The sequence below is a fragment of the Hippoglossus hippoglossus genome, chromosome 4, assembly GCF_009819705.1.
Source record: "Hippoglossus hippoglossus isolate fHipHip1 chromosome 4, fHipHip1.pri, whole genome shotgun sequence".
NCBI lineage: Eukaryota > Metazoa > Chordata > Actinopteri > Pleuronectiformes > Pleuronectidae > Hippoglossus > Hippoglossus hippoglossus.
In genome coordinates this window covers 14815165-15029786 of record NC_047154.1, presented here as the reverse complement: position 1 = coordinate 15029786, position 214622 = coordinate 14815165, and the positions used below count along the sequence as shown (strand labels likewise).

At 42.4% G+C, this 214622-nt stretch overlaps 13 protein-coding genes across 29 annotated transcripts; 8 read left to right on the top strand and 5 right to left on the bottom strand.

Annotated features, from left to right (window-relative positions):
• The first annotated feature begins 1612 nt into the window (after positions 1-1612).
• Positions 1613-9148, top strand: tmem47 (transmembrane protein 47). Its single transcript, XM_034582594.1, has 3 exons — positions 1613-2045; positions 6249-6389; positions 6723-9148. The coding sequence occupies exons 1-3, from the start codon at positions 1820-1822 to the stop codon at positions 6899-6901; spliced, it is 546 nt and encodes a 181-aa protein (XP_034438485.1). The 5' UTR covers positions 1613-1819; the 3' UTR covers positions 6902-9148.
• On the bottom strand, positions 8866-17551 carry tab3 (TGF-beta activated kinase 1 (MAP3K7) binding protein 3). Of its 2 annotated transcripts, none has more exons than XM_034582585.1 (7): positions 17252-17551; positions 16414-16582; positions 13892-15155; positions 13332-13492; positions 12853-12946; positions 10631-10714; positions 8866-10112 (listed from the first exon to the last, which is right to left on the bottom strand). In XM_034582585.1, the coding sequence occupies exons 2-7, from the start codon at positions 16513-16515 to the stop codon at positions 9967-9969; spliced, it is 1851 nt and encodes a 616-aa protein (XP_034438476.1). In that variant the 5' UTR covers positions 16516-16582; positions 17252-17551; the 3' UTR covers positions 8866-9966. The 2 variants fall into 2 exon arrangements, with proteins under 2 accessions (XP_034438476.1, XP_034438477.1); XM_034582586.1 differs by having other exon boundaries at positions 13967-15155; positions 17252-17527.
• Positions 17552-22971: 5420 nt separating this feature from the next.
• nexn (nexilin (F actin binding protein)) lies at positions 22972-35677 on the top strand. 2 transcript variants are annotated; one of them, XM_034582583.1, is made up of 14 exons: positions 22972-23109; positions 25480-25915; positions 26048-26245; positions 27732-27816; positions 27914-28062; positions 30237-30437; positions 30529-30702; positions 30944-31132; positions 32092-32283; positions 33081-33275; positions 33514-33735; positions 33902-34090; positions 34211-34574; positions 34727-35677. In XM_034582583.1, the coding sequence occupies exons 2-14, from the start codon at positions 25529-25531 to the stop codon at positions 34738-34740; spliced, it is 2559 nt and encodes an 852-aa protein (XP_034438474.1). In that variant the 5' UTR covers positions 22972-23109; positions 25480-25528; the 3' UTR covers positions 34741-35677. The 2 variants fall into 2 exon arrangements, with proteins under 2 accessions (XP_034438474.1, XP_034438473.1); XM_034582582.1 differs by lacking the exon at positions 34727-35677 and having other exon boundaries at positions 34211-34609.
• A 948-nt stretch (positions 35678-36625) lies between these two features.
• Positions 36626-43806, top strand: mindy4 (MINDY lysine 48 deubiquitinase 4). 2 transcript variants are annotated; one of them, XM_034582579.1, is made up of 19 exons: positions 36626-36669; positions 36836-36977; positions 37308-37427; positions 37633-37841; positions 37936-38203; positions 38293-38546; positions 38677-38729; positions 38847-38950; positions 39059-39175; positions 39283-39374; positions 39567-39668; positions 40347-40410; positions 40490-40555; positions 40647-40714; positions 40899-40962; positions 41370-41531; positions 41764-41944; positions 42183-42255; positions 42402-43806. In XM_034582579.1, the coding sequence occupies exons 2-19, from the start codon at positions 36918-36920 to the stop codon at positions 42448-42450; spliced, it is 2106 nt and encodes a 701-aa protein (XP_034438470.1). In that variant the 5' UTR covers positions 36626-36669; positions 36836-36917; the 3' UTR covers positions 42451-43806. The 2 variants fall into 2 exon arrangements, with proteins under 2 accessions (XP_034438470.1, XP_034438471.1); XM_034582580.1 differs by lacking the exons at positions 36626-36669; positions 42183-42255; positions 42402-43806 and having other exon boundaries at positions 36747-36977; positions 41768-41922.
• A 4921-nt stretch (positions 43807-48727) lies between these two features.
• Positions 48728-60306, bottom strand: alkal1 (ALK and LTK ligand 1). Of its 4 annotated transcripts, none has more exons than XM_034582577.1 (6): positions 60256-60306; positions 56895-57176; positions 54092-54145; positions 53177-53260; positions 51291-51364; positions 48728-49221 (listed from the first exon to the last, which is right to left on the bottom strand). In XM_034582577.1, exons 2-5 carry the CDS (start codon positions 57163-57165, stop codon positions 51300-51302), a joined length of 474 nt encoding a protein of 157 aa, XP_034438468.1. In that variant the 5' UTR covers positions 57166-57176; positions 60256-60306; the 3' UTR covers positions 48728-49221; positions 51291-51299. The 4 variants fall into 4 exon arrangements, with proteins under 4 accessions (XP_034438468.1, XP_034438465.1, XP_034438466.1 ...); XM_034582574.1 differs by lacking the exon at positions 60256-60306 and adding an exon at positions 58410-58498; XM_034582575.1 differs by lacking the exon at positions 60256-60306 and adding an exon at positions 58410-58498 and having other exon boundaries at positions 53177-53257.
• On the top strand, positions 59937-66653 carry LOC117759976 (dynein regulatory complex protein 11-like). The gene is made up of 19 exons (XM_034582578.1): positions 59937-59947; positions 60887-61214; positions 61360-61479; positions 61646-61828; positions 61930-62001; positions 62563-62768; positions 62867-62951; positions 63041-63133; positions 63286-63361; positions 63560-63666; positions 63823-63909; positions 63990-64048; positions 64173-64255; positions 64981-65088; positions 65175-65374; positions 65737-65823; positions 65910-66087; positions 66178-66416; positions 66519-66653. Exons 1-19 carry the CDS (start codon positions 59937-59939, stop codon positions 66630-66632), a joined length of 2436 nt encoding a protein of 811 aa, XP_034438469.1. The 3' UTR covers positions 66633-66653.
• A 4129-nt stretch (positions 66654-70782) lies between these two features.
• LOC117759972 (dynein regulatory complex protein 11-like) lies at positions 70783-76825 on the top strand. Its single transcript, XM_034582568.1, has 19 exons — positions 70783-70968; positions 71868-72195; positions 72315-72434; positions 72597-72779; positions 72881-72952; positions 73102-73307; positions 73437-73521; positions 73612-73722; positions 73841-73916; positions 74103-74209; positions 74371-74457; positions 74538-74599; positions 74721-74803; positions 75196-75303; positions 75390-75589; positions 75862-75948; positions 76035-76212; positions 76296-76534; positions 76637-76825. Exons 1-19 carry the CDS (start codon positions 70958-70960, stop codon positions 76751-76753), a joined length of 2460 nt encoding a protein of 819 aa, XP_034438459.1. The 5' UTR covers positions 70783-70957; the 3' UTR covers positions 76754-76825.
• A 2670-nt stretch (positions 76826-79495) lies between these two features.
• On the top strand, positions 79496-121649 carry obscna (obscurin, cytoskeletal calmodulin and titin-interacting RhoGEF a). Its single transcript, XM_034583688.1, has 89 exons — positions 79496-79642; positions 80402-80456; positions 80553-80819; positions 81466-81627; positions 81811-81915; positions 82023-82289; positions 82560-82829; positions 83050-83316; positions 83461-83724; positions 83818-84084; positions 84267-84536; positions 84656-84922; positions 85065-85331; positions 85778-86050; positions 86141-86404; positions 86509-86775; positions 87257-87523; positions 87616-87885; positions 87981-88247; positions 88341-88616; positions 89094-89360; positions 90063-90329; positions 90999-91265; positions 91348-91614; positions 91749-92015; positions 92120-92386; positions 92673-92939; positions 93204-93473; positions 93630-93926; positions 94041-94298; positions 94438-94704; positions 94971-95237; positions 95419-95685; positions 95934-96200; positions 96457-96723; positions 96970-97236; positions 97493-97759; positions 98006-98272; positions 98528-98794; positions 99003-99269; positions 99502-99768; positions 100016-100282; positions 100538-100804; positions 101058-101324; positions 101452-101718; positions 101932-102198; positions 102294-102666; positions 102697-104492; positions 104602-104674; positions 104758-104852; positions 104942-105054; positions 105177-105377; positions 105518-105600; positions 105870-106043; positions 106171-106330; positions 106456-106557; positions 106736-106900; positions 107011-107169; positions 107317-107494; positions 108085-108198; positions 108279-108446; positions 108719-108821; positions 108913-109042; positions 109525-109847; positions 111286-111450; positions 111882-112015; positions 112107-112219; positions 112427-112595; positions 112801-112888; positions 113485-113685; positions 113789-113849; positions 113928-114005; positions 114090-114262; positions 114408-114434; positions 114561-114713; positions 115053-115098; positions 115198-115275; positions 115406-116768; positions 116805-117155; positions 117370-117492; positions 117587-117709; positions 117879-118046; positions 118214-118307; positions 118817-119056; positions 119616-119836; positions 119944-119958; positions 120209-120305; positions 120493-120630; positions 120904-121649. The coding sequence occupies exons 1-89, from the start codon at positions 79637-79639 to the stop codon at positions 121082-121084; spliced, it is 20694 nt and encodes a 6897-aa protein (XP_034439579.1). The 5' UTR covers positions 79496-79636; the 3' UTR covers positions 121085-121649.
• A 408-nt stretch (positions 121650-122057) lies between these two features.
• Positions 122058-127318, bottom strand: guk1b (guanylate kinase 1b). Of its 2 annotated transcripts, XM_034582571.1 has the most exons (10): positions 127221-127318; positions 125895-126010; positions 125677-125718; positions 125204-125329; positions 123863-123959; positions 123073-123211; positions 122854-122938; positions 122396-122481; positions 122156-122257; positions 122058-122114 (listed from the first exon to the last, which is right to left on the bottom strand). In XM_034582571.1, exons 2-9 carry the CDS (start codon positions 126004-126006, stop codon positions 122228-122230), a joined length of 717 nt encoding a protein of 238 aa, XP_034438462.1. In that variant the 5' UTR covers positions 126007-126010; positions 127221-127318; the 3' UTR covers positions 122058-122114; positions 122156-122227. The 2 variants fall into 2 exon arrangements, with proteins under 2 accessions (XP_034438462.1, XP_034438464.1); XM_034582573.1 differs by lacking the exon at positions 125204-125329.
• A 1344-nt stretch (positions 127319-128662) lies between these two features.
• Positions 128663-160081, bottom strand: rnf220b (ring finger protein 220b). Of its 2 annotated transcripts, XM_034582569.1 has the most exons (16): positions 159768-160081; positions 157942-158553; positions 137999-138125; positions 136988-137030; positions 136795-136887; positions 136266-136308; positions 135892-135981; positions 133471-133514; positions 133080-133167; positions 132539-132635; positions 132111-132170; positions 131892-131953; positions 131679-131763; positions 130290-130398; positions 129074-129148; positions 128663-128981 (listed from the first exon to the last, which is right to left on the bottom strand). In XM_034582569.1, exons 2-16 carry the CDS (start codon positions 158531-158533, stop codon positions 128910-128912), a joined length of 1680 nt encoding a protein of 559 aa, XP_034438460.1. In that variant the 5' UTR covers positions 158534-158553; positions 159768-160081; the 3' UTR covers positions 128663-128909. The 2 variants fall into 2 exon arrangements, with proteins under 2 accessions (XP_034438460.1, XP_034438461.1); XM_034582570.1 differs by lacking the exon at positions 159768-160081 and having other exon boundaries at positions 131892-131950; positions 157942-158533.
• Positions 160082-178775: 18694 nt separating this feature from the next.
• On the bottom strand, positions 178776-184198 carry dmap1 (DNA methyltransferase 1 associated protein 1). The gene is made up of 10 exons (XM_034582351.1): positions 183765-184198; positions 183312-183403; positions 182701-182896; positions 182414-182572; positions 182161-182328; positions 181698-181883; positions 181368-181439; positions 180662-180734; positions 180088-180437; positions 178776-179478 (listed from the first exon to the last, which is right to left on the bottom strand). The coding sequence occupies exons 1-10, from the start codon at positions 183858-183860 to the stop codon at positions 179419-179421; spliced, it is 1452 nt and encodes a 483-aa protein (XP_034438242.1). The 5' UTR covers positions 183861-184198; the 3' UTR covers positions 178776-179418.
• A 991-nt stretch (positions 184199-185189) lies between these two features.
• Positions 185190-193119, top strand: hnrnpm (heterogeneous nuclear ribonucleoprotein M). 9 transcript variants are annotated; one of them, XM_034582342.1, is made up of 16 exons: positions 185191-185472; positions 186288-186469; positions 188097-188149; positions 188884-188891; positions 189064-189157; positions 189266-189538; positions 190130-190283; positions 190401-190450; positions 190526-190583; positions 190772-190912; positions 190993-191058; positions 191166-191234; positions 191323-191424; positions 191545-192134; positions 192243-192294; positions 192666-193119. In XM_034582342.1, exons 1-16 carry the CDS (start codon positions 185384-185386, stop codon positions 192827-192829), a joined length of 2145 nt encoding a protein of 714 aa, XP_034438233.1. In that variant the 5' UTR covers positions 185191-185383; the 3' UTR covers positions 192830-193119. The 9 variants fall into 9 exon arrangements, with proteins under 9 accessions (XP_034438240.1, XP_034438239.1, XP_034438238.1 ...); XM_034582346.1 differs by having other exon boundaries at positions 185191-185457; positions 192666-193113; XM_034582345.1 differs by having other exon boundaries at positions 185191-185460; positions 192666-193113.
• Positions 193120-193375: 256 nt separating this feature from the next.
• Positions 193376-199928, top strand: timm44 (translocase of inner mitochondrial membrane 44 homolog (yeast)). Its single transcript, XM_034582352.1, has 13 exons — positions 193376-193448; positions 193910-194014; positions 194676-194867; positions 194959-195039; positions 195160-195309; positions 195746-195882; positions 196320-196405; positions 197030-197122; positions 197460-197584; positions 197708-197758; positions 197942-198031; positions 198297-198407; positions 199159-199928. Exons 1-13 carry the CDS (start codon positions 193419-193421, stop codon positions 199276-199278), a joined length of 1371 nt encoding a protein of 456 aa, XP_034438243.1. The 5' UTR covers positions 193376-193418; the 3' UTR covers positions 199279-199928.
• The last annotated feature ends 14694 nt before the right edge of the window (positions 199929-214622 follow it).

Genomic DNA, 214622 nt, shown 5'->3' with positions numbered 1-214622 from the left:
GACATGCTTCCCCAGCCTCACGTGTTGCCTCCTGTCAGACAGGAAGTCTGTGATCCACCTGCAGGTGGAGTCAGGCACACTCAGCTGGGAGAGCTTGTCCTGTAGCAGAGCTGGAATGATGGTGTTGAAGGCAGAGCTGAAGTCCACAAACAGGATCCTGGCGTAGGTTCCTGAGGAGTCCAGGTGCTGGAGGATGAAGTGAAGGGCCATGTTTACTGCATCGTCTACAGACCTGTTGGCTCTGTAGGCAAACTGCAGGGGGTCCAGGAGAGGGTCAGTGATGGCTTTGAGGTGGAACAGCACAAGGCGCTCAAATGCCTTCATCACCACAGAGGTCAGGGCGTCAGGGTTTGTCTGCTTAATGTTCTGTGTAAGTCCATTTAAATGTTCATTCTCAGCAGTAACACACCTTCCACATGTGAATGTAATTCAACTCAGCAACACTGAGGAGGTGGGTGTGTGTTTCTCCTGTTTGCAACCATGTGAGTCTCCACTGATTACAATCTGTAATCATCAGCAATGATGTTGAAAGACTTTGCCGCCAGGAACAGGTGACCTACACACTCTGTCTGTCTTCCTCCCTCCCTCCCTCCCTCACACACACATGCGCACACACACACAGTCAAATCCAAACTGCTGTGAAGGACTGAAAGAGCGACATACACATATATATGTACATATTTATATGCATATATAAAACTGCATATAAAAGAAATAACATAAACGTATAAAATTGAAATCTCGCTGAAACATTTTATGAAATAGACTACGACTGTTCTTTAATTGAGTGTTTCCACCAACCAGCTAATAACATTATACAGGAACTCATGGTGAATTCACAAGGCGTCTACCACAGAGACTGTAAATGTAACTCCTAAGTTAATTTGCTTCAAAAAGACTGTGTGTGTGTGTGTGTGTGTGTGTGTGTGTGTGTGTGTGTGTGTGTGTGTGTGTGTGTGTGTGTGTGTGTGTGTGTGTCTGTTAAGCAATATGTATTAATTCCAAGATACTTCCCTAGGGATAAAGAATTAGCTAAGTTCAATTAGGAAAAAAAATACTAGTGTGAGCTTTCTTCAGCTCAGTGTGTGTGTGTGTGTGTGTGTGTGTGTGTGTGTGTGTGTGTGTGTGTGTGTGTGTGTGTGTGTGTGTGTGTGTGTGACAGTAATTGGGGTGTTGAAGTGTAAACTGAAGAGATAGAGCAGAGAAAGAGAAGGGGGAAGTGTGTCGCAAGTAAAGCTGATTTAAAAGTGAAAACCACTGAAACTAACATTTCATCACATCGCATGCATTTTAAAAAACAACAACAATACGTGGGAAAAACTATTTAAAATCCTGTGCAGCTTTTCACGGATGTGTGGTGTATTTGAATAATTCTCACTGATAAACTGTTTTTCCAGTTTTCAGTTCTGCCTCCACACTGTATAAAAATACTCGTTAATTGAATCACTTATAAATCTAAAATTGCATTATAATTTTAAAAGTAGCATCAGAGACATAGAGAGAGAGAGAGAGATGGTGTGTGTGTGTGTGTGTGTGTGTGTGTGTGTGTGTGTGTGTGTGTGTGTGTGCACTAGGACCCAGCAGCAGCAGTAGCACCGTGTTATTTCAGTGATGTTCAGCTCGGGTCTCTCAGCAGATCTCAGCTCCGGCTCCTCAGGACGCACAGTGCGCGGAGCTCCCCATCCTGCTTCCCTCATCCCGGGCACAGGCAGGGGGGGCTGCCGCAACTCCTACGCGGACCACCGTTTCGAAATCACACATGCTCTTCTCCAAGTTTCCTTTTTTCTTTTTTGGATGAGTGAGCTACTTTAGATCGGACATGGCTTCATCCCTGAGCGGCACAGAGGAGGTGCGGGTGTCGGTGCTGACGCCCCTGAAGTTGGTGGGACTGGTGTGCGTGTTCCTCGCGCTGTGCCTGGACGCCGGGGCCATGCTGAGCCCGGCGTGGGTGACGGCGGACGACCAGTACCATCTGTCCCTGTGGGCGTCCTGCTGGAAGCCCGTCAGCTCCGTGGAGTGGTCCTGCAAAAGCACGCTGGCCACGGGTGAGAGACACGCTCCATGGTGACGGGAGGCTGCTGCTGATCCGCCTCCGTGTTATTGTGAAGTTTTGAAACAGGCCGCAGCATCCTCAAAAAACACCCTTTTTGTTTCAAATGCTGCGGCCGGGATGGGGTAGAGTTTGGGGGGGTGCACGCAGCAGACACCCACATCTTGAAATGAAAGAGACGCACGGAGCAGAGGGATAACAAAGGGAGTCCCTGCAGGCAGAAGCAATCTGTTCTGTGCGTGAGAATTATAAAACATCACCCCAGAGAATGGTAAATGTTAATTACTTTATAATCAGCTATTGCCTGGTTAATTTAAACTGCAGAACCTTTTTCTACACTAAGTAAGATGCTGAACAATGGCGTGCGTAAAACTGTGCGAAATAACCGAGGAAAAAACTTTTGAGTCTAGAAAAGTGTCAATAATAACACAGGTCCAACACTGATTTTCTATGCAGGGAGAGTTAAGTTTTTTTGCCCAGGACGACACTTAATGATGTGGGAATCTCGCCTCGCCAGGAGCGGTCCAGCTGGGGTTTCATTTGGCCTTTTGTTGCGCACAAAATGAGCCTTTGTGTGGGTTTCTCCACCGGCCAAGGAGCGAGGGCAACTCCGAGCAGAGAGCTCCCCAGAGGTCCAGATGCCTGGAGATTAGTAACCAGGGAAACAAGTGAAGCACTCCAGCAATGCTGCTTCTCTCTGCTAGAGGGGGGAACTTCTGTATATGGAATCCCCTCATTTTAATTTGGAAGCATTTCATATTTCCACCCACAGCTGCACAAACAGGGGTGAACAAGGGTTGTTGGACTTTAACTGGTGTCTGTGAACATTAACAAGAAAATCAATTGTGATGTCAGGAAATGCCATCTCTTCAGCCATGGCGACCAGCCTATAAAAGCTAATGAGATTCAAAACAACAGTCATGTACTTTGTTTGGTGTATAATGTACATTTTTCTTGCAACAAATTCCGCTCTGGTACATTTCCGGGCCACAGTTTGTCATATTAATATATCAGGTTGAAATTGATTGTGAAGTAGAAAACAAAAGCTGCCTTGAACATGTCAAATTGACCGGTCTTTAAAGAGGTGCTGAAGAATCCCTATTGACCACCGCTGCCGTTCTAAGGTCGCAAGAAATGGCGAGTGCACGTTGGTGATCAAGAACCTGAATCTCTACATGTAACTTGCTAAAGCGTCATTTTGGCCTAAAAGTTGACCAAACTCTCAGGTCTGAGGCAGCTAAATATCATATCCACATTCTCTGCCTCCGGGCCTCTCCTTGCATGTGTGCGGCGTGAGTGGTGAATTGTGTTTTTGTTAGTCTGACAAAAATGTTTTCCTTCTGTCTGAGGGATGAGTAACTGTGGGTCACGCTGGCCCCGGCCCTCCTCTGTCAGCACAGACAAAGTGCACTTTGGTGCCATATAAAGACATGCAGTCTCCGGGTCAGCTCCCAGCGGCGGCGGCAGCAGCAGCAGCAGCAGCATACCACAGTTAATGCACACAGCAAACTGCCCATTTCCTCAGGCTTGAACTTGGCTCCGCTTATTGATTTGAATCCCGGTAATCAGTTTCTACCCCCCCCGTCTGTCTGCCCCCCAATATTTCCTCAGTGTCATGCTCTTGGCATTAAATAAATCCTGTTAGTTTGAAACATCAGCTGGCCGCTTAGATGTTTTGAGCTTGTACTGCAAGGCCTGCATGTGTGTGTGTGTGTGTGTGTGTGTGTGTGTGTGTGTGTGTGTGTGTGTGTGTGTCCAGGAGAACACAGTGCGTTGCAGTGTGAGTTAGAAAGGAGACATGAAATATGGTCTTGTTACAGGCTCACGAAGTTTTCAAAATATACAGAAACATATGGCAGCTCTCCCTCTCTTTCTCAGTCACACACACTCAGGCATGGGGTCAGAGGTAAATCATAAAAAAGACACATGGCTAGGAATGTGTTACGGTCATGCAAAATCTTTGTGTGTGTGTGTGTGTGGATGCCAGCTCCGTGTGAGATGAGGGGATAAATGTGGAGCCAGCGTGTGAGTGAGTCCAGCTCAATCAGACGCGGTGATGCCAAAGCATATTAATCATGTACTATGTTACAGAGCCTGTACTGTGAATGTCTTCTCTTTGAACAGTGTGTTCTTCACAGAGCTGGTAGGGATTCAATGTCTCGACTCATGGAGACATGAAGCAGGGACCTCTGGTTAAAGATCTTCCTGCTACCTTCACTTCAGCGAGAGAGAGAGAGGGAGACAGAGAGAGACACTCAAGGCTCCTCTGTGACACAAATCTTCCGCCATTGTCTCAGACAAAGAAACCGAAATGGGGCCCTGAAGCATTCTTGTTTTTTTTCGAGAAACACTTCTGCAGCCCCGGACATGCACACAAGGGCCCATAATTAATTCTCAGATTAGATCTTGTGTACTGTATCTACTTTTCCATCTGTCATCATGCAGGGCCCTGATTAATAGTTTGGCACTTCCTGCTCGTCAAAGCCTTTAAGTGCTATAACTCTGGCTGTGTTTCTTGCACGGCGCGCACAGGGCGTGTTCCAAATCGGAGATGAGAGGACTCTCTGCATCCTGCTGTTTCGCGGCTGCACTGATAAGAATTTTTGGTTACAGACTGGCTTGGCTGAAGGCACCAAACTGACCTAGAGATGATACTGTATCTCTCCAGCAATTTGCATTGACAGCTGCGGGTCAAGTCACCGTGGCCTTTTTCTTTCTCTTTTTTTTACTGCGAGGCCGCCAGCGAGGCAGTGGCAGGGAAATTCGAGGGGTCGGTCTTTGAGGGGGCCTGGTGTTATGCAAGCTGGAGGCCGGAGGGGAACGGGTGCTCTGCTTTTTGTGGGCTCTCTCCAACATCCTGTGGTGACAGGGCCCATTTTTAAACTCTAAATCCTGAGCCATATTTGGTCAAAAGCAGTTGATGTTTGTTTATATTTGAGCCGCTTGGCCCCCTAGAAAAAAGCCCTCCAACACGAGTGGGAACTGCACTTTAAGCTGCTTACGTTTTGTCACTTTCTCCTCACTGGTGGATGATTTAATGATTTTCTGCCTCAACAGAGAGGAAATATTCTTGGCAGAGCTTAAACTTCCTTTATTTCCTGGGCTTCATGATAAACAATAGCATTCATACTTATAAAGGAACCATGATGACAATGTTGTCAGTCTATCTACTGTAACACTGAATCTCTTATTTAGAGCCAACTCCCCTTTATACTTTGATGTTATTCATTTTCTTCCACCCAGTGTACTTTAAATGACTTCCTCCTGTGTAATCGAATGCTTCATCATAATATCCCTGCCTGTTTACATGTGCACCTCCTGTTTCCGTGAGCACACAGCAAAGTTACGAAACAGGCTCGCAACAATCCCCAGTTTCTGTCCCGTGATAATTAAGTCTCCATAATTTAGATATTTTGAGTCTGTTAAAGTGTTTTCTTTGCTCTTCTATAATATTTTTAGATTTTTCTTTGACGAACATGTTCTTCCCCTTCTGGTTTTCTGTCTGTTTCCACTCCAACAAGGAAAGGAAACAAGATTAAGACGTGTTTTCTTTTTTCCAGTTGAGTGTTTTTCTAGTAAATCTGAATGGGACGCTGAGATCGCAGCTGAGCTTTGCACTTTCGCCAACAGGGAGGGATGCTCATTATCTGAGTCACCCCACAAGAATCACTTTGTCTTTCTGCTGCATTGGGGATCCATTACTGAGCCCGCTGAAATCTGAGCGTAACCGAGCGTACGTGCATTCGTTTGTTTGCTTCTTGTCAGCCAGAAAACTGCTGTGCTCGCTTTGAGGGTCATTGACCGCGTGGTTCACATTCCTGTGCTGCCACTGACCGCGGCTCCCCGGTGGCTCACATCAGAACGTTATGAGCAATCGTTGAGTTTCTGAGAATATGCACGGGGGAGTTGTCTCATCCCTCGAACCACAAATAGTTTGTGTTTACACTGTGGCTATTAATTTTTCTCTTGTGACAGTTTGAGCATGGCAGCGGCCTGTGACCTACTCTGCAGCCCCCCCCCCCCCCCCCCCTCCTCATTTATCTGTGCACCTTCCTCTCTGCTGTCAACAGCACGGACACAGCTCTCCAGTGTAACCTCGTTTTAGCTACCTATGTCACGCTCTATCTCAGTGTGATTTCATGCTTCCTCACTCCACACCCCCCTCCTTTCTCTCTGTCCCTGTGTGTGTTTTCCTCAGACTGGCAGATTGCCACGCTGGCCCTGCTGTTGGGGGGGGCGGCACTCACCCTGCTCTCCCTCCTCGTGGCGTTGGTGTCCCTGTGCTTCGGCTGCAGGAGTCGCTGCTACAAGCCTGTGGCTGTCATGCTGTTCTCTGCAGGTACGTAAAAAGAGATTCGGTCCCTTCGGAAGCGAAATAACAAAGCAAAAGGGAAGAGCTGAGGGATAATCCAACATTACAAAACAATGACTGTCCAGCTTCCAAAAGAAATGTAGGTTGCATAGTAGGCTGACTGTCAGGGTAAGACTCCAAGGCAAATAAATCCTGCTTTGTTTCAAATGTGAATGTAAGATTTCAGTGGCTTTAGTGCACCTCAGATCCCTCTCCTTCCAGCTTTTGTAAGTTGTTCAGTGGTTGCTTTAAACACGCATCATGTTATATGTTATTTTTGACATAAACACCTTCTCTCGTCCCACTTTTATTCCTTTGCAGTGGTGCTTCAGGTGTGCAGCTTGGTCCTGTTCCCCATCAAGTTCATAGAGACGATCAGTCTGAGGGTGTATCATGAGTTCAACTGGGGCTACGGCCTGGCCTGGGGGTCCACCATCTTCTCCTTTGGAGGCGCCATCCTCTACTGCCTCAACCCGAAGAACTACGAAGACTACTACTAAGAATATGCCAGTGAAGAGGAGAAACCAGGACTCAAGTCATCTCAGTGATAGGAACTTTCTGTCTGTTACAACGTTTCACAACCACAGACTACAAGTAGAATTACCGCCGTTTGTCTATCCAGTCTTATAGATGGAATTAAGTGTTTGTTGTCATAATTAGCATATGAATTCTTGAGGTATGGCCAAAAATGTTTTTTGTGAGGTCACGATGACATTGACCTTTGACCACCAAATTCGAATCAGTTCATCCCTGAGTTCATGTGAACGTTTGATCCACATTTGAAGAAACTCCCTAAAAAAGGATGGACAACCTGAAAACCTAATGCCTTTGGCCACAGCTATCGCCGTTGTAAAGGCTTAAAAATGTTAAACACAAATGCTTATTGTTACTTTGAATGCTGGAATTGAGCCTCTTGACTTGTTGTCCCAAAGACTTTCCACACTTATTGGACTGAAGCCCTGGGCTCTCTCGGGGTGTTTTGGTAGCAAAGCAGGCTGTGAGCAAAGAAATCCAAAACCAGCCAGTTTCATTTTTTAAGACAATGTCACCATTCAGTGAAGAGTGCGTCCCCTTTAAGTGGAACTCCAGTAGGTCTCAGATTTGGGCAGAAAACCTGGAGGGAACAGATGGATTCACTGACCCCATACCAGGACGATTCGTGGACTAAATCACCCAATCAGAGCAGAGGATGCAAAGCAGAAACTCCAGCCGATCAGGGAATTAAAAGGAAACGTCTTATTGAAGTCACATCCTGAGGATGACAAAGTGAGGAAGACTGGGTCCACCTAAGGAAATGCAAAATGCCACATTTCCCCACAGATACACTTCATCTGGAACTCGGCTTTGTCGTCTTCCTCTAGAAAAATACTTTGATGAAAACATGTCATGACGCTCCAGTGGACTGGTTTTGATTTTCTGCTGCCCTCTTTGAGTTTGACAGAGAACTGATAAATAAACAGGAACTACCTAAACACAGGGGAAACATTCCACAGGAACATTCAAACAATAGGATGAGAACATTTACTGGTTAATGAGCAGGTGTGTCTCTTGCATGTAAACTGGGGTAAAACCTATGGCTACTAAATTAGGCCTGCAGCATAACCTGAGTTTTACCTTTGATAAAACTGTTGTATTATATGTAAGTATGTGCAGTAAGCATAATTAAGTAATATTCATTCCAAGCAGACCAGCGGGAAGGAAGATGGCAAATGACCATGTCTGCTGAGCGTGTGCACATGTCTGCATGATCATACCACATGTCATGGAGCACACACCAGCCCATGTGATGCCTCCTTATCTTCCCACTCGTAGGAAACGCTGTGGGAATGCTCTCAGTAGAGGAGGCCCCATTAAAAAGCAACAGTTGTCAAATGGGAGGGAGAAGCAATAGAAGGAAATAACTGTAGTTACTGAAAAGGTCAGTATATGTGGTTTTTGCTTCTAAGTTAAAGGTCCCTGATACTTTACTTTACGTTTAAAAATCAAGTTTTTAAACATGTTAACATGTCCCCCTTGTAGTTTTTATACATAAACATATTTTGATTGAAATAAGCAGTACAGTAAACTTATGCAAGTCCTGAAAAAGAAGGATTCAGGGCCCGCTCCCAGCAAATATCACAGGTCAATGTGCACCAAAGTTGAACTCCGCGAGAAAGCCCTGATGCGATTTGCTTGCAGATTGGAAGTGAACAGGAGTCGAAGGTTCACCACTGATGCATTCCTGTATGGGTGAAAGGATCCTCAGACAACCAGTTTGTGATGTCACAAACCTAGGAATCCTGTCCACCTATGAGAGGAGCACAGCAGCTGGAAAAGGCTCCTCAACTGCAAGTGAGCAGTGAGGGTGGAGAGACACATTCATAGATCCCAGACACAGCGTGAGGAAGGAAGGTGTAGAGTTATATTGATGTCATTTAATGTCCATTGGGGGATTTTTTCATTACCTTTTGAATATGTAATTTTGTTTGTTTTAGGGTAATAAGCTACTGGAGTGGGACTTTAAATGGAAACTTGAAAGTTTCATACCTAAAAGGAGGACAGGGTGAACATGAGGGGTGACTGGACCTACAATGATCTGCTCTGGTAATGACTGTCCTCTCAAACCTTATTTAAAATGGTCAGAAGCTTCAGTTCCCCCTTCCTACATTAGAGAAAGAGTGTGTATGTGCATGCCACAGCCATGTGCTGCTGTATTTGATTCCCACTGGTTTGATTACTAACATAATAAACATGTACTGTGAAAAAAATGTGTATTTGGTTCCTTTGGGGGGGGGGGGGGGGGGGGGGGGGGGGCATCTGTGAATTATGACATCAGCTATACAGACATGCAAGCTGCACGGTCAAGTCACATAGAATCAGCTCCTTTATTAAGTACAGCAAGTTGAGGCATTTGCACAGGAAATCAACATCTTTTGAACACATAATACAGGGTGGCATAATATGCATTAAAGTACCAGGAATATACTTAAATGCACGTGTCTTTAGTGTTCTTTCAGTGAAATGAGCTCTAATACAGAGCTAGATACAGTGTACAGTCTACATTTCGCATTAGTCAGAACTTATATACCATTTGCTTTCATTAATCCACCGTCACAGAGGGAGTTACAGGTTCTGGATTTAAGACAGATTCCTCCATGTTGAGTTCAGGAATGGGCACAGTTGTGTAAACAGGGCAGTCACTCATTCTGCGTGGAATGTTCGCTAGGTAAGCCGTAGCTCCTTGTCTCTTTAAAAACCCCAATTGTTTTGACCTTTCAGGAGCCCCCTGTCCCAACCACTGCCAGAGTCGCAGCATGTCACTCCCTCTTTATACATTTGCCATGATTAGAGTCTCTAACCGTCCGGAAATAAGATTCATCATCCGCCAACAGAAACAAGGGTCAAAGTGCACAGGAGTAGTGGATGGGAGCAGGACAAGAAGTCTAGAAGGCTCCTCCTCAGCAGGTAAGAGGGACGTATATATTGATTGACCGGGGAAGACCTCTAGACAGATTCTGCAGATTCTGGAGGGGCTTATAGTATCCAAGGATTGGCAGGGGATGGGAAATACAGCACAGACCTAAGCTCAGGTGTAGCGGGGCATCTCGCACTGTTCACAGCGGTTGAGTGCAGGGTGGTTGAGGAAGGTGCAGCTTTCACAGTTCCACTGGGCGCCTTCAAAGTCCTCGTCCCTCTGAGGCCTTGGCGCTGGCTTGGAGCCCTGCTCCCCCTCTGACACGAACAGAAGGAACCGAAACATAAAAAAGACTATTTAGTTCTGTGATAAAAGCGTAAAATGCAGCAACAATTTAGGTGTCATCAGCTCAGGGCTGGAATTAACCATGGCTGTCACTCAACAAATGTGCAAGGCACGCATTCAAGCATCAACTATTTAAATATAAATGTTGATAGACAAGGGCATTCACTTAACGGCAAGGTTTCTCACCGTGTTTCCATGCCAACAGATTTGTGGAGGCCAACACAGACCAAGGTCCGTTTAGCTTTTATTCTCCATTTTCTAAAAGAATTTCCCAAATACTCAATGTGCTGGAAGCCAAATACAACAAATATAAGAGTAACAAGGACCTGAATGGTCTTGCAATGAAACTCAAATCTGTATCTTAGCTACAGTATTACCATATGATTCTACCATGTAGAAAATCTATTTTTCTCCCCCCCCTTTACACACCTTTATGAAAATATCTCATGATCCCTATTCACGGCCCAAAAACCGCTTGAACAATTCTCACCTTTCTTTCCAGGTTTAGGCGGCACAACTGGACCAGGTTGGATGTTGTCATAAAAGTTGTTCATTGCTTTCGGGTCAAACTTCCCTGTGGAGGAAAAGCACAAATTTGATACTGACGATTATTTAGAAGTGCCCATCCCAGCCAGAAGTCCAACTGGCTTCCAGCTTCTCTCTTGACTGGCTGTGGTGTTCAGAGAGAGGATGGCAGCCTCAGCATTCATTGCAAAGCACAAAGGATGAAGAAACGCAGGGATGACGGTAACAAAAGTTGTTGAACATAATAAGACATCATCTAGCTACTAAATATATTGACCAATCAAATTCATAATATGTAATAACTTTCCAGAGGTGTACAATTCTGCCTCATTGTGATATAACCAACTACTTGTGCTTTGTTTTCCAAAGAGCCTTAAAGTTCATGGCTCCATATTTCAAACGGACCATCCTGGGTTGTAGTTTATCATGTGTGGCACGTGAAGCAACATGCCCCGACCAACACAGCTCCTTGTGTTTTTCTTATTCAGTCGGTCTTAGCAGCCTCTTGGGAATCCCAGATATTAAATACACACTTAAATTTAAAGCATGATCCAGACTTCTACAGGATTTTGCCAGGAGACCTAGTTCACTTCGACATAAGATATTATTTTAAGTCAACATGAAATAAGGGAGTTCACTTGCTTATAGTTGACTACGCTAAAAGCATTCAAGCTAATTATGCAATTATATTGGCTGTTTCAACAAAGATTACAACACTTTTTCTGAGTTTGAACACTGAAACTGGTCACAGCCTTAAGTATCAAATATTTTGCAAACCACCAAAAATAAAATAAGCAGACAAAGAATGTTTCTGTATAATAAATACTAAAATTAAATGAAAAGAACAGTGATAAATAGTTGCAAACACCCATAGAACAAATATGATCCGAGTATCAATTTTATTGTCTGCCTACAAACTTGCAGGGGTTAGCATTTTAACACTGGAAGAGACACGATGCTTAAAATGATTGGCTGACTTGAAAATCCTATTATTTTCTGCAAGTTCAAATTTATTTATTGACAAAAGCTCAAAGACTGGAGCCCAGGTGATTCACCAGTCACAGATTTAAGCGTCAAAGAGAAACCGCAGCCTGAAAACAAGGCGTTTACATCACATCTTCTTGATCTGCGTTTGCCAAAATGTTATTTGAGAGATAAATCCACAACTTCCTCATCAGTTCAGTTACTGCTGGTTCACCAGACTACAAGTGAAAGTGAAAGCTCAGTCATTCCTAACCACTGCTTCCATTTTATAGCTAAATGTAAGGGCTGCTTTAAAAAATTCTGTTACGCCATGCTTTTAGAACACAACTACAAATGTAAGTTGTTTGCTGCTTCTGTGTCTTGGAGACTTGCTAGCTTTATTTGTTGTTGAACAGTATCGATCAAATCAACGCAGTAATTTGGGTAATTAAAGATGGAAACAGGACAACTAACTATCTGGAACGTAACCATGTTATACCACAAACTCTGCCACTGTTTCATCCCTAATCCTCATTGGCCTGAAACATCTTGTATCGTTTCTGACCCTAATGTCAAACATCTGCAGAAACGCACCATCACAACCATGAAGCCTAACATGAGAGCATCATGCTGTGGGGATGTTTCTCTAAAGCACAACCCTCTCAGCCCTGTTCAGGTAGAGGGTCAAATAAACACAACAAAATACAAATATGTCTTGGAGGAAACGCTGCTGCAGTCTGCAAAAGAACTGCGACTCGGGGGAGATTTACAGTCCAAACGTTCAGTGGCAAAGGACTAACTGAAAGTGGTCTCAGTCTTGAGTCTACTGCCAGTTACACTGTGTCAGCTTACAATATTATCACTGCAGATAAATAAAGCATTTCAACTTATTTCCACACACTGTAGTTAGGGGCATTTCAAGGCTGTACTGTTAGAAACGGTGTAATCTACAAGGATCATATATCAGTCAGTCACTGTGAAGAGACCCAGTGAGGGCCAACCGTAGATCGGCCCCCATCCTGTCAAGGACCAACCGGTCATTTTTGAGAACTGAATCTGTATGCAGTGCGATGGAGTACCATCCATCACTTAGGACCCAACTCTGTCTGTCTCTGGGCTCCACTCTTTCAAGATCAATGCTTTCAAATAAAACAGCGACACACTTCAAAGGTTTGTGCAGGAATGTGCATTTGTGTGTGTGTGTGTGTGTGTGTGTATGTATACCTCTAGACTGCAGTAGATCTGTCTCCTTCAGGGAACAGTCGATATCAATCTGAAGCATTCTGTTCAAACTCCGCAATCGGGTCATTTCTTCAGGCTACAGTCAGAGCAAACACGCAACCCAGTTAGATTGAATAAAAACAGATCACCAAATATTCTCCAGTGTCCCTTTCTAACCTGTCTCCTTATTACAATGACTTATTACTGCATTGTCCCTGCACTTGGACAACTAAACTATGAAATTTTACTTTTGATTCTTTCCTGCTTTTTAAAAAAGTCCAAAGGCTGATGTGCACCCAGAATTTCAGTTGCGATGTAGCTAATAGATCCAAATTAGCATCCATAGAAAAGTATTTTCGTGAGGCAACAACCAGTCTGTGGTGGTGCATCATGTTTTGTGAGCATATGGAAATGTATAAAAAAAGATATGTCGTGACATAAAATTGACAAATGCGTAACGAGTGTTACTAACGAGTCCTTACTCTGGGTATAAGACTGCTGGAATTAACTCGTCGAAAGCGTCTTTGAAGCGCGTCATACTCCATGTTGTTGACATCAGCCTTGAGCTGCTCTAGTTTCTGCCTCTCCATCATCAGCTCCTTCATAAGACGCTCCATCCTGGCCTGCTGGTGAAGCAGGAGAGCTGGAGGAGAACAAACGAATCACAGGATTCTTGTTAAATACCAGCTACTTTCACTTCAGTACCCTGTTCATACACTGCATCAATTAATAGTATTTATACGGACATTGAGGTACAGAACATCTGATGACTGAAAACTCCTACAATCACGACAATATATTGCACCAGACAACAATCACATTTAAACAGGAAAAATGACAAAGCTGTCTTACATCCTTCATAAATCATATGGTTGAGGGAACAGCCTAAAATATAGTAAATCTAACAAATGATTCCTATGATATGACATTAACACTACACACTGCTAGGCACTTAATTTGCCAGTTTCAGACAAAAAGATGTAAATTTAGAATGTGAAGAATACCACACAAATACAGAGTAATAGAAAATTAATTAATTTACCTTGTGTGTAGGCATAGTCATCAGAGCCTGAGCTGGTACGTCGGGGCATTGGCTGAAACTGATTGGTAATGTTCCCTGGTAGAGCGGAGATGGGCAGGATGGGTGCAGGAGCAGCATTGTGTGCCACTTGGTCAACTATGTTGAGAAGCGACTCTGCTTCAGCCACAGGAGGTGAGCTGAGGGGCCTCTGGGCCTGGCCGCCGGGGGACACTTTGATTTTGAAAGTGTAGGCTGATTGGCCTGGTTGAGGAGAGGAGGCAGGCCGAGGCCTGGCGGGGCCCTGGTGCTGCAGATACATCCCAGGGTGAAAGGCTGCCGGGCCTGGAGGTCCAGTCATAGTGATGCCCCTTGAAGGGGAGCTCGGGGAGGGGCTGGTGGCCATGTAAAGTGCTCCTTGGGGGTGAGGGGTGTGCACAGGTGAGTTGCTGCGAGGTCGTGGACCCTCCAGAGTAATCTCTATCTGGTTCTTTAGGGGGCCTTTTGTGTGGTAGGGCCTGTAAACAGCTGGCTGTTGTTGGGGTTGTTGCTGGTGATGGTAGGGCATGCTGGGAATGGTTGGGGAGCTAATAGGGAGGAAGACATACTGCTGGTGCTGGGGTTGCGGCTGGGGCTGCGGTTGAGGCTGTGGCTGGACTTGATGCTGAGGGGAGCTGTAAGGGGAGCCATATGTGGGAGTACTGTAGGGGGACTGCTGATGCTGATAGACAGGTGCCCCTGAAGAGGACCAGGGCGCTGGCTGAGGACTCTGGGAGGGTGAAGGTCGAATATACAGGGTTGTGTTGGTGCTGTTAGCGTAGTGGCCAGGAGGGATCTGCAGAGCCTGTGGGACGTTGGGGATAGTTTGTGAAAGTGTGACTGTTATGGGGTTCATGGTGTAGCGTGGGACAGGGGAGTATGTGGGAGACATGCCCTGCATTGAGGGTGGAGGGGTAGGAGTGCTCGCTGAGCGGCTCTGATCGTTCATGAAGAAAGGATTGTAACCAGGGGAGGGGGCCATGGTGGCGGGAGCTGACAGTGGTTCAGGGTAGCTCTGCCGCTGGGGTTCGATGTGACTGTCACTTGTGCTGTGCACCAAAGAGCGCCCTACTCCTGACACTCCTCCATTGGCCTTAGCCGCCTCCGAGCCTGGGTAGCCCAGACTAATGTGAAGCATGTGGTTTCGGCTGAGTCGCCCCTCCTCTGGACTGTGATGAAACTCTCCGTACAGGTATCTGTTACTTTCCTGAGCCAGCAGGTGGCAGCAGAGATCCAGGTTGTTGTTGTTCTGAAATAGAAACAGAACAGTCTCAACTTAAAAATTCAGTTTGGATCAGAAGCTGCTTTCACACATGCACTGAACTCTTGAGATTCTCCAAACATTCTCCAGAGGGCCGTAAGTGTGAACCAAAATGTTTAACTGCCTAACCTACGGACTCCCGTCTGACTTTTTCTAGCTAGTCCTCTGGAAAAAAGTTCACAGAAAATCCGGACGAGCCAATTTGAGAACACAGCAGGATCTTGATAACGTTTCTGACATGCAACAGACACAAAAGTGAAGCAGAAGTGCGATACACGTGGAAGACACTGAACGAAGATTGTCACCGTTGTCGGCCCTTATCACCGAAAGCTCCCATGTCAGCTTTTGGTGATAAGGGCCGACAACGGTGTTTAGTACTGTTAACAAAAACATGTGATCTCCGCAGTAGAATTAATACGTTCCGCCCTTTACCTGCCTGCTGCACCACCCTTCACCTGAACCGCCCAGAGATTGCCTCTTTGTTGTGAACGCGTCTGAGCAGAGAAAGCATGTGTGCGTGTGTGAAAGGCAAGCTCTGGACAAAGACTGAACCCAATCTTCCAAACATCCCCCGGGGGTCATGTCTGAAAACGGCTAGAGAGTGTTTGAGTTCTCATCTTTGGAACTCTTGTCCCTAACATCCGCTGGTGTTCACTAACATCCGCGAACATCAACTGGCGGTAGGCATTAAGTACAAGACACATACAAGGGATATTCTCCATCTTGTCTCCATGTTCTAAAATGGTAGTGTTTAATATAAAAAGGCATAGAGGTAATGATGTGTGATCTACTAAGTGGGCCACATGGCTTTCATAGTGCTGCCCTACAAGCCAGTAGCCAGTCACATTTACCTTTAGCCTCAGCGTACCCTCAAGATCGGCCTGTATCGTTGTTCACAAGGCCAAAACACTTGATGACGCTAAGGTGCAAAACCGAGGTTACGTCCCTAACATCTGCTGGTGGCCACTAACACCAGCTAACATCTGCTGGTAGTTGGTACCTTAAATTGTGCAGAAGACCTTCAAACGTACAAGGCGGTATTCACCATCTAGTCCTATATTCTAAAATAAAACGACTGTCATACATGAAAGGAGATAACACTAAAGGCTGACTTGTACAAAAATAGCAAGACATCCTGCAATAAAACAACCCTCTGTGTGTGTGAATATCACACTGTCACAATTTTCAACAATCTGCCAACAGCTATTGTGTGCATGTGCATGTGCATGAGTGAGTGTGTGAGTACCTGCAGAAGGCACTGAGACACTACCCCTTCTGGGATCTCCGGGAAACGCTGCTTGAGGTCCTGCAGGATGTGGTAGTCGAGTTGAGAGCCTCCCTGCGCCATCCTGAGCCAACACAGAGAGTCAACGGGCCCAGAGCAGCAGTGGGGGAAACAGCCAATCTCTCATCCCCTGAAGGTGCAGAAGATGACAGAGGAAAATCTAATGTCAGGGGAATGCTGCAATAAACCTATTAGCACTGCTGGCCTGCAAAATGTCCCTCACATACCCCGATGTGTCAGCAGTAACTGCAGCAACATGTCAATTTAACAGCCTTTGTGAGACATGACAACGTGAGTTTGTGTAAGAGCATAATTCATTCAGTACAAGAGTCGAGCACCAACGCACCCACACAGAAATGAGTCAGTGGTTTTCATTCCCATTAGCAGAAGGGTGCCAACAAGGTGCCTGTCAGGCTGTTGTTGTTTGTTTGGTCGTACTGTTGCACCAAGCAACGACGACATACCAGCGCTAGCTAGCAGGCTAGCTACCAGCAGCATCGGTTAGCCACCGTGCAACACACAAACAAACAAACAACCATGCCGGTGTACAGAGAGGCTACCGCGGGAAATAACATCCCCACCACCGGGGGAGTTTGTCCCGCGACACTCGTGGCTACCGCAGCACACAGTCATCTGAACGAGTTTGAACGAGATCTACTCAATTTCGCCAACTGCTCTGGCAGCTAGCCGCGCTAGTGCTAGCTGTAGCCCAGTGGTCAGCTGTCACAAGCCTGGGTGTTGATGGATTAGCTAGCTAGCCATGCTAAAGCGTTAGCGCGGACGTCTGGATGAAACCCACCGCATGTGAAGCGTCTCCCTCATGGCTCGGACCGCAGCTGACTCCGGGGGGCAGCTAAGGTGCTAGCGAGACGGAGCGTCGGAGGTTTGTCGGTTGTTTGTTTGTTTTGGCTGAAAAACTTGTAGTTTCGCATTCCAGCGCCAGGCCCCCGCCGCGGAACTGCTCACGGAGAGAGAGACTGTCTATCGCGATAGTGTCACATCGTTCCCGGACCAGGAAGTCGCGCAAACCTGCCTGACTGACGCCGGAGTGCGTGTCCGGCCGTGCCCCCGATGTTCCCCGCGCAGAACTCCATCCACTTTTCTACTGGTTTGAACTCACATTATCCTCCATAAGTTCCCTTTGAGTCTTCAATCACTCCAGCCCACAGCAGGTCATAAACCTGTACATGTTATTTAATATTGTCATTGTCTTTTAATTCATTTTGTAATTAGAACATCAACATTTACATACATGACACATTATACACAATCAAATGTATCATATCAAGCAACATTTTTTTACTGTTTCTTTATTTTGTGACTTAATATTTAATATTTATTGTTCCTTAGTTTATCTTCATATCTTTTTCATATAAATAAAAATGGAAATTTGTTTTTAGTTGATTTTATGTAGGTGTGTGAGTTTGTATATATGTATAAATATATATAGCCTGATTTCTATTACTTATATTGTATTTATTATTACATTGATTTTTGGTACTTTATAGCACAGGTAAACAACATATTTATAAATATATAGGAATCTGATTAAGTATAAGATAATTATTAATGAATGACTTATGGAGATGGGGTGAGGTAGATATGTAGATTCAATCATTAAATGTTTTTTTTCCTCATCACTGTTTGTAAACAATACTTTTTTCTGTTTTGTTTTCTTTTGTTTGTACGATTTCTCTTTTTTTTATTTACATGTTCGAAATAATTAAAAATGAATGAATGAATGAAAAGTTTCTACTTTAGAAACACAAATTGGATAAATGTGAAGCAAACAATATGATACTACATTCAGTTAAACTGTACAGGTATAAGTATAATTCATCTGCAGTTGGTCACGTTGTATGTTGAAAAAGTTCACTTTAGATTTAATATTTAGATTTAACATTTAGGTTTTAATTAAATATTTAGATTTGACATTAACATTATTGTTAATATTATTTTGCAAAAATAAGTAAATATGACAAAGATCACAAATATTGCTATATATTGGAAAGAAAAGTGACTTTAAAAATACACACCACACATGAATGAAAACATGTTTTACTCACCACACATTCAACACTGTAACATCAGGGGCCAAAGCATAAACAATAATCAGTTAACAAAGGACAAATAGCAACATTTTTTGCATTTTGTGTTTCTTGTTTCTTACTGAAAACATATTACATATTATAATAAATAATGTATTATTTATTGTGTTATAATGTATAAAATAATGTTACTAGGAACTTTAACATACATACTCTACTTAGCCAAAGCATGAAAAGTGCAAATGTATAACAGAGGATGAGCGCTCAGTTTCCCAACCCTGAGGAAAGATCTAACCAGCATAAATGATATCAGATGTCCTATTCCACATGCTTGTGAGTCTGCAGCCTGCACATGTAGACAGCAGCAGAGATCAGTCATCTGATCTAAATACATTTTGCATGACTTGATGATTGGTTCTGGCTCACTGACCAATCGATACACTGACAGTCCCAATGTAAATGTGTGTAAATAATGTAGAATGAAGTACAGGCCCTGTGACCCTATGACAGAATAAAGAACTGTGTTTTACCCCTTTTATCTCACATTGAGTTTGTTTTTATACTTTAAAACAAAGTTTGTTAGGGGCATGTTCTAGTTCTTTTCACTAGGGGGCAGTAAACGATTCTTATGTTCTGCACAAGCTCCCATAAAGCAGCAACAATAACAGGAGGGAAATTGGATGGGTTTTGTAAAGAGAGCTGTGGCTTTATGGTTTTATTGGTTTATAAGGTGAGGAGACAAGACTCATCTTTCACATAGTGAAAACAGTACAAATATAAACCCTTTGCTAGATCAGATATTTCTTTATGAACTGCACGATAATATAGAGGTTTATGATGATGCAATTGATGGTGTTATGTCTGAAGTTATATCTTAATTTAGTTTATCTTAATGCGTTGTGCCTCTTGGCTAAGCCAGGTCAAATTAGGTATAAACTTTGGGCCAATTCAGACCACATCTTACCAATGGAGAGAATTGTTGTTTTCAAAGACAGTCTTGCAAGGCATTGTGGCCAAATTTTAAATCATACGTGTCATTTCCCATCGTTTCATATGATGCTGAACTTAATTACTTTTTTTTGCTAAATGTCATGTCTGCAAAAGCTCTTGATTCACTCGGCCTGTAAAGCAGCTCAGTGTGGCCAGCTCCACCACAGTCCACACCTGTTCTGTGGTGGAGCTGCTTTTTCTCCTCATGACAGCTGAGCACTCACGACTCACAGCTGGGAAATAGTGACATTACTTACTACTCACGTAGTTCCACACAGAAACGGTTCAATTGCAAACCTCCTATAACTATAACTTCTGCTGTATTTCTACTGTAATATGTAAAAAACAAAAAAACGACTGTCATCTGATTTCTGATACACTAAAAATGCTTCTCTTCTGCAAAAAGCACAAACATATATGTTTTTTGTTGCAGGGCTGTCAGCCACTTCAGCAGCACCAGATTTCACCCTGGTTGACCCAAAGTCAGAAGCACTGAGTAGAGTTCATCACCTATGTGGTCTTCAGTCTAGTCTGATAAGCACATTCAAACCCAAAGTAAGAACACAACAGAGCGTCCTGACATCTCTTCCGATCATCTTACAGGTCAGGTTTGTTGTCCTGGAATAGCAGACGACTGTGCAGCTCAGTGGAATTCTTCCATTTTCTTTTCTTTCCCAAAACAGGTATCTTTTTAGGCAGCTATGGACAACGTAAATACATCATCGATATGAAAAAGTGCCACAAGAATACACTGTTAGACATGGATGAAAATGGCTTTTAATGTTTTTATGTACAGGATAGTGTGCACTGTCAGAAATAAGGGAATAAAAAAAAAATGGACTAAACAATCCGGACAAACAATGCTGTGTGCCGGTGGCTTGAACAAGATGGTTTATAGAAACCATTACAGCAGCGTTCTCTGTAGATCCTTGCATAGAGGGCTCTAGGTGGAACCTTTCGCATGCAGGTATTTGGCTGTTAGGAAAATTGGTGAGCTAACTGAGACGAGTCAGAAATGATTTGACCTGCTATTTTGATCATATGTTTGTGACACAATGGATTTGATGATGAAAGGAGGAGATTTTATATCTCTGCTGATTTGTTGACAGATGGTGGGACTGGTGTATAAAAGTGGATGGGGAGTAACTGTTCATAGAAAAAGCAGGATTATGTGGTAACGTAGCCAGAAATCTGCTGATATGAACTGAAAAGGTGTGGATGGGGGATGTGACATGCTGACCCAGTCTTCTGGCTTCAGCAGGGGGTGTTGGGCTGTACCACCACAAAAATATGTATGGGGGAGTCTGGGCTGAGCTGCAGCAGCTGAAGCTAAAGGCCCAGTCTGACTCGGGTTAGCTGTCCCTGCACTGTTGATTAGTTGCCACAGCTGTGGTGCTATTTAAAGCAGTCCCCTTGTAGTCCCCGATGTCCTGAAGGACTCCAAACAGAGGAGGACGAAGCCCCTTTACCCCAATAGTTCACAGAACAGACCCCCATCCACCTCATGCCTTCTAAGAATGGAGTGAATAAATGAAGAAAAGAAAAGAGGGACCCCAAATCTACATTTTTTTTGCAAATGTATTTTTATTCATGTTCAAACGTAATTTTAAAAGAACATTTTTGTGTTTTTGCATGTTTGGATACAACATGCTAAATCTATGTAAATGCATGTGTCAGATACTGTGAAGAAATGAGGTCCAGAGAGAACAACATAAAGACAAGGGGAAGCGCCATGCCGAGCTTAGGAGCTTGAAGTGTGTTTCCTGGCTGTGAAATATATTATAATATTCTCTGTGTGCACTGTTTTTTCTGCAAACAAGGATCCTCCAGTGTCTTTCATTCAAAGGACTTTTTCCATTTCTCTCTCCTCCAATAATACGCTGGCTCTCAGATTTCACTTCTAAGTACAGTATTAGTGAGAGCTCTGGCCTCTTGTTGGGGGTTTCCCCGAAGCCTCAGCAGCTCTAATTGGACACACTGAGGGATTGCTGAAACATTCACTGTTTACCATGACACCTTTAACCTGTGAACTATTCATTTCATGTTATAATTCTAGTGGGAATGTTGTTTTTCAAATACTGTGATTATATAGATTGTGCCAATTATGGCCTCGCAGCAATAGCAGAATAACGTGTGTGTAATACTTGAATGGGGCTGTTTTTTATCTGCATTAGGCCTGTTGGGTCAGTGAGTCAGCAGTTGTGCATGGAGCCATTGGAGCAGACAAATGTGTCTGCAGCATCAGCAGGGTTTCTAATCAATCCACAGGGGACAGACAGACAGACAGACTTAGGTTAAATTAAGACTCACTCAGTGTATCAGGATGATAAATACGTCATACTGGGAACTTATGACTTCAAAATGTCAGACATGTAGGAATGCGTGGTCTCTGACGATATGTAACCATAATCATAACCAAAACCAGTGAGGATTGGCTCTGTGGGTGATGATATGAGTTCCAACCGTCATTGCATAGCAGAATGACAGCAATATGTAGATTATCACGTTATCTCAACAATGGGAAAGCTGATAAGTCAGGAATCCAGGCTCTAACAGACCAACATGCCCATAACGGTAATGTCTGTAGTGCTCCCAAACAGACTTGACCAGGAGTGTCTCTCTTCTACCAGACAATTCCAGAGGCGAGGACCGTAGACACTAAATGCTGCCTCCCTGAAGTTCTGTGTCCTCTCTCAGTGAACAACTAAGAGGCCAGTTACTTGTTTTGTCAAATATCCCTGGTGAAGTGTTAACTGGCAACATTTCTTTTAAATTCCCCCTATGCACTAAACATAAATGTCCATAACATGCTGTAATGATATATTTGGTAACCACTTCTAGAAGTGAAGGCCCTCAGGATGATGCATGGCAGTATGATGATGAACCATAATATCACCTGTAGTTTGTAATAAAGGTCTTAATAGAAGTTATAGCTCATAAATAATCACTTAAAATGTCCATATAACTGCATTTTGTTGCTGTAAAAGATGTTTATCTGTTTGTATATTTCTTTGCTAACAATTAAACAGGAAGTGGGGAATGGTTGACAAAACAAAAGTAGACAAATTGGAAAAAAAAACTCAATATTTTAGACTCAGTTTAAAGGCAAAAAAAAAAAATTTAAAACATATGATAGTGAAAAGTAAAATATAAAACGTTATCACTTAAGTCACAATTTTTCTATAACCTTACATTAATGTACAGTGGCTATGATTATGTTTACATCACTGCAATATACTTGCTGACATCACACTTATTGGTCCCATAGGTCCGAACAGTTTAGTGATTCTGAACATTATCAGTGTAGCTGTGACTGGAAGTGGTCAGGATGGGAGTGTGGGCGTGCCCGCGTCTGTGCGAGGCAACAGCTGAACCTGCGGCAGGCGCGCGGGGTATGCAGTATCCGGTAGAAAGTAACGGTACTTTTATGGAAACCGACACACACACACGCACACACACACACACACGCAGCAGCAGCAGCGGCCAGTCGAGTTGTTGCACCGGTGGTCGCGTCTCGGTTCGTCTGAGTTTCACTTCTTCTGTTTCATATCCACTCAAAGGATTTCTTTTCTTTTTTTTTTTTAAATCATAGACAGGAGGACCACAGCTCGCTACACAGGTAATCTCTGATTTCATTTGATAGATGGTGTGGCCAGAGGAGCAGATCTGTAAAACATAAAAGCAGTCTTGTTCTTCATTGTCAGTGAGTTTAATCAGTGTTCATTCTTAATTTAGAAAGACATCAGGTGAATTATTTAACTATAATAATGTGTTAATCAAGTCATTTTAAAATGTGGTCAGTTACAGTTACACTTATTAGTTACAGTTACACATATTAGTTACTTTTCATGTCCATAACTTGTGATCGGGCCTACAGTAATATATAATATCACCCTGGTTTCATTAATTTGAGCTACAGTATAGAAGCATTAACTTGTAATTGCAGTTGTATCAGAGCCAAACGTTTTTTTTTCTGTCACACAGTCGTGATATCTTGTGCCAGCTGGGAACAGAAATAACATCACCAGTCAAACCTGGACCGTTTCCTGTAACTGTATATTTTCTTTCAGAAACTTAAAATCCTCAACAAGTCACCAAGAACTTAGTATGACTTTAAAACTTATAATCTTAATATAGGCTATGTAAAAACTACGTTAACCTACTTGGGTATGCTGGGTCACATTGTACATTAATACAGAAAATGTATGAATGTGCTATAGACGAAACAACATAACATTGACACAGGCTGCAGTTTGAAAATAGAAGATGAGGATCTGATGTCGTTTTGACTCCTGTCGCTCACCTCCATGTTACTGACACTTCATCGGGGAAATGAAGAGAATCAATAACTGGTCATAACCAATAAGCAGAGTTTTAATTAATTTGATATTTGGCAGAATGGCAAGCACCATGGTTTTTATATGAAAGCAGAATATGTGCTTTTATTGTCAAATGCAGTAATCTACTTTTATAATGTCCTCGTTATTCTGAATTTCAGAACTTTGACACATTTGTTAATCCTGTAATGACAGACACACAAATACACACTTGGACTCCTCTACTTGAGAAAAAAAACAATATACTGAGAAGTGTATTTTATTTTCAGATAAATTCAGTGTGATGACCTCTGATGACTAATAAATAGAAGATAGACTGTGCTTCATAGTTTCCACATTGTATACACGGTTGCAGAATTGTGCCATTGTGCTTATCTATGATCGTCATGTCTGAATAGAAAAGGTATTTGAGGACACTGATAAACGGCAGCAGTTTAAGTGTTGGATGACTAAACTGCCCCAACAGTCCCTCATTCATCCAGTTGTCTCGCTCTCAGCCTGGCCATTTTGTTAAGGTCTGCGGGGCGACATGTGGGTGCCAACTTGAGCTCTGTGTAAATGCCTATCACTCATCAGAAATAGCCATGCTCACATGTCCTGCACCCACAAGTGGGCTATTAATAGAGGTCAGCCAGCTTCTCTCTCACCGAGTGGAAGTGGAGCAGCTCTCCTCGACCCTTAACTTTGTTGTCCCAGTACCTGTTGCACATAAAAGAAAATGTACATCCTAAACAGTGATGATACCGAATCATGAGATGGATGGGAAGATAGAGGATCTAACCTTTCCAACGGCTGTGACCTTGTTACTTGTTGACGTTTAACTGAGCAATAAAAACACAGATTATGAAAATAATTCTACATTTTAATCAATATTTGGTCAAAATGTAATTGTGAATCTTCGTAGGAATCTTAATTATTTAAAATGAGCACAAAAGGACAGACATTGAACATCGACACATATTCAGATTCAGATTCCTTTATTGGTAAATACATGTTACAGCCATGAGAGCACAAACTAACAAACCCTGTATCGGTTACCTTATTGATAAATGTATCAATATCAAGAGTATTGCAAATTTTAATGTTCTGATAGAATATTGATTATTAATATTTTTATGTTTTGCATAGTCAGTCAAATTGCTTAAAGGTTCAATGTGTAGAACCTAGTGACATCTAGTGGTGAAGTTGCATGTTGCAGCTGAATACACCTCACCTCATCCTCCCCTTCCAAACATGTGGCAGCCTTCAGTTGTCATATAAACTCAAGAGGTGTTTAGTTTGTCCAGTCTGGACACTGTAAAAAAACATGGCCGCCTCCGTAGAGAGAACCCGATGTAAATATAAAGTATTTAAATATAAAGGGCCCATTCTAGGGTAAAGAAAACAACAATTCATACAGTTTAGATGAAACACACGAGTGGAAGCATCAGTAGGATTACTTTATATTCAATTTCTGCCAATAGATCCCTTTCACCTAAATCTTACACACTGGACCTTTTATAGCCTTTTACAAGCATCTGATAATCCAGTGGAAATTAGTGATGACTCATGTCACATGATCAGAACTGTTTAATGTTCAAACCAGCTTGACGTTATCAATCAATCAAGTGCACATCATGCAACAATACAGTAATACTTTCTCTATTCCCCAGGTAACATTTTATCAGAGCCTGTTTGTCAACTTGTCATTGTGCTACAAACATGACGGAGGTGGCGCAGGTTGCGGCGGTGGTCGCCCACGACATGGACGATGTCACGAATGAAAATGAACACAGCATGAGCGACGCAGAAAACAAGGAAGATGATGTGACGCACGAGGAGGAGGAGGAGGATGTGGCAGTTGATGAAGGTGATGACATTGAGAAGAAAAGCGAGGAGACGTCACAGGAGGAAGACAAAAAAACCGGCCACACAGATGATGAAGACGGTACTGAGACTGACAAGCCACATGTGAACGGTGTGGAGCACAAAGAAAAAGACACAGATGATAAGACAAATGGTGAAGCAACGGATGATGAGGAGAAAGAGGATGCACAATCTGATACAAATGAAGGCCAGAAAATGTCTGAACTGGCACTTAAAAAAGAGGTGAGATTTAAGCATCTTTACAACACCTTAGATGATGTGATTCCTCCTCATATGAATATTGCCTTGGAGAGAAACTGTTCCCACTGCCACATAAAATAACTCTCTCTCAATTTCTTTTTGAAAAAACGACAGAAACTTCTCCGATCTAGAAAGCCGGTGGCCAGGACCTACATGCCCAAGCTGAACAAAGACAAGGGGGTCGTGACGAGCAAGTACGAGGCCATGCAGAAGGCCAGGGAGGATCGCAGCAGGCAGAGGAACACGGATGAGCAGCAGAAGAGGAAAGACCAATTCGTCAAGGAGAGAGAGTGGAGCCGCAGGAAGCAGCAGGTCAAAGACAGATAACCCGACTAACCTGTGACCATGACCCGTGTGCATGATGAGGCATGACAGGCTGACGAGGCTGCCAGTCTGAGTGAGATATCACTTTACACCACACTGCACTGCAACACACTGCACTGCAACATCAATCCCACTGTGTTTCATACAATTAACCTGTTAATGGTATTTGACTTCATGTGATATTCAACTTTGGTTTGTGCTTGACTTGAAAAGATGATTTGATTTTGTAACCCTATTAATGTGCACAAGGGACACTGCACAACTGAAGCCCACTGACCCATGAGTGGATCTATAGTTTAAACTGCATGTTGAGCTGCCGAACATTTGTTTAGGTCACAGAAGTTTATTGTAAATCATCATCTCGATCCCAAATTTAAATTTATAACAAATATATCAGGCAAAACAACAGAGAGATGCATCTGACATTGTTCAGAAACGAATCGAAAGAAATCAACAATTTAGTGGAAAAGCCGATCAAAGCATATACCCACCCTAATATAATTAAATTACCAATTGAATAACGAATATTATATCATATTACATTATAATTAGTAATGCATTTCTACATCACTTTAATGTTGCAGCTGAAAAAGATGGGGCCCATTTAAGCTAAAATGCAGGGTAGTTTGTGAATTTTGAATCTTAACCTATATTAACGTATCTAATTGTACAACCAGCCAACTATATTCTGTATAATCTAATTTGAATCTACCAAATTACTTGTATCTTAATATTGTTGAATAAAAGTAAATTTTTTCCCAATCAAATGTGGAGAGGTAGAATCATACAGAAACATAAGAATAAGAATAAGAATAAGAATAAGATTGAGTTCTGGAAAACTGTATTAGACATTTTTTACCATTTAATGAATGTATAAATTGATTTGCGAATTACAAAAATAATTGTGTATATATATATATATATATATATATATATATATTTATGATGCAAATAATTGTTAGCTTCAACCCTATAGCATCGAATGATGCAAAATTTACTTTCATTTTATCACTTGACTTGATATTTGATATATGATAGCTTAATTAATGCACTAGAAGAAATAGAGAGTATACATATGTATGATATGATGTGAAAGACATGTTTTAACCTTAAATATGTGAGTATCAAAGATTAAGAATTCCCGGGGTGTAGCGGCTTTTCCTCAGGATCGACTGTGGTACAATAAATGCAGTGTTAAGATGCTATGCAATGGATTATCCGTGATACTTAGACAGAACAACCTTCCTGTGTACAGCCCTGCCATAGCTGGCCAGGCTCGGACACCTACGCTCATCTCCAGTCTGTGCAACAACACCGTGGCCCAATCACAGGCCAACCTGCAGGTCAGATGACCAAGCTATTAGCAGGGATTAGGCCCTTGTTCTTGCTGGAAGCAGCATGGCTCCTGGATGGCAAAGGAGATGATCCGAGCTAAACCGTAACCTCACCACACTCTCTATCTGATCCACCACAGATAAAAGAACTGCTCGCATCCAGCGATGAGGAGGAAGAGGTGAAGCCAGCAAAGGTGGAAAAATCATACGTCCCCAAAATCACAGGTAAGACAGACAGAGGGTTGAACAGATGGATATTCAGTGAGGGGTCTGGGAGGAAAGGGAGGCTGAAGGCTTGTGTCCTGCTCTGTGAAATCCCCAGGCAGTGTGAAGGGGAAATTTGCAGTGATGGAGAAACAAAGACAAGAGGAGGAAAGGAAGAGGGCGGACGGAGAGAGGAAGAAAAGGGAGACCCAGGACAACATGGAAAAAGCCAAAATCAAGAAGGATTTGGCTAAGAAAGCAGCTGAGGTGAGTGAACCTGGGCTGAAGTCCCTGCACAGGGAAGTGGAACGTCTGAGTGGCTCGGTCCTGCCTTTCTGATGAGAACAGGGGTACTCGTGTCTATAATGATTCAGGTAATCCTCAGCTGCCACTCGGATGAGTTATTTTAAGTGGCATTTGAGAACCAAACAGTTGGCAGAGGCTGGATATAGGTCTGAAACCACCAGTAGGACTGTTGACATGACCAGTGTGTGAACTCAAGGTGAATTGGTCGCCTTTATAACATCTCACTGGGTAAGACCTGTGGCAGGACATTACAATGTGTGGAACTATGGAGTTTTAAGGCTTCATATACCTTCAGACAGAGAGTGTAGGTCTGGGGAATGCTTACATAAGCATTCCTGTGCCAGATAGGCAATTAAAGACTATTACCTGTGACTCCCTTGCCCTAGTTCTGCTCTAGTACCGTCAGAACAGTCCTATAACTAGATACTTGCAGATACTTGTTGATATCGGTCCTCTAAATATGCCTGATGTTTTTCAGCAAGACCAATAAATTATTTCCAGGGAAATTGCGGACAATTTAAAAAAACACCACATCTCACAATGGCATAGAAAGTGGATCCCGTCCTTTGTTAAAATCCAGGGCAAAATGTAATGAGTTCTTTCTTAGCTCATGTCCCATCCTTCCACTAAGTTTTGTGGAAATCCGTTTTGTATTTTTAGCGTAATCCTGCTGACAAACAAACCAATGGACAGGGGAGAAAACATAACCTCCTTGGTGAACATATATCGAGAGATAAAACTGAAAAATAAAAACACAAATAAAAACATTACAGACAAGAGCAGGTTTGTTGCTGAACTAACCAGGGTTTGATGGCTTTGTCTTTACTACCCTGCCTTCATAATTAATATGATCAAAGCAATAGTTTATGATCCATTGAGGACTGTGGGATCCTGTCCTTTGGCTTTTTATTGGAATTTAGTGGTTTTAAAAGCTTTTGGAGCCTTACATTCGACAATTAAAGACTTTAACATTATCTAGGCTAATTTAACTGTTTTAAGATGCTTTGTTATTCCACCAGGTTTCAGTATTTTTTTTTCTAAATCACTTAACTACTAACTTTGTATTTACTGTAACAAAGCAGTTTCCCTGATGGGATCAATATGTGTTTTCTGATCCTGATTATTTCCACACCTTGAATATGGCTTTGAAACAGCAGTTAGACGTCCATGTAGGGAAATAAAACTTTATTACTTGGTCTGTGACTCTGATGACATTACTTTGACGTTTCATGTGGAGATAAAGTTGTGAGGCAGTTTAATTTAGTTGTTTATCTTGAGTTTAGAAGCAGTTGAGGGTTTTCTGAGTATTTTCTTTGAAAGAACTGCTCTGTTAAAGTAAAGCTTGACGACAGTATATAAATGGATTAGCTCACCATGGAGAAATCTAAATAATTTGAAAAATACTAAGACATTTGAAAATCCTGGCAATTGCTCCAGTATTGATGCAGACAGGAATCGTGTACGTCAATTGAACACCGTCATTAACAACCGTAGTTTCTTCTAATTGTAAAAAACCTGACTCATAAATGGCATCAAAAAACAAAAGAAAACACACGCCCATCCATCTATATGTACAGTTCTCTTATACATCTTTACATACTTTATACTTGTTATTTACAGTGAGTCAGATCCATTTTTTACTTTGACATAATAACGTTTTCTTCTCTTGTCTCAAGTGAGTGTCTAACAACTAAAAGGGTCATGTTTAAATGTAAGACTGAGTGAAACAGTTTAAAAAGCTGGAACAGAGCTGCCAGGTGTAGACAGCATGTGACTGGCAACTGTTTCCCACACCTCCCAGCGACTGAATTAGCTCCAGTCCTCCTCACTGTGACTGAATTAGACTCTGCTATCTGACTGACACCCATCCTCTGACCTACTGCAAATGGTGCTGGGTGACATTATGCCAATAAAGTTGCTCCCAACTCACCTACATGCTCTTATTCAGTTTATAAAACTGTGAGTGATCTAAACTGGTTTTCCTTCTTGCTACTGAATAGTTAGTGTATTACACCCTCAATAAGAGCTGAACACCTTGAATGTGACTTGACAATGTGGTCTATATTTCATCATTTCATCATTCCTTCACTATAACAAATTCCTCTCTCTGTGCCTTGGATAATCGTACTCTTTAGGAGGGAGATGACACAATCCTGGTGCGGGTGGTTCCAGCGAAGTCTTCACGACATCCGGGCAGGATCAAGGTGAACTTTGAGGACATGGAGAAGGGCCGAGAGGAGGACCTGAAGAAGAAGGCAGAGGAGGAGAAAAAGAGACGCTACGACGAGAACAGACTCTCCTTCAGGGAAGCCAAGCGGCGCTCTGTTGTTGAACAGGTAAGGAACAAAGATAAATGGTTGTTGAAAGTCTTTTTTTGAACATCCAGATGCTGTGGTTTGAATCAGCCTTCCTCTTTTTTGACGTCAGGATGAAGAGGAGAAGCCCTCTGAGAAGCTGCAGGTGACTCCTGGGAAGCTGAAGATGACATTTGAGGAGCTGGAGAAGGACAGACAGGACCATAGGAAGAAGCAGGCAGAGGAGGAGGCCAAACGCCGCCTGGTAGATGAGAAGAAGGCGTTTGAGGAGGCCAGACTGGGAATGGTAAAAAACAACCTTTAGTTGGACAATTGAAATTTGGAAAATTGAAATAATACACTCTTGCATGATTATCCCCTTTCCCTCTATACTGATACAAATATAATTTTCATTGTGAGTGATCAGTAGCAGTATCTTTGGGTTTGTTTTACACCTCATAATTCTCCACATATACTTTTATTGTATAGTAAATTTTTGAATGTCGTTGAGTTGTCTCAGTGCTGTTTGCATGTTGGTGTGTTATCAGGGAGAAGGTGAGGGCGAGGATCAGCCATCTCAGGAAGACAAGGAGGACTTCCGACCTGGAAGACTGAGGCTGAGCTTTGAGGAGCTGGAGAGGCAAAGAGTCGAAGAAGTGCGCAAGAAAGCAGAGGAGGACACCAAGAGACGAATGGAGGAGGAGAGGAGAGCTTTTGCTGAGGCCAGAAAGAGCATGGTCAGTATGCCTCACAGGAATCCCTGCAAAATACACTATGAAAACTGAAGTGAAGGAAGACAAGCTCCCAAAGATTAGAAAGATTAGAGAGTTACATGATGCTTTCTGGCAGGCTGGTTATCCTAGCTTAGAACAACCACTGGAAAGCGGGGGGGGGGGGGGGGGGGGGGGGGGGGGGGGGGGGGGGTTGCACAGCTAGCCTGTCAAACGATCTCCACCTAGCAGTGACTTTAAAGCTTATTAATTATCACATTATTTGTAAAACCCACACAAAAATAGGTGTGAAAATTACATTTTGACATTTTATAAGCTATTATTGCCCAGGTTGTTTCTGGTTTGGGAGCAGTATCTTCCCATCATCTACGTTGGTTGTCTGAAAGCTGCTCAGGGCCAAGAAACAGTCAACAAACAATTGTGGTTGTTAAGCTTTGTTTTTTGTACGGATTTAAGAAATAAGACATAACATGTTAATTAGGATGCTTTCAGTCATGCGCTGAACTCTTTCTTGAATTTTTCTGGAGGGGCTGTATGTGAGAACACAAATGTCCGAGTCAGTTGCTTCGGATATTTTTCTGGAGCTTTTCCTGCCAGTCCCCTGGCTCTCAGAATGTCAGTGTCAGCCCATGTGAGAAAAATCACAGCAAGTGAGTTGGGTGTTGATGGCGTTTCTAACACGCAACAGACAAAAAAACTGAAGGTTCGCTGTTTCTAGCATTTGAGCTAAGTTAAGCAAGTCAACTGTAGTTTCATATTTACCGAACACATGTGAGGTTTAAATCCTTTTTTTAAATCTACCTCTCCTCCACTATTACGAATGAATGTGTTGTTTAAAATGTTGAACAATGCCTCAGCTTTTACTTGAACTAGAAGTACTCTGTGCAGGAGCCACATTTTAGAGAAATTACACAAAACTTCTCATCAACAGTCGTCAAAGCTCACCTTGTTGTGTTCTGACTCAGCTGGTAGATGAGGACGATGATGGGCTGATGGCCTTGTTGAACTTGGAGGGCAGTGAACCTGGGAAGATATGTGCCAGTTTCGAGGATCTGGAGCGACAGAGAAGAGAAGAGGAGCAGAAGAAAGCAGAGGAGGAGGCCAAGAGGAGGCTGGAGGAGGAGAAGAGGCTCTTCGCTGAGGCCCGCAAGAGTATGGTACGTGCACGTGGTACAAGAACTGTAGTGTGCACGTATATATGTGGCTGATCACTAACACGTCAGAGCTGCGTTACTGTTGCTCAAACTTTGTCTTTGTCTGCTGCATAGCTTTCTCTGTGAAACAACAGGGAGACAGATGCATTAGAAACATTTTAATAGCACAATGCTCATAAAAATGTGCATAAACACAATATATACTTCATCATCATGGCGATATTGAGAGCATAGCACAATATTTATTAAAAACACTATCAATAAATATCAGTTACGGACCACAGCAGTTGTGATCTACATCAAACTAAGACCTATTTTATTTTATATTTTCACACTGACTTTATGTGTGCACCTTTAATTGGATTCTAATTAAATGCATCACTTTTGAACATGTATTTATTTTATTTGTTATTATAAGAGCCCTGGCCTGGATCAGGGAATGTCTGCATATGGAGATGAAACAGTAAGATATTTTCAATTTCAAACGTACACTACTCCCACGAAGAAGAAAAAAGAAACATTTAATCTTAATACATGGACATGAAGGTCTCCAGATGATGATGAGGTTTTTTTGGGATGTGTGTTGGATGTGTGCAACGTACAAAAATAACAATGGCAGCTGCTTGGTGTTTTCCTGGTTTTATGACATTATTCAATTGTGGGTAAGTAGTTGTTTTGCTCTGTTTTAAACTGAAACCAGATTTAGACAGTGATACAACATGGCCATAATCCTGGATTCAGTTAGTTAACTCTCCCCCATATAAAGAATATCTGCCTTTGTGTGTACTTTGTGTGTATAGGTGCTAGATGAGGAAGAAGGGATAGTGAAGAGCGATTCTCAGGAGGCGCTGTACCCCAGAAAACTGGAGATGAACTTTGAGGAGCTGCTGAAAGAAAAGGAGGAAGCTGAGAGAAGATGTAAGGCGGAGGAGCGCAAGAAGAAGATGGAGCAGGAGAAGCAGGAATTTGAGCAGCTCCGACAAGAGATGGGCGAGGTCAGTGAGGAACTGTTTAAAATACATGTGGAGCATATCAATCAATATTGATCAATCAATCACAACTATCAACACTTTGTCCACTAATTATGCCAGAAAATAACTGTATTTGTTTATCGTGAGTTTTTTTGTATCACAAACATGCAAAACTCAACAAATTTAACAAAGTAATTTTTTTTCCTAGCACATTTTTTCCGTACTCAACCCCGTGCAAATTAAACTGCCTTGTATTTCACAGGACGTAGTAAATGAAAGCTCAAACGTTGTGAGCAAAGAGTATGAAGAGCTCACGAAGCTCAAGAGGACTGGCTCCATCCAGGCCAAAAACCTCAAGTCCAAGTTTGAGAAGATCAAGCAGCTGAGTGAAGAGGAAATTCAGAAGAAGATCGAGATGGAGAGAGCACGGAGGAAGGCGGTCGATGAGGAAATTAAAGAGAGAGAATCCGAGAGGTTCCAAGACGTAAGAATGTTGCCCCTCAATTTATATTGTCTCTTTAAATTCATGAAATGTTTCTTGACAGATATTAGGTTTTCTTCAGAGAGGCCGGTCTCACTCTTTTCATTAAGACGTGGCACCATTGAAGGATTACCTCATTGTCACATACTGAAGTTGCTGTGTTTTTCAGGAGGATGAGGAAAGAGAAACGACTCCAGCGAGGGCCGACGAGTCACCATTCAAACAGAAGGTGGACATGCGAGCCCGATTTGAACAAATGGCCAAAGCCAGAGAGGACGAGGAGAAGAAGAGGATAGAGGAGCAGAAGCTGCAGAGGATGCAGTTTGAGCAGCAGGAGATTGATGCTGCACTCCAGAAAGTAAATCTTCCCATATTCACGACCATATATGTATTCTGACTGGATGACAGCCAAGCGAGAGTTTGTTCTCAGGTCGCTTTGACTCTAACACTCGTGATTCTTGTTGTCATGTGTTTGCAGAAAAAGGAGGATGATGGGGAGGATGACAGCAGCATCATCAACGGCTCCGCAGCCTATGAAGATGAGGAGGATCACGCCAGGTCTGGGGCGCCGTGGTTCAAAAAGCCCCTCAAGAATCAATCGGTGGTGGATCAGGAGCCGGTGCGGTTCACTGTTAAGATCACCGGGGAGCCAAAGCCTGAGGTCACCTGGTGGTTCGAGGGGGAGATGCTCCAGGACTGTGAGGACTATCAGTATATAGAGAGAGGAGAGACGTCCTGCCTCTACCTGCCCGAGACCTTCCCGGAGGACGAGGGCGAGTACATGTGCAAGGCCGTGAACAGCAGAGGCACAGCAGCGAGCACCTGCATCCTCACAATAGAAAGTAAGACCACCTTGGTGTGATTGCATGCCTGCATGATACCTCCAATGTGGATTCCAGCCTCTCTGCATGAAGTGGATCGCATGCTCCTCTTCCTTGCAAACCTGTGCCGGGTGGCAGATGTGGATAACTGCTCTTCTGTTTCTTTCTTGCAGCGTACGACTACTGACGTCCCTTCCAGGTTCTGGAAACTTTCCCTGTTGTCTCTCGCTCCCTTTGTAAAACTTTGCCCCGCGTGGTACGGTATGGTCAAACAGCAGAGGGAAGAAAATAGCAGTATGCTTGGCATTCCTTAGGGAGGGACACACGCACACACAAACACACACAAAAGCAAGATGTTGTTTACATATTGCTCAATGTTAAAGCTGCACTCCCTGCTAGAGTAGAATGATACATGTGCCAAAAACCGACAGGATTCTTTGCTCCCATGTCAAGGGTTGCACAAAGCTCTCAAACTACCTTCACTCAGAGGCCGTAGTGATATTTGGGATACCAGCAATTTTTCAGTATCATAGTACTGTAATGTAAATATCAGACTTCCCATACATGGCAAATGTTACGTTGAGGCATAGAAATGTCAAATGTACAACGTCCTTGTCTGCTGATTTTGAACGAACAATATACGGGAAAACACCTTACAAGTTTATATTCTACTAATGCTCAACTATATCATCAGTATTGTCGTGTGTAGTTTTATGCACCCCTCCTCTTATTAGTAAATGGTATTGTGATACTTGGCTGGTATTATATCAAAGGCTAACATGTTAGTCATCTCTGTGGGGTTGTATTTCGATGATGTGACATTGTAATTATAGCCACGTATTGGAGGATCAAAGCAATTTGAGCTTGTGTTCATCCTGATTTTCAATGAAACTCTTGAAGTCCAGATAAAGTGTTTTTTGATCGCAGCATATAAACCATTTTAATATGTTAATTTTTAATGCACCAATCCCCCTTTTTTCTTTTGAATGTCATACTCTTGATGAAGTTGTCATAATTCAGTCGTGCTGGACAGTAGGTCACCGTCGTATGGTTTGATAAGAAAAGAAAAACTTAGACTAGCCTGAATATTTGTCATATGAAAATGTTTTAATAAAATGAACAAAAGATAACATCTTTTTTGTCTTTGTATTTTATTGTGATGTAAGAACTGCCACCTACTACCTGATTGTTGTACATGATACGCTGACTGTGTTACTTTAGGGTTTAAAGCGACAGTTCGGGCTGTGGAGCGGGATTATATTATAGTGGCCAACGTTTTGTGTCATAATGCTCTGGGCCATTGCTATTACAAATTGAATTTATTACAGAAATGTAACCCCAGTTTTTGTAACACTTGCAACCCTGTTTCAATAAATGTTTCAAGACTAGTTTACTGTCCAGGTAAAGCAAGCAGCCACCCTGGGACCTTAAGGGCAGTTGATTTTGTTAATTTAAATAACCTCTAAAGTACAAGATCGATGGAGAAATACATTTTACAGACCATGTCTTGCAGAGGGATCTTGTGTCAAAATCTATTTGTTAGAGCTTTGATATTTCACAATGCATTTTCCTGGTTGAGTTGTATTTAATCTAATTGCCACAAAACAGCACAAACTCAATATTATTCCTGCATGTGAGAACTGGGCACTATAGTCTTGATGGGAACTTGGAGGAACTAGACTATTGATGGTAGTGGTGGGTTGGAGATCAGTGGGGGACTAATGCCTTTTCAGTAGTTATAACAGTCTGAATACATGGCAAAACGAGGACCATCACACCAATAACACAAACAAAAATCCATCTAGTAATGCATTATTATTATTATGATTATTATTATTGTTATTATTGTGAATCCACGGTAAACTCGGACTCTGGAAGTCTCGCTCCCTCATAAACTTGCTCCAGGGAGAATTTCCTTTGGAAAATCACAGGCCGCCATGTTTGTTTACCTCATCCACTGATCCGCGACTGGCGTCTCCATGGAAACGCACATTGCAGAACAGCAGATCGTAAACACCCGAACAGTTCCGCTGATCTCTAGACAACATCGACCGGCACATGTGTGTGTTTACTGCCTCGTCTGCTGACCGTAGATCTGTGCGTCTACTGACCGTAGGTCTGTGCATCTGCTGACCGTAGATCTGGGTTTTTCTACTGACCGTAGATCTGTGCATCTGCTGACTGTAGATCTGTGCGTCTACTGACTGTAGATCTGTGCATCTACTGACTGTAGATCTGTGCATCTACTGACCGTAGATCTGTGTTTTTTCTACTGACCGTAGATCTGTGCGTCACCTCTCGGCTCCACAGGGCTCCGTGTTGTTGGATGTGCTGTGTGGGAATCAAACACTGTATGTTCCCACCATGGCTGTTTCTGTGGAGGAGGTCTCTTCGTCTCTTGTGAGGGAATACCTGAGTCGGAAGGTAAGTAAGCTAACTAGCTAGCATTGTTAGCGTTAGCCCCCGGCCAGCTATGCTAAAGAGTTCGTGTGGGTCGAAATCTGTCTCTCGTCTGATGCTATGATAAAGATTCATCTGGGAAACCAGCGTGAAATATGTGACCGTATTTGCAGTATTTAGCTCTAGCTAGGGTGGTGCTAACATAGCTTTATATTCAATCAGCGTCAGATTCTATGATCATGGTTAACACAAAAATAAAACTTCTGCAGGGGTGTCGGGGTCTGACGGCTCACAGATCAGGATGATAACAGACTGTATAAAAGGGATGTAAACACTGCTCCTGATCATGTGCAGGGACTGAAGAGAACGATCAGCTGTATGGACGAGGAGCATCCGCGCACAGAGGCCAGCATCAACAACAGATCCCACCTGAGGCAGGTCCTCAACATAGAGAGTCTCTACAGAGAGAACAAGGTGAGAGATCCACCAGGTCACTTTCCCTCAGTGCGACTCCCAAGCGTTTTTGGTGCATGACGCAAAATGTAAACAGAAAACATGGCGTGCGGTGTCTTTTCTAACAGGAGGCATGGGAATCTCGACTTGCCTCGCAGCTGGATAATGGCTGCTGTGCAAGTGAACGACACAAACCAGTCTGAGGCTGACATCTCTGTCGTTGCAGGTTCACAGCTCCCCCCTGAAAACTTTACTGGAGATTATTGTGAAGCATCACATCGCAGGTCTGCATAATGACGAGGTCCCCAGCAGTGAAAGTGAGCGTCTGCTGTCTGCTTCGGCTGTCGGCTCTGCTGCTCCTCCTGCATTCACACCAGCAGAGATGAGCGAGGATAACACAGCAGCCTTTGTTATTAGCAAACGCATCAAACCGAGGTATTTCACAAGCAGCGTCTTTGATCATTTTGTGCTGTTTTGACTTTTGTTTTGAGTATGGGTTTGAACTGATATGGGATTGTGTTTCTCACAGGTCTGATGTAGAAGATATCTCCTCCTTTCAACCTACATATACCTCATCGATGCCTGAAAGTCTGTCCGGCAACAATCAAACATGCTTCCAAACCTATGACTCAGAGGATCACAAAGCTCATCCACTGCTGGCTCCTGCCCAGGACAACGAGAGCTTCATGAGAAGAGAACCAGAGAAAAAGACGACCATCACTGAGAGCGCCCAAAGGAGCAAAACTAATCGAATTAGACGTGGCATGATGGCTGGACCAATAGCAAGTTCCCCTCAGGTGCTGAGACTGTGTTGCAGTTTTTAAGTTATGACGTTGATCCCAATCTTCATCGTACCCTTACCCCTAACTGTTGTTTATCTTTTTAGGAATCAATTAAAAAAAGGCTAAGTCGAAGGGTAGAAGCTCCCCAGCTGCCGCTCAGAAAACAAGAAGAACACAGGAAGTCGAGCAATGGACTCTTGGTGACAGGCTCACATCTCAAAAGTGTGGAAAGTGGTCCAACAGCGATATGCTCAGCTGACTGCGCAGGAGGGAGCCGGGAGTTGCCGAGTGCACCAGTGAGAAGGCAGAGTGAAAACAGCTTTGAGAAAGTGGGGCAAGACTCGCTCAAGACAAGCAAGTAAATAACTTAAAGATGTTAGACTCTACATGGCGAGTGACTTAATGGTTTTATACAGTTGAGCATGTTTTCCTACTGGAAAGCTTAAGGCTTTAGTTTAGAAGTTTATGTATAATGTCCCTTTTCTCAGAGTAAAGACCAGACCCACTGTGGCGGATTTGGATGTGTCCGAGATGGCTTTAGGTAGGTAATCTATATGTAGCAATGCAGAGAATAGAAAAAACAGGCATAATTCCTCGGTTTTACCCTTTATTGCTTTGGATTTGTCCGAGCTGACGTGAGGTGTTACTGTATTTCTAGATGACATTGATGACGAGCTGCAAGATCTCTCTAAAGTGTCCTTCCAGAGAACCATCAGAGAGCGCAGCTCTGCGGGCCGTCCAATGGACCAACACACTGCCGTGGTTGGTTGGTGATTTACAGCAGGGTGTCTTTAGAAAACGCTGGGGACGGTTTCTGCAGTTGCATTTGATTTTCATTCTTGTTGTTTTTCTGTTTCTGTTCGGTTCCAGGAATTGAAAGCGATTCTTCTCGGTTCCAGCGTAAATTGCTTCAGCGCCGAGTGGAGGAATCAGGGCTTCACATTCTCCGAAACGCACGACCTGAGATATGGAATTGTGCAGAAAAAGGTTGTCTTGGTTTGCTAAAACTCAGTAATACAGCACACAGATTTCCATACGACTTATCGAACTGTGGCAATAGGCTGCTTGTTGACCTCTGCAAATGTATTTTCTAGGGTGGTCCTTGTGGAGTTCTGGCATCCATCCAAGCCTTTGTTCTAAAGAAGCTGCTGTTTGAGAACAGCGAGAGCAAGAACGCAGGCCTCCAGTACGTTATCCCTCTTTCAGTGTTATGCTGTTGACCTCTGTGTGCACCAGTGTAATCACTGGATTGCTTTTTACAGCCGTTAATTCACATCAAGGAGCGCTCAGCCACTGTCAAGTACTGACCCTTGAATTTTGATATGAACTGTAATATTATGCGAGACGACCTGCTTTTCATTCAAATGCCTTTTCTCAGGAGATTAACACCTTCCAGCAATATCAGAAGAAAGTGTCTCATCTTAGCCGTGGCTGAAATCCTGTGGAGGGCTGGCGAGGAGAAACAAGCCACAGTTGCAATGTGAGATCTTACTCTTTTTTAATCCCCTACATCCAAACAGCCACCATCACGCTGAACCTTGTAAATACATGGCTCAGATGTTAAGGGTCAGGGAAGTTCAGTGTGTCACTGTTACATGAGCAACATCCACTTTGTTGAACCGGACTTAATTTGCCTGTAGAAGCCAAGAGTTAATAAAAAAGTTTAACTCCAGTGTCCCAACACCATCATTATTACCTCTGCCAGGGAGGTTATGTTTTTGTTTGTCTGGATGTTAGCAGCATTACATAAAAACTACAGGTGGAGTACAGGCAGAAACTTAGTGGAAGGATGAGGTATGATTCAGGGAAGAACCCATTAAATATGTGGTGCAAATCTGAATCAGGGGGCATATCCAAGAATAAGTTTCACTTTCTTTGACAGTGCGAGATTCCCCAATTCCCCAAGGAATAATTCATGGACCTTGGTGAAAAAAAACAGGGCTATTAAGGGATTGGTATCTATTAGTGTGTGTCATTCGATCCGGCTTGATTGGATTTGAGCGGACTGTCGCGCCTTGGCAGAGGTTTGCGCTCTACTGAGTGCTATTCTTGTGTTTGTCCGAGCTTGGGCCATTCATCTCAGAGTACCTGATAAATCTGCTGTTTCAGTTGAAGCATTGATTTAACCCTTGTTTTTACATTTATTTTTTGTAAACAGAAGTACAGGAAGAAATCATTTCACCCAAACAGGACACTACAAATATGAAGGGGTGCTTGAAAAGGTACAGACACCTGTGAAATGTTTATATTGTCGGAGTTAGCCACGCTGTTCGTATCAACACTGTTGTGTTTCTGTTGTAGGTAACAGTTTTCTCTGCGGAGAGCATCAAGGATCTGCAGTTGCTGTTGGAGCAGCATATGGAGCAGGTGAGAGATCCTTCAGTTTCATTGAACTGGTCATATGATGAAAACCTCTGGCAACTTTTCTGCGGGTAATTGATTTTCTTTTTCTCCGCAGTTTGAGACGGGAGTGTTAGGTTGCATTCTGCTGACCATATCTGCTGTTCTGTCTCGATCTATTGAGAAGTATGTAGATCTCTCTTTACACTACAACAATATTTCCTCCCCAAGGTCATCACTACACTTTTAGTTTTTTTTTTTTCTAACATTGTTGCATGCATCTGGTTTTGTGATGTACAGTTTAAACCCCTATGTTCCAGATTGTGAAACAACTTCCTTAAATGAGCGTTCTTTTTTTTTTTTTTTTAAGAATAAGAGAAGATATGGACGTGCCCACCACCACACTCATCGGAGCTCATGGTTACTGCACTCAGGTTTGACACGTTTGGGTGTTGTGTGACACTGGGACTTCATTACTTTGAAATCATTGGCGGGTTTTAAGTGTGAAAGGTATTAATTTACTTGTAATTCTTCAAGTCTGCTGCTTTCAGCGTTCATGTTACAGTGTTGGAACAGTTGCGTCAAAGACGTGTCATCTTTACAGACGAACAAACAGCTCTTCAATCAGCAACTGCAAATGATAAATTAAATCAAACAGTTAGAAATGTGCTTTGATCGTGTAACAGATGTGCACAGAGGACGCTGAGTTTATTGATGGAACAATAACAGATGAATCTCAGACATACAAAAAGTATTATAATCGATACAATACTGTTACTAATCTATATATAAAAAACAGTGTATTGTGACACTAACATGTCCTTGTGTCTTTGTTTACCAGGAGCTGGTCAACTTGTTGCTCTGTGGCAGAGCAGTTTCGAATGTGTTTGACAATGACATGGAGTTAGACTCTGGCAATGGAAACATGACTCTACTCAAGGGAATGAAAGGCCGCTGTGATGTTGGCCTGCTTTCCCTATTTGAACATTATAACATCTGTAAGGTGAGTGACATCGCTGGCTGACTCTCTGGTCACTGACAGATCTGATTCAAGTTAAGTCACAAGACGTCAATGAGCATTCTTCAGTGTAATTATGGGCTGGTCTCTGCACCACAGATGTGTCCATCATCCCGGCAAAGAATGTTCTTAAGACTGTGACGGGCCTCATATAATAGTTAACATGCTAATATTGGAGTCTGCTCTGCTGGGTTCGTTTTTGTTTTGTTTATTTAAGGTAGGAGCTTACATGAAGACGCCCCGTTACCCCATCTGGGTGGTGTGCAGTGAGAGCCACTTCAGCGTGCTCTTTGGCCTGCAGAGGGAGCTGTTGACCAATCCGGACAGAGAGCTGGAGTTTGACCTGTACTATTATGACGGACTGGCCAATCAACAGGAGGAGATCCGGCTCACTGTCTGTATGTGGTTTTATTTGTAGTCAAGTACTTTAAACTTAAACACAGAAATATACAGATGTTCAGATTCAGGTATAACTTTTGTATGAAGTGATTTTGTCATACAATTCATATTTTCATGGCAATCCTAATTCTTTGGATCTGTCTAATGTTGATTCCTTAGTAGCAGTAAGATAGTTGATTAAGTTGCTGTGTCACTAACTGTTAGTTTGTCTAAACTGAAAATGTTTTGCATTTGTAGCTGTTGGTAAATCGACCATGAGCAGCCAGGACCCTGATCTCATTCCTCCGCTGGAGCACTGTATCCGAACAAGGTGACACATGGACATACATACATGCACAGTGATTTCAGCAGACCCTGAAAATATTAAATTGACCATACACCCGCTGATTGTTTGGTGGAGTCGCACGACCACAAGGCACTAATTAAATTTCTTTCCTATTTGTTTGTTTTTTGCAGGTGGACAGATGCATATGTCAGTTGGAATGACACAGAGCCGATTCTCTAAGTGATCACTAGGTTTTATCTAATTTACCAGGCCCAACAATGATCATATTTTGTCAACCGTATCGCTATTTTTACCCATTTTTATGTACATAATTTTGTTCATATTGTTTATGTTCTCTTCATATTGATCTATATATTTCAATGTCACTATCGTTTTCTCTTCCAAGTGAGGAACAGTCAACTGCCATTTGTTCACGTGCCACAATGATCTAGATGTTACATAATCACATAATGTATGTGCAGCTTTGGGTCCAAATTACTATACGACACATCACGTCAGCCACAAAGTCTCATGCTGTTTCATAAGAACGATATTTGACAGGATGCAATAACTTGTTTTTTGAAAGGTTTAGCAATAATGTGTCACGATAAACAGACTTGGATTGAAAGTCTTAAAAGGTAAATTGATGCAACATACAGTATTGACCATAGTGGCCTTTTGCTCTATACCTGTATCGATTGTTTTTCATATTTCACATTAAGCTATAAGCTTATTATAAATATATCTATAGATATGTCAAGTCACATTTATATTTATCTGTAAAGCAAATCTAAAAACAGCTGACCCAAAGTGCTTTACAATCATAGCAAATAAAAAAGCAATACAAGTGTCGATAATAAGTGTAATGATGTGATCAAAATCAATGCAACAGAGATTAAAGGCTTAGGAGAAATCAAAAGAACAGATTAGAATGCAGTAATATATTATATTTAATCAAAAACTTTAAGATAAATGTACATTATGAAATCATTTTACACCATGTCTTAACAAATTTCACCTGCTGTTTATAATCTAGACTGGTTTTGACTTTTGGCTTATCATCAAGTATTAAATTCTCGAGATTAGGTGATCTGTTATGTTTTCCTTCAGATGTGCTGTAATAAGATTACCTGCTGACTGACTGGTGTACGTGCCCTGCTTCAGAAAGCAGTTACACAAACTCTGAGACATATTTCGACCAATAAACTCTGAGTATGTTCACTCCGTGTCAAGCACGAGCCTGATGAATAAAAAAAGTCCAACATACATGGAGCTCAAAAACTACGATTCACCAAGACACCTGTTAAATAAAGACCAGAGTTTCCATTGTTATCCGGTGGAGGTGGAAATATGAATGCACATTTATATATAAAAAAACACTAACAGCAGTGAAAGTAAAGTAAATTATCATTAATACATATTAGTCAAGTTTCGTTCACTTCAATTTACTTTTAGTTTTTTCCTTAAATTAAAGTTATAGACCTATTACTGTTTTTTAATTTGCAATTAATAATCTGAATGTTATGCCTTGATGAATTTTCGCTTTTGTCTCACATCTCATCTGGAACAGATAATAAAATAACTCAGTACCTCTTGGTTTGTTGTTATGTCTCTTGCATCTCTCCATCACGGTGGCTTTAGAAACACTGCTACGACAGGTGGTTTTGAGATTGTGTTTTTACATTACAAACATGAAGTATTGACTTAATCCTTGTTAATACTGTTAAGCATAGAAATATTGATTAGAATTATTATACATATGCGTAGTTATGCAAATTAAGTACACATATAATCATATTATCTTTTGTTATGACAACTATATTTTGTTATTGGTAAAAAAGATGGTGAAGAAAATAGAGCAAAATCAGATGAGGCTTTTATCTTGAAAATTTGCCAGTTCATTAGATACTAAAAATAAAGCAGTTTAATGCAACAGTCCCACAAGAAGGGTTTAATGTTCACACTGAATAATGAACACATACACCCATGATACAGATTTACAAAATATTACCTTAAATAACTACTGCAACATGCAGTATAATTGATAAATTAATTGATAAGTTATCATTTATATAATACTATTTTTCAAAATGAAGAAAACCAACTGGGAGCTTATTATGAATTAACTCATTGTGACATTTGGGGGTTAATAAAAAAACAACTAAAGAGAATAAGCTGAAAGATGCCTTGCAGTGAATCAGTGCCTTCAGTATCAGCCATGGCAAACGTCAGAGCGCACACAGTGAGGGGCACACAGAGTGGGTGGCAGGCAGACCTGTGCCAATACCTCCAGCACATGGGATCAAAGACACTGCAGCTGGCGCTCAGACAAAGCTGCAGCGACTCAATTCCCGTCAAACTGCCGCGTGCAACGTGGACCAGAGTTCATGTTATATCAGGGAAGTGACGAGCGGCCGACGCGTATCCAAACCAACAGCACACAGTGAGATGACAGGAGCTCCTGTCTTCATTAAACCTGTCAAAGTCACTCACATCTGATTCTCACTGTACTGATGTGATGTCATTAATCTTTCTTGTATTTCTCTGAAACGTATGTTATTGGTGACTCATGTAGGGATTTATGCACTCTACGAAATGCATAGGAAGAACCATGAATTAATCATGAGACACGGAATGAATCAATGAGCCCTCTACAGCAATTTTACAGCCATCAAGTCTACTGCGATCACTATAAATAAGGTGGTTTGCTCGAGAGAGAGAGGCCTTTGGGTCTAGGAAATTGGATTAAAGTGTTTACTTTTGCCACAAAAATTCGGATGGCGGGAGTTTGATATACGTCACAAGGAGCCGTGTTACAGTTTTAGGTTATATGCTAGTTATAATCTGCCTCCAACAGTTGGTGCAGGAGATATTTTAGTAAATCCCGAGGGGAGAACCAAATATAAAATGTGTGTATGATTTCAATGCTAATTAAAGACAAGAAACAGTCCGTTGACTTGGTGAGCTGGTACGATTTGCTCTCGAGGTCTAAAGTCTGCAGACACACTTCCTTTCTTGCTTCTAAATGTCTTCTCAAAACCTTTTTCTTTTTCAAAGCTTTTGCGAATTAGCATTTATTTATACTGTATTTATTAGTTTTATTGTTGTTCTATTCATTGTTACTGCTTTGTCCCTAATGTGGTCACTGTCCTTTTAGGCAACAGCTTTGTTTGGTTTAAGTTTTTCTTCTTTGTAACATTGTTAAGAAAAGTGCTTCATAAATACAGTTCCATTCATCCATCCATCCATCCCACTCATCCTTTGAGGGTCTCAAGGGGAGCTGGAGTCAATCTGGAGAGGAGGGGGGGGGGGGGGGGCACACCCTGGACAGGTTGCCAGCACATTGCAGGGCCGACATAGAGAGACAAACAACCATTGACACTTACATTCAGAGAGAGAAAGTCCACACAGACACAGAGAGAACAAGCAAACTCCACACAGAAAGACCCTGAGCAAAGGGGGATTGGAACTGAGAACCTTCTACCTGTGAGGCTACAGGCACCATGCTGCCCCTAAATAAAGTTCATTATTAGTACTATTACTAAAGCCTGCAACTTTCAGTCCAAATCATAACTCCCTCTTACAGAATCAAACATCTGTATCTCTGTCTCTCACTCCGTCTGTCTCGCAGAACAGTGTCTGTCTTGTAGTTAAAGCATTAAGGTGTTTCTCCTCTCTGCTGCTGAGCTTTAGTGAGGCGCAGCCCGGCTTTGGTCTGTATTTACTATTTATTGCAGCAGCATCTCTCAGAGGTACCAGAGGTGGGATTTAGTGCTTGTGTATAATTGTGTTAGAGCCCTCCCACATGCTGTCCCCAGTGCATCTTCTGTCTCCTCTCCTAATCTGTGCTGTTTGTCTCCAGATAAGTGATATCCACCTCAGATTAGGATCTGGTGTCCCTGCCCTGCCCAGCCGGAGGGAAAGGGATCCCCGGTGCATCCCCATGAGAAGCAGACCATATTTTTAGCCACCTAATCTTTTTACAGCGCGGTCAGAAAATATCAATCCCCTCCGTTAATTGTCATAGTCATCAGGATATTTTCCTCTTCAACTCTGTCGTCAAAACTTACATTTAGAAAATCTTAGTTTGGTTTCTGCAGGTTTGACCGTGTCAGACATTTGATGGAGTTTAAATTTCTAAGATGGGCTGGAGGTTGTGATTTATGGCAGAGAAGAAATTACACAGTTTATGACCCTTGACAGCAAAACCGTCTCATATCAAGTCCAGAACACTACATGGACACCACAGTGATAAGATCCGTACGTCAAGAAAACACATTCTTTCAATCTTATTTCAGCTCTCCATCTTTTGTATTGACGTCTTCTCTGGCTAATTTTTTTTCAAATGATCTAACAACAAACACGACTTGACTGATTAATGAAGGATTCCAATGAAACAAATTGTTCCCTCTGAGTCTGTAGAGACGCGCTGGCGTGAGAACTGAGCTGCTGTAATCTTTGGCTTAGCGTATGTTTTCTTCAGAACTTAGAACCCCTATGTATGTGTGTATTTATTTCACTATGCAAATAAAGACAGCAGACAATCACTGTAACTATTCCCCTGTCACATATTTCAGGACAAGATAATACAACATGACAAGACAGTTGGATCCTGTTTATTTTGTCAGGACTTTGCAGCACTGTCACTGTGAGGGTATATGTAAATTAAACTCTTTGCAGAAACAGACATTGATGAAGTGGTTTCATTAACTGGCAGATCTGACGCCTTTCTGAAAGTCACAGTGAGGACACGATACCCCTGTTCGGTTCAATACTTTTCATATCTTACGTTTACAAAGCCTAAAAGAAGGGGTTTTAGAATCCAAACTCATGTATTTTCTTAGTAAACTAGAATGGCATATCTCCACCAAGGCCCAACAGTCCCCTTATGAAACCACATTTAAATTATTATATGGATCTGCGCCAAATTGCACACACTCCCAAATATGTCAGATTGTCATTTTCATCGAGATCCATGAATTATTCTCTGCATGTGAAATAAAGGGAAATGTTGAAAAACGCTCTATCTTGCAATGTGACATTTTTTTTCTGAAAAGAAAAGTAAAAAAATTAATAAATCAAGGATTTGCCCCACAACAAAAAACTGCACCAAAATTTAAATGGGCTCTTCCTTGACTCATATGACATTCTTCCACCAAGTTTAGCTGTAATCCGATCAGTTGTGTTTGTGTAATGTTGCAAACAAAACAACCTCCTTGATGGAGGCTATAACAGACAGCAATAGACAAATCAGCAGCTTTTAAAAACTAATTTGTCATTAACAGGTAATTACATTTAAAAAGCTGCAATGTAAAAGCCTCCTAATGAAGTTAAAATGTATTGTTTTCCTAAAAGTTGAATTTATTCATCTAGAATTTATTTTACTTTCAGTTTATTACAATGTGAGTTTGTGAAAACTGTTGGGCTACCCCATCTATATCAATGAGGGTAGGCTGAATAACACCTCGAGAAAGTGAAAAAACTAAAACAAAACTGCATCCACACACTGATCTTGACCTGCACTATAATTTGATGGTTTCTTCCCTGACCCATCCTTCCACCAACTTCCGTGGTGATCTGCCCAGTAGTTTTTGTGTAATCCTGCTAACTAACAGACAAACAAATAAAAGCAGAACCTAAACATAACCGACTTAGCAGAGGTAAACAAGCAGGAAACTATCCTCTGGGCAAGCTCAAACTCAAGTCAGGTTGGGTATTATAACATGTGGTCGGAGGCTCGAGATCTGTGATACCAGGCACACTCTGTTTATTTTATTTGGATGATCTGGAAAAAATTTGTTTAAAAGTTCTGCTTCCTCATCTGAACAAGAAACTCCTGCCAACACAGAAATATTGCTTTCAAGCAGTTAATAAAATGAGGATTATCCATATACATCACAACTACACTATTTAGACATTCTCCACAGAAGACCACAAACATTAGAAATGCTTTGCACATGTGCTTACTTAAGGAGCCCACTAAGTGTTTACCGGTCTTATCCAAAGTATATTTGATTCTGCTGAGCTGCAATTGCTCAAGATCCCTTCCAGTCCAAGAGTCCAAGATATTTGATGGATACGTCTGAGTGTGTGATTGCCAGAGACAAATAATAAACCTGCCAGAAATGCTGCAATGAACTCCAGTTTGAGGAGAGGAAATCAGTTCATGGTAACACTTGGGGAGCGCGTCAGTAGGGTGCTAAAAATATAAAAACAGACAACTAGAAACAGATGAAAAAAGTATCCACTCTGTGGTAAGTTTGTGATGAAACCCAGTTTTGTTTGGTGTTTTTCACAAATGTCAGTGACACTGAGTAGAGGACTTTGTGTGTTTTTTCCCCTCATCGCTGTGGAGACTGGGATAAAGGGGGTGTGTGGAAACCGTTTATTTCAATAACTCTCTGGGATTTGCAGCCGCAGCCATCACACCGTCTGTCTGCACGGGGCCAATCCAACTCTAAATCCTCTTGACATTTTATCCTCTTTTCCGGCTGTCTCCAATAATACCAAAATATGCTGTGCTTCAATATTCTTTATTGTTCAATACTGCAGTGCATTATCACCACTGATGTCATTCCATATGTTCTCATTGTCAGCGATTACTCAAGTGCCAAATAAAATGTAATGAAGACAATGATGGAGCATGATCAGTTTGAGAACATAATAACGGCCTCAGAGGAAAAGAAAAGAACTTTTATAAACAAAATAAACAGATTTTGAATGGTTGTGAAATTATTATATACATACCCTTTCAATAAATAGGTGTATTTAATATTAAATTAATGTTTCCTTACAAATACTAATGTATACGGTACATACAGATACATTAAAATAAAAAAAAAGCAAACCCATTCAAAAACAACCAGCGAGGTCCATCAGCATTTTTAGTAATGACGAGGAAAAAAACAAAAATAAAAACACTATACACACACAACAATGTTCATGTGACTGCTGTGGATTTGAAGGCACTTCCTTGGCAAAACGTTGATCCTTCTTCCATTATTTTCCAACCTGAAATGATATAATAAAAACTCAATTTGAGTTAAACAAGTGCAGTTTTTGTGTGATTTAAAGTTATTTTTTGTGAGACAATTTCTTCCCCTCCAGTATTGGTCACATCATTTAACATCTTAACCTTTCATCATTCATAAAGTCATGTTGCCAGCTTCTAAAGACGGCCATTACGTGCCTGCCATTACCAGCATTCCACGACATGTCATGTCTGAGGCTAATGAATCACTTAATATCTCGTCAAAAGCCCTTCAATTGTGATATACATTTGTTAGATTTCTCAGAACGGTGCGGACAGGATCTTATTATCTGATTCACTTGATAAACTGAATACCTGGGGATGTGTCAGCCTCCTCAATTTTCTAATCACCAGAAGTACTATACCACAAAAAGACCTCAAACGAACTAAAATGGCCACTTGTGTCAACGAGCTCTTTTGCAGCAGTCACTTACCAACCAGACCTAATTGCGCTCGCCGGGAGTACGTGCTCTTACCCATTTTGGATTAAGGGCTAGACGGCAGTGAACGCATCAGACCTGCTGTCACTGATGATCACCTTAACAAAGGGAGGACTATGACTGCGTCCAAAATTACTCCACTGACGACAGTCTGAGTTTCTCCTTTGTCTTCAGAATGTCTTTGTTTGGGTTCGGGGTGTTTAAGGGTAGCGTATGGATAAGGACTTTACTTACTACGGCCACAGATGGTGCATTACTTCTTATCAAATGCGTCCTTTTATGTAATGTTTGTAAAAAGCTGTCAGTCATGAGGCAGGAATGATAAAAAAAAAAAGTACTTCTCATGCCAGTTGACAAAATGATGTAATGGCATTGTGGGTGACCTTTTATTGGAGGATATTCCTTATGCACTTCAGGGGAAATGGAAAACTCATTTCCAGTTTAGAAACATCGTGTTATGTATTTACAGTACTTAGGGGAAAATCCGATATTTCCGGAATACATCTTTTTCTTGATAAACAATGACTTTTTCCTAATTAAATAACTTATGAACTTGTTCTCAAAATCACCTAATTTATTTTCCTCAATCTGGCCCTAATACACTGTTGTTTATAAAGAAACTGTTCTAACCATCATAAATCTTTTAATCCCGGACATCTTGTTGATTTTGTTTTAGATTTTGAAGAAAGGGTTTTGAAAACTTCATCATGGGCCTTGATGCAAAATATTTCACTGTTAAATCTAAAATTGATTAATTGTAACATGAATCAATAGATTCACTCTTCATCAATGTAATTGTTAGTTGCAGCATTAATAGTTACCATGGTTGCATAAGCTAATATGGAAGGAGAAGAGTTCAACATCGCTGGACACTATGCAAATGATTTGTCCATGGGCTCTTTGAATAAATAAAGGTTGGAGTGAGGGTACAGATAAAATAGTATTGAGCTGAACATGTTGTATAAACAATAAACAAATACATATACAGTGGAGAGACACATACTAGTAACTTAAATGTTCTTTTCTTCCGAGGTTCTTACAACAGGACAAAGGAGACAATGGATCTCCAATTATTGACCACACCACATGTTCATTCCCCACATTTGCTCAACATTATCACTCCCGAGAAATTAATGGGTCCGTCTCTTGGTTCTGTCACTCTCTCTCTCCTACATGTTATGAAACTGATTTGCTTACAACTTCAGCCAAACAGCACTAACCACAAACAAAGGTTAAATTAAATACTTAAGAGGCTCTTTGTGAAGGTTTAGTTTTTCAGTGTGTCCAACACTTAGAAATACTATATTCTGACAGCGTACACATGCCAGGCAGATGTACTTCAGCAACGTTTCTGATTATATGCGTATCAGTTTCCTTCCATTGCACATCAGACGAACATTAAAATAAATCTGCCAATGAAGAGCAACAAAAGAAATTCCTCCATGTCCCGCTGAGAATAAAATGTATCAAATGCGTACATACAAAATGAAGATCTCAATTACCCTTTTTACTTTGACATGTGAAAGGATGCTGTCAGGGAAAATAAAAGTGAATGTGCATGTGCTGCAGCCAGAAACTCCACCCAAGAAAATAAAAACACTGTTACTTACATGCAACATTTACGATTGCATGCAGAGCGGACTCATTGCTAATCGAGTTAGCAATCTTGCACATCTTTTGTAATCTGGAAGACAAAAAGACAGTGGGGGAGAAAAGGTCATTAACATGTTAATATCATAACACCTTTTAAATCAAAGCACGGATATACTGTATGCCTCTTTTTCAGAACTTGATTCTTAAAAGCTCGTAGAAAAACAAACTTTCAGAGTTTATTATTCATTATGTTCTCTCTTGATAACATGTTTTCTCTAGATATTTCTCTATACAACCGCTTGAATGTAGATCAATGATGTTACTCTGGCTCTCCCTATTTTAACATATATCAAGACAGATAGTTAATAGTTAATGTTTATAACGGCTGTGTAGCCTAAACCTGTTATGGAACACCAACTATTGATGTGACATGAACTTCACACCAGAGTTTATATTATGTATTTTGGACTCTTTTTTTCTATCTATATTTATGATGATGTCTGCTATGATATGTATATTCTGTAGTGCTGATATATTACATGATTTATTCAAAATGCATTGTGGGTATCTAAGATGGGGCATTCTTAAATTCTTTTAAAAAGCTTAAGCGTGCAGATTTTCTCCTTTTCAAGCATTCTGTTATGTTTTGTTGATTCAGCATCCATCAAAAGATTTTATATTTATATTATTTACAACAGATATGCGTGTTGTTCCCATTTTAGTGTTTTAAATTCTGCCAGGCCTGGTACTTTAGCTGTGTAAAAATAATGCAAATGTACTATAGTGTTTTCAGAGTACTTATGTAAAGTATATGCTGGACCCATGAAAACAAAGACTAAGTGTTGACGTCAGCGTTGTTGCAATATGCTAATTCCTGACAGGGCATTTAAAGTTGAAATGTCCCTTTAACACACTCGGCATGTGAAGTAAACCATCCGTCGTGTTTTTCTAATATCATCAGCAGTGACATTAGCTTGAGAGATGAGCCATAAACGTTGCGTTTAACAACCATCTATGTCATCCCAGTTTAACAGTCAAATGGATCCTGTCTGTGAACCAGTTGTGTTTCTCCATCGTGTCTCCCTGTCTGGCTCAAACCAAACTACCTACTGACTATTACAAAAAAATGCTGTAAGTCTGTTCTTACTTGACAGAGGCATCAGAGGGATCCCAACAGAGAGCCCCCTGTCTCCGATTCCCCCTCCACAGTAAAGGCAGGTCTAACTAAACACACCCGTCTGTGACAAACCCACATTGTCTGCAATCATTCTCCAAATTCTGCTGGATGTCATTCTCCTAATTCCCACATGTAAACATCCCACGGAGAAGGACTGATCCTTTAGTGTGCAAACAGAGGTTACAGCTCCGGGTGTTTCTGTGCTAATGGTTCCCAACATGGGGTACGTGACCCTCAAATGGGTTACAGGAAAAATCTGATGGATTGAATACTGAGAAAAGCAAATAAACATATCAACTTTTTAAAATTGTGGCCAAAGGGTCAGAAATGGACAAAAGGCAAACAGCTTTTCTTAAAACGCTGATATGACAAAGCATTTGGGATTAACTGTTCTTTATATCAACTTGTCCTGAATCCATATCCATTTAGAAGAGCCAATTATGATGATATTGTCCCTGATAATACTGTTTATTTTAATATATAATAGATATGCACCAATAAAAGTTAAAGTTTGGGAAAATCATCCTTAGTTCTTATTTATCAAGAGTTTAGCATTCAAAAAGTTTAGCACCGTGTCTAACTAACTAACAACTAACAACAACTTAAACAATAGTGATTTTTATGGCCTTTAAAGCATCATATTTATACAGGAAGTAAAGTGTCTTCTAGGTCAGATATTGAGCACATTATGAGAAGAGCAACATGAGTGTTAAAAGTCATACGTACATGCTGGTCGCGAGCAGTCCCTTGTGTTGTGATAAAGTCTATGAAAGTGTGTTCTGCACTCCGACGAGAACTTGACTGGTCCTGCTTAATAGAAAAGGTCTCATCAGCCAAAGTGAAAAAAAAAGACTTGTGATGGACAAGTGATTGATCATTTCCTCCTCATCCAGTCTGCTGGTATAAACACATAACCATTATAACACCACAAGCCCACAGTGAGTTTATAAGAAATGCCCCCGACAAAAGAACAGAATCAAATCAAATCACAGAGTGGGGGGGGGGTGAACAGTGCAGGGTTAAAGAGTCAGGGTTCAACTGAAGAATTGAGTATTCAGTCATAATCACCACTAAGAGTTTCTGCACAAACGTTTAAGCTTCCAGATTTTCACACCAATAATGAAGTCTACTCATAGGTCCCGAGACAAATAATCTGCTTAACCTTTCACTGCCTTCAGCTTAATTCTGTCGGCTTCCAGTGGTGGACAGTTACTATTTTATACTTCCACCACAGCTACATCTCAGAGCAAAAATAATTATACATTATGCTCCACTACATTTATTTGGCAGCGTTGGTTACTAGTTTTAAGATGAATGTTTTACCCATTAGAAATGAAAAGACTTCTTTCTTTTGAATATAAAAAAATGATATAAAACTGGAGGTTTCCAACATTTTTGTCTGACGTCTGACAAACAGCAGTGTGAATGAGGCATGCTGAATGATGGCTCCCAGGAATGAAAATGATTCTCTCAAATGGGCAACAGCCAAAAGATGCATGAGAAAAGTGTTAACTATGCTCTTAAAGACGTTTGCCAGTTAAAACAGTTTTGCAATGTTTGCAGAAGGACAGCAGCAGAACATGTACAAAGCTGAAACGTTAAACAGATGTTTGTGTTGTGTTGGATGGTCAATGTTCTTACCTGTGAAATGCTGAATGAATTTGCCCTTCATGTTTACATCTCTAGGAACTATTTCTGGAAGAGAGAAACACTGTTAGCTTGTCAGTCGACAACAAGTCATTTCACAACAGATGAGCACGTGCCCATGATTAGGTCAAGTAACATGACCGTTAATATCAAAGTCAACCTGTGCTGCATCTGTCATTATAACCACTTGAATGTCAAATATATGGCTCAGCTCAACAAAAGGCTGCCGGATTATTTTCCATGGTTCATTTTCTTGATCAAAATAATTTCACTGCACTGACTGTAAATAAAATGTCTGAATACAGCACTGTAAATGAACATTATTACCCCAGTTAAAGAGGTTATGTTTTCATTAGGGTTTGTTGGTTTGTTTGCAGGATTACGTAAAAACTGCTAAACCGATTTCCATGAAATGCTGCGGAGGGCTGCTGCATGACCCGAGGCTGAATTCACGTTTTTCTCTCACTTTTTTTAACACACGGGTAAAGATTTAATTGATTTCACCGAAAATAACTCATGGATTTGGATGAAAAGAAAGCTGATGTCTATGAGTGTGTAAAATTTGGTGCAGATCCAATTTAAAATCAGAATCTAGTGGATGTAAATGTGGTTTTCTTAGGGGTCTGTTGGGCCTTGGCATAGGTATGTACTCTAACGAGTGCCATTCTAGTTACATGTGAATTCGGTTTATTGGTGATGCTGCATATTCAGTGTTTGTATAATGCACCTACACCCTGACATCATTCTCTGTGGAGATCTGGTGTCAGGGCTTCAGGCAAACCCCCTCTTCTGTGTCCACACAGGAAGCACATGCGGCTGTCTGATAACTCACTGGCCATGCTAACAGGCTGAAGAGATTATTGTATGGACATTTAATGCTCATCAGAGTAAGTCCATGCAAGTAGTTACTGGGCTAACACTATATTAGCCACCAGCCCCAGGGGCGTGTAATGCTGTAACTGCGATGAGAGATGAGAATGTAGTGAGAGCCAACAAAGGGGAGTCATTTTTAATCCCTTTAAAGTCAAAACAAACCTGTCCATGCTTTTTATGAAAATAAAATTATTATTGATATGTAAGAGCCAAGTTGCCATCAAGCCAAAATCAGATTTAGATACAAAGAAAGAAAGTGGCAGCCAGGATTACACAAAATCACCTACATGAGGACATTGTACTGTATTTCCTGGGTAATAATAAATGCAGATCATCAATATTACAATTTAGAAGCCTGAAACCTACTTATTGTGCTATACATATGACAAGAGAAAGCATAACAGATGAAGCTAGTTACTGTATAAAGTTCAGGGTCCCTCTTGTTACGTGTGCCTTGTCGTAGGCATATTGAGTCGACGCACATCAAAGAAGGAAATAGGGACGACTATAGGGTGAACGTACTGTGGGCTCACAGATGTTTCTCCTTCCTCCTCATTGTGTTCAAAGCATCTATCCTTGCGTGACCATGGATCTTTTGGTTGTGTCACATGCACCAGTTGCTAATATGCTGCTTTTAATATCCTCAAAAGATAAATTCCATCCAGCCAGTGGTCTGAGAAAAGTACTTTTCCAATTGCGTAAGCTGGAGCCGAGACTTTGAGCTCCACGATGCCTGTGCAGCAAGCCTACAACATGATCTGATTGATGGTGATGGTCGAGAAAATTCTAAAAACAGCAGTAAACAACACATTATCCTTCACTTGGCACTTAATAAACTCTTACTGCACATAAACATCCTGGACGACACGTTGGGTTTGCTTTGTCTTTATTAGAGTTTGACTCGGGCAAACCGTCTGTCTTGGATCTCAGATAATTAACGGGAGATGTACTTTAATGGTTTAATTCCTGTCTGGAAGTAATGCTTTATTCAATTCAGTAAGGCAGAGCAACAACTGGCACATTCTCACTTAGTTTAGGAGAAATGATTAGCGGAAGATTGAAAATAAATTGGAGATTCATTTTTTATTGAAAATAATATTGAATGTCAGATTGTTTTAGGCAAGAAGCTCAAATCAACAGCATATTAGACTCTTCTTGACATATAAATGAAATACAGTTTAATGGTCTCCTCATATAGTCTTAGCATTCCCTGTGTGTTCAAAAGCAGTAACAGTGAATGATGTAGGTGACATGGATGTGACACAGCACAAGCTCAGTCTCATATGCCTTGCAGAGATGCCTGCGATTAGAAATGCTCTTTGGGATGTCAAAGTGTGTGTGTGTGTGTGTGTGTGTGTGTGTGTGTGTGTGTGTGTGTGTGTGTGTGTGTGTGTGTGTGTGTGTGTAGGGAGGGGGGGGGGGGCAATTCATATTTCAGATTCCACAATGAATCACACTGAATGAATCATTCACTGGGGTTCGGTGTGACGGTGCTCCTCCCACATGAATTCACAGGACCTATCCACGTCTCCGGCCATCAGTCAATCACAGTCTGAGCGAGGGAGCGATTTGTTCAAACGCATGGTGAAATAACGGATGCACCAAGTATGATAAATGTGATACAACGTCACAACACAGATGAGGCACACCTGCGTCACATGTGTTTAAGAGAAGCAGAAAAAGACTTGACTGCTGCACCCTGTCTTTTGAGTTTACTCTTGCCAAAATCCAATTTATGTACAAGAAAACTTGACTTTCTTTTCCCCCATTTCTCAAATTAACCCCATGTTCCATTCAGCTAAACTAAATAAGGCTCCAATAAGAGATGTACAGCACAGACCAGACCAATGACAGCTGTCTCCCACAGTAAAATGGGGATTATGCTTTCATCATCAGGACCTAAAAATAAATCTTATCAGCTTACCTATGAGTCTACGGTTATCCAGCCTTGGAACATAGAAAGGCTTTTCACGGGAGGAGAACTTCATGTCTTGGGCTGAGGTGAGGGGTCCACTGCTGCAGCGCCGGGAGATGGGTTTGTCCCGCTGCTGGCTGTCTCTGATAACCTGCAAGATTAGATCCAACAGGGTCCTTCTCTCCTTCTGCTTGACCTCCTTGCTGTCCATGCACTGGCCCGAGGTGATGAGCAGAAAGAAGATAGTCAACAGTATGTGCCATTTCCTCTCCACCTGCATGACTTCACTGTCTGAAAACATATGCAGAATAAGTTTTGTTACACAGGAGTTGCATGGTTTCAATACAGTCAAACAATCATCCATGTTTGTTTTATTCTATCAAAAAAAGATGTACACTTTACGTCATGCAATTTGAAAAAAAAAGGTACAAAATACATTTCCTCTAAAGGGGTCTGGTGGAATCCACTTTACACGGGAGTTGCATTTCTTCCACCTGAGAATACAAGGGGAAAACAAATGTAGTTAATCCAACTGCACACTTACTAGTTCAGGCGTTAAAGATGCGTATGTCCTGGAGAGTGGACACGTTTGTCTTCCGCAAATTCTTCCAGGCGTTGTCTGTATAGTTCCCGAGAGGAAGAGAGAGAGAGAGAGAGCACCCAACAGATTGCGCCTCACCACCGTCTTTCTCGAAATAATGCGTCCCTATTTATACGAGGAGCCACCTTCTTGAAGGTAATACAATCGATTTCGAGTGGGTGGCAAAGCAATGTTGACATCTTAGGAGCAATTTCCTCCACGGGCGTTTGCTCAGTTCAGCGTGCGCCCCTCCTTTACGCACCGAAACACCACTTAGTTGAAGTTTTAAAGCGGCTTCTAAACTCCAGGTAAAAACGATCCTTTTCCAGACAAAGTGGTGGGTTATCGTTTAAGAAAGAGCCAGGCTGAAATCCACACTGAAAAAAATTTGAAAATAAAACGACAAAGACCGGGAGGGGGAGGGGGAGGGGGGGGGGGGGGGCGGCGGCCGCGCGCATGGCAGTGGTTTTCCAAAGGGAGCAACTTGTTGGATGTTGGATGCGGAGAAGAGAAGAATCTGTGGGCCTGTAAAGCTTCTAGCTGACCTGACAGCGTGTCGGTGTTTTTGTGCAGCGATGGTCCAAGTCTTGTGACCGCCTAAGCGTGGCAGGGAATGCGCCTCCAGAAGCAGACACCCGGCTGATTTCCACCCCTCAGCATAAACCTGTAGGATCACTGTGGCAGAGCTTTTCAGAATTATCACACCCTGCGTTAAATTCACAAATGCACTTGAAAGGGAGTCCAGGAAGTTAGTGGATTATTGGCCCAGCTTTTTGAATGAGGCCATTCAATAGTGGGACCATTGTGATGTATATGAGTGGTATTATAAGGACTCTAATTGAGTTGTAGTGTGGTTCTTGCAGCAGAACACCACATTTGCACATACACGAATCCCATTACATTACACAGTGTGATAGAGTCTTCACTGACAGGAAGGACGTCACCTGGTGTCTCAGTAGATGTGAAAGTGATGGGGTTCCCCTGGAGATAAATCATGGTTCTTTGCTCATGTCTGATGTGTTATTTAGTGAAGATTCTTGTTCAGTCTTATAATATAATTTATAGTTTTTCTACATATTTAGAATATCATTTTTTTAATAAGTTAATAAGATAAAAAGAAAAAAAGTTGGTGTGGTTCAATGAAGATGTACTGTAGGTCAAATAATAATAAATAAATGATTCTCACTGATTTCTTTTAAAACAGTAGGTTGGGAAAACCTGAAAGTTTATTATTTTCATTATGATTATTATCATATCTTTGTTGTTTAGTGTAGTAATAAAACTGTCACTGTTGCACTGTGAGTTTTAATTCAACTGATTAAACGGTAAATTATACAACTACATGAGCAACTTCCGGGAAACCCGGTTACTATGGAGACGGTCCGAGCGCCGTGTCAACTTGGAGAAGCTGACATCGTGTTGAGCTAACTTGAGCTAACTTGAGCTAAATTCAGTTAACCCTTTGATACAGAACATGGGTCAAAAGTGACCCTGCTCAGTTTTTATTTTCTATATCTTTTCAGTGAATGAATTTCATCATTCAGTATTTCAGGTATTCCCCAATTAACTTGTTTTTGATCATCACAAATCGTTATTTATTTTTTCCTTTGTTACCTTTTGAATAAAAAAATTTTTTGTATCACTACCCTTCTAATGCACAACATGGTTAAAAAATGACTGTTTCTGTATCATATTTTTTTTAAATAAATGTATTCATTAAATATCTTGTTTTTGATTATCACAAATCATTATTTTCCTTTTTCCTTTCTTACTTTGTAAACAAATGTACATTTTTAATTTCTACATCACTTTAACACACATGGGTCAAAAATGACCCATACAGTATGTGTTCACTATGGAACAACTGCCATACATTTCACACAGCTGCTTTTGAACATCTGATGCATGCTAGTCTTGTTTACATACCATTACTAGTGAGAAAGACAAATATGTACAATACTAACTAGCTTCTTTTCTGGCTAGCTAACCATAGCTAGATCAACAAAATAAAACTCGAAATATAACAATATATGCTTAATAGACTGATTGATATGCATTTGAAAATATGCTTTTGATTTTCTTTATCCAGAGTGTTAGTATGGCTGGTCGCAATCATTTCAGACTTTCAGACAGGGTTAACATGTTCATAAAGCTGTACGAATAACAGGATGAGGACAATGAGGAGGCAATTCTTCGTCTTTATTCTGAGTCTGTAATTTCTGATGCTGAGAACCTAGACTTTGTTCTACAGGATCAGGTTTGAGTTGTGGGTGTGTCTTGGAATCCAGCTCTACTAAATGAAGAAGGCTCCTTTGATGATATTTTGATGTCTTTGATGACATAGGGGTAATTTTTGACCCATGTTGTTCATTATTGCTTGGGAATCAAAGGGTTAATATTGAACTGTTTGTAACTCTGTTAATTTATTTGATAAGAGACTCTGGGAACATTTCTCACTCTGGAGGAGAGACATGTCGCAAAGGTAAAACTTCCAAACAGCCGTAGTTACCATAGTTACCGTACGTTTAACGCTAATACAAATGTAACTTTAGCTGGTTAGCTAGCTAGCTGGGTTCATGCAAACAACAACAGTGAAGCTATTGAGCCATAATGTTGAGTGTGAAACAGACATGTATGGGCTAATTTGTTTCATATAATACTCAGTCTTTTCTAAACACTACTGCCGTGACACTTGAATGCACAATTTGGGTTTAACGGAAGTCATCATCCAACAACACGACAGAGAGCAACAAAAGTGAACACAATATTTGAAAGTGTGTTTTTCCATACCTCACCCAGGGAAGCAGCACATAACAATATTGAAATTGAAATATACCACTGCAAAAGGTTTTCTTTTAAATAGTTTTCAATATGAGCACGCTTTTAGTCTTATAATGAAAAAGCAGCCAATTTTGACTTTAATGTTTCTCATTTTGTGTAAAGTGCCTTCAGATAATGTATGTTGTGATTTTGCTCAATACATATATAATTTAATTGAGTTAAGTTATTGGGGAGAAAACCTACAGACGTGATTATGTGCAAACATTTATTACAATGTTTTTGTGAGGCTTAAGCAGCCGGAGGTAGACGAATTGATATCTTTTAAATTTCTCAATTTTTTTCTTCTTTTAATACTGTCTCTCCCATGCAGCTGAGTGAGGAAACAATGTGGAAACACAAAGAGATAATTTAGAGAATAACTTTGGAAGATGTCCACTTAATTTCACCAAAGCAGACTGCTGAAGCTTTATATAAACATTTTGAGCACATTTTTGAACGTAAAAAATTAGATTTTGTCCCCAAACAGCAACAGGAATAAGTACAACTAGCAAAACTTTTTACAGTGTTTATTTAGGCACCCAACTGTCATTTTAAGACTTTTTAAAACAATTTCACAAAAAGTCTGTTTCCATTTCTTTAGGGCATACAATGAATTGTGGGCCGATGTCCAGTTAGAGTTGAGTCGTCTGCTGGAAGAGGAGCTGCCTGATGAGCCCCTTCGTCCAGAAAAGGACAGGGTGGTGTTCTTCCAGCGTGTGGCCATATTTTATGTGCGCTACCTCCAAATCTTCAGAAAGCTGGAAGAGATCTATGACCAGGTCGTCCACCCTCAGAAGAGACGATTAATTCGGGCAATTCTTGATGGTGTGATAGGGAGGCTGTTGGAGCTGAAGAATGAAATGGTGGAGAAAGAGTTTTCAGAGTACCACTACATGGACGACATCCTTTATGACTTAAACCTCATTCCAGTGAGTTTCATTTTTCACAAAAACATTAAACTGAATTGGATTTCTGAGATCTCAACAGTTACACTGACATATACACACCAAACATCAGCTTTTTCATCAATGTCTCTTCATAGCTCAACTGCCACTTTCTTTGTTGTCACTTTAGGCAGACCTTGAAATCCCAATTCCTCGCTATTTCATCACTGAATGCAGCAAAGAATTCCATGAACGAAAGACAATGCTGACAGATATCCTTAAAATGGTGGAAGTTAGCGAAAGACTAGAAGTGAGTTGAAAAGCAGCCACATTTGAGATAATACCTCATTCACCTACTACCTAGTGTAGGTGAATGATAGAAATTTGATAAAAAGATATTTCTCATTCGCTGTTTGTGATATTTAAGTAAATATTTGTTATAGTACATTTGTCTCGTTGTTTTATTGTCCCTGTAGCCTCTAATGGTCGAGGAAATGAGTCCAGAGGAGGCCATTAAGATCATTCAAGTTGCGGAGAGGGCACGCCAAGGACGCCTGAGGGCAAAGTTGAATGAAGAGAGCAGAAATATGAACAGGATGTACAAGACCAAGGACCCTGGAGCAGCTGACATTGAGTCGGCTGCAATCTGCATTCAGAAGGTCCTCACTTACTAATGTAGTACTACATGACTCTCTATTTACCCCGTCTCTGCCCTGTGTCATTTAACATATTAAAGGAGTTTGTTGAATTTGATTTGTAGGTGTGGAGAGGTTACGTACAGAGGAAGAGGACAAAGATTGATCGAGAGGAAGAGATGATTTTTCTGGGAATGGTGAGTAATGTGCCATCCATTTCCCTAAACTGTCCGACAAAAACTTCTAAAGCTAGGGTAGATAATCCTGGAAAAACTAGCAAGAGCAGGCTACACTTTGAAAAAAATGCAGCGATATATATATATAAATATATGCATTATATATGCATTATGTATGCATTTGCAATCGCATATACACCCCCAAAACACATGGAAAGTGCACGGACAACTGCTACAAGCCGACTTTTCTCTGACTTGCTCGCTAACTTCTGAAAATGTTGTTTCTAGTTCAGCGGTGATGCTTCAGTTAGAGCATGGGCAGGGTGTGACAGTACACTCGTAAATTATTTCTTAAGGTCCAAATTAAATGATTCTCTGATGATTATATTTATTGATGTCTATCATAACTTGAAGAGGATTAAGATTTTTCACAAACAACTTACCAACCCTACCTTTAACTAAAATGTGGGCCCCTTTTCAACTCGCTTCTTTCTGTATCCTCTTCCATAGGTATAACTACAGATCTATCTATCAATCAAAGGTTTTCAACACATACAGTATTTTTTGTCACTCCTATCTTAGGCCATGGATCCAAAATATAAGGTGCCAAGCTCTGCAGAAATCGGTGCCAGAGCTACAGAAGTTTTCAATTGGAATAGACAGCAAGAGCATGAAGAAGACTACCAAAAGGCAATAGTAGCCATTACAAAACAACTACTAGATGTAGAGGGTCATGACATGAGCAACACCATGAAAGACCAAATCCGACAGTGGTTCATTGAATGCCGGTGGGTGATTTCTTTTACTCTCATGGTGGATAATATATAATGACATAAAGTAATGTGTTCTCACTTTTTCCACCTTTGTGTGTGTGTTTTTCAACCAGCGATGCTACCGGCTCATTTCCAGACTACCCCGATGAAGAGGATGGAGGCTCAGCTCTCATTTTTGTAGAGAAGAATCCTAAGCAGGTAAAAAACACCATCAGTCTTTTATTGCACAGTTTCTCTGTAGTTTGCAGAAGGAGAAATGCAGTTCCATGTATATTTATTTTTCTCAGTTAAAAGAAGAAATTGCTGCAAAGGAAGAGGACGATTCCAAGAACAAACCAAAAAAGAAAGAAGAAAAGAAGAAGGGCAAAACCGACACAGAAGTACAGTTTTATTAGATAAATGTCTTTTACAGAATATTACATTGAGTAAATTCTCGTGTTATCAAACCTTTTAAATGGGTGGAGATATAGAATAAATGGGATTTAATTTATTTAACTCAACCTTTGTTGGCTGTTCCACTCCTTAACCACAGGAAGAGGAGGAAGGGTTGAAGATGCTACCTTCGGCTTTCCTGTCAGACTTGGAAGTGGGAAACAAAACCTATGAAGGTATGTTTAAGTTAAAGAAGATGAAGATATCCTGTGGTTAATAGCAGTTTGAGAGTATGTTGTTGCAAGAGAGGAATTAGAATGCAACACACTTACAAGTTATTTAATTATTACATTTTCTAGCCATTTGACGTCTTTCAGTGTATAATTACATTCTTATTGGTGGTAAAGTCTGAAGTAAATGTTTGTCATCCTCAGATTTTTGGCAAAACCGCAATGAGTCCAAAAACTTTGTTCAGCACCACGATCCGGAGCTGATCAAGGAAGAAATGAGGAAAGTCATTGAGGCAGAGATTCGACCACAGGTGATGCTGAAAACAGAACTGAAAGCACAGAGCCCAAACTGTAATGTTACAGGCTGATAAATTGTTTGGCAAATTCAGTGCCACAGTCACTAATGTTTAAACGTCATAATAGCGCCACCTGTTGTTGCACTCAGTGGCTTGCTCTGCTTGTATTAGGTGGACGTTCAGATGAGACAGGAGCTGGCTGAATGGAAACTGGCTGTGGATAAAGACAAGGGTGGTAAGGCCAAAGGAAATGCCAAGGTACTGAAGTGAAACCCTGTGTTCACAGTTTACATTGATTTCCTCAAGCTGTTTCCTTACAATATATTTTTACTTGACAGAAAACGAAAGGATCTAAGGGTGGAAAGAATAAGAAGGATAAAGATCTGACCGCTGATAGGTGAGTTTACACAGAGCCTAACATAATGGAGTTTATGATTTTCAGTGGAGAATAGAGTTGTACTAAGTTGATGTCAATGCAAATACTGGAGAAAACAACTGCATTACTTTTCCACTTCTTCTAGGACTCTTGAGTCTCTGTGTCAGGAGCTTGTGGAACAGGGCTTGTTGAAAAAGCCAAATAATGTGGCGCTGCAGGATTATCTAGGTACGATTTGATACATTATTTGTGTAGAGTGATGTGTTATCTTAGATTTCTTTTTATCTGCTCATGATCACAATTGTGTGTGAGCTTTTAACAACTGATGCGTTAACTCTCACAGTTTGGAAATTTCTGTCAGTATCTGGAAATTGTGTAGTGGCGTGCTGCCCTCTTCTGGTTTGTGATTGCTAAAACACCATGATCACAGTGAGCTATTTCAAACTAGAAGGGCACTCAGAGAGAGAATTCCTCCACCAAGGCCCAACAGTCCCCTGATGAAACCACATTTAAATTCACTAGATCTGGATTTTTATTTGTATCTGCAACAAATTGCACACACTCATAAATGTTAATCTCCAAACATCTCAATTTTTTTCATCAAGGTTCAATATAGAAAACACCCTATCTTGCAATGCTAAAGAAAGCAAAAAAAAAATCCTTGTTCCGCTCCCTGATCCAGATCTAACTAAAATTGAATGGGCTCTTTCTTGACTGATATCACGTCCTTTCCCCGAGGTTTGTGGATATCTGTACTGTAGATTTTGCGTAATCCTGCTAACAGACAAACAAACAAACAAACAAAAACAGTCGTAAACATAACCTCGTTGGTGGAGGTAATGACCACAATAATGTGTGTAGTCAGAAATGTGATTTTGAAGATTCTCTTGCCATTTTCCAAGTGATGCACATTCACAACTTCTAGTGCAATAGTTGTTCCCTTGTTTTCTCAGGTGACTACAGCTACATTGGGTCAAAATTGATGGAAAATGGCATTGAGCCCACGCCGTCACTGTCGGATGTACGACAAGTCTTAACTTTATATGGAATTTTACCATTAGGTATGAAAGTCTTTCACTTTACATTTAATATGAATATAATCGAACAGTTGTTTGTGGTTTGGACATAAGTTGTGTGTTGTTTGCAGGCTCTCAGGTGATTCATGAAAAGGCTCCTCTGATAAAGGCCATACTACTAACAGGGCCGACAGGTGTAGGTAAGAAGATGCTGGTCCACGCCATCTGCCAGGAGACAGGGGCCAACCTCTTCGATCTGTCACCTCTGAACACGGCAGGAAAGTACCCAGGCAAGAGTGGCCTCGCCATGATGCTTCACATGGTCTTTAAGGTAAGACGACGCCAAGAACCCAGTTCCATTTCCATTTTAGAAAATTGATAATGATACTCTGACGTTCTTTGAATAAAGCAAATTAAAATGTACTCAGTAAAGTAACTCAACTTTAGCCAACCTATATGCGTAATGCATATATTATGACTAAATAAGCCAAGTCCCCCTAAAATGAAACCATTAACTATGATATGTAATAGACAGGGCAGTATATTTTCATTTAAAAAGTTTAATATAGCACAGTGATCACAGTATAAATTTAAAAATCTATGTACGTGTCTCACAGGTATTTATATTCTCACGTTATACTCACATTCAGACAGAAAGGTAAAATGTTGTTCTTTATAATCATCTTTCCTCAGGTTGCAAGACTGCTGCCACCTTCTGTAATATGGATCGGAGATGCAGAGAAAATGTTCTACAAGAAAGTCCCCAAGAAGGACAAAGAGGTACAACTACTCAGGATAAACACTGGGTGGCGTCATTATGTTGAGTCATCATACTTACCTTATATTTGTTTTATGTGTGTGAACAGTTAGAGCCCAAGCGGTTGAAGAAGGATTTACCCAAGTCCCTTAAGTTGATCAAAGGGGAAGATCGGGTTCTGATAGTCGGAACAACTCGAGACCCTCTAAGTGCTGACATTAAGTCACTGTGTAAAACGTACAGCAAAATCCTCCTCATCCCAAAACCCAACTACGGATCCAGATGCAGTAAGAAAAGACCCAAAACAAAAATCTTCATTATGGTACTCTTTACTCCGTTGCTGTGAAAATGACCTTTCTGACTCTGTTTGCCTTCAGTCCTGTGGAAACAACTGATCACAAAGCAGGGAGGCGAGGTGACCAAGGCATTGGACCTCAGCTCTCTTGCGCACATTTCTGATGGCTACACTCCAGGTCACATGGTGCAGGTGGTCCAGAGCGTTGTCACCAAGCGTCGCGTCCTGCAGCAGGCAAAAAGACCCCTGACCGCTTCAGAGTTTGTTCCCCCTTTGGCCAAGATTGACCCTGTGTTAAAGGGAGAGGAAGAGGCCCTTAAAGTAAAGTGGATATGCCATATTCAATTTCTTACATCACTCTTTTTATTGCTGTGATTAATTGTCAGTTTATTTTAATGTCAACATGCTTGTTTATCCTCCCAGAACTGGTATGCAAAGACCCCTCTGGGAAAGAAGAGGATTAAAGCTGCCTCTGGAAAGGAAGAAGAAGCTACGGACAAAAAGAAAAATGCAAAGAAGAAGAAAGGAAAGAAATAAGTTTGTTATCACGGTCATGTGCTTTTCGTCTCTCTCTCTCTCTCTCTCTCTCTCTCTCTCTCTCTCTCTCTCTCTCTCTCTCTCTCTCTCGCTCACTTAAATGCTTTCAAATATGTTGGATTTTTTTCATGAAGATCTATAAATGATTCCCTGGAAAAATGTGAAAATGTTTAATAACACGCTATCTCGCAATGTTAAAGAAAAGGAAAAAAAATACTGGAGCTGCCCCCTGATCCAAATCTACACCTAAATTTAATAAGTTCTTCCATGATCCATACGCATCCTTCCATCAAGTTTTGTGGAAATCTGTTCACGAGTGAACAGCACCAAATCCACCAGGAGGTGGATCAAATGGCCTGCACTGTGGAAACAGTTTGATGATGATGTTGACCAAATTCTGGAGCCAACGGTGAAGGAAGAGGCCGATGGGAAGCTACAAGCCATGACCACCCTCATTACTAGCATCGCTGCTAAACATATGGAGAGGAGGAAAAGAAAGGCTCCAAGCGAGGGACCCTGGAACACATCCTCAGCTGCTGCACAGAGGCACTTGGAGAGAGACAGTACCGATGGAGGCATGATCAGGTCCTGAAGACCATCGCTGAAGCCATCAGCACAGGACTTGAGTGGGCGAGGCGGTGCCGACCCTCCAAGAAGTCCATTGCCTTTATCAGAGTTGGAGATCAGCCAAACCCCACCAAGAGGCCATCATCTGCAGGTGTCCTGAACTCGGCAAGGGACTGGCAGCTGTTAGTGGACCTCGGGCGGCAGCTGAAGTTCAACATCGCAGCCACCACCCTGCGACCAGACATCGTCCTTGTGTCTGAGTCCACCAAACAAGCTGTGCTACTGGAGCTGACAGTCCCATGGGAAGATCGGTTGGAAGAAGCCTTTAAAAGGAAGCTCACCAAATACGCGGGACTGGTCAGCAACTGTCAGCAGGCTGGATGGAGAGCAAGGTGTCTCCCAGTGGAAGTTGGGTAAAGGGGTTTTGCGGCCCGCTCTCTAGCAAGAGCCTTCAGCAGTTTGGGCATCGAAGGAGAAAGGAAGAGGAGAGCCATCTGCAGTACCACCGAAGCGGCAGAGAGAGGCTCAAGATGGCTGTGGCTCAAAAGAGGAGAGCCATGGAGTCAGAATAGCTAGCCATCTAGACACAAGCCGGGGTCTGATCAGCCCCAGCTGGGTGACCTGGAGGAGGATGTATGATGTTGAAAGACCCGAAACACCCGATGATTCCAGGAACATCACTGAAGATGTGTCCAGAGGCATCAGAAGATGTATGTTCACAGTAACCTTTGTTCAGTTCCTAAGAAAAGGTACTAACGTTTAATTTGTGATCAAAGCTATTCTATTTGAGTCCTTATCACTAATTAAAATGCTTTCAAATATGTAGTATTTTTTTCATGAAGATCTATAAATTATTCTCTGGAAAACTGTGAAAATGTGTAATAACACGCTATCTCGCAATGTTAAGGAAAAAGAAAAAAAATTCTGGAGCTGCCCCATGATCCAAATCTACACCTAAATTGAATGAGTTCTTCCATGATCCATACCGCATCCTTCCATCAAGTTTGGTGGAAATTTGTTCAGTTTTTTCTGTAATCTTACTAACAAACAAACTAACTCACTAACTAACGTACAAGCAACAAACAACGGGTCAGGGGTGAAAACATAACCTCTTTGGCAGAGGTAAAAATCTACTTCAATGTTATAGTCACAGGCGCTTATATACAAACAACTAAACTACATAGGTACAAAGGCTGCCTATCAGCAGCGCATCGTGGTGGTGCGCGCAGAGCACGGGAGTTCAACACACCGTCACAACACAGATGAGGCACACCTGCGTCACATGTGTTTAAGAGAAGCACTTTAAATAGAGCCGGACTGTTTGAGGACAGAAAAGACTTGACTGCTGCACCCTGTCTTTTGAGTTTACTCTTGCCAAAATCCAATTTATGAACAAGAAAACCTGACTTTCTTTTCCCCCATTTCTTAAATTAACCCCATGTTCCATTCAGTTAAACTAAATAAGGCTCCAATAAGAGATGTACAGCACAGACCAGACCAATGACAGCTGTCTCCCACAGTAAAATGGGGATTATGCTTTCATCATCAGGACCTAAAAATAAATCTTATCAGCTTACCTATGAGTCTACGGTTATCCAGCCTTGGAACATAGAAAGGCTTTTCACGGGAGGAGAACTTCATGTCTTGGGCTGAGGTGAGGGGTCCACTGCTGCAGCGCCGGGAGATGGGTTTGTCCCGCTGCTGGCTGTCTCTGATAACCTGCAAGATTAGATCCAACAGGGTCCTTCTCTCTTTGCACTGGCCTGAGGTGATGAGCAGAAAGAAGATAGTCAACAGTATGTGCCATTTCCTCTCCACCTGCATGACTTCACTGTCTGAAAACATATGCAGAATAAGTTTTGTTACACAGGAGTTGCATGGTTTCAATACAGTCAAACAATCATCCATCTTTGTTTTATTCTATCAAAAAAAGATGTACACTTTACGTCATGCCTAAGCACGAGCAGATGCATCATCAATGCTTGCAATATGATTTCCTTCACATTCCCCAAATTAATTTTAAAAATAAGGTACAAAATAAATGTCCTCTAAAGGGGGATATAAATGGTCTGGTGGAATCCACTTTACGCATGAGTTGCATTTCTTCCACCTGAGAATACAAGGGGAAAACAAATGTAGTTAATCCAACTGCACACTTACTAGTTCAGGCGTTAAAGATGCGTATGTCCTGGAGAGTGGACACGTTTGTCTTCCGCAAATTCTTCCAGGCGTTGTCTGTATAGTTCCCGAGAGGAAGAGAGAGAGAGAGAGAGAGAGAGAGAGAGAGAGAGCACCCAACAGATTGCGCCTCACCACCGTCTTTCTCAAAATAATGCGTCCCTATTTATACGAGGAGCCACCTTCTTGAAGGTAATACAATCGATTTTGATTGCGCCCCTCCTTTACGCACCGAAACACCACTTAGTTGAAGTTTTAAAGCGGCTTTTAAACTCCAGGTAAAAATGATCCTTTTCCAGACAAAGTGGTGGGTTATCGCATAAACCTAAAGGATCACTGTGGCAGAGTCACAGAGTCCAGAAAGTTAGTGGATTATTGGCCCAGCTTTCTGAATGAGGCCATTCAATAGTGGGACCATTGTTACATTATTACATTACATTACATTTAGCTGACGCTTTTATCCAAAGCGACTTACAATAAGTGCATTCAACCATGAGGGTACAAACCCAGAACAACAAGAATAGAGAAAGTACAATTTCTTCAAAAGAGCAAAACTACAAAGTGCTATAAGTAAGTGCCATTTTAAGTGCTACTAAATTGTTAGTTTTAAAAATGTTATTCAAGGTATAGTCGGAAGAGGTGTGTTTTTAGTTTGTGACGTATATGAGGTTGGTTGATATGTTCTCATGATATGTTCATCTTGTCATTTACAATGGGAACACAGGCTTGCATGCAGCTTCCATTACATATAATTGAGTTGTAGTGTGGTTCTTGCAGCAGAACACCACATTTGCACGAATCCCATTACATGACACAGTGTGATAGAGAACAGTGTCTTCACTGACAGGAAGGACGTCACCTGGTGTCTCAGTAGATGTGAAAGTGATGGGGTTCCCCTGGAGATAAATCATTGTTCTTTGCTCATGTCTGATGTCTTATTTAGTGAAGATTCTTATTCAGTCTCATAATATAGTTTATTATATTTTCAACATATTTAGAATATACAAATTTTCAGTATTACTCAATTAATCATATATATATATTTTCTTGTATTTATTATTTCTTATTTTTGATCAGCTCTCTTGTGGTGTGTTGTGCACTGGTTTGCACCTGACCTAATATGTTTAATGTCCAATTAAATAAAAGAAAAAGAAAAAAAGTTGGTGTGGTTTACGGAAGATGTCGGTCAAATAATAATAAATAAATGATTCTCGTGTATCACTGATTTCTTTTAAAACAGTAGGTTGGGAAAACCTGAACGTTAATTATGATTATTATCATATCTTTGTTGTTTAGTGTAGTAATACAACTGTAAATGTTGCACTGTGAGTTTTAATTCAACAGATTAAACGGTAAATGATACAACTACGTGAGCAACTTCCGGAAACACGGTTACTATGGAGACGGTCCGAGCGCCGTGTCAACTTAGAGAAGCTGACATCGTGTTGAGCTAAGTTTAGCTACGTTTAGATAAGTTTAGCTAAGTTTAGCTAACTTCAGTTAATGTTGAACTGTTTGTAACTGTGTTAATTTATTTGATACGAGAAACTGGGAACGTTTCTCACTCTGGAGACGGAGACATGTCGCAAAGGTAAAACCTCCAACCGGCCGTAGTTACCATAGTTACCGTTGTTACTGTACATTTAACGCTAGCTTGTCAAATGTAACTTTAGCCAGTTAGCTAGCTAGCTGGGTTCATGCAAACAACAACAGTGAAGCTGTCGAGCCATAATGTTGAGTGTGAAGTGTGAAACGGACATGGATGGGCTTATTTGTTAAATATAATACTCAGTCTTTTCTAAACACTACTGCCGTGACACTTGAATGCACTATTAGGGTTTAACGGAAGTCATCATCCAACAACACGACAGAGAGCAACACAAGTGAATACAATATTTGAAAGTGTGTTTTTCCATACCTCACCCAGGGAAGCAGCACATAACAATATTGACATTGAAATATACCACTGCACCAACTGGTTCTGAATCAGTCCTGACACAGTGGTTGTGAGTGACTGCTGTTCATGGTACTGTGGTCACGTGGTTTGTGAAAACACGGACACGCCAGCTGCACTTTGAGAATTGATGCGTATCTCTTCGTGGCCTTACGGTACAGGTATATTGATGTTGACGTACAGATAGTGGGGGTCTCCATGAACAAGAGTCAAGTGAAATATCTGTGTCACCTCTCAAGGATTTATTTATAATAATATTTAATATGAGCAAGTTATGAGTGCCATAATGAAAAAGACCCCATTGTGTAAAGTGCCTTTAGATAATATATGTTGTGATTTTGCGCGATAAATGTAAAATTTTATTGAATTAAGTTATTGGGGACAAGTTTTTGTGAGGCCTAAGCTGCTGGAGGTAGACGAATGGATTTCTTGCTAATTCTTTCTTTCAAAGTATTTTATCTTTCTCAATTCTTTTGATCTTTTTAATAAGATAAAAGAGATTAAGATTAACAAAATGACTGTTTCCATTTCTTTAGGTCATACAATAAATTGTGGGCCGATGTCCAGTTAGAGTTGAGTCGTCTGCTGGAAGAGGAGCTGCCTGATGAGCCCCTTCGTCCAGAAAAGGACAGGGTGGTGTTCTTCCAGCGTGTGGCCATGTTTTATGTGCGCTACCTCCAAATCTTCAGAAAGCTGGAGGAGATCTATGACCAGGTCGTCCACCCTCAGAAGAGACGATTAATTCGGACAATTCTTGATGGTGTGATAGGGAGGCTGTTGGAGCTGAAGAATGAAATGGTGGAGAAAGAGTTTTCAGAGTACCACTACATGGACGACATCGTTCATGATTTAAAGCTCAGTCCTGTGAGTTTCATTTTTCTGAATTGGACTTCTGAGATCTCAACAGTTACACTGACATATTCACACATCATCATCAATGTCTCTTCATAACTCAACTGCCACTTTCTCTGTTGTCACTTTAGGCAGACCTTGAAATCCCAATTCCTCGGTATTTCATCACTGAATGCAGCAAAGAACTCCAAGAACGAAAGACAATGCTGACAGATATCCTTAAATTGGTGGAAGTTACTGAAAGCCTAGAAGTGAGTGGAAAATCAGCCACATTTGAGATAATACCTCATTCACCTACTACCTAGTGTAAGTGAATGATAGAAATTTGATAAAAAGATATTTCTCATTCCCTGTTTGGGATATTTAAGTAAATATTTGTTATAGTTGGTCTCGTTGTTTTATTGTCCCTGTAGCCTCTAATGGTCAAGGACATGAGTCCGGAGAAGGCCATTAAGATCATTCAAATTGCGGAGAGGGCACGCCAAGGACGCCTGAGGGCAAAGTTGAATGAAGAGAGCAGAAATATGAACAGGATGTACAAGACCAAGGACCCTGGAGCAGCTGACATTGAGTCGGCTGCAATCTGCATTCAGAAGGTCCTCACTTACTAATGTAGTACTACATGACTCTCTATTTACCCCGTCTCTGCCCTGTGTCATTGTACATATTAAAAGAGTTTGTTGAATTTGATTTGTAGGTGTGGAGAGGTTACGTACAGAGGAAGAGGACAAAAATTGCTCGGGAGGAAGAGATGATTTTTCTGGGAATGGTGAGTAATGTGCCATCCATTTCCCTACAACAACTCCTAAAGCTAGGGTAGATAATCCTGGAAAAGCTGGCAAGAGCAGGCTACACTTTGAAAAAAATGCAATCAAAGGTTTTCAACACATACAGTATTTTTTGTCACTCCGATCTTAGGCCATGGATCCAAAATATAAGGTGCCACGCCCTGCAGAAATCGCTGCCAAAGCCACAGAAGCTTGCAATCGGATTAAACAGCAAGAGCATGAAGAAGACTACCAAAAGTCAATAGTAGCCATTTCAAAACAACTACTAGATGTGGAGGGTCATGACATGAGCAACACCATGAAAGACCAAATCCGACAGTGGTTCATTGAATGCCGGTAAGGTGACACAGAGGGTGTTGGTGGGTGATTTCTTACTCTCATGGTGTAATATTTAAATATATAATGACATAGAGTAGATGTGTTCTCACTGTTTTCCCCCTTTGTGTGTGTGTGTTTTTTAACCAGCGATGCTACCGGCTCATTTCCAGACTACCCCGATGCAGAGGATGGAGGCTCAGCTCTCCTTTTTGCAGAGAAGAATCCTCAGCAGGTAAAAAAACTCCATCAATCTTTTATTGCACAGTTTCTCTGTAGTTTGCAGAAGGAGAAATGCAGTTCCATGTATATTTATTTTTCTCAGTTAAAGGAAGAAATTGCTGCAAAGGAAGAGGAGGATTCAAACAACAGGCCAAAAGGAAAGGAAGAAAAGAAGAAAAATGGGAAGAAGGACAAGGGGAAAACCGACATAGAAGTACAGTTTTATTAAATACATGTCTTTTACATAGAATAGAATAAATGGGATTTCATTTATTTATCTCAACCTTTGTTGGCTGTTCCACTCCTTTGCCAATATAACGTTTTAACCACAGGAAGAGGAGGAAGGGTTGAAGATGCTACCTTCGGCTTTTCTGCCAGACTTGGAAGTGGGAAACAAAACCTTTGAAGGTATGTTTAAGTTAAAGAAGGTGAAGATATCCTGTGGTTAATAGCAGTTTGAGAGTATGTTGTTCAGATGGCAACATGCAAGAGAGGATTTTTTTTAATTTTCTGGCCAGTTGACATCTTTCAGTGTATAATTACTTTCTATTCTTATTCGTGGTAAAGTCTGAAGTAAATGTTTGTCATCCTCAGATTTTTGGCAAAACCGCAACGAGTCCAAAAACTTTGTTCAGCGGCACGAGGTGGAGCTGATCAAGGAAGAAAAGAGGAAAGTCATTGAGGCAGAGATTCTACTACAGGTGATGCTGAAAACCGAACTGAAAGCACAAAGCCCAAACTGTAATGCTGCAGGCTGAAAAAACGCACTGTTTGTCAAATTCAGTGCCACAGTCACTAATGTTTAAACGTCATAACAGCGCCACCTGTTGTTGCACTCAGTGGCTTGCTCTGCTTGTATTAGGTGGACGTTCAGATGAGACAGGAGCTGGCTGAATGGAAACTGGCTGTGGATAAAGACAAGGGTGGTAAGACGAAAGGAAATGCCAAGGTACTGAAGTGAAACCCTGTGTTCACAGTTTACATTGATTTCCTCAAGCTGTTTCATTATAATACATGTTTACTTGACAGAAAAAGAAAGGATCTAAGAGTGGAAAGAAGAAGAAAAAGGAGAAAGATCTGACCGCTGATAGGTGAGTTTACACAGAGCCTAACATGAGGTTTATGATTTTCAGTGGAGAATAGAGTTGTACTAAGTTGATGTCAATGCAAATACTGGAGAAAACAACTGCATTACTTATCCACTTCTTCTAGGACTCTTGAGTCTCTGTGTCAGGAGCTTGTGGAACAGGGCTTGTTGAAAAAGCCCAAAAATGTGGCGCTGCAGGATTATTTAGGTAAGATTTGATACATTATTTGTGTAGAGTGATGTGTTATCTTAGATTTATTTTTATCTGCTCATGATCACAATTGTGTGTGAGCTTTTAACAACTGATGTGTTAACTCTCACAGTTCGGGAATTTCTATCTGTCAGTATCTGGAAATTGTGTAGTGGCGTGCTGCCCTCTTCTGGTTTGTGATTGCTAAAACACCATGATCACAGTGAGCTATTTCAAACTAGAAGGGCACTCAGAGAGAGAATTCCTCCACCAAGGCCCAACAGTTCCCTTATGAAACCATATTTAAATTCACTAGATCTGGATTTTTATTTGGATCTGCCACAAATTTGCTGACACCCGTAAATGGCATCCCCTAAACATGTTTTTTTTTTGTTCCCTTCTTTTCTCAGGTGATTACAGCTACCTTGGGACAACACTGAGGCAATATGACATTGAGCCCATGCCGTCACTGTCGGATGTACGACAAGTCTTAACTTTATATGGAATTTTACCATTAGGTATGAAAGACTTTAACTTTACATTTCAAATTAATATAATTGGACAACTCTTTGTGTTTTGGACATAAGTTGTGTGTTGTTTGCAGGCTCTCAGGTGGTTCATGAAAAGGCTCCTCTGATAAAGGCCATACTACTAACAGGGCCGACAGGTGTAGGTAAGAAGATGCTGGTCCACGCCATCTGCCAGGAGACAGGGGCCAACCTCTTCGATCTGTCAACTCTGAACACGGCAGGAAAGTACCCAGGCAAGAGTGGCCTCGCCATGATGCTTCACATGGTCTTTAAGGTAAGACGACGACCTGAAGTCCAAAGAACCCAGTTTCATTTCCATTTTAGAAAGTTGATAATGCTACTCTGAAGTTCTCTGAATAAAGCACATTAAAATATACTAAGTAAAGTAACTAAACTTCAGCCAACCTATCTGTGTAATGCCAAATCTCTTACATTATGACTGAATAAGTCAAGTGCCCCAAATCATTTAAAACATTTAAAAATCTATGTAAGTTTCTCACAGGTATTTATATTTATAGAAAGGTAAAATGTTTTGTATTTCCTCAGGTTGCAAGACTGCTGCAACCTTCTGTAATATGGATCGGAGATGCAGAGAAAATGTTCTACAAGAAAGTCCCCAAGGAAGAAAAAGAGGTACTCCTGCTCAGGATAAACACTGGGTGGCGTCATTATGTTGTGTCATCATACTTCAGTTATATTTGTTTTATGTGTGTGAACAGTTAGAGCCCAAGCGGTTGAAGAAAGATTTGTCCAAGTCCCTTAAGTTGATCAAAGGGGAAGATCGGGTTCTGATAGTCGGAACAACTCGAGACCCTCTAAGTGCTGACATTAAGTCACTGTGTAAAATGTACAGCAAAATCCTCCTCATCCCAAGACCTGACTACGGATCCAGATATAGTAAGATGTTTTGAAAATCTTCATTATGGTACTCTTTACTCCGTTGCTGTGAAAATGACCTTTCTGACTCTGTTTGCCTTCAGTCCTGTGGAAACAACTGATCACAAAGCAGGGAGGCGAGGTGACCAAGGCATTGGACCTCAGCTCTCTTGCGAAGATTTCTGATGGCTACACTCCAGGTCACATGGTGCAGGTGGTCCAGAGCGTTGTCACCAAGCGTCGCGTCCTGCAGCAGGCAAAAAGACCCCTGACCGCTTCAGAGTTTGTTCCCCCTTTGGCCAAGATGGACCCTGTGTTTCAGGAAGAGGAAGAGGCCCTTAAAGTAAAGTGGATATGCCATATGCAATTTCTAACATTACTCGTTTTATTGCTGGGTTTAATTGTCAGTTTACTTTAATGTCAACATGCTTGTTTATCCTCCCAGAACTGGTATGCAAAGACCCCTCTGGGAAAGAAGAGGATTAAAGCTGCAACTGGAAAGGAAGAAGAAGAAGCTCCGGACAAAAACAAAGATGCAAAGAAGAAGAAAGGAAAGAAATAAGTTATAAATTTGTTATCATGTTCATGTGTTTTTTGTCTCTCTCTCTCTCTCTCTCTCTCTCTCTCTCTCTCTCTCTCTCTCTCTCTCTCTCTCTCGACAGTTACACAACTGTAACCTTTGTTCAGTTCCCAAGAAAAGGTACTAACGTTTATTTTGTGACCAAACCCATTCTATTTGAGTCCTTATCACTAATTAAAATGCTTTCAAATATGTTGGATTTTTTTTCATGAAGATCTATAAATTATTCTCTGGAAAACTGTGAAAATTTGTAATAACAAACAAAAACAATTCAGGGGTGAAAACATAACCTTTTTGGCAGAGGTAAAAATCTGCCTGAATGTTATAGTCACAGGCGCTCATATACAACCAACTAAACTACATACTCTTGATGAATATGATCTAAAAGAGAATCAGTGGCCTATAGGACAGACTCGTATTGCTATAGTTATCAGAGCTTGGGCCATGCTGTAATTAGACGTGCCACGATTGGCCGTTTGATTTCAGTCAAGGGCATCTGTTTTAGTGTATGGCTACAGCTGCCTGACTCTGACACTTCGTTAAGAGTACTACATTTGGGATGTTGTTGGCAGAAATAACACACTATCACAATGGCCTCACACACAACACCTGTATTGAGTGTTTTTTCGGCGTCACAGTCTGGGCTTATTAGTAGATGTCAACAGTAGGTGCATGTTTGACTGTATGTGTTGTAAACCTTCCTATATTATTTCATTATGACTGCTGTCAGATGTAGAGAGTCTGGACCAGAGGAAATGTGACACACAGGACAGGGGGGGCGGTTGTTTCCAAACACAGATCCAGAGGCTTAGGTGGACTGTTCAGCTGTTTTGTCGAGTTCTAAATTCACTCAACACATCCTCACATTGCCTTGGTTCCTTTAACATGTCTCTATTTTTAGGTCATGTGCACCATCAATAGGATGCTGCACACGTGAAGGCCCACATTTCAAGATGGCAGGTTGATCTTAGAGTCATCTTCAATCTCCCAGGACATGATTTAAAAAAACGTTTCTTCAAGCGACACAACACCCCTGTATAAAAACACCACACAGTTTAATCAAATAAAATACCAAATGAATATACAACCAAAAAGTGTGTCCAAACTGGCTGTTTTCTTCTATTCCACTCAAATGTCAAGGAAAATCTATATTGTAATGAATGGGCTGCTGGAGAAAAAGCAAAACTGGTTTTCTTCTGTGGGTCACCAAACCCCTCTCGGTGACGACAAGTTGTTTTGTGTGCCCCGGCAGGACTGCACAGAGATAATCCTGTCGGTAGAGTTTCACTGGTCTTAAGGAGTGCTCTGTGGCACATGCAGCTGTCTGTCAAAATGAGGGGAGCACAATGCTGGGCTGTGCTGGCTTTGTTCTGTTTGGATGGCTGGGTGAGGGAACCCCACAAACTCAAACACCCTATAAATTACCAATGTCGTAATTGTAACTGAAGAAGGAAGAGGTAGAGCTGGGTTGATTGGCATAAACCAGCTCTCTAGGTAAAACAGACTTTTGGATTTGCAGTGGAGAGCTGCTGATGTGTTTTTCAGTCTGATATCATTTGAACACTTGTTATAAAGATCTTCATCCACTTTGTTACTTATTCCATTTTATAGGTATTTGTCTCTTTAGTTTTTATGACCTTTCAACATAAGCAGTGCTGGAAACTCCTTGTGGAGATCCACAGACTTTGATCACTTTAATCTGAGGATTGGGACACTAATGAATAGGCTTCTCAGAAGGCTGTGTGATTAAACTGCATCAGTCGTATACTGTGTAGACTTCTCTACTCCTGTCTATGGACAAACACATTCTTGAGATCTTGAGCAACCGAGTATCATCGCCCTGCAGTTGTATAATTGGTAAAATTTGAAGACATTCCCTTAAAGACAGATTTGAGATATTATGCTCAAGAGGCAAAAAACATGTTTTGTGAGGCCACCATGACCTTTGACCTTTGACCACAACATCTAATCAGTTCATCTTTCAGCCCAAATGAACATTTGTACCAAATCTGAGGAAATTCCCTCAAGGGGTTCTTGAGATGTTGCATTCACAAGACTAAAAAACATGTCACAACTTACTTTTTGATCTTTGACCCCCAAATTCTAATCAATTCATCCGTGGGTCCAAGTGAACGTTTACATCAAATTTGAAGGGATTTTCTCGAGGCATTCTTCAGATATCGTGTTCACAAGAATGGGATGTAGGCAAACGGAGGGGCAAGCAGAAAACAAAATGCCTGCGGCCACTGGCTTTCGACCGCACGGAGGCATAAAAAAGGTTGTGTGTAAAACATCAGATTACTGTATAGACATTACACATTTTGCAGTCCACTTACACATTCATCATGCACACAAGAAAACCATCAAACACACAAAGCCCATTGTGTACATTTGATTGTTTTTGGTGCTTTCATTGATGCTGATCATGAGTCGCCTCACGCCATTAAAGCCAAAGCTATCTTTGCCCTCATACTGACAGAAGGCTATTTTGGAGGTTAGTATGTGGGAAGAGATATGTCAGCTGTTCAGCACTACGCTCCATCACAGCAAAAAAACAAAAAAAAGGAGGGAGAGAGAGAGAGAGAGAGAGAAAGAGAGAGAGAGAGAGAGAGAGAGAGAGAGAGAGAGAGCAGAGTGTCTGCTCTGGGGACTGAGATGCAGTTCACAGACATAGGTATGCTCTCCCTTGGATAAACGATTGTTGTTAATCTTATTATCTTAAAGGCTTTGTGAGAAAAAGTCAAGACCGAGACAGATTTGTTGCCATGGATGTTTTATCCAGCTGTTTTTTCAGGTGAAGGTGTCATCACTGGTGCAACAAGAGGACATGCAAGGATACTTTCTCTCTAGAAAACATTTGTTTGGATGAAGGTGGGTATATTACTTCAAGGCATCTGGTTTGTTCTTATATTTTAGTTTTTTATGTTATTGTTTTGCTTTGTTTGCATATTTTAATAGAACCAAACTTTTCACTATTGATTGAATATGGTATGATTGGAAGTTTTTATTTAGTTGAGTCATTGTTTGGAAATGGATTTCATTAAGACGTCATAACGTAATCGCCCTCAAGAAGCAATTAAGATAATTGTTTGCAAATCGAGTGTCACTCTGTGACGCACAATGAAATGTGATTTTTAGCTGATGATTAATTAGAAAGAGGAAGAGGAAAGAAGGACCCTACACATCAGCCTCTGAAACGTGTTTCAGGATCTCAAATACCATATCTATCAGAGCTTGCAGCCTGATAAAGGTGGCATCACAGCTGAGTCTATATTGGTGGTGCTGAGCTCAGTCAAGTGAAGTGACAGAAATTACTCTGCTCATTATGACAGTGAAGGACTGGTATGCCATCACAGGGATCAACCATACGACAGCGTTGCCATGCATATCCATTTTGATAGGCTAGCGTTGGCGCTTTAGATGTGAAAGTTATGTCATTAGTTATGTCATTGTGCATCTGCAGAGTTTACCCAATGAAGCTGAGTGTCCGAAAGTGTGAATGAGGCGTGAGGAAGATGGTAGCTTCATGGCAGAGAGACATTACCTGATGTGTATTTTTAAAATCATATAGTTTGTGATTTGCCTTGTGTGATTTCTGTGGTAAAAAGTAAAGATTTCATTATCACACAGAGAAGCACAGGAGACATGGGAGACAACATACCTGGAGGAATAGTCGCAGCTGCAAGTAAGTTCTCTTCTCATGCTCATGTTTATGTTCTTGCAATGTGAGCCATTCGATCTCTAATGTGTGTGTGTGTGTGTGTGTGTGTGTGTGTTACAGAGAACCGGCTGCAGGTGGTGAAGGGTTTGGAGGATGTGGAGGTGTCTGAGTGTGAGAGCTGCTCCTTTGAGGTGACCCTCAACCTGGCCTACATCGAGGGCGTGTGGAGCAGGGATGGGATGCAACTCAAGTCCAAGCCCAACTGTCGCATCAGCACGCACGGGAGGAAACACTCCCTCATACTGAACAGGGCGGCTCTGGGAGACGCAGGCCTGTTCTCTTTCCAGGCTAATGGCATTCAGACCTCAGGCCAGCTCAGTGTCAGAGGTGAGATAACTCGACTCTTTCCCTCATCTGAGAGAGTCAAGTCCAGGTCAACGCAAAGACGTGCACGTGTCTATGACCCTATTGAAATGATGGGAAAGCCTTCTTGTATGTCTGATCATACAAAGCAGGCAATGGTCTAATACAGCAGGGAAAACACAGATGATGTAATCTGATTACTTTGGTGATCCCCAGACCTTCTAGCTTCCTCAAGCACCACCAGCAGGTAGTCATTTCTTAACACTTTGAATAGTATTGGACATTAGAGTGTCATCACCTTCATAAATGAACAAACCAAAGTCATTATTGTCATGTCTAGAAAATAGGTGAGGACCCAAATGGAGATGCCACATGGGAGTTCTAGAAAACAGTCTTTAAAGTAACAACAAGACATAAGTGAAACTAATAAGGGCAGGGCAAGTAATCAGAAAAGGTGGCAAAGCAGACAGGAAGTAAGAGGCACACAAAAAAAAGTTTCAAAGTAAAACAGGATATAAGGAACCCTAAGTGTCAACAAAGATATATATCCAAATCCAATCCGTGAGTATTTCTGGGGTATCAAAGAGAGATCTGATAAGCAGATGTACAAAGTCCTGTTTGAGTTGCTTTTAACTGAGTTTATAGTCATGATTTGGATTTCTTTTGCCAGCTAGGGACATCCACATAGTGAAGGAGCTGGAAGATGTTGACACAACTGAGCGTCAACCCGTGAACTTCATGTGTGAGGTCAATCAGGTGGATGTGGATGGTCGTTGGCACCGAAATGACAGCAGGATCCGATCTGGGCACAACATCAAGATCAGACACCAGGGCAAGTGACCAACCATTTCAGCTCTATAGTAACTAAATACTGCTAAATACTCCACTGTGCCAAGAAGTTGCGTTTGACTTGTAACTTCTGTTGTTATGGGTAGAGCCTAGGTGTAAATATATACATAAAAAATAAATAAAAACTTGGGTAGAAAAATTTAATTTTGCTTCGATCTGTGTGCAGATAAAACTCACACCCTGTGCTTTGAGTCGGTCAGGCCAGAGCACGCTGGAGAGATCAGATTCACTGCTGAGCGTGTGTCATCCTATGCAACTCTCACAGTTAAAGGTGAGCCACCAAACTGTTAATGTCACCACATAATGAAATTATAGAGGAAATAGTGTCCAACACGTTTTAGTCACTTTGGGTTTACAGCCTTTTCTTTGCTTCCTCAGAGCTCCCGGTCCAAATAGTGCGCCCTCTGAGGGTGAAGATTGCCATGTATCGCCACCGGGGTCTGCTGGAGTGTCAGGTGTCACGACCCAATGCTCAGGTCAGGTGGTACAAGAACAGGAAGGAGCTCCTGTCCAGTAAGAAGTACCAACTGATCAGCCAAGATGTCTACAGGCAACTGACCATCGACGACATCTGCTCCTCGGATGAGGACACTTACACCTGTGATGCAGGAGATGATACAACCTCGTGTCAGCTTCTGGTGGAGGGTGAGATGCTTGTTGTCACAGTAACCATAGCAGTCACAGCTTTAACTTTATGGCCGGGTTTATGTTTTGGGATTCTTGTAGCAGCACTTTCACAATGCTTACTGTGTCATAAGTGATACCTATCAGAAAAAAGAAAAACACTTAAAAATAAGATGTTTTTGTGTGCATGTGTTTCTTATGTGATCTAATATTCTTCTAATGTGGTATTATTATTGTAATGTAAGAAATTGCATCAGTAGTGTGTAATGTGTATCATGGCTGTGCATGCAGAGCAGGCTATCCGCATAGTGCGGGGGATGAGCTCAGTGGAGGTGATGGAGCCGAAGCCAGCACTGTTCCAGGCAGAGACCAGCCTGAAGTCAGGGAGGCCTCCACGATGGACCCTGAACGGTGAGGTACTGGAGCCGTGTGCAGCGGTGAACATCGACAGGGACGGCACCGTCCACAGTCTCTGCCTCACCTCCACGGACAGCTCCATGTCGGGCCCCGTGGTCTTTGTAGCTGGCAAGAGTCGCTCCAATGCTCAGCTCACTGTGACAGGTGAGTATCTCAGACTCTCTGAGCATAAAGCTCGAGGGAAACAGTTTATAGGTTGTCATAGAATATTGAATCTTTTAATAAACAAGTTAAGAAGTATCTACTCAGTGTTTTAGACCTCCAAGGGACCTTATCACTACCATCTCTTCAGTGTGATCCTGATGAGAAACATGGATCGAGTGAATGGGCGTTAAAATTTCTCCTTTCATTTTTCCCCTTGTAGAGCGACCTCTTCAGGTTGTTCACCACTTGGACGATGCAAAGGTGAAGGAGAACAGCTCTGTGACTCTGAGCTGTCAGTTTGCTCCTTCTCCCAGGGTGGTGCGGTGGTTTAAAGGTCGCACTGCTCTGAAGACCTCAAACAAGTACAGCATGAAGAGAGACGGGAAACGAGCAGAGCTGACCATCCATGGCTTGACGGGAATGGATGGAGGGCAGTATCGCTGCATGGCTGGAGGTTCACAGAGCACAGCACATGTTACAGTAGAAGGTATGATGGATGGATGGATGGATGGATGGATGGATGGATGGATGGATGGATGGATGGAGAGAATGGAATATTTTCAGCTTGTTATTCTACTGCAACTGTTTGTTGTTCTTCATATAATTCGTCGTCTTTGTCTTTATGATGTAGTGCGAACGCTCAAGTTGGTCAAACACCTTGAACCAGTGGAAATTGAGGAGGATGGTTTTGCCACTTTCTCATGTGAGCTCAACTACGTGGTCGCCAACGTGGAGTGGCTCGTCAACAATGTCCGGATCTACTCCAGTGCCATCAACAGGATCCAGCACATGGGCACAATGCATAGCCTCACAATGAAGATGCTGCAGCCTCAGCAGAGCAGGGTCATCTTCAAAGCAGGCCTTCTTTCTGAGACTACAATCTTAAAGGTCAAAGGTCAGCTAAGTAAATGATCAGATGTTTTTTATTGTTAATTTCTTAGAAATATAGGAGCCCCATTAATCATATAACATCACTCTCTGGCTCCAGCACGTCCAGCAGTGTTCCTGAGGTCTCTGGAGGATGCAGTAGGAGAAGAGCTGGGGGAGGTCTGTCTGCAGTGTGAGATTTCCAAAGAGACAGTGACCCCTGTTTGGAGCAAGGATGGTATGGTCCTGACGGCTGATGATAAACATGAACTACTCCAGTTCGGGAGGTCCATGGCGCTGATCATCCATTCACTCAGCAAAGATGATGCTGGACACTACACCTGTGACCTGGGGACCAGCCAGACCAAGGCTAAAGTCACAGTACATGGTGAGAACCAGGGAAAGGGTTGTTTGTAATTTTCGGAAGCGCTCTTTACCTTGAAAATCAAGTACTCACATTGATTCGTCTGTTAATCTGTAACCTCAGGTGAAATTTTGTAATACTAAGATGTTGATAGTGTTCATTTTCAATGGTGTCAAGTGTTACTGTGTGATTACATTTATTTACAGACTTGCACATCACCATTGTTCATCGTATGAAGACAACCTCTGTCCTGGAGGGTGAAAGCTGCACTTTTGAGTGTCTCCTTTCTCACAATCTCGATGATGAGCCTTCCTGGACAATCAATGGCCAGGTGGTGGTCACCAACAGCCGTACCCAGGTTATCAACAAAGACCACAAGTATGAGATGACCATAAGAGACGCCATGCTCACTGATGCCGGAGACGTGGTCTTTACAATTAAAGACCTCAGCTGTAGAACCATGCTTTTTGTTAAAGGTGAATACCTGGCTCTTTTAGATCAAATCTTCAACAGTTTTATATGTTTGTGTATGTGAGTATACCTGTCTCTTGTAAGAGAATCCTGCTTGTAAGTGTTTGTATTTACCCTCCTTCAGAGAAACCAGTGCACATCTTCAGGGACCTGCTGAATGTGAAGGCGGTGCCAGGTGAGGACGCAGAGCTGAGCTGTGAAATCACCAAACCAGATGTCACCATCCGTTGGCTGAAAAATGGTCATCTGATCAGACAGAGTCCGAAGTACGAGATGAGTGTGGAGAAGAACTTGGCGCGGCTGGTGATCAGGAACACCACCATCAGAGACTCTGGAGAATACTGCTGTGAGGCTGAGGGCGTTGCCTCCCGTGCTAAGCTGGAGGTTAGAGGTAAGTGAGAGTGTTCAAACTTACAGTAGTGTTTGTTATTTTACAGTTACTATCCAACGTCCCATTTTGCAATGTAGGTTGGTGACCACAGTACTACATGCGAAGGTTGACTTAATTTTCTGAACTTCACTGTGCCTCACAGAACTCCAGCACACGTTTGCGAGGGAGTTGAGGGACACGCGAGCAGAGGAAAAAGCCAAAGTGACCCTGGAGTGTGAGACCAGGCAGCCAGCCAAGCGTGCGACCTGGTTGAAGGGAATGGTGGAGCTGAGGTCTGGAAGGAAGTACGTCATCAGGCAGAAAGGCGTGCTGCTGTCTCTGACCATCTCCTGTCTGGACAAATCGGACACAGATATTTACACGTGTGACGTCGGTACCATGCAGAGCCGGGCACAGCTGACCGTGCAGGGTGAGTACATGGGAACACATGGCAGTGCATCCCTGTGGTTTAGGGGTGATCTTGTACAGTAAGCTTGGAGAGAATGGCAGTTTGTTTATCAATTCACAAAGCAAATACTAAACGATAAAATGAAGGAATACACATATGGAATTCCACAGGCAGTACAAAGCTGAGAATTTAAGAATCAGAAATATGATAGAATTTGCAGAAATCAAATTAATAACATAACAATAAACAAATTAATTAGCTACTTACTTACTGTATATTTAATTCTTGAATTCCAGGGCCTCTGTTATTCTATTAATATGTAATAAGTACAAAACCCAAATTTATTCAATATTGTATGTCAGCAGTTTTATCATTATTTAGTATGGATGTTGATTGAAGCCTCTAGTATCTACTGGGCATGATGTCTATTAGGATTTTGACTCTTCTTTGTCCTCTGTATAACTCAGGCCAGAAGGTTTTGATTCTGGATGAACTGGAGGACGTTGAGTGTCTAGAAGGGGACACAGTCACATTCAGATGTCGAATCTGTCCCAGCGACTACATTGGGGTTAAATGGTACCTGGACGAGACTCTGCTGTACACCAATGAGCTCAATGAGATCCAGATGGTGCCCGGAGGCTACAACACGCTCACATTTAAACAGCTTGCCCGTAAAGACACCGGCACCATTTCCTTCTCGGCAGGGGACAAAAGATCGTACGCTTCGCTGCTTGTAAGAGGTGAGGCCCAGTGTGAGTGGAGTTTTAATATGTGCTTTTATGTCACAGTCCATTTGGTCTTGACTTGGTTTCATCTCTTTGTGCTCCCAGAGAGGCGTCCCACCATCATTAAAGCACTGGAGGACTGTGAGGCTATTGAAGGAGGTGGTTTGGTTTTGTCCTGCGTGACCTCAAAGCCGTGTCACATCCTCTGGTACAAAGATGGCTGCCTGATGTGGAGCTCCTCCAGATATTCTGCCAATCGCTCGGGCTGCGAGGCTCGACTGACGTTTCGAGAGGTCTGCAACAATGATGCCGGGGTGTACGAGTGCAGTGCAGGATCTGTTACTACTAGAGCTGTTGTAACTGTCAAAGGTATGAACAGAATTGTAAAAGGACTGTAGATAAAAGGCTTTCACTATTAAGAGCCAATTCCAATATAATGAGAAATGGCATCACCTGTCTGTTGTCTGTTGTAGCCATTCCTGCAGAGTTCACCAAGACCCTGAAAACTGTGGAGGCCAACGAGGGAGAGACTGTGACCATGACCTGTGAGTACTCTCTGCCGGGGGTTCAGGTCATCTGGAGGAAAGGCTTTGAGAGCATCAGGCAAGGAGACAAGTACGTGATGAAACAGAGAAGGACGATCAACTCTATAACCATCAAAGCCCTGAAAACTGAGGACTCGGGAGAATATACCTGTCAGTGCCGAGATCACCGCACAACAGCGAGTCTCAAAGTGCACGGTAAGAACCATGAAACCCCAAATCACAATCTTACTCAAAAACTGAGTTTTACACTTTTACATCTGAGCTCAAGTTGTATTCATGAGTGATGACTCAATACAAATTGGGTTTAAAGGGATGGTGCTGATTGTTGACATAAGGCAGAGCTCACCCAGAATCCTTTTGATTGATTCACAAACAGAAAATAGAATGGCACTCAGTAGAGCACATCCCTCCACCAAGGCCCAACAGTCCCCTTAAAATCAAGTTGCATCAAATTTCATGTGCCTGATTGTTTTCATCAAGATCCATTCATTATTTATGGGAAAATGGTGACAATGTTGGAAAAGTCCCAAACCAAAACTCTTCCAATGTTAAAAGAAGTGAGAAAAAATTCCTGGACTGCCCCCTTATCCAGATTCACACCAAAATTTCAATCCCTGATTCATTCCAAATCCTTCCACCGAACCATGTGTGTCATGTCATGTCTCTTGCTTTCCAGCTATTCCTATTTCATTCATACAACAACTGAGGAACATCCAGGCAGAGGAGGGCAACAATGTGACATTGCGCTGTGAGCTGTCCAAACCTGTAATTACATTTGAATGGAGGAAAGGAGATGAGCTGTTGAAGAATGGGATCAAGTTCCAGATCAAGAGGAGGGAGACCACACTGGAGCTTCTGATCTGGAAGCCTGTGCATGAGGACAGTGGGGTCTACAGCTGTGTGTGTGCTGATCAGATGACATCTGCCACCGTCAAAATCACCGGTATGACGTAATTTTTAAATAAGCTGACAAATAAAAGTGTATATTTATAAATAATTATTTATCTAAATCTATTGTTATTTATGATTCCCCAGCTCTCCCAGTCACATTCAAGCAGAAGCTGAGGAATGTGCTGATCGAGGAGGGCAACACCGCGACGTTCCGCTGTGAGCTGTCCAAGCCTGGTCACACTGTGGAGTGGAGGAAGAGGGGGGATGATCTCATCAGGAACGGAGAGAAATATCACATACGGCAGAGAGACATGCTGATTGAACTGAGGATCCTCGATGTGACGCCTGACGACAGCGACATCTACACATGCATCTGTGGGAACATAGAGACGACTGCAACTCTGACTGTAAATGGTAGGTGTTTATTAAATCTATTTTCATAAGAAAATAGCTTAATTAAATATACACAGATACGTCGTAGTTAAATTATTCACCTCCTTTCCATTTAGCTCTTCCCATCACCTTCAAGCAAAAGCTGAAGAACCTCCAAGTGGAGGAAGGACACAACATCACATTGTGTTGTGAGATCTCTAAACCTGGAGTCTCGGCGGAGTGGAGGCTCGGAGGAGACGAGTTAGAGAACGGAGAGAAGTACCAGATTAAGCAGAGGGACACAGCTCTGGAGTTGACCATCAGAGACGCTGTGCCAGAGGACAGTGGTGTATACGCCTGTGTATGCAGAGATCAGAGGACGAAGGCCACTGTTAAAGTTATCGGTACGCTCACTGTGTGATCTCCTGCATAGTTGTTCACAGACTCGTCTTCATTTGCTTTGTATGTTTAAACCGTGTCTGTCCTTGGTTCCACAGGTGTTCCTGCCACATTTAAAACCAGCCTGAAGAGCCGGGAGGCTGAAGAGGGGAGCAGTGTGACGTTACGCTGTGAGCTGTCCAAGAAGGGCGTCCTGCTGCAGTGGCAGAGGGACGGTCAGGTGCTTTCTGAGGAGGTTTCTGGAGGGAGGTATCTGATGAAAGTAGAAGGAAAGACGGCTCTGTTGACCATTCTCAGTGTCCAGCCAGAGGACGCAGGGAAGTACAGCTGCATCATGGGGGACGAGAAAACCACAGCTGAAGTCAAAGTGAAATGTAAGTTTGAAGCACGAAAAGACCAATTACAACACATTTCATCCATATTAGTACGTTCACGTACTCAGAGATATCAGTTCCATAAATGTGCCAGATTTTTTTTCATCAAGATCCCATGAATTATTCCCTGGAAAACACTTTGAAAACATTTTGAAAAACACTCTTGCAATCCTCAACTGGATCCACACCATAATCCTTTTTATATGTAATCCTGCTTACAAACAAACAAACCAACCAACAAACAAACAAACAGACAGGAGTGAAAACATAACCTCATTGGCCAAAGTCAATATACAAGAACTTAGTATTAAGTTCAACATCACATCACTGTTGTGTCTTCTGATTGAGTGGGAAAACCCTAACAGTCTGGAAGAGGCCTCTGCATAGGCTCATTCAATTTAAGTTACAATTCACTACTTTCTTACTCACTGAGTAAAGAAAACATAAGAGTGACTAAAAGAATGACTCCCACGACAGCACAACCTGTGGCATTCAAGCGAGAGATCCAGCGTCTGGTGGCGAAGGAAGGGGACAGTGGTGTTTTCTGCTGTGAGCTCTCCAAACCTGGAGCTCCAGTGGAGTGGAGGAAAGGCAGAGTTGTCCTGAAGCCCGGACAGAAGTATGAGATGAAGCAAGAGGGACGTCTCACTAAACTGGTTATCAACAATATAGAGGAGAGTGATGCTGGGAAATACACCTGCCAGACTAAAGACTGCCAGTCAACTGCTGAGCTCACTGTGAAAGGTGAGACACGTTCTGGTCAGAAAATGCTCCCTGAAACTTTAAAATCCTGATTTTTAAGTATTTCCTTTTTTACAAATGTGTCCAACAGAATCCCATGAGCGCAGACGTCAAAGAGGTCAGCTTAATAAAAACAACGTAGTTTCATTTAGACTAGTTCTATAGTCATCCAGCCTGAAGTCTGACTATGGCTTTTGAGTGATCTGCCAAGATTACATGACTCAGTGACTCATATCATATCTTTATCATTTAGACAATAGTTTGTAATTCAATCCATCCTCAGCAGTTCTGTAACTAAATAAAACTATTATATCATGTAGAATGTTCATGAGGTAACTCATCACTGATAATCATTATAATATTATAGTATCATATATTGTAATATTTATATTACAATCCATAATTTATTGTATTATAAACTGTTATCAGTGCCCACTGTTCATCTTAAATGTAGTAGTTTAATTATGAGCATGACTTGTCTTGTAGGCATACCTGACTACTGCAATATAGTGATAGAATATGTATTCTGTTAATTCTAGTTCTACATAATTATTTTTAACATGGTTTTTCTTTGGGGACTCATTTATTGTGACTGGTTCTTCATCCATTCTTTTTTGTCTCTAGATTGTGCCCCTTTGTAAACTGTACCATTAAAAAAATGTACATGTATTTAAAGCTATTGTTCTGGTTCTCGGTTGTTTTCAGGTTTACCACCAAGTTTCAAGATGCCACTCGTCAACCAGGAGGTGACGGAGGGCAGCAGTGTGGTTCTGCACTGTGAGCTCAACAAACCTGCCCCGTCAGTGGAGTGGACGAGAAGAGGTGAGCCGCTGAAGAACGGGGACAAGTATCAGATGAGGAAGAAGGACCTCCAGGTGGAGATGAAGATTGTGGACCTCAGTCTGGACGACTTGGGAGATTATACCTGTTTGTGTGGAGACCAGAGCACAACAGCAAGGATCCTGGTGAATGGTGAGTACAGTGGAGGGTGCATTTAGTTTCTTTTGTGCATTTGCTAGAACTTGACCATACGGTATTTTAAAAAAGTTAAAACAAGCTGAATGTAAATACAACTGACTTTATAATAACAGAGTTCAACACTACAGAACTAAATTCAAAATAGACAATTAAGAGTTTTTAAGTGAATTTCTGGGATGCAACCTATTTTATGTATTTACACTATACACTGAATATGCTGTTGAACTGAATTTTATCAAATATACCAGTGCCGCATGGTAATATAGCAAGTTGTAATCGGTTTAGAACAAATGTACCACAGTGGAGCTCATTATTAAATAATTCTAAGTTAATTTTAATACAAATTTAATAAATTTTTCAATATAGAACAATATGTTCTCTGAAAATAATTGTAAAAAACAATGCACTGGTGGTGTGATATTTTATCTGCTGCACTTGGCAGAGCTTTGAACCAGCTTGGCTTCTGGCATCTATCTTTGCAGCTTTTGCATTTCTGTTGATGCTGTTTGATTGTTTTTGTTTTGTTTGCATTTACTCCAACAGTTTTTCTTACATTAACTATGTAAGTTACTGTAACTTAGACATATCCACCAGCAACACTGAGTAAGAAATTTATTTATCAACATGTTTTAATCATTTAGATGTTTTATTTCCCCTCTCTAGAACAGCCCATCAAATTCCTTCAAGAACTGAAAAATATCCAGGTGCAGGAGGGTAACGGGGTGACACTGAGCTGTGAGCTCTCCAAACCTGACACTCCTGTGCAGTGGAGGAAAGGAGACAGTGTGTTGACCGGCGGAGAGAAATACCAGATGAAGCAGAACGGCTCCACGCTGGAGCTGCTCATCAGGAAAAGCCAGCCTGAGGACAGTGGCCCATACAGCTGTGTTTGTGAAGACATGAAAACCTCTGCCACCATCATCATCACTGGTTAGAGGCATGACACATTATAAACACATGATGATGCTTTGATAATTTGCACATCTTATATTGTGCTTCTCAATTTCCTCAGCGATTCCGGTGAGTTTCAAGCAGAAGTTGAAGAACCAGGAAGCCGTGGAGGAGGGCAGCGTGATGCTGCGCTGTGAGCTTTCTAAACCAGGAGTCCCAGTGGAGTGGTGGAGAGATGCTCAGCTTCTGAAGGAGGGAGACAAATACCAGACGAAGCAAGAGGGCAGGATGGCTGAGATGCTGATTAGAAATGTAACCCTCGCAGACTCAGGGGAGTACGGCTGCTCTGTTGGTACTGTAGTGACTTCAGCTGACATCAGAGTAAGAGGTAGGCTTCACTCCAACCAAGACTCCTCTGTATCTGAAACACAGTAAGATAGACTTGGTATATCATTGGACATAAGATATAAGAATTCTTTCTAATTTTGGATTCTGCTTAATTTGCTGTTCTTTTTTTCCCAGCGCTCCCTGTAACATTTACACAAGAGGTTGAGAATTTGGAAGTGAAGGAAGGGGACAGTGGAGTTTTCTGCTGTGAGCTCTCCAAACCTGGAGCCCCAGTGGACTGGAGGAAAGGCAGAGTTGTCCTCAAACCTGGATACAAATATGAGATGAAGCAGGTGGGACGTCTCACAAAACTGATCATCAACAACGTGGAGGAGAGCGATGCTGGGAAATACACCTGCAAGACTAAAGACAGCCAATCAGCTGCTGAGCTCGCCGTCAAAGGTAAGACCAAGAATCTGAAAATATGATTCGGTAAAGAACTGCTCTGAAGTAACTGAGTATTTTCAGAGAAAATAACCACTGATGATGGGTCTACTCTCTCCCAGCTCCTCCCATCACGTTCAAGATGAAGTTAAGGAACTTGCAGGTGGAGGAGGAGAGCAGTGTGACATTGAGCTGTGAGTTATCTAAACCTGGCCTCGCTGTGGAGTGGAGGAAAGAAGAGGAGCGTCTGAAGAATAATTTCAAGTATCAGATCAAAAATCGAAACAGCGTCATGGAGCTGACCATCAAAAACTCCCAGCTGGAGGACAGTGGACTCTACAGCTGTGTCTATGGCGATGCCAAGACTACAGCCAATGTTACCATTACACGTAAGGGAGTGCTGCATGCAAATATGTTTTTATGTTTTAATCCTTTTTAGAAATGAAGAAATTCACAATATTTAGGTTTTAAAACTATGCATTTAAATTAAAACAGTGCAAAAGCAGGAAACATTATCTTTGAAGGAAAAAGGCAAAAAAAAACACCCCTTAACAAGCAGCTATATATTTATGTTTTTAATTTTATAATTTGTGTCTTCTAGGCATACAAAATGGTGAAATAAATTAAAATAAATAGATGAAATTGAATAAAAACATTTTTACCATGCACCCACAGCGATTCCCCTCACTTTTAAAATGGGTCTGAAGAACCAGGAGGCCTCTGAAGGAGGCAACGTGTCCCTTCACTGTGAGCTGTCCAGGGTCGGGGTGCCTGTGCAGTGGTGGAAGGCCGAGGACCAGCTCTCTCAAGGCGGGAGGTATCGGATGATGCTGAAAGGAAATGTAGCCGAGATGCACATCAAAAACGTCCAGCCGGAGGATGTGGGACAGTACAGCTGTGTCTTTGGAGAGCAGAAGACGACGGCTGAAGTGAATGTGCGAGGTATTTGAAATGCTCCTATTTTGTGTTTCTTACACCAAGCCACTGTTAACACCTGAAATATCATTCTGTGGGCGAAATATAAACCCTAGATTCACTTAACATCAAACCTATTCCACATACTTTTGCTGACTAAATTGCATTAAAGTCCACTGATTTAGTTCAGTAGGTGAGGTCAGTGTTTCTATGCTAATTCAGTCAGTGTGTACTGTTTTGAGTTCAAATCCCACGTCTTCAACATAACATCTCCTGTTTGTCTATTATCAGCGGCCGCATCAGTGTTCTTTGAGAAGGAGCTGGAGAACAAAGTGGTGATGGAGGGGAAACCTGTGCTGATGTCTTGTGAAGTTTCCAACGCTAACGTCCCCGTCACCTGGAAGAGGGACAACATTGTGGTGGAAGAAGGAGGGCGATGCATTATAAAGAAGAACGGCCCCACGCACTCTCTGGAGATCAGGAAACTGCTTCTGGAGGATGCTGGAGAGTACTCCTGCATCACCAGAGGGAAGAGGACCACCACCAAGCTGGTCGTGAGGGGTAGGTGATCATTGGAAATTCATCCCTCATTCTCATACATTTGGCTACTTCATTTACATTGCAAGAAGTGTTGCATGAAAATAACTAACAGGCTGTTCTCATCTAACTCATGGACAACATATCAGATTCCATCTCTAAAAATCCAGCTGTATATAGCTGCTTCTTCCTCCATAGAGCGCGTGCGGATTGTTGCCGGGCTGCAGGACGTGACGGTGACAGCAGGGGAGGATGCAGTGTTTGTGTGTGAGCTGAGCCATGCGGATGTGAGTGAAGGTGTCTGGTGGCTCGGATCTAGCCCTCTGCAGAGCAATGAGATGAACCAGATGACGTGCCGGGGTCGCCAGCACCGACTGGTCCTCACCATGACAACACCTGAGGAAACGGGCACCGTGGCTTTTGTGATTGGGGAAGAGAGGACCTCTGCTTGTCTGCTAGTGGTCACTAAGCCCAAAGGTGAGAAGACACATGGGCACAAATTGATTACTTTGATCTGCAATTTCGCACATATGAAATACAACCTTACAAACTCAGTGTATCTCCTTTATTTCATGTGATTTCACATTGTAGTTTTATTCGAGGAGAAGCCCAAAGACGTTGTGATCATGGAAGGAGAGACAGCCACCTTGTCCTGCACGATCTCTGACTTTACCTCCACTGTTATCTGGAGACGGAACCACATTCCCCTTAGCAACAGTGATAAATATGACTTGCGTAAACAGGGAAAAGTCAACCTACTGCTTATCCGTGACGTGGAGCCTCTGGATACTGGCATATACTCCTGTGATACGGGAGACATGCAGAGCAGTGCCAAACTCAGCGTTACAGGTAAAATCTAAATAATTATGCCATTGGAATGCTTATTGTTATAACTGCTTTATTACATTAAATCAAATAATACTCTGAACTACTACATCTTATTACTTCAAATGTCTGCAACCCTGTTCTTTTTCTCACATTTCCCCAGAGCTCCCTCCATTCTTCCAGGAGGAACTGCAGAGTGTGGAAGCCGTGGAGGGAGGTTCGGCCTCGCTTTTCTGTGAGCTGTCCAAACTGGGAGTGCCGATTCAGTGGAAGAAGAACAGGCTGCCGCTGAGATCCAGCAGGAAGTACGAGATGAAGCAGGACTGCTGCCTACTCCAGCTGCACATCAAGGAGCTCAGGCTTGAGGACAGTGGCAGCTACTCATGTGAGGCAGGAAGTGTAGAGACCACGGCGACGGTGACAGTGAAAGGTGAGAGAAGCTGGATCTGTGCATCGCATGTACTTTTCAGATTTCTGTCGTGTTTTGGAAACTTACATTTTTGTATCAAGTCGGTTCCCACCCTTATATTCCAAAATGCAACTTTATGAATATATTTTAGTCAAGCCCACATACTAGCATCAAGTATGGCAACACTTACATTCCTTAAATAGTCTGAAACTGCTTTGAAAAGGACATTTGACATGCATCTCACAGATGGTAAAGATGCCAAATCTTTCTCTCATCCCTTTTCCCAGAGCTGCCGCCATTCTTCAAGAAAGAGCTGAGAAGAGTGGAGGCTGAGGAGGGACGAGCAGCCTCCTTGTGCTGTGAGCTGTCTAAACCTGGAGTGGCAGTGCAGTGGAAGAAGAGCACACTACCACTTAGAGCCAGCAGGAAGTACGAGATGGAACAAGATGGCTGCCTCCTTTATCTTCAGATCAAGGAGCTCACACCTGAGGACAGTGGCAGATACACATGTCAAGCAGGAAGTGCAGAGACCACTGCAACTGTGACAGTGAAAGGTGCATTTGAAGATTCATACGGCAAACGTCACAGTGTCAGCGATATCTAAATCAATTAAGTTATTCAGTTATTTCTTGTCATTATCTGAATTATGATATGATGTGATATTGGGCAAAACACTTCAGACAAATAAGCCACAAAAAAACAACAACATAATCTATTACTTCTTTTCTGTCTCAGAGCTCCCACCGTTTTTCAAAGAGGAACTGCAAAATGTGAGGGCAGAGGAGGGATGTTCTGCCTCACTGTCCTGTGAGGTGTCTAAACCTGGGCTGTCAGTGCAGTGGAAGAAGAACAAGCTGCCATTGAGAGCCAGCAGGAAGTATGAGATGAAACAAGATGGCTGCTTCCTCCAGCTGCACATCAAGGAGCTCAAACCTGAGGACAGTGGCAGCTACACATGTCAAGCAGGAAGTGTAGAGACCACTGCGACTGTGGCAGTGAAAGGTGAGGGTGCATTTGGAAATCGAAAAAAGTGTTATGGTGTCAGAAAGCTCTAAATCGTGAAAGATAAAACACACTAGTAAATTTCAATTAATTGAATGTGCTATCCATTGAAGCAATATTTCCCAGTGGAGAAAAAATCCCTAATTTATCACAAATATTTTTAAAATCGTATTTAGCCTTAAATTGAGAATGTCTCAAATGCTTGTTCTCATGCTAAAACTCTCTAAATACTTTACTGTATTTCCCAGAGATCCTACCATTTTTCAATCAAGAATTACATAATGTGGAGGCAGAGGAGGGAGGTTCAGCCTCACTGTCCTGTGAGGTGTCTAAACCTGGGCTGTCAGTGCAATGGAAGAAGAACAAGCTGCCATTGAGAGCCAGCAGGAAGTATGAGATGAATCAAGATGGCTGCTTCCTCCAGCTGCACATAAAGGATCTCAAACCTGAGGACAGTGGCAGCTACACATGTGAAGCAGGAGGTGTAGAGACCAGTGCAACTGTGACAGTGAAAGGTGTGTCTGCATTTGGAAATTGGAAAGTTTTATGGTGTCAGAAAGCTCTAAATCGTGAAAGATTAAACACACTAGTAAATTTCAAATCATTGATCATCTGAATTTGCTGAAGCTCAGTATTTCCCAGTGGAACAAAAATCCATAATTTATCGCAAATATTTTCTACATCTTATTTAGCCTTAACTTGAGAATGTCTCAAATGCTAGTTCTCATATAATGTTCTGAAACTCTCTAAATACTTTATTGTATTTCCCAGAAATCCTACCATTTTTCAATACAGAATTGCAGAATGTGGAGGCAGAGGAGGGAGGTACAGCCTCACTGTGCTGTGAGGTGTCCAAACCTGGGCTGTCAGTGCAATGGAAGAAGACCAATCTGCCACTAAGAGCAAACAGAAAGTATGACATGAAACAAGAAGGCTGCCTCCTCCAGCTGCACATAAAGGATCTCAAACCTGAGGACAGTGGCAGCTACACATGTGAAGCAGGAAGTGTAGAGACCAGTGCAACTGTGACAGTGAAAGGTGAGGGTGCATTTGGAAATCGAAAAGTTTTATGGTGTCAGAAAGCTCTAAATCGTGAAAGATTAAACACACAAGTAAATTTCAAATAATTGAATGTGCTATCCATTGAAGCAATATTTCCCAGTGGAGAAAAAATCCCTAATTCATCACAAATATTTTCTAAATCTTATTTAGCCTTAAATTGAGAATGTCTCAAATGCTTGTTCTCATGCTAAAACTCTCTAAATACTTTACTGTATTTCCCAGAGATCCAACCATTTTTCAATCAAGAATTACATAATGTGGAGGCAGAGGAGGGAGGTTCAGCCTCACTGTCCTGTGAGGTGTCTAAACCTGGGCTGTCAGTGCAATGGAAGAAGAACAAGCTGCCATTGAGAGCCAGCAGGAAGTATGAGATGAATCAAGATGGCTGCTTCCTCCAGCTGCACATAAAGGATCTCAAACCTGAGGACAGTGGCAGCTACACATGTGAAGCAGGAGGTGTAGAGACCAGTGCAACTGTGACAGTGAAAGGTGTGTCTGCATTTGGAAATTGGAAAGTTTTATGGTGTCAGAAAGCTCTAAATCGTGAAAGATTAAACACACTAGTAAATTTCAAATCATTGATCATCTGAATTTGCTGAAGCTCAGTATTTCCCAGTGGAACAAAAATCCATAATTTATCGCAAATATTTTCTACATCTTATTTAGCCTTAACTTGAGAATGTCTCAAATGCTAGTTCTCATATAATGTTCTGAAACTCTCTAAATACTTTATTGTATTTCCCAGAAATCCTACCATTTTTCAATACAGAATTGCAGAATGTGGAGGCAGAGGAGGGAGGTACAGCCTCACTGTGCTGTGAGGTGTCCAAACCTGGGCTGTCAGTGCAATGGAAGAAGACCAATCTGCCACTAAGAGCAAACAGAAAGTATGACATGAAACAAGAAGGCTGCCTCCTCCAGCTGCACATAAAGGATCTCAAACCTGAGGACAGTGGCAGCTACACATGTGAAGCAGGAAGTGTAGAGACCAGTGCAACTGTGACAGTGAAAGGTGAGGGTGCATTTGGAAATCGAAAAGTTTTATGGTGTCAGAAAGCTCTAAATCGTGAAAGATTAAACACACAAGTAAATTTCAAATAATTGAATGTGCTATCCATTGAAGCAATATTTCCCAGTGGAGAAAAAATCCCTAATTCATCACAAATATTTTCTAAATCTTATTTAGCCTTAAATTGAGAATGTCTCAAATGCTTGTTCTCATGCTAAAACTCTCTAAATACTTTACTGTATTTCCCAGAGATCCAACCATTTTTCAATCAAGAATTACATAATGTGGAGGCAGAGGAGGGAGGTTCAGCCTCACTGTCCTGTGAGGTGTCTAAACCTGGGCTGTCAGTGCAATGGAAGAAGAACAGACTGCCACTAAGAGCAAACAGAAAGTATGACATGGAACAAGACGACTGCTTCCTCCAGCTGCACATCAAGGAGCTCAAACCTGAGGACAGTGGCAGCTACACATGTGAAGCAGGACGTGTAGAGACCAGTGCAACTGTGACAGTGAAAGGTGAGGGTGCATTTGGAAATTGGAAAGTGTTATGGTGTCAGAAAGCTCTAAATCGTGAAAGATTAAACACACTAGTAAATTTCAAATCATTGATCATCTGAATTTGCTGAAGCTCAGTATTTCCCAGTGGAGCAAAAATCACTTATTTTCGCAAATATTTTATACATCTTATTTAGCCTTAACTTGATAATGTCTCAAATGCTAGTTCTCATATAATGTTCTGAAACTCTCTAAATACTTTATTGTATTTCCCAGAGATCCAACCATTTTTCAATACAGAATTGCAGAATGTTGAGGCAGAGGAGGGAGGTTCAGCCTCACTGTGCTGTGAGGTGTCCAAACCTGGGCTGTCAGTGCAATGGAAGAAGAACAGACTTCCACTGAGAGCAAACAGAAAGTATGACATGGAACAAGATGGCTGCCTCCTCCAGCTGCACATAAAGGATCTCAAACCTGAGGACAGTGGCAGCTACACATGTCAAGCAGGAAGTGTAGAGACCAGTGCAACTGTGACAGTGAAAGGTGAGGGTGCATTAGGATTCTGACTGTATCAGAACATTCATTTTAACAAGGGTTTCCTACATAAACTATGTTATAAACCCTCCAACACTATATAGGAAGCCTGGAGAAAATAAACTAAGGTTTTCAAAAATGTTGGTTCCACTGAGGTTTGAAGCTTCATCCAATTCACAGATGTTCGATGCAGTTTTTTCTGGTTTTTTGTTTCCAGAACTCCCTCCATTTTTCAAGACGGACTTACAGAGTATGGAGGCTGAGGAGGGAGGTGCAGTCTCCCTGTCCTGTGAGGTGTCTAAACCTGGTCTGTCAGTGCAGTGGAAGAAGAACAGACTGCCACTAAGAGCCAGCAGGAAGTACAAGATGAAGCAGGAAGGCTGCCTCATCGAGCTCCACATGGAGGAGGTCAAACCTGAGGACAGTGGCAGCTACACATGTCAAGTAGGAGGTACAGAGACCTCTGCAACCGTGACAGTGAAGGGTGAGTGGATTTGACCAAGAAGAAAATATTTTTGTATTTGCTCTGTGAACTTTTAACATCGTAAAACAAAAAATTTTGTTTTTTTCTTTGCCTCAAGTCTGTATTGCAGCCTGGTTGAAAAACTCCTGATAATGACTGCAAATGCATTTGTTAGATCTCAGGCATTCTATTATCCAATTAAACCTAAGATGCATGATATGTTTTTTTTTTTCATTCCTTACCCATTTTGCAGAGCTTCCTCTATTCTTCAACAAAGAATTACAAAGTGTTGAAGCTGAGGAGGGAGGTGCAGCTTCCCTGTCCTGTGAGGTGTCTAAACCTGAAGTGTCAGTGCAATGGAAGAAGAACAGACTGCCACTGAGAGCCAACAGGAAGTATGAGATGAAACAAGATGGCTGCCTCCTCCACCTGCACATCAAGGAGCTCAAACCTGAGGACAGTGGCAGCTACACGTGTCAAACAGGAAGGGTAGAGACCACTGCGACTGTGACAGTAAAAGGTGTGGGGCTTTTTAGTGTTGTAGTCTAATTAATCTACAAACTCTCTGTGATAGCAGGGTGTACTGCATCAAAGTTTCAAAAACGTAAATAGTATTGTGTGAATTATCTTAAACTCAATCAATTTTCCACTGTAGCACACACCCCTAAAATGTAAGCCAAATCGCATCATGAAAACTAAATGTATGTGGAGTTCTCATTTGGCACTCCATGAATAATGTATTGTTCTTCTCTGTGGTACATACCTAGAGCTGCTGCCATTCTTCCACAAGAAATTAAAAAATGTGGAGGCTGAGGAGGGAGGTGCAGCCTCCTTGACCTGTGAGGTGTCTAAACCTGAGGTGTCAGTGCAATGGAAGAAGAACAATCTGCCACTGAGAGCAAACAGAAAGTATGAGATGAAACAAGACGGCTGCTTCCTCCAGCTGCAAATGAAGGAGCTCAAACCTGAGGACAGTGGCAGCTACACATGTCAAACAGGAAGTGTAGAGACCACTGCAACTGTTACTGTCAAAGGTTTGTGCATTTTGGCAATGTGCAATAAAATGTTACCATATCAACAATACCCTCAGGCCACAGAGAAGTAATCTTATTGTCATTTAAATTCTGTTTTGTGAGTGATTCAAGTTTCTGGGAATCATTTTAGTTCAAACAAAGGAATTGGTACCTGTCCGCCATGTAAAGACATGTAGGGAGATACATCTGGAAATGTCTTAGGCACAATTTCAATGATGTTAATACACTGTCCCCCTCTTTCTGACTGTTTCACAGAGCTTACCCCATTCTTCAAGAAGGACTTACAGAGTGTGGAGGCTGAGGAGGGAGGTGCAGCATCCTTGTCCTGTGAGGTGTCTAAACCTGAGGTGTCAGTGCAATGGAAGAAGAACAATCTGCCACTCAGAGCAAACAGGAAGTATGAGATGAAACAAGATGGCTGCCTCCTCCACCTGCACATCAAGGAGCTCAAACCTGAGGACAGCGGCAGCTACACATGTCAAACAGGAAGTGTAGAGACCACTGCAACTGTGACTGTCAAAGGTGTGTGCATTTTGGCAATGTGCAATTTTTTTTTACAATATAACAATACCCTCAGGCCACAGAAAAGTAATATTTTTGTCATGGAAATTCTGTTTTGTGAGTGATTCAAGTTTCTGGGAATCAATTTTGTTCAAACAAAGGAATTGGTACCCGTCCGCCATGTAAAGACATGTAGGGAGACACATCTGGAAATGTCTTAGGCACAATTTCAATGATGTTAATACACTGTCCTCTTTCTGACAATGTTTCACAGAGCTTAGCCCATTCTTCAAGAAGGACTTACAGAGTATGGAGGCTGAGGAGGGAGGTAAGGTCTCCCTGTCCTGTGAGGTGTCTAAACCTGGTCTGTCAGTGCAATGGAAGAAGAACAATCTGCCACTCAGAGCAAACAGGAAGTATGAGATGAAACAAGATGGCTGCCTCCTCCACCTGCACATCAAGGATGTCAGACCTGAGGACAGTGGCAGCTACACATGTCAAGCAGGAAGTGTAGACACCACTGCAAGTGTGACTGTCAAAGGTGTGTGCATTTCCATAACGCTGACTGTTTCAGGAAATTTTTTGAGTTACAGCTGCATATAATATCTTTAATTGTTGTCTTTATCTTACCTGGACTGTTTTCTAAGCCCCCAAACGTTTGTCCCCAGAACTCCCTCCATTCTTCAAGAAGGACTTACAAAGTGTGGAGGCTGAGGAGGGAGGTGCAGTCTCCCTGTCCTGTGAGGTATCTAAACCTGGGCTGTCAGTGCAATGGAAGAAGAACAGACTGCCGCTAACCTCCAGCAGGAAGTACAAGATGAAGCAGGATGGCTGCCTCCTCGAGCTCCACGTTGAAGCGCTCAAACCTGAGGACAGTGGCAGCTACACATGTCAAGTAGGAAGTGCAGAGACGACGGCAGCTGTGACAGTGAAAGGTGTGTGCTTGTTAAGGGTGTATGTACATGAGAAATGTTATTCCATCTTCTCTCAAACTCTAGCAGATAGGAGTTGTATACTTAGATGTGGTTGTGTGAAATGCCTGGAACTCACACAATCAGCCACATACAGTGTAAGCTAAATCCAACCATGAAATTCACCTTATCTGGCAGTGTCTCAAGTCATATTTTGCTTTCTTCTACCCCATCTAGAGCTGCCTCCATTCTTCAAGAAAGACTTGGTAAGTGTGGAGGCTGAGGAGGAAGGTGCCGCTTCCTTATCCTGTGAGGTGTCGAAGCCTGGCGTGTCAGTGCAATGGAGGAGGAACAATCTGCCACTGAGAGCAAACAGGAAGTATGAGATGAAACAAGATGGCTGCCTCCTCCAGCTGCACATCAAGGAGCTCAAACCTGAGGACAGTGGCAGCTACACATGTCAAACAGGAAGTGTAGAGACAACTGCAACTGTGACTGTGAAAGGTGAGTGGATCAGGAACAAATTAAGTTTACATATTTTTTAACCAGCTTCCACCACACATACTGTTGTTAAAAAAATGTCTCATTCTTTTGCAAAGCGCTACAATCTACTCCACCAAAGACAGAGCCTCCCACGATACAACCTCGAGTAAAGGGCTCTGTTTCCAAAACAACTCCTTCTCCAGAGAATGAGAATTCTGGTCTCCCAGAGGCCAAACCTGTTCCTCCAGAGCCCAAAAAGAGAGCTAACAGGAAAGCATCTATTACAAATTCAGAAAAAGATGTTGAGCCATTGATGGATCTGAAAAAGTCTCTGAGGGAGAATAAAGAAGACCAAAAGGGAAACCAACTCGTGAAATCTATGGAGAAGGATTTTGATATTGTGCACAATATAACACAACAGGAGAAGAATGAGGAGAACGCTGATAAGTCTGTGAGTTTACTGGAGACGGATATCAGGCAGGTCGAAGAGCCAGGTAGATCTTTGGAATCAGAAACTGAACTTTTCCTGGAGCAGAAACAACCAAGATGGACTTCAGAGGACACAGTTCAAGCTGATCTTAAATTACGTCAGTCAGAGAGGATTCTGGGTGACGCTGTGGTTGAACAGACAAAGCCGGTATTAATGTATCAGGAAAAGGAAGGTGGTGTTGGGCCAAGCTTAAAACAACCAGGAAAGCCTACAGAGGTAATAAGTGTGGTTGAGAAGAAGGTGAAACTTCCAGGAATAATCCAGTGGAAGGATGGCGAGGAAGAGCCTGTGAAACCCCTGGAAAAGTTAATTGGGAAAGAAACAAAGGAACATGTGAAGTCTACAATGAAGGAAGGTGACAAGACAGCAGAGGAACCCTTAAAACCACCAGTCAGATCTAAAGCAAAGACAGCAGAGGGAAAACAATCATCTATGTTTGTTGTGAATAAAACTGAGGAGGTAATTCCCCATGCATTAGAGACGAGTGTAAACGATTCACAGAAAGACCACGAACAGAGAGAGAGTTTAAAACAACAAGAGGCAGGAAGAGAAAACAAGCCACTGGTGCAGGTTCCTGTAAATCGCTTGGACAAAGCTTCAGTAGAACAACACGAAAAACCTTCAGAAAGAGAGGCTGAGGCTCCAAAACCACCTGTGAGGATAAAAAGTAAAGCAAAGGGAGGAAGGGAGAGACAACTATCAAGGGACACAGAGACAGATAATGAAGGACAAGAGCTAACAGGAGGTGTAGTGAAAATAACGGGTGATCAGTCAGTAAGACCTGTGGTTAAAGAGGTCAAAGAGAAGCCAAGATTTGAGAGGAAACCATCAGTAACAACAGACACTGAGACGGACGAGAAAATCAGGCAGCCTGTGAAAGCTTCAGAGAAAGAAGAAAACACTAAACAGACGATAAAACAACCGGGGAAACCCATGAGAAAGGAAACTGAAGCTGACAAGGAAATTAAATTGGCAGTCGAGCCAACGAGAAGGGAGGAAAGGCCACAGACGATGAAGAAGCTAGAGGATGTTCCCCTTCTCTACATTTCTGAGGATGAAACTTTCTTAGAGGCTTTGACCGAGATACCGGTGAACCACAGCGAGATCCAGCCCATTGGTTCTGTTACTGAGGGGTCAACTCAACCCTCTAGTCCTCCTCCAATTAATGTCCCCCAGAAGACGCAACCATCCGAGGAGGCTCCACCAGAGTTCGACATCAGCGTCGAGGATGAGCCACAATTGCAAGAGGCTGCAGTCAAGATCCAGGCTGCATTTAAAGGCTACAAAGCCCGCAAAGATATGCGACCTGTCTTTAGAGAGGTGTTCAAGAACCAGAGTGCAGACGTTCATAGCACACTCACTCTAGTGTGTGCTGTGGAAGGGAAACCCAGCACAGTGCGCTGGCTGAGAAAAGGCACAGAAATCACTAATGACCACCGTTGCCGTTCTAAGACCACAGCAAATGGTGAGTGCACGCTGGTGATCAAGAACCTGACCACCAGCGACAGTGGAATCTATACATGCGAGGTGGTGAATAAGTTTGGTGTAACCTCCTACAATGGAAACATCACAGTAGTGCAGCCTCAGCAGTCTGCTCCTGCAGCCCAGAAGCCTGTACACCCACCGCTTGCAGCCATAACTCCTCTGCAACTTGCAAAACCGACGGTCCAGAGTCCAGGACCGATTCCAACTGCTGCTACAGATGCTGCAAACTATGTAGAAAGTGTGAGCATCTCTCTGTGGGAGGCCTACAACCTGACGGAGCAGGATATACCAACGGGTCTGCAAGAAAGGAGAGGATCATCTCTTATTACTGCCAGCTCCAGTGAGTAATTCTCCTATACCCTACCTATCGCCTATATATGTGTATGGTCAATTGGCTTGGCCACCTATTTACACTATATTACATATGATTTTTTTTTTGCTTTCACCAGTGTCGAGTCCGTCTGATTATGACACAGCTCCTGATGTAATGGAACCTGTTGAAACTGGTCCTGCTGTTCCAAGGTGAGAGTGTAGAAGAAGTTGTTTTCATCACGTATTTTATTGCTAATCATGTATTTAGTTCTCATAAAAATATAATATCACAGGGAAGAACCAATTGCAGAAGTCCAAGTATCTCCAAAGGTTGATAAAGAAGAGATAGCTGCTCCACAGCCTCCTAAGCAACTACTGAAGGTCATAGGTAAGAAATGTTGATTGTTCATCTTTCAACTTCCACACCAATAGTTTCCAGTCAGGTATACTGGAGTTATCTTCCTGTCGTATTTGTAGGGGCTCCTGATGGCAAAATGAGGACACAATCTCCAAAGCACCATCGTGCTCACACACCCTTAGCTAGTACTGTCTCTGGATCAGAATCAGAAGGTGAAGAGGACAGCAGAGAGGTACTTTTGCATGTTTTGCTCTATGTTGGATCTATATACTATATGTATTGACCTATTCTATGTGCTCTTTAAACATTAATGTAACAAATATGATATAATACATGTGCTTTTTTCCCCCTCAGACGTTTGAAATGTATGTGGCTCGAGCAGACTGCAGTCCGAACAGTGGGAATAAGGACAGTTTTATTCTGAAGGAGGGTCAGTTTGTAGAGGTGCTGGACTCTGTTCATCCTGACAGGTGGCTGGTGAGGACCAAGCCCACTAAAACTAGCCCTGCTCGACAAGGATGGATGTGTCCAGCCTATCTAGAGAAGAAGAGAAGGGTAGGATGTGTAAAGCCTGTTGCATTCAAAAACATTAACCATTTAAGTTCTGACTTTTTAGACACAGACATCAACTTTTTAATGTAATTAACAATGGAAAGGTTTTCAATAATATTAACCATGACTGTCATTTTGAACAGGAGACTTTCCCACAAGTTAGAGCACCTCAAGAGGATCTTGATGGAATAGGGTCTTCAGGAGAAGAGTACAGGAGAGCTCTCAGGTCCGTTATTCTACATTGCATGCTGACATTTTAAATTAACTGGGAGCCACTTGTAATTTATGAGAAATTACATTTTTGCAACCAAAGAGAATATTATTAAATTGATAATAATGATAAAAATGAATTGGTTACATGTATTTGGACAAATTGAAACCTTTTTTATAATTATAGAGAGTGTGTTTATTCTAAAAACAAATTTCATAGGCAAACTGCAAAATCAAATACTGCTGATGAATATCCAATTTGAATGAAATGTTGCCTTTCTTCAGTCAATTGGTCCAAGGCCTGGTTGATGGAGAGGAGGAGTTTGTGAAGGAGATGAAGACATTCACCTCTCACCAGCTGAATTATCTGGACTCTAGTCGCCACATCCCCATTAACATCCTCAACCAGAAAGAGATCATTTTCAGAAACATCAAGGACATTGTGTTGCTGCATGACAGGTAACACACAAGACATCTATCGGACTATATTTTATTCAATGCATTCCTATTTTTCTCAGTTGTTTCCATTCTCCTTATGCACTGTGTGTTTTTCTACTGACGCCTCCTCTCATTGCTTTCATTCCAGGTCCATCCTGCCTGGTCTAAGAGGCTGTGCCACAGACGATGACGTGGCCATGCATCTGATCCAGCACACTGAAGACTTTGAGAAGTACCTTCACTACATAGTGGGACAAGCACAAGCAGAAGCCTGCGTCACTGACAAGGCTACCCAGCAGTATTTCAAGGTATTCAAAAAACTTAAACATAGATATTAGAGTGGAAACTAAAGTTGCCAAGTAGCAGCATCACAAGCAGCAACACTTATCTAATGTTTTTTTTATTTTTTAATATCTTGCTCATTACACTACAGGAGTTAACAGAGTCTGGTCAGCGTGATGCTCCCTACATGGATGTTCTCACCTTCCTCCAGAGACCAGTGGAGAGGATTCAAACCTACCAGGCTTTACTGAAGGTCAGTTTCTTTACTTTGCAACTCACCGTCAAAACAGGAATATTTGTAGATCGGATATGTATTTCAACTAAATATATGTAAATATTTGTGCTTGTTATGCTGTTGCTCACATTTCAGTGTCTTCCTGCAATGTGTCAGCTGAATGCATGAGATGTAAATGAAAACTGTTTATTGGCAGGAGTTGATAAAGAACAAAGCCAAAAGTGGTCAGAGCTGCTGTCTGTTGGAGGATGCCTTCTCCATGGTGTCCTGTCTGCCCTGGAGGTCTGACAACCTGCACCAGGTGTCCCTCATCGAGAACTACCCTGCTCCTCTAACTGCCCTGGGTGAACCTGTGCGACAGGTAACTGCAGATGTTTTCATTATACACTCTAGGCTTGGCTCCTGGTCTGATATGAACATCTGGACTCACATATAACTCTTTTGTATCCATTTGCCTTCTCTTTCATCCAGGGAGTCTTTACAGTGTGGGAGGACACTCCAGAAATGAAGACGGCCTCTAGAGGGCATCAGAGACAAGTCTTTCTCTTCAAGGACTGTATTGTGCTGTGTAAACTGAAAAGAGACGCGCGCATGAACAGTGTCACCTACACCTTCAAGAACAAAATGAAGGTAACATATGCTGCTGTGAACTTGTGTGTCAATCCAAAAAAGATATAACAAATACTGTACTACAGTGTCCCCTTTTCTTTTTCCATCTTGTGTCCTAACACTAAAACTCACTCATCTTTCTCATCCTCTCTTCTGTGATCTGCTCAGCTGAATGACGTGGAAATAAAGGAGACTGTGGGTGGGGATGAAAGGTCCTGGGGGTTATGGCACGAGCACAGGGGCTCAGTGCGGCGGTACACGCTGCAGGGCCGCTCCGCACTGGCTAAACTCCCCTGGCTCAAGGACCTGAAGGAGCTCCAGCAACGCTCCAGTCTGCCCACCAACAGTAAGTAAACACCAGATAAAACACGCAAGGCTCTGTGGCTGAATGAGTAAGTGGCGTTCATGTATAGAAAAAACAAAGCCAGTCAATCTGTACCTGTGTAGTCCCGCTTACTGAACTGAAACACAACTGAACAGTGGATATTACCCATGATCTTCTGCAACAAATTCACCAAACTCTGTTAGAATTCTTGGTTTTTTAGAAGTTTCCTTTTCCCTGAATATCTGAGATAAAACCAATTTTTAATGACCTAAGTCCTTTTAACTGATCTATAGTTTTGCATTACTCTTGAACTTACCGGACCTGGTTCTGACAATTTTATCAGTCAGTTACATAGTTATGTTACATAGATCAAAACAGACCTTCAAAGTGAGGAGAAGGAATGAAAGAGGCTCAATTCTCCTTATTCCAAGTCAGTGAACCATCAAACTAATTATGACGCTGCTATTTAAATGAAAAAAAAGTTGCATAGTGTTGCAAATCTTTGTCTTTTCTCACAGTTGTTGAGGGTCACAGCATTATTTTTTCATAATGCCAAAACATTTTCATCAAATGCTTAATGTGTCATTTCTTTGTTTCTGGTTCATCAACAGGTCCACCAGTGTTCGAGTCCCTGTTGTCTGACTGCACAACAAAGATAGGACAGACTATTAAACTGACATGCAAGGTCACAGGATCACCCAAACCAGTGATCAGCTGGCTCAAAGGTCAGTTTTGAACTTCTACGTAAACACACTTTTACCCATGTTGTTTTTCCTCTTCATCTAAATACCTTACTACTCCTCAGATGGCCATCCTCTGGAGGACGACCCCCGTCATATTATCACAGCCGACCGCTCTGGCACCTGCAGCCTGATCCTGGACAGCCTCACTGCAGACGACTCCGGACAGTACACGTGCTACGCTACCAGCTCCATGGGCGCTGCTGGTACTCTGGCTAAGGTCGTGGTGCAGGGTGAGTCTGTGGAGACACTTGAGATGTTTTTCTCGTCAGTTTGTTTGTTTTTCTCGACAGATGTGAGCACTTAAATAACAATTACTTCTACTACTACAAACTTAAATACTACCACTATTTATTCTACTGCTATTACTTGTATAACTGTGAAGGCTTCTAATATTCTTTAATTGCCATTGTTGATCAATTTGTAATTATAAGGACACAGGTGACAATTAAATGTAAGTTTTTATCCTTCTTGATTTTAAGTTATTTAATGTTGTCCTCTGCAGCTCCACCCAGATTTGTGAGTCGGCTGGAGAGTGCGTGTCTGATAGAAGGAGAGGATATCCAGTTCATTTGTTCCACACTCAGCACTCCTTTACCCAGAATCAGGTATGTGGGAGATAAACAGAAGACATACTGTGGTCGTGATGTGATTTTTATTTCGGTCATTGTGTCTTTCAAACGCATCCATCTGTCGTAGGTGGTTGAAGGACGGCAGAGAGTTGGCTGACCGGCAAAAATATTTGATCCTGAATGATGTTCGGAGTGGAATATTGTGTCTGACAATCATCAGGGCAACAGAGGCAGATATTGGACAGTACGAGTGTGAGGTACAAACCCGATATCCTTAAAACCTACAACCAATTAAGATCCTCCTCATCATCACTGTTAGAGATCTTCTTTTAAGATTCAGTAACAGAAACCGACTCATTCCACCATGAGACACCACAGGAAGCAGTCATCAGACTTTACAATTCCTCCCTCGAAGTGTCAGGCTATAGACCAGCCCTGGACTTATTTCGCCCTGTCAGCACATAACACCTACATTTATGATAATTTGTCATCTGTTGTATATGCTGTATTTTCACATGTTCTTATTCAGGTTTTTTATCTATTTTTTATTATAATGCACATATTTTTACAAACTTTTTATTGAACATGCTCATACCAACATTTTTTTTTTATTTCTATTTGTTGTAATTTTCTTGGTCTGCATATATTTCTATACTAGGCTGGAGTGATCAAGTGACGCAATTCCGCCCCAGGGATCAATGAAGTAATTCTGATTGTTTGTCAATGTTTTGTTGTTCAGCTCTGGAACGAGTTTGGCTGTGTCAAGTGTAAAGCTGGCCTGTGCCCGGCTTATGTGCCACCGACTGACGATGAGAACGACCAACCTCAGGACTTGCCTCCTAAAGGTAGGACTAGCAGAGCTGCTGAAGGTAAATACCCTCCACATATGATGGAGACCATCATGTGGTCGATCCACACTTCCACATGGGACGAAGCACATGCCATTGTCCAGTTTTACTTCTCCCTTACTGCATCACATCATGTGACTTCACTTTCCAACAAACTACACCCATTAGCATCAGTTTCCACTTTCAACCACTACCCCTCATCCATTCGATCCAATTGACTTCATTTTGAGATTTAACTTTACGTTTTTTTTACTTTTTCACCATTTCACAAACACTCACATCATAAGTACTTTCAACTACCATAGCAGCTGTCACAAGATCCTCTCGGGTTATGGCACAGAGTTATGTAGTAGTTTGTATCTGCACTGAAACAACTATTAACTGCATTATATCACAGAATTTCTAAAATACTAAAAGTACAAATACATTTCTAATTTTTCCATTTTTGATTCATGCTAATGTCTAGTGCTGAATGCAAGTGTCAGTGTTTAACTTCTCTCCCAGTCTGCTGAAATGACACCACATTACACCAAACCCATACCTAAACATAACCATCTCTAATACCTGCACATAATCAATTCTAACCTAAATTCTAACATTTGTTCTTTGGTCGTGAGTTTGTGTCACTATTCACTAAATCTCTTCGACTAATTTTCTTTCATTTCTAATGATTTCTAACAAAACACGCTTGTGTTTGCCATAAACCATTGGGATCTTGTGGCAACTATTCAACTTAAACACCATACAGTATTTCACAGCATTTCTCTCACCCATAAAATTTGATGCATTTTTTGTATGGAATGATTTTGTTTGATTTTTTTCCTCATGTTCCCACCTTCCACACAAGGCATGGACTGAAACAGACTTGATCATTTTCCTCCATTAGATTCATGTTATCATCCAAAAGTCAGCCCAGCCCCTGAGGTGCCATAACGAACTGTACTCATTTAAATATAGAGCTAGCAAGTATACCACTGTTACTGTTCTATATTATACAGTGATTTTCAAACAATGTTATTAACATTAACTGTTACTATCACATACATTCATAAATAAAACTAGAATAATTAAGTAAACAATGGAATTTTTCCAGATATTGGAATTATCAGAAGATGTTGATGAGAACCTGCTTAGTTTGACAAATGATATACTTTATGTGAAATGTAAAGAAGTCTCACTCACATATTTTTTTATTCTGGCTTTTGGACTCTGATTCACCATGTTTTCCCTCTCATTGTTCATAACCTACATGTGTTTCCATCTTCCCTCTACTAGCCCTCAAGGAGGAGGTTTCTCACAGGGACCGTTCCATGCAAGTCTTCATTGTCATGATAACAAATAACCACTCAACATTCCCCTTTTTCCTCCCTGCCAACGCATGTCCAGCTAACTCTTCACTCCTACGAACACCAGATGGTCATGTGCTGGGCAGGTGTTCCCTTAGCGCCCATGCAGGGGTGGGCATGTTCCCACGTCCTGTTGGCGTGGTGGTTAAATGGGGTTAAACCCTCAAGTCTCGAGGTAAGAAATGCAATAAAACTGCTCATGGTACGTCAGGTAATGTACTCTTCCACCTTTCCTTTTTTCCAATGTTTCAATATATTTACATTACAGTCAAAGCCAAGTGACAATTCCTTAAAACGTAGTTGAAGAATATTTAAATCTGTGAGCCACATATTGTTGCTGAGTGGCATTTTGGTCCTGATAGATGCAGACTCAGAGGGCTGGTCCACTGCCTTCGTGAAGAAGTGGTTACAGACTGATTTTAGCCCCACTTCTATCGCCAAGATGCTTTTCACTCCTGGAAACCCTGAACAGTAAGTTAAGGATAACTTGTAAAATATATGTATTGACCTTCCTTTTCCTTCCATGGATGTAAATCAGCATGACGTCTGTGATTAGTAAATGTTTGAGGTTAATAATTTGCTTTAGTACTGAATAGTAAAACTGTATTTGGGGTAAATTTAAATGGTGTTTTGATACATTAAAATGTTATTATGAATAATCAGTAGCATTAAATGTTTAATTTCACTCTAAATTGCCGGTAGTGTGAATTTGAGTGTGGATAGTTGTTTGTCTCTGTATATCGGCCCTGTGATTGACAGGCGATCTGTCCAGGGTAAACCCCGCCTCTCACTCCGACCTCAGCTGGGATTTGCTCCAGCCCCCAGCCACCCTCATAGGATACGTGTTAAAGATAATGGAGGAATAGATGGATCTTTAAATTTCATCCTCTCTTTTTCTCCAGAGCAGAGTGTAGCACTGAAGAGACTGTTCCCGTCACCACACCCATGGACGAGTCGGCTCAGCAGCCTCTCTGTTACCTGGAGGAAGTGGAGGAGGAGATTTACATCTCTGAACCCATGCAAGAAATTACAGATGGTATTGTTTACATATTAGTAAAACTATATACAATAAGAGTATAACTCCTACTAAATTTAGTATGTTCACCAAGTTCTGTTTGCCTGTTCAGCTCCTCCCTCCATCCAGGTGCCCACTGAAGACCTGTGTGTGGACCCTGGTCAACCAGCTACATTTACTGCCATCATCACAGGGAGGCCTGCCCCTCAGATCCAGTGGTACAAGGTAGGAGCACTTTAGATCAGTGGCTTCCAAATGGCATTGATTTCATGGGTTTGCAGTAATGCGGTTATTGTTATGGTAAAAATACAACCCATTATTTTTTGGACTATTTTTATTGAGCAATATTTAACTAGAAAAGGTTTAGTGCAATTCTATCTTTCACAATGACGCCCTGAATAAAACAAACCTTGTTGATCTCTGTGATTGGAGGATGAAGACGAGCTTGCAGCCAATGACAATGTGGAGATGGTACAGCATGGTGCCCGCTGCTCACTGACCGTAGTGTGCTCCGAGGGCGAAGACAGCGGCATATACACCTGCTTCGCCTACAATAGCTCTGGTCATGACTCGTGCCAGGCTCAGCTCACAGTGGAGGAAGGTGAGACAACAGCACGCACTGTTACACATCAAAACTGGTCAATGTATCTTTATCATTAAGCATGTCGGATAATTGTATTGTCATTTCCTCTATAGTAGGTCCGTCTACTGAGCAATGTTACAATCTGCAATCCCACTTTAAAAAGAATGTTGTCGGTCTGTGTGGTCGATCATCTTCAGTCACAGGCTGTGGTTTGTCTCTCTAGGTCCACTGGAGTGTCAGGAGAGAGAGGTGGAGCTGGGGAAGAGAAGGAAGTTGTTCTCTGTCTATGATGTTCATGAGGAAATTGGAAGGTGACCTTTTTATCAATTCTTAACGCCATAGATGTTTAAATATTTACCTGGACACCACATTAACCCATTTAAAACAATAGTCTGTATAAGATGCTGCTAAACTGTATTATGTAGACATGTATACATCATAATCGCATTGTAACGTCCTCTTTGAGTATTCACAGCATTTTTCAACATTAACAAATGATAGTTACCAACCGCTTGACTACGCATTCCCTGTGTGTGAGTGTTAATAAGTAGTGGAACGTAATGTTGACATCATAACGTCACCATTTAGCAGGAATATGAAAGGAATATTTTATTAGCAACTCCTGTAGAGATCATGAAATAATAATGTCTTATTCAGAATAAAATCAATAGTGTTAATGTTGGTGTCCTTATAAACATAGTCACTGACGTAGAAGCAGCTAATAAAAAACTATTCAAGTTTAATAAAAGTCGTCTTGATACAGCACCATCTATTTATTTTCCCAACATAAATCGCATTCATTCAACTTAATTTCATGGCATCCCCCCCCCCCCCCCCCCGGTCGTCATTTCAATTTAAGAACCACTGACAGATTTGACATGACCACGATCATCTTTCTTTGATTCAGGGGAGCGTTTGGAGTGGTGAAGCGTGTGGTCCACAGAAGAACAGGTGAAGTCTTTGCTGCCAAGTTCCTGCCTCTGCGGAGCAGCACTCGGACGAGGGCCTTCCAGGAGCGAGACCTGCTCTCCCGTCTGGCTCATCCCAGAGTGGCCTGTCTGCTGGACTTCTTCTGCACCAGACGCACTCTGGTGCTGATCACTGAAATGTATCCTCCCTGTTAAACGTTACACTATGATCTCTGATTTTCAGTCAAGCTCTTTACTTATGTTTAATATGTGTAGTTAAGAGTTCTTTAACACCGCTTCTAGCTGCTGTTCTCATGGACTTCTGGACCATTTATTACTGAGAGGATCAGTCTCAGAGAAAGAAGTAGGAGCTTATATTCTATATTTCAATATAATATAATTTTGTTATGCCTCTTATTTAATATTCTGCATCTTATTTCAGGTTCAGTCATACATCCAGCAAATCTTTGAAGGTGTTGGCCACATTCACAGCATGAACATCTTGCATCTGGACATTAAAGTGAGCTTTCCTGTCCACACTACATTATTAACTGTTCTATTATTGTGCAGTTCCTACCTCATTTTTTATTTCCTCTTCCTTCAGCCTGATAACATCCTAATGGTATATCCACCCAGAGACGAGATTAAGATCTGTGACTTTGGCTTTTGCCAAGAAATGGACACATCCAGACACCAGTACAGCATGTTTGGAACACCTGAGTTCATTGCACCTGAGATCGTTCACCAAGAGCCAGTCACTGGGGCCACTGATATTTGGTGAGTCATCTGTCTAATTGAGACGGATTCAAATCAGTTTTTATACTGTGTTATTGTATTATATACATTTCTCTGATGAATTTCCAGTTGTTGTAGACTGCTTCTACTCTAGTCATTTAATGACAATTACAATTATCTCTTTCAGGGCTGTGGGGGTCATGGCTTATCTCTGGTATGTATCACTGCATTTTGGATAGTATTCTAAAAATCATAAATATGCAGTATATCCAAAAGGCGGGGACACGACCCATGAGTTTCTGTTGACTGTTGACATCAGACTTTATCTTTATTTTGACAGTCTGGTGTGTCGATGCCCGTTTGTGGGTGAGACAGACCGTGCGACACTGCTGAGAGTGGGGGAGGGGACCCTGAACTGGGACGCGCCTGATGTCACCAGCAGGAGCCCAGAGGCCCAAAGCTTTCTCCACCTGCTCCTTCAACCAGATCCAGAGTAGGGGACCATTTTATTACTGAGACCATGCCAAACTAAATGTTCTGCCTTTTGAAAAGGCATGTAGGCAACTTGGAAACCTCACTGATTAAAGTGAGATCTTGTAGGGCTCAAACAAAAACGAGTAAAACAATGACTCAGAAAGTGTCTGAAAGCTGCATAACCCTTTTCACATACAGATTAGATTCAATGCGGATATCATTGAAAATGTTTTCTTTTGCTGAGCTCCAGTGATAAGTTGTCACATGCAGCTGCAGTGATGTAGTGGTATCCTCAGTCTACCACTGGTAATTATGGTTTGAGGGACAACTTAACAGCTTCTAATTTTCTTTTACTTAGGAGGCGACCATCTGCCTTTGAATGCTTGAGCCATGAATGGTTTCAGGTGAGAAGAATCAACACATAATGTGTGTATATAAAGCTTTATTGTATTCAATAACTTATTAATATAACTAATCAAACAATTGTTTGTATCTCTGTTCAGGATGAAAATGCTGGAGAGGACACTGAGGAAATTAACACAAAGAGTTTGAAAGTATTTATTTCAAAAACAAAATGGCAGGTAAGTTGCCTCCCTGGTGCCTTTTAATTGAAACTAATGATACTGAAGTTAAATGTGATTACATGAGTTGTATATTCACACCACGTCATGAAATGTATCTAAGAGAAAACTGTCCTCTTCATCTTCCCAGCGGTCTTTGACTTGCATCGGGTCAGTTCTCGCGTTGAGGCCCGTCCCCGAGCTGCTGGACGCTCCTCTCAGAGAGACTGCGGTGACTGTGCCTCGCGAGCTGCAGGAACACAGCAGCACCTCAGTGAGCAGCGGCTCGTCATCTGAATACGATGAAGCTGACTCCTGGGACTTTTTCCAGCACTACAGCCCGACTGAGGAGGAGGAAGAGGAGGAGACAGAGGAGGATTATGATCCTTTAATGGAGAGAGCACAGATCCCAGAGCCTTTCCCCAAACTCCACCTCGGTGCGGAGGAAGAGGAGGAGATGACATTAGGGGAGGAAGAAGATGGGGAGATGCTAGAAAGGAGGAGTGTATTGGAGAGGAGTATGAGCAGGCAGTCGGTGGCGTCATCGGATGCATCTTGCCAACAGACACCTCAGAGGGAGCGTAGGTTCAGCAAGGACAGCAGTCCATCTCTCTACCTATCTGACTGGGATGAGGGCTCGGGAAGTGATGGAGGTCGTATCCCTCGGGGCAGCGTGATCCGAAGTACTTTCTACAGCAACTCTCAACAGCTTTCACCCATGTCTGCTAGACACATGTCGTTACGGGACAAATTCCAGGCAAGAAAACAGGAGAGAGGCCGCAAACCACTCAGGAGGAGCTTCTCAGGACGCCTCAATGAGCCTCTGATTGAATATGTGGAGGATGAGACGGAAACTAACCGTGGTCAGAGACGGGGATCCATCCAACCCTCGATACAGAAATCCTGCTCTTTTGACAGCGGAGTTGGTCTCGCCCACGGCAACGTGCCCCCTCACAGGAGGAGCAGGTCCCTGGATGAGTGTTCACGTCGCTCCCCCAGCTCCCCCCCGCGCACAAAGCCGGGTGACGAAGAAGGTTCTCAAAGTCTGAAGGAAGATTTTACAGATGATGAAGTGGCAGGGAGGAAGTTGTTGGCCATTCCGAGTCCACGGCGACCCACAAGAAGAAGAGGCTCCACGGCTCCTGTACATGGAGCTCACACACTGGGTGCAACATCTGCTCCTTCAAACTTCCTTGCTGGAAACAGAACGAGCAACAGGCAGGATAAGGAGCAGACAGAGGGAGGAAACACCCTTGCTGGCTCCCTGGGTTCTTTGGCTGAATCATATATTTTGGAGCACGGTGGTTCAGAGTCTTCGAGCAGACTCGGCTCCTATGAGGAGCTGAGTCATGGTCATCTCAGAGGAAGATACAGATCAGGAGACAGTGAAGAGTATGATGATCACCAGGAGCCTCTGCTTTCATCATCCTCCTGCTCATTCCAAGAAGTCAAAACCAGAGGCTCATTTCCACAGGCACCGCCGCGTAACCGCACCCGCTCCAACCCCAACTTATTTGCAAACAGCAGGGGCCAGCCGGGGCCCTCCCTGACGCCGAGCCCCAGTCCCAGCCTCTCCTCCCTCCAGGCTCCAGAGAGGCCTCCCAGGGCCAGGGATAAGAAGGAAGCTCAAGGCCTCCAGAGGCATGCGTCAGCTCCAGCCCTGGAAGTCCGACCGCCCACAGGAAAGTCACCCAGGCTGGGACTGCTGAAGATCTTCCGCAGGCAGTCGTGGACTGGTCACTCTTACTCTCAACTGGACGACCCAGAGTTAGGACCCACGTTAGGAGAGATCATGAAGCCTGATACACCCACCATGTCTCTGAGGAAGAAAATGAGAGCTTCAGCCTCCAGCCTGACCAAGCTATTCTCCAGGTCCTCCAGTAAAGAGGATGTGAGTAAAGGTGAGTTATTTAAAATCATAATCATTTTATTTCATAATAATACTGGAAATGGTTTTAAGCAGCATCCACGTTGAGGAAAAAACATAGGTTGACAATGGGATAAGAAAATTATTTATTTATTTCTGTTAACTCCATTTTTAGCTTTTGTGGTATATTCTTATATTCTTATTATCCTAATGTCTCTTTTCTTTTCTGTGTTTTTCCATGATAACAGGGCCAATAGTAAAAGGATCAGCTGCCGTCCCAGCCGAAAGGGAACAGGGTCTAGAGAGTCCAAAGAAGAGGACATCCAAAATCCTGCCTTCTTTCAAAATACCCAGATTCAAAAAGACAAAAGGTAGTGAACAAGCTTCATTCCTGTCTGAAATAACCTGAAATCCTGCTACTTCATTTTTGCTTTGAGCCTGTTTGTGTATGTTTGCTCTGCTCAGATCTGCTGGTCCGTCCCAGCAAAGCTGACGTGCTCCAGTTAGATGGAGGCGGAGTCCTGCTGGTTTGGAAACCTGTCAAGTCCAATGACCCCATCACCTACTGTGTGCAGTACTGTACAGATGGTATGTTTACAGAGACGATTCAGCAGCACTGAAATTATATTGCTAGATATTTTTCAGTGGCCATTGTAGTTGTATTATATGTTTTCAATAGTACAATGTCAATAATATTAACAGTAAAATTTGCAGTAAGCATGGAATTCACAGTAAATGTCATGTGCCGTGTGTGCAGGTGGGGATTGGACGGTCCTGTCAGAGGAGGTGACGGACAGCAGCTATGTGGCGAAGGATTTACCGAGAGGAGCGTCGTATGTGTTCAGGGTCGGCTGCATCACCACGACGGGAGCTGGACCTTTCAGTGACGCCTCAGCCCCTGTTGTTATGGCGACTCACCCTGAAGGCAAGAGAAATACAGTCAAGCATGACCTTGCGTATGTAAAATATAATGTAATTCATTCATGTGTTTTTAGTGTTTCTGATCAGATCGTAAATGTCGTAGGACTCAGCGATGAGACATTATATATTCATCTTTATAACATTTTCACCTCTGTTTACTTTGTTGTATAGAGACTCAAATATCTCTCATTCAGACTGAGACCCTGGGGTCAAAGGTCACTGGATCAGCACAAAAGAACTTCAGCTTCCTTGCTGAGATCAACAGGTGGGGTTTTTGAATTTCGAATAAGGGAGGAGCTCTAATGCCTCGTTTTCCTCATAGTGACAAATCTGTAGTGTGACTCAATACTTAAGATTTACTCTAGTATTTGTTTGTTTGATGGAAAATGATAACATTTTACCTTCGTCAGATTTCATTTTAAAACTTAAGTTCAGGTTTGACACATACTGATATAATTATCTTTTCCATCAGACTTCATCATGCATTAGGTCAAGAGCTATCTTGTCCTGTCGTTATCTCCCAATCACCAGTTTTATTATTTAACGTATTTTACAGGATGTCATACTGAAATTTCTGTCACATGTTTTATGTTTTTATTCCTTTATGACTTTGTTTTATTTCTTCTTATGTTATTTTGACGTGTGTTTTCTTGTGTGTTTCTTATTTCTGAAGATCTATGTAACTTTAATTTGAAAAGTGCTAAAAAATAGATGGATATTATTATTATATTATATTTATTGCACCTCTCCATCTTCTGCTGTTTTCTCTCTCAGGGGTCGGTTCAGCGTACTGAACCTTTGCAGGGATGTTGAGACCAGCCAAGTCTTTGCTGCAAAGATCACCCCCTACCAGGCAGAGAAGAGGCAGCTGGTGCTGAGAGAGTACCAGCTGCTGAAGAGGCTTCACCACCCACATCTGGTGCAGCTGCACGCCGCCTACATCACCTCCCGCTACCTGGTGTTAGTGGAGGAGCTTTGTCCTGGCAAGGAGCTGCTCTACAGTCTGGCTGTGAGGTAACAGACGGAGATTATTCTATATACAGATAGCATGATATCCTTAAGACTGTGGTGAGCCTCAGTTCTCTAGTCTCTGTTGGAGGAAAAATCCAGGCTGATTACTACATGATTCCAAAATGAACGAGGCTCAATCTAGACCAGGAAAACAAGAACATTTAAATTAGCAAGACTTTTAGACGTCTCTAAAACTCGTGTCCCGTGCTGACTGGGCTATTAGGATGTGATTTAAACATCTTTTAGGAGGGATTTTGAGATTATCTGCACAATTTCAGCATGATGTTTGGACCACGAAGTGCTAGACACAGTCGTCCCGGTCCCATCAGGTGAGAGTGCATTCAGGGAAGGATGATGCACCTCCTGTATCATTTCAGAGGAAACCGGCTTAGTTCCCTTATCCAAACCCAAACTTGTATAAGTTCCCTTATACAAACACCTAACTACTGAATGTCAAATCTTTTTCAGACTTGCGTCTCAAAGATTATGTTGATGCAGCCTGTAGCCATTTGTGGCAGCACATCTCATAGTTAATCTTAACAAACGTGTCCTGTCCTTTCAGAGACCTGTATGCAGAGTCTCACGTTGCAGAGCTGCTGGTTCAGATTCTCGGTGCCGTCGACTACCTTCACAGCCGTCGAATCATCCACCTGGACCTGAAGTCGGACAACATGCTGGTGGATGACAACCACTTGAAGATCGTTGACTTTGGCTCGGCTCAGTCCTTCACGCCCGGACAGCCCCTCAACGTTGAGCACATCGAAGGCCTGTCGGAGAGCAAAGGTACTGTTGTTCTTCTAGTTTCATTCCAAGAGGCAAAGATATTCAAGCTTGCACTGTGATTGATTCTTCTAATGTACTAAACCTCTGACTGTCGTGGCCTTCAACAGACTGCCGCAGCAAAGGTACACATTCTTTAAGGAAGGATGGATTGATGGATGGGAATAACTCAGCCTAACTTCATCCAAATCAGCTGATCCTAGCTCCCTTAACCTAACAAACCCAAGTCCACTTCATTTTCTTTTCTTTATCCAATTCTGTCTCATTTGAATAATTCTCCTAAAACAGAAAATTCATGTGCATGTGAGTGAATGTGGCATTGCCAGTAACAGCACAAGTCTTTAAGAACGATATCCGTTGTGTCTGTTCTTTCAGTTTATATTGTCCTTCCTAAAGCTCCGGAAATCCTGGAGGGTCAGGGCGTCGGGCCTGAAACAGACATCTGGGCTATTGGGGTTCTGTCATTCATCATGTAAGTAGAAACAGACGTGAAACTGTTGAAACTGAGTCTTCCTTCTGTTGATAATATTTCACATTCTATAATATTGCTGGAATGGTTACAGTCTTATTCATTCAAGACTTATGAGTTGTTTAAGTTCTGTGATCCTGAAATATTAAATTTATTTAGTAAAACATGTGTTTTTCCGTCTCTTCACTAGGTTGAGTGCCAACAGTCCGTTCCAGGAAGAGCAAGACAGAAACATCAAGAAGGGGAAGATCCAGTTTGGATGCTGTTACCCTGGTCTGTCAGAGGGAGCCTTAAACTTCATGAAGAGCAGCCTGAATAACAAATCATGGTACGTTTGGTTGGTTTTGGCTAATATCTAACAGCTATCTGCATATTAATAAAAAAAATCATTTCAGTCAATGTTTCCTACGTCTTTAGTTCTGCACACTTACCTGTTGGAAACCAAAGTCTGCTCAAATGTAATTGAACTAGAAGCAGAGACCTGAAGACTTCCGAAGCCAAAATCTTGTCCATCGTCCACAAATTCTACACATGCAGAATCAGTTTGTATAGATCAGTTCAATGTGTATATTAATAATAATATATATATATTTTTTTGTAGGGGGAGACCCACTGCAGCCGAGTGTCTCCAGAACCCATGGCTCCGTGCTCATCGTGTTCCTCACAAAGTGCGACACTCCAAGGTGTGTTTCTCCACAGACAAGCTCAAAGCGTACCTCACGCAGAAGGAGGAGAAACGAGAGCTGGTCCGCACCAAGCTGCAGGGGCCCTTCTTCCAGTAAGACAATGATGCCCGCCCCCCCCCTTCAAAAAAAGTGGGATTTTCTTTCACCGGCAGATTTCCCTAAACAATATGCAGCCTATTTAATTTCAGTTGTGTGGTAAGATTTTTAAAATCGTTTTTGAATATCATCTGATTTTGAAAATGTGATGCGTCTTAATGAGTTTTCAAAATGTTCTTATGCGTTAGGTTTTACATGAGAGTGCGGTGCATTTAGTTTAGATTTTGTTCATGTGGCAACAGATCAGGGATAAAGTAAAGTCAATGCAAGTGTGAATCTTGATTTGTGACATGAGAATCAGTTGTTATCAAACAGCTGCACGTGTTCGGTCTGACAGTAAAACATGTTTTCTGTGTTATTCTGCTCCGTATAAGCCAATATATTTCTGACTATTTAATTTAAATCTTTACAGGTTAAGCTTACAATGTGTAAAAGGGAACTCGATAAGCTGTATGGGTTTTATTGGAAGCTTCTAAGTTTCATGTTGATAATATGTTGGGTCAGCAATCTCCCTGAATGACGTAGTGAATGACAGATTCATTAAACAACACAAAAGTGATCAATCGTTGTCCTCACACTTTATTCGGCCTCACACACAAACATACACACTCATATTTTGAATGTAATATGCACAATGATTTTATTTCATATTTCCCTCAATATAAATCAGCAATCATTTAGATTTTACATTTAAATATGAGTTTCCACTATATTAGAATTCAACAGAACACAACTATTTTCGGAACTTTTTTTTTTGCAGTGTGTGCAGTTGGTAGTGTCCAGTGATAGTGACGCGTACAACACCCTCCTGGATAGTCCAGTGTCAAACTGGGTCCTATAGAGTCCCAACGTTACACTGGATTTGGCGGTCGCTTCAATCCTTTTTTTATTTATTTTTTTATACACAGGTTAAGATTTTCATACCTAGATATAAATATTAACCATTAATTGCCCTAAATCTAACACAAAACCGTATTCTCTTAACTGAAAAAACAATAATCAATTCAGAGTCCCTCTTTTCCATCTGAGCATCTCTGACAATATTATGCAGAATGTCAAAGAAAGACAAACTTTTCTTCAGGTGTTTCAGTGAAGATGGGGTCACTCAGGCCAGATTAACAAGTGATGGATAATGTTTCCTTCTTATTTGGCCTCCTGAACTTTTTGGATTTCCTGGAGAAAGATAGATGAGGAGTAGTTTTAATATTTTTAACAATAAACTTGGTCTTGTCCATGAATATAGAAGAGTCTGTACTGCAGCTGCCAGACTAAACCAGTATTTGACTACAACAGACCAGTTCTTGTTCTTACCTCATTGAGGATATCTTTCAGCTCCTTGTAGGCCCTCTCTAAGTCATCATTGATAATAACAACATCAAACACTCCTGGCTCCTTACCTAGAAGAAAGAAGTTAAGTGAATTAGCCTCAATAGTTACGTCCACTAAGGAGGTTATGTTTTCATCAGTGTTTGTTCGCAGCATTACAAAAAAACTACTTTACATATTACCACGAAACTTAGCGGAGAGATGCGGTATGAGTCAGAAGAGAACCACGCACATTTTGGTGCGGATCCATCTTTAACATTGGTAGATTTTCAAAAATGTATCAACAATAATGCAGAGATATGTAAAATTGTAATCTACATAGTTTATGTTCGCTCTATGATCCCAATACATGCAACATGGTGATAAAAGGGCCAATCAGCTCTGCCGTAGGTATGTGCTCTTCAAGTTGTCATCATTTCAGAGTCGAGTTTTGACAAACTTACTGAGCTCCATGTCGATGCGCGCCGCATCCAGACGTTTCTGTAAACTCTCCTCTGTTTCTGTCTGCCGGTCCCTCAGACGTTCTTCCTGACAGAAACAGGACAACATGACATTATTTTCAGCACGAGAGCTGAATAACAAAACAGCAGTTACATAATAATATCATGACTGCCACTTTAAAAAAAATAATATTAATAATATATAAAAAGTTAGATATTTACTAGGATCTCCATGGAAGGAGGCTGGATGGAGATGTAGATGGGGTTCAGGTCAGTCTGTTTAATCCTGTTCACTCCCTGGATGTCCACATCAAGGATGCAGATTAGGTTCCTGGCCAGCACGTCTTCTACAGCTGCTGTACTACAGGGACAGTGTTACAGCATGAAATGACACCAAAAGCAAACCCATTGAAATAACCAGGACTAGAGAAATGAGCAGCTGTGTTTTACTAACATGTACTGGAAGTGTAATCATGTAATATTGTGCTCTTCACATGTAGTGACTGACGTAAGAGGATCGCTGCATTGATCCAGGCTCCTAAGACTGCAGCCAGTGTGTGTGTGTGTGTGTGTGTGTGTGTGTGTGTCTTCAGAATAAGAGGGAGAGATTAAATGTGACACACAAGGTGCTGAGCCGCAGCGTAGCTCTTTTTGACCTGATGTCGGTTAAAGCTCCATCTGTCACCAGACTATTATATATCCTCTTGATCCCTGTGGCCCAGTCGGAGGGCGTTCTCTTCTATACGTTAGCAGACTACATTTCTGTGGAATCTAATTTGACATATATCTGTGACACTGATATTATATCAACTCTATACTATCTATATACTTTCTGTCAGAGTTTTGTTTTCTCAAAAAAATTTAACTGAGCGATCAAATGTTTATGGAACTGGGATACGTTTAAAAATGAAAACAATTATTATATTGATTCAGTAGAAACGTGTGCACAGAAATACCATTTATTACACAGTTAAAAATATGGTGACATTCATGCAGAGATGCAAATATTTACCTTGTTCCATACATGTTGCCGGAAAACTGTGCATTCTCAATGAAGTCGCCATTGCTGATTCCCTCCTCCATGGCCTCTCTCGTTGTGAAGTGGTAATCTGTAAGATTCAGCATGGATACAACATAGAATATTTAATGCCAGTTAGATTTGCACAATTGATAGAAATTGCAGTTTAGTGATGGATGACGCCAAGTTTATCAAAACTGTGGATATAAGCTGAAATGAAAGAGGATATGATGTGTATGATAGAATTTGTTTAGGTTAGGGCTTGGTGACATGAACAAGATATAAAGTTTCACATCAGTCGATATCGATAATTAACACGATAAATATTAAATGTCTTTAGTTTGAAGACTGTAAAACATCTGAATTGTGAGGAGGACCAATTAGGATTTACACCTCAACACTATGTTTGAACAATGCATTAGCAATTTATTGATATATATATATACACATATATATTTTGTGATATTGCTATTGATGAAAGTTATACTGAAGTAATAATTATATTGTTTCATATTGCCCAGCTTTAGTTAAAGTGCATGATGCTCTCCTCTGGGATAAATTTAAAATTGTGTTAAATCTGCAAAAAACACTCTCAAAAGGAAAAGCATGCGAAGATGAGAAATGTGATTTTCCACACATAACGTTAGTTTAGCACTTGAACAGATCACATGCAGATACATATTGTGTCCATACCAGATCCATTTCCCTAAATCTTGACAACATCAAAACCTCTGGAGATCTAAAATAGAAGAACACGTTACTACAGCTATCAACAGCCACTGTGATCGCACACAACCATTAGCATAGCACATCTGAAGGAGTCTGCTCGGACTGAAGTAAAACAGAAAATGACTGCAGACGCAGTACAGATTTCAAACAGTACTCAGGAGAACTGCAGTACAAAGTCAGGAAAATCTCTGATGATGAAATGGTGGGAAATAACATTTTGAAAGAATCAAACAATTTGAAGTATATATATTTATGTGTATGTATGAGATAAAAGTTGTTGAGTCATTGTCCTGTGATGCTAATGCTTGGTTACAAATCACCAGTGCTCTGTCAGCCACAGTGGGAAAATGGGACGGTTGCACTTCACCAGACGGGGGAATGGGAATCACTACTGAGGCATCACAGAGGGCTATTTTCAAGAGCTTTTTACTCCAAAGTGTAAACTGTCACATCCTGATCTCAGAGATCGTTTTATTGTTTTTCGCTTTTTGTTTGTCACACAACTTTCTCCTAATGAATCCAATGAGAAGCGTGCCAGGATGATGAAAGTAACCCCCTTCCCTCTGCCTTATTTACAAAAAAAAACAGGAGTCACACTGACGTCACCTGTCTCTTTGGTTTCTGATTCGTTTGGACTCGAAAATGAGGTTGACATTTCTAAGTCTTCCGAGGAAAAGATGTCTGCTACGGGCAGTAACATAGCCCCCAGCAGCATGGGGAGCTTGTTCAGCCCTATGGAGAGAGCACAACAGGCACACACAGAGGTTCATCCCCTCAAGTCAGGGGAGCTGGGCAGGGGGGGACAAAACCACGTGTGCAGTTCACTTGGGAGTAAGAAGTGTTGTGGGCGATATTGTGGAAGATGGACGTGAAGGGAGGCTGGCAAATGGGGTATAGAGAGATAAAGGAAAAAGGTGTATACATGTGTTTTATCACAGCTCTTCAGATTGAAATCCAAGCCTACAGGACTGCAGATGGTGGATCACAGAGCATAGTGGTCCTGCTACAGTGTGAAGGCGTTAAAACCTCAACCACCTACTAGTGCTGAAACTAAAGTGTCTCCGATTAATCTGCTGTACCTTTGCCATCTTCCTCTCCTGGTCGTGGGTTTCTTGTCGTGTCTGTGGGGAGAGGATCAACATTGAACAGATATTAAATTAGGAATAATAGGATTCTGCAGAAACATCAGTCTCCACATTACAGGATTTACTCATGTGGCACACATCTACGGGCCAGAACAGCATCAGACGCCGTGTCCTACTTCCTCCTCAGACAGGAGGTTGGCAGAGGAACGTACGTGACACGCTGAATCCAAACACGCCTTCGTGATCCTTCATCAGCCTCTTCATCAGAGTGCTCTTCCCTGCGCCGGAGGGGCCGCTCAGCACCACGGGCCTTGGACCTGACATTGTTCTGAGACAGATGGACAGACGGGGACATGTACAGACAGACAGACAGACAGGAGCTGAGTTATCTCAGGTTTGTGCCAGAAGCAGATTAAAAGCAGATCTTTTGTACTGGAGGAAATCCAGCATTCAAGGTGTGGCAGCCATTTCTATATAGAGCAAGATAGATGGTAGTATTCACACCAGAGGAAGTTAAGTTCATCAAGTATTTAAATTCATGAACTGTCTTACTTCCAATGCTGCTAAAGCTCAACATCTTTCCTGTTAACTGGTCTAAGTTGCTTGTCAGACTAATCCTTAGCACCAGGCTTTTTTTCTCTTTGCTTTATATTATGGTTCTGGATTTAATCTCCACTAATAATGAATCTACACTTTGAAATATCCCAACGTCCACACTTCCTTAATTAAAATATTACAACGTGTCCACGCTGTAATTGCTGCCTGGTTATACAGCCACAGGCCCCGGGGTTAATGCTGAGGATTCTTGTTAATGAAGTGCAGGCAGGTCAGTCAGCTGGATTAATTGGATCATGGGCCAGGCAGCACAAAGAGTCCAGGACAGGACAGGTGGCCGAGTTACTGCTGCGCTCAGAGAGGACGAAGCGTCAGGAACGTTGTGGAGCCAGTTTATTTAGAATCTATAGACACAGTTACCTAATAAGGAGGAGTTTGTACCAAAACACCTTTATACCGCTACTTCACGATGTCTCACATAGAATCCTTCAATTAACTTCAATGTTAAAATGCTGCATCAGTAAAGATATTAGTTCAAATAATATACTGATCTCATACAAATAACAAACGTGTGAAATGTTTAGTATAATTGATGATTTTACTGTTTATAATCAAAGTGCATTCTGCTGATAATTCCTATGTATGTTTACTTTTAACTTTTTTAATGAGGTGAAAAGTATCCACCCCCTGACCTCTCATCCAACAAAATGATCTCTGCATGAAGAGAATATATTTACTGTCCCTCTTACTAATAACTGAAACGCGTCAAACAATTATTTATTGTGGATAAAACTGTCAAATGTGCAGTTTACATTTTTCTTTTGTGCAACATAATATATTACAACTTCAACTAAGCTTTCTCATTTCTGCATAAACTAACTTAAATGTGTCTTTATCCACTGAGTTTAAAATTGTTTTGTTAGATATTAATGAAAACATACTTTTGCATAATCAGGTTTTAATTAGTAAAAATTCCACCTTACCTTCTCCTCACAGAGCCTGTTGTCGTCTGTGTTGTAGAGCTGCTCAATCACAGATGATTCTTCTGCAAGGCTTAAAGGACTCTCTGTGTGTGTGTGTGTGTGTGTGTGTGTGTGTGTGTGTGTGTGTGTGTGTGTGTGTGTGTGTGTGTGTGTGTGTGTGTGTGTGTGTGTGTGTGTGTGTGTGTGTGTGTGTGTGTGTGTGTGTGTGTCAGTCACACTGAAGCAGCTCACTGTCGCTCTGAATTACCTCCACCTCCCTTCAGGGACCAATCACGTACGTGCTGGCTTGTTGTCATTCACACACACACAAAGACACACACAGGACGAGGAGGTGTTTATAAACAAGTGATCATGTCATTTTATAAATACAGTTTCATGAACTGCAGCAGATTCATTGTAAAAATTGGGGATGTTTTTCTAAAAAGACTCCAAAGATTCGTCGCTGTGGAACCCAAAGGTGAATTGTGGCTTTGAAAAGAAAGTCAGGTCATGGTCGTAAAATAAAAAGTTAATTATATAATTTGAAAAGATGTTACAAAAACGTATTCGTACCTAAAGTTAGTTTGAAAGAAGCAATGTTTTTATTTATCCAGGATAGTTAGTTTACATATTGTCATACCTGACAGCTGGCCAACAGTTGGAGGTTAAAACCTTGCTCAAGGGCACAAACGTGGTAGAATGGGGGGAGAATAAGCTAAACTCTTTTACCGACTGACAGAGTTGCATTTTGACATTTAAAAAAACACATGCAGTTTGAAATTGCTGTTAACTTTCTCCTGATGGACCCTTAATTCTAGTATCATGGTGCTGTGGTGTTTTCCGCGTCAGCGTGGTGTGACTGAACCGTGCAGCGCTCCAGTGGTCGAGTAAAAGCTCAGAATAGCAGGGTTTAGTGTCCCTCCTCTCCAGTTGAGTTGTGATGGGCTCTGCCGGGTTAATCCCGCACTGACCCACTTTTTTAAAGGGCGAATACGCCACATACACAAACCAACACAAGATGTCCGTCTTCGAAAAGCTCACGTTCAACAGGTGAATATCCCATGTCCCCCCCCCCCCCCCACAGCTCAAAGACTTTATGCGTTGGCAGCGTTTTAGACACACGTTTTTATTGAAGCAACATTGATAAAATTAGATTTAATGATCCTGTACAAAGAAACACGTCAATGACAGAAGACAAAATGAGTGTTATGAGATTACTGTTAGTGAACCTACAGGAGCTAAACAAATAATAAATGATCTAATCAAAGACTTATGTACAGTAAATACAGTCAGGTTGTTCTGCTCGTCAACATCATATACACACACACACACCAATCCAAACTTACACAAAAATATGTACATGTGCTTTGCATGTGGTTCTTGTTCTCCCTCATAAAACAGACGAAAGGATTAGAAAAAGATAAATATCGTCCCAAAGCATTTTATCTATGTTTATTTTTTCTCAGTGAACTGAGCTCTCAGTTGGTTTTAAATGTTTCTTCAGATCTGGTTGATGTCGCAGCACGAACATGGATTTTATACAGGGGTGTAAAGGAAGGTCAAAGGTCATGGCTGCGTGGAATTTAGGAGAACACTGACGTAAAGAAAGGATCAGGAAGAGGAGGGGGAAGAGGAGGGTGGCAGTCTGACAGGCCAGCTGCCCACAAGTCCACCCCTGATTGGCTAAAAACAGAGGAAACCCCTCCCCGGTCACAGGAAGACCCGTCTCAGGTCTCCAGGTGAGGTGATGGTGTTGCACTGAGGACACAACTTCTTTGCTCCCTGGAAAAAAGAATAATTCAGACGTTCATCAAACATGTTGTGGAAAACGTCTTCATTTTGACATTTATATGATTCAAGATGAAGATGTTTACCAGTGTACGAAGCCAACACTCCTCACAGTGAACGTGCCAGCACTGGATGGAGGTGAGCGGCGTGGTGTACGTGTCCTGCAGAGACAGAGATGATGCAGGTGAGGGTGTGGTACAAAAAGCTGCCACTAGATGTCCACGTGAAACTACACTAAGAGCCACAGGAGGCGAGGCTCCTTATTAATAAACGTTTATTTTAGCATCTGTGATACATGAAAAGTTCCAGCTGAGGTGTTTACTCATTCATTTCACTGCGTTGTGTTAGTTTCAGTAGAAGATAAAATGCAAATTGTTTTTCTGCATATAATTTTGAATCTTCCGTGTGGAGTTAGCAACATCAGTGTGTTCAAACTTCATAAGTGTGCATGTGTTTGCTTTGTTGTTATGTTATATGTTGCTTTGTTTTCGTCTTATCTTATCATTTCTTATTTTATTTACAAGAATCTGATCAAAGCTCCGCCTGGACACAGGTCTTCAAAAATATTAAGAATTCAATTTAGTTGGGTGAAGTTTCTACAGCTTTGCGTTTTTTCTGTAATAACAGAGCTGTTAACAAACATTTTAATAATTTAACAAGATCATGTATTAAGTAAGGCTGCAACTAATGGTTACTTTAATTATTTAATATTTTCAGATTTTATTATTTACACATCAAAATTGAATGTGTTCATCATACATTTTTATTTTATTTTGGGGAAATGTCTTTGAGAAGTGTGCTTTGTTTGAGCAGCAGAACAAGGATAAAGAAACAAAGAAACAAAGAAGAAATTAAGATTTAATTTGGTTGGTTTAATTAAAAACTTGACTAGAAAAATAACCGAAGCAACTAATTGCTTCTTTGCTAGATTATTAAAAAATTCTGGAAACAAGATCTAACGAGATGTCTTAGCCAGGTTAAAAGTAAAAAAATGATATGGCTATATATAAACCTACTGCATATTAACATAATACATATTTGACAATTTACTGTGAATATTACACAATATGCTACACATCGCAATTTAATGTCAACCTCTCACTGAGAGGGTGATATCAAACAAATGTTCCTACGATTTTTTCGAATATCATTTTAATATTATCATGGCTAATAATATTGACTTATTGCCAGTTTAAAAAAACAACTGTGTCCCCACAGGATTTTCATCAGTTTCTGCTTTACTGAGCTGCTGTCTCCATTTCACGTGTCTGCTCTGTCACTTTAATTTGCCTCCGTACTCACCATGCAGATGAGGCATTTAAATCTGTCTCCTTTAGACAACTGTTTCTCCAAATCCCGTATCCGAGCTTTAAGTGCATCCAGGGTTGTCAGTGTGGAGTCTTCCGAGAGCCTACACACACACACACACACACACACACACACACACACACACACACACACACACACACACACACACACACACACACGGTTGGATGGACAGTAACAGGAGTGGAGAGGGGAGGGCAGGCAGACACAGGAGAGTCATTTATAAATCGAAGACAGATTAAATTATTCGCTGGCCAACATGGACACTGAGCATGAAATTTAGCAGCAATCACATTGCCTGCATTCGCTGTCTCATTTATCATAAGCGTGTGAGAGTGTAGGGGGGCTGGTGGTGAGGTGGGGGTGGATGTCAGGGTCCACACGGAGATAAGACGTGCACACACACAAACACACACACTCTCACAATTACGGGAGAGGCTCTCTGTGAAAACACACTGTACGTGGAGGCAGACGGGCTGTAGTGCATTAAGTGTGATGAAATGTGTGTACATGCGTGAGTCGCCTGCTGTGACCTTGATTGATGATATCATCATATTGATATAGTATTGTGTTTCACGTTGGTCGGAGCAGGGGCAGGTGGTGATGATACAACAGAGAGAGAGAAAGAGAAAGAGAGAGATGCTGTCGCCAAAATACACACAGCGCAAAAAGGGATGGTTACACGTCCTCAACTGGGAGTCATGCGTGTCCCAGCATGTACGATACGCTACGACCACCACACCCGACTCCCCCTGTGACCCTGAGCCAGGAGAGGCTGGTATGAAAAGTGACACGAGTGGCTGATTTGTTTGGATTTTAATGTTCAACTCTGTGGCCCAAACCATGACGCTAAAAAAACTCCCTTTTCGTAAAAAAAAATATTTTGCAGATGTGAGGACAGATGTTGATGTAGCAGATGTTCAACCTAAGAAGAATTTTACTTATTGTGTTTAGGACAAGAAATCCTGAGCTTAGAAAACCTTTGCATTTTATGTTCTGAGTGATGCTGAAACTTATCATTATTACCTGTTTATTACCTCACTACTTGTTGGTTTGTTTGATTTTAAGCAAGATTTCTCACAAACTACCGGACGGATTATCATGCAACTTGTTGGGAGGACGTGGTATCGGTCAGGGAAGAACCCATTAAATTTTGGTGCAGAATCAGATCAGGTTTCAGATCCAGTAATGTTTTTTTAAATTTGCTGAACATTGTGGGATAGGGTGTTCTCCAACCTTTTTGTTTTATTTCTCAGAGAATAATTCATTATATTTACGAGTGTGTGCACATTGGTGTAGATCCAAACAAAAATCTGGATCTAGTGAATTTAAATGAGTTTTTTTTTTTTAACCATACAAACTTACATCTCTATGTCAGTGTTTTTGCAGGTTTTGGGCAGAACTGCGAGGCTGCTGTCCACTTTCTCTCCACTGCTGGTAGATGGACTCCCTGAGGGAACAAAGAACCACATAACAACAAATAATGGAATAAAGTGGATTCATAAAACATTTATCTGTAAAACCTGTTTGGAGTCACTCCTTTGTCTTTATTTGAACATTCATTCAGACTTAACTTACCATCATTTAACCATTTGGAATAGCCGAGGTTTACTCTGGAATCAGGCAGTATACTGCTGCTGCTGCAGAAACAAAACAAAACAGACATTTAAGAGCCAAAGACTGAGAAAATCACAAGACAACCTATGTGATAAATGATGAAAGGAATACACTATATCATTAGTTCATGTCTAATTGAATATCTGGAGTGAATGAGAGGCTGTCAGGTGGGATACTTACTTCACTGTCGTCTCTTTGGAGCTTTCTCCTGAGCAGGGGATGACGTCTGCCTCTGTGTATCTTATAACAAACTCAGGAAAAACCATAAAGTGGGAGATAACAACAGGTGACATGCATCTAACTTTTAATATGCTGAGAAATATTGTCTCACTTTTTATCATTTGAATCACTTTCCTGTGAGACGGGGAAAGTTTTTGACATGTTTGTTATTTTCTCAGGAAATAATCCATTGATCTGGATGTATACAAAGATCAGACATATGATTGGTCTATGAGTTTGTGCAGTCTGCTGCTGAACTGAGGATTGGACTTCCTTTTATTTTGCTTTAGGTTTATTCCCCTTGTAAGTGATTTTTCTCAACTCACTATGAACCTAAATACACAGTTACATTCTGCGATGCTGCACCGTGTGTTCACTGTAAAGGATACTGTGCTCTGCCGTACTCCAGAGTATCGTCTCCATCCACGTCCAGGTCTGCGTCACTGTCTCGACACTCCTTGGAAGTAGTGCTCACCAGCATCGCACCTAACGAGACAGAATACAATTTTCAGGATTGTATGAACAATATTTAGAACGCAGAGAAAAGATTGGTCTTCATTTCTAAGTTTTATTTTGGAAGCACAAGATGCGATTCCAGCTGTCAGTCAGGGTGCAACAAGTTTGCAGGTCACAGATTCTTCTCAGGTAAAGCAAAGTGCTACTTTTAAGTGAACCCTCGAGGCGCTCTGCTCCGCTGTAATGTGGACTGAAAAGTTCAGTGATTTTTCAACTGCCACTCAGTCACATTATTCACCCTCCACTGAACAACATCACACACATGGGTACCTCGATGGCACGCACACACACACACACACACACACACACACACAAGCAGGCTGCACGCAGACACACACACACACACACACACACACACACACACACACACACACACACACACACACACACACACACACAGAGATGTATGCTTACCTTTAAACCCTCCAACCATAGTTGACATCGGTATCCTTCTCCTCTCGTTCCACTCATTCTCCAATGGCGCCAGGTCCAGTGAACCCTCCTAGAACACACACACATGTGCACATGAAGAACACATGTCTCCGTCTGGATGAATATGTCCGTATGCCTCCTGTAGCCGCGAGCTGCATATCTGCTTCTGTGTTTTCATAGCTGTGAACCAACGCCTGCAGTGTTTTCACATGGATACACACTGAGCTGACAGTGAGCCTGATGCTACGTGAACAAAAGGCAGATCACATGACATCCCCCCAACCTCTACATTTTATATACATATTCATCTCTTACTGTTTTACAAAAATAGATTTTCATGTGTCTTTGGTTCACAGAAAAATAAATCACATACATGTCCGTCCTCTGGTTTCCTCCTCTTCAGCTTTCCAATCCTGACTGGGGACAGACAGAAGAAAAACAAGACGGTGGAACAGTTACTTTAGAGGAAGGACTTAAGTTGGTCTCCAATGTTTTATTTAATCATATCGCTTTTTTTTTTCATTTGTCCTTGATTTTTTAATTCTCACATTTGAGACTTCCCTCTTTCTTTACACTCAGCAGTAATTACTGAGAAGTCCAATTTAAGTTTTTGGGTCCTTGTCTTTCCTGATGAGAAACACTGATGAGGTCAGAAAGTGGAAGCAGGTTTCAAGGGGAAGTCGCACAGAGGAAAATAAGGGTATGTATGAAAATAATTAGGGGGAAGACGGGGGGGGGGGGGGGGGGGGGGGGGGGGGGGGGGGGGGGGGGGGGGGGGGGGGGGGGGGGGGGGGGGGGGGGGGGGGGGGGGGGGGGGGGGGGGGGTCTGTAACTTTTCATTTGGCTAAAAGGTTGAATTGCCTGATTATTTGGGGGGAAGGACTTTTAAAATATTTTTTGGAATCTAAATTTTATTCCAGCCTGTTTTCATAATGGTGAATTAAATTATTGAAGTTAAAGTAAATTATTTATACAGTTGCATTATTTTTCATGGTTCACACCATATGCAGAGGGCCACTGGTTTGTCTCCATAAAAGGGTCTTATTGATGTCTACATCAGTGGCATTCAGATATTTTAATACCACATTTTATTACATCATTTAACACGTTGCACCAGACTTTTATAAGAAAATTCTTTCTATCCTTCCGAAAAATTCATTTTATGTGGTGATCATGAAAATGATGGAATGACATAGTCCTCATTATTTTGTGCCACATTTTAATCTGAGTTTGAGTTCAAGTAAATGTTTCTATTACTTTTCACATTTACACATGAGACAATATGAATCAGGTTCCAAAGCAGAAACTAGAGTTTCTATATTTTAGCTGTAACACAGTCCATTCAAATTTAATTAAGTTTGAAATAATATTGATTTCAAAGTCAGTGTAAAAGCACACACATGGAACAGGGTGTGTGTTGGTGAAGGGATTGTCTGACAGGAGTATAAAAACCACTGATGTGCAACATTCATATGTAAAAGCTTTGTTTCTGTTGCTTCAACTCATTTCACAAAGTTTCCAGCTTACGTGAGAACAAACCTGTCACACAGTCACAGTAACACACACAGAGCCAGAAGTACAACACTTACAGTGAAGAGTGAGGAGACATAATGTGCAGGGCTCCACATACACAACAGACGACAACACTGGAGGCAAAACACTCCTCCCATCCCCTGTCCTGTCATCTCACCCTCCTCCTCCTCCTCTTCCTCCTCCCTCCATCCTCCTCTGATATAAAAGTTAACATGGCAGAACATCAACCGCACCTCCTCTCCCACTCTGACCTGACTGACTGCAGATTGCACGAGGGGACATTAAGTTTTAGGGCCCTCTAATTCCCGCTGGATGACAGTACCGTCTCCCCCCCCCCCGAGGAGGGTGGGGGGCACCCAGATAGCTGGTGGCCGTGACCCAGAGTGCCGCCATCGCAGCAAACATAATGAGGGTTAAAGAGACGGTCATAGATGAGGAAGAGCTCATCAAACAGAGAGAGAGAGAGAGAGAGAGAGAGAGAGAGAGAGAGAGAGAGAGAGAGAGAGAGAGAGAGAGAGAGACAGAGAGAGAGAGAGAGGTTGATTAATCAACAGAGGACCCCCCCCCCCCCCTCCTCCTCCATCTCCTCTTCCCCCCTTTCTTCTTCTTCCTCCCTGACGTGTATTTAGAAGCTCATTATGCTGTCCTGTTATAAGGCCCCAATAAAGGCTAACAGACCTCGACAGCGCTGGCAGTTTGAGGAGTCCGCTAAGAGCCGGAGAATCACAGCGCTAATAATAACAGGAGTAAGATGTCGGCTGTGTCAGCTTTAGGGAAGTAGATCTATACGTGTATATTAGTGCAGAGACAGATACACTGTCTTTATACAGTGTGACTGCAGTAAATATACAGGGCACAGTTGAGTTATGGTATCAAATCCAAATATTGTGGTTTAAAGTGGTCAGTCATGCAGACAACACTTATATTAGTGCAGGCATGAAGTTAAATTCAATATTGATGTATAATAATATCTGACGCCACAAAAAAATCACACACTGAATGATTAAAGTCATTAATTTCCGAGTGACTTTAAAAAAAACTAATATTTATGAATCACTTTCCCCTTCTAAAACTAATAAATCTTACTACTCTAAGGCAGGAATTAGCTAAAGTTAAAGCTTTGCTTAATGAATGACTCAAACAAGATAATGCCTATATTGTGTTTTAGTAAAAGTAAAGGTGTCTTTAGTTTCTTTCCAGGCCTCGGCTGCTGAAACAAGTGAGTGTGGCGATGCAGAAAGAGCTTCTCGGTGAGTCTTACCAGCTTGTGTGCAGTCTAGGTGGGCTCCTGCGCTGTGAGGGCGTAATGGGGCAGATTTGACGTAGCACCTGCACCAGCAGAGGTCATCGACTGTTAACATATCAAGAGGTCAAAGTTGAGAGGTTAATAGCTCCTCTGCTCGTGTGGGCGCTAGGCCAGTGGAGATGGTGTGGGAAAAAAAGGGGGTGATATCTGAGCGACTGGAGAGGGAGGGGAGGGGTTGGACGAAACACAACTGGGCGCATCAGCGTGAACAAAGGAAACTATAATGTTGTTTCATTTCTCAAACTAAAGACCTGTCTGACTCTGCTGTGCTGAACTCTCGGTGAGCAGCAACGCAACACAACAAGTTCACTCTGCATGCGTCAACGTACCATTCAGTCTCGTGTGTCTGTTGGCCCGCACACGGAGAAACGTCTGCAACAACCAGAAGACCAACATCAGAATATTTCACATTTTTATCCCGATGAATTTAGACTTTACTTTTCTTTTATTTGCATTTCTACTTAAAACATGATCTACAGGTGTGAAACTATAATAATCTTAGCTATGGAATAAAGAAAAAGATTTCTGCTGTTAAGAAAAATATATCAAGCACATAAAACGTCTTAACTTATTTTACATAATATTGCATTTCCATTTTTAAATATTATAATCAGCTCCACTTGTATTACTGTGTTTACTCTGTATATCCATCATTTATATGTCTGTCGTGGAGGAGGGGTCCCTGCTCTGTTGCTCCATTGAAGTTGTTTGGTGGCTCTTTTGCTTTTCTAAATTGTGGTTGTATGAAAGTATAATTAAAATGTTGTATTTATGTTTTTTTTATTTGTTATATCCAAATCTAGACTCCATTGTACATATTGGAAATCTGAAATCTAAATCTGACACCGATTTCCTCACCTGGTATCGGTCGGAGTGAGCGTCCTCGGCCGGTCGAGGGGGAGACGTGGGAGAACCTCCTTCACGCTTTATGTGCAGAGAGAGAGAGAGAGACTGGACAGAAGAAAGCAAGAAAGAAGAGAAAGGGAAAGAGTTAAAGGCGAATGATGGTGGATGTGACTTCTGACTGAAAGATATCAGGGGTGGGTTTTACCTTTGGGGCTCGTACGAGGAGGCTGTGCTGCACTGGAGCGGCACTGACGGAGAAAAGAGGCAAATTATACAGATGTTAAACAAGCTTGGTGATAGAAAGGTGCACACACATTCACAACACACAATCTTCTTAAACAATACACATACACAATATTATCTTATCTCGAAAAAATAACCTCTGCTTTTATCTTGTCTGAATTTGTATCAGAGATTGTGTGTCACCTCATTTCAGTCTTTCTCACTATGCAATTCCAGAGTTACAGCTATGGTTACATACACTCCCTTTACACACACACACACACACACACACACACACACACACACACACACACACACACACACACACACACACACACACACACACACACACACACACACACACACACACACACACACACACACACACACACACACACACATGCGCACAGTGTCCCCATGGGCCAAGTTCAATTTGAAACCATTACTGTCCACGGAGCGGTCGTTAAGCAGATTTGGAGTGTAATGTCTTTATTGGAGGAATCATTCTTCTGGTCTAAGCAGCAGGTAATGTGTGTGTGCATGTATGTGTGTGTGTGTGTGTGTGTGTGTGTGTGTGTGTGTGTGTGTGTGTGTGTGTGTGTGTGTGTGTGTGTAGGGCTCAAAGCAGCCATTAGTGGGACATTATCCGCCCGCTGTATGATTTGCTGCCTTGAGGCCGGAGGCTGTAATATGAAATATGTAGGGAACAACGAGGCAGCTTGTAAACACGGCACACAGGTGACAGGGAAGACGGGAGATACCACCAGGGGGAAATTGAAGGGGGGAGGGGTCCCTCTAGCTAAATAAAACCAAAAACTGTCAAGATTAATTATCTGAAAGCTGAAGAGAATAAAAAATCTGCGCTGTAAATAAAAGGGGGAAAAAATATGGAAGTGAATTTTATTTGAGGATAAAAACGGAAAAAGGGGAACGGACATAAAGATTTAGAGGATTATAGAGTGATCTGGAGGAAATGACAGAGTGAGTGTGATACCTGATTTGTAGCTGGGCCAGTTTGGTTAACTCCTGCTCCATGTGTTCTTGCAGCTCGCAAGGTCGGAGAACAGTCTGGCACACGGGACACATTGGGGCCTGAGCGTCGTACAGACCCTTCACCTTATCTGGAGAGAGAGGAGGAGGGAGAACGTTGCTGTTAGAAAACCTGTGACGTGATTTTCATATTGTCCGGGCTTGTCAGGCTATATGAGAACGTGCATTTAAGAAAGGTGTGCCACAGAAAACACCAGGAGAGAAGATAGAATGTGATTTCCTACACATACACACACTGATTTTACTTCATACATGAATCCAAAATATTTTTACAATTAGTACACATACTCCAAGTAAACAAGTAAAAAGAAATCTATTAAATAATAATGATAATAATAATATATGAGCTAATATAACACTATTACTCGGGGGTGGAACAAGTTTTCAAATACTTGAGTAAAAGTTGCAGGACAACAAATGTGAAACTACTTAATTACAAGTAAAAGTCTTGCTTTCATTATCCTAAAGTAAAAGTAAAGAAGTATCAAAAGCAAAATCTAACGAACATATAAACAGCAAAGGAGCTAATTCTGCAGTAAGGTGACTGTTGTGACAGCCGCATTGTGTTTCAAATCATATTTTTGGATTATTTTGATGCATGAAGGTGTAAACTGCATTTCACTGTAATGGGGCTGTTTTTAATAATTATACAGACCCCAGACTTCAGACTTTATTGTCCCCTTGGAGAAATTTGTTCTCACAGCCATTCCAGTACAATCAACACAGACAGACACATTTCAACAGAGGCAACCCACAGACAGGACGTCACATGAAACATAAACCAAAAACCAAAAACCCTCCTGTACAAACAAGCAACATTCACCGAGGCAGTTTGTTAGGTGCTGCAGTGGCAGACGGGACAAAGCTCCGGGCCGAACCAGGCCTCTCTCCATTTGAGAGTTTAGTACCTCTGTCTGGATGGCAGTGATATGAAGTGCTGATTTGGGGGGGTGGTCACTGTCATTTGCAATGGGGAGTTCTATAGGTGTTGCTCAAGTTTGAGATTTTGGGTGTGCGGAGACTGATGATTTACGGAAGATACAGAATAACATTATATAGTTATTATACAGTTGATGGACCTTGGCGGAGGTGTGAGATCCACTGAGTGCCTCTCTTATTATATATACTGTATCACTGCTGGGTGGCTTCATATTTACATTTTTAAAACATTCATCAGTAAAGTAACATGTAACAGTTTGTCTGTCAGATGGAATGAAAAGTATTGAAATTGCCTCTAAGATGTTTAGCAAGTATAAAATAGCACTACATAGAAATATTAAAGTAAAGTAGAGACAAGTGAAAGTTGTACTTAATCAAAATTACTTTCTTCCACTGTTAACATATGATGCTCTGCAATTGTGTACCTACAGTATGTGTGTGTTCTGTAGACTGACTATTGACAGACAGTGGGAGTGGGAGTGGGAGTAAAATAAGGTTTTACACACACACACACACACACACACACACACACACACACACACACACACACACACACACACACACACACCCTGCGATGGGCCCCTGTTGTCAGTGTGTTGACATCATAGGCTGTCAATAGGAACATTACCCAGGAGGGCCACTCGGCCCATTGGGTCCCACTGATGGATTACTGCCATAAGCAGCCAGCTGGGAGCTCTACTATATCAAGATTTTACCTAGTAGATGAGGTGATTTACTCCTGAAAGCCATCAATCACATGGGCAGAGCTAGTAGGCAAGATGCACCTAATTTCCCATCAGAGGGGAAAACAGATGACAGGGCTGGAAATCACAATTCAACACTTCTCAATATAGAACATAAACAGGTTGGTGTGTGTGACAGTTGTGACCCTGCACTGGGGAGCACAGTGGACTGAACTTCCATGAGGACATTGGACGAAGACTTTGGACCAGCTCTGCTCCAAATGACCAGTGACATGACAAGCCTCTCTTTACGGCCCGTGCCGTGCCCTGACATCAGTTGAGCTCTGAGACCCCGTAATGAGGAAGCAAATAGGACAAAATGGCCTCTAAATAAAACATGCGGTAGAAAATAGAAAGTGGAGTCAGGTGTCCTTGGGAGAGTGACAGCTCTACTGGTTTCACCCCCCCCCCCCCCCCCCCCCTCCTCTTTCTCTCCCCTTTTTTGCATCCCCTCGCCGAAGCCTAAATGACTTTTCCCGACACGCATCGAGCGTTCCCGGGCTTTCTGCGCTCTGCCGCCCGGAACATGCAGGCATCAGTAAACAATGAAATCTCTGGGCTGAAATTGAATTTATAACCACATTACCTGCACAGATAGCGTCTCTGAATGGCGCCGCGATAAGAGCAATGGGATTTGATTTTCAGGTGTCTTATTGGTCCACTTTTTGGGATAAGCACCCCCCCCCACACACACACCCCCCCACCTCCCCCCTGCTCTTCTGACTACAGCCACGCCGCCACTGTTCACCTCTGCCTCGCGCACACATCAGATTTAATGGCGTGGTTGTTTGGTTGTGCATGTTCGGATCTACGGATGAGCGTGTGAGTGTTTTTGCCGGGGCCTGATCTTACTGGGCTTATGTGCTGCGCTCTCGTAAGTGACAGTTGTTGGTACATGACCACCTTTTACACGTCTCCATCCCCCTACTGCCCCCCGCCCCCCACCCACATAAACCCTGTCAGTATCAGTCAGCCTCAGCCCCTTTTCACCCTGGGGGGTCTCAAACACACAACAGGGGGCTGTAAAACCTGCCTGTAGGCTTGTTAACTGTTCTCTCACTACGGCAACTGGCTTGGATGGATTGGCCCTCTCTCACCAGGCTGTGCTAAGTCTGACTGGCCCATCGCTTAATGGATTCACTGTGTCTCTGTCTCCGATTGTTTCCTTTTTCTGTCTTTGTGTCTCGCCAGTTCAGGACCTCCTTTCCTGCCTGTCTAGCCTTTGGCCAGCTGCCATTTGCTCTCCTCTCACTTGGGACGATGTTTGTATGACTATATTTAAATCTTGCTCCCATAAAGACACACTGCATGGAATAGAATCTCACAGTTTCTTGACTGAACTATTTTCATAATTAGTTTACAATTGAATTTTTATGTGCAAGTGGAAAACCTTTACACCTTTTGACCGGCAAGGACAATAAATCCCCTTTTACACAGCTGTTGTCAGGACAGAATAGCACGGACGGGCACAAACATGTCTGAATATAGTGTTTCGTTTATCTCCCCATGGATTTGAGGACAACACACCCCTGGGGCGAGTAACCCATCGAAACACTTTGATCTGTGTCTGCCCCATCCCCACTATCAAGCACATCATGCGATTGTAAAGTTTTATCTCTTGAAACAATAAAAGATCACCATCCTCCTTCTCCCCTTGTATGACTGAATGTCAAATCCAGTTTCTGTTGCTCTGCATCAAGACGTGGACAGTAACTGTCCTGATTTCAGTACTCGCCACAAAAACAGAGAGATCAGAATCCCGCTGACAAATCCTCAAAGCATCGAGTCCCCCGAGGGCCTGGGTAATGGCCGATGCCAGCGCCCATATGACGGCTGCCAGTTCTGCTGATGCAGATGCAGCAGAGACGCCTAACGTGACCTTTGGTGAATGCCACATCACATCAGGCCTGGATGTCACCCGCTGACATTATGCTGGGGCATGAAAAGGCTGTTCTGCAGGGGAGACATTGTGACGAACGTCCCCCCGGTGACAAACCTGTGGACGTGGTTATAATTCTGATTGACGTGAAGAGGATTGGACTGCTTTGAATGGCAAGGGACGAACAAGCAAGCATCCAGGGGAGGACGTGGAGCTTGTGTTGCAACGGCTGCTCCTTTTTTTTCTGCTTTCGTTGGCGATAAAGTGCTGAGACAACTCACTCCAACTGGCATCATTATCCCAATCATCAAACAATTCTCTAAGCACATCAGAAATCCCTCTATAAAGCCATAACAAGCACAGACTCTATATAACCAGTAGGCATGTAGAGATTGGCGGGAGGAGTGAAGTTAACGCTTGGCAGCTAACAGTGGTGGGTTGTGGAGGCAGGTCCTTGGCACAATTTCAGAGGAGATGGAGGGCTATAAAAGCCATTGGCTCCTGCCACACCTGTACCCCTCCCTATCCCGCGGCCTGCTTCCTATTTAAAAGCATCACATGCAGGATATTAGTCAGGCTTTTTTGCGTCTGTGAGGTAAAGCTAACCTCTGAAGCAGAGGGGGGAGAGGGGAAAGTATGCAGGCCGCCGTTTGTTTTTTATTGGGGAAATAATGGCCTATTGAGAGGTTGGGTATTTAATGAGCAACATAATAGGCCCTGTAGTAACACATCTGCTATGAGCAGAGTCATTTCCTCAGCTTTCAAAGGCTGCTGCTCCAGCCTTTGAAACAGCAAGTCCAGTTGCCTTTAACTCATTTCTTCGAGATATCTGCTTTTTATTAATTGCAGAATTGCTACACCGGTAATATGTACAAGACCAATGTGCCGCGAGGTTCCACGTTCAATTCTAACCACATTCACCAGCCGATGGAGGAACACCTCCTCTCCTGGCTTGACCTCAAATCTCTCTCTGTCCAATCTAATTCCGGCATCCTTCAAAAATATCCTTCCCTACTCTGCAATCAATTGTGTTTAATGTATTAAAGACACTCACCACAACCACCACAACCTTTGGCCCTTGCACAAATCAATGCCTCGTTAGACCCCTAATGATCATTCATTGACTAATAAGATCTGTATCAACCTCTTGGAGAACATTGATTGGCCTTTGGCCTCTGCAGTGCTCTGTGCATTACGTGGACAGCGGGAGACGGCAGCTGTGAGTCCTGGGGAGTCTGATGATGAAAAAGCTCCTGTTGGGAATGGACAGAAATCCTAAACCCCAAATAGACTCATTCTGAAGCACCTCAGGCCAAATGCCCTTTCTTCTGCCCTGCAGATCAATGGACATAACCTCTCTGACCACAAGTCAATCAGTCCACAAACCCCCAATTCCTCTCCCTCTCCCACTTGCTCTTTCTGTCCCTCATCTTCTCCATTAGTCCCTGCAATTGTTCCATCAGGTGCAGGCGTGGCTCAGCATGTATGTGTGCAATCATCTCGTTGATGGAGAGTGGACTGAATAGCTGTGCGACAGTGTCCCTGTGACCATATTTCCCTTCTCAGGACCTGGGGGCAAAGATCGAACCCTGCCTCCACTCCGCTGCTACCAATCAATCTGACCCTCATTGAGATGCATGGCTCAATGATCTTTGATAGTGACTTAGAGATTAGAGAGAGGGAGTGGAAGTCATGGGGAGAGTTAGGACTGTCCTTGGCTGTTTCTGCTGATATGAGGCTACTTACAACCAACCTCACAGGAAAACATTCTTTGATTCATCCTACTGTGATTGGGTTGGGTTGGTTTTCACATACAGCAAATTTTGGGTCTGTGTCAATATAAATATACTTCCTGAGCGGATTCAAGCAAACTCACTATCAGTTCTTGTCTTATGGTGCAATCACAGGAGATTTTGTCTGTTTGGGTTGAGAAGAAAATGTTCTTTGCCGACATGAGAAAGACGAATAGAAATGTACAAGAAGTACAAAGAGGAAAAACCACACCTTGTTTATGGTTAATGGTAATTTGCTCCAAAGCGTCCTTTGAGATATCAGAGATTTAAAACTGGATATAGTCAAAGATGAGTAAAAGAGTAAAAAGCATCAAAGATCACTGGGACCCAGTGGCTCAATCACTGTTGAAGCACAGGCCTTCTGTCCAAGTTGGTCACGTTTACTGTAAATCCTCAAACTCAGTTGAGGCTCACTAATCCAAGAGGATTCAGGCTATTTTCCAAAAATGCAGGCTGATTGTATGTGGGTGTTAAGAAATGACGGTAATGGCCGAGGACTCTGTTATCACAGGTGAAGGTTGTCCTCAAAGACGACCTTTGACAACGAGATCAATCTGGATGCTGCAGCTTTAACTTTTATCCTTTATAAATAAAGTTAATATTATCATTATTATTAACTCTGTGTGAAACGCAACGTTCATGATCCTCAATCCAAAACTTGAGATATCATCATGCTCATGCTCGGAGCAGCAAAATGCCAAATCCAGCGTCTGGCATCCGTTTGCCAGACGGGTGTCTGTCAAACTCCGAGCAGTCGCATCGGAACAGGAAGCCGCTGACAGCGGACAGTGATACAGAGCTGTTCACCGGTGGCCTGTCACTCATCCTGCACTCACGAGACAGACGGATGAAATGTTCACAGATCAACTCTGTCATGGTGTATCACACTGTCAGGACTTCAACCTGCCTCCGCAAACGTCAGGTAATCATTTCCTGTTCGTGGGGTAAGGTCAACTTAAGTACATTTTCACCAAGAGGGACATGGAGAATGTGAGATTTTAAGGAGTCTTGTATGGATTTAATCTACCACACTTGGGCTTTTTTTTTACTAAAAAGTATAAAGCAACAGCAATGAAGCAATATAACGTCATGTTAGTGAGTTACTCAGGAAAACACACAGACCTGCTCCTAGTTATTAATATTTTACGTACTGGTGAGATTGATGCAAATTATTTTGATTCTTTTCTTTTCTTTTCTTTTCTTTTCTTTTCTTTTCTTTTCTTTTCTTTTCTTTTCTTGTGTGTATGTATTAGTGTTTAAGTTCACATCTCCAGTATATATTATTGGTGTCATGAACACTGTGCTGGTGTGTGTGTGTGCTTTTGTACAGCTCTCTTTGTGAGGACCAGTTTGAGCCTACAACCTACAGAGGGAGGACATTTTGGGAAAGTGAGGACCTTATGGCCGGTCCTCACTTTGTGACCCCCCTTTGATGGACTGTTTGGGGGTTTAAGACTAGGTTTTAGGGTTAGGTTAAGGGTTAGGGTTAGGGTTAGGCATTTAGTTTGGGTGGTTAGGGTTAGGGTGAGGGTGGGCTAGGGAATGCATTATACCAATGAGTGTCCTCACTAAGACAGAAGTACAAACGTGTGTGTGTGTGAAAGAGAGAGAGAGTGAGAGAGACATCAAGAGACTAATAGATCACAATCTCTCATTAGAGAGTAATTAGATTGGCTCCAAAAATACAGATCACTATTACCTGGACCACTGGTTAATAGACATTAATACTCTCTCTAACTCTCTGTCTCTCTCTCTCTCTCTCTCTCTCTCTCTCTCTCTCTCTCTCTCTCTCTCTCTCTCTCTCTCTCTCTGTGTGTCTCTCTCTCTCTCTCTCTCTCTCTCTCTCTCTCTCTCTCTCTCTCTCTCTCTCTGTGTCTCTCTCTCTCTCTCTTATTATCCCATCGTCTCCTCATCACTTCTCGTTTTCTTCTCCCCCCTCGCTCTCGCTCTCAATTAGTGCTTAATAAGGAGAAAATGAGAGGATCGCTCCGTTGCTTGCATCAACTTTTTCTAAACAGTTTAATTACGCCACGACTCAACAACAACCACAGAGCCAGAAGCCTAGAAGTTCCTTCTACATCCTCGAGCAGTCGACTCCAAGTGTCAGGAACACTCTGTGCTGGTATATCGGTAAAGGTTTTTATTATCATACTTCCCAACATACTTTGTAAATGAAAAGCACCAGAGAACAGCCTGAAACTCGTGGCATCCAGCAGGTGACTGTGGTGCCAACTCTGACACTTTCAGTGACACATGCGCCAAAGCCGCGTCTAACGTTCCCAAATAACACATCACACCACAGTTTTGGCAATTTTGAAAAAAGCTGAACTCAATTGGAGCAAAGTGAGTGAACACATCTACCAGCAGACAATACAACACTCGTGTTCTGGCTGCAGCTATCAGGTGCATGAGCCGCATTGTGAAAATCTAGATGAGGTTCCCAGATGGTGGTGAGAGGTTTAGGGTACAGTTATTAGCACAGTTACAGCATCTAACAAAAACTATATGACTACATGTGAGATTGAGACTTGATGCGTATGAGGAGGGGGCTTTTTCATCCATAAATCAGGAACACGGGACTGGATCCAAGTTCACAAAGTCCAGTATGTTGGATTACAGTGTTCTGTAAGGGCACCTTGAGTACAATTCACAAGGTGCAGTTTGCATGAAGTGGACTGGTTCGAGTGTGATGCCGTAACTATTCGACTGTTCCGTTCCTGCCTGTAACTGGAGTGACGTGCCATTAGATAAAGCAAGTCAAACAATGCTTGACCTGTTAAAGCTAAAAATATGAAATCAAGTTTAAGTACATCAAAGTGGAAGAGATGAAAAGTTTATGATTCATTTTGAATGAATTTACTTTACTGTTGTTGTATTTAACATACTGGAAAGTAAACACCACGGTGCCTGACTGGGTGTAGAAGTTACTGCACACCATGTTGCGAAAGTATGTCTCAGGTCTAATAAAAGAAATGCTACTGGCAGGCGTAAACAAGAAACCACAATTGGAAACACAAAGACGCTGAGATGTATGGAATCAATTGAAAGTATTTACATGCACGTGGATACAAAAAACTACAGAGCAATGACGCTTTTCTGCCAACGAGGTGCATACCTGCCACCTACGATGTACTAACAGAAATCGTAACAAATATGGAAACACCCAGAGAGAGAGAAAGAAAGAAAGAAAGAAGAGCAGGGAAAAATCCACAAGAAGCGTTTAAAAAGAAAGATTTTCAGGTATTCGATTCCGCAGATCAAAAGGGCTTCACACACGTTTGATGCACATTTCCTGACATCTGTCTGAGAGAAAGTCATAAAATAATGATTTATGATGCACAAAACTTACAGATACATCACTTGAAAATAGCTGAAATCTATCTGATGCAGCAACCCAGCGACATATTCTATACAAACAAGAGGAATTAAGAAAGAAACTTTTGCTGGGTTGATTCTTACAGATAAACAATATAATCTGCATTTTACTATGATTTCTATATCAGCGGTTGCCAATGTCTGGCTAGGAATAAAAAAGAATGAGAAAAACACAGCACCACAATGAAAATGCCAGAAAAGTTCAACTGCTGTTTTAAAGTTATTACATACAAATCTAACATTTAACATAATACAAATAGGTTTTCCATTTCAGGTGGTAATTTCACCCAGCTCTTTCTCACACACACACACACACACACACACACACACACACACACACACACACACTCACACTATGCCGTGCTCTACCAAGGAAAACTCACCCCCTTGCTTTCCCCTCACACACCTGTCCCACATACAATTAGTGCGGTGCAGGTGAGCAGTGGGGACCTCAGCCATTAGGGAGCAGCCCTGGGATTTAATGTGTGTGTGTGAAGTCTCTTGAGGCCTCCAGTCAGAACCTGTTGAGACTTTCAGACAGCATCCCTCCTTTCAGCCTCATCAGCGGGCATTATCACAGATAAGCCAGATCTCCTCACACCTCTCCTGCAGATAACATCTGATACTGTCACAAACCCAGCGGCTGACTGCTGCTGGTACGAGGCGAGCACAAGCACCTGGCGCTGTGTGATGCACCTGTGTTTGGGTTAGTCACACTTCCGAAAAGGATGTTATTGTGTCTGCCTGGATGAGGAAACAATTACGGCAGATGATCTTCAAATAGTGGAAAGATAGAAAGACGATTGAGCAGCTTATCTCCACTAACCAACAAAGGGAAGAGATTATCAGGATCTTGGAGGGTTACTTAATTCTTTTAAAGGTGAAGACTTCTGAAAATCTAGGAAATTGTTTTTACTGATATACTTCTGCCAACGAGATTATGTTTTCACCCCCGCCCCTTTGTAAACAAAAAAAAAATACTAGATGGACTACCATGAAACTTGTTTGAAAGATGTGGTACTGGTAAGAGAAGAAACCATTACTTTTTGGCGCAGATCCGGATGAGGATTTGGTTTTTCACTTTCTGTAACTTTGCAGATTGGGGTGTTTTTCCAAATTTTGTTGGGTTTCTCAGAGAACAATTCATGGATCTTGATGAAAAAATCTGGCATATTTAAGAGACTGATATTTGTGAGTGAGTGTCATTTTGTGCCATTCTAAAAATGTTGCCATTTTCCAAGAGCACTAGAAGTTTTAGATACACAGGTTTTAAAAGTGTTAAAGTTCTGTCATTGTCTGGCAGGACTTTCCCATCCATTACAATACAGGATTACTCCCAAAATGCTCCTGACGCCCGCTGTGCCAACAGTGTATGAATGGTGTGTGATGCAAATAGTGCTGCGTAGAGAAGCCCTGTATGAAAGTGCTGTGACTGGAAAATATAAATACTGTTCGGTTGCATTGGACTCTTGTGCATGTGATGAAATTCAACCTAATAAATCTGATTTGTGATTGTGTTGTGTTGACTGTTGGAATCTGCTGTGGTTTAAGCATTAAAGTGCAAAGAAATGTCAGCAGTAAATAATGATTGTTATAGTTGTTGTTTTCTTCTGAGGATAAATCCCTGCATGTTGTGTCTGGTATCCCAGCACCACACTCACTCGTCTCTCCTCAGCCCGGCGCCTTGTTGAGAAAAAGACATATTGAGCTTTAATCTAACACTCTGAGTGGAGCGATGACCTTCCACAACACACTGTAAATTTACTCTCAGTGATAGATTCATTGTGTGTGTGTGTGTGTGTGTGTGTGTGTGTGTGTGTGTGTGTGTGTGTGTGTGTGTGTGTGTGTGTGTGTGTGTGTGTGTGTGTTAGTGCAACTAAGACTGTGAAAATGCACACATTGTAATGGTTTGTTCATTAGAAAGAGGGTGGGAGGGTGTACAAATGTGTGTGCGCTCATGTATCTATCATTTACACACACCTCCGTGTAGCCCTGGTGAGCGCAGCACAGTGTGATCCCCATCGATACGCCCCTCCGATCCCCCCCCTGTCAGCAAACACAGGAGAACAAAGAGGCCTGTGGCAGCGCCAGCGGGTATAGATCTTCTCCCCTGTGTTCTGGCTCAGTGGGGTCACACAGGAGCCGCTCACAGTTCAATCTCCTCCACTTGACTGATTGGGAGCTTTGAGCTGCTGCTAATGAGACTGGACCCACTCCAGTCTGCAGGACCCGAAACCAGCCCACCCAGAGCAGAGGATCCAGAACTCAGATACAAGCAGCTGTTTGAAACTGGGATTCAAGTGGAAACTAATAAAGCCAATAACATTTTATTATATATATGATTGGTGAGTTACAGAATACAGACACTGCTGGCACATGATAATATAAAAATGATGCTAAACACATTTTAAACAGGTCTGACTCAACATGGAGGGGTGTTACGTTAAATGTATCCTCATGGAGATTCAGTTATTAAATTTTTATTTCCAAAGTATGTTTTTTATCAGAGCAGAAATTCAAAGGTTTCAAAGTTTCCTTTTAAACCAAGGTTATAATTTAAATGAAAAGAAGTAGAATAATCTGTATTAAAATGACACCATACAAACACATGGTTGAAACAGGTTTGATTCAACCTGGAGGGAGTTTAAGTTAATGATATTTTTGTGGATTCCAAAAGTATGTTTTTTGTCAGAATGTAAATTCTAAAGAATTAAAGTTTAATTTAAAACCCGGATTTGAATACAAATTAAAATTATTCCAAGTCCAGAATTTTATAGCAAAGGTATGTGACAATGTCAGACACAATGTAAAAACTATATGGTCATATTAATCTATTTTGTCCGTTACAGGCTTAAGAACTGAGCCACGGTGATTCTGTAATTACACCTGTTCCCTATACAAAGCAGATGTTCATGTAAAAGAATCAGACCTGTTGTATCAGGTCTGATTAGTACTGCAAACTCGTTGGTTGATCTCACTGGACAAACTTTTACCTTGAGCTGGATTATTATCATGAGCCCTCTACAGTGTAATATGACATAAAGCTGCTGTATAACTTTTTCCGATGTGAAACTCAGATACAGTAGCATCGCCACTCTATGTGCCATAATAGAGTAATTTGCATTGAAACAATCCACAGCATGCATCCCATAATCATTCAGTGATTGATTTGTAATTGCACTAATAGGGTCACGACCGAGACAATAGGATGTGTGAAGCAGAGTCACTGCTCATACTCAGCCTCACAGACTCACAGTGGGCCTGCCGAGCTCTGCCTGTGTGGTCTATGGAGACAATTAGCACAATCTCCATACTAATGGAAGCCTGTAATGGACACTGCTGAGCCTGCCAGCCACCGTGTGCGTGCGTGTGCGTGCGTGTGCGTGTGTGTGTGTGTGCGTGCGTGCGTGTGTGTGTGTGTGTGTGTGTGTGTGTGTTTCCCTTCGTGTTTGCATATGCATGTGTGTGAGGGAATGTTTGCATACGCGCATATCTTTTGGGTGTGAGTGTCTTCCTGTGTGAGAGTCTGCCTGCCCTCTGTGTGTGTGTGTGTGTGTGTGTGTGTGTGTGTGTGTGTGTGTGTGTGTGTGTGTGTGTGTGTGTGTGCGCACTGACTTCCTGTGTTTATGTATGTATGTATGTGTGTGCCCACCACTGTGAGTGTGCAAGGAAGCAGTAGCCTAGATTTTTACTAAGGTTAACCCCCTCACCCTCTCTCCACTTTGCGTGCGGCTCTAACCCTGATCCACGGCCACTCATTAGCACCATAATAAAGAGTTGAGACGACACGTAAAAGGTTATATACTGCTGGACTGCTGTTTTCCTACCAATTATCAGGCCTGTGATTTATAGCATGGACCCGATGCTATTCTCCGAGGAGAATTGGGGGAGTGTTTACACCCCTACACAGCGGGGTGAGAGGTCAGTCCTGACAAACTTTGACCTTTGAGGCAAAAGGTGCACTGGCGCTGATGGGAGTTTGGCGAACAGCTCAGCAGCACTGAATGTGGCAAAATCAATCAGGGAGTCTTTAGGATGCATGTGTAAGTACTCATGTACTCACACAAACTGTGTTTGAACTGTCACATGCACATGATTGTGTAAGTCGACAAATATTAACTTTCTTTCTAAAGATGCGTCCCAGCCTGTAGTGCACTATGTTTGAAATTAATGCACTAGTATATTCCCACAGTAGAATGATAAAATAATGATCTGTGCACTATTTTCTACTGAAATAATATTTTATCGCCCGCTATAAATTGTTGGGTGTGAGTGTTGAGCTCTAAAAAGATGCTTCACTTTTCAACTATTACATCAACCAATCATTCAAAGTCTATTTGTAAAGCCCATATTCACAAATCACAATTTGCCTCTACAGGGCTCAATATGGTGCGACATCCTTTGGCCCTTACCCCTAAACAAGAGTGAGGATAAACTACAAAAAATAACCCTTTCAACAGGGAAAAAAACTGTAGAAACCTCAGAGAGATTAGACAAGTAAAATATATATATATATATATATATATATACACAAACATATTTGCACATCATCTATAATGGCTAACAATCCTGTGTATAAAGCTGCTGAGTGATGTCGGGCCGTCATGTATTTGGGAGCGGAAGCGATCACGCTTGGCATTCCTTTGACGTATTGGCTTTTGTAACGCTCCTCCACAGCTGGGAGACTTGCAACAAGCACAAGTGACATGCTGTAATGAGGTCTGTGTGTGACACCCGGCAAACACGCATATACAACCCACACATGCATATACTGTATATTATATATATATACATGAATGTGTGTGTGTGTTCGGCTGCCATCCACACTTGCAGGATTGGTGTGGTCTTGCTGTCTGTCTCCTCTGCTCCTCAGCAGCCTGTGTTTAACCTCAGCGTTTGGCCTCTTCGCCCTCTCTATCTGCCTGACTGATTTGTTAGGCTCCGGGGACACGACGGAGGATGTGAGTTTGTGCATGCTTGCTTGCTTGCGTGTGTGTGTGTGTGTCAGTGCGTGTGTGTGTGCCAATTCTTACGCATATGCGATTCAATCTTCAGAAATACCCCCTCTACCTTTACCTCAAGCATTTCTAACACACACACAAACATGCGCACACACACACACCAGGACTTTGATGTGAGATCAGAGGCAGCTGTGATGCAGGTCGATCAGGTGCACAGAGCAGTGAAGAGATGTGAGAGAAGGAGGGAAAATGGAGAGAGGGGAAGAAGGAGAGATGGCCTCTGTTAAAACAAGGCTGTTGTGTTAACGACCCTGGGCCCTGTCGTTATTATCCCCTGTTCTCTCTCTCTCTCTCTCTCTCTCTCTCTCTCTCTCTCTCTCTCTCTCTCTCTCTCTCTCTCTCTCTCTTTCACTTTCCTCTTCTCTCTGTCTTTCTTTCATCGTGTCTTTCTGTGTACTTGAGCCTCACTACACAGAAGCAGCCACTGTTCGTGTGGGCCGAACACAGTAGGAGATGGAGGCAGATACGATATGTGCCATGACTCATGTTTCAGCTGAACATTCTGTTGACCGTCTAACAGGTGCTGATGGGCACTGCAAAAACACACACACACACACACACACACATATTTCCCCCTGCTACTGTAAAAGCCTAGTGCCAGACTTATAGAAATCCTGTCTGTCTCCGACATGCCGTGTGGTCCACAGCCGGAGAGTTCTTGACTATGCCTGCACAGAAGCTGTAACACATAAACAGATACACACGCTGCACTCCTGATGCATTCACATATGCATGAGCACTATACCAGACCACACAGACAATCAGCATCGAAATGCATGAGGAAAATCCCTCCACACCCCCCCCCCCCTCTCCGGTCCTTGTAGGATGCAGGGAGGGAGGCAAGAAGCAGAGAAGTTTCCCCTCCTGCCAGGATGAAAGCTTCTTTTACTTGGGAGAACATTAGGAGAACAAACTACCATCACAACAGGAGGGGGAACTGTCAACCGCGGCGTGCTCTGACATCAAACACAGCCACCATTAATATTGTAATGCTTCCTCCCTGCATGTTTGAAATCAAGACAACCAGTGTGGTCAGTCGGAGCGCGGGGCTGCAGATGTCACTTTATTTTGGGATGATGCGGCTTTGAAACAACACTGCGCTCCACTGGAAACAGATTTTTGTGTACTTTTCTTTTTAGTCTGTATTTAGATGACCCAAAACCTTGTATAATTGTTGAGATCTTTTTATTCTTCACAGTTTTACTTCTGGTTTGCCATAAGCCTTTGGTGAGTGTGATGCTTGATGTATAGAGGGCACATGCGAGTCCACCCAACAGGGAGCATTCACCCTGGGAATAATAGTGGACAGCAGATACTATATGTGTATGCATGAGCATCGAGTGGCTGCTTATTGATCTCCTGTGGTCTGCCGCTGGGATGTAAACACTGTGTCTTTCAGCGGGAGGCTCCACTCGATACGAGCAGCCGTCAACGACTGCTTCACAGAAAACACGGACGCCCTCGCTTATATCTAATCAGCACGCACGGCGAGAGTGTGCGTGTGGTAGAGGTCTGCACGTGTGAGTGTGTGTGTGTGTGTGTGTGTGTGTGTGAGGTGATGATATGCATGAAAGAAATTATGGAAAATATGCACAGACATGTTTTGGTTTAAAAAAAATCTGAGGAAGTATTTTGATAATTTCCATGATGTGATGACTGATTGATCACAAACTTCTCTGTGGGTTCATCCTGCAATATTTGGCCTAAACAACGAGCAAATAGAAAGAATTTTAACTGTTGTAGAGGTCAAGTTAAAACCAACAAGATTTCAGCCCTGGTTGATTAATAGTTACTGCTGGTAACAATAAACGCATTTTATCACTACAGGTCGCATAAATATAGAAGCCTTTCTTAATTTTAATAAAGCAGTCAGGCAAGATTGATCTTTTCCATCTTTCTGCGACCAACTGTGATCCGGTTTTACGCTGCACACGATGTGAGTCTGCACACAGCAGAAAGGAGCTGAGCCGACCTGCAACTCTTCACCTAACTGCTTCTTCCTTTACATTTTGAATATTTCAAAGTTTTTGATAAATAGCAGTTAGTGTTAAGCTCACTGACAAATACATCGCATTTCCTTTGACAACTTCATTACAAAAGTCAACTTGTGTTTTGCTAGTTCAATGCTTTTAATTTGAAACTGCAACAGTGGGATATATTTGGTTTGCATTAGTCAAAATTAGAATGTCACCACAGACACTGATTTCGTAATACTGCAAATGTATAAATATTAAAATTAAAAATCTTGGAGATTGCCACTTTATATTCCTGAAAACATGACACTTTGGAGGTATGGCTTTTTCACCTGACAGCAGTAATAAAGAAAAAATTAAAGCCATATCCGTCTAAACATGTACATGCAGAATCACACCCACCATCAGACACACACACACACACACACACACACACACACACACACACACACACACACACACAACACGCACAAAGCATGTAAGCCGCGTCTGGAACAAGCTCAAACCCATCAAACGTCACAGCACAGATAATCCATGTGCCAAATCTAAGATGAATCTATGTAATATTGATTCTGTCCGGCCGCTGCACTAGTCCGCTAACAACCCATGAATAACCGACCGTGGCGAACACTTGCACACTGAGCGTGGCTGCTGGAGAACCATAAGTGTGTGTTATGCTTAAATGTTTGCCCTCTATTAACTCGCAGGATTTATTTTCACTCAGGTGAGGATGTGGTGAGTCTCTCAGTGTCTTCTCGTCCCAGCGAGAGGAGTCTGTATCTGACTCACAGGCCTGACGCTCGGGTTTTATTGTGGCGAGGAGTTTGTTCCATGTTTAACACCTGATGATTCAATAGTGTAAGTCTCACCTTACTAAAGTAGACAGACTCACAGGCGTTACACTAATGACAGTGATCACATTAATTGTGCATGTACAGCGTATTGTGCCATTGATGATGTCTGGAAAAGCAAAGTTTTGAAATATGACTAATATTAAAAAGAACATGTCTGTAAGAAAACAAGCCCGTTTCATTTGCATCAAATACAAGTTGCATCAAATTTCGCAACATGAGGTAATTTATTTTCCCATAAATTCAGTGTTTCACTGATCAGAGCCATTATTGTGACAGCACATGTATGAGCACGCAAGAGGTGTGTAAGTGAATAGTGAGCAACACACATTCATGAAACGCAAGACTCTGAAATTGTTATCGTCAAAGAGGCTCCAGGACAGACGTGTCATTGGAATGAGGAAAAAGAAAGAAAGAGGAGATAAATCGGTGAACACATTATCCTGTCGGGTGGACAACAGTTGAGTGTGTTTTATTGGCCTCCGTGTTTCTCTTTGTCCACTGTGCAGAATAGGATTCTCAGTTTCCTGACAGCCACATCCAGGAGCTCGACATGTTACAAGTATCACAACACAGGGGCTCTCAAACATCTGGCTCCAGTTATCACAGCTCTCAGCTCTGCCACCTCAGTAAGATACACACACACACACACACACAAACACACACACACACACACACACTGTCAGCGTCTGGCCGAGGTGTGTTTTTTCGCCACTCCACGCCTCCGCTTTCCCAACTTGTGTTTCTGGTAAAGGGCCATTTTAGTTCGAGCTCAGGCCTGCGGCGGAAAGCATCTCCCCGAGGAAAATAAGCATGACTCGCTCCAGTGAAGACATCTGCCCTTTGAAAGCGAGCATGGCTGTTTGAACAGCTGTCAGAGCACGCCGTGCGTCTCAGACCTTCCCTGATAAAACAAGACGTGAGTCTTGGAGGGAAATATTGTCAGAGGAGAGACGCTAAATGGACATAAGGAGACATCCACTGGTAATGATGGGAAGAGGCGCCCTACCTGCTCGTTGTGTCGATTTACAAGAAAATAAAAGAGGATCGAGAGCACTTTGTCATTGGTGCTCAGAAGTGGCAAATATGATATAAATTACTGTTCGTTTTGGGCAACCTGTGACAATAATGACGATAACACACTCTTGATGTAACAATGCATGTCACTATCGATAAATCCCTATAGATCCTTAAGTAATTTGTCAACTCTAGAGAAGTATGCCAACTCCTACACAGAAAAGTCCTTAGTTAGCTCACAGAACTGAAGAGAATTATTGTTACCTCAATCTGTTTTCTCCATAAAATCAGGGGAAAGCCCCATCATGTCACTCTTGATGCAAAAATACCTCCACAAAGTGTAAGACTCAGCAGCATTAGACCGCAACAGTGTAGTGTCCCGGGTGATGTCAAGAAGTGATCCCTAATTCCGAACGTGGACAGGGTTGGGGGGAGACCATGGCCCTCACTGGACACCCACGCAGACAGTCCCTAATGAAGATAACTTAGAAAGTATGAAAGTAGGATTTTATGGTCTAGTTTGTGATTCAGTGAGAATTTGCATTGCCATCGCTGCAGCAGTGTGCGAGCAGCAGACACTCTCATACCCCAAGAAGATTTCAAGCTTAACACTTAAGACTTTTGGTCCTGAAGTGACTGTCTGTTACCCAGTCAAGAGGAACAAGTGTATGTCAGACTTAGAAAAGTGCTGGGAGCTCAATTGCATTAAAGCTCTTAGTTTGCCTGAGCTCCAATCTAATTGGATAAAGCTGGAAAAGCAGCTTCCAATGTGCTCAAATCCATTTTTTCCCCCACTTTTTTCTGGACGGGGGGGGGGGGGGGGCGGTGATCCCCATGTTCTGTTCCACTCCGTCTTTTGTCCTTGTCAACATTCCCCAAATGAGATTCCCAAAATCAGGAGGTGAGGGGTGCACACATGCACGAGTGCACAGAGCAAACATTGTCAGACAGACACACCTCTCACGCCAGCGCCGCCTGGCATCTCTTCCTTTCCCGTCCTTATTAAAATTCCATATTGAGATTCCTTCCTGCCACTCCGCCTCCCTGGCCCTGTCACTCAGCCCCCAACCCGCGACAAAATCAGCAAGTTTCAACAAAGACGCACATATATGCATAGAGACACACACGGCACACAATCCAAACTTTTCTTAAGACAACTCGTCCCTGCTTCCGCCCTTTATGTGTGGGATGAAAGTTTCCTTTAGGTGATATGTACGAGAGCGTGCATCAGCGTCTCCCCCCCTTCTGCCTTCGCCCCTCTGTGCCCCCCCCCCCCCTCTCCTGCTAGCATTGTCATTATTTTCGATGGTGTCCCCCTCTGATCTGCCGAGCCTTTGGGTGCTCTCTCTCTCTCTGTCTTTGTCTGGTCCCTTTCATCTGTCAGGCGCTCCCCTTGGCGACCGCCACTGAGGGGGTTTGATTTCCCATCATGCCTAGCATTGCCTTCCTGACTCCGGCTCCCTCTCGCTCGCTCTCTCCCTCCCCTCCCCTCTCCCTCTACGGCGAGTGTTGTGCCCTCGCGTCTTCGGGCAATTATCCCCGGGAGTAATGAGGACCGTCTCTTCCTCCACAGCACGCTGACTGACACCTCTCCCACTCATTTGTCAACAAATCAGACGACTGGTGTGGGCGGCCATATTGAGCTGAGGGTTGTCGTTGGGATGCTCGGTCTGTGGCGCATCGTCACGTCTCTCTCTCCCTCTCTCTCTCCCTCTCTCTCTTTTTCTCTATCCTCCTCCATCCCTTCCTCTCTATCCCTGCCACCTCGTTATCTCTGACAGGGTGTCATTCGTTCCAACTCTTACTCCTCCTATGTCAAGCCTCCATACGCTCCGATGTATTTGTGTTGCTCAGCTGCCAAGAAAAGTCTGACTTCCAAAAGGCCTAATGGTCATATGTGGCTAATGATCACTAAGCTGAATAAGTGACACTATTCAATTTACTTGTGTCAAAGTCAGTCACAGCCGGCCTCTGTAAACACTTTGCCCTGCTAGTCGATGGAGACCAGAGTGCAAAAGGGGAAAATATTGTCGGATACATCTTTGCTCATAAAGGCTCCTTTCAATTTGTCACCTTTAGTCGACGCGGCTGCAGAGGATATGTAAATCTCTGCTGCCGTGTCGGGGGGGGGAGGGTGAGGTCTTGATGTGCTCAATTAAACTCTGCAGATTTCCCAGCTTTAAAAGATGTGAGACGTGACTTTGTGTAAGTTTTACATGTGTGCAGGGGAAGCTGTGCATGTTTACACACAGGAACATGGATCACATGTGTGGTTTCTGTGGTTTCGAGTACTCACTGTGCTCTTTGCGCTCCTCCGGGCTCGATGAGGCCTCTCCATCCGACAGCAGGCCCGACATGGAGAACAGCTTCCTCCCCGAGTCCTCCCCGGCTTTGAGGCAGCCGCCCAAAGAGCCAAAGTCAAACTCCTTCCCCTCCACGTCTGGGAAGCAGCTCTTCAGCCTCTTGGCCGGGGTGAAGGCGGACTGGTAAACCCCGCACTCCCTCTCCTCTTGCGGGGAGGAGAAAGGTCGGAAGGCGCCCACTCCGCTGTGGTTGAGCATGCCGAGCGTGGAGCAGTCCAGGTTTGGTGGGGTGAACTGAGGGTGCAGGTGGATTAAGGAGGCCGGGAAGTCTCGGGTGGAGAAGGTGCCTGACATGGGGCCCTGGCGCTGGTACATGGAGGTGAATGTGTAGGAGGCTGAAGGGAAGGGGAGGTGGAGGTCCTTCTCCATGGAAGCGGGGATGCCGAAGGGCCTGGGCGCCTGGCAGGGGACCGAGGCGTCTCGGCTGGCCTCGGCGGTGGAGGCGAGGACCATGAGGGCAGGGGAGGCCAGTGGAGCTGGCAGGTAGGAGGGGCTGTCCATCTTGAAGGGGCGGTGAAGGTCCATTCACCTCCCTGTTAGTGGTCCTGAGGAGAGAGAGAGGAGAGTCTGAACTAAACATGAGAGGAAAATACTAATCATCTCAAAACTAGGCTTTATTTAGTTTAAACAAAAAATAAATATTTTCCTTTCGACATTACTGATTTGTAATAATTCAGTTGAGCTTTCTTAAAAGGAAATATGTTAAACATTAGCAAAAATGTATATTTTCTTATTATTTAAGAAAATAAAAAATCTTAATCTCTGTTTTTTCTGAAACACATTTGCAACTCTGGATTTGCAATTATAGTTTTGGGCTAATTTCATTGTATTAAAAAGGGTTGGAGGAGGCCTAGTATGCTGTGGCTGTAAACAAATAATTACGATGGAATAAATAGCTAATAAAAAACACAGATCGACGAAACCTGAAAAAGATAAATTTGATGGTGTGGTGTAAACAATTAGATTTGGGAAAATCCAATAAATTTGGAAAAGGAAAGACTTCTCTTGTTTTTTCTCTGTGAAGAATTAACTAATCATCAGATTGTATATAATTATCTCAGTAAATCAATGAATTGTAAATCACGTTGATTAAATAAAATCCTTCCCAGGTCATTTTACATATTGAATATATAATTAACGTGTTTGTTCTAATATGTGAAAAAAAAAAAGATTTACAAAAAGCCCAGGATAAAAACGAAAATTATGAAATGTGGCTTCTTTACAACAACAAGCTACAAGTAGGACTCTGACATATTCATCTAATTTTCACTATTTCAATTATAAATTTAACAAATAGAAAAACACTGACATGTCTGAAAAAACGGCCTATAATTAACTTAAAAACACCCAAAACTATATCAATCTATTTTTTTACGTTTATGAACCAAAACAGCTGTTTTCGAAATTATCCAGAATGAGAATGAAGTTTGCGCACGTGTTTAGTCGACTTTCTTTTCTTAACAAATAAAAACAATATCCCATTCTTAAAGATTCAGTGACGACACAGAGACACTGGGACTTTTCACACACATGTTCAGGAATTTCAACATTTAACATCTTCATGCGTTACAAAAAAAAAAACATTTTCTCAAAAGTCTTCACGCGCGCGTCTGGAGGTGTCCAACAGTTTTGCAGCGACGGCGCGCACAAGTTCCAAGTCTCAAACCCCCGCGCACAGCACATGGTCGCCAAACAACCAAGTGCACCAACAACAACAGATGCAACTGTGGTTCTCTCGTGTTATCGTGCAGACTCTCACCGTGATGAAGAACAGGAAGAGAGAGGTTTATTCCTCAACTCTCTCTCACTCTCTCACTCTCTCCTCCAACTTCTGGTCTCTGCGGGGACGCGGCACTTTCTCCGGGACGCGCAGGAACAGGAGAGGAAACAACGCGCGGTGCAGCTGTGGCCAGATGTTTCTCCGGCAGTCCTCCTCCTCCGACAGATGTTGTTACGGAGTTGTGTTAGTGGCGAGGTGCGTTTAGTTGAAGGAGGTGTAGTCGCTGTGGATGTGAGTGGACTGTAGCTCCGGGTCGGTCTGCCTCTCCTTCATGCGCTCCCTGCGACACCCCCCTCTCCTCCTCCTCCTCCTCCCCCTCTCTCCCTCCCCTCTTTCTCAATAGCCTCTTCCTCCTCTCTCCCCCCCCCCCCCTCTCTCCTCTCCTCTCCCCCCCGAGACGCTCTGCCTGCGATGGACACATTCAATTTCTTGCCCCTCGGTAAAGAGTGAAATTGAGTCAAAAGAAAAAGAACAGCGTTCGGTTTGGCCGCAGGAGAAACCCAAGAAAACCCTTCTGGCATATGTCAGCCCATAGCCCTCATAGAGATAACAGGGAATATAGAATACAATGTAAAACTCTGTTCTCTATTACAGTCGTTAGTGTTGTACACCTGTAAGCACCTGCAAATTGGGAGCAGACCACATCAGACAAGTGAAGGAACATTCAGATTCGATATCAAGACATTTCAGTATGAAAAAGTCTGAATTCAGTGCGTTAGTTGTACAGGTTAACACACTCAGATCATCACTTTCTGAGAGTTGGTGTCACTGCTTTGTTAGCGTGTGAATGGCAGCTGATGGAGTTCTCCTCTCCCGCATGCCTCGCTGAGCGCGAAGTGTGACTGACACTCGGAAACATTCCCCTTTGATGAGACACAATGCAAACCAATGGTATTATTTGTCACAGATAATCTGCTTTCAACTTCCACACATTACACGCAGCGACCTAATATCTACATTATTCATATCTGATCTCCAGCGCATTGTCAGAAAGCACAGCTCAGAGCGCCACAAATCAGCCCAAATCACTCTTAATTTGTTTTTATCGGTATTGGTATTGCTTAAAGACTTTTTGAAATAATGTAATTGAAATAATTCCTTATTCCCCGGAGCCAATCCAGAGGCTTTACACTGCTAATCTAATGTGACACGCAATTTCCGTCTCTCAGACGATTGCTTCCCCTCAGGTCCCTGTCTTTAATGAACAGCCATTTGGCTGTGAGCCTGCGTGCGTGCATGTGTGTGAGCGAGTGTGCATGTGTGTGAGTGAGTGTGTATGTGTGTGTGTAATCAGAGAGCAAGAGTCCTGAGATAGAAAATGAGTGGATTGGGAATATCACAGCCAAGAAGAAGACACTAGGAGGAGACAGAGCTGGAGATCAGTGGGTGCTAAGTCAGGCTGAAAACACCAGATAATTGGAATATAGAAATAAATATTCTCAGGTCGCATGACTACATTATCTAAAGTCTGAAGAGAACCATTATATAGCCTGGACACTGTCCCTCACATCCTTAGAGCGTTCCCTGAAATAGAAGCTTCCTCGTGGGCCTCTCCCTCTCACTCCTAAAGACACCTGGTTGGTGAAGAGGCAGAGGGACAGACAGCAGATGAAGACCTTTAATGGGCACGTAAACCTGAGTCCAGACTGAATCTCTAACAGTCTCACCATCGACCAATATGGAAGCGTGGAACACATGTCTTCCTTGTGACAAGGCAAGGTCATTACTCCACTTATGGAGCACCCACTCCCTCACACATTGTTTTGGGGTTAGACGACTGCATGCCACCTCACAAACAGACAAGCTCACAGGTCAGGGTTGGAGACAAGACTGGACCGAGAATCCAGAGCCAGATGTGCTCAGGGGAAGAATAACCTTTGTTTCATTACACATCAATAATTAAAGGTAATCTATAGGTTGACAGCAGGAAACGGCTTTCTCCATTATTTCACCAGGACCTGCCAAAAATATCCTCATTTGCCAGCTGATCAGTGAACACAACACCACAAGTGGCTCCATTGACATTATGATTATTATTTCTACCCAGTTCCTCCAATTTGCCCCCCGTGTGCTAGTGGCTGTGGGTGGTGTGTATAGTGGATGATGGGTGTGTGTCCCGCAGCCCAGTGAAGTGTTAATGATGTCCCCGCTGCCTCAGCCAGGTTATGGCACAGGGGCCGTTAGCCGCCCAGGGTAAACTGCGTGGCTCCCAGAATAAATTGCCACCCGGAGCCACGTAGGCTGGTCAGCCAGCCAATTACAGGCGTACGCGCTCAGCTGAGGATGATGGGATGTGATGTTAATTGTATGTGTTCATTTTCTGGCAGGAGGTGAGTCACTATAGGCTGTCCACTTGACGGCCATACCCAAGCATTGACACACAAGAGCCGAGCGTCTTTAATGCATATGGTTTATGCTTTGATTTGGTCTTTGTGTCATTAACATGTCTCGTCTTTAAGATATTAGATTGTTTGTTTTTTCAGTTTTTTTCTTTTTTTACATTAAATAGAGTTTTGAATCATTTTGAAGCTATTTTAATAACATCTGAAATCTACAGCTTAGTTTCTGCCATGTGTAATGTAAGAGATAAGTTGCGGCAAATGAAATCAGCATGATGAGAGTCCTGCACTTCCTTTATTACGATGCCAGAGGTCATCAGCAGAGTCTTTTAACCTTCTCAATGTGTAATTAGAGTTGTAAATAGTAAATACTCGGTGCCTTTATTTTCTACTCTGCTCGTCCTTATTCGCCGGCCTTGTTTTGGGGACTCGGAGTAAACTAAGTTACTGCTATGATAATTTCCACAAACCAATTAGTGATAATTGCCTTTTGCTGTGAGACTCACACTCTACAGTTCTCCCTAATCAAAACAAAAAGGTAATGAAAATTGGCAAAGATGAAATTTGTGTTTTGAAAAGAGAGATGAGCCAGGACGTAAAGTTTCAGTGTGAGCAGGACGCCGGAGCGCCCCCGGCTGGATCCTCACAGCGACAGTAACAGTGGTGGAGATGAAGAGTGCTCAGTTCTCTGGAGTCAGTTGGGTAGTAGTCGTGCGGTGGAGTGCTGCACTCGGCCCACTATATCAACGTAGAGACTGTGTGGTAGCTGCAATGGAGAGAGAGGTTAGCTACTATATTAACATAGCGAGAGACAGCGCCAGAGCAGAGCTGTCTGCCAAAGACTGAGCAGTGGAAGTGAGACAGAGAGAGAGGCCATCGACCAGACAGCGACAAGATGGAGTGGAAGGGAACGTGTGAGAGATGAGCTGTCGAACATGTGACAATGTGTGTGTGTGTGTGTGTGTGTGTGTGTGTGTGTGTGTGTGTGTGTGTGTGTGTGTGTGTGTGTGTGTGTGTGACAGCTCCCCAAAGCATCCAGTGAGCGTGAATGTGAGGAGGAATACAGAGAGGTGCATTATGGTCTCAATCATTGATCGCTTCCTCCCGAAGGGGCTGGTGACTGCCCCCCACCACAGACACACAGACACACAGACACACACACACACACACACGTCAGCATCCTGTATGTTTTCACATTCACCGCACAGAGTTTGCATTCACTCAACTTTGTTTCGACACGGCTGAAATGAAGTCCCCTGAACTGAACTTATTTTTATGAGAACACTGTGGATCTATGAGGTTTTACAAGAAGGACATATTTTATCAGGAAAGAAAATAAGGAACGCAGAGTGTGTGACTTCAGGTAACTTACTGTCAAACTATAACTTCAAGAATAGATTTTAGTAGCAAACCAAACCAACAATATATTAGTTTGTGTTTAAATACTTTTTGACTCCTGTCTGTGGCACCAAACTCCAAGATTCCAAAGATTCAAACTCCAATGGGACCTTCCTGGTTAGATAAAATACAAGTTAAATTAAAAAAACATTTTGTTCATCCTGCAGAAGAAAACAATGGTCAAAAGTGGGTCACAAATGTGTGGTTTCAAATGTTAAGAGATTTTAAGACATTGCCTTAATGAGCAGGGCGCTGATGATGCTGATGTCAGAAAGATTTATTAATGAAGCCCCCTGCTTTACTTTCTGTGGGAGGCAAGCCACTCCCTGCAGGAAACAAGTTCCCTCTTAAATGCCTCAGATGTCTCAAACAAAAAAAAACTATATTTGGTAAAGTGCAAACTACTTGCTAATTTGCAAGTGTAAGTGAAGTGACAAATTTACATAGCTACACAGCTTCACACCCATCCATCCATCCATCCTACTGCGTATCCACAGAGGGTTGCAGGGGGAGCTGGAGCTGACATTCGGAGAGAGGCATGGTATACCCTGCAGGTCGCCAGTGTATCACAACATTCAGAGACAAACAACGATTGCTGCACAAATGGGTGTAAAAAATATTTTTTCTGTTGCATATTAATATGAACTTGATGCACTAAGGGGAATATTTACAGTGGCACAACTTGTTTACATGTAGGCTGACTCAAAATAACCTCAGTGCCCACGTTTCATTCAAGCGTACAGACATGTCTCTCTGTTCACTGATGTGGCTCACTGATTTGACATGTGATTATTATCATAACATAAGAGTTATACCATTGTTGGTCTTGGTCTTTTCATGCTGAATATCTCCAGCCTTGTCCTTTAAGACAGACACAGATGTGAAAACAGGCAAGAAAACTGTGCACCCATTCTTTTCCTTCTGCTCACTGCCATCCTCAATCTTAAGTCTCATGTTGCCACGAGGCAAACGGTAAAGAGTAGTGACAGTCTGTGTCCTCAGCCCACCACAACCTCTTCAATCTACACACATGTACACACATAAGCACAACACTGCCCAACACCAAACATCACACCCTTTCCCCTCCCCTCGCTGCCTGCCTGCCTCACCCATCCAGCCAGCCAGCCAGCCGGGGCCCCGTCCTCTCTCCTCTCTCACCGCCATGAGGCTGACACTAATGTGACACTCTGGAAAATAATTACCAACAAACGCACTGCTGACTGCAAACAGCTCGCTCCCCTCAGTGGACTGTCACTAGTCATTAGTCTGAACCCTGGGAGAGGACAGGACCACAGAGTGTGGTGTGTGTGTGGGTGGGGGGGGGGGGGGGGGGGGCGGTGAGCAGGGCTATACCATGTGTAGCAGCAGGAAATTAAAGGAGGAGGGAGGGAGACCTGACAGGTGAGACACAAATAATCCGCTTAGCAGTTGTAAAACATGTAAAACAGTGTTGTGAGCCTGCATCTGGTTGTGTTGGGTTCTTTTTCCGGCCCAAACCTCATCATTGGCCCCCTCTGGTGGTTTACATTATATTGGTACGGAAGCAACACCTGGCCCACTTTGTCCAGGAACCAATATACTGGGAGCACTAACACAGTCAGTATATTGGTTCCCAGTGTGTCCCCCTGATTTCTCTCAGATGCTCAGGTGCTGGAGTGAGGCTGAAGAGAACCTGAAGTCCAAGAATTAGAAGCGAGAGCGCTGAGATCTATAGTCTAGCTAAGCAAGGGAGTTAAAAAAAAAAGAAAAAGAAAGGGCGCCAGGCCTGAAAACTGTTCAAGGTGGCTGCAATTCCAACACAATTATCCAAATGCCACAGGGTACATCAATTCTTTGAACACCAACCCCCCTCCTGAAGACCGTTATTTGAGTCGCCTTGGGGGGCAGCCGTGGCGATGAGAGATTAAAAATTTTTAGAGCCTCCACAATGGCCAATATTAAAATGTCTGAATACATCTGCGTGGCTATTTTGATTGGTAACTTAACCCCTGACTCCTGAGCAGAAAAAGGCCCGTTCTCTGAGCTATTGTCGGCAGGCTGCGGTCTAATTCTTATGATTCAGGCTAATGAGCTGGTAATAGGTCTGTGTGTGTGAGTGTGTGTGTGTGTGTGTGTGTGTGTGTGTGTGTGTGTGTGTGTGTGTGTGTGTGTGTGTGTGTGTGTGTGTGTGTGTGTGTGTGTGTGTGTGTGTGTGTGTGTGTCTGTGGATGAGGAGGAAATTACTGTGTAATGGCCAGAAGAGAAGCAGGGCACGGGTGGAGAGGGGGGGTGGAGGTTTTTCATTGTTCAATAATCGGAGGGTGCAAGGTGTAATCTGTGAGCAAGAAACTCTTCCCCTGGTTTAAACACACAGCAGGCGTTTCATTGAGAGTCAGTTTCCACATAAAAAGGCCGACTTGATTGAAATAAGTGTCCACGATTCTCATTCTCAAGTCAAGACAGTAACGGAGAGCGTGAGACAGGGAGTTAGGGGGAAAGTGAAAGTGTGTCTGTCTGTGTGTCATCCAGCCAATGGCTTTATCCAGCCTTATCCTGAACCATGAAACCATAGTGCATGACACCCTTCTATGCTCTGCACAGATATGGCTATTCACTGTTAGCACAGAGATTTGACAAGCCAGACTGCTCTCACTCAACAGCCTGGGTCAAATGGATGACTGTCACAATCTTTTTTTTATCTTTCCCTCTCTGCCTCTCTCCCCCTCGCTATTCTGCTCCGCGCTCCCTCCTTTTACTCCACTTGCTGCCAATCTCCCAACTTTGCCTGTTCAAATTGACAAATTCAGCCAGCGACAAAAGAATAAATGAAAGCGAGAGAAGAGACCTCTGAAGGGGATAATCTTTGCAGAGGGAAGGATGTGGTTGACTGGGAGGGGGGACAGGTGAACACATTCATCTGCTTTTCGCAGTTTTCTGCCAATTCCCCAAACGCTCAGATGTTTTTCAAAAGCATGAAAAATTGAATTAAAGTTAAAACCTATATCACAGAGCAATTATTGAACATACATGTTCTTCTGATATCTGGTTAGAGGATATTCTTAATCAGAACAACACATTGTATTTGAGAAACATTTACCTTCCAACGCAATCTGTCACTGTGACCAGGGAACGGTGATGTATTTGTCCCTCGCACTGACTGTGGAAATTAAACTTGTTGATTCTGTCTTCTGTAAAATTTGGATAACGTCTTTTAACACTTTCTTATTTCCGCTTTTAATCAAATTATGATCTAAGCTTTTCCTTAAAAATCTGACTTTGTTCATAATGAATGTAAGCTAGAATACATGCACCGTACTGCATTGTACGGTATTTATGAATACATATTTACAATACACAGTTCAACACTGTGAAAATACTCAATTGCAAGTAAAAGTCCATTTAAAATACAAAGTAAAATGGGAAATATTAGAAATGTACCTGAAATATGAAAAGAAATATCTTGCTCTCTAGAAAAATGAGATTGACATATTATTATTTGTGATATCATTAGTTTGTACTGAGTAGATTAACATGGGTCAATGTGGCTACTTTAAACACTACATATACTGCTAAGTAGATTAATCTATGACAATCATTATATTATATGTTGTTGTTGTTATGTTGTTATGTTTGAAAGAAAAATCTAAAAAGTAAATAGTAAAGATATATCTCCTTTCATTTCTCACTGTTATAAAATACTAAAAAATAATAGAAAAAATTTCCCAAAAATATACTGAAATACAGTACTTGAGTAAATGTGCTTTAGTTTTAATCATGTTTTAAAAGGACCTACTCCATATGTTGACTTGCTTATATTGTTATATGCAATGGAGCACTTCTAAACCTATGTGGGATACAGGCACCCGTAGGTGTCTGACACTTTCATTCATTCATAGCACCACCTGGCAAACTCTGTTTCCTTTGTCTCCACCACCTCGGCTGTGGTGTGTCACCTCTGTGAACGTCCATCTACCTCTAAGCCCCATGAGGCCCTTTCATGCAGCCTGTGGTTTTGTGTGTCAAAATCCTAATCACCACACAGTCCTCAGCACCTCCACACATGCACGCACACACACACACACACACACACACACACACACACACACACACACACACACACACACACACACACACACACACACACACACACACACACACACACACACACACTTGCGTATACACAGTCTATCGGTGTTCAGTCAGGTAAAGGTCCCTCAGTCGTGCTCTGTGAGTGGCCTCTGCTCAAACAGATCAATAGACACTGGCACGTCCCTCCACCAACCAAGAGAAAACAATTAAAAGCCATCGATCCTGTGCCAGGCTCCTCCATGAATATGCATGTGTCCTTGACCTTCCCTTGGAGAAGAGAAGAGAGCAGCAGATAGACTGACAGACAAGTGTGAGAGCACTCTCTCTTTTTTCCTCTCAGTAGAAATGTGAACTGGTGAGCTTTTGTGCAGCCTTGTGTTGCTCTTTTCTCTGTGACTCCACTTGCATCAAATCTCAAACATGCCTCTCGAGCTCACATGGGGCAAATCATCGCATTAAGGCCTGTGAAACCAGTTGCTCTTTTATGAGGCCGTTTTAGGCACAGATTGCTCTTTTCCAGGCTGTGTCGCGAACAGAGATCAAGTGGTCCCACAACAACTGTCCCCTCCAGCTCTGCCGCTGCCTGCCTCCTTTCTAATTACAGATGTGTGACATGCACATGGGGACGTCTCCATGTTAGCACATCACTGTGCCTGTCCTGACACATCCTGTGGTCACAACAGCAGGGGCTGCAGGGGACAGCCATGCCCTGTCCCCCGTCACTGGGGATTAGCATTAGCATGCTAACAGGACCCCCGGGGGAGCGCCGTGCTAAGGGTCACGTTGACAACTGTCAACAGCCGGCTTTAATTAGCTGCGCCTGGTCATCAAGGAGCTACTGTCTGCTGGGGACGACTCCATATTCAAAATGTTTATTAAGAACATATTGTGCACAATTTGACGCTATAATATAACTTTGTTTAATTGGTGGTAACTGAAATGATTCAACCGTGACAGGACTTACAGCTGTGTGTAAAAATATGACTGTTACAGCTGGATCTGCTCTAATGCATCATTCATCGTCACTGCACATTCCCATTGACCCAGCCTGCTTTGTTTTTGGTTTAATACTGTACATCACCTGTGTGAGCGCTGACATGTCACACTCGCTGCCTGCTAACCTGACAGTATCAAGATGGCGTTGTCATAGGCCCAGAGATGAGGTGAGAAGCGCAGTGTGTGAGAGGTGGAGTGTATCGTCAGTCAGACAAGTGCATTATCCAGCTGTTCTGTGGCTGTCTACCTTTTTCTGTGGCGGGGTAATGGGAGTGTCACACACTGGCAGACAGTTGGAGTCTCACTGTTCAGCTGAGAGGCCACATCCATATACACTGGTTGCTAACTGACTGCCAACGCTGCCGAGGCTGTCCTGTCTGCCCCACAATGACTGTCAGCGGCTGGCTGGCGTGACTGTCAGCGGCTGGTCACAAAGCATTTACCTGCTGACAGAATTGCAATTAGTCGAGGGAATGTTGTTACTGGGGGAAAGAAAAAGAGAGTCAGAGGGGAACCAGAGAGGGAGGAGGCAGGATGGACAGGTATAGGAAGAAAAGGAGGGATGGGGTGGATAGCTGGAGGGAGATAAAAGTGGAGAAAAGGGTGGGTTTGGGAAAGTGTGGGTGGGACGAGACGTGGAGACAAGCGGCAATGGAGAGTGAGAGGTGAGTAGAGGAGGGTGAAAAAGAAACACAGACAGGTTTCAACTCTGAAGTGTGTAGTAGATTGGCTTGTAGTGCCATATCAGGGGAATTTGGCGGAAGGAAGGAAGGAAGGAAGGAAGGAAGGAAGGAAGGAAGAAAGAACGCTTGTCTTTTAATGTGCATCCTCTTTTCAGCACCATGGACAGCTCTGGACTTCTTGGATTTCAACACATCACACAGACTGGCACTGAAGGAATCCGTGGTGGTCAGTCCTCTGCAGTCACACGGCTACACAACACACTGCGAACTCGTACAAAGCTGATACCGTTCAGCTTTCTCTCAAACTCTGGAACTCATCACCATCCACTAATGACCTCTCTCCCTTTTCTCTGCAATCCAGTAATGCTTCTCTCCCGCGCTTCACTCCCCATCTCTCTCTCTATCCCACACACTCTTGGTGTGTGTGCTCTCCGCCTGATAAGAGAGTGGCAGGGGCTCCTCCTTCGCCCCTGAGGGAGAGACGGAGCGTGACCGAAACCGTAGTCCCAAACCAAACACAAGTGGAAATTGGTCTATGGGATAGGATCAATAGTGAATTAGCCAGTGCGCTGGTTCTATGGAGGCTTGCTCCGCTCTGATCTGATGATCCATAGTAAAAGGCCGGGAGTGGACACTTGAGACAAGTGCAGAGGCAAAGAGGACTTAGGGGGTCGTAACGGTGGTATCCACTATCCAGTAGTGACCTACTCATACTGAAGTATCTCCTCAAGAAACTTTGGAAATGGAGCATCATGACTGTCCTCCAAAGAAAAATGAAACTCGCCCAGTCGTTCCAGCAAATCCCACAAAAGAGTCAACAGTTGCAGAAATTGTAACTATTGTCCAAAGCAAAGGTGGATGCAGTCTGAGCCCAAATTAGTCGACTTTACTACAAAATCACATGTAAACCCATTGCCTCATACTTTTACAGTTTAGACAAAGTAAAACAGGGTTCTGAATTAACATAGAACTTTAACTGGATGTAGTATAGACATATTTAACATTACATAATTCATCTTCATAAACATGGTTTATAGCTACTTTAAATTATTATTTAATATAACTTGCTTCTATTCTTCTAATTTATTTATACATTACTTAACTTGTAATTTTAAAATGTATTGAATATGATACTAAATCGTATAAGAGAATTGTTGTTTTATTTCAACAAGGGAATTGTGTAGAAATGGAAAAATATAAAATTGCTCGTGAAAACCATGGTGAAAACCGCCATTAATAACGCTTGGTGATCTTCTTATAGAATATCAAGATGTTTGAGGTGCAGTGCAGTGGGGTTCTCTGAGGCCATGGTTGCAGATGTGCTCTCTGTGGTGCAGCTGTAAGTGCTCCACTAAACTAACCTCAGTGTTTATCACTGCCTGCCCCGATCCCAAAGGTGTGTTTGTGTGTGTGTGTGTGCATGTGTGTCTGTCTGGTGATTAATGAGCGGCAAGACCTGATGGATTGTCCTGATCACAGAAGGGACACCACCACGTTGAGGAGACACACACACACATTTTGAGGATATAGGCTGCTGTCCGACACACACACACACACACACAGAGACACAGGTTTGCACAGCTATTTTCATTAGGACTTTGTGTTGACTTCTATTCATTGTGGACAATCTAACCAAAGACTTATCCCAAATCTTAACCATGACCAATTCATACGTAACACTAAACTTTACCTACCTTCAATTCATATCTTAACATTCACCTTAACCAGGACATCAGAAATTAAGTCTAGCCTCATCAGAACCAGGGTTTGGTCCCCATGAGGTCTACTGGTCCTGACAAGGTCCGTGTGTATGCTGGAAAAGGTCCTGAAGAGGTAATAAAAATGAGTAAACACACACAAGCATAAATTCACAGTCATGCACGTACATATACGGCACGTGCATCCAAACACATTGTCAACTCACTCTGCTTCACACACAGTTGACCTCTATCAGTCCATTACATCAGGAAGAGTCATCTCAGACACATCTCTCCATCTGTCGCCTCCTATGCGCGCAAACACAAACACACACACACACACACACACACACACACACAAATACACACACATCCTGCACCTGGTCCTGCCGACAGAGCGCAGACGTTTCCAGAGGTGAATATGTGACCTGAGTGGGCAGACACCATCATCATCTCCCCTCACTTTTGATGTGAACACAAGATGAGACATTTTCCCAACAGCTGTGTGTGAAACACAGGACATAGAAACCCCCCAAATAATCAAGGTGGTAGCTTCCCTTGAGCCCAAGTAGCAAACATGTAACTATGCGCCTCATGTTGCCTCCTCGTCGGGGCTGTTTCTTTGCCTGACCAAGTGGGTTATTGTGTTCTGAATCCACTTTGCGATGCTTACCGTCTGACTGAGTTCTTAAGGTGATTTACATTGTTAGAGCAGGGATTTCTGGGGTCCGATGAATCGCATTCGGTGTTTCCCATTTTGCAACACAAACACATGCAAAGGTGCGGACACACGCACACATACACGTTGTCCCCCCCCAAGCAGTCTGATAAGGTTGTCTTATCAGAAAAGAAAGGGGAGGGAGGTGGAGGGGGGTTGCTGTGTGATAATGGCTTTCACCAAATCCCTCCTCTGTCACAGATTAAAATGCCTGCTTGGAGAGCATTAGCAATCTTTCTTTTCATCTGTCTCCTCTTTTTTCCCCCCCTCTGTCGGATAGTGCCATCGGATTTCTGGGCCAATCTATTGTCACAGGCCTGCCACACATACAAGGAGAAGTCAACCTCAATCTGATAGGCCATTGTCTTATTCTCCCCATCGCTGATTCCTGCTCATGGTATTGATCGCAAAGCTGTCCCCCTCACATCTCATCACATCGCTCCGTGTGTGGGGGAGAGTGCTTGTGTATGTGTGTTTGTGCCTGCGACAGTCCGTCTGATGGAAGATGTGGTCAGTGTCCCATTGAGAGAATCTTCCCATTGGGACAAAATTCCCAAATTAGAGCTCTTTTCTGTAATGACACAGATCTATAGTCGGCGGTGTCGCATGGTGGAGCCCTGTAGAATTGAACCCACAGGACTCGCACCTAATCGGGTCACCCCAGGTACCAGGAGATCACAGGAGTGGAGAGAAGAAGCCACTTGAAACTGTCAGCCACCAACCTAGAAACACCCCCTCACACACATATGCCGCCACCTTCACCTCCTCCTCCTCACTCTTGCGCCTCCTCCACCATGCCTCACAGGCCCGTCTGTCACCCCTCTATAATTATGAGGAGTGAGAGTAATGTGTTGCAGTATGAATAGGATTGTCGGCCTGATTGTGATGTATAGGCTTTCATTACCATGTCCAGGCCTGTGCCCTTCGCCATGTAGGAAATCCTATTTAGGCCCTAATTTGGGAGCCTCCTCGACCGTCCCGCCTGATAGCAATCACACACAGTAATTGTGTGCTGGGGCAACTGACAAGGGTGGAGGCTCAGACATGGAGAGAGGGAAAGAAAGAAGGATAGGAGGAGGAGGAGGGAGACGGGAGGAGGTCCTGACAATGATATATCTGCATAGTTTGGTACATTATTCCGGCTATCCTCTGCAGAATACGTACGTTTTTGTGTGTACGTCTACTTATTTTACGGTGTTTTGTTAGCATAACAATTATTTAGAGGCAGTTAGAGTAAAAGTGGAGGAATTCTGGTGCAGGATTTGATGTTATTTCATAATGGGCATGCAATTTGAGGGGGGCTTCCCTCTTTTCCCTCTCACACTCCTCTTCAACAATGCTACATGGCTAATTGGGAGGAGAGATCATGCTAACTCAATAATTTTGATTTATGAGATAATCTCCAGCCGATATCGCACGTTCTCATGAAATGACGACAACGTGGAACCAGCCCTCCAGCCATAAATATTTGTACATTTTCCGTGTCGAAGTTGCTAACTTTTTTAATATTTCATTAGCTCTCTTTTAGAATGGAGTGATTCATTTTATGCAGATCTGACTCCACTTATAGGCTCGTAGATAATGAATGTCTAATTGACTCATTTAAATACTGTTTGCCTGCAGGAGAGCCTTTGCATTAAATGTTTGATTGCCCTCATATTAACTGTCATTAATCCCCTCTGCTCTTAATAAGGACTTTATGAGGCTTTCTTAAAACTTCTCGGCTACCTCACAATTCCCTCTGCATAATTAAGTCGAATATTCAAAAATATGGAAATGAAGGAGCTCTCCGAATTTGACTAATGGTCTTTGTGCCACATAATTATAATTATAGGCAAACCTTTGCATTTTCTGTTCTGCATCGAGTCACGGCATTAGCTCGGGTCAGTGAGGGTCGATACAGCTAACTCTTCTGTTTAATGTCCAACGTGAGTCCGCTGTTCACGCCAGATGCAGCATTTGATCAAACTGATTCCTCTACCTGGAGCGTGTGTCGTTACATGAGCACATTCAGACTCCGCAGTGTCCTTTAAAGGAAGATGTACAGCACAGAACAAACTTTTGACAGCCATTACAAACTGTCACTGCACCAGAGTGGGTGAGAGACACAAACTTGTCTGTGTTTATAGCTTAACTGATCCTCTTATTCCTTGCTACTCCTCCAGTCTCTCTGCTCTGCCCTAATCTCTCCGGGGGTCTTACTGGCCCAGGATGACAAATGGGAAGGAGAGGCCAGTCAAGCGTGGGCTCTGTGGAGAGGCTCAGGTCGGGGGCCTCGCTAAGCCCCCTCAGCTCTGCCCTGGATCAGCTATGACATGGCCTGCACTAACCCCAAGGATGGAGAGGCCACACACAGCACACACAAACCCAGGTACAGTATGTATACTAGACACAAACCCACATATAGCTCCACGGATGTGAGCTTACACACAAAGAAACACAAGAGGAGATATGGATCTGATCAGAGATTGATTTGTCTCATGGACCCCGTGGCTACCTCATATCAAAGCACACACACACACACACACACACACACACACACACACACACACACACACACAAACACACACGCAAACACCTACAGCCTTTCTTGTGTCTGAGTCGCTCCAACAATCCAGGGCAGGTATGCGGGTGTCAGCTCAGAACTGTTGACACCAGATAAAACCCAGCCAGCTCTATTTCAGTACACACAGTCCAGCTCAATAAGAGCATGTACTAAATGACTGCAATGTAATGAGTGGCTGTGCGGCTGTACTGTGACACTGACAGCGCATGAGAATGTAACGCGTTGAAGCCTCCTTCTCTCTCCCCCCCCCCCTTCTCTCACTCGCTCTATGCTCCTCTGCGCCCCACTGCCTCTCAGCCACGGGATCAGCTGCAGGCGCTAATGAAACGTCAGTCAGGTAATTGAGGCTATGGCGGTGGCAGGCCAGCCAGGCAAGCAGTCAGCCTGTGTGGGTGATGACACCGGGACACTTGCAGCTCCAGGATCCCCAGCAACCCCCTATGGAGCATCACAGGAACTGCTCCAGCACCCAGCGGGGTGGAAAAGATTGCATTTAGGCTGACATTTCCTCATGTCTTCCTGTTTGTGTTAAGGAAAAGATGTGAGTGATGAGCAGCGAGGTGTGTGCTGGTAAGTTGAGTCGTCAACTCATCCAGAGATTATTAACTAGCCGGTGAAAGCCGCTGTTGTCGAGGGCGATCTGCCGGCAGCGCAAGTGAGGGAGTCAGAGGTTAAAATCCTTTGTTATTGGACCCCAGAGTGATGTTACCATCCCTGCCATCCGCTGACCTGCTCAGCACCCCCAGTGAGTTATGGGTAATGTTTAATTCCCCTGCCGTGACAGCTGTGGATCCGCATGGTAAATTGGATTTCTTCCCTCTTTGTTAGAATTGTGCTTGGCCAGGTAAAGAGTGGAAGGGGGGCGGGGGGGGGGCATTGGCTTTACTGGTTTGGTGAGGTAACTCTGTCACATATTGTTCACAGGCTTCTCTATCTCTCACTGACCAATCAAATCAAACTGGTTTGTTTCTGAGGGCTGACGGCAGCACGGAGTGAGGCTGCTCTGCCCGAAGTGCTCTTGTCGACATGCAATCACTGCACTGACCTAAACAGGCCGCACCCCCAGCCATGTGTCCCTTTGTGCATCAGGAACACCACGATAAACCAAGATAACGTAAAAAGTCTAAGATGAAGATTCAAAAGTTCAGTAACCTCATTCACACTAAGGACGTGTGTACATGTGCATACTGAAGAAATAAAAGATAAGTGTTGTTATATCATCTTGGTCCGTTGCCCATCACCTCATCATGATGTCTTTCTTTGCTTTCATTGAGTTTTGATAGATTTGTTTTCAATTATACAAGTCTTGCATAAGGTTTTCAAAATTATTTCAGTCTGGAATGTAAAATAATAATTTTACATGGTTAGGGATGGGGGGGGGGGGTTGGGGTTAGGGTCACACAGTCACCGATATCAGTTCCCTGAATATGTTTCCATCAGGACCCATGAATTATTCATTATTATTATTGCAATGTTAAAGAATGAGAGAAAAAAAAACATTTTCCAGATCGCCCAAAAAACTAAATTTGGTTTGCAACATAATGAACTTTATCTTGATCAATTGAATTAAAAACAGATCAAATCATCTACATGAAATCCCCCGTTTTGTAAAAATCGTTACTACATGACAACGCAAGGGAAGTTCTACTCCTCAAATGACTTTTCTATTCTGCCGCCACCAGCCTGGTTCCTTCCCTTCAAGGTAGGACACCTTGAAAGACAACACCTGACCGCAGATGTTCCTGAGAGCAGCACAGTCTCAGGGAATAGGAAGTCCAGATTTAGTCCCACTCTCTCTGCTGCTCGACTCCACTCCACTCCGCTCCGCCTCCCCGGGGCTTTAATGTGGAGAGTGGACAGTGGGGTTAATGCCTAGCTGTAAGCACTGCTTAGCACCAGTGATTGGGTTTGTGTGGTAGCAGGCCTTCCCCCACCAGCAAAAAAAAATCCAGTGGAAATGACTTCCACTGTCCGGCCCTGGGGGCATTTGTGATTTTCCAACCTTCGGTTTCGACTCCCCTCCCCTTTGTTGCAGCTCGGTGTCCCAGAGGGCGCAGGTGAATTTGATGTGGAACAATGATTAAAAGTTTTCTCCCTCAAGGTGACCTAAATACTGGAGGAGGTGAAAGTCAAAGTGAGAGACGTGGAGATGAGAGGGCCATGGAGGTGAATCTCTGCTTTGGACATTTGTTATGGTTCATATAGAAAGCACTCCATCCTGAGCCCAGGAAGGAAATGATCCAAACCCCGTCTTTACTCTGCTGTGGCACCATCGCTGCCTCTTCCCCTTGTAGTAATCAGTGATTGTATGTGACATGATGGGTATAAAGCGCTGTGCCACAGAACGGAGGCATCGACAATCTAATCATTGTCACATCAGCGATTACCTCAAGGTGTGATGTATTTGAAGAGGCTTTATCACATCTGCTATTACCTGCCTCTTCCTCCCTTATGTCCCTCAGTACACATCTCTTTCTTAACTGTGTGTTCAATCACCAACAGCAGCTTCGCCTGCCGGTGTGGCCGAGCGGCCCCTCGACAGTGACGTATGCCAGCGATTAGCCTGGATACAGTTCAATTATGATAAACAGCCAGTGCACCTCTTAGGCTTGTGATTAAAGCCTGGGCCTGGCCTTGATAAAGAGATCCCATCTCGATGCCATCACAACCACATTATAAGACACTCCGCTGTGGTGTTCTGCTTCATGCTTTTCACATCAGTGTTGCAGAACGTACACTGTAGCCCGGATGGAGCTCATGGCAGACGGACCTCGATGGTGGCTGCTGGGGAGGGTCTTTATCATTCACACTTGGCTGCTGATGCATCCCTGCCAACCTATTTTCAATTTAGACTACTATTTATTAATAACCTCCACCATCTTGAAACCTATCTTACCAAGATACCTGCCATATAACTTAAGACTGGCTTGGATATTGAGAGAGGAGCCCCAGTTTTGATAAATGGATGAGCAGTGATGAAAAGGAGATATCAGAGGAGCATGAGAGGGGAGAGAGGGGAAGAGAGCAGAGCATTAATCCAACAGCAGGCTGCTAGAGAGCGAACAAGAATAAGAGACAGAGAAAAGGGGGGAGAGAGAGGGGAGGAGGAGGAAGCAAAAGAAAGATAGCCTCTCGGCTGTGTTCTGTCAAGGGAGAAATTACACATTTACGGAGGTTTTTTCAAGCAACGACGGGTTCCATAGATCAAACCACTGGATTTATGAGCCAATTTTCAACATGAAATATAGACACAGAGAATCCATTTTACCCATGTTTACTTGCCTCCTCTCTCGCTCTCTCTTTCTCAATCAAACAGCCTGTAGCGGGTGGACGAGCTCGCTCCCAACATCAGCAGCGCTAATTAGAGCTGCTAACACAATGTTCTTATTGTGATGATGCAGCTTCCTGTGGCTATTTGAGTGTTTTAACCTGGGAAGTAAGGAAGTTGAGCGGATCAAGGCTTGAGATATTTTGGTAAGGTCTTGCTCTCTCATCTCCTCACAGGATCTCTGGAGCTTAGCAACACCAGGTTCTTATTTCTAAAGCTCTGCTCCCCCGATTGCTCAGTTTGGCTCGGCTCTCGGAAGAGTTTGGGATATTACAAACTTTTCCCATTTACGAATAATGGAGCCCACAGTGGTCTTGGGAATTTTCAATATAGTCGAGTTTTTGGAGCATTCCCCAGATCTGTACATTGACACAGTCATGTCTCTGAACTCTGCAGGCAGCTCCGTCAACCTCAGGGCTTTTATGCCTCTCGGAAACAAATTGTCACCTGTGTTTGTACGAGTGTGTGTATTTCCATATCATGTCCAGTCAAATGAATTTACCATAGGTGGACTCCAGTTGAGGTGTGAAAAGGATGATCAAGAAGGCACCATTTTGTCACCTTTTGTCATGTAAAAAGGTCTGAATACTTATGGAATATTTGAAATATACTTAAGGGATATTTCAGTTTTTCACTTTTACTTCAGTATTGAGTATAGATTAATGAGGGGAATATGTTCCTTTTTTTTATCTTAGAATTCGGCCGAACCAAAATGTAGTGTAGCGTGCCTGAATACTTGTATATAAAACATGTAAAAAGATCCAACAATGGTCAGACTGCAATGAGTTTGCATACAGATTGCAGAACTTGAAATCTATGCGTTATTGCAAACTCCACACATAAATACACACATTATGCCAAGATCACTGTGCTCCCCTCTTTGCGCCAAACATATTCAAAATTTGCATAGAAATGAATGCTTAAGTAGGCTAAACTACATAATTGACACGCAATTAGCAATATTATGGGAAGGCGACCTAATGAAGTTTCCTTGGCTGTGCCAACCGAAGAATGATCACTGCTTAATTATCATATTAATGAAGTCATTAGTTGTCACTTGACTTAAATGACAGGTAAAGTAAGAATGTCATGATCCTACAATTCCCTCAGTAAATGTGTATTCAGCACTAATTACCTCCATCTGAGAGAGAGAGAAAAGGAATCACTATGGCACAAACATGCATGAATCACAGCTAGGAAAAAACACAAAGAGGTTTATTGAATCATTGACTAAAGCATCTCCAAGGTCACCTGAGGACAAACAACACAAATCAGCCTCACGAGTCCAACATAGAACTCAGCAGCAGATGGAAGCGGCATCTCTGTCGTAGGTGGATGGGGAGTCGGTACTACAGGCTACAACAAAAACACATTTCCAGTAAACACTATGGTGTGATTAGGCCACGAAAAACCCTCCGATGGGTCAAATGAGAACTGCGGTTGGCGGTCCTCCCACTCACATAGTCTCTTCTTTCATTCCAATTCATTTCAATTACCCAGTCACTCCCACCATCTTCCCAATGTCCCGATTAGCTCAGTCTGGCAATTTACAGTTGATCTTGCCTCATCTAAAGCCGAGCAATGGTGGAGGCTGGGAGACGAGCAGTAATGGAATGAAATGTCACTCAGTTGTTGCCTTTGTCACCAAGATGCTGGGCAGGTCAGATGGGGAGGGGCTGGAGAGGTCTGGTTAGAAGGTGAGAAGTTGTGTGCGTGTGTGTGTGTGTGTGTGAGTAGTCAGTGGTGCTTTTTACGTGGATGGACAACCATAAATCCTGTGCATCTCCACTTGGACCAGAGTAACGCCACTGTGCACCAGCTGGCGCTCTCATCCTCATCAAGGCTTCTTCACCTTTTTCACCGAAGACGAGCTGGAAGCCGATTCTCTCCGTTTGCGCTGCAATGTAATGCACAAAATCACATACGTGTACTGGAGCAGTAATTTCCCTCTTGTTCTGTTTTCTGCAGGAGTTTCCTACCAATGCAATTGAAGTGACCTGCTGGTATTTTTTTCTATGAGCACATATTGCTATTATGAAGATGTCCTCTGAAAAGATCCACACCACATACTCTGATGCAGACAGGAAGGCAAACCAAGTCAGTCTATGGTGCAGTTATAAGGACTGGATCCCAAACGGACATTACCTAGTGGGGTTTTTTTCTTGACCGTTTTAAATCACAAAAGTCTATTTTTATTCAATGTCATCAGCATTCAAAGCTTCAGATATGGTGTAAATCATCAACCTCTAAAAATTGCATCCTCCATCAGCTGTTGAAATAATACTGGCAATAAAGTTCATAAAACTAATTACCTGCAGAAAATGAGTTCTCTAGGTTGTATTTATGTGTAGCCTTGTTTTTCTCATTATCATTTAATACCATGATTGGTCATTTTCAGACTGAATTTGGAGATCAGGCTGTCATCTGTAAATAACTGTTGCGACTGTCTGTATTTAAACCAACATCAGATGTGAAATGCATGTGCGTCGGACCTGTGCAGACTCACCGAGTTGGGGGTAAGTGGTGCTCCAACAACATCGATGATCTGCTCCTTGGCTTCAACCTTGATGTCGTCAACACTTGGCCACGACTGGATATCACCTCCTGGTGTGGACGCCGCAGTGCTGTTGGAGGCATTGAGGTCCCCACCCTGTGCCACAGTGATTAGTCCTGCCCCTAGAATTCCACACCCACCTCCACTGCCGGCTTTCAGTAGAGCCTCATAGCGATGACGCAGCATCTGCTGTTCGTATTCACAGTTGCTGTGGGCCTGCTTCAGCTCGTACAGCAGCACCAGGTCACTGCGCAGCTCGTTAAACATCTGTACAATTTCTTCAGTGGGCATGGGGTTAAGATCTGAATCCACACATACAGACAGAAATATAAAAATTAGATATGTTTTGCCAAGCATTGCCAGTAAGTTAATGCCAGCAGATGTACAGTACAATGGGTAGTATCCTTGTTATGGTAAATGCAAAACAGAGGCAATATCTCTTTGACACTCTTATGTCATCAGATTTCAACATGAGTTTGAAATGTAAAACTTTAAAATGTTAGACGATGCCAATATTCAGACTCACCCACTCCTTGCTCTACGAGGATCTGCTCAATGGCCTTGATCTTCTTCTGGCCAACTGAGCTTGGTAGTTTCATCTAAATCACACAGACAGAAACACAGTGAGACATATAGACACACACACACCCACACAAGGGTGTGATTTAAGGTGCTGGGGATATTAGGATAAACAGCTCCACCTCGGGGCTTTTAATTCCTATGAAATGCACTTCAGCGGGCCAGATCAAAATGTCTTTATCCACTGAACTCTGTCTGACTGATTAGCTAGAGGGGCACTCCACTTCTTTAGCCGTGCTAATGCATTTTCCATAGAGAGCGGCAGGTCCTCATCAGTCTTGAAGATGAATAAGAGTTCTCTGGCTAGATCTTACAGATATTAGGTCATCACTAACAGAATTAATCATCACAGTGCTAATGAGAGATAGCTAGCTGAAGTCAGACTCTCCGGTTTCTCACATACATCAACTGAAGGTTCAAGCTTCGCTAAAAGTCTTTTGATATTTATGGTGGTTAACACACTCAGCTGGTCTTCAAAAAAAAAACGTTACAAATTTAAGATTTTTTTAAAGATTTTACATCCATTCCACATCACAGTGCAGAAAAATACTATTTCCTGACACAGACCTATGGGAATATATGTTTATTTGTAGTTTTAACATTAAATGTGTTTAGAATACTCGTGTCTAGTTTTAATGCGTTAGTTTGCTCACCCTTTGACTGCGCAGTGTGACTCCCGCTGATTTGAAGTCAGGGAACTTGATGCCTGCCGTCTCTGGAACAGCCTGGAGAAAAAATAACAGATAAACTGTAAAGACTTGCCACAATTTTTCTGAGACACGGCTGCTCCATTCAAAATGATTTAAAATGCCACTGTATATAAAAACAACATGTGGTTTACAGCAGTCTTTTCTCAATAATGAAAACTATTTATTTTTTCCTCTTTAAGACTACTTTGAAATCATAAGCATCGTAAACATTTCTCTGGTATGAATGCTTGGCTCTTGCTTTACTTGGCTCCTTTTTTGTAAAGCATATCATACCGGTTTTTCTGTTTCTCTTTTCTGTGGGAGCTTCTTCTTGGAAACCCTCTTTTCAGCTCGTCTCAACTCTGTGGTTGTGTCAGCCGCTTTAATGAGTTTCTGTAGATCCTGAGCCTTCTTCTCTCGCTCCTTCTTTCTTGACTCAATCTTCCTCAGCTCCTGGATAAGATATTCCTCTTCTGCCACCTGCAGGAAAAACAAGAAAAGTGCAATAGAAATATTTTAGAGGCTGGGAAACATTATACAAGATTGAAAAACATTTATAATGTAATATTTATTAATAATAGTTTGAATATTATTTATACATAAGGGATTACAGCATTACCAATTTCTGTAATGCTATCACTTTAATTGGCTTGTGCTTTGCACACTGCCTCTCATTTTGGCTGAGTAACATTTATGTTATGAAAGCTTAACAAACGCATAAGAATCCAGATGCACTTCAAGTGACAGTGTTACGAACCTGTTCTGGTGTGCGATTGAAGAGCTTCTCCAGTTGCTCCTTGCGACGTCTTTCATGACCTGCATCAAAGATGTAGATCTTGGGCTCAGTCCCTGTAGCTGCTCTGACCTTTGTCAGCTTACCACAAATATTGTAATAACGCTCTTTCAAGTCCTCCACAGAGCGTTTCTGAAAAACACAAGGAGGACTGTTATAATAAATAGACGCAACTAAAGAGAATTTAAGAACTGTGGGTTAGTAACTAGGTAATTACTCTGTATTGTTGGTGGTCGTAACGGTCATGGACAACTACGAAGCGCAGGTCAAAGCGCTTGGATAGGTCGAACAGATGGTCCGTCTCCGCTTTAGTCCAGCCATCGTCATGGAGATGCAGCTGATACTCCTGCTCTGAATACACTGGCACCTGCACCGTCTATGAAAGCGGACAGAAGAAGCACTGAATCAGCACGAGTAACTCAAAAGAGTAAATAAGTGAGCATGCCTGAAATAGAGGAGATAAGAGAGGAAAGGTAGCTGTAAATATCTTGTAGGCATCCACACCTTGTTGAAACGGGCAAAAGGGTAGTCCTTTCCCTCCTCTGCCACACGTCTCCAGTGATGGAATATGGCGCCATCCCTGCGAGCAGGATTAGTGAAGGGCATCCACTTCCAGGGACGCACCTTTTTACATCCTAGCTTGGCTTTCACTGTCCTGTAGCCCTGAGTAGTATCACTAGGAAGCAAAGGGGGTGCATCTCTGGGAAATGACAGGGAAAACAGAATTTGTTAAAGCAAGGGTAATAAATATGAGAGAAATCTGCTTATTGTGTTTGAATTCTTCCAGGATCAATGACAGAAAAACATGCAAAAGCAAGCAACTTTGCAATGTGTTAGATCATATAGCCAAAGGGGAAGCTTATACAGTATATGGAGTTAAAAGCCTTGAAAATTCTTTGGCTTGGTATCAAATAAAACACTCAATTCTGTGTCCTTCCTCCTCATTTTTTATCATGAACAAGTATTATTAATGGAAGAGTGAAAAGAAACAATTCTCCCTCTCCTTATCCTTTTACCCTGCCAACTGTAAGAATAACAGCATCAGCTTTTCAATAATTAAAAGGTAATTGCACTAATTCAAGACAAACATGTGATTTTAAACAAGGAGCCCATACTTCTTATCTGAGTAGAGCAGAGCGTAGACCTCCCTGTGCATTCCCTCTGGTCTCTTAAAGGTCAGAGTTTCTGTCGTCTTCTTGGATTTTTTCTGAAATGATGGACATATTGTTTATTATAGAGAAACATTTTTGAAAATACTTTGAAGCACGAAAAAAAATAAACATCAATATTTCAGACAGCACGATTTTGTTTTCATCCCTCATACAAAGTGTAACTCTGAAGGCTGGATATAAGTTTCAGAAAAGAAGGTCCCATTGTTATGATATGCTTTAGGTCAAATAATAAGTTTAAGGTTGTTCGTGTTTACAGTCGTATCAACACATCATGGGATTCCTTACAATAACTTAATTCACTTACACAGTTAATGAAGTTTTGAGGGTAAGACGAATGGGTAAACGTGTGGATACTGTGTCAGGCATCATAAAGCGTATTTTCTGATTATGTCTCACCTTGTCTGAGTTGATGAGGTCCTTCTTGCTGATGGGGCCGTCATTATCTCCCCCGGTCAGCTCCAGAATATCCCTCACATCCGCACCGGTCCCCATGGCTGGGTGTGTTGTTAGTTAACGCTCCTCGCAGCCTGTCAAGTGATAACACTGCTCATTCACTCACAGTAACACGGTACAGTCCATCAAATACGCTCCTGGCTAACGGCTAACGCTAACATTATCATTCCTAAACTACGCTAACGTTACACAAAGCCGCAACACGGCGAGTAGCGACTTCGTAATATTATTTTCGTGATTTAACACTGAAAGTGTATATGGTATAAAAAAGCTCAAGAGATCACTAATAAAGAATATTCAAAAGCTATTGTTAAGGCTAAAGGAGAAGCTAGCCGCTGGAGGAAAGCTATTTCCGGCTCCGCTGTTGCCTTTGTGACGCTACTGATCTATATGGATAAAATGTCGCCCCCGTGTGGTCAGGCGGTACACTGCTAACATTTTTTTTTAAAATTTGTAATAACTAAAGTAGTTTCTACTAGTTTCAAAGAAACTAGTAGAAACGAACGAATACTTTTATCAGGACAACTATCATCCTTTAAAAGAAAGGTTGAAACTCAGTCAAATGTATCTTTCCTCAACATTTGTTTCACTTTGAACACATTGTCTTTCTTTCTTTCTTAGTTTAAAGCAAATAATCCACAAATAATTAGTTATCTGTTGAAAAATCTGATGTTTTTACAAGGAAAAAAGTAGAGATGTTTGTTTAAAATTGTAAAGTCAGAGATTAAGATTAAGATTTGGGAGAATGAGAGAGTCATGTGCAAATTCACATTGACAAAATGAAAAATACATGTAGGAGAGTCCTGCATACTATGAGTTGTTTGGCAGGGAACATGTGGGGAAATGACAAGTTGATAAAGGAATATTTATATAGAATTAATTATGCAGCTGTAGATTATGGCTTGATTGTATTTGGATCAGTTGCTTGTACATCCATAAAAGGTTGGACAGAATCATGACTCAGGCATTAGTGTTGGGGGCAGTCGTTTAATCAACATTGAAGGAAATGAAACAGTTGGATCACTGGTCACATATAGATTAAATACAAATCAAGCTGCCAATGCCAATATGTAAACCAGAAACACAATTGTTTATTTGAAATCAGCAGAGGAAGAACTATAGGATTTTCATTTTACTTTATTCATTCTTCACCAGAGGTGTAACAGAAGAAATGTACCCCTAACCCTTCTATTGTATTTATAGTGATATCAGTGTTTGTCATACAAGATAATGGACTGACTGGAAGAATATAAGAAATCACTACTGCCACTCTAATATAGATGGCGGTAAAGCTCAGCTAGGACAACTCAACAGAAGAAGAAGAAGAAGAATCCGGTCTCAGCTTTGAAATTTCCCATCGTCCGTTGCGGGGATATATTTCCGTTAGCCGCCATTTTCGTTAGCTGATGTCGCAGGAGCGGTCGGTGCGGTCAGTCAGTCAGCTCGCTCTTGTATCTGCTACCAATTCACGTTTGAAAACTTCAGACTTGCACTCGTATCGACGAAGTCCGTCTGAGATCGTGTAATTTTAATCTTTGTGAGTCGGTAAACAGAGGAAGAAGATGTCGAACGAGCAACAGGCCGAAAACACGACCGAGAAAGCGGGTCCGCCGCAGGCACCGCAGCAGCAGCAGCAGCAGCAGCAGCAGGGGTGAGTCCATTCATCAAAGCTCCTTTGTTAGCTCCTCTTAGCTCCTTCGCGGCTCTCCTCCACGGAAACCCCGCACTTTTACCACAATATATCGAAAATCGTACTTGTATAGATTTACTCCCAAAGAAGCTTTAATGCAAAGTCGACCCACATGTTGATATTTCGACGTTGTAAACATTTAAGCGCCGTTAGTGTGCGAGGCCCGTGTTTTCTTACAAAGAGGATGGGGCCCATTTTTACGTAATGTAACATAGTAACCTAGTGAACCTATTTAACGTTGTTAGCCCGGTTATTTTTCCCTCTTGTGTTTGTTAATAGTAACTTGATAATAAGCATGTAGCGCTGTGCGATATTAGCTTAAAATGTAAATAGGCCTATTAAGCGCGAAGAGCGGCCTTGCCATGCGACTTAAGCCTTAATGCAAGTAGCACGATCGAACAGTGTGGCCTGTGTCTAAATAAAGCTATTCAATCGGCGTTTTTAAGTGATATCGATAACTGCATACGTCTATCTCATAGATCTGCACATTTGAAAACGTCTTGCATTAATAAATAACAAAGGGTACCGCCATTATTGGATTGCATAACAATGGTTTCGTTTTGGCCTTGGTAAAGGATCTAAGACCAAACATAACCTAATGGAGGTTATTTTAATTTAATGGATGTAACATGTATTAAGCGTGTCCCTGTTTGCTGACCCTTTTTTTTGCACTTTTCTCGCTTTTACCAAATGATTAAAGAAAAACCGTGTTCGTACAGATAAGTGTTTTTTATTCTCAATATTATTCACTATATATTTCTGATCTCTTCACACAGAGAATTGAATGGGAAAGCCAAGCATGAGGCCAATGCAAGCAGGAAGGAGAGGCCCCAGAAGAGAGGTGGAGGTGGGCGCTACGAACCCTATGGGAACGTGAACAAGAGATACCGGGTCTTTGTCAGCAACATCCCATATGATGTCAAATGGCAAGCCCTCAAAGACCTGATGAAAGAAAAAGGTAAGGCGTCCGGCAGATGGATTGACTCACTAAGCGTTGGACATTATTAAAAAGCAAGGGTCACTTTGTGTGACCATTGCAGCCTTTGAATGGCTTTTGGGGAAATTGTGCAGAAAGCTAAAAGTTGTACAATGTTGCTGGAGATTTCATGGGGGGGGTTATTTGGAGAAAAAAGGGTTTTGATTGAGGTCCCTCTTATTTGTCTGTCAACTGTGGAGTTGCTGCAGACTTGCAAAAGTGCTCTGAACCTGGATGTTAGACCGAATATTTCTTCTCCACCGAGACTACATATTTTTGTGGTTTTTTGGAAGTGAAGGTTGTCAATCTGGTGCTTTAATGCGAAACTCCAGTGGTTTGGAATAAAGGACACAATAAGATGCTTTTTCCACAAGAAATCTATAAAAAGATATGCAGCACTTTGCTGTAGTGTTATGAATTCCCCCCAGCAACAAGTTGCTCTCAGTTGCAACATAGAACAAATGGTAAACTGGGGCTCATGATTAATAAACTCACAACTCACAATTTTGGAAGTGGGTCAAACAAATAATTTTAATGCAGCAACCTTGAATTTCAATAGGTATTAGGTTCAAGTTTTCTCTTAAAGGTATATGGATTTCAGTGTGTTGTTACTCATGTGAAAGTTGTTTTGTTATGGGTTATTGGAAAGCTTTAGATGAATCACAAGTAATGCACAAAAATTGGCATTAACTTACAGTAAAAGCATGTGTTAAGACGGGTACAACCCTCTTTCAGAGGGAGTGCCGGGAATTTGTTTTATGATCACTGACTGGAGTTAAATTGCATTTTCTTTTTTAGGTGTGACCTTTACAAGCATATGTTTTCTCAGCAGATCTCCATGTTGTGCCAAACACAGCTACGCGTTGGGGATTTTGGGGTACAGGTCTACAAAATGAAGCAACTTCTTATGCACTGTCCTTGTCTGTAGAGGTTTTGTCACTGATCTATTCTTTGGAACAGAAACGTGATCTGAATCGAAAACGTGGCTGTGGTCGACGCTGAATCAAAATTCTGATATTGTGCCTTCCAGAAACTGGTCTACTTTACCAACATGTTTGTGAGAAGTTTCTGTCACCTAAGAGCTTGTCACCATTAACATTATGGTTGGCTTTCTACCTGTAGGCTTCCTCTCAGACTCAGCTGATGGGCAAATGTATCGATGCATTAGTCTGAGGCTTAAAATAGCGACACTTGACAAAATAGGCGCAGGTTTGCAATGACATGGGCTGAGGCATTGAACTGGTTTGGACAATATGAAAATCATTGGTTAATTATCTTCATACAGTAGGTTGTGTGCACTGCATTATATTCTAATAGGAAGGCTGATGGCCATTTCAATAGTTGTTGTCCTCCGTCTATTGCTTGTGGTGTTTCGGGAGAATTCCAACAAGGACAGGCTAAGAAGTCTTTATTTTTTTCTAAAAAGACCAAAGCTTGCTTTTTGTAGACCTGTACCATATTGTGCTGCTGCGGTGCTGCGGGAATGCTCAGGACTGGCAGTCCGAGCTATCGGTCACCGGCCGCCCTACTTGTGTTTCTGCTCTAAACCCCCATTGTTCTCTCGGCTTCTCTCCCTTGGTGTGTGTCGTCTCTGGAATCTGATTTGTAGTGGGTGAGGTAACGTACGTGGAACACTTAATGGACGCAGAAGGCAAATCGAGGGTAAGTGCAAATACATACAAAATAAAAAATATGACTAATGAAAGACAAACCTGTGTTTGTCAGCTTTGGTTTCTTTATTTTCATTGTTGGGAATTGTTCAGATTCAGAAACCTGGTGGAGTGTGTGTGTGTGAGATGGTGAAATCTCGGAGATATGTTTTATGTGGTGTCGTCTGTGGCACTGTCTTGAGGCCACCCGGAGTTTGATGTTATTACAACAGGTCTTCAGCTTTCTTCGAAGGCAATCCTGTGGGATTGCAGTAGCTGACAATGTCCCTTTGGTTGCTGGATTTGCTTCATATGAACTAAAGGGGTCAAGAGGTTGTTACAAGGTGGTTAGCTGGTTGTTAATGTAACTCATTCTGTAGAACTGTTCTACTGGAAAATACTCCTCCAATATCTTAGTAGTTGGGAATCCTATTTCACTGTGGATTTTCTGCCCTTTGGATGTTGGAAAAAGACCTTTTTATATTTGCCAGACTTTGCTGCATTGTGTTAAAAGAATTGGGGGAAATGTGAGACTTTAATGTAATTTTATTTGGAAGCACAGAGCTCTGGCCAAGGCTGTAGGTATTTGTGATGGTGAACTTTTGTGCATGAAACTCTCTCTACTTTTGCTTAGTTTGTTTTACAATTTAATCTATCAATCTGTTCACCACCTCCTTCCTTTTACTAATTGTAATTGTTCTTTACATCTTTTGGTGCGGCCTGTTCTTAATTCTTCAATCAACAAAGGGTTGTGCGTAAGTAGTCTGTTAAATTATTTATCATCATTCACAATTTGTTCTGTCAGAACCATGATTTTTTTATTTTTTATTGAGTTGACACTGTAGAGACACATGTACCAGTCTCTGTGTAGGACAGTTAATACAAACCAAGGTACAGTTTGATTGTTCTCATTCAATGTTTTTTCAGTGTTGTTGAGTTTAGGACTGAAGAGCTAATGAAGAAAGCGGTGGAGAAAGTAAACAAGCACAACTTTAATGGACGACCCCTAAAAGTGAAGGAGGTAAGCCACAGCAAGTATTGCAAGGAAAAACTACTTGTGAACATCTCCCTTCTGACCAATATGAAAGTTGTAGATTTTGCTGAGTCATATTTTCATGTGTTTTGTTAGGACCCCGATGGTGTGATTACTCAGAGAGAAATGGGCAAGGTTCAAGGTGGAGGACCTCCAGGAGGCCATGGAGGAATGGGAGGCATGGGAGGCATGGGTGGAATGGGAGGAATGGGTGGAATGGACCGCATGAACATGGATCGAATGGGCCCTGGACCAAATGGTGGTAATGTCAACATTCCTCCCAGCCTGATGAACAACCCCAACATCCCCAATGAGGTCATTCATGGTCTCCAGGCTGGCAAGATTGGCAGCACTGTCTTCGTTGCTAATGTAAGGCTTCCACATTTTTGGAATCGTTTTATCTGAAAAAGACATCTATTGAATTAATTGATATCAAAAGAAGGGGACAAGTATATGAGCCACAAATATAGATTAACTGGATGTAAATGTCAAGTAGAAGATGTCAGACTAACAATAGTTGTTGGGTAGGGATGTCACAATACAAAATATTTAGTAGTCGCACACATATATTTAAAACCTACAAAAACAACAGTGGTTATGTAGCCTTCAAGTAAAACAAGACTATTATTATAAAACAGAACAGTGGCATGTAGTGAATTTGAGGACTATTTTAATTTTTTTATCAGATATGGCTCAATGACCAAGAACACCAGACGCTGTACATGCAATATACTCACACACACGCATATACTCGAGTGCAAGGCTGCAAGCAGTATGTCACTGCAGTAGTAGTGACAGACCATTAAAACGTATGTTTTTTTTTTAGATGCATCATTATCAGTGTTTCCTCTAGGATGTTTTCAGCAGTGAGGGCAGCAAAGTATCAGTTCTCGTGACATCCCTAGTGTCTGCAAATGTTAAATTAGTCACCATATCTCATATTGTTTCTTGTGTGTACAGCTTGATTACAAAGTGGGCTGGAAGAAGCTGAAAGAGGTGTTCAACATGGCCGGCATGGTGGTGAGGGCTGACATTCTTGAGGACAAGGATGGGAAAAGCAGAGGCATGGGCACAGTAACCTTCGAGATGCCCATTGAAGCAGTCCAGGCTGTCTGTATCCTTTTTTAAAATGTTTGCTAATTGAAAACCCTGTTTAACCATAGAATGTTAACTTGGTACAACTGCATTGCTTTAAGGTGTCTGTGGTACGTTTTCCTTAATGATTTCATAGCTATGTTCAATGGGCAGCTGCTGTTCAACAGGGTCATGCATGTCAAACTGGTATGTTGCCCAACTTTTCTCTACATTGGCTCATATGATCTCAGAGCATAGTCTGACTGTATATTTCTTTTCCAGGATGAGAAGTCCCTGCCCAAAGATTTTGGACCACCCGAGAGAGCTTCTTCTCTTCCCCGTAAGATCTCTTGGTTTTATTCTCTTGGACAAAAAGTGAAAAAGAGGAATGCATTGTTAATAATATACTTTGTCAGCCATGTAAATATTGCCCCATGTGCTGTATATGTGATGGCTTCTCAGGAGCCTCAATAATGTGCTGATTTAAACTCAAAATCTTTATACTGTACCATTTTCTTTTTTTCTCAGGTGGTCTCAGTGGTATTGGTTTGGGTCTGGGGCCTGGTGGCCAGCCCATTGATGCTACTCAACTCAACAGAGGGGGAGGAGGTGGTGGCGGCGGTGGTGGTGGCGGAGGAGGAGGAGCAATGGGCAACATGGGCCCTGGAGGTAACTCCTTTGTTTGTGTGAAACTCTTGAGTAGAAGTTAACTGACATCAGTGGCTCATCACTACTTGTCTAACTTGTAGGAATGGACGGAATGGGCTTTGGCAACATGGGAGGTCGTATGGGAGGAGGAGGAGGAGGTGGTGGTGGTGGTGGTGGTGGTATGTACCAGAACCTCACTAATGGCCGGGTCCCCCACTGCATTTATATCAACTGCGACCTCCTCTTGTAATTAAACAATATTTCGTCACTCTAGGAATGGAAAATTTTGGAGGAATGAACAACATGGATCGTTTTGGATCCTCAGGGATGGGCCGAATGAACGGTAAGGAGAAGTTGAGATGTGCTAAGCACAGCAAGCGTGAATGATCACGTTTGCTGGACACTAATGGTTTCATCTCTTGCATTGTTAGAGATGGACCGTGGAATTGGTGGTGCTTTTGACAGGGAGTTTGGGCGAAATGAAATGGGAATGTCTCGCAATAATTTTGGAGAATCCTTTGAAAGAGGAATGGGTTAGTATTTTTAGGATATTGTTTGAAATTCCTCTGATAAGTACTCCAATTAAGCCTGAAGTATTGCCTACTTCAGCTGAGACAATTGATTTTTTCCACTCTTTTTGTTAAACCTTAAAGGAAACTCCATGGGTATGGACCGCATGAGCTCTGGAATGGATCGGCTGGGAACCAGCATGGAGCGTATGGCAGGGATGGACCGCATGGGCATGGAAAGGATGGACCGTGTGACTGACCTGGACAGGCTGGGTTCTGGGTTTGACCGAATGGGCTCTGGGATGGAACGGCTGGGGCCCAGTATGGACAGGCTTGCACCTGGCCTTGACCGTATGAGCTCCAGCATGGACCGCATCGGCTCAGCAGGGTTTGATCGCTTGGGCCCGTCTAATATGGATCGCATGGGTTCTGGCCTGGACTTTGGCTCTCCAATGAATATGGAACGCATGGGCAACACTGGCATTGACAGGATGCCCACTAGCTTCGAACGCATGGGCTCTGCTGGAGGAATAGACCGCTTCTCCTCAGGTGGCCTGGACCGCATGAGTTCTGGCATGGATCGGATGGGATCCGGAGGTGCTGGTGGCCAGTTTGACCGTCCTGCTGACCTGGATCGTGGATTTGGTGGTAATTCCTTTGGAGGAGCTGGAGCTGGAGGGCCTGGAACTGGTGGAGGCAATATCAGGAAGGGATGCCAAATCTTTGTCAGAAATGTAAGTGTTCATCTGCACTTGAGTTCTTATTCGTGTTTACATTACTGGATTTATTTAACCATCTTCTCACAAGGGATTTTAATCAATTCTGAATTCATTTTGTTTTAGCTGCCATTTGACTTCACCTGGAAGATGCTGAAAGATACCTTCAATACATGTGGTAAGTGTGTTCATCTATCCATTTCCAGAAATCTTCTCATGTCTGTATGTGGAACACATATCTTGAGAACTGTACATCTAATCGTCTTTGCACTTGGCATGTGGATTAGGGTCCAGGAAGTGCAGTGTCGAACTTGGTGCAATTTGGACATGTGACGTGCTCAATATTAATAAACTTTAAATAAACAGGCGACCAGCGCACTATAGCAGCAGTGGCTGGGACTTGTCATTGTCAATCACAATAATGGGTGCATTCACGCTAACGACAACAGATTTTGTTCACCAAACGTTGAACAGGTGAACAGCTCTTTGACATGCGTTTGTCATTTCATATTAACATGACTTGTAACACTAGTATTCTTCTCTCTGCAGGCATGGTCCAGTATGCTGATATCAAGATGGAGAATGGCAAGTCCAAGGGCTGTGGTGTGGTCCGCTTTGACAACCCCGAAACTGCTGAGCGTGCTTGCCGAACCATGAATGGCTACCGGCTGAACGGAAGGGAGATCGATGTTAGGATTGATAGGAATGCATAAGTTAATAGTCTGGGTCACTTCTGACATTTCAAGTAGTCATTCATGTCTAAAAACTTATCATCCGAATCGCCCATGAACTTTATATAAACACACGGTTTGTTTAGATATATGTAACTACAAATGTTTTAGTTAGAAATTTGTAACGGTGAATGTGTTTTAGTTCTTAAATTTTACTTTACTTTATTTTTTATTAGAGACCAAACTTTTAATTTTTTTCTGTAATGTTTCAACTTGTCATTGCCTTTGTGCTATAAGGTGTTTTGATAAATAAACCTCAATATTTGAAATGCGTTGTTGGTGTCCTGGTGTTTTTGCACTGCATGTCACTACAGGGAGTTTGACTTGAAGCTTTTTGTTTGATACTGTCATATTCTTGAAAATGTGAAGACTATTATGGTTCTTACGTTGAGCACGAAGTTTAATTATACTGTGTAGAGTTAAATCCATATATTGATGGTAAAGAAAAAAGTTTAACAATCAAGTGGGAGGGGTGGAATTACGCTTGAGATGTCACGTGATTTTGAATCTCCTCCCCCTCGCGGACATGGAAGGTCACCACCGGAAAGAGGTCACATGCACTACATTCAAGATGGCGACCCCCTTGTGTCGGTGCTACCAGGTGAGTGCTCGGGACAGTTTGTGCTAAACCTCGGCTCTCAAACATGGACCAAACTAAGAGGAGAGAACTCGAACTGTGTTTCTGAGCCGCCAGTCTAACCACTGACGGCGAATTACACGATGTTAGCCAACCAGGCTGCTAATGTGGCGTCAGCTAGCTGAGTTAGCTCTTTGGACGATAGGATCACCAGCCGGTGTTCGGACTCTATCCCCTCAGGACAACATCGGAAACGTTATTATATGAAACGTTTACACTTACTAGCTGCATAGTTTGTGTCTCATGTCTTTTAATAAACACGGTTTCTGAATATTATCACTAACTTCAAAGCCATGCGTGACATTGCAATAAAATATCCCCAGCTGGTTGTAGAAGTGATTCAGCGGTGCTATACACAGCTTCTCCTTTAACCACCTGAGGAGTCTACTGGAGTGTAGAGGCTGAGTTTGTGTCCCTGTCCCCAGATGTGTGCCAGAAGAGGAGTGCTGGCGTTACCTTCCTCCTTCCTGCTACTTCACAACAGACCCAGTGTCTTCAGGATACACGGGTTCCTCACAAACTCCTCACAGGTATCTCAATCGATCTGTGTTCAATATTATGAATATTGTTCTGGGTTATTCTCTAAACCTCAGTGTGAGGAAGATCACTTTAGAGTAATATATATGCAGCAAATGTTTCAGTAAATATTTGGACTTGAAGTCAGCAACCTGGTCGGTGAAACATCAGTTAATGAAATAGTCTATCCTTCATATCTGTTATTTAAAGGAGCTCCCACTTTCGTTGCATGTTAGTACCTCTGCCAAGTATGTTATGTTTTCATGGGCATTTGTTTGCTTCTCTGTTAAATGTTCAGTGTGAAGAATTTAGTGAAATCTGGTGGTGAAGTTGCATGTTGCAATCTGGACTACTGTAAAAAACATGGAGGCGTCCGTAGACAGGACCCACTCCGGATGTAAAAAGAACATTTAAATATAGAGGGCTCATTCGAGGCTACAGAAAACAACAATTTGTACAATTTAGATAATTACACACTAGTGAAAACACTAGGATTCTCTGAAGAGCCCATTACATTTTTTAATCGTTTTCACCATTCTCACAAGGAATGATTGTGTTCATAACTTGAGTTTATGAACATAAATGATCTTATGAACATAAACTCAAGTTAAACCTCTCCAGGCATGTCTGAAAAAGGCCTGTCTTAATTTGGTGTTTCTGTTTCATGTCGCCCAGGTGCCTCTGCAAGTAAGATGTTTGTCGGGGGAGAGAGGTGGTGGCAGAAAAGGTTTTTTTGGGGGATTTCTGGACAACTTGAAGCAAGAGCTAAATAAGAACAAGGAAATGAAAGACAACATCCAGAAGTTCCGGGATGAGGCCAAAAAGCTGGAGGAGTCGGACGCATTGAAACAAGCTCGCAGGAAATATGTTAGTATACAGACACAAAGCTGTAGCATTTCTACCTGTGTTCGTGTGAAGTGGGTATTTTTTTTTTACTGGTCTTCTGTCTCTTTCCCAGCAAACTATTGAGTCTGAAACGGTTAAAACATCTGAGGTTTTCAGGAAGAAGTTGGGAAACATCTCTGAGACCGTTAAAGAGGTAAATGTGATGTGTATATCCAACAGATGCAGCTTTTTTTTTAATGCAATACATTAGATATGTGTTTCGAGTGGATACCCCCACCCTGACATGGAGTGTGCATTTGTGGTGTGTCGACAGGGGTTCGAAGAGGTCAGTCGAACAGAAATTGGGAAGAAAATCATGGAGGGAGTGGAAGAAGCAGCCAAACAGGCTAAGACGTCTGCAGAGTCCGTCTCTAAGAGTGGAGAGATGTTGGGGAAGACGAGTGCATTCAGAGCCATATCTCAGGTATGGAGTCAATTTACTCGGACTTGATTAATAGTTTTTTTTTGTCTAAATAAAGTAATATGATGTATATGTACACATGAAAATACAGTCCTCATCCTACGGCTGTAAGCCGGTACTTACAAGGGTTTCACTGTAAAACATGAGGCAAATATTAAGTAAGTAATGTACCATTAAAAGTCACAGAGTGATGACAATGGATGTCTTGAAAATAATAAACCTGGGGCACCTTATTCGCTCATCTGGTAGATTACATACCACATATTAAGGCTGAATCCCTGGGGAACCTCTGCTGTATGTCAGCCCTTTCTCTCTCCCATACCTCTCCTGCCTCTCTCTACTGTCGCTAAGAAAATAAAGCTGAAATGTAATCTTGAAAAAAGGAAATGATGAAGCTTAATATTATTATCTGCTCTGCTACTTGTTAATTTACTTTCAGGGCATGGAGAGTGTCAAGAAAGAGATCGATGACCTGGGTCACACTGGCCCTTATCGGCCTCCTGCCAGACTCCGCAAGAGAAGTGAGTTCTCCTCCAAGGGGGGAGGGGATGACAGCAAGGTCTTCGAAGCCAACGAGTACGTGAGTGACCTCTGCCTTGACCCGATACTGAGAGGCAAACACACTGAGACAATCTGGACACTTGTTAATCTGCGTAATCACATCACAGTCTGACATGACATCTGTTTCACAAAGTTTTAAACCATTTGAGATGTACATTATAGTAGTATTGCTGCACCAGCAAATTCACCCAATTTCATCAGAACTGCTTTAAGTTTCCAGAGATGAGCAAATTGGTGTCTAGTGTTTGTTGTCATAGATAAAACAGATGAGGGCTTGTACTTTGATTTGGAAACATTTCTGAAAACAGAACCTTGTGTTTACTTTTAGTTTATTGCCGGATGTACATAGCCATGATAACTTTTCTTTGTTAATATGGTTAAATATGATGGTTAAATATGAATCCCATTTCCCTCGTCCTGCGGTCCAAATCCTGACACTGTGTTTTCTTCAGGGAAGCTATGGGTGTGGTGCTGCACAAGGACTCAAAATGGTACCAACAGTGGAAGGAATTCAAAGACAACAACATGGTCTTCAACAGTAAGTATTAACTCACCACTGTGTCTGTCTCTCTCTCTCTGCATCCTTGACTGATTATTAAACAGAGAGCTGATATGCGTTATGGAGTCATTAGTCAAGTCATATCAGATTAAAGGCTTGACATGTGCAGTTTTGTGTGTGAAAAGTCACAAATTGAATGATGAACCAGTCTATGTAATACTAGAGTGGGGATTAAAGTTAAACTACGTTGTGGACCTAGTTTAAAAGTTGCAAGTATTTGAAAGGATTCGTATCATTGAACTTTCTTCTGCATGTGGTGTTCTGTCATTGGAGGTTGCACAGCTTTGGTAACACATGCAACAAATGTTAATGAGGTTAATGACCACTTCACTGATCTTAAAGGTTATGAGACTGCAGTTATAAGCATTTGCTGAAAGAGCCAATTGATAGAGGTTTGATGTTGTAAGACCAAAATAATTATCCTCTGTAGCTCCAATGGAACTATAGCATTAATGGGTGCAGGTATAACTCATGTTGCGGAGAACTACATGTGTAGTTTGTCCTCCTCACATTATAAAGGTGAAGACATGATTTAAGGTTTTAGTGAGTGTAAAGTTGTGAAACTTAAAATGTGACTGACACTCACTCATATGCTCACCACAGGATTCTTTGAGATGAAGATGAAGTACGATGAGAGCGACAACGCCTTAATCAGAGCTTCTCGTGCTGTCACCGACAAAATGACCGACATCATAGGTGAGAGACCTCTGCTTTCATAACTAATAAAACAGAGATGTCAGATACTACTGATATATGTGCGTCATCATATAAAGAGTTACATGTAGTTTGTTTAAATTATTGGTAAAATAGTTACAGTTAAAGTCATTTCAATCAGCTGATCATAGAGTGTTTAAACAAGCAAACAAATTTACTTTATTTAGCCAGGTTATGTTCCTCAGCTATTTATTTCCAACAGTCTGTTCTCTCTTCAGTATCTGTTTGCTCTCACTATCTATCATTTATTTATTCATGCTTTGGGACAAACTTCAGTTCTTCCATTTGAATTATGTGTCTGCTGTCCGTGTGTGCACAGGTGGGCTATTTTCAAAGACAGAGATGTCTGAGGTTCTAACAGAGATTTTAAAGGCGGATCCTTCATTTGACAAAGATTCCTTCCTCAAGCAGTGTGAACGAGATATCATCCCCAATATACTGGAGGTATGTTGGACTGAAAACTAGCTTCTTAAAACACAAGTTGACTTACACTACTGTGCTTGAGTAGGTGTATATTTACAAATGTATTCTGGAATTTATTTTTGTGTGCGTTCTGTCTTCCTGCAGGCGATGATCAGAGGGGAGCTGGAGGTACTGAAGGACTGGTGTTATGAAGCGGTACGACCTCTCTCACACAGTCTGTGAGACTCAGAGCATGAAATGTTGGCTCACAGATGCTATACTCTTCTGTGTAGTAACTTGATTATCAGTAGTGCCCATGTTGGTTAAGTTGGGTTTGGTCATTTAATGTGTAATCATACTTTGATCTTATCTTCTTGTTCTCATTTATTGGGTGTGTAGACATACAGTCAGCTGGCACACCCAATCCAACAAGCCAAGGCCATGGGGCTTCATTTCCACTCCAAGATCCTGGATATTGACAACATTGATGTAAGTTATACAACACAACAATATATCACAATTTTCAAAATACCTGAAATTGATCCTGTGCTTCATGCCAGTAGATGGCCATGCACATTTTTCACGCCAAATTCATAAACATAATTCATAAACAACTGCAAATGTCCATGAATTTGTTTTCCCACATGAACAAATGAACAACACAGGCAGATATGATATGAGCCAAATGCACAATTCTTTGTTTGACCTACAGGTTTGTTGATTCAGTAAAGAATACATGTGTCTTCTTCTGCAGTTGGCCATGGGGAAGATGATGGACCAGGGTCCAGTATTGATTATCACCTTCCAGGCTCAGTTAGTCATGGTGATCCGAAACACTAAAGGAGATGTTATAGAGGGAGACCCTGTAAGTAAAATGACCACACAAAAACACATGACACTAAGAAAACAGTCTTTGATTCACTGGAACTGCCACGTGATAAAAGTAAAAATCAACTTATAACACAATAAAAGCATTTCGTTGTATTATGTTACAGAAGTAAGGCAGATTTAGTTGGTATTATTTCCCTGGTGTGTTAGTGAACAAGGCACCAGGAGAATGTTATGAGACAATGGAGACACATTTTACTATTTGACCTTGGCCTCCCGGAGCCAGACCACAGCTTTATGGGCTGTAAATCACCTGTGTCGTCCCCTCGGGGCTCCTCAGGGACACCTGGTTAAAAAGTGTCAACTCAGTACCGTTCAGAGTAAAAGACTTCTGCCAGAGGATTAATGGTGGATATACTGTTCCTCTGAATTTTGTAAGCTGAATCCTTATGTGTGGACATTAATAGACTGTCCTCATGGGACATAGGACTCAGCTTCCCTTTTCTTATCGTTTGTTTCGTCAGAGACTTTAAAATTCTTTCCCTTTTCCTGCTTTTAGATACATATGAGTCTGGATCATGACTCAGCAAAGCTTATTCAATCATCCTCACTTGTTCATTGACACATTTATATAAGTCAACATGGCTTAGGTCAGGGTAACATAACCATAAAGTAGATCTTTCTGTTAAGTTTGTTTAAAAAGAAAACTAATATATACAATAAGATATAAGAAGTAGACATACAATATAAGAATTGAACTGTAATAACAGCATCAATCTGTTCTCCAGGACAAAGTGCTCAGGATGATGTATGTGTGGGCTCTGTGTCGAGACCAGGAGGAGCTCAACCCGTACGCTGCCTGGAGACTACTTGACATCTCCGCATCGAGCACTGAACAGATCCTCTAAGACTCTGATGCACAGAAGACACAGTCACGCAGGAACAGAACATACTGTACCTGAACAGAGCTCGTAGGTGGCTGGGAAGAAAAGGGTGGGAGGGGAGAGGAGGGTGCGTGGAGATGAGGGACAGACTGTTGGGGCACGGGCTCACTTCACAACAGAAACATTAAGGAGAGGTGCTGCTTACTGCTTCACTGTCTCAGTCCCCATTCCTCGAGTTCACACTAGGGGGCGGTAGACTATCAACAATTGTCATCAGCTGTACTTTCTGCAAAGCCTGCATGGCTCTTCATGTGTTGAATCTGTTTAGTGCAGGACGATTTGTGTTGGATGAATTAAGTTATTGAGCTTGTGCTCTTTTTTATGAGCACAAGTCTTTGGAGATCTCAGATGTCGGTGCCACTTTCTTCACTCGCTCACTTCTTCACTGAGGAGTCGTTCTTCTTGGTGGTAATGTGGCCAATCAGTGCTGATAATTGTCCAATGTAATTGTTAAACATGTGAGAATGTCTATATTTATTATGACAAATAAAAATCCCCCCGTTTTTCCACGATAAGACATTTTTTAATAATAAAATCTTTTCCAAAATATTTTTGTCTCTACCCTACATATGGTTAAACTTGCCTCAGACCTTGAGGATATCATGTGATTCTTTCTGGGTTAGTTGCTAATTATGTTTTTTTTATAAATGAAATTCTCTAATGGGATTTCAGGGTTTGACATATTTCCTTTGGGAAAAATTCTACTTCTCAATAGAGAGCAGCACTCATTTGCTTTGAGTAAAATGTAGCTGCCTGCAGTGTGAAGTTGACCTGATTGAAGTGAGATACAAACCAAATCACCAAGCTGGAATCTGATCATTGTGGTGGCTGTCGTGCTTTACAGGATGCACCTTAGATTGTGTATAAAGATGGATGACATGACTGCTCCACAAAAAAGAAGTCAAAGTGTCTTGATCGCCACCTGTTGGCTGCCCTCAGTATAAAGTAGATCATAACTCCTGCCTCCTTCATGTTTGTGAATGGAACATGGACCAAACCAAAAAGTCAAAGTACTCAAATCAAATACATTTTTCTCAAAGATGGTTTCTGTCATTTTAGGTTGTTATAAAACTGATGTTTAAGTGTTCATTATTCCAGAAGGTTTGGTTTCAATTAGTTATTTGATGCTAGAGAAACAGGTTGAAACCTAACGATTGACAGTTGAGACTGAATTACAATCACAATTGGCCAAGCATGTGTATCGGATGCACTTCTCTATCACAGATCCATTCCTGATTCTTCCTCCAAATGATCAAGATGGCTGCGTTCGTATCTGAGGAGTTTTAGCTTCATTTCTGGATAGTGGAGACGCGTTTCCAATCGTTATATACACTCTGGGGTGCACAGTATCAAGAAGAAAGAGATTTTTCGGATCTATTACCAAGACACAAATGGACTTGCGTAAGATTTGAATACAGCTTCAAATCTGATCAACATCAGCTTTATTTTTATTTTGTTAGTTTTATCGTACCATATGCTTTGACCTTCACTGTTGTGAATGGTCCCATGTCCCTAATACTACATGTGTTCAATGTGCCATGTCAGTGCACTACACCCCATAGTCACACGGGCTACAATCAGTGCCTCATCTCTTGAACATGTAAAATGATTGGGGTTACAAAGGCTAAATGGAAAACACTTCTCACCAATAATCTTTCAGACGTGACACATTTGTCATCGCATGCCCAGGATGAGGGCGAGTGGTGTTTGACACTGTCAGCAAAAACCTTTAAGAAAAGCCTCTGACGATGGCTGTGTGGGCAATTATCCACCAACGTATCCACGTTTCACCGCCGCACATTTAATGCGAATATGAACTATTTTGGATTGTTAACACAGACAACCAAAACTCATCCCAAGACTTTAATTTGTACAGACTAATACATTTTTTGTTGGCTTCTTGTGTTGCAGACAATAGTTTACATAAGGTAGAAAAATGGAGATTAGACACAAAGGTGCATCACACTGATCATTCCTCTCTCGTCAAGCCAACAAGAAATTATATAGTTGGCAAATTTAGCAAATTTCCACTTTACGATGTCACTACCTCAATTAAAATGTCTGAAATGCAATAAGCTCAATAACTCTGTGCACTCACTGTACATTTGTTTTTATCTCATTTCCATACCCTCAGAAAGTACCTTTAATATGCCAAGGTTGTGTGTACAAGGCGTCTCAGATGCTTTTGGGTAGAGGTTGCAGATATATAACGTTGCGATCACACTGTTCATCATCCGTGGCAGCCGTCAGGCAGCTTAGTACAGATGGTGGGATTCAGAGCAGCGTTCATTGTCACATGAGTTTGTTCTGGCCTGCTCTCGTACGGCAGGATTGATTACAGTGGCCTTGGTTGAGAAGGTAAGGGGTGGTTTATAAACAAGGCTGCTTGTTGTGTATGCCTGCATACTGTACTGTCTGTCCGTCTGTACTGTCTGTCCGTCTGAACACGTGCACCAGCAGCTCCACTGTTCCAGCGCTGTCCTGGATGATGGATCCTCTCTGTGGCGGAGCTGTGCTGAGGTTGCAGCTCCCCGATGTTGCGCTCATTGCTCATGATGCAACACACACCGTCCTACAGCCTCCTATTCAGAGGAGCCGTCTCACAGCTGGGCGTGTTGGTCAGACGGATCCTGTCAGACACCTACTGACCGAGAGAAGATCCGTCATGCTTCTGGGTTTGCACCATATCCTTTTACACTAATTTGATTTTAGACTGATTTACATACCCCCAAAAGCTGCATTATAATGGGCTTGCAAAGGCTTTAAATTTGTTCTCTGAAGGTAATACATCACACTAAATATTTAGACATCTGCAGTTCTTTAAATCATTGTTTAACTTTATTATTGCCTGGCTGTTCTGAAAACTCTTCCTCTCTGGTGCTTTCACAAATCATCACGTGGACGTGCTGTCAGGGAATCAAACCTGGATACTGTGAAATAAAAGTGTCCAAAAACAATGACAAAGTTAATGTGTTATTCCTTCCAATTAAAATAAAAGTTATCAGTAAGGTATCATGCTTTTAAAACAACCTAATGCAGATTTTAAAATTGTGCTTGTACATTTAAAGTGTAACAAATTTCGACCTCAAAGTCTGACTGCAGCTCATTACAACTCCTAAAAGGTTGTTCTTTGTTCCTCAAAATGACATATTCAAAAGATTTGTCATGAAGAAGAACCCCTATGGCCTGAAAATTACTTATATGTATCGCTACACCCCCCCGTCCTCATCTCATCCGTGAATAAGCTAATGTGGCCGCACCCTAGCAGCTCACCTGCAGTTACTGAGTGTTTTATCCACACAGGATTGGCTGTTTGATTCCATTTGTTTACTGCAGTGTTCAGACACGGTCACACATACATGAATGCAGGAGGAAGTTCAAAGTTCACCGAAGTTGAACTCCATATAAAGCCACACTGTGGATTTGCTGCGCCACAGGAAGCAAGTGCTTTTTTGGCCCTCCTAACTCTCACAGATCTGAAGTGAACTGGAGGTTAAGATTAGCCACTGCTACATTACATGACGTTTTTAGTCATTTAAAAGACACATGGGAAACATCTAACATGTTTAAAAACTTGATTTTCACCAGAGGGGGACTTTAAGAATAATTTTAATACCTAATCTACATATAACGTTTTGATATATTGACCCTGCCTTGACATGCTCTAAAAAAAAATCCTAGAAATAACCACAAATTAATTTTTCAGAAGGAGTTCTTAGAAAACTGCTCTCCCTTTGAGGGGTTTTCCTGATTTGACTGACTCAGGGCATTTGGCTCTAACTCCAGTGCACAGACACACACTTACACACTTGTACACACAGTGCTTGAGTGGGATGTACAAACGAGTAGCCCGCAGTTTCGTGACGTCAACTCAACGGGGATATCTTGCTCTGACTCACACATACACAGAATACAAACGTCAATGCCCGAAGAGCAAAAGACAGCAACGGCAGTGCATCCGACCGACCGCGGGATATTCTCACATGCGTGTCTTTCTCCAGACACACACACACACACACAAATGCACACACAGAGAAGTGGTGCGAGGTCAAGTCCCAAGGAAGTAGAGCAGAAGTGTCACGTAGCCTCTCCCACTTGATGGGTGAGTGCTGACATCCCACTGTGGCCTGGGATCTCGGCTGGCAGCTGCAGCAGGACTAACAAGCAGGGTGACAACAGCTTAGGAACTTACATAAGAAATCACAGGTCATAGAACATGAATGTTTCTTTTTTTTCAAAATTAAATCAAAAAACTAATTAAAATATGAACCAAACACACAAGCAAAAGAGCAAAAGAGTAAATATCATGTGGTGCCATCGCAGGAACTAAATCCGTCTTCACCTCCCCGCCACTCATGGTAAATGCTGCATTATTCTATGAGCATAACATTAAATATTCATCTTTATATCACGGATGGAAATGTTCCAACACATGTCAAGTGTGTTTCTCGCCTGTCAGACATCCTTTTATTTAACATCCTGCCCATTTCCTTTCTTCCCTCTCATCCAATGCTCCATTAACTATGCTGTCCTTGAGCTCCCCTGGCACCGAGCGTTCTTAAGGACAATTTAACCAGCCTTGTCATTTTCCCCCCAGTCCTCCCTCCATCTAATTATCTATTATAATAGAGTTGCTGCTCAGGCAAAAATATACAGGTTAAGCATATTGCACTATTCTCCTGTATCTGATTATATCACATAAATAGAGGAATATAGTGGCAGGCTACAATACCCATTTTACTCCATAGAGCGGCAAAGAAAAGACAACCTGCGCGGTATGAATGTGTGTGTGAATGGGTGAATGGCAATAAACTGTAAAGCGGTCATCAAGACTAGAAAAGCACTTTATGAATACAAACCATTCACCATTTATCACTCTTTACTTCATCTGGAGTTGAGCATCGATGCTACAACAGTTCTCCGATGTGCCCGGGACACACTGCCTGTATTGTATGTTGAAGTATGGGTGCTCACTCTGACCCAGATTCACCGGTGCAATGGAGCACTGGGCCAGCATGTCAATTCCTGGGCAAACACACACACAGTTATACAGTTGGCCAGACAGACGTGTGAGGAAAGGTAAGCAGGGTATCCCAGGGAAAGAGGAATCATGCAGTGTGTGTGTGTGTGTGTGTATGTGTGTGTTTGTGTGCGTGTCAGAGAGCTTCTGGGACACGGTGTTTGAGCACAGGACAGGTGGGAGCCCTTCTCCTCTTGTATACACACTGTGGGCCCAGGGGTTTTAATTATTGTTAAAAAATAACACTCCTGTTGTGTGTGTGAGACACGTGTGATATTCCTTGCTAGTCTGGGCTTGTCCCACTTCCACTCACAGTCGTGTTTCCATCCCTTCTCACTGCCACTACTGTTTTCATCACAGCCTCTACTGTTACAGAAACACCAATTGTGAATTGTTAAATGAATGTAAACAATTTCAATGACCAACCTTTTTTTTGCATGTGAGCAGTTCATCTTTTAATTTAGGTATTTTAGAGCCCAGAACTGGTCTAAGTACCCAGTATTTTAAAGTAGTTTTGTTTAATCCCTATGTGATACTTCAAATTAACCTTTGTAGATTGAGAACATAGATGGACGATGCGTCTTCACTACCTCTCACTGTCCAGTAATGAAGTCGACATATCCAAGATACAATCAATGCCATCTTGCACATTTAGAGCCATAGTCTGCATTGCAATGAAGCCGAGGTATCCAGGTCGAATACACACGCTTGATCGATTATAGCACACAACTACTGCCAATAACAGACGCTACTGAGATGCACAGGTTCCAGAAGAACAACGTCAGCACAAGTAGAAATATTTTCTTTATTAATGGACCACTTCAGAGATTTTCTAACGTATCTATTAAAAGATTTCTTCAAGGCTAAGAACAAATGTACTGCCTAAACTTCCTGTATACATTTCAGCTGACAGAGCTTTTTGGTGTGTAAAGGAGCTCGCAGATTTTCAACCATTTCTCTAAATACTTGTTACAAAACCTCACTTTAGAATGGGGAACATGTTTTGAATAAGAAAGACTATTAAGGATGAACTGACCCTTTTAAGTGTCTAATGAAGCATCTACTGTATTTTGCAATGACTAAGAACTGACAATTTCCTTAATTCTTCTCAAGAATAACACAACAAAGGGGTTGAGCAGCTTTTGTACCTGTGGCTGACGACACTAAAAGATCTTTGAGGCTTTTGTTTTTGGATATTGCCTCACATTAAAATGACATTTCTCTATAAAAAGGTTATCCTCTTCATCTTTTCATAAAGCCCAACTTGTTATTACAGCTCTAACAGTATTCAGGATCTAATATAGAGCAGCCGTGGGTCTTGTTATGAAAGCCAGCAGTCAATATATCCTTATCTCATTTTCATATATTGCTCCGGTCCCATAAGAACAGACAGCAATATCAAACGTAAACGTGGAGCCAAGTTTGGACACGTGTTATGAAGGAATCAATTTACCTTTAATAAAAACGAGAGGGAAGGAGATAGAGGATCATGGTCAATGAGAGAGAGAGAGACAGACAGGAAGACGAGGTAGAGGGAGTGACAGGCCCGGCTTGTTTAGCATTGTAAATGAGCGGCAAAGCAAGCAGCACATTTGCAGAAGGTCAGGTGTGCCTGTTCAGCAGTAATAGGCAGCGAGAGTGCTCTAACCAGCCACATCTGATCCAAGCGTGCACGTCCAGAGAGCAGCAGGACGTGCTGGAACTCCCAGAACCAACATTAATGCAGAAACGTGGGATGATGGCTCCTGCGGTCTGGCTGTCAGGCGCTGCTCTGTGTGTCTGCATGCGTTGGTGCTGATAAATACTCACTCAGGCTGGATGTCACTCAGCGTATTGGCACACACAGGTCACCTCAGGTCATGAAGACGGACACGTCTCTCTCGGATATTGTCCTCCTCTCCTCCCTCGCTCCGTCTGTCTCTGTCACTTCAGTGTTCAAGCTGCCTGATTGGTGTGGCAGATTAAAATGCATCTTGCTGAACCATTTGACTGAGATTAAATCGATGTAACCACAAAAATCATCTAATCTGCTGACTCTGCAAATATCTGCAGTATAATACCATATTGACACAACTGATTATTTCTCTCTCTCTCTGTTCAGATCAATTACATTGAGATTTGCCTTTGGCATGAAAGTGTAGTGAAGTAAAGCTTAGCCAAAGTTTATTAGGGGAGACCACATCTTGGCTCCTGCTCTTGCACATATTTAAAATTCAAGTCCAATTAGGGAACTTTATCACTAATCAGCATTGTCTTTATAAACCCAATTACCTGCATGTGTAGTGCACTGAAGGCAGTTTCGGATGTTGATGTCACTGATCATCAGTGTCAAACTAACCACCAGCATCACGATGCAGAGCAGATTATCGTCATAATGAAGCATTAACCTATAAAAACCTAGTCTTCTTTTTCTTATGACATATTGAACAACATGTTTCTTACTGTAAATGTTAAGTGCAATTGAATTGTCCCATTTTTTAGGTTTAAAAAAAATCCCAGCTTGGGGTCTTCCCCCGTGTCTGTGTTGTTTTCTCCGGGCCTCCTCCCACAGGTTAAATGGCCATAGGATGAATGAATGTGAGAATGAATGGTTGTTTGTCTCTACATATTGGCCCCACGATACACTGGCAACCTGTCCAGAGTGTATCCCGCCCCTCGTCTAATGTCTGCTGGGATTGGCTCCAGCTCGCTGCGTGTCAGCAGAAGCGGAACAGTAATGCAAGGATAGTTATCCCTGTTTGCAGGGGTGTTTCAAGGGATTTCTGGTGCCCCAGGTAAAAGGCTCCCAGGGGCCCCTACACTGAACCAAAACAAACCCCATAGCTGATCATAGAATTTAAGGGTTCTCAGAAAATGAACAAACTTAATCAGCAATTCTCGGGGGGGGGGCCCTCCTCCCAGGTGGTTTTGTTGACCCTGTTGCAACATGTGTAGGATTAAATATGTGGAAATAAGGAGGTGCATATGAATTACCAATGAATAAATACATATGTATTTGGCAACTGCAGTTTGAATGCTGCTTCTTCACAGTGCATGTTTCCTCACCACGAATACCGTTTTTTTGTGTTTTTTATAGGGGGGGGGGGGTAATTTTTCATGCTTCCCTTCCTTTTAAATCACATGCATTAGCCAGTTTCCAACAATATCAATTCCATTATCACCTCTCCCCCCCCACCCTCAGCCCCCTACCCCCTCTCTCTTCTTCTAAATCGAATGCCCTGTCCACCCGAGACACCATCAGCAGGCCCGCTCTAATTGCTCGGAGCAGATTCTTTATGAGAATGGTTGATTCTGCTGAGAGGAGGGAAAACAATGGACACAAATGCTGTTTCTATTGATCAGCCGGTGTCTCTGTCCTCCCTGCAGCCAGCTGTGTTTACCGTTCCCATTCAGAGGTCTGATATGTCACAAGAGTTAGTGTCCTAGACGCCCGTGTTCACCTCTGCAGGAAGAATTTCTTCGGACGAGACGAGGGAAGCATGGTTGTAAATACAGGCTGCTCTCCCAGCCAGACGTGCGCGGCTTCCTAAGCTTCCTAAGCTGTCTGGAGAATCATCAAACACGGACATTAACTTCTGGCCCATACAGTGCAGACAAGACGGTCATCACTCTTTTTTTAAAGATGGAGAAGGAACAGGTGCTTATTGGTCAAATAGCAGAGTGTGTGTAAGGAGAGGAGAGGAGGAGCAGTATGTTAGAGTTCAACATAATCAAATTACAGAGTGTATCTTGACTCATATATGTTCCTCTCTTTCACAGGCCCTGTGGGCAGAAGCTGTGACACATCGCCTCACCCCCAGTGACAGCTAATCTATAGGAGTAAATCAGAACAGTGCTCTGGTTAAAGGAGTGCTGGGGGGGGGGGGGGGGGGGGGGGGGGGGGGGGGGGGGGGGGGGGGGGGGGGGGGGGGGGGGGGGCTACAGGTGCTGCCCTGCTGGTCTGCTTGCCCTCGCTGTTCATACCTATCAATAACTCTAATGAAGACTGGTCAGATGAACACTCCTCGCTGTTGCCATGTCCTATCAGTCATGTGGTGCCATCGGACTGGGGAAACGAGTGTTGGCTTTTTGAAGGTTTTCTTTAGCTTTAAGACAAACTACAGACTTGTCTCAGAGTGATCAGACGTCCATCCAGGACACACAGGCCTGATCCACAGGAGTGAAGGTGGGAGTTGTACGTAGTGTGTCTGTATGTTTCTCTGCTTCTAAATGTGGGTATCTCTCTCTCTCTCTCTCTCTCTCTCTCTGTCTCTCCCTCTCTCTGTCTCTCTCTCTCTCTCCCTCTCTCACTCACTCTCTCTCTCTCTCTCCCTCTGTGTGTGTGTGTGTGTGTGTGTGTGTGTGTGTGTGTGTGTGTGTGTGTGTGTGCGTGTGTGTCCAGCCCACAGCACTCTATGGTTGGTTTGCTCCTCTCCCTCCATCAGCATGACAGGTAGATGAGGCTGTGAATAAAGAGTTCCATCCTCTCATCAATAGTTATCAAGGTCAGGGTCAGGGAGACGGACAGGTGAGGTGATTTATCGCTGGAGGCAGAAGGTAGAGCGTGAAAGTGTGGAAAGGTGAGAACAAGCAACAGGAAGGAATAAAAAGCCCATAGAGAAATTTTAGACATCAAAATAGTGCAAATAGACACAATGACAAGGATGCAGGGACACTCCTTCAGTACACTACACTGGGACATTTTTTGCGACTGACATTTTATTGAATATTAGGAGAAAATAAACAAACAAAGGAAAAAGTGATGATACATATACAACTTTAAACTTAGGACTAAGACTTCAACTACATAAAATGACGTAATGGGACCAAAGGAGCAGATGCATGTGTGTGCAAACAGTTCAGCCATTAGCAGTGGTGGGATGTCACTAAGTATACATTTACTTAATATTATTATTATTTTCAGGTCACTTTTACTATTTATATATCAGCAGATATCTGTACTTTCTACTCCACTACATTTTTGCAATGCATTGTGTTATGTGTTCACATTGTTACTCCTGCCAAGGAGGCTATGTTTCCATCTGCGTTTGTTTGTTGGTTAGCAGAATTACGCAAAAACTACTTTACAAATTACCATGAAACTTGGTGGGGGGTGTGGGATGTGTCAGGACAGAACCCAATACATTTTGGTGCAGATTTCTGATCAGGGTTCAGGGTTCATTTCTCAGAGAATAATTTATAGATCTTGAAGGAAAAATATCAGGCATGTTTAGGGTTAGTGTGTGCAAAACAAAAATCTGGATATTTAAAAGCAAGAACTTCAATGTGAAAATCCAATGTGGTTCTTTACTTACGGTTTTATTTAAGTAAAATATACTTACGTATTTGGCTGTAAGTCACATGTTCGCACAGGGAGAGATAGAGGTCACTTGTTTAGATAATTGCGAGTCTCATAATCAAAGCTGTTCAACATGTGCTCAAATTATCAGTAATTATTAAACCGCACAAATCTCTTCATTAAGGATTAGTGATGTTAGATTGTGTGAGGACTTGGGACTCGGATGACCTGTGATAAGACGCGGTTCAGCGCCGCTTATTAGCTCAAAGGTCTGTTTCTTTCATGTGGCTTTCTTTGTTGCATGACTGTTTGTAATTAACTTTAATCACTGGATTCATGGATCGAGGATTTATAATTAGCCTGAAGAGCCTTTTGAATCAAGTCACATTATTATAGCGTAACTTGTATGTTTCCCGGGGTCCAGCTCTTCACTCGCTGTCCCCTGCCAAATTACACAAGCGTCAGGCTGACAGGGTTAATCCACCGCACGGTTCTCACGAGAATCCTCCACAGGCTAATCATGCTTCAAAGAATAATTGCAGCCATTTAAAAGCAATGCGTGAATGGTATTTGATAATATGAGTTCATTCTCCCCGCACACTCATCTTTCCCAGTGATCCTCCACACCCGACTTTCTGCCATTGGCAAAGACTCTGTGGGGTCTTTTGTTTGCTCGTGATTGTTTGTAACTATAGATGGATGAGAGGGGTTAAGAGAAACTATAAAAAACAATAGATTTGTACTGGACAATACTGATTTATCTGCCATGTGAACCGATTTCTGTTCAGCTATTTGCAGGTGTGTGTGTGAATGACAGAACACTGCAAAGTAACAGCAGAGACACAAGCTGGAGAAAAGAATTGAGATCAATTAACACAAAACGCAAACTGAGGCATTTTGTCATTAAAAAGTATATTTCAAAGTCAGTACAGTTCATTCTGAGAGAATTTTTGTACCAAGACTTGCAGCTTCATTTACTTACTGTACTTATATAAGAATAGTATAAATCTTAGGCTCCCACAAATAACCCCCCAGGTAATGTTCTGTCTGTCTTTTCATTTCACTTGCAGAAAGAAAATGTGTATGAAAATTTCCAAAATGTTGAACTTCCTCTGTAAGATGCTGAAAAACTGTAAGTTGCTGTGTGGTATAGACAGAGAGACAGACAACATGACAGCTCCCCAAGAGTGAATATTTCAACCACTAGGCTGCCTCATTCACTATTGTAATAAATCCACATTTCTTTTGTAGACCTAGACTATAATCTTGCCTTTATTTACCCTCACCAGGGGTCGACAGGCCTTCACCCACCCGTGTGCCTCCAGGAGAGTGGTGCTCCATCAGATAGGCCGTGCACTGGTCCACAAAGTGACTCGGACTGGCACCAGTGTACGTATTGGTGCACAAAGTAGCATTGTAGCATGTCACTCAGTGGCTGGAGGTTTTTGTCCTTACACACATGTGAATTGTAGGACTTTATAATACACAGGTTCATGCCTTATATGTCCAATCAATTCAAATGACCACAAGTGTAGTGTTAGTTCTAGACATATCTTTAGTATAATTAGGGTAAACGTGAGGCAGAAAACTTTATAAACAACAGATTTGTAATTTGATTTTAACTTCAGTTTCCACTTTGTCATTATAAATTATTGAGTGTTGACAGATGGGCAAAAAATTACAATTTTATCCAATTGAAATCAAATATATATAGAACACATTGAGTGAAGAGAACCTTCTGAAGCGACTGTATATTAACTTTGTTCCCTGCATGAGAGGGGTTAGAGACTGCATTTGTTTTTATCTCCTCCACTTTCCACCACACCTCCTGAACATAATGTTCTTCTGCCTCTGCCTCCATCTATCCATCCTTACAAAAGGCCAATCAGGTAACTGCAGAGATGTTTACAAAGAAGCAGCTCATTGCTCCGTAAAGTGTGTGACACAGAGTCAGAGTCGTCAAGCCTGGAGTGACGGATTGTCGCAGGCCTGCCTGGTGGGATAAATAGAGGCATTAGCACCTCTACAGCTGGCCCACTACTGCTGAGGCTTACTGGCCTATGAAATGTGCAGCACTGTCCTGGGCCTTGCCACACTGTGATGAATGTCTTATATTCCTCCACAAAGCATATTAAAGTCAGATTGTGTGATGGATAGCAGGCAGGAGACACCAGGAGAGGAGGAGAGGAAGGTAGGAAGGGGGAGGCTTAAGGAAGTGGGGGATTTTTATCAAATATGCAGAAGGAGGAAATTAAATCCTGGGCTAAAATATCAAAACTGATGAAGAGAGCAGAGGCAATTTTGAATTTTTAATGAGCCCCCTTTAGGCCCCGGTGCAATGTCTGGTCTTTATACGCCTCTTACCCTCAACACAAAGGTTGTGGTGCTCTTGCTTCACTTCACACGGATCAGGTGTGCTCCCAGAGGCAATATTCAGATTTTACCCATGACCCACAATTCTCTGAATGACTGCCTCGTATTCACAGCAGCCGAATTTGGCAGGGAACCATGTCCGACGCATTGATTGAAGTATACTCCAGGAAAACTTCACATTTTTATATGGTCTTTGCTTATTTTGTAAAATACTTCAGCTCCACCTAATCTGTACTACAAAATGTTGTCACAGCATATGCACTTAGTAAGTATTACTGACCCAACAAGTTGTTGTGACTTAACAAAAACTTGTGGGAATAATTAAGTCAAGTTATTTACATTGACCTGAAATCTGATGCAGTTGTGATGAATATTATGTTGTTTCTTAAATTAATATTTTGACATGCTGGGACCTAATTTCCTTTCTTGCTTATTGTGAGACACTCTCACAATCAATATGAAGCTATATACAGAAGCTATAATAATATAATAATAATAATAATAATAAATAACAACAACAACAACAACAACAACAACAATAATAATAATAATAATAATAATAATAATAACTTCTTTGGGTTTCTAATCAAAACAATCTAAGAGTCATAAATTGTTTGAGGGTCAAAAAACTGTATAAAACATGTTACAACATTAAAACAAACATGTACGTAATGATTGCAAATCACCATAGCTACACGAGAGCGGCTGTGGCACTGGTCGGGGGTTCGATCTCCGGTACCTCCAGTCTGCATTCCTAAGTTCTCCTTGGGCAAGACGCTGAACCCATAATTTCTCTGCAGGTATGTAAATGGTGTCTATATGGAAAGAAATCACTGTGTGAATGTAAGCATCAATAAGTGAATGTGACTTGCACAGTGAAGCTCTGACTGGTCGATAACACTAGAAAAGAGCTGTAATTCATTTACCATTTAACAACAGAGTAACACATCTAAACTAATCAAAGATAACGTGGTCAACCACTGGGCCACTGTGCCTCTCTGGGGTCAGAGAGGATCTTAAACTACATTATTGATAAACGGATAAATCATCTTCCTGAATTCAGATTAGACTTGCTCTGTGAAATTTTGTCTGCACCCCATTTTGAGTTAGTGGATATGAGTTGGGATTAATTCAAAGACCTTTACGAGATTAAGTGTTGGCTTTCCTCATCGTGAGTTCCCTCCTGACATGAATCACTAGAGTTACCAATAAGTCACACTGCACAAACACTTGAACAGCTGCAAAACAGTTTGAAAAAATGATATATATATGGAAAAAATATTTGTAAAATAAGATTACTAATTCAAGAAGGGTCCATTAATTAATTCCGTAATTACCACAGCACCCAAATCCATTAAAACATAATTTTTTCATTATTCATGCTCTCCACCCACCATTACATAATTTGTGAAAATAGTCATAATTACATGGAAATTTCCATTTTCATGAGTTAGCTGTCACCACAGACCCAGTGCAGTAATTGCTTTTTCACGGTGCAGATGTGATGTCAGTGGGATGAGTGGATGGGTTCCATGTCGCCCAGATGCAGGGGAGTGCTGACAGTGATGATGTAATTTACTGTCGAGCCGCTCTCTCTCTGTGGCCGGAGAATCTGGTCCACTGCTCCGGTGCATGTGGGGATCCATCGACTGATCGGCAGGAGATCTCAACAGCTCAATGTGTCAGTCAATCAATTGATCAAACCCTGATATTTTCAGCTCTCTGTGGATCAGAGGAGGATCGATCCTTGACCTAGAAGTGAAGGGTTAAAGCAACCACATCGACCCCAGCGTAGAGTCATGAGTGTGCAGTGTGTGTGTGTGTGTGTTTGTGCAATAGCCTGGTCCTATTATACCTTGTAAAGAAATGCAAATACCAAATTTGAATGTGATGCATGGCAGCAGCATGGCTGGTTGCTCCTCTGACAAGGCTTATCCTTCATTCATTATTAATATATTTATTATTTGTTTCATTAATTTATAGAAATGATCAATCACTTTAAATGCAGGCAGAATTAATCCTCCAGCGATGCTAATCGTGTGGAGAAAATTTGAAACGGAGCATCATCAGTCAACTGGCTCCATCAGAGTCTGTTATCTGAACCAAGTGTCCTCTGGTTTTAATTTAATTCAAACTCTCTCCCGGTCTCCCTCTCTTTCTGTCCCTCTCTTTCTGTCCCTCTCTCTCGCTCTTTCTCGCTCTCTCGCTCTCTTTCTCTAGCTCTCTGTCGCTCTCCCTCTCTCTCCCTCTCCCTCTCCCTCTCCCTCTCCCTCTCTCTCGCACTCCCTCTCCCTGTCGCTCGTTGTTGTTCTCCAGGAATGAAAATTACTTCATGAGGAGGGGAACTATTTTAGCTGGCATCTCCTCAAAAACCCGTCCAATCACTCTCATACTTCTCCAGCGTGATCACACCTTTAGTGCTTCACACTTCAGTTCCAAAGCTGATATCAAATGGTCATCAGTCTTTGTTTATTTTTTTTTAATGTTTTGAGGTAATAAATAATAAGGACTTTTACCGAGAACAGGGATTGTTTACTGCTGTTCAGTGGCTATGCATAATTAAAAGTCTTATGAATAATAACTATGAGCATACATTTAAATGTGTCACATTCGGCCTCAGGACAGAAAACAAATCTC

What these genes read in the sequence shown, in the direction of transcription:
- tab3 (XM_034582585.1), bottom strand. Translation starts at nt 16,515, where the DNA reads ATGGCGCAGGGAGGCTCTCAACTCGACTACCACATCCTGCAGGACCTC. An exon ending in TGTCTCAGTGCCTTCTGCAG is followed by an intron (nt 15,156 to 16,413) that starts GTACTCACACAC and finishes TTTCTATTTCAG; the next exon opens with AACAACAACAACCTGGATCT. An exon ending in GCCTAAACCTGGAAAGAAAG is followed by an intron (nt 10,113 to 10,630) that starts GTGAGAATTGTT and finishes TGTTCGTGTCAG; the next exon opens with AGGGGGAGCAGGGCTCCAAG.
- alkal1 (XM_034582574.1), bottom strand. Translation starts at nt 58,461, where the DNA reads ATGATTTATCTCCAGGGGAACCCCATCACTTTCACATCTACTGAGACA. An exon ending in GGATAACCGTAGACTCATAG is followed by an intron (nt 54,146 to 56,894) that starts GTAAGCTGATAA and finishes TCTCTCTTCCAG; the next exon opens with AAATAGTTCCTAGAGATGTA. An exon ending in GGACTGCTCGCGACCAGCAT is followed by an intron (nt 51,365 to 53,176) that starts GTACGTATGACT and finishes TTTGTCTTCCAG; the next exon opens with ATTACAAAAGATGTGCAAGA.
- guk1b (XM_034582571.1), bottom strand. Translation starts at nt 126,006, where the DNA reads ATGTCAGGTCCAAGGCCCGTGGTGCTGAGCGGCCCCTCCGGCGCAGGG. An exon ending in ATCAGAAACCAAAGAGACAG is followed by an intron (nt 123,960 to 125,203) that starts GTGACGTCAGTG and finishes TGAATCTTACAG; the next exon opens with ATTACCACTTCACAACGAGA. An exon ending in GGCAACATGTATGGAACAAG is followed by an intron (nt 123,212 to 123,862) that starts GTAAATATTTGC and finishes CTGTCCCTGTAG; the next exon opens with TACAGCAGCTGTAGAAGACG.
- rnf220b (XM_034582569.1), bottom strand. Translation starts at nt 158,533, where the DNA reads ATGGACCTTCACCGCCCCTTCAAGATGGACAGCCCCTCCTACCTGCCA. An exon ending in CAGACACACGAGACTGAATG is followed by an intron (nt 135,982 to 136,265) that starts GTACGTTGACGC and finishes ATATGTTAACAG; the next exon opens with TCGATGACCTCTGCTGGTGC. An exon ending in GGAAACCAGAGGACGGACAT is followed by an intron (nt 133,168 to 133,470) that starts GTATGTGATTTA and finishes TGTGTGTTCTAG; the next exon opens with GAGGGTTCACTGGACCTGGC.
- LOC117759972 (XM_034582568.1), top strand. An exon ending in GGGAAACAAAACCTTTGAAG is followed by an intron (nt 73,917 to 74,102) that starts GTATGTTTAAGT and finishes TGTCATCCTCAG; the next exon opens with ATTTTTGGCAAAACCGCAAC. An exon ending in ATATGGAATTTTACCATTAG is followed by an intron (nt 75,304 to 75,389) that starts GTATGAAAGACT and finishes TGTTGTTTGCAG; the next exon opens with GCTCTCAGGTGGTTCATGAA.
- mindy4 (XM_034582579.1), top strand. Translation starts at nt 36,918, where the DNA reads ATGGCTGTTTCTGTGGAGGAGGTCTCTTCGTCTCTTGTGAGGGAATAC. An exon ending in GACTCGCTCAAGACAAGCAA is followed by an intron (nt 38,547 to 38,676) that starts GTAAATAACTTA and finishes CCCTTTTCTCAG; the next exon opens with AGTAAAGACCAGACCCACTG. An exon ending in ATGAAGGGGTGCTTGAAAAG is followed by an intron (nt 40,411 to 40,489) that starts GTACAGACACCT and finishes TTTCTGTTGTAG; the next exon opens with GTAACAGTTTTCTCTGCGGA.
- timm44 (XM_034582352.1), top strand. Translation starts at nt 193,419, where the DNA reads ATGGCGACCCCCTTGTGTCGGTGCTACCAG. An exon ending in AACAAGCTCGCAGGAAATAT is followed by an intron (nt 194,868 to 194,958) that starts GTTAGTATACAG and finishes TCTCTTTCCCAG; the next exon opens with CAAACTATTGAGTCTGAAAC. An exon ending in CAAAATGACCGACATCATAG is followed by an intron (nt 197,123 to 197,459) that starts GTGAGAGACCTC and finishes GTGTGTGCACAG; the next exon opens with GTGGGCTATTTTCAAAGACA.
- hnrnpm (XM_034582342.1), top strand. Translation starts at nt 185,384, where the DNA reads ATGTCGAACGAGCAACAGGCCGAAAACACGACCGAGAAAGCGGGTCCG. An exon ending in TGAAGCAGTCCAGGCTGTCT is followed by an intron (nt 190,284 to 190,400) that starts GTATCCTTTTTT and finishes ATGATTTCATAG; the next exon opens with CTATGTTCAATGGGCAGCTG. An exon ending in GGGCAACATGGGCCCTGGAG is followed by an intron (nt 190,913 to 190,992) that starts GTAACTCCTTTG and finishes TCTAACTTGTAG; the next exon opens with GAATGGACGGAATGGGCTTT.
- obscna (XM_034583688.1), top strand. An exon ending in TGCGACTGTGGCAGTGAAAG is followed by an intron (nt 95,686 to 95,933) that starts GTGAGGGTGCAT and finishes TGTATTTCCCAG; the next exon opens with AGATCCTACCATTTTTCAAT. An exon ending in GGGGTTCTGTCATTCATCAT is followed by an intron (nt 120,306 to 120,492) that starts GTAAGTAGAAAC and finishes TCTCTTCACTAG; the next exon opens with GTTGAGTGCCAACAGTCCGT.
- LOC117759976 (XM_034582578.1), top strand. An exon ending in CAGTGGTTCATTGAATGCCG is followed by an intron (nt 62,769 to 62,866) that starts GTGGGTGATTTC and finishes TTTTTCAACCAG; the next exon opens with CGATGCTACCGGCTCATTTC. An exon ending in GGCGCTGCAGGATTATCTAG is followed by an intron (nt 64,256 to 64,980) that starts GTACGATTTGAT and finishes TTGTTTTCTCAG; the next exon opens with GTGACTACAGCTACATTGGG.
- nexn (XM_034582582.1), top strand. Translation starts at nt 25,529, where the DNA reads ATGACGGAGGTGGCGCAGGTTGCGGCGGTGGTCGCCCACGACATGGAC. An exon ending in AACTGGCACTTAAAAAAGAG is followed by an intron (nt 25,916 to 26,047) that starts GTGAGATTTAAG and finishes AAAAAACGACAG; the next exon opens with AAACTTCTCCGATCTAGAAA. An exon ending in TCCGACAAGAGATGGGCGAG is followed by an intron (nt 33,276 to 33,513) that starts GTCAGTGAGGAA and finishes TGTATTTCACAG; the next exon opens with GACGTAGTAAATGAAAGCTC.
- dmap1 (XM_034582351.1), bottom strand. Translation starts at nt 183,860, where the DNA reads ATGGGGACCGGTGCGGATGTGAGGGATATTCTGGAGCTGACCGGGGGA. An exon ending in CTTTTGCCCGTTTCAACAAG is followed by an intron (nt 182,573 to 182,700) that starts GTGTGGATGCCT and finishes CCGCTTTCATAG; the next exon opens with ACGGTGCAGGTGCCAGTGTA. An exon ending in ACGACCACCAACAATACAGA is followed by an intron (nt 182,329 to 182,413) that starts GTAATTACCTAG and finishes TGTGTTTTTCAG; the next exon opens with AAACGCTCTGTGGAGGACTT.
- tmem47 (XM_034582594.1), top strand. Translation starts at nt 1,820, where the DNA reads ATGGCTTCATCCCTGAGCGGCACAGAGGAGGTGCGGGTGTCGGTGCTG. An exon ending in CAAAAGCACGCTGGCCACGG is followed by an intron (nt 2,046 to 6,248) that starts GTGAGAGACACG and finishes TGTTTTCCTCAG; the next exon opens with ACTGGCAGATTGCCACGCTG. An exon ending in TGTCATGCTGTTCTCTGCAG is followed by an intron (nt 6,390 to 6,722) that starts GTACGTAAAAAG and finishes ATTCCTTTGCAG; the next exon opens with TGGTGCTTCAGGTGTGCAGC.